We start from the raw sequence: 254,374 nt of genomic DNA on the forward strand, positions 1-254,374 counted from the left end.
CCTAATAGAGGTTTATAAAATCATGAGAGGCACAGATAGAGTAAATAGATAAGGTGTTTTCCCTGGGTTGAGGGAGTCCAAAATGAGAGGGCATAGGTTTAGGGGAGAGGGGAAAGATTTAAAAGGGACTTATGGGGTAACGTTTTCCACATAAAGGGTGGTGTGTGTGATGAATAAGCTGCCAGAGGAAGTGGTGGAGGCTGGTACAACTACATTTAAAAGGCATCTGGATGGGTAAATGAATAGGAAGAGTTTAGGGGGATATGGGGGCCAAATGTTGTCAAATGGGGCTAGATTAATTTAGGATATCTGGACGAGTTGGACCAGTCTGTTTCTATGCTGTACAGCTCTATGACTCTACACGATAACCACAACCTTCTAACTTGCTGTATTGTTATTAGTAAAGTGTAAATCTATTTTAAGTGCAACAAACGACCAAAAATCAAAAAAATTTCGCTGTTTCAATGGATGAGTGGAAAACAGTTGAGGATCAACTCCAGCCTGGCCAGCTGTTCCTCGCCTGATAGCTGTACGCATGCTCCAGGATTACAGCTCCCACAATCCTTCGCATCGACCTCCCTTGAACTACATTTCCCAGAGGTCTACGTCAACGTACGTCAGACGCCGGAATGTCGTCATGACGCAGAGCCCAGCCAGCAGAAAGAGGGCGGCTGCAGTTCAAGATGTCGGAGCGGGCGGGAAGCGGCGCTGCCGCTGCAGCCGCCGTTGCCGCTAAGGAGAAGCGCAGGCAGCAACTGAAGCGCTGGAAGGGTTCTTGCACCGATCTAGAACCGGGCGAGCCGCGGTGGCTGGCGGTGGCGGGAGCGGTCAGCGGTTCGAGCCCGAGGCGGGTGAGGTTCGAGGCGGCTGCGGAGTTCCTGGCGGCCTGCGCCAGTGGGGACGCGAAAGACGCTGAGGAAATGCTGAGGGGAGGCGCCGACGTGAACTGCGCCAACACGGACGGAATCAGTGCCCTCCACCAGGTGGGAGAATAACTGCGCCTGCGTCGGCACGGCAGCCGCGGTGCGCATGTCTAATAGTATGGGCGACGCATGTGTGTTGTTGAGCTTTTGTCGTGGGGGACTCTGGGAGATGTAGTTCAGTCTCGATCTTTCTTCACATTCTAGTCGTGATCAGAACTACATCCCCCACCGTGCACTCGGGTTTCCGCGTCCAGCGACCTGTTGAAGTATTTATAGTGTACATGTTCCCAACTTTGAAAAATTAAAAGTACTACTTCTTTCGCCAGTATATAAAAGGGTGGAACATTGTTTTGATTTACAACTTGAAACTTAAGATGTTAACAGGCGTTTAAATACCCATCACAATAGTGCATTAATTCTGATAACAAAATAATCAGATGTCTTGGGTGGGGTGAAGCCAACGTCGCCCTGAGCCAGGAGCTTGGGTTCAAGTCTCACCTGATGCACGGTGTGCAATAAAACCTCAAAACAGGTTCATAAGAAAATATCTTAAAAACTGAATGGGTCCCCTTCTGATGATGGCGATTTGTAATTTGTTCTGTTTTCTCTCATGTAGACTCAAAATTGAAAGAATGCCCCTACAGTTTTTTAATAGCTCACTGATTAATTGTAGTGGTTTATGGAAAGGTGAATTAAACAACTTGCTGTACGTTTGCGAAATATACTGCAGAGTAGTCAGCATCTGTGAAGATAAAACAAACTCTTCTAAGCTTGGTCCTGTAACTGAGTCGAATGGGTGTGGGTATAGTCTTCACGTAAAATGCTTCGGTGATGCATAGATTGGTGATGTTGCAACTATCCTTCTTGAAAGACAAAAGATTGAGAAGGTTTGATAGAGATCTTTAAAATCATGGTGAAGAACCTGTCTCAAAGAGAAAGTATTGATGTTGGTAGAGTGTAGAGGCACAGGTTTGAGGTCACTGGCAGCAGAAAGAACAAAGGTATGTGTGTGAATTTAATACAGTGAGTGATTTGGAGTGTATTCCATATCTTAGTGTTGTGGATTTGAGGTTGGAATTGGATTATTATCTGTAAAAGAAGAATATACAAGAGTACAAGGAAGAGGAGGGGAATGACATTAAGTGATTTGCTCATTTCTAGAGCTGGGCAAACATGATGGACTGATTGACCCCCATTGTGATCTAACAGTTAGGGTTCTGTGAAGCTTCAGCCCTCTTATTCACTCAAACCTCAAAATATTTCAACCTTGTGTTTAACTCCACATTTCTGTAAACCAATTTCAGTCCTGTGTTTCGAAAACTCTGTTCTGTTCTTGTTCTTGGTCCTAGAGTAACCCAGCACTGACTTCACTCTATTGCAATCAGCTATTCCTTCAGATTTCTGTGTTAAGGTTTGGAGTTTCCTTCTTTAAATCACTGTCTTTCTGCTCTTGCTTAAAATTTCTTTATTTCACTAGGTTTTTGGTCACTTGTCCAAATACCCACTTCCTAAGCTTGGTATCAGCTTTTATTTGATGATCTTCCTCTGTGGTGTCTGTGGAACATCTTGCTAGCTTAACATTAGATATAAATGCAAGTTGTTACACGCGAGCAGTTCCATGTCAAAAGTACTAAATTGGCTGTGAGGCACTATGTGGATAAGATAAGGTGCTAGATTAATACAAGTACTATCTGTCTGTCACTAACTATCGATCAATCTGCAAATTTTCAGTAAATTCCATCTACTGTGTTCCTTAGTGCCCATTGCTTCTCCTTTGGCAGATTTTTTCCCCACATCTAATCCAGATGAATTAAGACTAATGAAAATGCGTTTTGTTTGTTTGCTTGATCCAATGCATTGACAACCCACCTCCTTCCCATCTTTGTATTTGGCACAGGTTGCTTTCAACTCTGCAACCTGTTCCAATTCTTACATTCAAGCAAAAATCTTCACTGAAAATCTGCTCCAAGATTTCCTTGACTGCACATCGAGAAGGCTTTGGTGAGGGTGAGGAGGGGTTCTGTGTTTTCTCTTGCACCATCCCATTCAGACATAATACCCTGTACTCCCTAGTGTAGGTCAACTTGCACAATTGACTTCCAGACCAGCTACAATATCAGAGTCAAGAGTGTGGTGCTGGAAAAGCACAGCAGGTCAGGCAGCATCCAAGGAGCAGGAGAATTGGCGTTTCAGGCATGAGCCCTTCTGCTCCTTGCTGCCTGACCTGCTGTGTTTTTCCAGCACCACACTCTCTACTCTGATCTGCAGTCTTCACTTTCTCCCAGCTGCATTATCAACTTAATTTCAAAATTGGTGTCCTTGTTTTCAGATTCCTCCATGGCCCTCCCTGTCTTTTTTAATCTCAATTTCTGGCACCTTGATGTTAATTTCTCCATTATCTGTAGCTCTTTAGGAAGGAGAATTTCAAAGATGCGCAAACATCTTGAATGGAGAAATTTCTCTTCATTTCAGATCCAAATGATTGACCCTTTTACTTTGCGATCATAATTTTAGACGCAGAGCAGTATGTGAAGTAATAATTTTAGGGTAAAGTGTGTTCAATTTTAAAATATAGATTTTAAGATTTGCTTCTCCTTAGAGCCGTGAACCTTTGGAACTCACTACTGAAGACATTGGTGTTCGTAAGAATTATGGTGGACCCTGGGATGTTTAATAAATTTTAGAGATGGTAGATTTTTATTAATAGGTTAAGCGATTTAAATGAATTGGCAGGAAAATGGAGTTGAGGCCAAGATGAGATCAGCTAGAATTGTATTAAGGAGCAAGTAACCTAGAAGATTGAGGGCAGAGTGGTAGACATTGTTTACTTGGACTTTAGTAAAGCCTTTTGAAGACATTCTATGTTGTAGACTAATTAGTAAAGTTAGATCACATGGGATTCAGTGTAAGCTTGCTAATTGAATACGAAATTAGTTTAACAGCAGGAGACAGAGAAAGATGGTGGAGGGTTGTTTTTCACTGGTAACAGGCCTCCAGCCCAGTATTCCACAGGGTGTGGTGCTGGATCCACTTCTGTTTTCTCATGTATATAACTGATTTAGATAAGAATACCGAAAAGATTGTGAATAAATTTGCAAATGCCACCAGGTTTGGTGGTATAGTGGTAGTGAAGAATAAGATTATCTGAGATTACAAAGAGATCTTGATCAGTTGAGTCAATGGGCAGAGGTGTGACAGATGGAGTTTAATTTTTATAAATGTGAGGTATTGCATTTTGGTAAAACAAGCAAGCACAGGAATTGGTACAATTAAAAGTAGGGCCTTGGGTAGTGTTATAGAACAGAGGTCTAGAAGTCAGGTACATAATTCTTTGAAGTTTGCGTCACGTGTAGACAGGGTGGTTAAGAAGGCATTTAGCACGCTCGCCTTCAGTGCTCAGACCTTTTTTGAGTTGGGAAGTTATGTTGAGGTTATAAAAGATGTTGGTGAGGCCTCTTCTTGAGTACTGTTCTGGTTGCCCTGTTATAGGAAGGAAATTATTAAGTTGGAGAGAGTTTAGCCAAGATTTACTAGATGTTGCTAGGAATGGAGGGTTTGAATTATAAGGAGAGGCTGGATAGGCTGGGAGCCTTGTCATCACTGGAGCATAGGAGGTTGAGGGTGACCTTGTAGAGGTTTATAAAATCATGAGGGTATGGATAAGGTGAATGGCAAGTATCTTTTCCCTAGGGTTGGGGATTTCAAGACCAGGGAGCATATTGTTTTTAAGACGAGAGGGGAATTGTTTTACGTTGGTTTGCATGTGGAATGTGCTTCCAGAGCAACTGGTGGATGTGGGTACATTTACAACATTTAACAAACATTTGGATAAGTACATTAATAAGAAATGTTTTAAGGGATATGGGCCAAGCGCAGGCAGGTAGCACTGGTTTAGTTTGGATTATGGTTGGCATGGACTGGTTGAACCTGAGGGTCTGTTTCTGTGCTGTGGTTTTTGACTCTGTAAATGTGCAGCAGAATCAGGAGTTGAACTGCCTGCTCCTGCTCTAACTTATCTTCTCAATTCTAGACTCCCCAGATGGGGAAATATATCTTCTCAGCACACTTAATCTTATACGATCACCGCTCGTTCTGTCAGCTCCTAAGTTTACTGGCCCATTCTTCTCAGTCTCTCTTTCATCTGGACGCCTCTAGCCAAAAGAATCAACCTCGTGAACCTTTTTTTTTTGTACCCCTGCTTTAGCAAATATGTCCTTCATTTAGAAATTGTCTTGTAGTCACACCATCACTGTGCCACATCTGGGCCAAATGTTGATGTCTCACCAGTTCCAAAGGTTAGTTAAATTGTCTGAACTGGTTCATTTAAAAGTCTGTATTCTTCTTTGGATGCCAAAATGGCACATGCTCTTCTAAATGTGGTTTCACCAAAGGCTTGTGTAATTCCAGCAATGTTTCTTTACTCTTGTACTCCAGCCTCTGTGCGATTAAAAATTACCATGCAATTTGACATGCAAATTTGCTGTACCTGCATATTAATTTTAGTATTCATGTGATTGTTCCATTGGGACATCCGAATCCCTCTGAATACTTAGAGTTAACTAGTGTCTCACCATTTTTTTTTAAGAAAAAACTTCACTTTAGGTGCTTGCTCCTTATTCATAACACTAAACTCCTTAAATTGTACCTCTTTGACCAGTCCTTTTGTTCTTCTCTCTCAATATCAGATTGTGACTCAACATCAACATTTACTTGATAACGCATATGAAGATGTGAGGCATTTTACTATGTGAAATGTGCTATATAAATGCAAGTTGTTGTTGGTACTGAGCTTGCCTGTGTCCCAACTGTAGACCGGTTGTTGGCAAAGCATTGCAACATTTCTGCACATTTTGTATGAATGTACTGCAGCAGCCATTGTCAGTTGCTTGCAACATCAGTTTGACTTGCACACTCCATTCAGCGGAAGTCTTGCAAGAGGAGGAGGGAGTGCATGCAGGAGTGTATTTATGGTTGTGTCACTTTCAATTTAAACAAACATGATTTATGTTCTTCTGTGTGACTGCACTTGATGTTCTCAGTATGCATTAGGCGGAAGAGTTTTGTTTTTTGCCTTTTGCAATCTTGCTGTTCTTTGACACTTATTAGGGTTTGATTCCTTTTAGCTTACCACATGGCCTTAGTGGGTGCCAAACACTACCCAGTATTAAACTAAGACATTCAGACCATTTGGTTCCACGTGTAATTCATGATTTCCGCTGAATTGGGGCTGTAATCCTTTTTAGAACCTTGGTTAGACTGCATTGAGAACAGTTCTGATCACAGTTTACAAAAAGAATGCGAAGGCATTTGAAAGAGTCTTGAGGTACAGTGGTAGTGTCCCTACCTCCTAGTCTGGAAGGTCTGGGTTCAAATATCATCTGCCCTGGTGGTGGTGTTAATCTATTCAAACAAATTAGTACAAAAATAATGACAAGTGTTGGAGAAAAGGTAGAAGAAAGAGATTTTATGGAACGATATTGAGCGTTTGCATTTTTTTTTCAGGAAAATGAAACCTGCCTAGGCTTTTTCTTCAGAAAAGTTGGCGCTCAGAGGAAACCTGACAGATATTTCTCAGTTACAAACTAGTTTTGTTGAGAGGGTTCAATTGAAATCACTGAATCTTCGCAGTGCAGCGGTGTGTCGTTGAACTTTCATGTCTAAGCTGACCTTTTTGAATAATCAATTCAGTTAATACTACCTTCTCCCCTGAAACTCTGCATGTTCTTAGTTTTTAAATAATTTTGCAGTTCTTTTCTACTACCACTTAAGGCTTTCAGAACAACTGATCAACTGACTAGAGGAGAGAGCTCCACAAGTATCTCCAACTTCAATAATGGGGGTGCCAGAATGTTAGTGAAAAAGATAAGGCTGAAGCATTTTCAAGCATCTGCAGCTTGAAGTGTTGAGTACATGATCTGTCTCGGCTTCTTCCGGTGCTCCCAGCCTGACTGATGCCAATCCTTTGTCCATTCACTCCTTCACTTCATGTGGAGTGAAACAGACCTGGATGCTGCAAAGGCTATGGGCCTTGACAACATTCCAGCAGTAGTACTGAGACTACGTTCTAGAATATGCTGCACCCCTAGCCAAGCTGTTCCGGTATAGTTACGACATTTAGCATTTACCCAAGACAAGGAAAACCAGGACAAGCCCAACAAGACTAATTACCACCCCATCCGTGTACACGTTCACATTGGTAAAGTGATAGCACCACTGAAGTCACCTTCTATCAAGCAGCACTGAATTAGCAATAAACTATTCATTGCCATTCAGTTTGGGTTACGCCAGGGCCACTCAGTGCCTGACTTTCTTAGTCTTAATACAGAAGCAACATACGTTTGTACGCAGCAAGACCTGGATAATACTCAAGATGGGTGAGAAAGTGCCAAGTATTATTTTTGACACACAAATGCCAGGTAATGACCATTTCTAAGAAAAGTGATTGTAGCTATCTCCCCTTGACCTTCAATGGTGCTACTATTGCTGGATCTCTCACAATTAACATCCTTGGTTACCATTGACCAGAAATTGAACCAGCTACACACATACTGTGGATACAAGAGCAGCTCAGGCTGGAAATTCTGATTTTCACTTCCTTTCTGATATTTCAAAGCTTATCCACCATTTGATATTGACATTGAACAGGATTAGAGTGGTGCTGGAAAAGCACATTAAACAATCAAACTTGTGTTGGAATACCCTTCAATGGCCTGGAAATGTCCTGCTCTGGCAATATTTAAGCCCTACATTCCAGGAAAAAGAAACCTACTTGATTAACGCCCTATCCATCAACTTACAGATTTGTACACATTCAGTTGCAGCAATAAAGGCTATACAAGGTTCATTTAATGGCATCTTACAGGCTAGTGACCACTACCACCCAGAAGGACAAGGGCAGTAGCTACAAGCACGCCTCACTATCTGCTCACTCCCATTCAAGCCTCATACCATCTTCACTTAAAACAATATCATTATTCCCTTACTGTCGCTAAATCAAAATTCTGGATCATACTTTCTAATAGGACTGCAGCAATAAAGTGACCATCTTCTCAAAGGTATTTGGGGATAGAACAACAAATGCTGGCCTTTACAACATTGCAATTTAAGTTTTGTTTTTATCCTAGTCTGAATTAATACCAACAGGAGAAAATGTTAGGAGAATGAATTAAGTTCCTTGCTTTAAAATAGTTTTATTTTATTCTTTTCAGGCATGCATAGATGAAAATTTGGAAATGGTGGAGTTTTTGCTGGCACGTAATGCCAATGTTGACCTGCCGGATAACGAGGGATGGACACCACTGCATGTGGCGGCATCGTGTGGTTATTCTGAAATTGTTGAGTAAGTTTTAACAAACTTTCTTCAGATTTTAAGTTTACCCAAGTGTACCAAGTGATTTTTTTTTTCATTTTCTTCAAGTTAACAATTGTGAAAGTGTGAAATTTAGCAGGGCTGCTGAGGAGCCTAGTCAATCTCGTGGCCACGAGTGATCCTTTGGAGTTTTGGGACAAAGCCTTGCAATGCATCTGAGCTTTGTGTGGGTAGCTAATGATTCATTGGTAAACTCAAGCTCCCTTTTTGCTGTTTGGTGATGCATTGATGTGGGTGTGAGGAATATGAAGTAACTGTGGTCTTTTTTTTTAAGTAGAACGTCAGTTTCATACTAGGTATGAAAGGTTTTTTTTTTCTATATTTGCTCCAAGTGCAAAAATGCTCGTTGGCACAATTTATCAATGCTGCAAACTTGGGGCTGTTTGCAGCATCTGAAGTACTGATGGTTGCAGACTGGTAAAAGGTAAAGTCATCCTAATCCTCCCAAACAGAAGGCTGGTCTGTCATTAGGGGGAAAGAGCGAGAGAGAGATGACTGGTGATGGTTTAACTTGAGGGTCACCACATCTGCGGTGTTGGGAGAAGTTGAGAAGGAGAGTTCTTCATGGTAACCTCAGCTGGTGTGAGAATTGAACCCATACTACTGGCATCATTGTATCACGAACTGACTGTCCAGCTAAATGTTGATAAATGTGGTGCAAAAAGAACTAATTTTTTTTGTATTATCCATATTATTTACATTAAAAAAAAATGTCTGCACCCTTCATTTTTTTTTTAAACTGGTTGCTGTAATGTTCAGTAATCATATTCAACAATTGTCCTGTTTGGCTTTGAAAATATTAATGGGGATGTTAATGTAATAATTCATAATTGCAACTATTGACAGAGGAAATGTCACTTTTTTTTTCTTTTTAAAAACACATTCGTGGGATGTTGGTGTCACTTGCAAAGCCAACTTTTTTGCCCATCCCTAATTGTCCTTGGCTTGCTAGGACGTGACTCAGTGGGCTAGAGCAGATAAAGGTGGCAGATTTCAATTCTGGTTGCTACATTTGCAGGAAGGATGTAATTTTTCTGGATATTGTACAGTGGGAATCTACAAGATCTTACCAGGATTTGAAAATTTCAGCTATAAGGAAAGATTAGGTCTGTGAGAGTGGCTTTCCTTAGAACAGAGTAGATTGACGGATAACTTGGGGGCTTGGATAGAGTGGGTAGGGAAGACCTACTTCTCTTTAGTAGAGAGGCAATTTACCAAGGGGCATAATTTTAAGGTAACTGGATGGACTAGAGGGACATGAGGAAATACTTTTTTTATTCAAGTGTGGTGGGTATTTGGAAGATGCTACCCAGTTTGATGGTTGATGCAAGAACCCTCAATTCATGAAAAAACCTTACTCCATGCCTGAAGTGCTGTAATCTGCAATGCTGTGGACGAGGTGCTGGAAAGTGGGTTCAGAATGGACAGCTAGTTTATTCAGTCAGTGCAGGCATGAGGGACAGTATGGCTTCTTGCTATGCCATAACCTATAATCCAATACTCACTTTGCTTTGAAGGCATTTGTCTGCATTAGATTTCTTTCATTCATAAGGTTTTAAACCTAGCTCAAAGGATTTAAGTTTAGAAAATTGAAATATCATGGTGCATCAGGGAGCATTGAACTTTGTGGATTGGGCCAGTGTGGAAGTGTTTGATGCTGTCAGTGTGTGGAAAGAAGTGGGCTGATATCATGGAAGTGTTTGTCATTTCTTCACTTCGATAGTTGTATCTGTATTTGAGGAAAAATTAGCCTTGATTGCAGGTGACCTTATTTTCAAAATGGTCATTTTGTGTACTGTAGATGCGGTTCAACAATCCTGAAGAACCAGCTGAGATTTTATTAGGAAGGGTTTAGAGGGATATAGGCCAGCATTTGTCCCATGTGACTAAATCAGTTTAGGATATCTGGTTGAAGGGTCTGTGTCCATGCTGTATTGCTCTGACTGTATTTCCCTTAAGTACAGTAATAAACCAGCTGGGTTTTCACAGCAACCTATGGCTGTTTCATGGTCACCGTAACTTAGACTAGCTTATAATCAAGATTGTCATTGAATACAAATTTCACCAGTCATGTTACCACTGTGCCACCATCTTTCTTATTATGGCACTGGAAGTAAGGATTATGATGCTGCTTAAAACCAATCTCCTTATCCAAGATTTGGTTAACCTGTCATCTTTGCGGTACCACAGTCACTTTTTTTGTTTGATAATGCACCTTAGAATATCTTAAGACATCAAAACAGAAGTAGGCCATTCAATCTGACTTTTATTTTATTTGATCATGAGATAAGGGCATCACTGCTGATTCATCCCTAATTACTCAGGCAGTTAAGAGTCAACTACGTCGTGTATCTAAATTGCGTGTAGGCCAGACCAGGAAAGGAGAGCAGATTTTTTTTTCTCTCTCTAAAGGGTAGTAGTAAATCAGATTAGGTTTTTCCAAGAATCAACATGATCATAATTAGACTTTTTAATTCCAGAATTTTTGAGTTCAAATTTCTGCATGTGCCATGGTGATATTTGAAGCCAGGTTTCAGTGCATTACCTGGATCTCTAGATTAATAGCCTTGTGAATTAATGCTACGAGGCTATTGCCTCTTCCAAAATTGAATCTGCTCTAACCTTCGATGAGATACAGCTGATCCGATAATCCTCAACTCCTATTCCCCCCCCCCCCCCCCAAACCTTGATTCTCTCATTGATTTTTGAATATAGTTACCAGTCTTGAATATAATTAATGACTCAGCCTTGATAGCTCTCTTTGATAAAGAATTCCACAGAGTCACTACCCTCAGAACGCATTCTTCCTCATCTCAGTCTTACGTGGGCAGCTGCTCTGGTCCTAGACTCTCCTGCAAGGGGAAACAACTTCTCTGCATCTAGCTGGTCAAGCCCCAAAGAGTTTTGTATATTTCAATAAGGTCACCCATCACTTTCTAAACTCCCAATGAGTACAGGCTCAACCGAGTCAACCTCCCTGAATGAGAGTCCCACCATACCATTACCAGTGTAGTGAACCCTCTGAGCTGCTTCCAATGCCTGTGTTTTTCCTAGATAAGGAGTCCACAACTGTTGAGTGTTCCAGTCATTTTTTACTGTAGCTTTATGCAATCTGTCATCCATTTGAACAGCTCCTGCTTTCTTCCAGCTGTGATGATACTATGTCTTTAAGAAGTGTATTTAGAGAGAGATATTGAATGAGAGGTGGCAAGAAGTCCATTTAAAAAAAGTAAACAGCTTGTGAGGCTTAGGGTTTTTTTGAAAAAAAAAGTTGGAACAATAGAAGCAGCCTGAATGGGTGGGGTCAACAGGACCAGGAATTTTATTTTGCAGTAGCCAAAGCTACTGAGGTTGTGAAAAGCTGACCAATCTCTGTTGGCTACAACTGAAAGCTGGAGTTCTCTGTCTGAGTTGTCTTTTGATGATCTTTCCTCCTGGATTGGAGAACTGCATTTTCCTGCTTTCTCCCTATTACCTTTCATCCCCTTGGCAATCAAGAGCTTAAGTATGCTCAATGATCTGGCCTCCATAGCCTTCTGTGGCAGTGATTGTGACTGCAGCACTGGTTCCAGTGCACTTCACTAATTTACAGGTGATCATCCTGAAAATGTACTCCCTGCTCCTTCCCCCCACACCCCAACTCTGTTTTCTATTAGTTAGCCAATCCTTTATCCACGCTAATATACTATCTCTAACACCACAGGCTCTTATCACACATCAGGCTGTTTAATAAGGTACCTTATCAAACTTTTTCGGATAATCCAAATATATTGTATCAATTGTTTTTTCTTTATCTATTCTACTTGTTAACCACCTCCAGAATTCTAATAGATTTAGAGTCATTGAGATGTACAGCACGGAAACAGACCCTTCAGTCCAACCCGTCCATACTAACCAGATATCCTATCCTAACCTTGTTCCATGTGCCAGCGCTTGGTCCATATCGCTGTAAACCCTTCCTATTCATATACCCATTCAGGTGCCTTTTGTCAGATAATACTTTCCCTTTGTGAAGCCATGCTGACTCTTAATATGGTTGAGCAATTATGGGGATGCCCTTATGTGTATGTGTATTCTAGAAACACAACATACCCCTCCTAGACCAAGATTAGTGTTGAGAGTTGCCCACAAGATGGGTAGTTAAAGAAGCTTCAAACTAGATATATCTGAAAAATATCTGACGAGACTGTGCCCAACTTGCAGAGTTTTATGGACCTTGCACCTCTGACTGTTTGGAATGTGATTCTTGAGGATGTCGTTGAGATACCAGAGCAGGTTGTGACCCCTACAGCTTATAATTGTGGGATGTGCAATAGACCCTGTTTATTAGTGGCTTTTGGGTCTATATCTGGTACTAATAATGAGGCTTCAAATGGTAGGACAAAGATGACGCCAGCTTCAACCTTCAGAATATCTGCAAGGGTATAATTGAGGGCTGATTAGAACACTACACTAAAGAAACTTCTAAAGAATTATTAAGAACTCTAAGCTAAATTGGAATTTTTTCCCCAATTCATTATATAAGGAAACTAGCTCACTAACTAACTGAGTCCTCTAATTAAAGTTTAGAAGTCTTTTTTTCTTTTTTTAAAAAAAAAAGTATAAAGAGGTCTCAGTCTGACTTTTCAATTGACTGAGAATTTGATCTGAGCAGTTACTATTTACTTGGCTTTGAAGGTAGAGCAGCAGACTATTACTCACTCCGAAATATCCTGTTCTTTTCAACTTGCTGTGAACAGACCATGAGAGACTTTGTATTTTATGTATATTTGTCTTATCAACCACTGAATTCCTGGAGGTAAGTTGGAGAGTATGGATAAAGGAGTATAGCACACCTCTTAATAGCAGCAGTTTAAAATACTAATTGCTATCTTGCATCTCCACTCCCTCTGTTAAAGGGGGGAATTCCCATTTTTTTTCCTTTTAAAAATAGGATGTTTCCATCATAAATGTAGGGATAGGCATTGATAATCAAATGCTTTCAGAGAAGTGATTTTCAGTTTCATGGAGAATAAGGGTGTGTCAGTTTTGAACTCTGCTATCATAACTGAAAAATACCCAGCAGTACAATTATTGATTTAAGGTCCTTCCCAAGTAGTATTTTTTTTATATTTGTACGGAGAGGTTTAAACCGCCCTGATGAAACATTGGTTGACGTTAGTGGCCTGGTACTAGTGCCTGTAGCAATTTTAATTTGAGTTGAGTAGGAAATAGTGGTACCATTAATTAACTAGTTTCCAGGAACAAGATTTAAATATTTAGTTGTAATTTTCTTTTAAACTTTGTCTGCTGGTTACCAGAAACTAAACCTGTGTGTTCGTGTGTACTTGCACAAACCCTTTCCTCCAAAAGTTGGCCAAAGGCCAAAGAGCTTGCACCTTGCTTATCTCTCCTAGTTCCTCAGCCATACACTCACTCTGGTTACTACATAACTGACCAGTTTAGATTTGTTACTAGGTGCACCATGAGGAGTGCTGGATACCTTTTTTAATCAAGTAATGGTGTGTCTTTCCCAAACTTCGTTTCCATCAGTGTACAAAAGTTTGTGCAATTAACACTGGGTACGTTTGTCTTTGTCATGGTGTTCTTTATGTTGCTTTTTGTCAACTTTTCTAACTTGATGAGAGCTCCCTAAATAGTAGTTGACATCAGCATAACTAAAGGTTTTAGAACTTCTAAAGGAAGGAGGACACCGTGTCCTTTGTTAATAGATTCGAGCAACACTGGTCAAACAGAAACTGAAGCATAGATTTTCCTTATTCAGAGAGCTTGTTGGCTATACCATTCTAGAATACTCCTCTTTCCACCCCCATCCCACTTGTTTCCCCTCTTATTATATTCATTGATGGTTAACTAATTAACTGGTAAGTGTTTTCCCTTCTAACTGTAATTACTTAAGTTCATATCCATGAAGATGTTCCATAGGTGTGGACAAAATTGGGAACCCTTTGCAGTATAGCAATGACAACAAATGTATAGTGGGTCTTGCATCATAAAACTTCCCAAGGCTTTGTGAAGTAAATTAGACTTCCATACTACAGAAGACAATGTTAAGGCAGATGGTGAAAAGCTTTGAGCATTTGGTTTGGACTGTCAAAACAAAAATCACATTTGAAGTACTGGCCGAAACATGCCAAATACCTGTTGCACTGAACTGGAAGGTAATTAGGAACCTAAATGCTCAGTGTCTGTGCATGTCCCTCTTTCCAAATGCATTGAATTTAAATTCCAGTTCAAATCTCGTCTGTTTCTCTCCTTTGTACCTATTCTACCTCTGCCACTTCCTCCAATCTTGTATTTAGAACATTACAGCGCAGTGACCATGTGCTTTTGAATTCCTCCCTATATCGTCCCACTACTTTGTTCCTCCTTTTTATTTTGAGAATCCTTCTGAATATAGTTTTTTTTTCATCAAATCTGTGATTACCATTCCTGCCCTTCCTCCATGGTTTTATGTCCATCTTTTTATCTGTCTCACTCCCTCTCTACACTTTTTGGAACCTTTTGTCTTTCTCTATTTTAAACTGCCATACGAATGACGAAATGGATGCTTGATGTAGATTAGCTCTTTGTCACAGGAGATAACTGTGATCCAGGCTTGAACATTTTTGAGCGACTTCGTGTCTCCATCGGTTATTTAGGAATGTCTGCCACCAGAGTGGCAGTATAGGGATAGGGTGGGACCTTTGGTCCTTGAATCTTTTCCACCATACAATAAGATCATCGCTGATTTGTGACCTGACTCCATGTACCTGTTGTTAGTTCATATTGCTTCATACATTTGACTAAAACATCTCTCCAGTGCAGATTTGTTTTGACACTTGAGCTAGCTTTAACTGCTGTCTGCAGAAGTGGAAGTCTAACCTTTACCATCCTAGTGTTAATTAATTGGTCTACATAAACGTAAGCCTATACCGCCTCGTGTGAAAATTTTATGAATAAACTGTACCCCATTGTCTCGCAACTTCTATGTCAAAATAAAGTATGTGATGGTACGTAAAGGCTTCTCCAGACTTCAAAACTGGACAAGGAGATCAGCAGGGAAAGAATAGAAAGATGCTGATTGAGTCAGATGCTGAAGGGTAGGAAAAGGCTCATATGGAGCACATTTGAAATAACTGGTTGGGCTGAATGGCCTGTTATTGTACTGCAGCATTGAGAAACACCCTGTATCTTTTAACTCCTGCGTGTACCCTCCTGTAATATTTAAATTGCAATCTTATTGTTGAATTGCTACTTATCATTTTTCTCCTGTGTTAAATCCTAGTGAGTGTCCTGCACTTGCCTCCCCCTCCAGCTGGGTTTCCTTTTTTTTTAAGACTTGAAACCAAATCTGTTCAATTTTTATTCATTACAGGTGTTTAATCAACCATGGTGCCAATATTGCAGCTGTGAATAGTGATGGGCAGTTGCCAATTGACCTTGCAGAGGAGGACTACATGGAGACCCTGCTGCAAGATCACATTAACAAGCAGGGTATGTTTAAGCCTCCTGAAACAATGGGTGTTACAATGGTGCCTTGATGAAATCAATTCATGTCAGCTATGACTTGGTGTATCACTCCACTCATGAGTTAGGAAGCTGTGGATTCAAGTCTTTATTTTGTAACTTTATCACGATTTTCAAATCAACTTTTACAAAGATATTATTACACAGCTGCAGAGTAGGTGGGTCTTGAACCCTGGCGCCTCAGTACCGGAGGGTAGGGATGTCACCACTGCACCAGAAAAGGGATTCCAGACATTTGAGCACAGTACAGTACTGAGCACACTGTTGGAGACACCATCTAACAACTAAAACCTCAAACCAAAATACTATCTTCCTTCTTGGGTGGGTCATAAATGATTCAATACCACAATTTGGAAGAGCAGGAGAGTTCTCCCTGTGTCCTGACCAATGTTTATCCCTCCTCCAATATCTTGACTGAAATAAATTTTCCATCTCATTTATGACGCCCTACCATGTTGCAATTCTATAGCTGTGACTATATTTGGTATAAAATATCCATTAAAATGAAAATATTGCAAGTCTGTGCAAAGCAAAAAAGGGCAGATGAATGGAACTAGTAGGTAGTTTCTTTCTATCCTAATCAATTGAGTGATTTCAAAAGTAATGGACAGTAACATACTTTAGGATGCTGTGCAAGGCAGTATACAAGTCTTTTTCTCCTATTCAACTCTCAACATCTCTTGGCATATTTTGTGCAAGAATCTAGAGTTGCCACTAGTTGTAAATCCTCATTAGAGGTAGCCATTCTTCAAAACTTGCAACGTATTGAAATTGTGGAGTTCAGATCAGTGTTGAGACTGAAAGCAGTGGGAGCTGCTCATTTTTATTGACCTGGGAATATTGTTGGTCCCTGCTTAGTTTCATGAATACTGTTGCCTATTTTTAACATTTGAAAATGGGATATTTAAAGTGTTGTGAAAAAGTGTAGTTTTACTTGTCAGGACAACATTGTAATATAAATATCCATTACGTTCACTGATTTACAATGACTCCTAGTCCAGCAACATCTGGACTCCTACACAATTGGGGCTGAGTTGTGAATTATTTAAAACAAAAGGCAAATTTAATTGCGTATGTTGGTTTAATGTGCCTCTCTCAGTTCTCATATCAGAGAGTTTCAAAGTATCACTGTGTTGCTGTGCTATATTCAACCTTATTTATGTTTGCAGTCTTAGGTTCCTGTTTTTGTTTCTGTAGGGATTGATGTGGAATCTGCAAGACGTGAAGAGGAGGAATTGATGCTACAACATGCCAGACAGTGGTTAAACAGTGGGAAGATTGAAGAGGTATCTAATCCGAAATCTGGTGCCAATGCTCTCCATGTTGCTGCTGCCAAAGGCTACATTGAAGTGATGAGGCAAGTAAAATTCAGTTTTGTCCTGTGTGTATAAATATGCTCCTACCAGGAAAACAAAAGTTTGAATCATGGTCTTTGCAAGGCAAGCTATTTTCGCAAGAAAGTCTGATTAAAAACACTAGAGTCCTAGAGATGTACAGCACATAAACAAAACCTTTGGTCCAACTTGTCCATGATGACCAAATATCCTAACCTAATCTAGTCCCATTTGCCAGCACTTGGTGCATAAAGCCTTTCTATTCATATACCCATCCAGATATCTTTTAAATGTTGTAATTATACCAGCCTCCACCACCTCCTCTGGCAGTTCATTCCATCCATGCACCACCCTCTGTGTGAAAACTTTGCCCCTTAGGTCTCTTTTTATATCTTTCCCCTCTCACTCTAAACCTATGCCCTCTAGTTCTGGACTCCCCCACTCCAGGGAAAAGACCTTGTCTATTTGTCCTATCCATGCCCCCCATGATTTTACAAACCTCTGAGGTCACCCCTAGCCTCTGACGCTCCAGGGAAAACAGCCCCAGCCTATTCCACTCTCCCTATAGCTCAAACACTCCAACCCTAACAATACACTTGTAAATGTTTTCTGAACCCTTTTTGGTTTCACAACATCCTTCCACTAGGAAGGAGACCAGAATTGCACGCAATGTTCCAAATGTGGCCTAACCAATGTCCTGTATAGCCACAACATCACCACCCAACTCCGATGCACAATGCTCTGACCAATAAAGGAAAGCATACCAAACGCCACCTTCACTGTCCTATCAACCTGTGACTCCACTTTCAAGGAGCTATGAATCTGCACTCCAAGGACTCTTTGTTCAGCAACACTCCCCAGGACTTTCCCATTAAGTGACTAAGTCCTGCTCTGATTTGCTGTTCCAAAATGCAGCATCTTGCATTTATCTAAATCAAACTCCAACTGCCACTCCTCAGCCCATTGGCCCGTTGTACTGTGGTAACCTTCACTGTCCACTCAACCTCCAATTTTGGTGTTATTTGCGACCTTACTAACTATACCTCCTTTGTTCACACCCAAGTTATTTATATAATTTTGATTGGAGCGGCACGGTGGCTCAGTGGTTAGCACTGATGCCTCTCAGCACCAGGGTCCCAGGTTCGATTCCAGCCTTGAGCGACTGTCTGTGTGGCGTTTGCAAATTTTCCTCTGCATGGGCTTCTTCTGGGTGCTCTGGTTTCTTCCCACAGTCCAAAGATGTGCAGGTCAGGTGAATCGGCCATGTTAAAATTGCCCATAGTATTAGGTGCATTAGTCAGAGGGAAATGGGTCTGGGTGGGTTACTCTTCAGAGGATCGGTGTAGACTTGTTGGGCCAAAGGGTCTGTTTCCAAACTGTAGGGAATCTAATCATAAATGATTTTGTCCTCTGAGCCCTTCAGCTCCAAAAGAGGAATTGCATATATTCCTATAACATGTCATTAATGTAGAAAGTGACCTTGTGAGGAGAGGACCAAGTTCTGATATGACGTCTGCTTGAGTGAGTTGCCAGAGCACTGTGTCAGAGGGTTGCGAGTTCAAGCCCTGCTCTTGGACTGAGCATAGTATGTAAGCTGACCATGTTACATCCCTAGTAGTATAGTCACTTTCCAACATGCAGGGCTTTGAGGTGCACAGATGTGAAAGGTCATGTGCGCAAAAGGATTTTTGTGGTCACCTACCTAATGGTCACTGCAATACAAAGTTATTGTGGACTACTTTGCGGTGATCTGAAAGATGGACACTGATTTGATAAATGCAGCTTTTGTATTATTCTACTACTAAGGTGAGATGTATTTTACTTTAGCCAGGGCTGTCAACTTCAACTGACTGACTGTGTTTCAAATCTATATGGAAGGAAAATCTGATACATCGTTGTATCATTGCTGTCTTTATTTTAAAACGTGTCTAGTAAGAGAAATTGGGGTTGCCTAACGGTATTATTGCTAGACTAGTAATCTGGGGCTCCAGGTAATGTTCTGGGGACCTGGGTTTGAATCCTGCTTTGGCAAATGGCAGAATTTTGAATTCAATAAAGATCTCGAATTTAAGAATCTAATGATGACCATAAAGCTGCTGTTGTCAGGAAAAAACCCACCTTGTTCACTAATCCTCTTGAAGGGAGGAAACTGCTATCCGTACCTGGACTACCCAACATGTGACTCCAGACCAACAGCAATGGTGTTGACTCTTAACTGCCCTCTGAGCAATTAGGGCTAAGCAATTAATGCTGGCCTAGCCAGTAATGCCCATGTCCTTTTGAATTTAATAAAAACGCTATCTGTAATTCTACATTTTTTGCGACAATTACCCTTCAAAAACCTGGTATGACCAGAGGTCAGTGGCTTCCTTCTGCACTTCATTCTATTTCTGAAGAGCTCTTGCTAAAATCCCTGCTCGGAATGTTAAATCACTTTTTTTCTTTACAAGAAGTTCACCGAATAAGTACTTACCATCTATGATGACTCACTTTAACTATGAAATTACCTTCATTTTGACCAGTGCAATTTTTAATTGCAGGTTGCTCCTTCAGGCAGGGTTCAGTGTCCACGCACAAGACAAAGATGGCTGGACACCATTGCATGCTGCTGCGCACTGGGGAATGGAAGAATCCTGTAGGCTTCTTGTGGAACATTTCTGTGACATGGAAGCATTAAATAATGCAGTAAGTTTATGATTTAATGAAAAAAAAAGTTTGATTTTGTAACTTCTGGCACATAGGGACATCTAACCAGAGCCTGTAAGATATTTGAATGCCTGTTTCTGTGGAGAACTTTTTTTACATCTCTACTGTTGCAACATGGTTTGTTTAGTTCAGCTGCTCGCCATTCACCATGGTTATATCAAGAAAGATCGGATGTGGAATGCTTGCATGCCATGTACTTAACCCATTCAATCTGTTGAAGCTACACTACCTATCTCGCCTCCTGGGAATTGAGAACTCTGATTTTAATGGCTTGGAGCTGCATGTGTGAAACCTAAGTGACTAATTAAAAAAAAGGAAAAAAAAAAACCTTGGCCAGTTGAATGTTTTAAAGCTAATGGATATGGAATGTTTCATTCCATGGAAGTTTGTTTGAGAATAGGGTGGACAAAATGTAGAGTTTATTCAAAGGTTGCTGTTAAACTAATCACTTTTTCACCTGGCTATATGAGGAATAAAATTGTTGCCTGAGCACATAATCAGTTCAGGGTGGCTGATGGTTGTACCAACTGGAATTATCACGAATTGAAGTTTCTTTTTCTTGGTAGGGCCAGACACCATTTGATGTTGCAGATGAGGACATTTTAGGATTACTTGAGGACCTTCAGAAGAAACAAGATGATGTGAGTGTTAAGTTTCAATTTATGTATTTTACTAATATCTATATAATACTTAAAAGTTCTGTCTGTGCACTTCAATCTATTGAATTTTGCATTTGAGAGAATTTCTCTTTCCATATCTTTAATTACTTTTGTGTCTCTACGATATATGCACAACCTGATCTCCAGGTGCCCTGCTTTGGGAGATCTGCATTCAGTTTTTGGTGACTGATATTTCTAATGGCCAAAATAAATAAGGGCTTAAGCCAAACTTGTCAAAAATAAAACATTTTTCAAGTTACATGTTAAATAATAAACACCATTTAGATTTATGCATTCTACTGTTCTTACAGTAATAAACATTTTAGGGTTACATCAGTTGCTCTCAAAAAAATCTTTTGGGCTTGAGTTTCATGATTTTTTTGACAAAACTGAGAGCTGAATTTATACTTGATATACTTGAGCATGGGTTGTTTATGTTGCCATTTAACAGTTTTTGAAAATTGGATGCAAAACTCTCATTTCATACTTTACATTTTCTGACACCAAGCTGCACATTAAGTTAAATTTCATACTTTACATTTAACTTAATGTGCAGCTTGGTGTCAGAAAATGACAACAGTACAGGGAGTCCCCAAGTTATGAACCTTTTGTTCTTAAAAAATGCAATCACGTACAGTGATTTCAAAGGTCCAATATACAAACACTTCCTGTACTTCCAAATGCCTCTTTTATATTGTCCTGCATTGTGTTCCAACCTGTGAACGGATTCCAGAACGGAACCTGTTTGCAACCCAGAGATTGCCCATATAATGACTTCGTACCTGTTGCAAATCTTGTACGTTGGAAATATGATACATAGGACATAATGACACAAGCAGTTTCCATTATAGATTCTCTTAATCATCCTGTTCAGGTATTGTGACACCTTGGCAGCAGGTTGGACTTGAACACAGGTCTTGTGGCTCAGAGGGATCTACTATTACACCACAAGAACCCCAACATCCCCATTATAATGAGGCCACTAGAATTTATAATAGAATGCATTACCTTAAAATGGAAATTCAAATTCATGCATCTTGTCCCCTACTGCATTTGAAGATTACACTTATTTATGATTTCCATTGTTATGAGAGATTGATCAGTGTTTAAAACTAATTTAATTTTTGTAAGAATATCAGTACACACTTCCCTAGTGCCATCTCGTTAAGACAATGATTGGTTGAAAATCTTTTTCAATTTGTTAATGGGATGTGAGCACTGCTGGCAAGGCCAACATTCATTGTCCATTCCTAAACATCCTTTACAAGGTGATGGTAAGCTGTCTTCATGAACTGCTACAGTTTGTATGATGCTACATGTTCATTACTGGTTGGGAGGGAGTTTTAAGAATTAATTTGTGACCGTAAAGGTGATACAGTTGTAAGCCAGGATGGTGTGTGGTTTGGAGAGTAACTTGCAGGAGATGGGTCTGGATGGCAGGTCTCATGGGTATGGAAGCTGATATGAAAGAAGCTTGGCAAATTACTGCATGGTACATACAGCTGCCACTGTGTATTGATGAAGGTGGAAATAGTTATGATGGTGGATGTGATGTCTTCACCACACTTCTGGCTTCTGCATTTAGCTGGTGGGTCTTTGGGGAATCTCAAGATTAGTTACTCTGACTAACCCTTGAAGCCACATTTATATGGCTCACTTAGTTCCTGGTTAATAGTAATTCCTAACATGGATTCTGATGGGTAGTTCAGCAATAGTAATACTAGACTAGACTAAGTGAGAATATCTGGCTTGGGGAGAACATTAGTTCCTAATCCCCCTCCTAATTGCTGCCCAGTTTTGGTGGGAGCATATGCTTCGAGAAATGGGACAAAGATAAGGCCTGGATAATGAATCTTGTGCTTCCTGTCAGACTCTCAATGATAGTTCTGAGCAAGTTAGCAGAGACTATCCAGACAATAATGATCAGGAATTGGTGACTTCAGGAGAGTGACAGAAGAGGGGTCTTGAAAGTTAATTACAGGTGAAGAAAGAAAACTGTTCACTTTTATTTCCCATCTCGTGTGTTACACTTTCTAATTAACACACATTAAAATTGCAGTAAATTGAGAAGTTAGAACATTTACAACACAATTGAGTATTTGGTATGCATTCTTCTATTAACACAGCTGAAGACCGAAAAAGAAGAAAAGATGAAACGAGCCATTATTGAAACCTCTATACAGCAACAACAGCAGCCGGCTAAACCCAGGAAGTAAGGAATCTCTGCACTAAATACAGTTTAATCTTGTAATTACAAACCCATAGGCAGCAATGTTTACATTTCTGAAGCTATTGTTTTATTGACCTTTTGTGCTCATACTTTAATGTATGAAATTCATGGGGATACAGAATTTCTTTTTCTTTGTCCCGGCAGATTATTGACTTGAATATGTTACAAAATCATTGGACATTGTTGAAATGCAGAGTTTGACCAACATTGGGACAGGTGCAGTGTTCAATCCAAATAAGATTCACCCTATTAACATTGCAAACTTGGGACAATGAATACCAAATTTGCCACAGGCTGCTGGAGGAAGTGTTGATCTTTTTTCATCAGTTACTCACCAATGTAATTATGCATATTTACTGCTTGTGTTGAGCTGGATGAAAGCAATGACTTCACGACAATTATAATGGTTGACTATAAGGTAGATGATCAGAAGTTGGGCTGAATGATGTACTAGTTTGCTCTGCCATTCAATGAATTGAGAATCCTTGTGTCCACTTGTTTCCTCCCACCCCATGACCTTTGATTCCCTTACTGATTAGGTAAATTTAAGGCAGATTTTTAATAACCCAGCCTCAACAGCCCTCTATGGTAAAGAATTTCACAAATTCATTACCTTCCAAGAAAAAGTTCCTCCTTTCTGTCTTCACTGAACAAGATTACACCCCCTGATCTTAGACTCTTTCTCAAGGAGAAACAGCATCTCCACATCTACCCTGTCAAGGCCCTGAATAATCTTTCTTAAATAAAGACTTCTTTCTTTCATCTAAACTTCAGTGAGTACAGGCACAGCCAACTCAGTCTGTCTCCTTGTAAGGAAATCCTCCCATATCGGGGATCAACTTCATTAACCATCTCTGGGCTTCATCCAATGCCAGGATTTTTTGTTTTAAGGTAAGAGGACCAAAACAGTGTTCCATGTGTGGTCTGACTTCAGCCTTGTTTTAGTAAGACCTCCCTATTTTTATTTTCTGGTCTTTTAAGATTACTACCCCTGCATCTGTTATCTCTGTAGCTACTTCCTTTAATATCCTACAGTATAATCCATCCGGTCCAGAAGATCTATCCGCTATTAGCCCAATTAGTTTCGCTATTAAATTTTTCTCTGGTGATAGCTATTGTGTGTTTCTTCCCCACCTTCTGCCCCTTGATTGATTTTTTTTTTTTTTGTTTTTTTTGGAATGCTAGAATCCTCTACAGTGAGGACTGTTGTGAAATATTTATTCAACTCCTTTGTCATTTCTTGGTTCTATGGGGATATTTTCTCAGCCACATTCTCAATGGGGCTTCTGTTCATTTGAGTCCCTTGTCTTCCTTTTCTATATGTTTAAAGAAGCTATTACGTTCCTTTTTTTTGTTTTACATGCTAGGTTACCCTCATTTTATTTTCTCCCTTTTGGTCTTGGACATCATTTGTTGGCTTTTAAAACTTTACCAATAATGTTTGTCACATTTGTATTTTGGTTTTTCTTTTATTTGATACGATCCTTAATTTGCTTTATCCATGGTTGGTTTATCCCCTTCATAGAATCCTCCTTCACACTGGAATATGCCTTTGCTGTAATTCATGAATGACTGACTGGAGGTGGGTGGGTTAGTGTTCTTTCAGGTCAGCTATATTAACATTGCTTAACTTGTCTGATGAGTCAGATGGTAAAGGCAGGCTAGAGCTGATGTAGAAAGATCAGATGATTATTATTCACAGATGCCAAGTTGAACTTTTGCTTGGTAGCATAGCATTTGAATATTGCTGACGAAAGAGGTGTGTTGTTGAAGTACTTCGTCTTCTACCACTTCTTTATATATCTTTATTGCTCATTATGCTCTCTCCATAACAACAGTTCAACCTGTCAGAGTTGATTTGTCAACCAATTAGCCCCTTTTTCCTTTGTAAAAATCATTGCAATTCTTTGAAATTTGGCATTCCTGCATTTGTCCTGACCAGTGCAAAACAAAATACTTTGGCAATATCTTTCTCTCTGCAGCTATATACCAAATAATTGATGTCCAAAGGGGCAGGGTTGGTGGATGGATGGGGTCCTATGGTGCATTTGTCTCCTCCTGAGCCCAAACTGATTATCTCCCCTCCTATTTCTTGGCTAGAAAAGTATATGTGAACTTTAGTTCCCGAAAGGGATTGAGGACAATGGAAAATAGGATATGAAAGCAAAATTTCATGTTTTTAAAAAGGTGATTGCAAGCGTAAATAAGTTATTGTTCCCAATGTTTAAAACAAGCAGTCACATTAGATATTTTAGTTTATTCAATGCTGGTCCACAACATTCAGCACTTTTTTTTTTAACCAATTACTGCAGTGGTGCAACCAACGTTTAGCATCCATTGTGCAGAATAGGGAGAACTCTTTTCACGTGAACCTGTCCATTGTAAGAAATGGAAGTTGAACTGGCAAGCATTACGAACAGCAAATCAAAGCGGCTAAAATGAATTGCTAGTGGCCAAGTGAAGCGCAAAGCTGTTAATTGTAGGATCACAGGAAGAAAATCTGTTGGGAGGTTGATGGCTGATTAAACCAGAAGCTCAACATATTATTGATGATGTGGATAAGTATCTAGAGCAATTCCAGTCGTACATTATGCTTTTTTTTAAAAAGAAAAACTGATTTCAGTTAGTTGAACTGATTAACTTGCTTTGAAATGAACAGAAAAAAACAGTACCGCAATGTCCAAGTACAATATTGTTTGCTGGTGAACCTGTTTATATGTAGTTTGTTCTTTCGCAGGGTTCCCAACTTGTGGGTTAGTTATGAAGTGAAATTGGCTAACTGGGTTTTTTTCCTTAGAACAGAGGGGAAACATGATTTAATTTGTGTAAAATTATGTGGAGCATATGTTGGGTCGACAGAAAGGAACTTTGCAATTTTGGAGAAGATTTGTAGCTTAGGTTGCAAGCTTGCTCGCTGAGCTGATGGATTTGTTCACAGATCATTTGTCACCATGCTAGGTAACATGATCAGTGAGCCTCTGGTGAAGCACTGATGTTCTGTCCCACTTGCTATTTATCTATCTTGGTCTGTTGTGTGACACCACTTCTATTCTTTCTTTTTCTGAATGGGATAAATGGGGTTCAATTTGATAGTTTGTTAATGGAGTTCCTGTTTGAATGCTGGCCTCTACGAGTTCCTGAGTGTGTCTTTATTTAGCCTGACCCAGGATGTATTGACCATGTTGAAGTGATGTCCCTCTTCGTCTGTGTGTATGGATACTAGTGATAGTTGGTCATGTCTTTTGGTGGCTGGTTGGTGCTCATGTATCCTGGTGGATAGTTTCCTGCCCATTTGTCTAATGTAATGTTTGTTGCAGTCCTTGCAGTGTATTTTTGTACAGGACGACCCCATATCCACAGGTCCCATTTCCATGGTTTCAGTTACCCACGTTTTACCGCAGCCCAAACATATAACGGAACCTTCCAGAACCAGGGGCCAGCAGGCTGCCAGGAAGGCAAGTTTCCCATTTAATTGAATGGGTTCGCACCTGTGGTTTCGGGCTTCTGCAGTAGATATTGGAACATGTCCCCTGCGGTTACGGGACGACTAATGTATATGATGTTTGGTCTGCTGGTGGTTGGTATGGGATCCTTTTAAATTCATCAGGCGATGTTTCAGCGTGGTGGTAGGTTTATGGGCTACTATGATGCCTCAGGGTCGGAGTAGTCTAGTCGTCATCTCCAAGATGTCTTTAATGTCTGGCAGGGTAGCTAAAGATTCTGGAAGTGTTCAATTCCTGCTTCGGGCAGACTGTCCCTGTGTCTGCGTGGGTTTTCCCCCCTACGATGAATTGGCCATGCTAAATTGCCCATGGTGTTCAGGGATGTGCAGATAAGGTGCATTAGTCGGGGGAAATGCAGAGGAATAGGGAAGGAGAATGTGTCTGGGTGGGTTACTCTTCAGAGGGTCGGTGTGGACTTGTTGGGCTGAAGGGCCTGGTTCCATATTGTAGGGAATCTAATAGCAGACCCAAAGCTTGAGCTGGATCGTGGGAAGGGTTGTTCCTCTGCATAAATGCTTTTGCTTAGAGTCCTGATATTGGTGATCTCGTAGACATCCCATTGATTTGTTTGTAAAGCTTGTCGTTGAAGGTGAAGTGGGTTGTGAAGCATGGTTCTATGAGTTTGAGGATGCTGTCTGTGCTGATGGAGTTGGTGCTGTCAGGTGTTTGTGTTCTTGCTTCATCTAGCAGGGAGGCCAGCGTTTCCTTGGCTAGGCTGATGTTTATTGATGTGAATAGGGCTGTCATGTCAAAGGGCACAATGACCTCGTCGTCCTCTACCTTGGTGTCTTTGTTAAGGATTAGATTAGATTACTTAGTGTGGAAACAGGCCCTTCGGCCCAACAAGTCCACACCGACCCACCCAGACCCATTCCCCTACATTTACCCCTTCACCTAACACTACGGGCAATTTAGCATGGCCAAATCACCTAACCTGCACATTTTTGGACTGTGGGAGGAAACCGGAGCACCTGGAGGAAACCCACGCAGACACTGGGAGAATGTGCAAACTCCACACAGACAGTTACCTGAGGCGGGAATTGGACCTGGGTATCTGGTGCTGTGAGGCAGCAGTGCTAACCGCTGTGCCACTGTGCTGCCCAAGGAATTCCTGGGTGGAGTGGATGGAGTGGCTTGAGTCTTCTAGGTGATTCGGTTTGCGTTGCTAGGTGTTACAGTAGAACGCAAAGCCAAAGTGAATGCAAAACTAAAGTGACAGACAATTATTTACAGGAAAGACACACACACACACACACTGACCAGATACTCAACTACAGGAGCAACCATCCCAACACCCACAAACGGAACTGCATCCGGACATTATTTAAACGAGCCACAACACACTGCACCACCCAGGAACTAAGAAAAACACCTGTACGACATGTTTGGGGACAACAGGAACCCGATTAAGCGCAGTCTGCCAATTCCTGCACAACAGACCTAAACAAGAAGACACATCATGGCCAGAGACTCTAGCCACCCTGCTATAGAATATAGAACAGTACAGCACAGAACAGGCCCTTCAGCTCACGACGTTGTGCCGACCATTGATCCTCATGTGTGCACCCTCAAATTTCTGTGACCATATGCATGTCCAGTAGTCTCTTAAATGTCCCCAATGACCTTGCTTCCACAACTGCTGTTGTCAACACATTCCATGCTCTCACAACTCTGTGTAAAGAACCCTCCTCTGACATCCCCTCTATACTTTCCTCCAACCAGCTTAAAACTATGACCCCTCGTGTTAGTCATTTCTGCCCTGGGAAATAGTCTCTGGCTATCGACTCTATCTATGCCTCTCATTATCTTGTATACCTCAATTAGGTCCCCTCTCCTCCTCCTCTTCTCCAATGAAAAAGGTCCGAGCTCAGTCAACCTCTCTTCATAAGATAAGCCCTCCAGTCCAGGCAGCATCCTGGTAAACCTCCTCTGAACCCTCTCCAAAGCATCCACATCTTTCCTATAATAGGGCGACCAGAACTGGACGCAGTATTCCAAGTGCGGTCTAACCAAAGTTTTATAGAGCTGCAACAAGATCTCACGACTCTTAAACTCAAACCCCTGTTAATGAAAACCAAAACACCATATGCTTTCTTAACAACCCTGACCACCTGGATGGCCATTTTAAGGGATCTATGTACCTGCACGCCAAGATCCCTCTGTTCCTCCACACTGCCAAGAATCCTATCCTTAATCCTGTACTCCGCTTTCAAATTCAACCTTCCAAAATGCATCACCTCGCATTTATCCAGGTTGAACTTCATCTGCCACCTCTCAGCCCATCTCTGCATCCTGTCAATGTCCCGCTGCAGCCTACAACAGCCCTCTACTGTCAATGACACCTCCAACCTTTGTGTCGTCTGCAAACTTGCTGACCCATCCTTCAATCTCCTCATCCAAGTCATGAATAAAAATTACAAACAGTAGAGGCCCAAGGACAGAGCCCTGTGGAACACCACTCACCACTGACTTCCAGGCAGAATATTTTCCTTCTACTACCACTCGCTGTCTTCTGTTGGCCAGCCAATTCTGTATCCAGACAGCTAAGTTCCCTTGTATCCCATTCCTCCAGACCTTCTGAATGAGCCTACCATTGGGAACCTTATCAAATGCCTTGCTGAAGTCCATATACACCACATCCACAGCTCGACCCTCATCAAGTTTTCTAGTCACATCCTCAAAGAACTCTAAGGTTTGTGAGGCATGACCTGCCCCTCACAAAGCCGTGTTGACTGCATTTAATCAAGCCATGCTCTTCCAGATGGTCTCGAACCCTATCCCTCAGAGTCCTTTATAGCACCTTGCAGACGACAGACGTGAGACTGACTGATCTGTAATTGCTGGGGATTTCCCTATTTCCTTTCTTGAAGAGAGGAATTACATTTACCTCTCTCCAGTCCTCTGGTACGATTTCAGTGTAGAGCGAGGATGCAAAGATCTTCGCAAGTGGCGAAGCAATTGCATTTCTCGTTTCCCAAAGCAGCCGAGAACAAATCTGGTCTGGGCCTGGCAACTTGTCAATCTTAATGTTTGACAAAATTTTCAGCACATCAGCTTCCTCTATCTCTATCCATTTCAGCATGCACACCTGCTCTTCAAAGGTTTCATTCACTACAAAGTTCGTTTCTTTCACAAAGACAGAAGCAAAAAACTCATTTTGGGCTTCCCCTACCTCCTCAGACTCCACACACAAATTCCCTATGCTATCCCTGATCGGCCCTACTCTTTCTTTGACCATTCTCTTATTTCTCACATAAGTGTAAAATGCCTTTGTGTTCCCCGTAATCCATTCTGCCAAGCCTTTCTTGTGCCCCCTTCTGGCTCCCCTCGGACCATTTTTAAGCTCTTTCCTCGCCTGCCTGTAATCCTCTAGAGCTGAGCTTGACCCTAGCTTCCTCCACCTTATGTAAGCTACCTTTTTTCCTTTTGACGAGAAGCTCCACCGCTCTCGTCATCCAAGGTTCCTTTATCTTACCACTTCTTGCCTGTCTCAGAGGGACATATTTATTCATCACATGCAAAAACTGTTCCTTAAACAGTCTCCACATGTCTATAGTGCCTTTACCATGGAACAATTGCTCCCAATCCATGCTTCCTAACTCATGTCTAATCGCATCATAGTTTCCTCTTCCCCAATTAAATATCCTCCCATTTTGCCTAATCCTCTCCTTCTCCATAGCTATGTAGAATGTTAAAAATCACACAACACCAGGTTTTAGTCCGACAGGTTTAATTGGAAGCACACTAGCTTTCGGAGCGACGCTCCTTCAGGTGATTGTGAAGGAGCGTCGCTCCGAAAGCTAGTGTGCTTCCAATTAAACCTGTTGGACTATAACCTGGTGTTGTGTGATTTTTAACTTTGTACACCCCAGTCCAACACCGGCATCTCCAAATCATATGTAGAATGTGAGGCAGTTGTGGTCACTATCACCAAAATGCGCTCTCACCACAAGATCTGATACCTGCCCCGGCTCGTTTCCGAGCACCAAGTCTAGAATGGCCTCTCCCCTCGTCAGCCTGTCAACGTACTGAGTTAGGAAACCCTCCTGAACACACCTTACAAAAACAGCTCCATTCAAGTCTTCTGCTCAAAGGAGGTTCCAATCAATATTGGGAAAGTTAAAGTCACCCATTACAACAACCCTACTACGTCCACACTTTTCCAAAATCTGCTGACCTGTGCTTTCTTCCATCTCCCTGCTGCTATTGGGGGGCCTGTAGTAAACCCCTAATGAGGTGACTGCTCCCTTGCTGTTCCTAATTTCCACCCATACTGACTTGGTAGGCAGATCTTCCTCAACAATGGAAGCTTCTGTACTGTGATACCCTCTCTGATTAGTAGCGCTACACCCCTCCTCTTTTTCTCCCTCCCTATTCTTTTTAAATGCTCTAAACCCTGGAACATCTAGCAACCATTCCTGCCCCTGAGAAACCCATGTCTGTGTTATGGCCCCAACATCATAGCACCAGGTACTGATCCATGCTCTAAGTTCATCACTTTTATTCCTGATACACCTTGCGTTAAAGCAAACGCACTTTAACTGATCCCTTGGTTCCTTCCCAGGAAAATCCTTCCCACTAGCTGGTAGACCAGCTACCTCTTGCTATTGCCTAATCTGCATCAACTCTCATCTCTGGTATACAGCTCAGGTTCCCAACCCCCTGCCATACTAGTTTAAACCCTCTCGAACTACTTGAGCAAATCTTCCACCTAGGACATTGGTCCCCTTCCAGTTCAGATGCAACCCGTCCTTCTCGTACAGGTCCCATCTTCCCCAGAAGGCATCCCAATTATCTACATATCTGAAGCCCTCCCTCCCTCCTACACCAGCTGTGCAGCCACGTGTTAAGCTGCGCCCTCTCCCTGTTCCTCGCCTCGCTATCTCGTGGCACCAGTAGTAAACTAGAGAACACTACTCTGTTCGTCCTGCTTTGCAGCTTCCATCCTAACTCCCTGAAATCACTTTTTATATCCTCGATCCTTTTCCTGGCTATATCATTAGTGCCAATATGTAACACGGTTTCTGGCTGTTCGCCCTCCCCTTGTAGAACCTTATACACCCGATCGGAGAGGTCCCGGACCCTGGCACCAGGGAGGCAACATACCTTCCGGGAATCCCGATCCTGACCACAAAATCTCCTGTCGATTTTCCCCTAACTATCGAGTCTCCTACCACGAGTACTTTTCTATTCTGCCCCCTTCCCTTCTTTGCCACAGAGTCAGGCTCAGTGCCAGAGAACTGACTGCTATGGCTTTCCTCTCGTAGGTCATCCCCCCCCCCCCCCCCACCCCCCCCCCCATCCCCCCCAGCAGTATCCAAAACGGTATACTTATTGCTGAGGGGAATGTCCACAGGGGATCTCTGCACTGTCTATCTGTCCCTTTTCCTCCCCCTAACTGTAACCCATCTATCCTTGTCCTGAGCCTTAGGAGTGACCAACTCCCGGTAACTCCTCTCAATTACCCCCTCAGCCTCCCGAATGATTCGTAGTTCATCTAGCTCCAGCACCAATTCCCTAACACGGTTTTCAAGGAGCTGGAGCTGGGTGCACTTCCCGCAGATGTAGCCAGCGGAGACATTCTGCAGGAGGAGCAAGCAACTGCCCTAACATCCATACCTGACTTATCTGAACACCCATTCGGTACTAAAGTAGAAAGCTTAGTTCAAGTTGCTATAAAATTAATAACAAACTTATATTCAATAGAGGAAGTTTAGAATGAACCTTATCTTATTAACTAGGTTAGAGGAGGAGGGCGGGTCGGAGACACTACAGTTGTAGAGTCTCTGGTTTAGCCGCCTTGCTGATATATATGGTCACTGCTTTCCTTCCCGGCTGCCCCTCTGGTCCTCTTCACTTCCTCCGCTGCTCTCGCTCCTTCTGTGAAAGGGAAAACACCGCTGTCCGCTACCGGTAAGTAATTTTTAAAAGCTGCCTTACCTTCGCTGCAGTCTTTCAGGTTTGTCTTACCTCCGCTTCTGCTCGCACTCAAAATACATTAAAGATATCTTGGAGATAACAACCAGCCTATTGTCTTCCATAGGCATCATGGTAACCCACAAACTTACCACCACACTGAAACATCTCCTGGTGAATTTATAGGACCCCATACCAACAACTAGCAGAACGTCACATACAGAATACCCTGCAAGGACTGCAACAAACATTATGTTGGACAGATGGGCAAGAAACTAGCACAGGATACGGGAGCACCAACTAGCCACCAAAACACATGACCAACTATCACTAGTTTCCATACACGCCAACGAAAAGGGACACCAGTTCAACTGGGACAATACATCCAAACAAAGACACACACAGGAATTCCTAGAGGCCTGGCATTCAAACCAGAACTCAATTAACATGTTGGTTTGGACCCCATTTACCAACTTGTCAGAAAAATGAACCAGAAGTGATATCACCCACCACAACAGACCAAGACACACAAAAAAGCAAGTGGGACAGAACACCAGCAGTTTGTCGATGATGATGTTGCCTAGCATGGTGACAAAACATCTGAGAAAAAAAGTCTACCAGCTCACTGAGCAAACTTATAACCAGAAAAGATCTTTTCCCTTCATGAGGGATCAGTGACCAGGCGGCATAGGTTTACGGTGTGTGAGGTTTCGAGGAGGAGGCAAACATTTATTTTCACCCAAAGGGTATTAGGAATCTGGAACCTGCTGACTTTTATGGGTGCTAGAACAGAAACCCTTATCACTCAGAATATTTAGGCATGCACTTGTATTCCTTGATATTACAGAGCAGTGGGCAAAGTGATGGAAAATGAGATTCAAAGTTAGATGGTTGTAATTTTGACCGGCACAGACTTGATATTCCATTTTTTTGTAGTCAGACATTTACTGCACAAAGGTTTTTGGTTTCCATCCTTTCTCTAATTCCACTTCTGTTTTACCAGGAGCTCTGTGTGTAGGATGAGCAGCAAGGAGAAGATCTCTGTGCAAGACCTGTCAAAGGAGCGTAAGACGTTGGAAGCCTTGTCTTTGGATGAAAGCAAGAAAGAGGAATCCAGCAGTTCGAGTTCAGAAACTGAGGAGGCATCGGAGTCTGATTCAGAATGTGAAACTGGTAATGACAACTTAATTTTTGGGGGGAGAAACAGCAAAATATTTTGCCTATTTCATAGACACCTTTTTTACTTAAAAATAAAGATTAGAATGATGTGATTACACATTTTATTTTCAATCTCAAAGTAAAATATACTCTTCAAAGTTTGTGCGAAGATTTGTAGCTCGGGTGCTCGTTGTTGTGGTTCTGTTCGCCGAGCTGGAAGTTTTTGTTGCAAACGTTTCGTCCCCTGGCTAGGCGACATCATCAGTGCTTTGGGAGCCTCGTGCGAAGCGCTTCTTTGATGTTTCCTCCGGCGTTTATAGTGGTCTGTCCCTGCCGCTTCCGGTTGTCAGTTTCAGCTGTCCGCTGTAGTGGTTGGTATATTGGGTCCAGGTCGATGTGTTTGTTGATGGAGTTTGTGGATGAATGCCATGCCTCTAGGGCATGGCATTCATCCACAAACTCCATCAACAAACACATCGACCTGGACCCAATATACCAACCACTACAGCGGACAGCTGAAACTGACAACCGGAAGCGGCAGGGACAGACCACTATAAACGCCGGAGGAAACATCAAAGAAGCGCTTCGCAGGAGGCTCCCAAAGCACTGATGATGTCGCCTAGCCAGGGGATGAAACGTTTGCAACAAAAACTTCCAGCTCGGCGAACAGAACCACAATAAAATATACTCTGATATAATCAAGCTATTTTTTATAATTGGACAAATACGTGTCTCTGTCACAACTAAATAAGGATGGAAAATAGGAGTTTGTCTAATTAAAACCATTTCAGTACATGGCACAAACATAAGGCATAATGTTTTTTTGTTGTAGAAAATGTCCTGCCACGTTGTTTTCAAATTAGGCAGCGCTGTTTTAAAATTTGATGTTGCTGTTTGAGGATGGAGATGAGGAACTGGTTTATATTCTGAGGGTTGTGCAACTTTGGAAGCCTGTGCCTCTGGTGTGAAAGCTGTTATCATAAAACATCTTTTTAAGATGGAGGTAGGTGGATTCTTGTTAGGTAAGGAAATCCAAAGTTACCAAGAATAGGCAAGAATGTGGAATTTGAAGTGCAAATCAATCAGCCATGATCTTTATTGAATGGCAGAACGACTGGATGGGCCAAATGGTCTACTTCTATCCGTTTTGTATGCATCAGTTGTTCTTTGTTGCTGAGCAGAATTTCCTTTAACTTTTTTGCACAGAAAAGAACAAGAAACCAGTCGTCAGTAACGACACCAATAACTTAAATGGCACTGAAGTTATTCCTCTAGCGCCTACTGTCACCCTTGCACCATCAAGCCTGCAGGTAAGAGCATTGAATGATGGCTTTGTTGCAATGCTGAACTAAAAGTTTCTGTTGTGCACAGAAACCAAAGTAGAGAAACTCATGAATTAGGACTGTCTTCTTTACTGTTCCTCAACATCCATGTAACATGAGAGACTTGTGTGGGCTCAGGTTCCCAGAAGCTGAGAGAGGAGTTGGAATAGGAGAGACTGGCACTAATGAAAGCATGAGTTGGGGTTTCAGCAACAGATGAACTGACGGTTGGAATTATGAAGATGGGAGTAGATAACATTTACGCTGGTGGACTTGACCTGACCTCTGAATCAAACCGGCCCTAATCCTGCTAGCTCTGCCTGAGGTAGTGATCAGGGAGCAATCGTTGCGGATGGAACAGTGTTTATGGCAAGGGTCAAAGACTGCAGCTTTGGCTGGTCCATAGGCCAACGACACTAGTTAGTGAGGCAGAGCTGGCAGATTTCAGTGTACATGTGAAACCTGGTGAAGGAAAACAATCAGGATTATGTTGTAAGTGTTGCTCACTGAGCTGGTAGATTTGTTCTCTGATGTTTTGTCATCAGCCTCTGAAGTGCTAGTGTTCTGTCCCACTTGCTATTTGTGTCTTGGTCTGTGGTGGGTGATATCACTTCTGGTTCTTTTTTCTGAGAGGTTGGTAAATGGGATCCAAATCGATATGTTTGTTAATGGAGTTCTGTTTTGAATGTCAGGCCTCTAGGAATTCCTGTGCGTGTCTTTGTTTAGCCTGTCCTAGGATGGATGTATTGTCCCAGTTGAACTGGTGTCCCTTTTCATCTGTGTGTATGGAAACTAGTGATAGTTGTTCATGTCTTTTGGTGGCTAGTTGGTGCTCGTCTGTCCAGTGTAATATTTATTGCAGTCCTTGCAAGGTAATCAGGGTTATCTTTGTGTTGAAGAATGATCTGGAGTGTGAGTGAATATTTGACAAGGCCCAATAGTGTTTGGCTTGGCGTGCTAGATTTGGCCAGTAATTGCTAAATCTTTTGTCCCATATATATTTAAATCTGCATTTCTTGAATTTAAAGGTGACCTGCTGGAGGTTGAACAGGTTAGGAGAGAGTAAGGGTTTTACTGGAGAGACCTGGATGCCTAGAGCCCAGATAAGGGGGAGGGTGTTAGAGTTGCGAAGGCTTGTGTACAGCAGATCTTGTTAGTGCAATCAGAATATAGTGTGAAGCTAGATTTAATAACTGAGTCGGAGGTAAAATAAAATAACAGATAAGCCACGGATTGAGTTTTGAGAAGACTTGTAGCTCAGGTTGAGGTTCTACTCACTCTGCTGGAAGGTTCGTTTCATCACCATACTAGGTAACATAATCAGTGAGCCTCCCATGAAGCTTCGCTAGAGGCTTACTGACGAAGCGTCTGAAAACGAACCTTCTAGCTCAGCGAGCAGACTTGCATCCAAGTCATGGATCATTGTTTGCAATAAAGGCAAAATAAGTAGAGTAGAATGTGTTTTGAAGAGGCAACAGAAAGCTAAACGAACGACTGTGGTCAGGTTTGGACATGTTAAACCATGAGTCTATTTCTTGTGTCTCCTGTGCAAAGAGGGTAGGATGCAATTAATGAAGACATCTCGAGCACTAAGTGCTGTTGAAACTGTGTAGGCAGGAAAGTTAATTTGAAGGAGCAAGAAATATTGCAGGAAGTATCATTGTTTATGTAGCCCCATTAGCATCACAATTGTGTACAGATGATAAAGGATGAGATGGTGGAAATGAGCAAGATAAAGCACTAATGCTTTTGCAACCTGAGGTAGCACGTGACTGACCTAAATGTGAAAAACTTTGCAGACTAAAGCCATTTCAGTTATTTTTAGCTGTATAATTTGTTTTGCAACTGTGAATGCTCAGCTCGATCAGAATAGGATTGCATTCAGAGCACGTTGCTCCATTTTCAGTTATGACTTTGTTAACAAGCAAACAGTGCAAAACATAGAGGAGTAATGTTTCACTTTGGTGAATTGCTTATGGAAGATGGTGGAGAGGCTAGTATTTGGCTGCAGCTATGGGAGCACAGATTATGGCCTTCTACTTCATTTTGATTTTTAACCCAACCTTCCATGTTACTTGGTATTCTATAATACAAAGCACAATTTTTCTTTGTGGGCACTTTTAATCCCTTAATTTGCACAAATTCCTTTTCAATTAGGTGATGCAGTTATGTAGTAACCTTGCTTTCTATATTTGTGCTGCTGTAATGGGCATTTGAGCTTCTTAATAGAATTAGAATAATTCATTTATTGCCTTCAATAATTATCAGCCACAAATCTAAAGCCACAACAAACAATGAAAACATTAATCTCCTAAATACGGTAATTATTAAATTGGGACAAGACAACAGGTAGATGTTAGCAACAGAATTTATTTCAAAATAACATACTCAAGTTTTAATAAACAACAATCACTCTAAATATAGCATCCAGTTTGGAGAAGCCGCAGCTAGAGAATTTCCACTGTATATTCATGAAGCTAGAATATTCTAACTAAGCATTTGCTACCCCTATTTTTAAACTGCATCATGTCTCCCTCTCGGATTTAAATTTGACAACTGACATGGTATTCATTGCAATACCATCCAGTACAGTATTCCTATGTAGTAACTTCCAGACAAGTCCCGATTGCTTGTCGTCTTTTGTGGTTGGCACGGTGACTCAGTGGTTAGCACTATTGGCTCACAGCATCAGGGACCCGGGTTCGATTCTAGCCTCTGGCAACTGTCTGTGTGGAGTTTGCACATTCTGCCAGTGTCTGTGTGGGTTTCCTCCAGGCACTCCGGTTTCCTACCGCAGTCCAAAGATGTGTAGATTAGTTGGATTAGCCAAGGTAAATTGCCCATAGTGACCAGGCATGTATAGGCTAGGTGAATTAGCCATGGGAAATGCAGAATTGCAGGGGGGGGTGCGTCTGGCTGGGATGCTTTTCAGAGAGTCTGTGTGGACTTGATGGGCTGGATGGCCTGCTTCTACACTGTAGGGATTCTACGATTCTGTGAATATATGCAACATTTCACGATGTTTTGTCATTACCTCCGTGATCGAAAGCTTCTGAATCTCTTACTCAGCTGTGTGTGTGTGTGTGTGTGTGTGTGTGTGTGTGTGTGTGTGTGGTCTCCCTATACTACTCCAGTTGCCTTTCCTCCTCATCTCGTCCTTTTGCAGCTTACCCCCTCTTCCCCACAGTTCTCCAGGCCTCTCGCACGTGCCCCATAATCTAACTCTCTACCCCAATCCAGATTGACTTGCTATATCTCCCTGCTGCCTCCATCTCTATTTTATTAGCCCCCTTCTGCCACACTGCCCTCTACGCCTCTTGGTACAACTGAGGGACATTAGAGCTTAGGAAAAAAATTCAGGGCAGTACTGGTTTAGTGAAGCTAGCCAGCTGTCTGAAATGTTGGAGCTATGTCTGAGTAAATAATGAAATCCAGCTTCCCAAACCTGGGAAAGGCAAGTGTACTACTGGAGTGAGCAATTGAGGCCGGGTCTGGCGGGGTGGTTTTGAGAGGATCCCAAAAGATTCTCAAAAGACAACAACTGGACTAACGTTGTAAAGTGTTATTGAGACTCTGACTCATTGCATCACTAATATCTGGGGTTGCTGAGAAATCCCTGGGATCTGACTTGATTTGCTTTTTGATGTGACCTGTGGGGTATTTGACTGCATTTTTGTATGTTGTGCATAATTACTTCCAATTAATTCTGGATGTTAGAACATGAGTTGTGTGTATTTGTATATCTGTTCTAACTTTTTGTACAGAAGAGGTTATTGTATGTTCAACCAATGGCACTTTGTAGTTTTATTCTCTTAGTAAGTAACTGATCTCACTGGCTACTTTTTCAAACGATCCTGAGCTTTATTTATTAAATAACAAATTTTGTGATCAAATCTGGATAGTACCAAAGGTTCCATGTTTAACAGTAGTTGAATCTCTGGAATCCCACATTCAATGCCAAAGTAGTAGCTTTATGTTCTAATACTTGGCTCTTCACTATATGCTACTCTGGCTTCCTTTTCAAACCAAAACCAACAGTTCAGTTCTTTTACAATGAAACAGTTGAACAATAGAAACTACCTCTGCCTTCTTGAGTATGTAGGGATTGATAATAAGTACATCCTAAGAAAAAGTGAGAGGTGAGCATTAGTACGTAAAGATTTCCTGATTTTTAAGCAGCAGCATGTGTAGGGTTATGTCAGCTCAAACCAGTAATTTGTGGATATAGACTTCCAGACATTTACAGCACAGAAGACTGCCATTTTGCCCATCATCTGCCAAGGTTAAGAAAGATCAGGTTACGCTCATTCCATTTATCAAATTTTTGATCTCTAGCTTCTATGGGGGCTTTGGCTATGTGAATATGTAAATACTGTTGAAGTGTTACAAACGTTTCTGACTCAACCTCTCTACAGGCTGTGTTTCAAGCTTCCACATGCCTTTGTGAGAAATAATTTTTCCTTGATTCTGTACAAATGGAAAAAGTGCTTCCTATCTATCCTGTCAATGTTCATAAGATTGTAGCTGGATCTTGACCTTTAATGCATTTTTTTCTCCTCTATTCCCCCAGTGTTCTCTGCTTAAACCTTATCATTCAAAAATAAATCTGTTACTCATCAATATGACTGAGCATTCACACGAGGATGGAGAATTGACAGCCTCTGCTTGAAGTTTCTCCTCCACTCAAGCCTTATCCTGAGGCTATGATTCCTGACTATCCAGCCAGGGGAAAATGCATTTAACGAGGGAGAACTGTCTTGTGCGTGTCCTTCTTTCTCATTTCTTACTATGTGCAGACGTCCATCTTCCAATCAAGTATCTAAATCCATGTAAGTGGGAATATCCATCTAGGGTATCATTGCATTTATTTTCTCTCCTACTTTTCTCTGCAGGACACTGACTCATTTGCAAAGCTAACTGTCAAGCAAGAAGCTCCTCCTGCAGCTTGGCGTACTGGACTTCGGAAAACTGGCAGCTATGTCACGCTACCTGATGCACAGCACTCTGCTGAGAAGATCCCACTAGGTGGTATCAAACGCTCTGCTTCTTCACCACGATTGGGCTCTGATGGGAAGGTCAGTAGAGTTCATTATTTGGCTTGCTGTTTTTGAAACGTAGGTTCTCCATTTGCTGAACATGTTGCACCTTTCTGTTTTTTTAATTCATCTGTGGGACTTTGGTGTCACTGGCTGGCCAGCATTGATAGCCCATCCCTATTTGCCCTTGAGAAGGTGGAGGTGAGCTGCCGCCTTGAATCGCTGCAGTCCACTTGCTGTGGGTTGACCTGCAATACCAGTAGGGAGGGAATTCCAGGATTTTGACCCAACGACTGTGAAGGAACCACAGTACATTTTCCAAGTCAGGGTGGTGACTGGTGTTATAGACTAGGCCAGACCACTCATAACATAAGCAGGCAGCTCCAGACCATAATGTTGCAATTTGTTTTAAGTGTACAGTGAAAATTACCTGGAGTAGGTTAGCTAGGTTGACAACTAAATTTTAAAACAAAAATTTATTCGCACAATTACACAATAAACACACAGAACAGAACCCCTACACAACTCAATCTGTCCAAACTAGACTTAATTTATGCTGTTCTGAATATACACAACAGTTCCAATAAGCAAACTCCCTTTAAAACCCAATATAAATGGAATACATGCTTACAAGTTGAAGGGCAGAGAGAGAGAGAGAGAGAGAGAGAGAGTTTCTATACCGGTCACTGTTGAACTCCTTACCAGTTCAAGACTGAACTAAACTGCTCAGTTAGAGAGCTGACCACTCCCTTTTCATTCTACAGGTCACTTCTAAAATATAACCACTTTGGCCTGAAGTCTCATCTGTTTACATATAAACAAAAGGTCTCTCAAAATCCTTTTCATCTGTGGTTTGGTACAGACTGATCAGAGACCGGCCTGGTTTATTACCCCTCTGAAAAACATCAAGGGCAGCGTATCCTTGAGCCAAGGAATAGCTTTAGAAAGGGACAACCTTTGTGACACTGGCTTGGAGGGGAACTTGCAGGTGGTGGTATTCCCAAGTACCTGCTGCCCTTGTCCTTGTCCTTGTAGATGGAAGTGGTTGTAGGTTTTGAAGGTGCAGTCTGAGGATCTTTGGTGAATTTCTGCAAGTGCATCTTGTGGATAGTACACACTGCAGCTACTGAGCATTGGTGGTGGAGGGATTGAATGTTTGTAGATATGCCAATTAAGTGGGTTGCTTTGTCCTGGATGGTGTCAAGCTGCTTGAGTGTTGACAAGTGGGGAGTATTCCATCACACTCCTGACTTGTGCCTTGTGGTGGATAGACTTTGGGTGTCAGGAGTTGAATTACACGCCACATTGTACCTAGTCTCTCTGACTAGCTCTTGTAGTTGCTGTTTATGTGGTGAGTCTAGTTAAGTTTCTTGTCAGTGGTAACACCAAAGATGTTGACAGTGGGATATTCAGTGATGGTAATACCATTGAATGTCAAGGGGTGGTTATTGGTGATGGTCATTGTCTGGCATTTGTATGGCATGAATGTTACTTGCTACTTGTCAGCCCAAGCCTGGATATTGTCCAGGTTTTGTCTCATTTGAGCAAGGACTGCTTCAGTATCTGAGGAATCGCGAATGGTGCTGAACACTATGTAGTCATCAGCAAACATCCCCACTTCTGACTTTATGATAGAGGGAGAATTATTGATGAAGCAGCTGAAGATTGTTGGGCCTAGGACACTACCCTCAGGGTCTCCTCCAGAGATGTCCTGGAGGTGAGATGACTGACCCTCCATAACAACAACCATCTTCCTTTCTGCCAGGTTTGACTCTAACCAGCGGAGTGTTTGCCCCTTGATACCCATTGATTCCCGGTGTCTGGGAAGTTATCAACTTGTAAGAATGCCTGTTCAGTTTCACAGACAGTAATTACAGACTTTAATGTTCTTCGAAATATTAACATGACTCAGTTGTTTTGCCTGTACCCTCAACTTATTTCCTGCACAATTATTATACCCAATTGTGGAGTCACCTAATTGACATTGTCAGCTAGTTTGTGGTGAAACAGTGCATTGCAGTCAAGATATATATTAATTTTTTTTTGAAGTTATCTTCAAACATAACGGATTTAAACTGCTGTAATAGGAAGTGAATTGTTCAAAGTACAGAATTCTGTGTCAAACTTTAACAATTTTATATCCTTCAATGCAATCACTTCTTATTGATTCAGACTCTGGCAAATAGAAGGCTAGTCTCCTCCAACTCTTCCAGGGGCAATTGGTTTATTCTAGGAATTGGTTTGGTGAACCTTTGTAACACTGCCTCCAAAGTATATAATTCCTCCTTTAGACAGGGAGACTAAATCTATACACCATACTCTAGATGTGCTCTCTCACCAAGGCCCTACTGAGTTGCACTAAGACTCCTTTCCTCCTTTTGTATTCTAGGAATTTTGTAATAAAGATTAACCTACAAGTTGCTTTCTTGTTTCCTGTATCTGCATGTTAAAATTTCTGTAATTTGTTTATGGATCACGGATTCCTCTGAATTCCAAAATTTCCCAACTGTCACACCATGTGAAGAAAACTTTCTGCTTTCTGTTTCTCCAACCAAAATATTAACTTCATTTTTCTGCACATTGTTACCCACTCATTTAACCTATTATAAACCCTTCTGCAAGTATTGAGGATGTTAGGTATAACTTCACAGTTCTGTTATCAAGAAAGACTATCAGCTAAAACTATACAGCCTTCAGGATGACATTTAATAGCAGCCTTAAAGTTATGAAAGTTTTCTATTATATAGGGGAATCACATGGGAAGAACAAACCCATAGATCATCAATGCAATACAGTCACTTAAATCAAATCGAGAGTTCAAAGGAAACATCTATACCTGATAGAAGTGAGAAGGTGGAGCTTACTTGGAATGATTGAGACAAACATCTTTAATATCAATTGAATGTCTAGTTGGATGGTGAAAGGATTAGAAGATCACAGGTACTATGAGTGGAACAAATGCTCCAACATACACTAGTTAGGCTAAATTGCTTATTTCTGTGCAAGTATTCCTCCCTGATATGTTTTGGCAACAGCACCCACTTCCCTTGATGCATCCGATTGAATTAAATGGCTTAACCTTTTCTTGAGAAACCCCTGTTCAAACTATTTTGATCAACCTGAGAGTGCAGAACTCTGAAGGCTGTGTTGATGAATAGAATGACTTTAAATGTATATCCAACAGGCAGTTCCCTCTTACAAACCATCTTCAAGTGCACTTTGACACTGATGGTGAATAAGATGGGATGTGTATGGTTTCTGCAGCCTGCACAAATATTTTAACAGTACAACAGCCATCTGACAAGACAGACTGGGTTTAATATCCTCATTTTGGAAGGCAGAACCTGCAACAATGCAGCTCTCCCTCAGTACTACACTGGGATGTCAACCGAGGTTGCCCGGAGTTGTAGCAATGGACCCACAACTATCTGACCCAGTATATACTGAAAGAACAATGGGAGAGATATAGAGAAGACAATGAGCCAGGAGGAAAGAATGTCCACATCAGCTGGGCTCAGTTTATGATATTGTGAGAATAAGGAAGCTGATAAAGTAGAAACCTGAACACGTGAAAAGCTGCTTATAATAGTAAGAATCAGAATATTTTCAGGTATTGTTTTACTTCAGAAGAAACTGCCTCCAACAGAGTCACTGCCTTTCTTTCACCATTGTAGTTGAACGTTGCATAGCAATTATTGTAATCCGATTGTGGTGATCTTTGGTATCGGTAATGTTGTTAAAGAGAATGCGGTTTTGGGAAAAAGATGGGTATGAGCAGATGGAATATTGCCGTCAGTGGAGCACTGAGAAAGGAGAAACATCAATCATCGAAAGAGACATTAACAAGTTTAATGAAATCTACTCTTGCAAGTCATTTAAATAAAGAAAACTGAATATCAAAAGTTGTGGTTCTGAACAAAATATAGTTTGTGTTTCACTACAGATAATCTTAACTTTCTTGAAATTTAACAGCAGAGAGTTTGGGGTGTTTTGTCCATTCCAATCTGTTTGATCACCAACCTAAATGCTGCTTTTTGAGTTTGTGGTCTTGTGCCACAAATTAGCTTTCAAAAGCTAATAAACTAAATAAGGAAGTTGGGAGCAACTTCTTTATTCTAGGAATATTTAGAAAGTGGAACTTGAGCTTTCTGAAACTTTATTTAGACATCTATGCTTCCATACTTTCAGATTCCTTGGTCTCATGTTCTGGAATTCCCTACACAAGCCTCTCTGCCTTCCATCTGCCTCTTTTTAAAAAATCCTCCTTGGAACCTACTTCTAGGCCAAACATTTGGACCTTTTTGTCCTGACATCTCATATGATTCAGGATCAGAGTTTTTATTTGTATTGGCCATTTTAAGGGCCTGGGTCATTTTGCTGTTAAAGGTGCTTTGTGGTTGGTAGGGAGGGTTTCGGGTTTTTGGATAATTGGAGCTCTTTCTGGGGTAGGTGGGACCTCTACAAGCAGGATGGTCTTCATTTAAACCAGAGGGGTACCAATATCTTGGGTGGGAAATTTGCTAAAGCTATTAAGGTGGATTTAAACTAATACAGCAGGGGGATGGGAACCAAAATTGTAGGACAGGTACAGAAGAGGATGAGAGTAGGGAGTTCCCAAATCAGGTATCTGACACTGGCAAGCGAGAACCTGGTTTGAAGTCTGTGTACTTCAACGCGAGGAGCATCAGAAATAGAGTGGGTGAACTGGCAGCATGGGTTGGTACCTGGGACTTCAATGTTGTGGCCATTACGGAGGCATGGATAGAGCAGGGACAGGAATGGCTGTTGCAGGTTCCGGGATTCAGATGTTTCAGTAAGAACAGAGAAGATGGTAAAAGAGGGGGAGGTGTGGCATTGTTGATCAGGGACAATATTACAGTTGTAGAAAGGGTGTTTGGGGACTCGTTAACTGAGGTAGTATAGGCTGAGGTTAGAAACAGGAAAGGAGAAGTCACCATGCTGGGAGTTTTCTATAGGCCTCCGAATAGTCCCAGAGATGTAGAGGAAAGGATAGCAAAGATGATTCTCGATAGGAGTGAGAGAGGCAGGGTAGTTATCATGGGGGACTTCAACTATCCAAATATTGACTGGGATCACTACAGTAGGAGTACTATAGATGGGTCCATTTTTGTCCAGTGTGTGCAGGAGGGCTTCCTGACACAGTATGTGGACAGACCTACAAGGGGCGAAGCCACTTTAGATTTAGTACTGGGTAACGAGCCTGGCCAGGTGTTAGATTTGGAAGAAGGTGAGAACTTTGGAGACAACGATCACAATTCTGTGAGGTTTACTTTAGTGATGGAAAGGGATAGGTGTACTCCACCGAGCAAGAGTTACAGTTAGGGGAAGGAAAATTACGATGCAATTAGGAAAGATTTAGGAAGCGTAGAATGGGGAAGGAAACTGCAGGGGATAAGCACATTAAAAGTATGGAGCTTATTCAAGGAAAAGCTCCTGTGTCCTAGATCAGTATGTACCTGTCAGGCAGGGAAGAAGATATAGAACGCGTGAGCCGTGGCTTACTAAGGAAGTGGAATCCCTGGTCAAGAAGAAGGTGGCTTTTGTTAGGACAAAATGTGAAAACTCCGGGTGCTTGAGGGTTACAAGGAAGTCAGGGAAGACCTAAAAAGAGAGCTCAGAAGAGCCAGGAGGGGACATGAGAAGTTGTTGGCGGATGGGATCCAGGTTAACCCTAAGGCTTTCCATAGGTATGTCAGGAATAAAAGAATGACGAGAGTTAAATTAGGGCCAATCAAGGATAATAGTGGGAAGTTGTGTGTGGAGTCAGAGAAGATAGGGGAAGCACTAAATAAATATTTTTCGACAGTGTTCACTATAGAAAATGAAAATGTTGGCGAGGAAGATAGAGATACTTGCATCTAGACTAGAAGAGATTGAGGTTCACGAGGAAGAGGTATTAGAAATACTTTAGGGTGTAGGTTTGCTCGCTGAGCTATAGGTTTGATATCCAGACGTTTCATTACCTGGCTAGGTAACATCATCAGTGGCAACCTCCAAATGAAGCGAAGCTGTTGTCTCCTGCTTTCTATTTATATCTTTCTCCAGGAGAAAGATATAAATAGAAAGTAGGAGACAACAGCTTCGCTTCACTTGGAGGTCGCCACTGATGTTACCTAGCCAGGTAATGAAACGTCTGGATATCAAACCTACAGCTCAGCGAGCAAACCTACACTCTAAACCTCAACCTGAGCTACAACTCTTTACAAACCTTGCGATTAGAAATACTGCAGAGTGTGAAAATAGACAAGTCCCCTGGGCCAAATGGGATCTATCCTAGGATCCTCTGGGAAGCAAGGGAAGAGATTGCCGAGCCTTTGGCATTGATCTTCAAATCATCGTTGTCTACAGGAATAGTGCCTGAGGACTGGAGGATAGCAAATGTGGTTCCCTTGTTCAAAAAGGGTAGTAGAGACAACCCTGGTAATTACAAACCAGTGAGTCTCACTTCAGTTGTTGAAGTGTTGGAAAAGGTTATAAGAGATAGGATTTATAACCATCTAGAAAAGAATAATCAGGGGCAGTCAGCACGGTTTTGTGAAGGGTAGGTCGTGCCTAATGAATCTTATTGACTTTTTTGACAAAGTGACCAAACAGGTAGATGAGAGTAAACCAGTTGATGTGGTGTATATGGATTTCAGCAAGGCTTTCGATAAGGTTCCCCACAGTAGGCTATTATACAAAATGCGGAGGAATGGGATTGTGGGAGACATAGCAGTTTGGATCAATAATTGGCTTGCTGAAAGAAAACAGGGTTGTAGTTGATGGAACATGTTCATCTTGGTGTCCACTTATTAGCGGCAAACCGCAAGGGTCGGTGTTGGGTCCACTGCTGTTCGTCATTTTTATAAATCACCTGGATGAGGGCTTAGAAGGGTGGGTTAGTAAATTTGCGGACGACACTAAGGTCGGTGGAGTTGTGGATAGTGACGAAGGATGTAGTAGGTTGCAGAGAGACGTAGGATGCAGAGCTGGACTGAGAGGTGGCAAATAGAGTTTAATGTGGACAAGTGTGAGGTGATACACTTTGGCCGGAGTAATCGGAATGCAAAGTACTGGGCTAATGGTAGGATTCTTGGGAGTGCAGATGAGCAGAGAGATCTCGGTGTCCATGTACACAGATCCCTGAAAGTTGCCACCCAGATTGACAGGGTTGTTAAGAAAGCATACAGTGTGTTGGCCTTTTATTAATCAAGGTATTGAGTTCCAGAACCAGGAAGTTATGCTGCAGCTGTACAAAGCTCTGGTGCGGCCACACTTGGAGTATTGTGTACAGTTCTGGTCACCGCATTATAAGAAGGATGTGGAAGCTTTGGAAAGGGTGCAGAGGAGATTTACTAGGATGTTGCCTGGTATGGAAAGAATGTCTTACGAGGAAAGGGCTAGGCCCTTGAGGCTGTCCTCGTTAGAAGAAGGTTGAGAGGTGACTTAATAGAGACATACAAGATAATCAGAGGGTTAGATAGGTTGGACAGGGAGAGCCTTTTTCCCAAGTATGGGGACAGCAAACACGAGGGGACACAACTTTAAAGTGAGGGGGGATAGGTATAAGACAGATGTCAGAGGTAGTTTCTTTACTCAGAGTAGTAAGGGTATGGAATGCTTTGCCTGCATCGGTAGTAGATTCGCCAAGTTTAAGTGCATTTAAGTGGTCATTGGACAGGCAAATGGACGTACGTGGAATAATGTAGGTGGGATGGGCTTCAGATTAGTATGACAGGGCGGCGCAACATCGAGGGCCGAAGGGCCTGTACTGCGCTGTAATGTTCTATGTTCAACTATGGTTCCCGTGGCATTGCTTGTATCTAGAGTTCCGCTGTGATTCCACTGTTAATCTTGTTCCGTCATTTCAAAGTCAGTGCTCTGATGCGCCATCTAAGGAAATGCCATCAGTGACCCACCCAGGTTGTTGTGACTGCTTGCTTCTGGATCCTTGGGAAACTACATTTCTTGTTGTAACCTCTTGTAAAAATGACTGGCTCCTTCTCAACTTAGAAGAGATTGCATTGGAGAAAGTTTGTGTGACTACTGAAATGCAACATTCTTTTCTTCATCCAATCTTGCAGGACAAAGGAATACAGGAGACCCGCCTGGCCAGAGTACCTCCCACTCCAATTGGAAGGATGCTCAGTGTGCCTGAGACTTCAGCTGAGCATGCAATAAGGTTAGAATTGGGCAAATAATCTTTACGTTGGATCAGTTACCTGGAGGAAAGTCCCTCTTATGTAGTTCTGAGCACGCAGTAATGAAAGGTCGTTATGTTGATGTAAAATAAATTTAATTAATTTAAAATTGGCAAAAGAACTATGTGATAGAAGTAGTTCTTTTTTGTTTCATGTTGTAATTGATTAAAATCTGGAATCCATTGCCTGAATAAGTGTGGAAGACGGTTCAATTGAAGCATTCTGAAAGTAGTTATTTTTCAACTAATCTATGCAGGATTATGGGGAGAAGATAGGATGGTGATGGCATAAAGTGAGTCGCTTGTGCAGCGAGCCAGTGGGCACATCATAAGCTGAATAACCTCATCCCGCATTGTAACATTTGTGTGATTCAGTAAATTCTTCTGTTGTATAGTCCTTGCCAAATACTGGAGAAGAAGTGACCTAATGGTATTGTCACTGGGGTAGTAATCCAAAGGATCAGGCTAATGTCCTTGTGATAGTGGGTTTGAATCCTGGCATGACACGTGGTAAAATTTGTATCTAACAAGAATCTAGAATTGAAAAGCTGGCCTAATGGTCGCTGTGTCGCCATTCTTGATTTGAAGCAGAAAACTTTTAACTACACTAATGTCTTTTGGGAGAGAATATCTACCTCCTTGACTGTTCTGAGCTTTCCCAGACTCTATATCAATAGCAATGTGATTGATTGATTGATTGATTGTGCAGAGGCCAGTTAAGAGTCAATTAGGGAGGGGCTGGCCTAGCCAGTGATACCAACATCCCATAAACAAATAAAATAATTTCTTTTACCAAAATGGAATCTTAATCCATGCCCCAGAGTATTACCCCAAGTTTCTGGATTATTAATCCAATGACATTACCACAATGCCACTATATTCCCAGTTTAATACTGTGAGCAGTTTTCGGAGCCACAGTTTTTTTTTTGGAAGGATGTGAATGCATTTGAGGGAGTGCAGAAGAGGTTTTAGAGAATGGGTCAGAGATGAGCCTTCCTTGATTTATGAGGAAGGATTGGAGGAGTTAGGACTGTTCTTTGGAAAAAAGAAAGCTAAGATGTTTGGTAGAAGTTTCCAAAGTTATGTAAGGGTGTGGACATAGTGAATGGGGGAAACTGTTCCCACTCATCAGTGGATCAAGGTCCAGAGTTTGAAAGTGTTCAGCATAAGAAAAAAATGATTTTTCTCACACACCGTTAGGATCTAGAATGCACTGCCAGGAAGTATGGTGGAGGCAGGTTTGATTCCAAGCATTCAAGAGGTATTAGATGTTTCGCTAATCAATGTGCAGGGCTGATGTGGTGGAGGGCGGAGGCAGGAGAAGAAGATTGGCCCTCAGTTGAAATGCTTAGAGAGATTGTTCTGACTCGATGGGCTGAATGGCTGCCTCCTTCTGCATAACAATTCTGTGAATTATGTTTGAAAGACAGTAGCATTTCCCTGTAAGTCACAATTAATAAAAAGCAAATTTCAGTTGGATCCCAAAAATGAGTTGGAAAATTTTATGAAGTTCTTTCCATTTTTGATCTGAAAAGGAAATGGCGTCAAACCTCTTGAAATTATCTTCTCATTTAGTGTTAACATACAAAACCTAATGGTAATTTTTTTAATGCTAGCTATTCCCTCTAACATAAGATTATGGAAATTTTGAGTACGCTTGTGCTAGTTCACTACAATCTTTAGAAACCACTGCAATGAATGAATCAGTATGTGCATACGTTGTAAATTATATCTGTGCTCCTGTACCATTGCACTCTTAAGCAAATGGTGTTTTGGGATTTGAGCAAATTTTCTCTACCTTGCATGTGTACTAGTAGGTTTCTTGCAAATTGAATTTAGCTTCACAACCAACCATGTACAATGTGATTTGTACTTTTAGATCTTTGAGTTGAATCCTGTATTGTTTACACTGCCATATCCATGTCTCTCCCTCAGTAAGTCAGGGAGAGCTAAAAGGAGGAAAATATTTTCCAGAGTTATGGTGAAGCTGAGAGTAACTGATTTTTCCTTAAGGCTATTGTATATAATTAGTATCTACGTGCATCCTGAGAAAGAAATGGGAAATAGGCAGCAGAGGCTTCACAGCATGTAACTGAAAGTTGAAAAGATCTGTTTTGTGACTGCTTTTATTTATTTTTTTAAACTGAATTGTTTTGTTGTTTATTTCAAGCTCTGCCTACCAGCAGGTTAGAGATCCCAGCTCCCAGATGCCAAAGGATGTTCCGGGCACCACTGATTTTAAAGAGAGGCGTCGGTAAGTTAGGGTTTGACATTTGAATTACCAGGGGCAAAAACAGTAGATGAATGATGGAAATCTGAAAGATAAAAATAAAGTGATCAGTTTTTTTTTGCCAGATACCAAGCAGGTAAAGTCTCAAGGTTTTGGATTAAGTGAGGGTCAGAACTGACATAAAGAATACATACAATTGTGGTTTAAGGCAAAAGGAGGTGATAATGGGGGTATACAAATGTTTTATTCCAAGCTAGGTCAGTTTTTCACAGTGCAGGAAGAGGCCATTCTGCCCATGTCCATGCCAATCATTGAGCACTCACCTGCTCTATTGCCATTTTCCAGCACTTAGCCTATAGCCTTTTATGCTAGGCATTTCAAATGTTCATCCAAAAAGTTCTTAAATGTTATACTAGTTCCTATGCCTCTACCACCCTTTCAAATACCCACCCATCCTCCTACCTCTTGCCTTAAAACGACTGACCTCCGTAATGAGGGGACAAGTTTCTTGATATCTACTTCATCTATGCCCCTCATTACTTTGCATTTCTCAATAAGGTCTCCCTCAGCCTTGTCTGCTTTAAGACAAATAAGCCTAGCCTGCCTAGCCTATCTAGAATGTCTTCATAGCTGAAACACTCCAGCTCCGACAACATCCTGGTGAATCTCCTCTGAACAGTTTCTAGAGCAGTCACACCCTTCCTATATTGTAGGGGGCAGAATTGCACATGGTACTCCAACTGTAGCCTAACTAACACTGTATATGGGCCTCTCATATCCTCCTGCTTTCGTATTCAGTACCTCGAGTAATAAAGTAAAGTGCTTTCCTAGCAGTCTTATCCATGTATCCAGTTGCCTTGAAGCATCTGTGGGTATGCACACAGAGATCCTTTTGATCCTCTGCACATCTTAGAATCCGAGGAAGATGCTGAGGAGTGGTCCAATTAAGATGTACAAAATAGTGAGGGGCTTTCATGGAGTAACAGGGAAGACTAATAGAGTTTATGCACTCCAAGCAATGAACTTAGTGTTGTAAAGACCATGATTCTGGATAAACTCCATTCAACCATGGAACGATCTGTGCGGAATTGGCATGTCAAAATGTTTCATGAAATGTATTACAGCCGGTAATAGCTACAAATTCGGGTGCACCTGCACCCTGAATCACCCATGATTGACCCATTTTTAAAATGTGGATTAATTACCCTATCCTGAGAAGCTAGATGATGTTATTACTAATTTTTCTGTGTGCAAGCTATCTGTAATGAAGGTCCATTCCTAAACTGATGGCAGTTTAATACACTGTCCATTTTCCCAAAGTTAGAAAGGTTACTGTCAGAACAAGTTTGCAAGTTATGCAATTCTGCTTGCATACCAACTGATGTGAAAAGCTGTCTGATTTGATTATGTGGCCATTTTCTAAGTATAGCAATTCATTTTAAACTTACTTCCTATTTCTGCAGGTTATATCTTACCCCAGTGCGTGATGAGGAGTCAGAATCCCAAAGAAAGGCACGGTCACGGCATGCTCGACAGTCCAGACGATCAACACAGGTCAGTGCTAACGTGTAACCAAAACTAACACTACCTGCTTTAATATGACTTCAAATGTGACTTTGTTTACTTTTGCAATTTGCTAACTACCATATTTAGTATAAGTGTAGTAATATCTGCCAATAGCTACCTTTTTGGATTGCTCACAAGTCAATACTTTTATTCCAAACCAATTCTCGTCTGAATGCAGGATTAATTAGTCTATAGTTTTTATTTTATAAAAGAAATCAATTGGAAATCTGAAATCATAGAGAGACCACACAACATCTGGAAAACAGTTGGTTTTGGTACAAACCTATTCCAGACCAAATTAATGACCTGTTGAGGAAATTGATTATAGATTGTTTGATGTGCTTTTACAATTTGGCCACTTGTTTATTCCATTTTTGAGTTTTAAATCATACTCATACAGCACAGAAACAGACCTTTTGGTCCAACCAGTCCATGCCGACCATAATCCTAAAATAAACTAGTCCCACCTGCCTGCGCTTGGCTCATAACCCTGCAAACATTTTTTATTCACGTGCTTATGTAAGTGTATTTTAAACGTAACTATACTTGCATCCACCACTTCCTCTGGCTGTTCATTCCATGTGTGAACCATTGTGTATGGAAAATAAAATTGACCTCATGTCTTAAATCTTTCTCCCCTCCCCTTAAAAATATATGCTCCCTGGTCTTGAAGTTCCCCACCCCAGGGAAAAATACACCTGCCATTCACCTTGTCTATATCCCTCATGATTTTATAAACCTCTACAAGGTCACCCCTCGGCCTCCTACGCTCCAGTGAAAAAGGTCGCAGCCTCTCCTTATAACTCAAACCCTCCATTCCCAGCAACATCCTGGTAAATCTCTTCTGAATCTTCTCCAGTTTAATAATATCCTGTAACATGGCAACTAGAACTGGACACAGTACTCCAGAAGAGGCCCCACCAACATCTTGTACAACCTCAACATAACTTCCCAACTCTTGTACTCAGTGGTCTGGGCAGTGAAGGCAATCATGCTAAATACCTTAACCACTCTTTCGACTGTAACACAAGCTTCAAAGAATTATGTACCTGAACCCCCAAGGTGTCTCTGTTCTACATCACTGTCCAAGGCCCTACTTTTAATTGTATTACTCCTGCCCTTGTATTGTATTGTATTGTATTGTATTTTGATAAAACAAACCCTGCCATGTATCCAAATTAAACTCCATTTTCCACTCTTCAGCCCGTTGATCTAATTCATCAGCTCTCTTTGTAGTCTTGGATAACCACCTTCACTATCCATATTCCAACAACCTTTGGTTTCATGTATGAACTTACTTACTATAACTTATCTAAATCATTTATATAAATGTTAAAGAGAAGTGAACCCAATACCAGTCGTGCTATGATTGTCAATGATCGGGGAACTCTCGCTGTTTAAGTACTCTGGTGTTAATGTTTCGTTTGACATTGGTGGAATTTACTTGGTACCTTTTTTTAATTTATTTCCTACCAGAATGTACTTCAGGAAAGAAGTGGTTTTGTGTGTTTTTTTTTAAATTGTACTTTTATTTGTTCATAGGGTGTAACACTCACAGATCTAAAAGAAGCAGAAAAGACCATAGGGGGTGCCACAGAGACAAAAAGCCAGGATCAGCTGGAGAAGAGAGAGGAAAAAGAGAGTGACAGCAGAAAAGGAAGGAGCTTAGTAGCTGAGGACAAGGTGAGAGTGCACAGATAACCAACATATTATTGGAGTTTTAGAGAGAATAATTTTCAAATTGACAATATATTAGGTACTACCATGGAGAGCATTCCACTGGTGTTTTTAAAAGCAGATTGCTGCTTCCTTTTGTTCATCACATGTATTTGAAAAAATTTCTCCGCCTTACCTTAAGTGTATCCTTTGCCTCTCATTAATCTTCTTACCTGCTTCTATTCCCCTTTTATAATGTATATCTGCTTGCCATATTTTTCTGGGTTGACGAGTTGGCCAGGCCTAAAGACAAGGTGAAAGTGATTGCGATGGCAATACCTCCCATTGCAGGATCAGTAAATGGCAACTCACTGCCAGAGTGTGATGATGTCTCGGGCGACTGTCTGTGTGGGGTTTGCACGCTCTCCGTGTCTGTGTGGGTTTCCTCGGGTGCTCCGGTTTCCTCTCTCCGTCCAAAGATGTGCATGTTGGCTGAATTGGCCATGCTAAATTGCCCGTAGTGTTAGGTGCATTAGTCAGGGGTGAATATAGGGGAATTGGTCTGGGTGGGTTGCTCTTCGGAGGGGCGGTGTGGACTTGTTGGGCCGAAGGGCCTGTTTCCACACTGTAGGGAATCTAATCTAATCTAATCCCAATTTGCCTGCTTCTGGCCTATTGAACATACGGCTTCAACCTCCTCCATATCAATGATGTGCTAACCTTGCCTCACTCAATGACATGCTCAGCCCCAGAGAATGTGGGTATTTATTTTCCATCCCCTCGACTCAAACCAGCAATCCTTTCTCTGCTTCTACAGGAAGTGGGTAGTCGACTGAGACCCTCCACCACAGAAGGAGTATCGCTTACATCCACATTCTCCAGATATTCTGTTGCTTCAGCTTCGGTTATAGATTCATACAAAGGTAACCTAAAATTATTATATTAGCAAAAAAATGTTTAAAGCTTAATTTCATTGGTCATAGCTTTTGTACCTGAAGGTGATTATTGGCTTGATAATTTATACTTTAAGAACATCTACCCCGGGTTTGTTCACAGCTCAAATAAAAGTGTAAAAAATACTTTGGGGAGGTAGCACATGAAACTGACTGACCGATTTGGTTATTATAATGAATCTCTCGAGATTCCACTCTCTCTCTCTCTCTCACTCCTTACTTCTCAACTCTTTACTTTTCTTTGGCTGGAGAATTTAGGATCAATCTTATGTCCAGCAGTGCTTTGTAATTAATAAATCTGTGTTCCTGATTGATTTGCAATGTTTAAAAACTCAAGGTGGTCAGATAGGTCTTAACAACAGGTTTAGTGTCCTCTTCAGCCATGTCATAATTCTCTCCGTATTAGACTTGGAGTCTCTGCCTAAATGTCTGTAGTGAAGGACTGTTTTGGCACAGTGGTGGTGTCCTGACCTCTGGTCCTGGAGGCCCAGGTTCAAGTCCCACCTACTGCAGAGGTGGGTAATAACCTCTCTGAACAGGTTGATTAGAAAATATCTAAAAGTCTGTAGTTGAGCTTTAACCTACAACTGCCTAACATATCCAAGTGTACTATCAGCACGAACCATACGTGAGGGAAGTGTTTGCATGCAGACTTCACCGAGGTAATCTTAATGATACTGCTTTAATGAGGAGGTTAAAAATCGCAACACCAAGTTATAACCTAACACATTTATTGGGAAGTAAAGGCTTTTGGAGCATTGCTCCTTTGTCAGGTAGTTAGTGGGGCAGGATCATAGGACATTGATTACTATTTTACTATTAATTCTAAGTGTCAAACAACTGATACATCAGTTGCGTCTTTTACTATAAATTGTGTCCCACTAGCTATCTGGTGAAGGAGCAGCGCTCCAAAAGTTTGTACTTCCAAATAAACCTGTTTGACTGTAACCTGGTGTTGTGATTTTTAACTTTGTCTACCCCAGTCTAACACCATCAGCTCCATATCTTAATTAGAAGAAAAAACATAGACCAATAAATAACATCAGAGCTAATTGAGACAAGCCTCTTGTTCAAGAGAATTCCTTACATAAGAACCAAAAACCCTTTAACACATTAAGCACCTCAAGAGTCCTTGATAGCAAATATTTTAATTCCAGAAATAGAAAAGGTCTAACATATGGTGTATATTTGAGAGCATATATTTGTTAAATAGTCCATTCAACCCCTTGAGCCTATTACTAATTCTTACAGCTCTGCTGCTCAAACCCATGATTGGTTCCTAGACCTGTTTGTTGGGAGCTTGCCACAAGATCATTTAATCCATGATTGACTCGTTAATTGGGGAACACTGGTGCAAACATTTACAAATGTGTAATATGTTAGACATCACACTTGAGAGCATGCTTAATTTGATTTTTCAAGCAAAGATGTCAAATACCAACTCATTGAGAAATCAGAACTCTGGACCAGACGTATAATACCATGCAAGACTGCATTTAACCATCAAGATGGGGGTGGTGGTGGGAAAACAGATGTGGGGAAATGTATTTCAGGTAAATCCTCTTTACTGCTTTTCTGGGGTGCTTAACCTGATGTAGCTGCCACTGTAGCGCATCATCATAAAATAAATTAATTGAAAAAAAAATTATTTTTGCGTTGGACAAAAGTGTAAACCACTTGAGCCTATGTACAAATGCCACCAATGTTGTATGTTTGTGGATATTTCCTTTCCATTTTGGGCTTGAAATTCCTCCATAGCTTTGCACCTCGCTATCTCCCTAAACCCCAGCCAGTAGTCCTCCAAGATCTCGGCACCCCTCCAATTCTAGCCTTTTGCATATCCCTGATTTCATTCACTCTATATTTGAGGCTCTAAATTCTTGAATTTCATCTCTCAGCCTCTTGACCCCTCTATTGTCCTGCTGCTTAAAAGCTACCTTTTTATTTATCCACAGGATGTTGATTCACTGGCCAAGCAGGCCAGCATTTATTGCCCAGAGGGCAGTTAAACATCAACAGTTTTCCTTTAATTCATTTGTGGAATGTGGGCGTCACTGGCCAACATTTATTGCCCGTCCCCAGTTGCCTTTGAGAAAGTGATTGTGATCTGCCTTCTTGAACTGCTGCAGCCCATCTGATGTGAGTTGATCCACAGTGCTATTAGGGAAGGAATTCCAGGATTTTGACCCAGCAACAGTGAAGGAGCAGAGATATATTTCCAAGTCAGGGTGGTGAGTGTCTTGGAGAGGAACTTGCATGGTGGTGGTGATCGCATGTATCTGCTGCTCTTGTCCGTCGAGATGGTGTAGTTGTGGGTTCAGAAGGTGCTGTCTGAGGAGGTTTGGTGAATTTCAGCAATGCATCTTGTAGACCATGCACACTGCTGCTACTGAGCATAGTGATGAATGGAGTGGACAGCCAATCAGGCGGGCTGTTTTGTCTTGGATGGTATTGAGCTGCTTGAATGGAGCTACACTTGCCCAGGCAAGTGAGGAATATTCCATCACACTCCTGACTTGCGCCTTGTAGGTGGTGGACAGGCTTTGGGGAGTCAGAAAATGAGTTGTTCACTATAGTTTTCCTAGACTCTGACCTGCTCTTGTAGCTACTGTATTAATGTGGTGAGTCCAGTTGAGTAATCCCTAGGATGTTGATTAATGGGGGATTTAATGATGGTGACATCATTGATTGCCAAGGGGGTGATTGTTAAATTGTCTCTCATTGGTGATGGTCACAGCTTGGCATTTGTTTGGCATGAATGTTACTTGCTATTTTGTCGGCCCAAGCCTGGATATTGTCCAGATTTTGTTGCATTTGAACATAGACTGCTTCAGCATCTCGGGAGTCATGAATGCTGCTGAACCTTGCACAATTGTCAGTGAACGTTCCCCCTTCTGATGGAGGGAAGATAATTGATGAAGCAGCTTAAGTTGGTTGGGCCAAGGACTCTATCCTGAGAAACTCCTGCAGAGGTGTCCTGGAGCTAAGATGACTGACCTCCAACAACCATGACTGTTTGCCTATGTGCCAGGTATGACTCCTACTGCCAGAGAGTTTATCCCTGATACCTACTGATTCCAATTTTCCTAGGGCTCCTTGCTGCTATACTCAGTTGAATGCAGCCTTGATGTCAAGGACTGTCAATTTCCCCTCCCCTCTGGAATAAGTTGTTTTGTCCATGTTTGAATCGAGGCTGTAATGAGGTCAGGAGCTGAGTGGCCCTGGTGGAACCCAAACTGAGCGTTACTAGACAGGTGCTGCTTGATCGCACTGTTGATTACCCTTCCATCACTTTACTGATGATTGAGTGGGGCATGAGTTGGATTTGTCCTGTTTTCAATGTACAGGACATGCCTGGCAATTGTTGGGTAGATGCCATTGTTGTAACTGTACTGGAAGACCTTGGCTAGAGAGTGGCAAGTTCTGGAGCCCAAGTCTTAAGTACCATTGCTGGAATGTTGTCAGGGCCCATAACCTTTGCAGTATTCAGTATCTTCAACCGTTTCACATGGAATGAATATTATTGGCTGATGACTGGTATCTGTGATGCTAGGGACCACTGGAGGAGGCTGAGATGGATCATCCACTTGGCATTTCTGGTGGAAGATTGCTGTGAAAGCTTCAGCTTCACCTTTTGCACTGATGTGCGAGGCTCTTTGATCCATGTGAAGCCACTTCCTCCAGTGAGTTGTTTAATTGTCCATGACCATTCACAACAGGATATGGCAGGGCTGCAGAGTGTAGATTTGTTCTGTTGGTTATGGGATCACTTAGCTCTTTTATCACTTGATGCTTATGCTGTTGGGAATGCAAATAGTCCTGTTTTGGTGGCTTCACCAGTTAAACACTTCATTTTCTGGTACATTTTGTGCTGCTCCAGGCATATCCACCTGCGCACTCGATTGAACCAGGGCTGATCCCCTGGTTGGCTGGTAATGATTGAATGGGGGGTATACCCAGCTGTGAGGTTGCAGTTTTGCTGGAGTACAATTCTGCTGTGGCTTTGGACTCATGTCGGCCAGATCGGTAAGGACATTAGTGAACTGGAAAGGTTTTTCTGACAATCGACAGTATTTTCACAACCATGATTAGTCCTAGATTTTTTTTTCAGATTTCTTTTTTTTCTTTCTGCCATCTGTGGTGGTGGCATTCGAAACCTGATCTCTCGATTAATAGTCCAGTGACATCACAACTAGACCACCACCTCCTTAATTCCTCTCCCTTTACTTTCCTTAATAAATTCACAATTTTAATTTGGTACAACACAAAGAAAAGATGTCTCCCTTCATGAGTACCATCAAATGAAATTTGACTAAAGTCATTTGGGGATGGGTGATAGAGAAATATTAAGTAGGAAAGGTTGCTGCTGAAAAAGCCACTTGCAGTTTTTTTTCCTTTTAACAGCAACTGGTGCATTCTTATTTTCCTTCTGATCATTTTCTGTGGAAGAACAACCCAAATAATGAAATGCTAGGTGTTATTTACATTTAATTTGAATTTTAAATTCCCATTTTTGAGTTTTAAATCCCTCCCATAACTGTCTCCTGATCTTTCCAATCAGCAGCCCTCCAAGATCTCAGTATCTCCTCTGATTCTAGCCTCTTGTGTATCCCTGATCTCAATCACTTCACATTGCTGAGGTTTGAAGTGCTGGGAATTTCGTTCCTAAACCACCTCTCCACTGCACTAATTGTCTCCAACTTGGTTACCCTGTTCTTTTATATGGCTTAGTATTAAATTTCTTTTTGAGTACTTGCTGTAAAATGTCTTATAACATTCTACCATATTGTGGTATAAATTAGGTCAGTTGGCTGAACAGCTGGTTTGAAATAGTGAAGCCAACTGACCTAATTTATACCACAACATGACTTCAATTTCTGCACTGGCTGAGGTTACCTTAAAGGACTTTCCTTATCCATGTCTCTCTTTGCCAGAGTTGTGGTGATCCTCGGACCATCACCAGTCATTTCTCTCTCATTAGAGTGCAGCCCTGTGTTCCAATAAGGCAATATGATTTTACTTGTGTTTGAGTAACATTTCAAGCGTTTTTGTTGCTGATTTTATGCTTTCAGAATTAGAGCTTTTTTATGACCTGAAGAACTCCACCTTGAACTAGAAGATTATCCTGGGGTTTCTTCAGAGTTTTGCAACAGCCTGTAGTTTTGAGTTTTATAATGCTGCCAGCAGTGTGCCGCGATTCCCACAACTTTCTAGCTAAACATAATTCCAGGTTATTGCTATGGTAGCAAAGCCTGATGAATTACCAATATGGGGAAAGCTCAGTGTCACAAGATTGCTATCCCATGGCCTAGATAAAGAATCCAATAGTTAGATCATCGGAGGTCTTTTGGGGGTTGTACACATTCTGTAGGGAGTCTAATCAAATGTACCTTGGATTTGAATCCCCAGCATTATCTCTGGTCATTTGTCCTAAACAGTAATTGTTCTTTGTGTGCAAACCTTTACACTGGCTTTCCTTTTGTTCTGATCTTCAAATGCTGATTCATAGAGTGCAATTCTTGTCAGCATGTTGTATCCTGGCCACATCACTGAAATGATAGTTCAGTTTACAGGTTCTACAAAAGTCTTGACATATTAACAACAGTAAACCAAGCTCCTCCCCAATGGCCTTCAATAAATTTGCAACACTTCAGAGTGAAACTTTCTGTTCCATCCATCTCTTGTCCTCCTGGATAAATGTCCAATGATTAGGGTTTGGTAGTTTAATTTTACTGTGGTAGAGCTATCTAACTCTCACTAGGAATAAATTATTATGCAGGTCCTTTATTAGGTTTCCACTTTATGTAAGACTGCATATTCTGAATGGGTACAGTAAGTCTTGCTTTAAGTTGCCAGCTTTACTTTATTTTGACTTAATGTTTTACTTTTAAGGCCTTTTTCCTCCCATTAGTTGGCTTTTTTTTTGTAATATTATTGGCATCCCGAGGCCTTGCCTCCTAGGGTTACCTCCCTGTATGCTTATTTTCTGCTTTTTGTCTTGACTTCCCTCTGGTACTACCAGTCAGATTTCCTTCCCACTTCCCACTCTGTTCTCACCTTCCTCATTTGAAGCAGCTCCCTTCTTTTGGCTGCTGGTCTGAGCTCGTGCTGAAGGGCTCCATCTTATGGCTGATGTTCGTTAGTTCAGGGACTCTGTCGCTTCCTGGACTTTGTACTTCTGCCACTAGATGGTGCCATGTTAATCTAAAAATACATGCATTCTAAAACAGAGTTTAAGAAATATTTTACTGAGTGTATATTGCATTATCTAATATTGCTTTTATGTTTGTTCTATTTTGCAAGTTATTTCAGCTAGGAGAGTACAATACTTCAATTTGTGCATTATTTGTACAACCACAAGTCAGGTACTTTCTGACTTAGAATCCCATAGGGATCAAGGACTCGCTTCCAGTTGTTTCACTTCAAGTTGTGATTTTTCAGGAGCACAACAATCCCTTTTAAGTGAGGACTTGCTGTGTGTGCTTTTTTAAATGTAATGTAGTATTTTTATTCCTTTCTTGAGATTTAGAAACTTGAGACTTCACCTGATGAAGGAGCAGTGTGATTTCAAATAAACCTATTGGACTATAACTTGGTGTCGTGTGACTTCTGATTTTGTCCATCCCAGTCCATCACAGGCACTTCCACGTCATTCTTGAGATAAGCTGTAGAAACTAGTGTTGAATAGAAAAGGACCTTAGCTGTCAGTCCAAAAAGATTTCTGACAGGTAACCTCTAGTTGACCTCCAGACCTTCAGCCAATTCTTTGTGGAATCTTTGTAGTCTGAGTTGGCAGTTGAGCTGTCCAGCTGCTTTTCATACCCTTCTGTATCTATGAGCAATTGTACACAAGGTTAGCCAGAAACAGAAATATCTCCTCCAAGCATTAATGTGTTTGAAGAGTTTCAGAGCATACAGTAGCTGGAGTCATTCTCTTTTTATCTCCAGAATCCGAAGACAGCAAAAAGGAGGAAGGAGATTCGGATTATAGCAATCAGAATCGGTTATCTATACGAGATCGACGGAAAGCTAGGAAAGAACGTAGGTTTACTGGCAAACCAGAATTCACAGAAGAGGTATGTACCATACTGATATCACAATTAATTGTAATTTAAGGGTGCTCTTCACCAAGATGTATGAGAGGAACCTTTGGTTTGTGTGTGACTGTAAGCATCTTTCCACATTTTGTTTATTTTCCTTTTCTTTTAATTCCATCCCTGTGAAGTGTCTTGAACAAAAGTTTTACAGCCTTTCCTTTAGCAAGTGAGTCATATAGACCAGTTAATCCTGTACTTTGGTTTATAATTGGTCAAATTAGCAATCAGCTGGATACATGCTGAAAAGACCAAATCCTATTTAAATCTTGTTTTTTTTATTGACTTGGTAACCTTGTGTGCCAGGTACTTGGGGTAATTCAAACATTCCATTTAGTTGTCTTTCCTTTGATTTATGGGAGAATGTTTTCTCTGCCCCATGCAGTGAGAGAAACCTATTGAGTGGATTGCTCAATGGGTGATTAAAACTTCATTGGCTCTGCATGAGCTTTAATCATGGAATCATTGAATCCCTACAGTGTGAAAACAAGCCCTTCGGCTCAAGTCCACACCGACCCTCAGAGTATCCCACCCAAACCCATTCCCCATTACTCTACATTTACCCCAGACTAATGCACCTAACCTACATATCCCTGAATGCTATGGGTTATTCAGCATGGCCAAATCACCTAACCTGCATATCTTTGGATTGTGGGAGGAAACCAGAGCACCCGGAGGAAACCCACGCAGACACTGGGAGAATGTGCGAACTCCACACAGATAGTCGCCCGAGGCTGGAATTGAACCCTGGTCCCTGGCGTTGTGCGGCAGCAGTGCTAAACACTGAGCCACCATGTCGCCCCCAAACAGTTATCTGTTCCTACAACCTAACGATTCTGAATCCGTTATTGCATTGCTCTGCAATTTATCAGTAGTAACCCTCTTGTCCCACTGAGGAATGCCTTTACAGCAATTTTCAAACTAAAACTTCCCTAAAGTTTCCCTAAAATCAACTGGATAAAAATCTCCTCCACCAGCTTAACATGGACTCATACCAGAGGGCATAGCCTCCGAGTAAAGGGAAGAACTTTCAGAATGGAGATGAGGAGAAATGCCTTCAGCCAGAGAGTGGTGAATCTACAGGATTTAATGCCACAGAAGGCAACAGAGGCCAGGTCATTGAGTTTTTTTAAGACTGATATAGGTACGTTCTTGAGTATCAAGGGGATCAAAGGTGAGAGTGAGAATGAGAGTAAATTTCTGCTCCTATGTCTTGTATCCATAGGTCTGGAGGTCACACATGAAGATCCTGTATAATCACCATGACAAACACACATGTTCCAGTTCCCACCATCCTCAACCGGCATCACTACCTATTTCATTATCCTATAGGTCAATTACAAAGGCACCACTTAAGGCCAACTTGCTATTTTGTGCAGTTCAGCACTTACAAGCGGCTGTTTAAAGGAGCTTAAAGTCTATTTCTGGGGTTGGCACTTAGTGATTTTTGGGAGACACTCAGAAAATAGCAACTTCGAGCAGTTTGCATTTATTACTGGCATTATTTCTTACTAAACTTATTGTGGTTTTACAATGCATGATGTATCACAGCCATTCTGTTCGCATGAGCAGACCTGTTTGTTTGCTGTGGGAATTTTGCATACGGTTAGAATGGATGTTACAAAAGCCCTCCATCCTACAGCAGTTGATTTTAGTTTTTGTTTGTCAGTGTCTTTAAAATGTGCGGAAATAGTTTAATGGCATTTCACAAAAATCCCAATATGTTTGCTGAGTGCCACTTTGGGAAGATGGTGATGCTTTTCTAAAAGTACTTCCTGGGCCAATACTTTCTGAAATTCAGATTTTTTTTTTTTTTGCAACTTGTGTATGAACAATTTGAACCTATGATTTCTGATTAGCTTTAATTAAAAAATTAATGTGTTGTCCTGCAGTGCTCAGACTTGGTGACCTCTGTGGTTTTGTGGAGGATCTGCCTGACACTGTTAGATCTGAAATTGTATCTAAGGATGTTGCATCAACTGCTGTAGGATGGAGGGCTTTTGTAACATCCATTCTAACCGTATGCAAAATTCCCACAGCAAACAAACATGTCTGCTCATGCGAACAGAATGGCTGCGATACATCATGCATTGTAAAACCACAATAAGTTTAGTAAGAAATAATGCCAGTAATAAATGCAAACTGCTCGAAGTTGTTATTTTCTGAGTGTCTCCCAAAATCACTAAGTGCCAACCCCAGAAATCGACTTTAAGCTCCTTTAAACAGCCGCTTGTAAGTGATGAAATGCACAAAATAGCAAGTTGGCCTTAAGTGGTGCCTTTGTAAAAAAAAACACAAATCCCATGTTCCATTGTATTTAGCTGAAGTCAGTCACCAAGCTATACTCTAGTCCGTTCCTTTTCGTATAAAGAGGTAAATTCTTTTCCTACCCATTATTTTAGCTGTTACTTAGCGTCATTTGTTTAGATACTCTTTATTTTATCCTGTGAATTGCAGCCCGTGACCATTCTGCTTAACCAATAGCAATGTCACAGACTAACTTGTGAAAAGTACTTGACTTGTAAGGAAACAATCCGAAGTGAATTACATTCAAAAAACATTAAAGCTTTGCCATCTTCTGATAGCTCAAACCAGCTCAGTGTTTGAATGGTGGTAATACTAAATTGCCACCTCGCTTTCTGTGAAATTTTGTTTTTGTTAATTTTGTTTGCTAGCAAATGATGAAAGAGAATTTATAGTGGTTAATGTTTAACTATCATTCATTATATTGTAGAATGGTAACTTGCCTCCCATATCTGTGCTGGCTACCTACAAGAGTAACTTGGCTTGTCCCATTTCCCTTCCTCTTCCCTGTGGCCTTTTTATTTTCACATAATTTGTTGAATTCCTCATTGAAACCAATAATCTAATTTATCTCCTCCACAGCTATTCTATCTAGATCCATTGTAATTTTTAAAAATAGCTTTTCTTTGTCTCACTTTGTTTTGCAAATCATCTTAAATCTGCATCTCCTGGTTCTTGATCCTCCCACAATGATCTACTCTGTTTAGGTCCCTCATGATTTTTAATGTTTTTCATCAGTTCTCCAGGTTCTATCAATCCAAGTAATTGAAGTCTCTTGTCCCTGTAATCATTCTTGCAAATCATTTCTGCACCCTTTGAAATGTTTTCACATTGTTCCTAAAATACGGCACACTGAATGATACACAAGTCTAGTTTAGATCCCACTGCTGTATAAAGGTTCACCAAAATTTCCTTGCTTTAGTAGAGTGCCTCTGTTTATAAATCCAGGATTCTCTATGCTTTATTAACCATTTACTCAACCTGCCCTGGCCACTACCAGTGATTTTTTTTTTCCATTATTTGTGCACTCATGCCCTCAAGGTGTCTCTATCTCTACACCTCTTTTATTTCATATTACCTTCCATCATTCTTCTGAGCAAAATGTAAAGTTCCACCTGCCATGTACCGCCCATTCCAACAACCTTTCTCCTCTAGGAGTTTATCATCATGGTTCACAAGACATCTGATTTGTCATCTGCAAATTTTGAAATTATCTTGCACACCCATCTGTCATTTATACAAATTCAGAAAAAAAAGTCCTACTACTGACCACTGGGGAACTATACAACTTGTTCTTTTAGCCTTGTTCATGTTGCTTACCTCTCCCTAAATTTTGAGCATGTAAGTTGCAGCTGCATTTTTTTTTTGTGTGGCTGTTCACTTTCAAACGTTGTGCAAACGTTACGCCTGTACTCAGTAAGCCAACTGCCTAATATTGTTTCTCACCAAGTCCAACTGCATACCTGTGCAATACTAAGATGACAGGCTGTTTGGTTTGTTTGTTTTTTAATGTTTTGATGTTGCTGTGTTTCAGGAAGACAGCACAGAACAGATGAACAGTGTGGACACTTTAACACACAGGCAAGAACATTTTACCTGGCGCTCATCGTGGAAGCAGACTTTAATGGTTCTCAGAGCTCGATGGAATGGAAATCTTGCATCTCTTGTAGTTCCTCTGTTCTGGTCATTGTCGAGCACTCTATAGCAATTGAACAAATTTGTCCCTCAATAATCTGATGACGTACCTTCATCCAAATTGGCTCTGCCCTTCAAGACTACTTAGTATTTCTTCTGTCCATCTTCAAATGCTGTTGACCCTGTGGCTTCCCATACACAGAAATCCATTCCAAAACTATATTGTCACTTAAAACTAACGCAGTCTGTAAATGGTGCTGTAGACACTTAAGTTGTTGATTTGTTCTGAAGTTCTGCAGTGTTGACACGAACACTGTAAAGTTACAGCTGATTAAATTTTCATTGCAGTGGTGTCAATGCAGTCTAAACGGATTTAAGATGGATATCTATTCCTGCTCTTGGATTGTCCATATTTTGTTTGCTGTCAATTGTATGTTTCCTTTATCCATTCACCATCACAGCGCTGACAGCAAACAAATCTCTCTTTCTGACTGGTGACAGGTATGGCCTAAGTCAGAGTGATCGGATTCCGAACAGAATTGGAACACTTTTCCACTCTAGTGCAGGACGAATGGAGGATGGTAATAATGACTTCAGGAAGGTAATAAAATGGAGAATGAGTGGATCATTGTTGTAATTATCTATGTGCATGCTTGAAATAATGATGAAATGTCTTAAGTAATTCATCCCAAGGTTTATGATGTGCTTGTAATTAGACAGTTGATAAACTTGTGACAGAGTGCTAGATATCAAGAGCAAATGGAACAGTCTTGAATGAACTGTTTTACCCTTTTTATTTTTATATATACAATCACTTCACCACAATACTTTTCTCTCGTTTACATTGTTGAAACAGTACCTATCCCCTCAAAGCTACTGTTGCAACAGTGTTAAGCCTATGCAGTCCTATACTCCCATCCTTCACAAGGCATATAGAGTCATAGAGATGTACAGTATGGAAACCGACCATTCTGTCCAACCCATCCATGCCGACCAGATATCCCAACCCAAACTAGTCCCATGTGCCAGCACCCGGCCCATATCCCTCCAAACCCTTCCTATTCATGTACCCATCCAGTTGCCTCTTTAATGTTGCAATTGTACCAGCCTCCACCACTTCCTCTGGCAGCTCATTCCATACATGTACCACCCTCTGCGTGAAAACGTTGCCTCTTAGGTCTCTTTTATATCTTTCTCCTCTCACCCTAAACCTATGCCCTCTAGTTCTGGACTCCCCGACCCCAGGGAAAAGACTGTTTATTTATCCTATCCATGTTCTGTATTGTTTCCATTGACTCTTGTCTTTTTCTCTTTCAATTTAAAAAGAATCCAACTTTCATTTTTGTCACAGGTTTTTGAGCTTCCTAATGTTATGATGAGATCTGCATGATTGATCTAGTAGTGTGCTTTAGTAGTCCACTTGGGGTTGTGCAGAAGAAGCTATACTATCATGTCCCTCCACTTTGTGCAGCTTCTGTCACTGATCACTACATTTTAAGCAGTAGTTTTAAGGACCGATGACTCACTCTAAACAACAGTGGGCAACCAAGAGAAGAATTTAAATTAATGCAGTTGTAAGGTAATGCAACTACTCTTGTGCCAGCAACCTTCCTCAGTTAGCCATGGATGTGCATTCTCCCATAAAGTATTTTCTTCCTTAATGGAATATATCTTTGCTGAAAATTATGAAAAATAGTTTTAAGTGTCTGCCAATACTTTTAAACTGTTTCCTAATTCACTTTAGCCACCTCTGGCTTCATGCTCTGTCCTTGCCTTTATTTCAGTTTAAGATGCTACTCTTTTGACCCACACTCCTCTCCCTCAAACTGAAAGTAAAATTCTATCATATTTGCCTAGAGGCTCCTCTATGATGAGATCATTAATCCTGTTTCATTGCACATTTCCAGGTCTACATTTCCAGCCTGTTCTCTGACTGACATTGGAAAATACTGCTCTCAGAAATTATCTCAAAACACACAATGAACTCTAGCAGACTTCAGATGTTGTCATGGGATCTGTAAAGATCTGCAAGGAATCCTATTGGTGCCTTCAAGCAGAAGTGATTATTTGACATATTACTGTTTGAGTGATACCATTACAAGTGCTTCTGTAACAGCATAGAGTCATAGAGCTGTGCAGCATATAAACAGACCCTTCGGTCCAACTCATCCATGCTGACCAGCTATCCCAACCCAATCTAGTCCCACCTGCCAGCACTTGGCCCGTATCCCTCAACCCTTTCTATTCATATACCCATCCAGATGCCTTTTAAATGTTGCAATTGTACCAGCTTTCACCATTTGCTCTGGCAGCTCATTCCATACACATACCACTGTCTGAGTGAAAACGTTGCCCCTTAGATCTCTTTTATATCTCTCCCTTCTCGCCCTAAAACTGTGCCCTCTAGCTCTGGACTCCCCCACCCCAGGGAAAAGACTTTGTCTATTTATCCTATCCATGCCCCTCATAATTATATAAACCTCCAAAAGGTCGCCCCTCAGCCTCCATGGGTAGTGAAGAAGGCATTTGGTATGCCTTTCCTTTATTGGCCAGAGTACTGAGTACAGGAGTTGGGAGGTCATGTTGCAGCTATAAGGACATTGGTTAGGCCACTTTTGGAATATTGCGTGCAATTCTGGTCTCCTTCCTATCGGAAAGATGTTGTGAAACTTGAAAGGGTTCAGAAAAGATTTACAAGGATGTTGCCAGGGTTGGTGGATTTGAGTTACAGGGAGAGGCTGAATAGACTAGAAAAAGCAGCTCATTCGCTGAAGAACTTTTGTGAGAATTCACTGATGTGATAATAGATTTATGTAAATGCAGGTCTTTGTGTTAACTCTGTGTGAAAGATATTTCTTGACTGTACAATGAAATAAAATATTCTTCTATTTCCCACTGCAGATGTATGAAGTTGTCTTGTCAGAGAATGTGAGACTTAAGAGCGAGTTACGAGAAGCACAATCTTACCTCACACAAGCTAATCAGGAATTGGAGAGGGTGTTGCAGGTAAGAGATTACAGTTGTACAAAGCTGTCGGTTCGTACCCCAATTTGTGGTTTCCTGGGTCTGTTATCACTTTTTTTAAAATTTCTGTGCTCGCAATTAGTTGCCTTCCTTGTAGATCGATCAGGACCATATTGACATTGTTAGTGGGCAATGCTAAAAATGGAACACACGCTCATCAAATTGTAATAAGTGCTCATTCTGGAAACATTTTTTTCTTTTTGCCCATTGTATCCAGGGGTGGTGTGGGGATTCTGTGCGCAGGCTAGGTAGATTAACCACGGTAAATATAGGGATAAGGTAACTAGCTAGTCTGGGTGGGATGCTCTTCATAGGATCGGTGTGGACTCAATGGGCTGAACGTCCTGTTTCCACACTGTAGGGATTCTATGATTCTGATTCTTATTATGTCTTCCTCAGTCCGTGTACCTTGGAGGCAACCCCTGATAGTCTAATCTGCCCTTTGTCTAAAAGATCATCCCTTCCCATCTTCTTGGTCAGTGTCCATCAGATATTTATTTATCACGTGCATGACCTTAAAAAAAGAGACAGAGATGTTCAGCACAGACAGACCCTTCGGCCTAACTTGTCCGTGCCGACCAGATATCCCAACCTAATCTCGTCCCATTTGCCAGCACCTGGCCCATATCCCTCCAAACCCTTCCTATTAAGAGTCAGGGCATGGCGGCATTTAAATGAGTGCCAGAGGCAAGAATTTATCCATTTGATAGTCTTAGGTGATGCAATAAGCAAGGTTATTAATAATGTCTCTGTGTTCTGGGAACTTTCTTGGTATGAGTATTCTCACCTCTGAGCCAGAAGGTTTTGGGTTCAAGCCCAGTCCAGGATTAGGACACTAATCTAAAGCTGAAGCTTCAGTGTGGTGCTGACAGAATTCTGCATTATTGGGGCTGCCATCCTCCGGGCAGGGTTTTAAGCTGCAGTTAACTCCACCCATTCTGGTGGTTCAAGAGAATGTTAAAGATCCTGTTATATTTTTAGAAGCTGAGCAATATTTCCTGCAATCAGCATTGCGGATGGATTCACTGGGGTCAGTTATAGATTGTTGCAAAAGGATTTGCTGTTAGGGCAAATAGATTGCTCGGTCAGAATTGTTATTGGGGTTCAATGGGATTATGGAGGTGAGCTTACAATCCGATCAGCCATGATCTTATTGTATGGCAGAGCAGGCAGGAGGGGCTTTATGGCCGCCTACTCCTAATTTAGTGTCTCCATATGCTTGTAGGACCTTGTGAAGAAAAATCTATGAGAAAAGCAACTCCATCAAGAGATTCATTAGATGTGTAACACATGAGCACCTGAAGGTGTGATGAGGTGCTACTGGACAAATGTTGTTTTTCTTTCTGACTTATTTCATGGCTCATCATTTCACCTTATTTACTGTGTGTCCATTTTTAGAGACAAGGAAGGCATGAAAATAGGCCGGCACAATTGGAGTTGGAAAGATTTGTAAGTCTTCAGATTATACTTTGTGTAAATTCCTGCGCAGCAACTCGATTAACCTGTTTCCAACAAAACAGCCAGACTTCTACAACACAGCCCCTGATCATGCAGTTTTAAAAAATATAAAAACAGAGGAATGTGTGAAACCAGTTGTAGCTTTAAATCAGGACAGATGTTAGGGGTAGATTCTTTACTCAGCGAGTCGTGAGTTCATGGAATGCCCTGCCAGTAGCAGTGGTGGACTCTCCCTCTTTATGGGCATTTAAACGGGCATTGGATAGACATATGGAGGATAGTGGGCTAGTGTAGGTTAGGCACAACATCGAGGGCCAAAGGGCCTGAAATGTGCTGTATTTTTCTATGTTCTAGTTATCTCGAAGGTTAAATGTTAATGGGAAAACAGTTACTTGTTAATTTAGAAAGTAACTGCCACATAAATGGAGAGTAGTGGTTTTGCCACCTGACGTTTTGACAAGAGAATAGTTTCTTGCAGCTTCCCCTACAGTAAGTGGCCACCTTCTTCCCAGCATTATCTACTTCCCAAATAACACGTAGCCAATTGAAATGCTGTAATCTGGTATTCATCTTGTCAGTGGAAGAGGTGGGGGATAAAAGCTGATTCAGTAGCAACTTTACAAGGACAATTCTGCAATTCCTTCAAGTATTCATCCAGTTGTGGAGAAAATGCAAGTGGGAAGGAGACAAATTGGATAGCTCCTTCAAATACCCAGCGTAAACATGATGGAGCCAAATGGCTTCCTGCTCTGTCAGGTACTTCTGTTTAAAAATCACACAATACCAGGTTATTGTCCAACAGGTTTATTTGGAATAGCAGCTTTTGGAGCACTGCTCCTTCATCGGGTACATCTGTGACTGGTCTTCCAAAGATCAGAATTAGTAGTGGAAATCTTGAATTGTGGCCATCTTTCTTATTTGGGTGCTATTATTTTACAGTGAGAGGTGGAAAAAATAACCAATTTAAAGTGTTTATTATCAGTCATTTCTTTGAAACAGGAACGAAGGGCATTTGAAAGAAAAACAGCCGAACTGGAGGAGCAGCTGAAGGTAAATATAACTTTTTTTTATTCTTCTAAAAAAAAATGAAGATTGAATCAACAGAAGTATCAGGTACATTTTGTGGTCAGTTTGCCATTATGCATTGTTTTAGCGCCCATTTGGGGGCAACTGGAGATGGCAATAAAAGCCAGTTTTGTTCATAAAATCCATGTCACGAATGATTATCTTTATTTTTAATTAACTGAATTGGAGACCAAGAGCTGTCCTCAGATATGCTTCTGTTTTTTTTATTCTGGCAAAGTGCAAGCAAGCCTGTGTGTTACTGGAGTGGAATGAATACTGGCCAAGTGGTAGACCTTGTATCCAAATTTAATCTGCAGGTGTTCTTTACATGTTTATGTTTTCATTTTAAAATATTTCTGTGTTTCCTCAATGTTGCTTAAGTTTAGATTTTTGTACTTTTTTCAAAAAAAAGTATCTCTTTTGTATAGAATAGACCCATCATAGAGGCTGAAACTTTTATTTTTGTCTATTTTTATGTTGTAGTCCTCTCTCTCGCGCGCTCTCTCTCTCCCCTTTCTTGCAGTTTTACACTAACAAAGTTAAATTTCCATTAATATCACCCCTCCCTGAGATGGAATGTACTACATTAATTTCTCTCTCTCTTCTGCCCCTTCAGGTTTTAACAGACTTAAAAACAAACAATCAGAGACTAAAGGATGAGAATGCGGCCTTGATCCGTGTCATCAGCAAGCTGTCAAAATAGTTGAGGTGCCATCCTCCAGCTGCACCACTCTAAAACATGGGAAAAACAGTTGCCAACTCTGATACTGTACAGCTGACTCTGGGTTTTGATCAAAGGAGAATCTCTTCCATGTCAAGTATTTTTTTTCACAGCCATTATGGTTAACTATTGTGAGGGGGGGGGGGTTAGTAGAGCAGATAAAAGACAGGAGGGGCAAACTTATGATAGTCCAGGCAACCAACCAACCAGCCTAAGTTCCAATGGCCAAAGCTGATGCAAATTGTCAGATGTGTCTGGTCACGTAAAATTGCCAACAGTGACTCTGCTGTTCTGAGATTTTTCTGTTTTCTTTTGTATCTAACCAATTGTGAAGGTTATCTTTTGTGACCTCTGGATGTGTGTGTTTGTATAAAATATGTATTTATGTTCTGGTGAATGGATAGCTCAGTTTGTTAATTTACATTCCTCTGTGTCCTGGTCAGTTGGATAAACATATTTTACTTTCACAGTTAGTACTCTGGTCAATTACCATTGCCCCTTTCTACCACACTCTCTGCCCTGACATGAAATATTTCTTACAGCTATTGAATGTATTTCAATCTTGCAACTTTTTATTTCTTTTCCTGTAAATGCTTTGGAATAGCACTTCTCGTGGTAATCAGTATGTGAAGAGCAAAAGATTTTGAATGTTATTATGCAGTATTTTTTTTACATAGTGTCAAGTATTAAACTGAAAAGTTAATGTGAATTGATTTCTGTTTGAGTTAGGGGTGTAATTTTTCCAATTTACGCATGAAAGTATTTATTGGGGTTTGAAATGTAATACAGCTGGTTAAAATTCCCTGGCTCATTTAAGGTTTTAATCCTTGTTCAGGGCCTGGGTTTTAACACATTGTCCCCATAACATTCAGAGGAAGTTTGTTATTCAAATTGCTCTGACCTTTCGGGATGCTTGAGAAGGTATTTGGTCTTCAAAGTCATTTCATTGTGTGCCCTTTTTTTTGTATAATTTTTTAATCAGCAGTGAACTCAACCCTAGAACAATTCGATAACTCCGTTGATTCAGGTGAAATGGTCGGCATCAGGTTGCAGTACTGCTTGAGGGCCTGTACGCCAGTGGCATCTGGTGGCAGAATAACGTTGTACGCTGTTTAGCAAAACATGAGTTTTTTTTTAAACTTTTGCTGCAAGTGCAAATAGTTCCTGAGCCAACGTGTCCTAAAATAGAAGCCAGTTTCAGTGTTTTGAGTAGTAGCTCAGGGTTACCTTTTTTATTTGCCTAAAGTAATGAGGGTGGCCGTACACAGTGCATCTTATTCCAACAGTCAGCTTACTTTTAAGTGAAAGGATCAAGAGGATGCTCTGTTTTTTTTTTGAGTAGTAACATTACAGTTTTCCTTTAACTGATGGTACCTATTCTGAGTTCAATACTTTCAAATGCTTAGGTTGTATGCTTTAACACATAGCAGCAGCACATTGTAACTTTGCAGCTGCTTTTCATGGTTGAGATGAAAGCTTTGGGAGTCAGCTATTGTGTGCCAACTGGTCGTTGCTTCTGCAGCAGCTCGCAAAAGAACCATAACCAAATTAATGCCCAGCATTTGTGGTATAATGGGCAAAAAAGCAGGGTTTGGACACTAATATGATGGAGTGTTGTGCAGGGGAAAGCAAACAGGTGAAAGCAAAGTGCTCCCTAATCATGTGACTAGCATTGCATGAGGATTGTCATGCTGGAGGAATATTAAAATCAGCCAAAGCTCCTGCTCTTCAAGTTCTGGAAACGTCACACTTGTCTACAGCTCCCAATCAAGGTTTAGATTGTGAATATTCACTGCATCTATGTATATTTTCTGATTTAGTTTCCCTAATTCAGGAAAATAAATTCAAAAGTGGAATTATTGTCCAGCAAATATGTGCTTTCATGGGGTGTAATTTGGACCAAATAATTTCTCTGCTGAAGTCTTTGTTTTACTCTGTCCTCGAGTACCTGATTACTCAGTGGGCAACCATCGAAACTGGTCTGAATTATTTGCTATGTTAAAAATGTTTTTTCTTTTCCCACAGCTTGGCTTCCTGTGACTTCATTTTTTTTTCCCCACCCCCTTCTCTAGTATTTGCTGAGATAAGTTGTGTGGTGGTGCAACTTTTTTTTTGGCTGTACTGTGTTTTTCTGCTGCCTCATGAGGCCCACTACTTCAGCAAGTCTGCTTAAATACAGCGGAAACTCTGTTATCCGAACGAGATGGGCGGGGCACTATTTCGTTCGGATAATTGATTATTCGGAAAATCGATTTTAAATGCCTTTTCCTCTCGGGCTCAGTTTTAAAGTCTGTTCTCTGTTCAGGAGACTAGCAGCAGCACAGCGTGTGAGGCCCCGCCCTCCCCCAGCACAAAGCACGCGAGCCCCTGTCTGCACCCAGAAGCCTGTCCAGGCCCTGCCCCTAGTCCCCAATCTGGTCCAACTCCGCCTCCCGCCTCCCGCACCCCCCAACCCCATCCAACCCTGCCCCTAGAACCCTGTCACCAGCCCCCCCCTCCCCAAACCCAGTCCAACACTGCCCCCGCCCCCAGCACAAAGCACACCAGCGCCCGAAACCCAACACAGCCCCCTGTCTCCCTACCCGCCCACCCCTTGGCCCCCTCCCCAGGGCATCTGGACTGGACACCAGCACCAAGACTGCTACTGCTACAGCTGCCTTTATGGGGTAAGTCTCCAAATATCACACAGACACAGCCACACACAACTTTTTAGTGCAACTTTTTGACAGGTTCCACATTTGTCCTGCATGGGACAATGTTGGAGAGATTATTCTTGGGAAGGTGGGGGGGGGGGGGTGGGATTGTTAGGGTACACCCCTCTGTAGAACTCCAGGGAAAGTGTGGGGAGAGAGAGCGAGAGATCAGTCTTTTGGAAACGGTGCCTATTTGAGCACTGTAAACAAAAGATGTGATCAGTGTTGGAAACATGTCTTTGTAATGTTTCTATCGGGACCTTGAGATCTCCTTTGGATAATCAAGGTTCCCCTGTACTTAGCCCAAATAAATCTGTGTTTAGCAAGGGTAAAATATTTTTATAAATCTAGGTTTTCTAAAAGGGTGCAATCCATTGAATTTTCACACTTTAACTTCACTTATTGAGAGCAACTGGGATCACTATCCCCTGCCTTGATGTTCCCCTGTCTTCCCAATTGATACTGTTCATTTATAATGAACTTGCTGAGTACAAACCAGGCAATGGGACATATCAGTTTGTGTGCCTTAATATTCAGCCAGATGTACTCTTACCCATTTTGCCTTCCAGGGATGTTATTGCTCAGGCAAATTTATATGTTTACATTTTTATAATGAATATTCAACTACCTTTTTAAAATCATAATTATAGTTTGCCGACTTAACACAAACTGTTCCTGCCATGTTTAATGGTCATTGAAACATATGCAGATGAAACTTTCTTATGCTAATGCTATGTTACAAGTAGAATATATTACGGACGTGATCAATCACTCTGGTTTGTACACTCCAAGATCATCAGTGTGCATGTTGTCTTATTTTCTGATGATTCGCCTGCAATGTAATCATTTTACTCTCTCCCTTTAATACACACACCTTCCAAAATATCCTTTAGGAATTAATTTTGATCAGTGCAGTGTTGGATACTGTCACTGAAAAATGAATACACCATAGGCATCCTGCATCAAGATTGCAACTTATGTACAGTGCAGTGCAGTCTAATCTGTCCTGTTCCAATTTCTGACTGTTATCCCCAAGCGTACTATTGTACCATTTATTTTGCATGTTAACTGGTTTGGTGTGCTGCAAGTCTACACCCTTTAAGAACTAGATTGAAAATGCCAAATTTACTTTTTTTTTCAGGACATGGCCATTCAGCAGACAAAGAATACTTTCATCGTAGATCTGTCAGTGAAAAGCTGGTATCTAAGCCACTGTGCCACCTAGTGAGGAAATTGTCAATAAAAATTGATCTATAGTGGTTAAAGTAATGTTTACAAAACCGCTATTATCTAGTTTTCTCTTAGGAAACTGGTTACCAGTCAATTCCCCATTTGAAAGGTGTGCTACCAGATTGATTTATATTCACTTGCCTGTTGATATAAATGGGATTCAATATGAACCTTGATAACACCACTATCAAATCATCTCTTTTTCAGTTTTTTTTTTGCCACTCCTCTATTGGCACTTGCTTCTACAATTGCAAGAACTAATTGTTACCTTCCATCTGACCACTATTCACGCATGAACCTTGGCAACAACGCAGAGAAGGTTTTATGCAGCCACAGCCAGTCTTGTTGCCCATTCTCCACACACTGGATTCAGGTTTGCTGTTGGTCTGGAAGTTAAATGTTTGACACTAGCCAACCATCTGTTTCTCTCTTTTCCCCTGCACCTTGTCCCATTTAACAGAGCTTTTGCAATACCTTTTTCTCTTTTGGGCACTGGCAAGCCTGGGTATTTCTACAATTTCTTGTCTTTTATTTTAGTTTATGGCATATATACACAATCTTACTACATATTCATGAATCCACAAAGCTGTAGACAGTGAAGTAATTGAAACAGCAATTTCTTTGATTTTAATTAAATTCTTCCCTCTTGCATTGTTTGACCAGTTTCATTTGGCATCTGTTTCCTTGCATTGTCTGAGGAATGCTGTATTCTTGATGACTCGGTCATCAAGTGTCAGCATGGTTAAGTTGGTGGCTATAAACGTGCCATCCTTGACCCAGAGTGTTCCCAAGCACAACCAAGGAGTATTCCATGTCCAGGCTCCCTCTGGAACTAAATAAAATCTTTGACAAAGGTCAGTTAGACTCGAAACATCAGCTCTTTTCTCTTCATACAGATGCCGCCAGACCTGCTGAGATTTTCCAGCATTTTCTCTTTTGGCTTCCTCTGGAACTGCTGAGCTGAATCATTCCTGATGACACTTGCTGACTCTGAATCAACAAATAGTGAGTTTAAGTCAACTCCCGACGACTTTGCAACAAAAATATATAAGCTGACACTTCAGTGCAGCATTGAGGGAGTGTTGCACTGTTGAAGGTGCCACCTTTTGTATTAATAGTTAAACTGAGATCCCTGCCTAGCTTCTTAGGTGGACATAGAAGATCCTAAGTCATTGGAAGAACTGTACAGTTCTCCCCGTCCAATATTTATCTTTCAACCAGAAAAAAAAGGACTGGTCATTATCTCCTTGCAGTTTTGTTGGGTGCAAATTGTTGCTAATATTCCTAAGATTTTAAAGAAGCTGCCTGTTGAAAGATAGGTAGTTGAGCTGTTAAGCATTTTTGGGCATCCTGAAGTTGAAAGGCAATATGTAAATGTCCTTTTTAAAAAATTTTCGTCACAGCTTTATAACATTCATGGGCACTTTTGAAATACTTTGTGTGTTCTGTGAAGTTAATACACTCGGCCCCTTTCTTAATGTTTTGGGGGAATAAAAGTAGATATTCCCACCTGCAATCGCAACATTTTTAGTTATGACAAAAGAGGCCAGGAACAGTGCTCTGGATGTTTGTGCTCAAAACTCCCTTCCAATGAGTGGTGTGCAGCCAAGACTTGGAACCTGTTCTGCTGCTTCTGGTCTCAACTTTGAACACGCAATCGTGATCGCGCAATCGTAAATGTATTGTAAAGCATAACGACTGTTCATTTAGAGCAGCTTTTTCCAACTGACCAGCCACAACCGTTTCAGACTACTTAATTTCTAATTACACACAATGTCAAGGGCTTTAATATATCATGGAGGTTGTTGTCCTCTGCCTATGGACTAAATTGATACCCACATATTGTAATTAGCACCCCCCCCCCACCCCCTCCCCCAACCAATCTTCCCCAACTTGGAATATTTCAGAACGCAGCTACAAATCTTTGCATGGCAAAGACAAAACCTGTTCAATGATTTATTGACTGTTTTGGGCAACCAGGATTTTTGCCTGAAACTCTTGAATGGAATGTGTTGTGAACACTTATAGATATCTATATTTTTAAATATCGTGTCAAATTGTAGAACTTTCTTAAATGTTAATCCCATTGAATGTTTGCAGTAAGCCTCTGAGGAACTGTAAGCTTCCAAGGGAATTTGACTGTATATAGGACTGGTGTGTGTCATTTATTTAAGATGGCAAAGAAAGTCCTTTTTAGGACTCAGATTTGTTACATCTCCTGCAGCATTTTTTTTTCACTGAGACTGTAGGAAGTTGGCGCACTTGATTGTAAACGTGCCATTATGTGGAGCCAGAGTGTTCCCGATCGATGCCCGGGCCCTCTCTGGGACTGTCGCTGAGCTGTAATCATTCCAGGTTATTGGTTTGGCTTTTCTGCTCTGCACCTGAATGGCTATTTCTTGGTGGAGAATGTTTATTTGTTTCAAGGTGATGGTGTGGAACAATTCCGACTTGGTTCTGCCCTCAGTGATTCCACTGCCAAATTCAGCTGAGGACCAAGACTTGTACTCGGAGGGGTGGGGAAAGAGATGATGATCACCTGATGCCACAAAAACAATCACGGTTTCATCAGATTTGAAGGAGTGCCTTGGCGTTATGCCGCAACTAGGCTAATTTTGAAGTACTCGTGTTAGAATTCTTTTATTTTTCAATATAAAATGTGAAGTGTATAGTGAGTGGCGGCATGCGTGTCAGCAAGAGTCTTAATTATGTATCAATGGCTCGGTTTGTCACTAAAATGATTTGCTGTTCCCTCTTCGAGCCCAGTTTGGACCTATCTTCTGGCCAGACTCTCAATGGCCATGGTTGTTGTATGCTGTTTGAAAACTGTGCCATGAGTGGTGACCTGAATATATGTATATGGATTTTTAAAAAAAACTGAAATCTGCATTGTTGCAGTGTGCAATACACATGGGACTTTGCACAAAAAATGTACTTTATTTGTTACAGCAGCTAGGCTGCATTGCTTTAAGCACAGAAAACATACTGTTGATGCCTCCTTGTATAACTTATATATATATGTAATTAAAAGGCAACAGACAATGTTTATTAAAGTGTAAATTGCATTTTAAAATTGGATAGTGTTGCATTGCCTCTTTTATTAAAAACCCTGTTTGAAATGAATAGTGATTTTGTTGCATACACTCTAAATGTTTCAGATGACATGGAAATAATTTCTATTTTTCACACTGCTAGTTTGCCCATGGTCCTGGCTTTATTTTTAATTAACAGTAGCATCCTGCATTTATTTAATGCTGTTTTAATGTATTAAAACATCCAGGAATTTGAGTGCACAATCTAAAGTCCCATCTGCCTTCTTGGGTGGGTGTAAGAAATACACAGGCACCAATTCAAAAATTACCACTGGACCTCTAACTGGTTTTCTAGTTGATAGAACTTGTCCAATACGGTAAACACAGTTATCTGCTAACTACCTTACTGTTTGTAGGAGCTGTTTATGTCTAAATTGAATACTGCATCTCCTACTTTACAGCATTCAGAAATACCGAATTAGCTGTAAATGAGTTTCTGATGGGCTGGAGTTATGGAATGCGCTATGAAAATGATATTTTCTGCTTTATTTGAGGCGCTTGACTTCCATAAGCTTATCCTTACAAAATCTGGGCAGGATAGAGGGCCTGCCCAATCGCCATACATAAATCCCTTGCCCTTCCAATCCACGTTTTTCCCTTCCTCCAAAAGATTCATTGCCATTAGTGTTCAGTCCAGAAACTGGAATGAGCGACTTGAGCAGAAAAGATGATCAGTCAGTTGCCTGGTAGCACGTATCTTGTGTTAAAGTGACCTGTTGCTCAGAAACTGGCGTTTTCATCATCAAAAGGCTTTCGTATGGAGAAATGGCAATTACATTCAAGTGTTGGAGTTCTAAGGATAGATCACAAAAATTACTTGTCCCTGATATTTCTTGTTGCCCTTTAGGTAAGATTAAGATTATCTTAAATGCTTTGACTTGTGCAGTAGCTGGCTGTCATCATTTTGAAAGCTTAACAAATTGAATTGTTTTGGTTCAAAGGATTGTCTTGTATATGGAAAATAATATTTTCTCTATAGCGAGCTGCGATTTGGATCATGGAGTAATGAAGCACAAAAGGGAAGCCATTCTGCCCATTGTGCTTTTGCTGGCCCTTTTGACACAGCTATCATATTGATTTCATATATTACCCATTACATTACAGATCTCCCCTCTTCCAAAACGTTTTCCAATTCACTTTTGATGGTTATTATTGTATTTGGTTCGAATGCCTTTTTCAGGCTGAAACTTGCTGTGTAAATGTTTATTTTCCCATATTGTCTCTGACTATTTAAACACAAAAGATAGGAGCAGGGTAAGGCCATTTTGCCTTAACAGCCTGATCCACTATTTAATATGATTCTGGTGGATCATCTAATTCTGTCCCTGTTCTCACTTTCTCCCCATACCCTTTGGTCCCTCTTAGCCCCGAGAACTGTTTCTAATTCCTTGAAAACATTCAATGTTTTGGCCTCAGCCATCTTCTGTGATAGAGAATTCTACAGACTTGCAATCTTCTAGGTGAAGACATTTCTCTTAATCTATAACCATTAAAATGTGATCCCTGGTTTCGGAAGTTGGTACGTGATCCCCAGTTAGAATTTTCTCGGTTTTAATGAGATTCCTCCTCCACTCTTCTCGACTTCAGTGAATACAGTCCTAACTGATCTAGTGTCTTAATACACCAGTTCTGCCATTCCAGGAATCCGTATGGAAAACCTACATTGTGTTCCTTCCATAGCTCGAACATCCATCCTCTGATAAGGATACCAAAACTGTGCTGGACTGTTACAAGTCATTCTCTATCACATCCTGAATCTTATGATCACCTAAACGTGTGCTCACTGACATTTGGTCCACTTGGCGCACCTCATTCCCATGGACCGGGTCCAACAATGCATTTTGTTGGTCTGTACAGATAATATTGAAAGAAACTCTCCTGAACACAATCTAAGTCCACACTTGCCTGTCCTTTTTTATACTACCAGTATCCCAGTCTATATTTATATCATTGAAATTCCCCCACGCTTCCATTATTACTTCTCTAATTTTCTTTGAACTTGTTTTTCAAAATAGTTTTTCAAAATATTTCACGTGTGGTATTAACAGTGCCCTGTACGATTGCAGCAAGACATCCCTTGCATCCTTTCACTATGAAAGCCAACACACACTTTGCAGCCTCCACCACCTTCTGCATGTGCATGCTTTAGGACTGGTCTACAAAGGACACCTAGATCTCTTTCCATCACTTTTACCCAATACGTTACCATTCAAATAATCTGCCTTCCTGTTTTTGCTACCACAGTGGATAATCTCATGTTTATTCGTGTTATATTTCATCTGCCATTCATTTTCCCATTTTATGAACTTGTTCAAATAACACTGAAGCCCCTCTGCATCCTCCTAATTAGTCTCACCCTCCCACCTTGCGATGTGTCATTTAAAAACTTGGAGATATTATATTTCGTTCCTTCATCTAACTCATTAAATAGCTGGTGTCTGAGACTGGATTCTTGCACTACTGAAACTATCAAAGGTAGCCCATCGTCTGGTTACTGATTTCTCCTCCCTCCCCATAAACTTCTTGTTCCAGTAAATCCTGCTTAGCTTTCTTCTTGCTCCCTTGATGTCAGCTCTTCAATTAATTTTTCTGATGCTGGATTGTTGTAAGTCATTCTCCACACATCCAGAATCCTACGATCTCCTAAATATTCCCTCAGTAATATGCAATCCACTTGGTCCACCTCCTTGGATCATCTAAAGTAGAATTAGCTTTACTGTCACGTACTCACATGAGCACAGTGAAAAGTTTACAAGTAACCATTTAACAGTGCTATCTTCAGTACAAAGGTATGCTACGTACAAATTCTAAGTACAAATTCTTTTTTTTTAAATTTTTTTCTTTAAAGAAACAACAGGGTTAGGATAATAATCCTTACAACTAGTCCATTCTGGGCATCACCAGGGGTGAGACCATTCTGGAACCATCTCAAGGTTCGAAGTCTGTGCTGAGGTTATACCAAGCCAAAAAATCGCCATGGCTGAATCCATACTGAGGGCAGGAGTCCAAGTCCATGCTGAGGCCAGGGCTTCTGGACATTGCCAAGAAGAAAGAAGGAAAATAGACACAAAAGAGAAAGAAAAGAAATGGGTTTGGGTGGATGAGCTTCATCTTGACTTTTTTTTATAGTGTTATGGACCAGGCCAGACCTCAAAACATTTCAAGAAGGTAGCCCACACCCAGCTTTTCTAGTTGTTTTAAATGGGTATAAGGTGGATATTCCAGGAGTGATGCAGCTGGCCCAACCACTCAGTTTTAAACAAAACTATTTATTTACACATGGAAAAAATAACTAATTTGGAATATTTAAAAACCCAAATGACTCTATCGCTGTTACAAATACTTGCAACATCTCCATAAACACCCCCTTGGCAAAAAAGGAAAGTCAAACACAGGTTCTTACAGGAGAGATGTCAGAGAGTGGGAGGATCAGCATGGACCTGCTTCTTCGAACAACCGCCTCAAAAAAAATTGTTTGCTAAAACCAAACTGCTGAGCTGGGTGAACTGGCCACTCCCCTTTCATTGTACAAGTTTTTTTTTTAACTTGAAAGCTTTTTGTCTGAGGCAGTATCTGTTAGCTATAATAAAATTGGCCCTAAAACCAATACAAAACCAGACAGGTCGGAATCTATTCGTTTACGACCCCTCTGGAAAAAAAAACAAGGACAGTCTAGGAGAAAGTGAGGACTGCAGAAGCTGGAGATCAGAGTTGAAGAGTGTGGTGCTGGGAAAGCACAGCTGTTCAAGCAGCATCTGAGGAGCAGGAGAATCAACTTTTCAGACATAAGCCCTTCATCAGGAAAGGCTAATGCCTGAATCGTCGATTCTGCAGCTCCTCGGATACTACCTGACCGGCTGTGCTTTTCCAGCACTACACTCAAGGACAACCTAACCTCGTTAAAGGAGCAGCATTATCACAATAATAGCAATAAAGACAGGAGGGGAGGTTTTAAGCAGTAAAGGAGGACAGAAGTAGTGTGGTGGAGAGCTTTAGGAAGGGAGTTCTAGAGATAAGTAGATGAAGGCATAATGCTAATAATGGATTAAAATTGTGAATGTGATAAAGGGGTTCATCATTGCAGGAGTTCAGAGACTTTGGAGCATTGTCAGGCTAGAGGGGGAATTGAAAGCTTTTTTTATAATGAAGTTAGAGGTCTTGGGGTGCAGTGGTAGTGTCCTTTTTAGCCAAAAAGCTCCAGGTTCAAGTCCCATCTATCCCAGAAGTGTAACATAACCTGTCCATTTGGGGTTCATTAAAATATCTATAGTTACAGGCTAGGGGATAATTAGACAAGTGTCCCTGAGATTGCATTTTTAAGTTACAAATGCTGTCTATATTTTAGTGTGTAATATAGTATTTTGGTTTTATAATTATAGTTAAATAGCAAAAAGCACCAAAATTTGAGAAGTGGAGTTAATTGGAGCACAGGAACTTCTCAATCAACAAATCTGTACAGAGATGTAAAGGTGAAGCTGTATAGCACCATCACCAGAGGAAGAAGGAAGTTACAGTGTAGGAAGAGCTCTGATGAACAGTCATCTAGACTCCATGTTAGTGTTGGTTTGCTCTCCCACCATGGATGCTGGCTGATCCACTGATTTCCAGCATTTTTGTTTTCAGGAACTTAGTGTGACTTGTTTACATAGGATGTTTCCATTACAAATGAGGACGTGGAGATTATTAATGAAAATCATGACAATTATGACAACAAAGTGACATGTAATGAGCAAAATGTGTGGGCATGTAAGATCGCAATTGATTATTCATATTCCTTATCTCCACATCTTCCATGCACAATAATTAATGAATTCAATAGAAACTTTGCATAAAGGTTATTGTGACATTGGAGACAGACATTAGTACATGTGGATTCCAACTGGCTCGTATTACAAAGCCTGAAGAAATGTGCAGTTGTTCCAGTTAGTTTTTAAAAAAAAACAAGCTGGGGGTTTCTTAACTGGAACAGGATCAGTATTTGGGACAGCATAAAATCTAACTTTATTAATACAAAGTCCACAAAAGTATTAGATAGATTAATTTAAAAAAAAAAGAAATCTATTGCTAATGCATATATACTAGGTTGATCCTGAGTATGAAAGCCAAGAATTTGGTGCTGGAAAAGCACAGCAGGTCATGCAGCATCCGAGGAGCAGGAAAATCGACATTCCTGAATATGTAAGGTATGTCTTATGAGGACAGATTGAGTAGGTTAGGCCTGTACTTATGGAAGTTTAGAAAAATGAGAAATGACCTATTTGAAATACAAGGTTCTTAGAAGACTTGATCGGACAGATGCAGGAAGGGGATCGGACAGATTCCCCTTGTGGGAGAGACCAGGACTTGATAATTGAGTCTGTGGAATTCTTTATCACAGAAGGCTATAGAGGATAGGTTGTTCAGTATCTTCAAAACTGAGGTGGACACATTTTTAAGTGGTAAGGGAGTAAAGATTCATGGAGAAAAGAGGGGAAAGGGGAATTGGTTTTATCACATCACGTGATCTTATTCAATTGGCTGAATTGCCTTGGAGCATCTAAGGCTTTGACAAAGGGTCAGTTAGACTCGAAACGTCAGCTCTTTTCTCTCCTTACAGATGCTGCCAGACCTGCTGAGATTTTCCAGCATTTTCTCTCTTGGTTTCAGATTCCAGTGATTTGCTTTTTCTATATGCTGAATAGCCTTTTCTGCTCCTATGCTAATTGGAAAAGGAAGCTTGAAATGTGTGCGATAGGGTTGAAAATTAAATGCCTAAATGGGGTAGGAGAACAAAGGGATTGGGGATTACAGTTAATATTGAAAAAAATGCAGATTAAGAAGGTCATTAATAGGATAAAATGAAGAAGGATTGAAGGAGACGTGTCTGACACGGATCATTGGATCGAATGGCCTTGTAGTTCAATGTAATGTCCAACAGGTTTAATTGGAAGCACACTCCGAAAGTTAGTGTGCTTCCAATTAAACCTGTTGGACTATAACCTGGTGTTGTGTGATTTTTAACTTTGTACACCCCAGTCCAACACCGGCATCTCCAAATCGTTTATCTACGGTATCGAAGCGGCTGGAGATTTTGTGCAGCAGAGGGCAGTGTCTATGCCTCTGAGCGAGAAACTCTTGAGTAACTCTCACCCATGGAAATTGTGTTCAGAACCAAGCCAAACAAGCTGTAAATCCTTCCAAAGCAAGCAGGAGAGATTCCTGGTCAGCCGCGTGATAGAGAGAACTTTAAAGCCTCTGCCATCACGATGCATGGTCCAGGCTTCAACACGCGATTAGCAACTGAAAGTTGTCACCGCAACTCGGAGTGAACTGTAACACTCCAGCATTTTCTGTTTTTAACTTCAGAATTTTGCGATATCTTGGCTTCAGACCAGGAATGGGAGTAGAGAATTAAAATATTCCATGTGACCAGGTGCTCAGGGTCATATTCAAGGAATGAACGGCTACGCTCAACAAAGTGACCCAGTCTGATGTTGATCTTCCCAATGCAGAGTCGAGACTGGAGTAGTGCTGGAAAAGCACAGCAGATCAGGCAGCATCCGAGGAGCAGAAAAATCCAAGTTTTGGGCTAAAGCCCTTCATCAGAAATGAGCTTTTGCCCGAAACGTCGATTTTCCTGCTCCTCGGATGCTGCCTGGCCTGCTGTGCTTTTCCAGCACTGCTCCTATCTTGACTCTAATGTCCAGCATCTGCAGTACCCACTTCCCAATGCAGAGGCAGCCACACGGTTAGCAGACAGTTATCAGTAAACATGATCATTTAGTTCAGCACCAATACATGCGTATGTTGTGCAAGGGATTCTGGCTGCTCCTCGCTAATTAAACAGACACAGGGAAAACACAAGTACTGTAGAGTCCTGGTCTCGCTGTGTGAATGTTAGAAACATACAGAGAAGTGTGTGGAGTCGGCCAACTAGCATTCGAATAGTAGAATTCAAGAATTTTTTTTCTCACTGGGCATAAAGTGAAGGGCATAGATAGGGGAGACAGGAAGAACTTTCTCCCCACAATGACCAGCAGGCTTGCGTTTAAGATCAAGGTTTAGAGGGGGTGTGAGGAAATACTTTTTCACTCAGAGGGTGATGGAAATCTGGAATTCACTTGCCTATAAGGGAGGTACGGGCAGAAGCCATCGTAAACTTTAAGGAATATGTGCACTTGCAATATCAAGGCGTACAAGGCTATAGTCAGAGAGTGTGGCGCTGGAAAAGCACAGCCGGTCAGGCAGCATCCGAGGAGCAGGAGAGTCGACGTTTCGAGCATCAGCTCTTGAGGAATACTCTACATTCCTGATGAAAAGCTTATGCTCGAAACTTCGACTCCCCTACCCCTCCGATGCTACCTGACCGGCTGTGCTTTTTCAGCACCACATTTTTTTTACTCCAATCTCCAGTCCTTACTTCCTCCTGGTACAAGGCTATAGGGCCAAGTATATTGGAAAATGGGATGAGAATAGTTATTTGGTTGCTTTTGATTGGTGCAGATGCAGTGGGCCAAACGGTCTGTGCTGTCGATCGCTTTGACAATAAGATTCAAGCTTTTTTTTTCTCCTTTATTAGAATACTTAACCTCGACGTGCAATAAAGTTTTTACGAGTAAGCCCAAGCCTGAAGACAATTTGCCTTCTCAGTCTGCCCTGAGGCAAACCACATGTTTGTGAGTTTGAAACCACACAGCACAACTGTCCTAATATAAAAACTGAAATGTTGCAGACATTAAACAGGTTATGCAGGAGAGAGTAACAACAGGGAACATTCTGGAACCTTGATGGCCCTTCACCAGCACTGACACTGAGGAGACACTGTCCCTTTAATTGCAGGACCCCAGGCAAAGGGTGAGGAAATAGTCTGCCACTTAATGCAGCCAGCCAATTAACAGGGGGTTAGTTAGAGTGACAGGCTCATTGGCCAATAGAACCGCTGAATGAGGCACGGAGACCTGTCCATCCAGGTTTCAACCAATCCTTGTGCGGAGGTGGGTGTAACTGAGACTGCCAGCAACCAATCTAAAGAGGCTAGAGGTTAGAGGTGGGCCCCCGTCGGGGCGGGAGCCCCGCCCATCACCCGGGTGTGATCGTTATTTTGAAATAAAGGGTGGGTAGTGTCCTACCGCAATGTAAATAGTTCCTAAAGGAAAATGGAGAAAAACATAGGAAGGGAAGGTCCCATCGAGAGAGAAAGGGATGAACATATAAAATCACACCAGGCGCAATTAGTATGAATGGTTGGAGTTGTAATTTTCAACGTATTTTCCAAGGCGGGGGCGCCCAAAGATACAGGGGGAATGTGAAGAGGCACAGCAGCCATTTTGTTTTTTCCTCGCTCTCTCGGCGCGCGCGAGGCCTGGTGGCGTTGGTTAAATTAGTTAGAGTGATAAGTTAACGAGTTAACCCCCTCCACTCACTCTCACAGGCCGAGTAACCCGGAGGGGACAGCGGGGTTTTGATCCCGGCTCCCACCATGACCCAGTTCCTGCCGCCGAACCTGCTGGCGCTGTTCGCGCCGCGGGACCCGGTGCCGTACCTGCCGCCGCTCGAGAAGCTGCCGCATGAGAAACACCACAACCAGCCGTACTCCGGCATCGCCGGCTTCGTCCGCGAGTTCGAGGTCAGGGTCAGCGCCAGCGCCGCCGGGGGGTGGAGGAACAGGGGGAGACGAAATGAGGGGGAGAGGAGACGAAATGAGGGGGGGGGGGAGGAGACGAAATGAGGGGGGGGGGGAGGAGACGAAATGGGGGGGGGGGGAGGAGACGAAATGGGGGGGGGGGGGAGGAGACGAAATGGGGGGGGGGAGGAGACGAAATGGGGGGGGGGGGGAGACGAAATGAGGGGGGGGGGGGGGGGGAGACGAAATGAGGGGGGGGGTGAGGGGGGGAGAGACGAAATGAGGGGGGGGGTGAGGGGGGGAGAGACGAAATGGGGGGGGGGGGGGGAGACGAAATGGGGGGGGGGAGACGAAATGAGGGAGGGGGGGGGGGAGAGACGGGAGGGAGGGGGGAGAGAGACGAAATGAGGGGGGGAGACGGGAGGGAGGGGGGGGGGAGAGACGAAATGAGGGAGGGAGGGAGGGAGGGGGGGAGACGGGAGGGAGGGGGGGGAGAGGCGAAGGGAGGGAGGGGGGGAGAGACGAAATGAGGGAGGGGGGGAGATGGGAGGGAGGGGGGGAGACGGGAGGGAGGGGGGGAGACGGGAGGGAGGGGGGGGAGAGACGAAATGAGGGAGGGGGGGAGATGGGAGGGAGGGGGGGAGACAGGAGGGAGGGGGGGGAGAGACGAAATGAGGGGGGGAGGAGGGGGGGGGGAGAGACGAAATGAGGGAGGGAGTGAGGGGGGGGAGAGACGAAATGGGGGGGAGACGAAATGAGGGAGTGAGGGGGGGGGGAGACACGAAATGAGGGAGGGAGGGGGGGAGACGGGAGGGAGGGGGGGAGAGACGAAATGAGGGAGGGAGGGGGGGAGACGAAATGAGGGAGGGGGGAGACGAAATGAGGGACGGGGGGAGACGAAATGAGGGACGGGGGGAGACGAAATGAGGGACGGGGGGAGACAAATGAGGGACGGGGGGAGACGAAATGAGGGACGGGGGAGACGAAATGAGGGAGGGGGAGAGACGAAATGAGGGGAGGGGGGAGACGAAATGAGGGGAGGGGGGAGACGAAATGAGGGAGGGGAGGGGGGAGACGAAATGAGGGAGGGAGGGGGGAGACGAAATGAGGGAGGGAGGGGGGAGACGAAATGAGGGAGGGAGGGAGGGGGGAGACGAAATGAGGGAGGGAGGGAGGGGGGAGACGAAATGAGGGAGGGGGGAGACGAAATGAGGGAGGGAGGGAGGGGGGAGACAAAATGAGGGAGGGAGGGACAAAATGAGGGAGGGAGGGAGGGACGGGGGGAGACGAAATGAGGGAGGGAGGGACAAAATGAGGGAGGGAGGGACGGGGGGAGACGAAATGAGGGAGGGAGGGACGGGGGGAGACGAAATGAGGGAGGGAGGGACGGGGGGAGACGAAATGAGGGAGGGAGGGACGGGGGGAGACGAAATGAGGGACGGGGGGGTGACGGAGGGAGGGAGGGGAGACGAAATGAGGGAGGGAGGGAGGGGAGACGAAATGAGGGAGGGAGGGGGGGAGACGAAATGAGGGAGGGGGGAGACGGAGGGAGGGAGGGGAGACGAAATGAGGGAGGGGAGGGGGGAGACGAAATGAGGGAGGAGGGGAGGGGGGAGACGAAATGAGGGAGGAGGGGAGGGGGGAGACGAAATGAGGGAGGGGGGAGACGAAATGAGGGAGGGGGGAGACGAAATGAGGGAGGGAGGGACGGGGAAGACGAAATGAGGGAGGGAGGGACGGGGGGAGACGAAATGAGGGAGGGAGGGACGGGGGGAGACGAAATGAGGGAGGGAGGGACGGGGGGAGACGAAATGAGGGAGGGAGGGACGGGGGAGACGAAATGAGGGAGGGAGGGACGGGGGGAGACGAAATGAGGGTCGGGGGGAGACGAAATGAGGGACGGGGGGGTGACGGAGGGAGGGAGGGGAGACGAAATGAGGGAGGGAGGGAGGGGAGACGAAATGAGGGAGGGAGGGAGGGGAGACGAAATGAGGGAGGGAGGGGGGGAGACGAAATGAGGGAGGGGGGAGACGGAGGGAGGGAGGGGAGACGAAATGAGGGAGGGAGGGAGGGGAGACGAAATGAGGGAGGGAGGGAGGGGAGACGAAATGAGGGAGGGAGGGAGGGGAGACGAAATGAGGGAGGGAGGGAGGGGAGACGAAATGAGGGAGGGAGGGAGGGGAGACGAAATGAGGGAGGGGAGGGGGGAGACGAAATGAGGGAGGGGAGGGGGGAGACGAAATGAGGGAGGAGGGGAGGGGGGAGACGAAATGAGGGAGGGAGGGAGGGGGGAGACGAAATGAGGGAGGGGGGGAGGGGGGAGACGAAATGAGGGAGGGGGGAGACGAAATGAGGGAGGGAGGGAGGGGGGAGACGAAATGAGGGAGGGGAGGGGGGAGACGAAATGAGGGAGGGGGGAGACGAAATGAGGGAGACGAAATGAGGGAGGGAGGGACGGGGGGAGACGAAATGAGGGAGGGAGGGACGGGGGGAGACGAAATGAGGGAGGGAGGGACGGGCGGAGACGAAATGAGGGAGGGAGGGACGGGGGAGACGAAATGAGGGACGGGGGGAGACGAAATGAGGGACGGGGGGGTGACGGAGGGAGGGAGGGGAGACGAAATGAGGGAGGGAGGGAGGGGAGACGAAATGAGGGAGGGAGGGAGGGGAGACGAAATGAGGGAGGGAGGGAGGGGAGACGAAATGAGGGAGGGAGGGAGGGGGGAGACGAAATGAGGGAGGGGGGGGCGACGAAATGAGGGAGGGAGGGGGGGGCGACGAAATGAGGGAGGGAGGGAGGGGGGAGACGAAATGAGGGAGGGAGGGAGGGGGGAGACGAAATGAGGGAGGGAGGTAGGGGGGAGACGAAATGAGGGAGGGAGGGAGGGGGGAGACGAAATGAGGGAGGGAGGGAGGGGGGAGACGAAATGAGGGAGGGAGGGAGGGGGGAGACGAAATGAGGGAGGGAGGGGGGAGACGAAATGAGGGAGGGAGGAGGGGCGACGAAATGAGGGAGGGAGGGGGGGCGACGAAATGAGGGAGGGAGGGGGGGCGACGAAATGAGGGAGGGAGGGGGGGCGACGAAATGAGGGAGGGAGGGGAGACGAAATGAGGGAGGGAGGGGAGACGAAATGAGGGAGGGAGGGGAGACGAAATGAGGGAGGGAGGGGAGACGAAATGAGGGAGGGAGGGGAGACGAAATGAGGGAGGGAGGGGAGACGAAATGAGGGAGGGAGGGGAGACGAAATGAGGGAGGGAGGGAGACGAAATGAGGAAGGGGGGGCGAGACGAAATGAGGGAGGGGGGAGACGGAGGGAGGGGAGACGAAATGAGGGAGGGAGGGGAGACGAAATGAGGGAGGGAGGGGAGACGAAATGAGGGAGGGAGAGGGGAGACGAAATGAGGGAGGGAGGGGGGCGACGAAATGAGGGAGGGAGAGGGGAGACGAAATGAGGGAGGGAGGGGGGCGACGAAATGAGGGAGGGAGGGGGGCGACGAAATGAGGGAGGGAGGCGACGAAATGAGGGAGGGAGGGGAGACGAAATGAGGGAGGGGGGGGAGACGAAATGAGGGAGGTGGGGAGAGTAAACGAGGGAGGGAGGGGGAGAGACGAAACGAGGGAGGGAGGAGGGGAGACGAAACGAGGGAGGGAAGGAGGGGAGACGAAACGAGGGAGGGGAGGGGGAGACGAAACGAGGGAGGGAGGAGGGGTGACGAAACGAGGGAGGGAGGAGGGGTGACGAAACGAGGGAGGGAGGAGGGGTGACGAAACGAGGGAGGGAGGGGAGACGAAACGAGGGAGGGAGGGGAGACGAAACGAGGGAGGGAGGGGGGGAGACGAAACGAGGGAGGGAAGGAGGGGAGACGAAACGAGGGAGGGGAGGGGGAGACGAAACGAGGGAGGGAGGAGGGGTGACGAAACGAGGGAGGGAGGAGGGGTGACGAAACGAGGGAGGGAGGAGGGGTGACGAAACGAGGGAGGGAGGGGAGACGAAACGAGGGAGGGAGGGGAGACGAAATGAGGGAGGGAGGGGAGACGAAATGAGGGAGGGAGGGGAGACGAAATGAGGGAGGGAGGGGAGACGAAATGAGGGAGGGAGGGAGACGAAATGAGGAAGGGGGGGCGAGACGAAATGAGGGAGGGGGGAGACGGAGGGAGGGGAGACGAAATGAGGGAGGGAGGGGAGACGAAATGAGGGAGGGAGGGGAGACGAAATGAGGGAGGGAGAGGGGAGACGAAATGAGGGAGGGAGGGGGGCGACGAAATGAGGGAGGGAGGCGACGAAATGAGGGAGGGAGGGGAGACGAAATGAGGGAGGGGGGGGGAGACGAAATGAGGGAGGTGGGGAGAGTAAACGAGGGAGGGAGGGGGAGAGACGAAACGAGGGAGGGAGGAGGGGAGACGAAACGAGGGAGGGAAGGAGGGGAGACGAAACGAGGGAGGGGAGGGGGAGACGAAACGAGGGAGGGAGGAGGGGTGACGAAACGAGGGAGGGAGGAGGGGTGACGAAACGAGGGAGGGAGGAGGGGTGACGAAACGAGGGAGGGAGGGGAGACGAAACGAGGGAGGGAGGGGAGACGAAACGAGGGAGGGAGGGGGGGAGACGAAACGAGGGAGGGAAGGAGGGGAGACGAAACGAGGGAGGGGAGGGGGAGACGAAACGAGGGAGGGAGGAGGGGTGACGAAACGAGGGAGGGAGGAGGGGTGACGAAACGAGGGAGGGAGGAGGGGTGACGAAACGAGGGAGGGAGGGGAGACGAAACGAGGGAGGGAGGGGAGACGAAATGAGGGAGGGGGAGGGAGCGGAGACGAAATGAGGGAGGGGGGACGAAATGAGGGAGGGAGGGGAGACGAAATGAGGGAGGGAGGGGGGCGACGAAATGAGGGAGGGAGGAGGGGTGACGAAATGAGGGAGGGAGGAGGGGTGACGAAACGAGGGAGGGAGGAGGGGTGACGAAACGAGGGAGGGAGGGGAGACGAAACGAGGGAGGGGGGACGAAATGAGGGAGGGGGGAGGGAGGGGAGACGAAATGAGGGAGGGGGAGGGAGACTAGACGAAATGAGGGGGGAGGGGAGACGAGACGAAATGAGGGAGGGAGGGAGAAACGAGGTGGGGGGTCCAGGCCGGGGCAGGGGGGGGCTCCTGACTGGGGAAGGGGGATGGGAGTCCTGACTGGGGGAGGGGGGTCCTGACTGGGGAAGGTGGATGGGAGTCCTGACTGGGGGAGGGGTGGCCTGACTGGGGAAGGGGAGGGGAGTTAGATTAGATTAGATTACTTGCAGTGTGGAAACAGGCCCTTCGGCCCAACAAGTCCACACCGACCCGCCGAAGCGCAACCCACCCATACCCCTACAACCTAACACTACGGGCAATTTAGCATGGCCAATTCACCTGACCCGCACATCTTTTTTGGACTGTGGGAGGAAACCGGAGCACCCGGAGGAAACCCACGCAGACACGGGGAGAATGTGCAAACTCCACACAGTCAGTCGCCTGAGTCGGGAATTGAACCCGGTTCTCTGGCGCTGTGAGGCAGCAGTGCTAACCACTGTGCCACCATGCCGCCCAGTTCTGACTGGGGAAGGGGAGTCCTGACTGGGGAAGGGGGAAGGGGAGTCCTGACTGGGGAAGGGGGAAGGGGAGTCGAGTCCTGAAGGGGGAAGGGGAGTCGAGTCCTGACGGGGGAAGGGGGAGGGGAAGGGGAGTCCAGTCCTGACGGGGGAAGTGGAAGTGGAAGGGGAAGGGGAGTCGAGTCCTGACGGGGGAAGGGGAAGGGGAGTCGAGTCCTGACGGGGGAAGGGGAGTCGAGTCCTGACTGGGGAAGGGGAAGGGGAGTCGAGTCCTGACTGGGGAAGGGGAAGGGGAGTCGAGTCCTGACTGGGGAAGGGGAAGGGGAGTCGAGTCCTGACTGGGGAAGGGGAAGGGGAGTCGAGTCCTGACTGGGGAAGGGGAAGGGGAGTCGAGTCCTGACTGGGGAAGGGGAAGGGGAGTCGAGTCCTGACTGGGGAAGGGGAAGGGGAGTCGAGTCCTGACTGGGGAAGGGGAAGGGGAGTCGAGTCCTGACTGGGGAAGGGGAAGGGGAGTCGAGTCCTGACTGGGGAAGGGGAAGGGGAGTCGAGTCCTGACTGGGGAAGGGGAAGGGGAGTCGAGTCCTGACTGGGGAAGGGGAAGGGGAGTCGAGTCCTGACTGGGGAAGGGGAAGGGGAGTCGAGTCCTGACTGGGGAAGGGGAAGGGGAATGGGAGTCGAGTCCTGACTGGGGAAGGGGAAGGGGAGTCGAGTCCTGACTGGGGAAGGGGAAGGGGAGTCGAGTCCTGACTGGGGAAGGGGAAGGGGAGTCGAGTCCTGACTGGGGAAGGGGAAGGGGAGTCGAGTCCTGACTGGGGAAGGGGAAGGGGAGTCGAGTCCTGACTGGGGAAGGGGAAGGGGAGTCGAGTCCTGACTGGGGAAGGGGAAGGGGAGTCGAGTCCTGACTGGGGAAGGGGAAGGGGAGTCGAGTCCTGACTGGGGAAGGGGAAGGGGAGTCGAGTCCTGACTGGGGAAGGGGAAGGGGAGTCGAGTCCTGACTGGGGAAGGGGAAGGGGAGTCGAGTCCTGACTGGGGAAGGGGAAGGGGAGTCGAGTCCTGACTGGGGAAGGGGAAGGGGAGTCGAGTCCTGACTGGGGAAGGGGAAGGGGAGTCGAGTCCTGACGGGGGAAGGGGAGTCGAGTCCTGACGGGGGAAGGGGAAGGGGGGTCCTGACGGGGGAAGGGGGGTCCTGAGTGGGGGGGGAAGGAAGGGGAAGGGGGGTCTGTTTGGGGTATTGAGGCAAGGGGTGGTGGGCAAAAGAGGGGAAGAAGAGTAAATAGAAGGGAGTGGATATGTTGGTTGATATGGTGATGGAGGTGGGGAAATGGGGTGGAGACGGTAATAAACAGAAAAATAAAGTTTGTATGAGGGGTTATGGGAAGTGCATTGGGAAGCAAGGGGGAAAGGAAGGGAATGGGGTATTTGGGCTAAATTGGTAAAAGAGTGGTCATGGGAGGTAAACAGAAGGAAGATAAGTGGGGAGAGGGGAAATGAGATAGTTTGGATGGAGGGAGGGGGGAATTGGGTAACCAACTGGAGGAATGGTGGGGAGAGGTTTGCCGAGGGGAGGACAAGATGGTTGTGGAGGAAAGGAAGAAGTGATGAAGATGGCGGGAGTGAAGATTGGTGAGACTTGTTGAAGGGGGTGGGGAATGTGGGATGCATGACAGGGAAGTGGTGTGGACTGGGGAAGGTGGAAAGGAATTGGGGAACAGATGATTCATGATGGAGAAGAAGCACTGTAGGGGAGGGAAATGAGAGTGTAAGAGTAGTGAGCGAGAGCCATGTAGATATGGAAGGTGTTAGGTAGGAGGGAACAGTTGTGGGGAAGGCAGCCAGGTATTTGAGAGGGATCTTGTGGCGGTGTGGGGTGGCAAGATTTTGAGGGTCAGTTTGAGCAAGTGGATAGGGTCTTTAAGGACAGATAGGGTGGATTTGAGATATTGGAGCCTTTTGGGGCAAGGGGAGATGTGGGAGAGTAAGGGGTTTGGTTTGAGTCCACTTGGGAAGAGGATTGAGAGTTGGTTTTGAAGGTGACATGGTTTTCGGGTGTGAGTTAAGACCTGGTGTGTGGGGTGGAGGATGAAGTTGGCCATGGTACAGCGTTGTGGCAGTCTTGTTGCAGGGGTGCATAGCAATGTATTTGTGGGGCTTGTTTGTGATTTTTTTCCGGAGAAAATTGAACACACACACACACACACACACACCATGATTTAGCCCCTTAGTCCATTTATACTCCATTTCTTCCTCTTCACTGTTTGTTCTTATTTTCTGGAATCGGTCTCAAGAATTTGGTTTTCTGAATTCTCTGTTTCTAGCTTCTCCATGCTGCCATGTTATTCCACTTTGAGATTTAAGGTTTAGGACAGTCCTGTTCCTGCCTCATTATTACAGTTGCATGTGTTCGCTCATTATATTCTGAAACTTAAATCCCTTGTTACCCTAGAAACTGGATATTGACATATTGAGCAAAAAGCAAAATCCTGCAAGTGCTTGGAATCATATAAGAGATCTGTCAGCATCTCTTATGGAAAGAATCTTTCACACTGTTGATATATTTAATATTATTAGAACACTTTAATACCATAATTCAATTCCACATGAAGGTTGCAGCTGAAAGAAGCTCAGGCTTGCATTCTAATAGTCACTATTCAGTGCATTCACACCACAGTTTCAAACATAACTGGCCTCTATCCAGGAAAAGTGGTGAGCAAGGAGCCACTTGGAATTATTAAAATAGAATATAGCAAGCATAGCTTCTGAATTTTTAAAAGTTTTTTTTGCTTATATAGGATCCTAGAGATGCCCCGCCACCAACAAGAGCTGAGACACGAGAGGAGCGCATGGAAAGAAAGGTAAGAAATTTAGGCCAGACATGCATTCCAGTGTTAAGTGTGTTAGGAGAGGGTAGACATTAGAAAATACTTGCTGGAATTATTTGAAGGTCTCCATTATTATATTCTATAGGAATGTGAGTCCACAAACCTTTTGTTGAACTGGCCATTACCTGTGTAGGTGCATATGACCTGTAAGAATGTTTAGTCTCTTTGACTTTGTTGCAGGGTCTTCACCAAGCCTGATCATTTTCCCGAAGAGTTTTCTACGTGTTCACTTATCAATAGTAGGTTCTGGATAGATTTCTGCCTCCCTCTCTTGTTGCTACTAATGAAGCCACCTAAATCATTAGACAGAAAGTAAGCCATTCAGTTCCTCGTGCCTCCTCCCATTATTTCCCCCAATGCCACCTTTTTTGCCTGCCTAAATATCCTATAACTCCCTTTGTAGGCAAGAATCTTTTTTTTTAAATACTCAATGACTCCCCCTCTACTATTCTGAGGAAGTGTTCCTTGGTCTTGTGACTTTCCAGGAGAAATAAATTTCAGATTTATCCGAAGTGGGAGACTTCCTACCTTTGAATTGCCCTTTAATCCCTCTGTCACAGGTATTCAACCTTTGTAGAATCCATTTTGTCACAGTCTTCAGAATCTGTGTTTCAATAGGGTGACCGTTCAATTTTCTAAAACGTCAGAAGATACAGGGCCAATTTTTTTTTTGTCTTTCCTATTAAGATGAACCTAGCCCCCAAAATCTCTGGAATCAGTTAAGTCAGTCTTCACAGTTGTTCTACACCAGTGTTAATTCAAAATACAGTACAGAAAATTCACCCATCTGTGCATATTAATGGTACATTTAGTTGTTTCTTCACTGGCTATATTTGAGGAGCTATTGACTGACCTTACAAATTTTACTAAGCCTGGTTGCAGATCAAATTATATTCTGCTTCTGGAATGCATATGGATTACCAAGTGATGCTGCTGATTTTCTCCTGTGTGGTAGCAGACATTGTGATTTTCCTTTTACAGAGACGTGAGAAGATTGAGAGAAGACAGCAGGAAGTTGAAAATGAGCTTAAAATGTGTAAGTGTACTGGAGGGTGTGTTGAAAGTAACTGACTGAGTTGTGATTTGACAATAGGTATTAAACTCAGAAAAGTTTGATCCTGTCCAATCCTGCCATCTACCTTCAAGCTTCTTTTGAAGTGGGTCTCTTAATTAGACATTAAAAACAGCTGTCTTTGCACCCTGGAAATTAATAATTTTTAAACCTGATCCACCCACCCCTGCAAAAAGCAAATTAAATGTTACAATAGCTGATTTGTCACAGTTACTTTGGCTAAGTACTAGTGGCTATGACATAATAAACATTTGTGTTTTCATACATTATGTATGGCGTTAAGACAGATCGCAGGAGCGTGACCAAAAACAAATTAATCACGGTACTTGGACAGGTGACCAATAGCTTGGTTAATAAGGTGCATTTGACAGGAGGATAGAGGTATAATGGTTGTGGAGGGAATTCCAGAGTTTGAGAATAGTTAGCAATAGTTGTGAATTGTAACAGTACAGCATTTGAGAAGTTACTCTTTGTTTCTGGTCCACAGGGGATCCTCATAATGATCCAAATGCGCAGGGTGATGCATTCAAGACACTGTTTGTTGCCAGGGTGGTAAGTTTGAGATTTTTAAGTTTCTAATAAGTTTTAAAAAAATTGGAAAATGGGCTGCTAGTGCTAACACTCTTTACCCAGTATGATGATACATAACTGAAATGGCCCGTATTGTGATTGGCATGGTGGCTCAGTGATTAGCACTGCTGCCTCACAGCCAGGGACCCAGGTTCAATTTCTGTCTTGGGTGACTGTGTGGAGTTTGCACATTCTCCCCATGTCTGTGTGGTTTCCTCCGGGTGCTCTGGTTTCTTCCCACAATCCAAAGATGTGCAGGTCAGGTGAATTGGCATTGCTAAATTGCCCATTGTGTTAGGTGCATTAGTCAGGAGTAAATATAGGGTAGGGGAAGGAGCTGGTTGGGTTACTCTTCGGAGGGTCTGTGTGGACTTGTTGGCCCAAATGGCCTATTTCCATACAGTAGGGAATCCAATCTTGTGCAGCTTGTGATCGTTACTATTCTTTGAATGCTGTGTAGAGTTGTCATGAAAGGAAGAACAGAAATATTTCATGGGAGCAAGGAGGGTGAATCCACTTGCATGTATTGTGAAATAACTGAGGAATGTTGTGTTCTATATGTTAGAGGGCCGTCCAACTAACTATTAGGAAATAAACTGAAGAATTGGAACTGAACTTTCTATTCTGCTAATTCATTATGCAATGTGTAACAGTACCAGTAAATAAGGTGACTGTGTCTCAGATTTTGTTTAACTTTGGTGTTAAACATCCTCTGTCAATTTTTTAATGCTTCTCCTAACCATTTCTGATTAGTATTGTTTATTTTTACATTTATTAATGATTTGGCTCCTGCTTCCTCTGCACTACAGAACTATGATACAACAGAGTCCAAACTGAGGCGTGAATTTGAGGTCTATGGCCCCATTAAAAGGGTAAGTATCACATAATAGGAGTTGGTTTCAAATTATGATAGCAGTGCTGAGTACAATAAACACTAATCCTGTGATCTTTTTAAATCTGCATGTTGCACATATTCTGACAGCCATGCATTGGACGAGACCCCAGAACAGGATAGCAGCACAGCAAATAAGTAAATAAATTCTTCTTGCTGGTGACAAAATTTAATCCTGCTTTAGGATAGGCTTTCAAAAAAGTTCATCACTTAATGTTAGTGAGCTGAAAAATTAAGGACTCTGTAGTAAGAATGGAAATGCACAGCTCAGTCAGCACCTGTAAAGAGAAAAGTTGAAGCACCAGTATGTTCTGGAAATAGTCACCAAACCAAAAAGCATCTGTGGAGGAAGAAACTGAACTCACTTTTCATATTGATGACTTTTTTTGGAACTAGGGCAAGTTGGATATGACAGGCTATAAGGAACATTGGGAAGGAAGAACAAAAGGGAAGTTCTGGGGAGGAGGATAAAAGCAGAAACAAAATGACTGAGTTACATTTGTGTTCTGTATTTGGCCTTCCTGATGTAGAGGAGACTGCATTTTAAACAATGAATACGATAAATTTTATTGAATGAAGTACAAGTAATTCGTTTTTTTTTAATCTTCAAGTTCCCCGTGGAAGACTGGGTAGCAAGGGTAGATCTCATGGAATACAGGGAGATCTAGCCATTTGGATACAGAACTGACTCGAAGGCAGAGGGTGGTGGTGGAGGGTTGTTTTTCAGACTGGAAGCCTGTGACCAGTGGAGTGCCACAAGGATCAGTGCTGGGTCCACTACTTTTCAACATTTATATAGATGATTTGGATGTCAGCATAAGAGGTATAGTTAGTAAGTTTGCAGATGACACCAAAATTGGAGGTGTAGTGGACAGCGAAAAAGGTTATCTCAGATTACAATGGGATCTTGATCAGGTGGGCCATTGGGCTGAGAAGTGGCAGATGGAGTTTAATTTAGATAAATGTGAGGTGCTGCTTTTTGGGAAAGCAAATCTTAGCAGGCCTTATACACTTAATGGTAAGGTTCTGGGGAGTGTTGCTGAACAAAAAGACCTTGGAGTGCAGGTTCATAGCTCCTTGAAAGCGGAGTTGCAGTAGATAGGATAGTGAAGAAGGCATTTTGGTATGCTTTCCTTTATTGGTCAGAGTATTGAGTACAGAAGTTGGGAGGTCATGTTGTGGCTGTACAGGACATTGGTTAGGCCACTGTTGGAATATTGCGTGCTTTTCTGGTCTCCTTCCTATCAGAAAGATGTCGTGAAACTTGAAAGGGTTCAGAAAAGATTTACAAGGTTGTTGCCAGGGATTGAGCTATAGAGAGAAGTTGAATAGACTAGGGCTGTTTTCTCTGGAACATTCGAAGGCTGAAAGATGACCTTATAGAGGTTTATAAAATCATGAGGGGCATGGATAGGATAAATAGACAAAGTCTTTTCCCTGGGGTCATGAAGTCCAGAACTAGAGGGCATAGGTTTAGGGTGAGGTGGGAAATATATAAAAGAGACCTAAGGGGCAACTTTTGCACTGAGGGTGGTACGTATATGGAATGAGCTGCCAGAGAACATGGTGGAGGCTGGTACAATTGCAGCATTTAAAAACATCTGAATGGGTATATGAATCAGAAGGGTTTGGCGGGATATGGGCCAGATGCTGGCAGGTGGGACTAGATTGGGTTGCGATATCTGGTTGACATGGACGAGTTGGGCAGAAGTGTCTGTTTCAGTGCTATACATCTCTATGACTTCCCCAGGCAACTCAAGAAAGAAGTGATGGAGGCTCGTACAATTGCAACATTTAAAAGGCATCTGGATGGGTATATGAATAGGAAAAGTTTGGAGAGTTATGGGCTGTGTGCTGGCAGGTGGGACTAGATTGAGTTGGGATATCTGGTCGGCATGGACTAGTTGGACCAAAGGGTCTATTTCCATGCTGTACATCTCTATGATTCTAAGTGTTTAGAGCTGTGGGTGGTGGAGAGAAGGGAGCTAAAAGGATAGGTTTTCCATTTCCCTTGTTTTCAGTGCATGGGGAGTTGTTGTTGGGTGTGCATGAAGAGTGGGCTTGAATTTTGTGGAGAGAGAATAGTCACTTCAGCAGAGAGGCGAATGTGCTATATTTAGCATTATGCTAGAAGTTGTCAAAGTGATGGGTAATCAATCATCCACTAGATATTATGTGTTAGGAAATGGGAAACCTTATGGTACTGGGTGGGAGTGAAAGAGGTGAAAACAGAAGTACGGGAATTCAAGTGAATGCTTAAGTGTGGTGTGGGAGAGAAAAGATGGCTTAACATCTGTATTGCAAAAATCAGAATCAGTGCTGATCTTTACAATTGCTAATTGACTTATTGTGCATTTTCATATGCTGCTTTTTAATTTCCAGCTGATTTTTTTGGGCTTTGTGTGTACATGTATTAGAAATGGTTATTATTTCAGTTATAAATTTTTAACAAATGATCTGGATGACAGTACAACTACTGGACCTTTATCAGCACTTTGATATAGATGGTTAAGATTATCGTTTCTGAAAGTTTCATTGTTTCTTCAGTTTTGGTCTGGAACTGTTTTAAGGAAAGTCTCTTGTGAGGTTAGCCAATAGTTTAACAGTGATAGTAACACCATCTATTTCAGCTGTATTTTTTATTTGAGCTGAATTCCTGAACACAGTGAATTGCGTACTTAAACCAGCTTCCACACGGTGCACCTTGAGCATTTTCAGTTGATTTATGGACAGCATTGCATTCTGCATTAATACATAATCAAAATATCTGAAATGGGAATTGAAATGATTAATTTGGCAGGGAACTGAGGGATGAGCTGTGATATTGATTATAATCTGGATGACTATTGTTGATATAAGCAATGTTTTGTATTATAAGACTTCTGTTCAGTCCTTCACTTATTGTTTTGTGTCTTTTCTCTCTATTTTCTCAAGATCTACATGGTATATAATAAAAGGACTGGAAAGCCCCGTGGTTACGCTTTTATCGAATATGAGCATGAGCGAGACATGCATTGTAAGTGATTTGTGCATTCGTGGGTTGGGATGGGTTTTGATTGGCTAACTATGGGAGTTCAGGACATCCCGTATGTAATACATGCTATTGTGCAACTTGCTGGGTGAAGACTTGGACCTCCAAATTCATTCATGCAACAGATGTTTTCTCTAGATCAAAATTTGTAAATACTTGGATCCATTACAGACTGGGCTTTTGTTCTACAATGATTCAGCATTGCTTATTTCTTTCTTTAAGATGGTCCCAATTAGATGCAGAGCAACTTTTCATTTTTAATGTGTCAACCTGTATGTCCTAGATATGTCTTCAGGACAGTATTTAGAAATTTTCTGGAATCATTTGGGAGAAAATATGGACAGCTTGCAATTTTAACCCAATTCAGTAAGTCCAGATGAGTAGCTATCTTGATTGAAAACACTTTTGGTTTCTTAGTGTAGCTTCTGTTTTGTAATACTGTGCCTGATCCTTTCTTTTAAACTTTCGTAAAAGATTACTGTGATACACAAGTCTCAAATAGGATTGCACTCAACTGAATGATACCTTTTTTGGGAGTGATAGGAAATGAGTTCTAAAGTTGAGGTGAACCTGCTAGGCTGTCTGAAGGGGGGGGGGAGCTGAATCCATAACAAAGGAGTGTAAGCGACAGGAATTCCTAGTGTTCTCAGTTTTCATGTGCGGATTGAATGTACTAAATGTAAAAAGAACTATCATGACTGTTGAAATCAGTCTCCAAAGCTTTCAGTCTCCAAACTCACCTGTATGTGAGCTGTTCTGCAGTAAGCAATCGCTAACTAATGAGTAAACTGCAGCATCTGCTGTCAAATCAGCCCCGTCAAAATATTTTGTACCATTAGTGATGGAAATTGTCTTTGTATTTAATGGGACCATCAGAACCTATACTAAGCCTGAAATCTATCATAAATTTTAGTTAGTGCAGACTATAGAATTCACCATTAAAACTTCAGGTGAATCAGGGAATGTTGAGCAAAATGTTTTGTTGGGATTATAACAAAAGAGATTTTTGGGATGCTAGAATATTTAAACCCAAACCATTTGATTTCCATATCCTAATTAATTATTATTATGGGACTCATCTGTAAATGATTTGGAAGTTCTGTCATAGGGGGTGAAATCTGGTTGGGATATCCATGATTTCCTTCTCCCTGAATACTTGACATTTATCCCCAGAACAAAAGATAGGAGTGAGCATTTCATTTTGTGACAGCAGTTCACAATCACTCCCATCACCTGGTGGAATGTCCATGATGTAAAATAATTTCTGCTGCTGAAGCATTGCAAAGTCGTCTTTAGAAGGTTAGAATGAGAATTCTATAGTGGATGGATAAGCCATTTCTTGAAAACATGTGACTTGAGTAGATACAGGGTGCATGTCTTAGCACTAGTACGTGCTTGTGACTGAAATCTGGGTTTGTGGTTAATTTAGCACTTGTATTAGGGATAACAATTATTTTAGCCATGCTTGTACCTGTTTATCAAGTCACAATGTATTTACTCCAAGCTCCTTTGTAAAAGCAACATTTAGAACTAGTGTTACAGATGGTATGTGGGGGACTATTTGTGTTATTAGTGTATAATGATGGATGCAAGGAGTGGTAAGTATGCTGCAACTTCCTTTGTGTTGGAAGTGCTAAGGAGAGTCTATTAAAGTGTTAATTATTTATATTTGACTATCACTATCATAATGAGGACTTGCTTCACAGTTTCTGCTTAATGGCTGAAGGTTAATTTTGTTCGCAGAGTAGCTGGAATCAGGTCCTCACTTTTATTAATGCATTTTTTCCCCATTGCATTCAGGATTGTTGCAGACACTGCTCGACGGCGGTGCAGGCTGCTGAATATAAATTTTGAAGGCATGGGTCACTACAGCACTGGCCTAGCTATTCTAACCCTGTGGTTTCCCATTTTTGAAGTGATTCTGGGAATCTTGTAACTGGCTGCCCCAACATGCAATGTAAAATTGCATGGAATTGACATTTATTGGGAAAGTTTTGTGAGGATATTTCCTTCGAATTTTGTGCTCACAGTGCACTGTTGCTGCTTTTCTTCTCAGGTGGAATGGGCTTAAGCCTGTTACCCTTCTCATATGAAAAATAATGCTTTGGAAATAATTTCTTGTTATTTGATTGAGGGTGTACTTTTCCTCCTGAGTTTATCCAGGAGTTAAGTCTTCTCCACGTTAATTGTACTGTTAGAAATGATCCAAGTGGAGAGCAAAGACTGATGAGGACAGATCTGTGCTATTAGTTAACACATGACAAGTTTTTAGCACCGCGGGGCATGAGTCTTTTTCTTTTTTACAAAAAAAAAAGACTTTTTGCATCATTGGGCCCTTTTCACGACTGAAAGTTTTGCGAAACCTCGCCCATCTAGCATTTTGCTTTCAGACTGCAATTTTGCAATGGGTGACATATGTATTGAAAACTATTGGCCTGTCTTTCTTGATTAAATGTTAGGTTTTTAAAACAAATCAAAAGCTTCTTTTGAATTCCATTCAGGAAAAGCTTGGGTTAAGCAGCAACCTGCTCTTTCAAGTTGCAACATCAGACCATTCTCCTTCAGATTGATTTTAACTATCTTCAGCCAGCATTTCAAACTTGAGTTCTGACCATCTGATGTTTTCACTTCCTTGCAATTATGCCAAGTCTGCCAATTATGTAGAGCTTTGGTTCCTTTAGGGTTGACTGCATAGCACAGGTTTTACTGCACTGGAGAGTTTATGCCATCCTGAAGTTCATAAAAATAAATTCTGATCTGTTTGGTTCTTATAAGGGTGAAACCATCTTGTGAAAAGGGCCTCAGTGTTTGTGTGGTTTTTTAAAAAGAAAATAGATTGTTTGTGAATTGTACACTACGTTTGCAAGCTGGGGTATATTAATTCTATGTTATTTCTATTGTCACTGCAGCCACCATTCTGATGGCAAATGCCACTGCTGGCTTGCAGCTGATGCTAATGCTCCCCTTACATCTCATTGTATGGTTGGTATATGGGTTTGTATGATGGGTAAGAACTCACAATACATCACCACAGTGAGAGGAGCGTGATTAAAATACAGTATGTAGATCCAATGGATTTGCTAAGTGCAGTTAAGAGAAAGGTGAGGCTACACAAAACACACAGGTGATATAGAAAAAACTTGAGTGTTTGGAGGAAGGAAAGATCTTTGCTACAAGATTGTTAGGATTTAAAGCCTGGGGTAAAGAAGCTCAGTGTCCACGTCTCTCATTCCTGTCTTTGGGATCTGCACCAACAAAGATTGTCACTATTAAAAGTTGATGCTTTGCGTTGAGGTTTTTTTTTTAAAAAGCACAGCAGTATGACAATTCAAATTTTAGAATTCTTAGTTCAAGTTTTCTGTTGCTTGGATTTGAAGTATAGCCTGATGCTTGAAAAAGAAACAATCTTACAGAATGTTTCAGAAAACTTGTTGGAGAGCCAAGCAGTCATTAATGTTTGCAGTTGTTGTTTTCACTGCAGTGAGCTTTGAATTGCTTTAGAGTTAATCTGTAGTTACAGATTCCTTGATTTGATGCTTCTAATGGGATTGGGTTACATCTAGTGGGAAGAGAGATGAAATTAGAAGATTTGACCTTTGAGGCAATGCTGCTGGGCAATATATGGCTGTAACCTGGGGAGATGCTGTTTGGCAATATATGGCAATAACCATACTTCTGGCTAAAAGATGGCATGGGAATGCTCCTGCAACTCAGCAGTTAGCTTAGTATGGGAGACAGTTTGTGTGGAGTCTCCATTCTTTTTCAGCAAAAGTGTTCTCCATGCAAATGGTTTTTCCTCTATGATTTAACATCCCATTTAATTGATGCATGAACATGCATGCTATTGGGCACTAAAAAGGAATCTATTAGGTCTCGTTAGAGTTTATTGCTCAAATATTCTGTAATTGTTGAGTAATGATGTTTATTGAACAGGTGCATTTACATTTTAGTCTTTGGCCTAATAAAGAAAGTTGCAAGGTGGTGGCTGTGGCATTGGATTTGATTTCCTGTGTGCACTGTTGGAATCCTTGGAAATTACTAGAGTTGGACATGGAAATCTAAAAAGGACATTATGGTTACTAAATGTGAATTATAAAGAAATATTTACATTCTCAGACATAGGTCATAGGGAATTTGAAGTCAGGTTTGGGCTTGGTTTCATTTACCGTTAGTAGTTGTAAAAGACTTTTATGAGAAGCTCATGGATAATTATGGTTGCTTGTGAGTGAGCAAAGCAAAATATGCAGACCCTAGAGGCAGACATGATCAGGTCACTGTACTTCTGCACCCCTAGAGCTACTGAAGTAGCATAACATTTGTTTCAAAAATGTTACCTACTTGATGTAGACTTCTCTGCTTTTCTTTGGAAGGCACTTCCACTATGCAATTGGGTGATAGTTGTTTGATATTGGGCTAGACTAAGAAATAGGGTTAATGAAACTGGGTTTGTTTTTAATTTGCATTCATAGCTTGCATTTAGAAAGCCCATTTTAATCACTAAGCACAAGAACTTAACTGCATACTTAAATCTGTATGCGAGTTTAACTTTCTCAATGTTCGCCTTTCCCTACTGGTTTTGTTCCTAAGGTAAGAGAGAGGCGTTGGAGCAGGTCTTGAGTACCTGAGAGGTGGGAGTAGAGAACTAGTGATAAGTCATTGGAAAATCAAATATACAAAAAGGAATTGTGTAGTTCACCACCATATTTTAAATTGCAAAGGATTGTAAGATTTAGTGAGCCCCTCTAATTTCCTGAGCTGAAAGTCTAGAGACTTGCAATGCGGGTGGAACTTAAAAGTTTGATAAATAACCCTAGCAATAATTACAGTTTGCTTGCAGTTCTGCATTGGCCTGTCTAACTAAAACTAGTTATTTTTTACTAGTCTCTGTAAATTGGTTATCACATTTGTCTCCCTTGGATTTCCGACCAGCTTATCTTCAATACAAACTTTAGATATTATTGTAAATCCTCACTCCTCTAAATTGAGCTGATTGCAATAAAATCTGCAGGTCTATGCTGCATCCAATTCTGGCCACAAGCAAAACATTTATTAAGTCAGTATATCAAAAATAGTACCAAATTGGTTCTCTGTAGCATTTGTAACCAGCAACATAACATCACCAATATAAGACATTTGGCCTTTAATTCTTAATTTCATTCCTCCATGGACACATTGTGAAAGATTAACACTGAAAAGGAAAAGATTGTAATTTCAGGGCAGATCAAAATATTGTGAAAATGGCATAATCTAGCAAAGAGATTTTATACACCAGTACTGAGAGCTGTGACAAGTGTGATTGCACTCTTTCTTTGTCCTTTCTGATGTTGGATTGTTGGCCTGTGTTGTTTTTTTCTCAATAATTCAGTTTGGATATTATTAAACAGTTCTGAAGGGAATACCCACTTTTCCACACTCTTTTCTGATTTTTGTCTCGTTGCAACTCTGTTTTCAAAAGCAATCTGTCCAAGTATTGGTACATGTATGATAAAAATGGCTGCATCTTTCCCAGATTCAAAGTAGATTAAACTAGTTGGTGTTTAGAGCAAAGCTAATGTAGATCTATTAGGTCTGTAGATCTATTAGGTCTGATGGCTGGTATCTGTGCCGTAAAGTTACCCCTTTCCCTACTTTATTTGAACGAAAGATGTGCTGTGCAGTGCAGTGCAGCTTTACCTTGGGGTGTATGATGCAAGTCAAAAGTGTGGCTTTGGTTTAGCAATTGTTGTCAGAAGACTAACAAACATGTTAGCCTCATGATACTGAGCATTTCTTGACAGATCAGTGGTATAATAAAGATTAAAGCTAGGTTTCAATTTAATTGAAATGCCACCTGTCCAAGAAAAAAACCTGCCCGCATCAATTTTAATAAATTAGACAAATTGCTGACAAATTCAGCTTGAGTGAACTCTACACTTTCCTTAGGAACTTAAAGGGGCTTTCATCAGCTTGCTGGAAGAAAGATAGTTGGGGCTAAATTTACAATTAATAGTCAAGAGGAGAATGTACACAATTGGGGGTTGAAATTATTAGGCATTTAGAAAAATGAATCTAGTAATTTACAGCTCGAATGTAGAAGCTAGTTTAACTCAGTCACTGGCAGATTTATTCCCTTAAGGCTAAAATTGCAACTTCTTATTTAAAAACCTACTTATTGGCTAAAGTCACTAAAACATCTTTACATTTTCTCAAATTTTATAAATTGTACATAAACACAATTTGGTCAATCAAATCACGTACATGAACATTTTTGAATTCATGATTATCAGGACTGTTGATTTGGGTAAACATCTTTATCAAATATATGGACCTCAACAGTTTAACCCACTTTGCACATAGCCTGCCGTTAGTGCTGAGAAAATACGTTTGCAATTTAAACACTGATGACTTAGTTACAAGTGGTCCGCAAAGTGACATCACGTCCGTAAAATATAACACCCAGTTTTGTATCTCATCTTGAAGCTGCAATGTCACCTTTGCCTGGCCTATTTTTTTTTTTAATTACCAGACTTTAAACCACCTTCCAAGAGATGTTCCAAAGGTGTTAACTGATGAAACCCTGCACTCTGGATGCTACCTTGATTTCCATCTAGGTTAAAAATGCTTTTTTTTTTGTGCTCTGCCTTCTCCCCTCTTCCCTTCAACTTCCGGGCATTCACTTTGATGCCAGTGATCATGTTTGAGGAATGCGCAATGGACCACACTTCTGGGAAACTAATCAATAAAATGTGCTTTCATTCACCTTGTAGACTGTATGAGTAGCTTTTGGGGATTCAGTAGAACCTTTCTTTGTTAAAGAAAGCACTACAAAATCCTGAATTCCTTTTTAATTCTTTCACCCTGATGTCATGCATTCACATTTTAATAAGCTCAGTGCTTCCTCATATGTTGTAGGCTTTCAAAAAAAAGGATTCTGCAGCTCAATGCCCATTCATAACTACTTAAAACATTTCCTAAAAAAAAGTTAACATGCACAGAACCTTCTTAAAAATAACAGCTACTCAAAACAAAAAAAAATTGCTCATCAAGTAAATTTGAGCCAGGTAAGCTGTTGTGAAGGGTTTCCCAGTCTACATCGTGGAGCCTTTGATACTCCAAGCAAATGGAAGCTTGCGAGAACAGAGAAGCAATGCTGGATTGGTAAAACAGGGTATTTTAACGTCATTGGTAAAACATGGTAAAAGTATTTTTTTATTTATTAAAAAAAATACACGAGGGATTGTCTGGCTTGTGTTAAATTTTTCACTTAATAACTCGAATGTTCAAAGAATACCTGGTTTTAAAGAGGGATTCTCACCATCTCACCCCTTGATTTGGGAGGAAGCTCAACATTTGGGAAAACTTGTTTTATTCTGCAATCACTGAGATAAGTAGGAGTATCTGACTGCAGTAAAGGTGAATTACCCTGTAAGGTGGAGATGCTGCACAAATTATGGATTACCTGCTGGAGGTTGCCATCTGACTCTTAAATCATCCGAGTCTTGCTCCAAATGAGTTAATTATCGTGTCATTGAAACTGTATCTTCATTTGGAAAATTGCCTTTTCATTCGGATAAGAAACCATGTGGGAGAATGCAAGAAGGATGTTTATGTTACCTTTTGACTCTAGAAGGTGTCTTGATAGTGAGATCCTCTCTTTAAAGAAATATTTATTATCTGAGCTGTGATATCTTTTGGCAGCATGTTTTCTGCTCATGGTTGCAGCTTAAGATGCAATGTGCATTTCCCCCCCTAATCAGATTAGATCACTAGGAATTGTGTATTTGTCCACTTTGTGCGTTTAGCCTGCTTCAGTTTCCACCTGAGCACTTCTGGCTTAACAGTACTGTTGAAGATAGGTGTGTCATTAACATGACAATCTTGAGCCCTGACAAATTCAGGCTGGATTTTTGTGGGTCTTAGAGGACTGGTTGACGAGTCATCTAATTAAACTGCTTTTGGGCAAGTGTGTAGACTCCATTCTTCAAATAAAAAAACAACACAATGTGTGATTTTTAAAAATGAAAGAATATACATTGTATAAATATATTTCTCTTTCCAGGTATTTAATTGCACCAAATAGCTCCATGCAGAATGTCTGTCTCTAAAGACTTCTGGCCTTGTGCAGGTTTATATTGGAAATATTCACTGGCTTTGATTGGAAGAGATGATGGTCCCAACTGGGTGCCTGGAAAATCCTTCATAGGATAGTCTCCATATGAGCAGTTTCCCAGACCCCAACTGATATAATGCAAAAACGTATTTAGTCTCTTTCACTTTGTACTTCCAGTGATTTTGAGAATCTTGGAGAGTTAGTTCCCTGTAATGAATGAAATGATATTGTGACTTGATGAAAAATTACAAGGTTAAGAATCCTAGAATTAAGTAATTAGCCAGATATTTTCTACATCCTAGATATGTCACTCACTACTCATCTTGAACTTGGTTATATTGTTTCAGTTGTGTGTCAGCTCTACTATTATCGAGAGTTTAAAGTTTAAACAGTTTCCTTGAGTGGAGCCTTGTGTGTTATGCAAAAGAAATATTTCTGCAAGCTAAAAAAGTTCTTCCTACTGACCATCTCTGTGAATATGGTGATCTAAAATTTTGAAAATTTAGCAGGTCCTAAAGTTTGGCTGCTTCTGTTTCTATATTTGTAATCTCCTGGCTGCTGTGTTACTTGTATTTGAGAGTCTTCCTTTAGTTAAAACTGTCGCTACCACAAAAAGATGTGCATGTTCTGGATTGCACTTGGCCTGGTTGGTGCAGCTGATACTTTGAGCCATATTTTTATTCAAACACGAAGGTTTTGTCTTTTGAGAGAGTAAAGTCACAAGAACAGAAAAGTAAAACTAGGGTGTGTTTAAAAAATGGTTAAAAGACTGGCTAAAAAGATTCTGTGTTAAGAGTAAGCCAAAACTTCATTTTTAATTTTCCCGTGCATGGATTCGACTCTGTAGAAATTAGTGTTCTTTGGACATTTGAATTGTAGTGATTTCAGAGTAACTTTGAAACCAGAAAAAGCCACAAGTCAGACATTTTTCTCTGATACCGTTTTTAAACCTAATTAAATATATTATCTTTTGAATATGCTTGTTAAAGTAATCAAACGCCCGATGTAGAAAATTCTTAAAAATCAAATCGCTGCTGAAAGCAGGTAAGGTGCAGTAAGTAAAGGGTAAATCCTCAGCAGCAGAAAGTTACAAACAGTGGAAGTCGAAACACTGAACATTGTACCATCTGTTGGCAAGATAGCGCGTCCCGCTTTTCATGAGTGCAGGGGGCTAAAGTGCAGTTTTTGTAAGTAAACTTACAGGTAAAATCTCTTTTCTTTTGTTAGTGGTGCTGTGTAGTGCTTATATCAATTTTATTTTTCTTCTTCGTCCCTCCTCCTCTAGTTCCTGTTTTTAATCCTTTTTTATTCTCCCTGGTGGTGTATAGCGGATGGAAAACAAAATTTTTTAAAAATTTAACACAGGATCTTGAAACCCTGGTCAAGATGGCCCTGTTTTAGTGTGACTGAAACATATCTAAAGAAACGTTAAGCTATGAGTGATGCAATGAATGAAAATGCTGACCCAAGCCACAAAAATACAAAACGGATGTTTTTACCTTTATCCTGAATTTGTGCTAATTATGCAGAGGGCAGAGATTATATAATCTTTTTCAGACGGGTCTTAGCCTTGAAACAGGATGCGGATACGTAGCCCTGGGGGATAGAAGTTTTGAAAGTGAAACATAGCAAGCTCAAGCTTAAAAGTTGGACAGGCTGGTTGAAGATGTTGAATGTGTCAAGTGTTTTGAGATTGAGTCAACGTTAATCACTCTAGGCAAGAACTATTTGAGTTAGGGAAGTGCAGTGCATAGCATTTAGCAGCCTTCTATTTCAGCAGGGTGATTGAACATTGTGTCCCAGTGTTCCTCCCTCATTCCTTTAAAAAAGTGTTATTACTTTGGAAAGTGGAAAATGGTTATCAGATCAACTTGCTCCTTTGCTATTCCATCACTTAGCTTGCCACAATGGTCAGTTCCTGTTTGAAAGCAAAAGTGCACCTGAGCTGTACTTGCTACCCTCCATTGGATAATTGTCTAGCTTAAATTGTCAGAGTTGCTGAATTTATTCTGGGAACTAAAACTGTCCCTATTTAATTCTTGGTCTGGTCAGTTATGGGTAGATGTATTCTGGTTTATGCCACACCCTTCAGTCAGTTAGTCCTGAATTAAAGGCATTATCTTTCTCAATGATTTCTTCAGTTGAGTGCTTTGACACTTCTTGTTTTGACAGGGGTTTTTGGCCATTCCATGGGCGCCCTGATTTTGGTTGTTATTAGAATTGGCTTGGTTACCATTTTCTGTTGCAGGACAAACAGTGACAGTTTTTATTCTGTTTTTTGGGGCCTAAGTTCCCCCGATCCAGCAAAAGTTGGTTAATGAGTGTGTGAGATGAATGTCTGAGAAATGAATTCAATTAACAACTGTTCTAATAGAATTTTTTTCCCTTTCCAGGATTAGAACTCAATGGTTCAGTGTTGTATACTAACTGGGGTTGGCTCTTCCCTTTTCCAATGAAACTAATTCTTTCAAAACAGCACAACTTTGACTCTCTTAATTTTGAAGAGTAGAAGCAGATTGTTCTAAGAAGAGCCAGAAAGCGGTTTTCTAGAATACAGTGTTGTATTGGGAAAATGAGGAGCTAGCCCTGGTTCTTGCATTTCATTTAACAGCCTGCTTCCAAATGTTGAAGGAGGATGGGGGAGTGGTGGGGAGGGTAAACAGAACTTTTTTTTTTCCTCAAGGTTTTGTTTCTGCATGAAAATTTAATTGTATATTTTTCCTGTTTGGAAAAAAAAGGGAGGGGCTGGGTGGGATTTGCAGAATTCAATCCCACTGACTTTTATTTGCTGTTCTGGACACACTCTATTGCAGCTGCATACAAACACGCGGATGGTAAGAAGATTGATGGGAGGAGAGTTCTGGTAGATGTGGAAAGAGGCCGCACTGTGAAAGGATGGCGCCCAAGGAGGCTCGGTAAGATTGTTTTGTTTTATTCAGAGGATGTGGCTTTGCTGGAAGAGCTAGTAAAAATTCCTATCCTGAATCTCCTCTGTAAAGGTGGCAGTGTACTGCTGCCTTGAGTCACTATCCTCTGTGTGGTGTAAGTTCTCTCTCAGTACTGTTGAGTAGAATGTTGTAGGTATTCAATGGTTTTGCTAGGAAATTTCCGAAAATGTTTCTATGTACCTGTGGCCCTATTGCTATTCTGTATAGGCACTGAGTTTGTAAGTTGATATGAGAGTAATAATTGAATTCCTGCTATTCATCTCAAAGGTGGTGCACTCTATATCCATAGTGATTGTGGTGGAGGGAGTATTTTAAGGTTGTAGTGACAGTGGATAATGAAAAAACATTAAGTAGTTAGGAGACAGGTTACATTTTGTTGAATATCTAACCTCTGACTTGTTCTTGTAGCCACGATTTATGTGGCAAATTCAATTCAGCTTCTAGTCGGTCATGGCAAATGGTGATATTGATGAAGTGATAATGTAAAATATTAAAATGCTGCAGTTAGACTCTCTTGGAGATGGTCATTGCCTAGCATTAGTACAACAATGTGACAAATTAAACATGTTCAGATCTATCTGTGCCTGAATAGATAGATTGTTAGGGATCTATAATTTTGTCGAAAGACTGCTAATTTGGTGTGTGACAGCAGTTGCCTAACTAATGACAGACATGATGGCGACTCACACAGAGGGAGGTAAATTATACAACAACTGTGTAGTGAGGGTGGTTTGAATCCCAGCTTAGGTTTGGAAGCCGACTTGGGACCATTTGGTGCTTCTGGTGTCTGGTCTTTTCTCTGTGTAAAGGGAGGGACATGGTTGATTTATGCAGACCACAGTAATTTGTCACTGCCCTTTTAAAAAAAAATTGTACTTTAATGCTGAGACATTTCAGGTGTGAGTAAGTGCTGTGCTAACATGTTCCTCCTGCCTAATTGAAACTTTTTAACTGATCTCTGAACAGTGGACTAAAGTTGTAAGTAATTTGCTGACAAGTTTTAAATAAGCAGGCCTTTCAGCCCCTTGCCTCACATTCTCACTGTGTAGTGTAAATTAGTTTACCAGTAATATAGCGTATTTTGACTGGAGACACTCCTGATTAATGACTAATGCAAATCATAGTCATACAGTACGGAAACAGGCCCTTTGATCCAACCAGTCCACGACTAACGTAATGCCAAATTCATTGAACTAGTTCCACTTGCTTGGCCCATATCCCTTCAAACATTGCTTTTTCACGTGTCTATCCAAATGTCTTTTAAATGTTGTAACTGTACCTGCATCACCAGTTCCTCTGGAAATTCATTCCACACGATCCACCCTCTATGTGGGGTGGAGAAAAGAAGTGACCCTTAGTCTTGAGATCCCCCACCTATGTGAGTAAAGTCCTGATACTGGATGACCAGTCTTACCTGGTCTCTGCTGAACTTCCTGTGGCAAAGAAACCTATGATGACAATGATTTAGTGTTTGCATATAGCCCATTCTGGAGTAATTTCTCCCAGCTCCCTACACTGCAGTATTTTTAAGACAAAGTTGTGCAGAATGGAGCCTCCACGTTAGCCACACTTCTCTCTCTTTGTGTCGTGCCTCCCTCCCCGACACCACTTTGTGTTCAAAACAAATATTTTAATTTATAGTGTGGAACCCTGAAGCTTTCCTTAGATCTGGTAAAGGTGATAGAAAGTACCAATAACATCCAAGATCTGAATTCATTGAGTCCTATGCTGCTAACGTGCGGAGATCTATTGTTTCCTTTTGCAGGTGGTGGACTTGGGGGCACTCGTAGAGGTGGTGCAGATGTTAATATCAAGCATTCAGGTCGTGATGATGCACCACGATATGATGAGAGGTGAGAAGCATAGTGATGCAGTAAGTGACATACAAATTGAACAGAATGCCTTAAATTAATGTGCCAATTTGGAGGCATTGTACTGGATTACATTTGTGACATCCGTTGGCTCTCACTTGCATTCAATGAATTTGACATCCAATCGTAAATGTGAACAGTCTCTTGCATAGGATTTAAGTGTTAGGAAATTTTGGTTTCTAGTTTTGTTTTATTAGGCACTGTGTATATACGGCTTTTTTTTTTACTCAATACAGCTGACTTTTTCTTCTAGTCCCTCATAACTCAGGTGTTTTACTTGGGCACAAGATGTTTGATTTTTTTTATTCATTCGTGCAATCTGATGTCACTATCTTGCCATTTGTCACCTATCCCTGGTTGCCTTTGAGAAGGTGGTGATCAGCTGCCTTTTTTGAACTGCTGCAATCCATTTGTTGTATGTAGACCCACAATGCCATCAGAGAGGGAGTTCCAGAATTTTGACTTACCCACACTGAAAGATCATTGACATGTTTCCAAGTTTGGATAGTATGTGGGTTGGAGGGGAATTTACAGGTGTTGCTGTTCCTATGTATCTGCTGCTAGATGGGCAAATTTAGATCTTGCGTGGTATTGCTCTTTTAATGCAAAAAAAATTGCATTTCACAGAGGTGTCCTATTACAAGAAATGTTCAGTGACAAAAAATCTGATCTTGTAAAAGATTCAAATGAGAGTGGGTTTAAGGTGACAATTGAGTCAGATATGTTCTCATTCTCTGGCTGATTTTACTCCCAATCCTTAAATTTAATTATCTCCCCAGGGACCGGGATCGTGAGCGAGACAGAGATCGCCGTGAATGCAGTGAGCGTAGTCGAGAAAGAGACAAGGAACGTGAGCGACGTAGAAGCCGTTCCAGGGAGCGACGTCGGCCTCGATCACGTAGCCGCGACAAGGAAGAGAGGAAGGCGCGTGGCAGCCGTGAGCGAAGTAGGGAGAAAGATAAGGACAAGGATCGAGATCGCAAGCGGCGCAGCCGCAGTCGCGATCGTAAAAGAGAGCGTGACCGTGACAGGGATAAGGATAAGAAAGAAGAACGTACAGATGTAGACCAACCTGAGGCAGGTGATGGGCCTCACAATGATGCACAGGCAGTTGATATAGCCATTGAACCCATCGAGTCTAAACCTGAAGCAGAGGAGAAGAATAGAGAACGGGGAGATAGGGATAGAGAAAGAGAGCGCGACAAAGACAGAGATAGAGACCGGGATCGGGACCGTAGACGAAGCCATCGAGACCGGGACAAGGATAGAGACCGGGACAGGAGGAGAGATAGGGAACGGGACCGTGATAGAGATCACAAACGTGACAGAGACAGGGATAGAGATAGGGATAGAAATAAGGAATCTGACAAACTACAGGATAATGGGATCCCTGAGCAACTTGAAGAAACCAGTCAGGACATGTATATGGATCAGGAGTCGATGCAGTCTGGTGATGGATTCATGTTGGCTGAAAATGGTTATCAAATGGAACCACCCACGGAGGGTTACTAAAAAGTCCTGCATTCAAAGTGAACTTTTCCAATTGGACCAATACTTTCATTTTCCTGTTTTCTTGACAGAAATCGCAACCTTATTTTGTTTGTTGGTTTTAAGCTGTAGTGAAGGAGGTTTTCAGCACGAAGTACTCGTTGCTTTTTCTTGAGGGTAAGTTTTAGTGACTGTATCATTGCAGGTGGTTTGGAATCATCTTGAGCCTTGTGAAACTCGGTTGGTAAATGTTATTAATCTGTTTTTATGGTCTAATACACAATAAACCTTGTTTTAAAGCCATCCGATTCAACTGTGTACTCTTATGTACAGGTGTTCCATCAGTGAAGTGTTGGCTTGGGTGAACATTTGCCGCATTGTGCACCTGTGATTACATCAGGTACTCAGTTGCTTCTAGTGAGTATAAGACCCCTAATGAAGTGAAGGGCTCTCGTTGCTGTGTGATGTAATAATTCTACACTGCAGTCTTTGAAGGTAATGGGTCAGAGGGCAAAATTAGCAATTTTGTTGGAAAGATGTCTACATCAGCCTTTACAGTCTGATTCGAATTTAAAACAATAAAACTTTACGTGTCACTGGTGCTTGATGTTTCTTTTTCTGTTTTTTTTTGTCTGTAATCTGTTGTATTTTAAAATTAATGCCATTTCAATGTTTGTCTAGCTGAAGAACCTGTAGTGCCAATGGATCTTTTTGCCGTTTCGTGGCTCTTCCTGGTCTAATTAAAATAGGTTGAGCTACTTTTGAACAGAGCACTGTTAATATACCTTTGAATCCTAACTGATTCTATTGGATCATGTTGGGAATCATCCTAAGTGAAATGTCTCAAGTGGGAATTGGTCACCAAAATCAGGCCATTTTCTGCAGTATCCTGGATTCAAAGTCTGTTTCTTCAGTCAGATACCTCTCCAAATAATTACTTTGAATTCTGGTGAGCACCTTGTGCACTTACTAATATTTCAAACAATTTATGAAACCCTAAAACTAGGAGCATTGACCATGGTGCTATTGCTGTGAATGACCTCGACAAGCCAGATCTCTGCACGTGTAGCTATCCAGACCGGTTTTGTATTTTACAAGCAGAGAAAGCTAACTGGCACATTGAGCATGTCATTGTCATGTTATAATTAATACATTGTTAATCTGAAACTTTATCATCAATCCAAATGCCCACCATGTAGTCTAGGAGAGGTATCTCACAAGCTTATGGAATGAAATTGGGTGACTGCTTATTTATTTTCTTCCACTCCTGGTAAAAATTAATTTAGGCTGCCATATTGATCCTGATGCACAGCACACCAATAATGCATGCGCTGTTCATACACAGTGATGCCTGACACAGCCAGGAGCATATCCAGATCATTTCTGTATATGTGCAGCAAACATGGCCCCTGCAAAATCTGGTAACATGTTCCAGAGGTTGCTAATCCTCTGCAAATAGAAAATAAACACTTACCCTGTTGTACATGTCTGTTGTTTTTATTCATGAGCCTCAGTTTATCCTGTCGCTGTCTATTATTTTGAAAACCTCAGTCAGATCTTCCAAAGTCTATACTTTGGTCTTTTTAACTCTAGAGCTCCTGATAGTTCCAGCTATTGTGATGACTGGCCTTTTAAACAAGATCTTGTTACAATAGTTTTCCTACCTATATTTCCCTTCAAACCTAACCAAGATTATGATAAACAACACCACTTGGAATTGGTTCCCTTCGTACTTCTAACTCACTCCAAGCCTCCCTAATATATATCTTCTGTTCTGCCCCTAAGTGACATTTGAAAACTTGATGTATACATGAGTTTCCATATGGGTGTTTCTGTACTGTTCCCAAATAAGTACTAAGGAGCATAAATAGAGATTGGCCCTTTGAAGTCTACTCCACCATTCAACAAGTTCATGGTTGATGTTCAACCTCAAGTCTGCCTTGCCATATTGAACCCTTATCCTTTGATATGATGTTCAGTATTGTATGCCATCAACTAAGTATTGAATAGAGAAAAGTCACAATTCCTAGGCAACAACTTCAGGCAGTTCTGATAGTTAATGAGTGTTTGCCTGACTTGAACTTTGTGGTAAATTAGAGAGGACTGCATATGCCGGTCAGTTGAAAAGTGTGGTGCTTTGCACCCTGAATCTACTCACGTCACCAAGACCACTCCCCTTCATTTTCATAACATCAAATGATTCTGCTGAACACTGTTCCATACCTTTATCTGTAGATCAGTGTTTCTCAAGCTTTTTCCCAATGTGACCATGTTTTGAGGCTTAAGTTTTAGTGACAACTGAGGCGGAGCACAGCCATTGTAACTTGGTTGAAGATCTAATCAAGGATGCTATTACTGCCTTGGACCTTACAATCCCATTTTGGAAAGCGTTATTCTGGACCTTGCCAATTCCAATCTACTCTCGATCAGGCCCCCAATTCCTGTGTCTCAACACGTGCAGTGTCCTGCCTGTTTCAGTCAACCATCCCTTCATGTTTATCGCCTTCCTTACCATGATCTTCAGAACACCTATATGATCTGTCCAATTCTGGCCTCATGTATATGTGTGTTTTAGTGCTGACATCCCACTGTTCCCTAATCCTATTTAATTTAAGTCCTTAAACTTTATGTTTTGGTTCTGTCCTGGTCGCCCCGACTTAATGCAGAAATGCTTCACAAGATTTAACATTAAGGTGCAATATGTCTTATCCAATGAAAGTTTCAGCAAAGTATCTCTATTGTTTTAATCCTTGCTGTAGCCTCACTACAGGTTCGATATTTTCAGCGACTTCTATATGTTTTAATATCTACAGCAGCCATCTTTGCATACAACTGGTTGCTAATAAAGAACTTGAGTATTGCTGAAAAAAATGGTCAAAGCTTTTAGACTGACGCATAAGAACTATTCGCAAAAAGAATAAAGTACTGATACCTATGAATTGGCAGGAGCAGAGAGAGCTGCTTAGAAAGTGATTTGGAGGAGCCGATGTGGGGTGGACGAAGTTAAAAATCACAGAACACCAGGCTACACATGTTGGACACCTGCTTTTGTATGATTTTTAGCTTAGAATGTGAATTGGACTAGAGGCGTTCAAAGGACTAAAACTTCCAGGTTTTTTTTTGGAATATTCAGAGTCGTGTATTTTATATGTAAGTGTAGTTCTGGCGGTATCTACAAGCAAATACCATTCAAGTTTATAATTTATGCAGAGCGCCATTCCATTTAGTTCCTGTTGCAGACTTCCTGCTCATTCAGGATTTTAAACCCGAATTTTTTTCCGCATGCCTTCAATCAAATTGGCGTTGCTGTGCCAGGGTATTCTGAGGTCGCACTTTCTGAAGGCAGCCGTGGGGTGTTAACCTGCATTGGTTATGAGCCAGAACGGCGTTCCCAACCCACAGACTCCAACGCGTGGGTGCTGCTTTAAAAGCGCTGAATCTCTGAACCTGCAAGGGGGCTAATTTGAGGGAATTTGGGTGGTCGAGCGTGAAAGCTGCCGCCAACGCTTCCAGCTTCTCCCGGCTGAGCACTCCGCTGCTGAGTGTTCGGTTCTGCCCGCAGCCGTGTGGCGTGGAAATTGTATCCAACGTTGGAACTGCGTCGTTTCCAGGGAAACGCGGCAAACACCAAAGTCGCCGACGAGGCTTGAGCGGGTAAGGACGAGGAAAGGTTTCTGTTTTGGGAATGTATTGGGAGAGCAATGGCCACAACGGAGAGACGACACGACCTGCATTTAACAACTTCAGGCGTCGCGCTACATTACTCCCCTGCCAGATACTTCCCACCCTCTAACTTCAAGGTAAGTGGGACAAACTGCCGACTACAATCTTCAAAAACGCTCTGCAACATGCCATGGGCGGCACGGTGGCACAATGGTCAGTGCTGCCTCACAGCGCCAGAGACTGGGGTTCAATTACCGCCTCAGGCAACCCACAGACTCCAACGCGTGGGTGCTGCTTTAAAACGCTGAATCTCTGAACCTGTGGAGTTTGCACATTCTCCCCATGTCTGCGTGGGTTTCCTCCGGGTGCTCCGGTTTCCTCCCACAGTCCAATGATGTGCAGGTTAGGTGAATTGGTCAGGCTAAATTGCCCATAGTGTTAGGTGAAGGGGTAACTGTAGGGGAATGGGTCTGGGTGGGTTGCTCTTCGGAGGGTCGATGTGGACTTGTTGGGCCGAAGGGCCTGTTTCCACACTGTAAGTAATCTAATTTTTTAAAAAATCTAAAAGAGGAAAAGACATAATCCTCCAACCTCATCGTCCCACAACCCCGCACCGCCCGTTTCAACCTCCTTCCCAAAATCCACAAACCTGACTGCCCCAGCCGACCCATTGTCTCAGCCTGCTCCTGCCCCACCGAACTCATCCCTGCATACCTCGACACGGTCCTGTGCCCCTGTCCCCCTTAGTCCAAGAACTCCCCACCTACATTCGGGACACCACCCATGCCCTCCACCTCCTCCATGATTTTCACTTCCCTGGCCCCCAACGCCTTATCTTCACCATGGACATCCAGTCCCTATACACCTCCATCCCCCATCACGAAGGCCTCAAAACCCTCCGCTTCTTCCTTTCCCACCGACCCAACCAGTACCCTTCCACTGACACCCTCCTTCGACTGACTGAACTGGTCCTCACTCTGAACAACTTCTCTTTCCAATCCTCCCACTTCCTCCAAACCAAAGGAGTTGCCATGGGCACCCGCATGGGCCCCAGCTTTGCCTGCCTCTTTGTCGGATGTGTGGAACAGTCCACCTTCCGCAACTACACTGGCACCACCCCACACCTTTTCCTCCGCTACATCGATGACTGTATCGGCGCTATCTCGTGCTCCCACGAGGAGGTTGAACAGTTCATCCACTTTACTAATACCTTCCACCCCGACCTCAAATTTACCTGTACCGTCTCAGACTCCTCCCTCCCCTTCCTAGACCTCTCCATTTCTATCTCGGGCAACCGACTCAACACGGACATTCACTATAAACCGACCGACTCCTACAGCTACCTAGATTACACCTCTTCCCATCCTGCCCCCTGTAAAAACGCCATCCCACATTCCCAATTCCTTCGCATCTGCTCCCAGGAGGACCGATTCCAATACCGAACAACCCAGATGGCCTCCTTCTTCAAAGACCGCAATTTCCCCTCAGATGTGGTTGACGATGCTCTCTACCGCATCTCCTCCATTTCCCGCTCCTCCGCCCTTTTAACCCCACCCCTCCAATCGCCACCTGGACAGAACCCCACTGGTCCTCACCTACCACTCAACCAACCTCCAGATACATCGTATCATCCTTCGTCATTTCCGCCACCTCCAAACCGACCCCACCACCAAGGATATATTTCCCTCCCCTCCCCTATCAGCGTTCTGGAAAGACCACTCCCTCCGCGACTCCCTCGTCAGGTCCATACCCCCCACCAACCCAACCTCCACTCCCGGCACCTTCCCCTGCAACCGCAAGAAATGCAAAACTTGCACCCACACCTCCCCCCTCACTTCCCTCCAAGGCCCCAAGGGATCCTTCCATATCCATCACAAATTCACCTGCACCTCCACACACATCATTTACTGCATCCGCTGCACCCGATGTGGCCTCCTCAAAATTAGGGAGACAGGTCGCCTACTTGCAGAACGTTTCAGGGAACACCTCTGGGACACCTGCACCAACCAACCCAACCACCCCGTGACTGAACACTTTAACTCCCCCTCCCACTCCGCCAAGGACATGCTGGTCCTTGGCCTCTTCCATCGCCAGACCATGGCAACAAGACGCATGGAGGAAGAGCGCCTCATCTTTCGCCGAGGAACCCTCCAACCACAAGGGATGAATGTAGATTTCTCCAGCTTCCTCATTTCCCCTCCCCCCACTTTATCTCAGTCCCAACCCTCGGACTCAGCACCGCCTTCTTGACCTGCAATCTTCTTCCCGACCTCTCCGCCCCCACCCCCCTTTCCGGCCTATCACCCTCACCTTAATCTCCTTCCACCTATCACATTCCCAATGCCCCTCCCCTAAGTCCCTCCTCCCTACCTTTTATCTTAGCCTGCTTGATATATCCTCCTCATTCCTGAAGAAGGGCTTATGCCTGAAACGTCGATTCTCCTGCTCCTTGGATGCTGCCTGACCTGCTGCACTTTTCCAGCAACACATATTTCAGCTCTGATCTCCAGCATCTGCAGTCCTCACTTTCTCCTTGTATGTTGATTACGCAAAGACTGGACATAATGTAAGGAGCTACATAGATTCCCAAACCCTTTATCCGTTTTCTCAGAAAAAAGTAATTCACATACTAAACATTCTGCTCAACTTCCCCAGCTTGTTTCTGACCATATTTTTGCTAAAAATCACATAACACCAGATTATAGTTCAACAGGTTTATTTGGAAGCCAGTGCTTCCAAATAAATCTGTTGAACTATAACCTGGTGTTGTGTGATTTTTAACTTTGTACACCCCAGTCCAACACAGGCTCCTCCAGATCATATTTTTGCTGTCACATGAACATTAAGTATGAATGGTTATTCCAGCTATGATTTCTTAAATGGTACTTCTAATGCTGGGCTAAACTACAAACATTAACTGAAACCAGAGGCTGATCTGCTGGCTCAGAAAACCACTTATCTTTGACTGCTAAAGTGGATTAACTGGGTATCTAATCTCAAGTAGCCCCAAATCTATCTCCCAACCCTTAACTCAATTCCAGCCCCCTAATCTTAGCTCCTTGTCTGAATCATCTAGCTTTTGGAGATGGCAAACTAGCTTGTGACTTCTATCTCTCTCAGATCAGGAAAATAAACCACAATTCGCATTCACTATACAATAACTGCTGCTGTTTAATGGCTATGCCTTGTTAGATTGGATTCTACTGCAAGGTATCAAGCTGTAGAAAGTATGTTACATTCAGAGTTGAAACATAAGAGTGAACTCTGCACAAAATACTGGGGAGACAGTGTTGTACTAACAGTCACCCAACAGCGCGAGCTTAATGCTTTAGGTATATGAGTTCAAATTCCACTGATGGAGAGCTTAAGTTCAATTAATTAATGTATCTGGAATGGAATGGTGAATATAAATCACAAAACACATCTAATTCACCAATGCCACTGAGAGAAGGAAATCTGTCGACTTGAGATCTGGTCTCCCTATAGTGACTTAACTGTCCTCTGAAATGTCGCGGCAAGGCACTCAGTTCATGGGCAACATACAGGTCATTTCCTCTGCCCTGAAGCTCTTCAATCATGTCCTGAAACTCTTCGCTACCTTCCCCCACCCTCCTCCCTGACCTATCACTTCCACCCCCACCCCCATTCACCTATTGTACTCTATGCTACTTTCTCCCCACCCTCCTCGCATTTATCTCTCCACCCTGCAGGCACTCTGCCTCTATTCCTGATGAAGGGCTTTTGCCCGAAATGTCGATTTTCCTGCTCCTCGGATGCTGCCTGAACTGCTGTGCTTTTCCAGCACCAGACTAATCTAGAATCTGGTTTCCAGCTCTGCAGCCCTTGTTTTCACCTAACTGACAGGCCTAGCCAGTGATACCCACAGACTGTTTTCAAATGAGCAAAGATAGTTTGCCCATCAATGTTTAAAATTAAAGACTTCTATCCTTTAGACAAAAGTTATACTGCAAATGTAGATCTGAACAAGTCATCAGAGAACACAACTAACTCCCAGTGTTTTATTGTTCATTCCCAATTGACCTGAGATAGTGATGTTGAGCCACCAATTTGAACCACAAGCAATCAATCAGCAAAATAACCAGAGGGCTACGGGGAGAATGCGGGTAAGTGGAGTTGAAATGCTCATCAGCCATGATTGAATGGCGGAGTGGACTCGATGGGCCGAATGGCCTTACTTCCGCTCCTATGTCTTATGGTCTTATAGGGAGGAGGAGAATTTTTCTCAAACTTCAGAGGTTACAATCTGGAATGTGTTGCCAGAAAGGGAGGTGGACACAAATTAAAATAGTAACTTTCAAAGGTGAGTTGGATATATGCTTGAAGTGGAAAACTGTGATATGGGAGCAGGACTAATTGATTAGATTTTTCAAAGAACTAGAAGAAGCACAAATGACCTTCTGTGGTTGATAACTTACAATGAAATTCTGAGAGTTTAAAGGAGCTTGGAACTACACCTCAAGTGTTTAAACCTGTAAGACTTAACTAGGCACTGGAAAGTGGGATTAGAATGGATGTAGTTTACTTAGTTTACACAGACATAATGGGCCAAGTGACCTTCTTCCATGCTATAGATTTTCTATGCTTCTGTAGGCTACATCTGAATCCTAGCCATTTATCAAAAATTCAGCATGCAGGACATCAGAACAGAGTCCAACCTTCCTAGTGCCAGATACCTGGAGAGTCATTAGTGGACAGCTGAACTGATATTCCACATTTCTAACTCAAAAATATTAATGATGGGGAGATATCAGGGTGGACAAAGTCAGATGTCACTCAACACAGGTTATAGTCCAAAAGATTTATTTAAAATCAGAAGCTTTCAGACCTCTGCTCCTTCGTCAGGTGAAGTGGAGAGAAGAACACAGGCACAGAATTTATAGGCAGAGAGATAATGGCAAGATAATTCTAGGTAATTAAGAGTGTCAACAAATAAATACGAATAGTGTGAGTGGAGTGTCGACAGGCTGAATAACATGTCTTTGCAGGTGATCAAAAGTCATGAGTGTGGTGCTGGAAAAGCTCAGCAGGTCAGGCAGCATCCGAGGAGCAGGCGAATTGACTTTTCTGGCAAAAGCCCTTCATCAGGAATGGCTGATGAAGGGCTTTTGCCCGAAACGTCGATTCTCCTGCTCCTCGGATGCTGCCTGACCTGCTGTGCTTTTCCAGCACCACACTCATGACTCTAATCTCCAGCATCTGCAGACCTCACTTTTGCTTAGGTGATCAAACGTGTCAAACGGTGTGAGTAAAGGTCAACAGCTGAATAATAAATGAAGGGTTGACTATGAACTGATTTAATTAAAGCAGAGAGATAATTACAGATAATCAAAAATGACATGGGGCTAGAGACAAACCAATAGCTGGAATAACATGAATCCATCAGTTCTGTGCCTATGCGTTTCTCTCCACTTCCCCTGATGAAAAAGCAGCACTCCTGAAGCTTGTGATTTTAAATAAATCTATTAGACTGTAACCTAGTGTGAGACTTCTGGCAAAGATATTAAGGATAACTGTCATATTCCAACAGGGATCTTATCGGAGATCCAGTCCATCCTGGGAAAGATAGAGACAATCTGTGTGGGTTTCCTCCGGGTGCTCCAGTTTCCTCCCACAGTCCAAAAATGTGCAGGTCAGGTGAATTGGCCATGCTAAATTGCCCGGAGTGTTAGGTGCAGGGGTAAATGTAGGGGAATGGGTCTGGGTGGGTTGTGCTTCGCCGGGTCGGTGTGGACTTGTTGGGCCGAAGGGCCTGTTTCCACACTGTAAGTAATCTAATCTAATCTAATCTAATTTATTAATGCTTTGCTTTCTTTTCCAGTCATTTTTGAAAGATCCTCTCCCTCTGAAACTGAGAGAAAAGGACACTCTTCATCCGTATGATGAGGTTTTTAATAACTTTGAAACCACTACTGGCTCAACTCATAATCTCAAGACCATCGGAGGTCTGCTTGGCCATCCACGCCACATAAAGGTTCCCAATCACTGGAATGTTCATTACATGAAGGATTTGTCAGAAAAGGTGAGGTCAACAAAGGAAGATTTCCCGTTGCTTCTTGTAACACTCAATGTTTTACTTGGTGTTTACTGACATTTCCATGCGATTATCAGGGTAATGATTAATTATAGCACTTCACAATAGAGCATTTCCTGTCTTATTGTATGCAATATACCTAAATACAATGTAGGCTGAAAAATGGGATAAAATTGTCATGACACTGTTCCACTAAACACTGCAAGGGCAGGTTAGACTCAAAGTACAGTTACCTCTACATTATTCCATCAAACTCTCCATGGGCAGCTACAATATGCTGTTATGTACAAAGTAAATCTGTATAACGTATCAGTATAAAGTAAACTGTCCCCATCAAATACCCCCAAGACAAGTACAGCATAGGGTTAGATGCAGAGTAAATCTTCAACTACACGGTCCTCATCTGAAACTCCCAGGTCAGTGGCAGCATGGTGTTAGCTACACAGTAAAGCTTACTTTACACTGTCCCCATCAAACTCTCCCAGGACAGGGACAATACAGGGTTAGATACGGAGTAAAGCTCTTTCTACATTGGCCCCATCTGTGTTCACAGGACAATTGGGTTAAATATGGAATGAAGGGTCCCTCTACTCTTTTAAACTGAAAGTAAAAGAGGCGGCACGGTGGCACAGTGGTTAGCATTGCTGCCTCACAGTGCCAGAGACCCGGGTTCAATTCCCACCTCAGGCAACTGTCTGATATCCTAACTTAATCTAGTCCCATTTGCCAGCACTTGGCCCATATCCGCTAAACCCTTCCTATTAATATACCCATCCAGATGCAGTTTTGTGGGCGGCACGGTGGAACAGCGGTTAGCACTGCTGCCTCACAGCGCCAGAGATCCGGGTTCAATTCCCGCCTCAGGCGACTGACTGTGTGGAGTTTGCACATTCTCCCCGTGCCTGCGTGGGTTTCCTCCCACAGTCCAAAGATGTGCAGGTCAGGTGAATTGGCCATGCTAAATTGCTCGTAGTGTTAGGTAAGGGGTAAATGTAGGGGTATGGGTGGGTTGCGCTTCGGCGGGTCGATGTGGACTTGTTGGGCCAAAGGGCCTGTTTCCACACTGTAACGTAATCTAATCTAATCTAAAGTTCCCTCAACACCAACCCCATCATACACTCCCAGGCAGGGTAGCAAGGGACTAGATATTGAGTAAAGCAACCTCAACTTTTTTAAACTGAAAGTAAAGGTGCCTCCACTCGGTTGAACTGAAAGTAAAGCTTTCTGTACTCTTTTAAACTGAAAATAAAGCTGTCTCTGCACCATCCCCATCAATCCACCCCCAGGATAGGGACAGTGTGGGGTAAGATACAGAGTAAAGCTTCCTCTATACTGTTCCACCAAACACTCAGAGGACAGGGTTAGCACAAACTTAGACTTAGAATAAAGCTCCCTCTACACTGTCCTCATCAAACACTCTGAGGATAGGGACAGCACGGAGTTAAATACAGAATAAACCTCCCTCCGCAGTGCCCCCATCTCACACTCCTATTCAGGGATAGTACAGGGTTAGATACTGTGTGAAGCTCTCTTTGTTATGTCTCAAACTCTACCTCAGACATGTATCTCCATCTGCAGTTCCTGTCCCATGGATTTACTGGAATTGACTCAAGCAGATTCATTTCATGTTAGCTCTCATAAGCAGTTAGAAAGGGGAGACTTCCATCCCAGTAACTGAATCTGTATTTACTCCAATGGAGAAAGAGATATTTGCACCTTCTGTATCTTGCAGCTGAGCAGGCGAGACTGGAGGACTCCGCTGAATATGGTGAACCAAACGAGTGAAATGAAGGACAAATACACCGGGAGACTCCCACAAACCCTGGACACTGCATTTAAGGCTGGACCTCAGCCATTCAATCTGGCTAACCATCACACCAATGGACCATCTAAAGTAAGAACCACCAAGCACATTAGACCTTGGGCAATAACAAGTGGCTGACAGCATCAATACATTCTCATATGTTACCATGGCCTGTGATACAAAAGAGACAGCAAGCAAGCAGTAACATGAGCAAAACACTAACACACACCATTCTTTTTTATTTATTCACGGTACATTGGCATGGCTGGCTAGACCAACATTTTTTGCCCATCCCTAATTGCCGAAAGGGCAGTTAAGTCAACCGCATTGCTGTGGGTTTGGAGTCACATGGAGGCCAGACCAGGTAAGAGTGGCAATTCCCTTCCCTAAAGGACATTGTTCAACCAGATGGGAATTTTCCTGGTAATCGACCGTGGATTCATGGTCATCATTAGGTTCTTAATACAGATTCTTTTAAAACAATTAGTCCCCAGTATATCATCTGGATCTCTGGATTAATAATCTAGCAATAATACCATTTGATCAATTCCTCCCTTTACCACACGGTAAAGTCCCTGGACTAGTAATCCACCAGGCTCAAGCAGATGCTTTGGGAACAGGGATTCAAAACTCCTCATTTAAATTCAATTAATAAATCTGGAAGCTAGCCTCAGTAATGATGACCATGACAACTATACTCGTGACTCCAGGTTTCTGAACTATCCCTCTGAAGTGGCCTAGCAAGCCATTCAGTTATAGTCATAGAGATGTACAGCATGGAAACAGACCCTTAGGTCCAACCCGTCCATGCCAACCAGATATCCCAACCTAATCCAGTCCCATTTGCCAGCACCGGCTCTCCAAACCCTTCCTATTCATATACCCATCCAGATGTCTTTTAAATGTTGCAGTTGTACTAGCCTCCACCACTTCCTCTGGCAGTTCAAGGGCAATTAGGGATGAGCAACAAATGCTAACCTTGTCAGTAATGCCCACATCCCCATGAAAAAGTAAACAAAGATAACTGTAGATGCACAGATACATGAAGACACACAGACATGCCATAGGTATACAGATGGACATCCCTGCAAATGGAGACACACATGCAGGGGATACACACAACACACACATACACACCCTTATGAAAATTAGCACATACATACATAAGCAAACTCAGAAATGCGCATGCAGAAATTTGCAAAGATAGATTCACACACAGACATTGACATGGACCCAGTTGTCACCCAGACACAAAATATCCTTGTCTCCATCAAGCTACTACATTGCAAAGGAATTTCTCCAAACATGCTGGACCAGTCACCACCTTCCCAGCTCACTCCTCTGAGCCCCTTCATGTGCAGTGCTACATAAACTCTCTGTCCTGACTTTGGGATTAGGTTTGGGTTATGTTAGACTTGGCATGCCTCATGTTATAAGATCTATCACACGCATACTGACACAATATTGAGGAGCTCTGAGTGTCAGTAGCTGAGATTCACAATGACCTCTAATACTTTTTCGTTTCACAGAATATCATTGCCAGCACGGAGAATCCAGCCCTGGCTGGCAAGGAGTATTACGTACGAGACAAAGATGTTCTGCGACTTAACGACATTTATTTAACCACAACCAACAAGGATTTCAGGGCCTTTAAGAAGTATGTTTATTCCTTGTGACATTTTCAACTTCTCAAATTTTATATTTCCACATGGAGATCTGATCTTGCCCCCATGATGTTTCAACAACAAATGCTTATATTTAAGTCACGCATCTGACACTCCAATGCACTGCACAGGAGGGTTAGGAACTAAACCTGATTCTGAGGCAAGAAATAGCTTTTAAGGAACATCATAAAGGAGGAGACACTCTTAGAGAGGTTTATAGAGAGATTTCCATAACTTAATGTAAGGTTGTGCACTTTGGCAGGAAGAATAGAGGAACTGAATATTATTTAAATGGAGAAAGACTGCAGAAAGCTGCAGCACAAAGGGATTTGGGAATCCTAGTCCATGAATCATAAATTCAGGTAATAGGGAAGACAAATGAATCAATTACCCTTTTATTTCAAAAGAAACAGGATATAAAATGGAGTTGGATGCCTTACTAAAATTATCGAAGGGATGAGGCAAACTACAACTGGAATGCTATGAATAATTTGGGTCCCATTATAGGAGGAAAGTTATACTGGCATTGGAGGCAGTTCAGAGAGGGTCCACTACGCTGATACTGGGTACAGTGGGATTTTCTCATGACATGAGGTTGAATAGATTGGGCCTATACTCATTGGAGTTCAGAAGAATGAGAGGCAAGTTCAGTGAAATATATAGGATTCTTGCATGGCTCAACAGGCTGGATGCTGAGACCAAGTGTAAAATCGGAAGGCATCATCTCAGAGTAAGGGGTCACCCACTTAAGACAGAGGTGAAGAGGAATACTTCTCTCTCAGTCATAGAGTCTTAGAGCTATACAGCACGGAAACAGACCCTTTGGTCCAACTCGTCCATGCATTTGGCTCACAACCCATCTTAACCCTTCCTATTCATATACCCAATCCAGATGCCTTTTAAATGTTGTAATTGTACCAGCCTCCACCACTTCCTCTGGCAGCTCATTCCATACATGTACCACCCTCTGTGTGAAAAAGTTGCCCCTTAGGTCCCTTTTAAATCTTTCCCCTGTTACCTTAAACCTATGACCTCTAATTTTGGACTCCCCCACCCTGGGGAAAAGATCTTGTCTATTTATCCTATCCATGTCCCTCATTATCTTATAAACCTCTATAAGGTCACCCCTCAGCCTCTGACGCTTCAGGGAAAATGCCCCCAACCTATTCAACCTCTCCCTGTAGCTCAATGCCTCCAACCCTGGCAACATCCTTGTAAATATTTTCTGAACCCTTCTAAGTTTCAAAAAATTCTCCTATAGGACGGAAACCAGAATTGCACATAGTGTTCCAACAGTGGCCTAACCAATGTCCTGTACAGCTGCAACATGACCTCCCAACTCCTGTACTCAATACTCTGACCAATAAAGGCAAGTGTACTAAACACCTTCTTCACAATCCAATTTACCTGCGACTCCACTTTCAAAGAACTATGAACCTGCACTTCAGGGTCTCTTTGTTAAGAAACGCTCCCTCGGACCATACCATTAAGTCTACAAGTCCTACCCTGATTTGCCTTTCCAAAATGCAGCACCTCACATTTATTTAAATTAAACTTCATCTGCCACTCCTCAGCCCATAAGGCTTGTGAACCTGTGGACTTTACCACACAGGGCTGTCAAGGTTGGGTTGTTAAGAGAATGTAAGGTTGAGACAAATTTCTAATCAGTAAGGTTATTGGGAAAAGGCAGGAATGTGCAGATAAGGATTCTCAGATTGACCATGATCTGAAGAATTCCCTAAATCTCTCCTTGAAGATACCCTTAAAGCATAACTCCTAGACCAAGAATTTGGCTACCTGCTCTGATATCTCTTTCTGTGGGTTGGTACCAAACTTTCTTTTTTAACAGTCTTGGGAGGCATTTCACTATTGTTAAAGTCACCGTACAAATTTACTATTACAACTCCTTTTTACTCTGATCCCTGAGTTTCTTTATTAATGTTTCCCAGCTAATTGCGTCAAGTCTGTCCTTAAATGCTTATTCCAGATTTGAAGCTTTTGCAGGTTGTCTCCTATCTGCTCTCCTAGTTCCCTGACCTTTGGGACCTGAATAATGTTTTTGTTTTCTTCCACCCACCCACCCCCCTCCCACCCCCCTTCCTTTGCAGGGAGGAGTTGGAAGGCTTTCCAAAGAAAGACATACCAACCTACTGGGAAATGGAAGACTACCCGAAGACCTGGGGCCATGGGCTGAAGGAGAATCCTCTGCCCAAAGACGCCCAGAGGATTGTCCGTGGTCCTGGCCCGATGACTGACCCCAGTGTGTTCCAAGTGGCCACAAGAATTCCTCCTCTCCCCAGGCACCTGCCACCTGTCCCAAATCGGGGACTCAAGACACAGTATCAGGATGTGTACCAACAACCCAATGATGTCAAGCGCAAACAGGACCTCTACTACCAATTTCAGGCCCCATGGGTGATGACCCGGGCAGGCTCAACCCCAGAGATCCTGTCTGTTCCCCACATGTACAAGACAGAATATATGTCATATGGGAATGAGCGGCCCGTGATCATGTAAAAGGGAAATGAAATGCCTCCTCTTCCAAAACAAAAGAAGAAAATCTCGCCCTGAGTGCCTAGTTCAGATTCTGCAATGGAGATTATTTTTGGAAACCTGCATCTGAAACATAGAATCGTATGTCACAGAAAGAGGCCATTCAGCTTCTCACCCCTGTACTGGCTCTCTGAAACAGCTATCCAGTTAGTTCGATGCTCCTGCTCTTTTCCCACTTTTTTAGAAAAATAAATCTTTTAAAATTATTTATTCAATTCCATTTTAAAAGTCAGTATTGACTCTGCCTCACTGCCCTCTCAGGCAGGCAGTATGTTACAGATCACAAGAATTTGCTGCATGGATAATTTCTCACTCCACCCCACACCAACCAACTAAACATTTTTCTCCATTAAACCCGTGTTTTCTGATTACTGAGCCTCTTGCCGATGAAAACAGTTTCTTCTCATTGGTCAGACCCTTCATAATGTTGAAGAATTTTATTCAGTTGCCCCCCCTTCCCAAACCCCTTCCTGAATTGGAATTGCCAATTCCCTTTGGTATCCCTCTCATGCAATAGACTCTTGTCAGTTTCCTTAAAAGCCCTCACCTCATATCAATCAATGTGTTCCAGCCTTTTTAATTATACTGCCATTTACCAACACAGGGAGATTGAGAAATAACTGGAACAGTTATAAACAGATTACTTTGTTTAAAATATATTTCTGTGGGTTTTTATTTTAAGTGATCAAACTTTCAGTAGGAACATGGCAACGTCGGGAATAGCGCAGGAGTAGGCCATTCGGCCCATCGACTCTCATCCACCATTTGACTAGATCATGGTTGATCGCTTGTCTCAAAGCCATATTAATTGACTGTTCCTACATCTGTCAATATCTATTGATCTCAACTCTTATACTCAATGACTGAACCTTCATAGCAGTGAGTCCACAAGCTATCAATCTACTGCATTGCAATTGGGAAGAGGGAAATAGATCAGAAATTACTTATTAAACTTTGAGAAGCTGAGATGTTTACAGTGTGATTTCTTTATTCTACCTTTGGAATGGGGTAGCCAGTCTGAATATGGCTATCAATCCTGCTGCTGCTGCTCTTTGTGTGATCCCAATGTGCAGGCAGATGTTGGCATTGCTGTAATGGAGGAAAGTACCAAAGCCAATCTGTGCGCAGTTAGTTCCTGTGAGCAGAATGGTGATAACTGGTATTATGGACTAGGCCAGGCCACTCAAAACATTCCTAAGCAGGCAGCCCCACACCATAACTTTGCAATTTTGACTACCAGGTTTTAAGCCAGACAAAAATTTATTCACAAAATTACACAATGAAACACAAAGAACAGAATAAAGAACCCCAACAGAGCTCAATCTATCCAAACTAGACTTAATTATGCTGTTCCGAATATACACAACAATTCTAACAAGCAAACCCCCTTAAAACACAGTAAAAAAAGGAACAGATGCTTACAGGTTGAAGTTAAAAGGGCAGAAGGAGAGAGAGAGAGTGTGTCACAGCTGGTTTCCACACAACTGAACTCCCAACTAGTTCTGGACTGAACTGATCAGCTACAGAACTGACCGCTCCCATTTCATTATACAGGTCACTTCTAAAACGTGACCACTTGTTTGGCCAAACAGAGACACACACGAGAATTCCTAGAAGCATGGCATTCCAACCAGAACTTTATCAACAAACACATCGAGTTAGAACCCCATCTACCACCCCCTGAGAAAAAGAACAGGAAATGACATCGCCAACCCAAAGAAACCCAAATGTAAATAGAAAGCGGGAATTATCAACAGTGCTTCACCTGGAGGCCCACTGAAGATGTTACCTAGTAGGGTGATGGAACGTCTGGAAATGAGCCTTCCAGCTCAGCGAGCAAACCTACATCCATTCTTATGTTTTCTCTGAACTCATTTCACCTCAAGTTAGGGAACTGGGACAGCCATTAATGGAGTTTGACCCAGCCGTCTCTAATACAGTTTTACACCATCGTGTTCAAACCAGTCTTCAAACACTTATCTATCCTAGTCCCACTTACCAGCATGTGACCTTGCTATGATACACCTCTGGAGAAGATGGAACTTGAACCTGTGCCTCCTGGCTCAGAGGTAGGGACACTACCACTATGTCACTGATAAGCTTGTATACAATGGTCTTTCACATAATGGAAGTTTATTAAATCATGAGAGGTATAGATAGGGTTAACTATAGTTGTCTTTTCCTTAGGGTGGGGTATTTCAAGACCGGGGGCACATTTTTAAAGCGATTTTAAAAAGACATGAGGGGCACATTTTTTACACGAGGGGTGGTTCACGTGTGGAATGAACCTCCTGAGGAAGTGGTGGATGTGGGTACAATTAGAATGTTTGAAACACCTTTGGATAAGTACAGGTTGAGGAAAGATTTGGAGGGTTATGGGCGGGGAGAAGGCAGGTGGGACTAGTTTAGTTTGGGTTTAGGTTTGGCATGGACTGGTTGGACCAAAGGGTCTGTTTACGTGCTGTACGATCATCTAAATACTTGTTAAACATTGTGATGGTTCCTGGCCTACCATTCTTTCCAGCAGGATGTTTCAGAGAACCACCAGCCCCTCGGTGAAACAATTCTTCTTTAAATCCCTCCTAAACCTCCTGCCCTTCACCTTAAATCTATGTCCCTTGGTTATTGAACCCCTCTACTCAGACATAAATGTCCTTCCTATCTGTGTCCCTCATAACTTTGTACACAATTTTCAATCAGGCCCTCCCTTCAGCCTTCCCTGCTCTAAAGGAAAGCAATCCCAACCTCTCTGTTCATAGTTGAATCACTCAAGCCCATCCTGTGAATCTCCTCTGGACCCTGTCAAATGCAGTCACAGCCCTCCTACAATGTGACAGCCAGAACTGCACAGTACTCCAGCTGTAGCCTAACCAATGTTATATACAGCTCCATAAAATCCTCCTTGTTCTATAGTCAGTACTTCAACTAGTAAACGTAAATATTTCAATGCCTTTGTATCTGCATGGGTTTCCTCTGGTTTCATCCCACAGTTTAAATGTGTACAGGTCAGGTGGATTGGCCTGCTAAATTGCTCCATAATGTCCAGGGATATGCAAGCCAGAGGAAATGCAGGGTTACAGGGATAGGATAGGAGGTGGGGTTGGGTGGGATGCTCTTCAGAGAGTCAGTGTGCACTCGATGGGCTGAATCTCCATACTATAGAGATTCTCTGATTAACCAACTTATTTCTCTATTCACTGCCTTCACGGATCTATTGACCTGCACATCAACATCCCTCTGATCCTCTGTATAATCTAGGCTCTTACCAATTCAATTGAATTAGGTTTATGGTCACATGTAATCCCATGAGGACAGTGAAAAGTTTACAAGTTGCCACTTATGGCACCATCTTAGGTATAAAGGTACCTAGGTACAGAATCTTAGGTACAAAGAAGGAAAATAAGGAAAATAAAGTTTAAAAGTTAAACATTACAGTCCTTACTAAAAAGTGGAAAATGTATTCCCTCACCTAGTCAGTCCTCCCAAAATGCATCATCTTATAATTTTTGGGATAAAACACCATTTGCCACAGATCTGCCGATCTGACAGCTCTGCTATATCGTCCTGTAGTCTAAAGCTTTCCTCCTTGTTATTACCCCACTGCCCATTTACTGATTAAACCTCCAACATTCATCTGTAGGTCACTAATGTACACAACAAACATCAAGGGACCCAGCACCAAATCCTGTGATGTGTCATTAGGCAAAAGCCTCCAATGACAAAATCAACCAGTGACCTTCATCCTTTTCCTCCTGCCACTAAGCTAGCCAGATAATTAATTTTAAAAAGGAAGCACTTCCCAAAAACCCCAATTTGTTGCTGCCAATGTTTATTGTGTCTCACTCTGGTTACAAACAAAGATCAGTTGTGTTTTCCTTGCTCTCCGAGGGCTTATTTCAACAGAGTGACGATAAGCAGCAAATTCCACACTATTATAAAATATGGCTGCAAATTATGACTCAGAAAAGATCATTGTACCTTTTACTACTTCTGTGTTTGATGGGAACAGTTAGAGGGAGCTTTACTCTGTATCCAACCCTGTGCTATTCCTTTCCTGGGTGTGTTAGATGGGGATGATATAGAGGAATCTTTACTCTATATCTAACTGAGCTGTCCCTGTCCTGGGTGTCTTTGATGGGAACAGCATAGAGGGAGCTTTACTCTTTATCTAACCCTGTGCTGTCCCTGACATGGGAGTGTTTAATGGGGACAGCATAGAGGGAGCTTTACTCTGTATCTAAACCTGTGCAGTTCCCTGTCCTGGAAGTATTTAATGGGGACAGTGTAGGGGAGCTTTACTCTGTCTCTAACCCTGTGCTCTCGTTGTCCTGGGAGTATTTTAGGGGGACAGTATAGAAGAGCTTTACTCTGTATCTAAACCTGTGCTGTCCTTGTCCTGGGAGTGTTTAATGGGGACAGTGTAGAGGAGCTTTACTCTGTATCTAGCCTGTAATATAACATTCTCTGCAATACCCCACACCCCTCAATCTCACTCTTTCTGAGATTTTGAAGTGAGCTGTGGACCAATGCAGCTAATATTTGAATATCTGGTCTGGAAAGTTGATTTTTCAACATGAGTGAGTTGAGTTTGTACATTAAACATTCCTCTGACCGGCCCTTCCTTCCAGCTACCAATCGGATTCATTCCTCCCATCAACCAACCAGATTGTACCTTCTCCCTGTGTTCACCTAACCCCATCTCACCCCTCCGTCCCTCTCCCCACCCAAAACCTGCCCCCACCCCCTTTATCTGCAGTTCCCCTTACCCCCACCCCCTCAGTCCTGAAGAAGGGTTACACACGAAACGTTGACTTCTCCCCCTCCTGATGCTGCCTGGCTTGCTGTGTTCTCCCAGCCTCCTGCCCCAATGTTAAACCTGAAGAATAGTTATCACTTTAGATTCCTTTCCTTACACAAGAGAGATCAAAGTTATTAATAGACAGTCTCAAGGATGCTACAAAATAAATCATTGAGTCATAGAGTCATAGAGATGTATGGGTGCGGAAATTCTCCTGATCCTGGAAGCTTTTCATTAAATCTATTTCTGAAGAAGTCAGTTTAATAGTCTAACCTTGCAGGAAATAGGGCATCTCATAGAGATTAGTGAAACTAGACAGTTTAATTGCAGTAATGGTGCCAGATTAAATTTTTAGACTGAACAACTTAGCTGCATCTCTTTATTATTAGAGTTTAACTTCAGCAATAGTGTGGACTCCAGTTAACCCTTAACTGATTGTGTGACCAGTGGAGAGTTTTGTAGCATTAAACCTGCAGTATCACCACGTACAGGGGGTGTGCAGGGGGGGACTCGAGGGTGTACTTATACAAAGTTCCTATAGAGTGTGCCAATATGATGCCAAGAACAAATATTATCCATTATTTGTATCTGTCCCTATGTTGGTTTTATTTTATAAAATCCCATCTGGTTTAAAGGTGTCCTTTATTCAGACTTCCTGAGCCAGTCTGACCTGAGAACTGTTTGCTGCTTTTATGCGGATTAGATACAGGATAAAGTTTCCTCCACACTTACCCTTCAAACAATTTCAGGACAGGTATTGCACAGGGTGAGAGACAGAATAAAGCTTCCCCTACACATTTGGGTCTGGTAACTATTCCTCAGACCTGGAGGAGGTTCCAAGGAAGGGTCACTGAACCTGGAACAGCAACTCTGATTTCCCTTCACAGGTGCTGCCAGACCTGCTAAGTCTTTCCAGTAGTTTCTGTTTTTGTTTCTTATTTACAGCATCTGCAGATCATTGGGTCCCCATCAAAATCTCCCAGGACAGGGAAAGCATGGGGTTAAATGCAGAATAAAGCTCCCTCCACACTGTTCCCATCAAACACTCCCAGGACAGGGACAGCAAAGGGCCAAATACAGAATAAAGCTCACTCTTCACCGTCCCCACCATTTCAGGACAGAGACAGCAAGGGGTTAGATACAGAGTAAAGGTCCCTCCACACTGAGCCCCATCAAACACTCCCAGGGCAGGGACAGCACAGGGTTAGATACAGAGTAAAGCTCCCCTGAGCTGAGGCATTTGCCCTATCACTGTCATTTCTCATATCACACTGCTCTGTCAATAATACCATCATTATTTGTTGCAATCTCGTTTATTAGCTAAAACCATTGTTTGGAAAAGAATGTCTTAAAACTGAACTGTTTGAACTGGACTTAATCCTCTAAAGTTCCAGAATAGGAACCCTCTTTCAATCTGGTTAGATAATGAAACTGTTCAGGCAGGGTGCCCTCTGACTAGCTTTCTGTTCTTGGACAAAATGAGGACGGACAGTTAAAGCATATTGCCACAACCCAACAGTTATTAATACTGTTAAAGCATGGAGGGCAATGCGGCCGAGTGAAGGCAATATTGGCATGATGAGTTTTCAACCAGGGATGGTAGACTCTGGGTTTAAACTCTGGGCGGCTAAGGTTGTGTGGCCTTTTTGAGAGGGACACGATGATGTCTTTTGACCCAGTTAGCTCGGAAATACGAGCTACCTAGCAGGGACCTCTTTCGTTTTTTCCAAATTAGGGATTTCATTCAAAAAAGGCCTACCCTTTTAACTAATCCCTCCTGATCTGACATAGAGAAGAGGGTGCTCAGTGCTAAGAATGCACTTTCTGCCAGCACTCTTTATCGCCTGTTGAGGGGTGGTCCCTCAGAGGAGACTGAACGGCTTTGCAGGAGAGAGTACTGGGCATTGGGATCTCCTCAGAGACATGGAAGGATGTTTGGGGAAACACGAGAAAGATCTCGATTTGTAATAGGACTCATGCTTTCTCCACAGGGTCTACTTGGCTCCAGATGGTTTATCAAAATTTAAAGTAGGAGTATCTTCAACATGTCCCGAGTGCAAAGCGAGTACGGGCACTCTTACTCATTGCCTCTGGTCCTAGCCCAGGCTCTAGACATACTGGAGTCCTGTAGTAAGAGCAATAGAGAAGATTTTCGGGACAAGGGTGGAGATTGACCTGGTTTCTCTTCTTCTTGGCCTGCCCAGTGTCCTCTTTGGATGCGCGTAAGAAAAATCTTTTTAATATTCTTACTTTTTGCGCAAGAATGAATATTCTGCTAGGCTGGGTGTCTGAGAATCCCCCAGGATTGTCGCGCTGAAGTAAGATATTATGGAACATATCTCTTCAAATTTTTTCACAAGTATGGTGCACCATAAAACTGAGAATTTCTATAAGATGTGGTGGCCCTTTTTGAACTACCTGGACACAAATTTGCCTGCCACACTAATAAGGGCTTTTAAAACGCTATAACAATTGTGTTTTATGAATCTGATATCCAGGGAGGAGGAACTATGAATATTTGAATATGTATAAATTATTTTTCTCGATCGTCGAGAGCTAGTGTTTCGTTTTGTTTCACTGAGCCATATTATCATTATTTATTAATTAGTTATAGTATTTAGTTGTATTTATTTGTGTTTTTTCTATATAGATATATATATATTTGTACATGAGTGAGGTTTGGTTTTTTTGTTCTTTCCTGCACTGTTTTGAATTGTGTGGTTTTGTACTGTTTGTAATATTAAAAAACCTATATATCAATAAAAATATATTTTTTTAAAGTTCCAGTGACATCAAGTCTTTAATGTGAAATACTCAAGGTCAGAGACCAAAGCAGACCATGCTGTGAAAATGGCCTAATCATGTGAAAAAACAATTGTCTACACTATCCACTGATTGACCATCCAGCCACAACTCCATTTAACAAAGCCCAATGCATGTTTTCAAATCCGTCTTTTCCTCTTGCTAACTCTGTAGCTTGTTCCAGTCATACACACCTTTGAGATCTCTGGGATGCAGCCATACACACCTCTGAGATCTCTGAGTACCAGCCATACACACCTCTGAAATCTCTGGGATCCAGCCATAGACACCTCTGAAATCTTTGGGATCCAGACATACACACCTCTGAGATCTCTGAGTACCAGCCATACACACCTCTGAGATGTTTGGGATCCAGACATACACACTTTTGAGATCTCTGAGTACCAGCCATACACATTTCTGAGATCTCTGGGATCCAGGCATACACACCTCTGAGATCTCTGAATTCAGGCTGTACACACCTCTGAGATCTCTGAATTCCAGCCATACACACCTCTGACATCTCTAAATTCAGGCTGTACACACCTCTGAGATCTCTGGGATCCAGCCATACACACCGCTGAGATCTCTGGGATCCAGCCATACACACCTCTGAGATCTCTGAGTACCAGCCATACACACCTCTGAGATCTCTGAGTCCCAGCCATACACATCTCTGAGATCTCTGAATTCAGGCTGTACACACCTCTGAGATCTCTGAATTCAGGCTGTACACACCTCTGAGATCTCTGAGTTCCAGCCGTACATACCTCTGAGATCTCCAGGATCCAGCCATACACACCTCTGAGATCTCTGAATTCAGGCTGTACACACCTCTGAGATCTCTGAATTCAGGCTGTACACACCTCTGAGATCTTTGAGTTCCAGCCGTACATACCTCTGAGATCTCTGAATTCCAGCCATACACGCCTCTGAGATCTCTGGGATTCAGCCATACACACCTCTGAGATCAGGCGCTGTATAAATGCAAGTGACCTCAAACTGGTTATGCACCTTCAAAGCCTGCAAAGGAACATCGTGATCAAGAGAGGAAGGTAAAGGTCAATGTGTCTGATTCATTGCAAATATCAAGTCAAGACTGTCTGGTAACCCTAGGGGCTAATCCTCGGGAGATGGTCATCAGTGGAAAATATCCATATAAAAGAACAAGAACAAAAGCTGTGTGCAACTTCTTCCAGAGCAGTCAACTGAGAGATTTGTAATAATACATTTTTTTAAAATCCAGGTAAGAGTCATGATCCATTGTTGTACTGCAGTATGTTGATCGAGACTCAGTTTGGTTCCCTGCAGCAGTGGTGGGGGGAATGGGAGGAAGCAGACTGATTCTCATTTAAATTTACCCAAAGACAAGTGAAAACAGGAGCCAAGGTTTAATTATAAACCTTGCAGAGATTGCATGCAGAGGAAGAACGAGGTCCACAGATGCAGCCAGACCTGCTGAGTTTCTCTAGCACTTTCTATTTTTATTCCAGGTTTTCAGCATCCGCAGTATTTTGCTTTTGGCAATTATATATATTACTCACTTTTACATCATTTGCCAAAGTTTTAAATAGGGTGGGAGAGTGAAAATGGGGAGTGAGGAGGGGTGTTGGCGGCTTAAATGTGGACAAATCCCCAGGTCCAGATGAGTTGTATCCCAAGCTGCTGCAGGAGACAAGGGAGGGATTTTCAGGGTCTCTGACCCCGAATTTTAATTCCTCTCAGGTCCCAGGGGAGTTGCTAGCGGACTGGGAGACAGCTAATGTGTGGCTGTTAAAGATTAACCAGGGAATTACAAACCAGTGTGTCTCACATTATGTAGGGAAACTAATGGGAAAAAGTTTGTTAATTCTCTTAAGGGAGACTGTAAGCTACCAGAGAGAAGGATTGGAGGCATCCAAACTAGGAGATTAAAGAGAAAGGAAGATGAGGTTGGTTCGGTGTCTGAAAAGAACAAGTTTATGAGAAAAGACAGACAAGAGCAGGTCAGAGCACTAAGTCAATCTGAGGAATTAAACTGCATTTATTTCAATGCAAGAGATCTTACAGGTAAGGCTGATGTACTCAGGGCATGTTTGGGAACATGGAATTGGGAAATCATAGCTATTACAGAAACTTGGCTGAAGGTTGGACAGGACTGGCAGCTCAATGTTCCAGGTTTCAGATGCTATAGGGAAATTAGAAAGATAGGCAAAAGAGGAGGGGGACTGGGATTTTTGATTGAGGAAAAGATTACTGCTGCAACTTACAGAGCAGTCAACTGAGAGATTTCTAATAATATATACTTTTAAAAATCCAGGCAAGAGTCATGATCCATTGTTGGATTGTAGTATGTTGATCGAGACTCAGTTTGGTTCCCTGCAGCATGGAACGTTGACGTGGTGGGGGCAATGGGCGGAAGCAGACTTATTCTGATTTAAATTTACCCGAAAACAAGTGAAAACAGGAAACGTAGCTGAAGCCAAGGTTTATTTATAAAGAGCCTGGAGATTGCACATAGAGGAACGACTAGGTCCACAGATGCTGGAGAGAAGATATTTCTGAAAATTCGTCCAGTGAAAATATATGGGTTGAAATTAGAAATATAAAGGGAATAATCACCTTGATATGATTGTACTGTAGACCTCCCAATAGTCAGAGGGAAATTGAGGAACAAATATGTGAAGAGATCTCAGATATGTAAAAATAATAAGGTTTAATAGTAAGTGATTTTAATTTTCCAAACTCTGACTGGGACTGCCATAGTGTTAATGGTTTGGATGGTGAAGAATTTATTAAATGTGTTCAAGAAAAGTTTCTTTATCAATTTGTAAATGTTTCTGCTAAAGAAGGAGCAAAACTTGACCTTCTCTTGGTTAATAAGACTGAAGTGATAGTAGGAGAATACTTTGGGTCTAGCGATCATCATTCTATTTGCTTTAAAAGAGATATGGAAGAGGATATGCCTTCCATAAAAATTAAAGTTTTTAATTGGAGTAAGGCAAATTTTAATGGTCTGAAACAAGAACTTTCAAAAATTGATTGGAGTAGACAGTTCAATAATAAATAGGATGTTTCGAAAGTGTGATAGCAAGAGCCATTACAGCAGCCTGGTGGCTCAGTGGTTAGCACTGTTGCCTCACAGCGCCAGGGACGCGGATTCAATCCCAGCCTCGGGTGACTGTCTGTGTGGAGTTTGCACATTCTCCCCAATTTCTGTGAGTTTCCTCCAGGTGCTCCAGTTTCCTCCCACAGTCCAAAGATGTGCAGGTTAGATGAATTGGTCATTGGAAATTGTCCATAGTGTTCAGGGATGAGTAGATTAGGTGCATTAGTCAGTGGTAAATGTAGAGTAGTAGGGGAAGGGAATGGGTCTGGGTGGGCCCCTCTTTGAAGGGTCAGTATGGACTTGTTGGGCCAAATGGCCTGTTTCCACACTGTAGGGATTTTATGATTACATTCCTGAGTGAAAGGTAATGCTGGTAGGACTAGAGAACAATGGAATAAAGATATCAAAGTTCTGGTCAAGAATAAAAAAGAAATATATATTAGACATAAACAATTGGGTTCACATGAATCTCCTGAGCAGCATCAAAAGTGTAGGGGCAGCCTCAGTAGGGAGATCAGGAATGAAAAGAGAGGATTTGAGATAGCCTTGGCAAATAAGAACAAAGAGATTCTACAAGTACACTAAGTGCAAGATAGCAACTCGAGAGAGAGTAGGGCCCGTTAAAGATCAATGAAGTCATATTTGTGTTGAAGCTACAGGAGAGATATTAAATAAATATTTTGCATCAGTTTTTACTGTGGACAAAGAAATAGAGGCTAGAGAACTTGGGGAAATAAATATTGATGTTTTGAAAACTGTTCATGTTACAGAAGAGGAAGTGCTGGAGGTCTTAGAAAATATAAAGATGAACAAATCTCCAGGACCTGATCTAGTGTATCCCAGAAGTCTGTGGGAAGTTAGGGAGGAAATTGTAGTGCCCCTTGTAGAAATATTTGTATTATCTATAGTTACGGGTGAGGTGCTGACTGACGAGAGAGTGGCTAATGTTATACCTTTGTCTAAGAAAGGATGGAAGGAGAAGCTGGGGAACTATAGATCTGTGAGTCTGACTTTGGTGGTGGGTAAGTTACAGACTCAGAGAGTCATAGAGATGTACAGCATGGAAACAGACCCTTTGGTTCAACTCATCGATGCCGACCAGATATCCCAACCCAATCTAGTCCCCACTGCCAGCACCCGGCCCATATCCCTCCAAACCCTTCCTATTCATATACCCATCCAAATGCCTTTTAAACGTTGCAATTGTACCAGCCTCCACCACTTCTTCTGGCAGCTCATTCCACACACGTACCACCCTCTGAGTGAAAAAGTTGCCCCTTAGGTCTCTTTTATATCTTTCCCCTCTCACCGAAAAAATATGCCCTCTAGTTCTGGACTCCCCGACCCCAGGGAAAAGACTTTGTCTTTTTATCCTATCCATGCCCCTCATAATTTTGTAAACCTCTATAAGGTCACCTCTCAGCCTCCGACTCTCCAGAGAAAACAGCCCCAGCCTGTCCAGCCTCTCCCTATAGCTCAAATCCTCCAACCCTGGCAACTTCCTTGTAAATCTTTTCTGAACCCTTTCAAGTTTCACAACATCTTTCCGATAGGAAGGAGACCAGAATTGCATGCAATATTCCAAAAGTGGCCTAATCAATGTCCTGTATAGCCGCAACATGACCTCCCAACTACTTTACTCAATACTCTGACCAATTAAGGAAAGCATACCAAACGCCTTCTTCACTATCCTATTTACCTGCGACTCCACTTTCAAGGAGTTCTGAACCTGCGCTCTAAGGTCTCTTTGTTCAGCAACACTCCCTAGGACCTTACCATTAAGTGTATAAGTCCTGCTAAGATTTGCTTTCCCAAAATGCAGCACCTCACATTTATCTGAATTAAACTCCAAGTGCCGCTTCTCAGCCCATTGGCCCATCTGGTTGTAATCTGAGGTAACCCTCTTCGCTGTCCACTACACCTCCAATTTTGGTGTCATCTGCAATTACTAACTATACCTCTTATGCTCACATCCAAATCATTTACGTAAATGACAAAAGGTAGTGGACCCAGCACCGATCCTTGTGGCACTCCACTGGTCACAGGCCTCCAGTCTGAAAAACAACCCTCCACCACCACCCTCTGTCTTCTATCTTTGAGCCAGTTCTGTATCCAAATGGCTAGTTCTCCCTGTATTCCATGAGATCTAACCTTGCTAATCAGTCTCCCATGGGGAACCTTGTCGAATGCCTTACTGAAGTCCTTATAGATCACATCTACTGTTCTGCCCTCATCAATCCTCTTTGTTACTTCTTCAAAAAACTCAATCAAGTTTGTGAGACATGATTTCCCACACACAAAGCCATGTTCACTATCCCTAATCAGTCCTTGCCTTTCCAAATACATGTACATCCTGTCCCTCAGGATTCCCTCCAATAACTTGCCCACCACCGACGTCAGGCTCATTGGTCTATAGTTCCCTGGCTTGTCCTTACCACCTTTCTTGAACAGTGGCACCACGTTAGCCAACCTCCAGTCTTCCAGCACCTCACTTGTGACTATCGATGATACAAATATCTCAGCAATGGGCCCAGCAATCCCTTCCCTAGCTTCCCACAGATTCTCGGGTACACCTGATCAGGTCCTGGGGATTTATCCACTTTTATGCGTTTCAAGACATCCAGCACTTCCTCCTCTGTAATATGAACATTTTTCAAGATGTCACCATCTATTTCCCTACAGTCTATATCTTCCATGTCCTTTTCCACAGTAAATACTGATGCAAAATATCTTGTTTAGTATCTCCCTCCTCTCCTGTGGTTCCACATATAGGTTGCCTTGTTGATCTTTGAGGGGCCCTATTTTCTCCCTAGTTACCCTTTTGTCCTTAATGTATTTGTAAAAACCCTTTGGATTCTCCTTAATTCTATTTGCCAAAGCTATCTCATATCCCTTTTTTGCGGTCCTGATTTCCCTCTTAAGTATACTCCTACTGCCTTTATATCCTTCTAAGGATTCACTCAATCTATCCTGTCTGTACCTGACATATGCTTCCTTCTTTTTCTTAACCAAATCCTCAATTTCTTTAGTCATCCAGCATTCCCTATACCTACCACCCTTCCCTTTCACCCTAACAGGAATATACTTTCTCTGGATTCTCATTATCTCATTTCTGAAGGTTTCCCATTTTCCAGCCGTCCCTTTAACTGCGAACATCTGCACCCAATTAACTTTTGAAAGTTCTTGCCTAATACCATCAAAATTGGCCTTTCTCCAATTTGGAACTTCAACTTTTAGATCTGGTCTATCCTTTTCCATCACTATTTTAAAACTAACAGAATTATGGTCGCTGGGCCCAAAGTGCTTCCCCACTGACACCTCAGTCACCTGCCCTGCCTTATTTCCCAAGAGTAGGTCAAGTTTTGCACCTTCTCTAGTAGGTACATCCACATACTGAATCAGAAAGTTTTCTTGTACACACTTAACAAATTCCTCTCTATCTAAACCCTTAACACAATGGCAGTCCCAGTCTATGGTTGGAAAGTTAAAATCCCCTACCATAACCACCCTATTATTCTTACAAATAGCTGAGATCTCCTTACAAGTTTGTTTCTCAATTTCCCTCCGACTATTATGAGGTCTATAATACAATCCCAATAAGGGATCATCCCTTTCTTATTTCTCAGTTCCACCCAAATAATCTCCTTGGATGTATTTCCAGGAATACCCTCCCTCAGTATAACTGTAATGCTATCCCTTATCAAAAACGCCACACCCCTCCTCCATTGTTGAATGGCAACATAGTCTCGAGAGGCTGAATGGTCTCCTTCCGTTCTCATTATGAAATTATAGATGGACGCTGCTTTTCCCTCTGGGAATGAGGAATATTTCACATCAGCTGCTCTAGCAATTGTTCCCCCACTCCGTCCTTACCTGATGGTATAAGTTACAGGCTGAAAACATACTCTCATTGTTGGAATAACATCTCTCTTTTACAGTATGTGGTGGTCTCAGATTTTCCTCCTTGCACTGTGCTTCCCATATGTCCAGAACAGACACCTTTGTCACCCAACCAACGTGACAATTTCTGCCGAGAAGGATGAATGCCCCATCTGTGTGACCCTAACTACCTCCATATGCAGTGGCTACTGTCCAACCAAGGTAATATTAGGGAGAACGGGGGGGTGGGGGAGGTGGGGTGGGGAGAGGGGTGTGTGACTGTGCATGTACGAGCTGGGATGGTGGGTGTGGGTGGGGTGACCTGCCATCATCATTACATCCACCCTCTTCACATTTTCTGTCTGTTTCACCTGATCACCTCTGATCAGGAGTCTTCCCAGTAGAGTTATGCAAGTGGCCATTCTTAATACATATCATTGAAGTATCCAAACCCACAACCACTTCCATCTGGAAGGACAAGGGCAGCAGGTATTTGGAAACACCACCACCTGCAAGTTCCCCTCCAAGCCACTCACCTCCCTGACTTGGAAATATACCGCTGTTTCTTCACAGTCATTGGGTCAAAATCCTGGAATTCCCTCCCTACCAGCACTCTGGGTCAACCCACAGCAAGTGGTCTGCAGCGATTCAAGAAGGCAGCTCACCCCCTCCTTCTCAAGGGCAAATACAGACGGGCTATTAATACTGGCCAGCCAGTGATGCCCAAGTCCCACAAGTGAATAAAAAAAAGAATAAAAAGCCCAGAAGGCTTTTTGACTGTGGGAGGAATCACAGGGGATCCTGTCCTAGTTCAAATCACCAGAAGCCAACATGAGATCACCAGTTAAAGGAAACAGTGAACAATTTTCCTGTGAACCGCCCTGGGGTCCTTGACACTAACTGAAGTGAGTCAACAAGGAGGTTGGGAGGTGATGGCCTAGTAGTATTTTCGCTGGGTCATCAATCCAGAGAACCAGGTAATGCTCTTCAGAAAACAAAAAGAGCTGGCGATCACAGCAAGTTAAACAGTGTCCATGGAGAGAGAGAGCAAGCTAACATTTCAAGTCTAGATGATTCTTCATTAGAACTGGGTTCTTAGGAGCTGGGTTCAAATCCTGCCATGACAGGTGGTGGAACTTACATTACGAGCCAATGGTGACCATTAAACGATCATCAATTTTGGATGTAGGTTTGCTCGTTGAGCTGGAAGGTTAGTTTTCAGATGTTTCATCACCATATTAGCTAACATTTTCAGTGATCCTCCAGATGTGGCACTGATGGTGTAGCCCGCTTTCTATTTATGTGTTTGGGTTTCCTTGGGTTGGTGATGTCATTTCCTATGATGATGTCATTTCCTGTTCTTTTTCTCAGAGGGTGGTCAATTATTCGGGAAGTCCCTTCTGTCTCACAAAAGGAACTGCTGTCTTTACCTTGTCTGACCTACCTGTGACTTCAGACCATAGCAATGTGGTTGATGCTTAACTGCCCTCTGGGCAATTAGGGATGGGCAATAAATGCTGGCCCAGCCAGTGACACACACAATGTGTGAATTAGTGAAAAAAAAAGCAGGGTGGAGACTGATAATATATCAGCTAAGTGAACCTCTGGGATAAGGGACTCCAGAACTAGGGGGCTTAGGTTTAAGGTGAGAGGGGAAAGATATGAGGGATCTGATGGACAACTTTTTCACACAGAGGGTGTGCATGTATGGAATGAGCTGCCAGAGGAAGTGGTGGAGGCTGGCACAATTACAGCATTTAAAAGACATCTGGATGGGTATATGAATAGGAAGGGTTTAGAGGGATATGGGCTGAATGCTGTCAAATGGGACTAGATTAGGTTAGGATATCTGGTCGGCATGGACGAGTTGGACTGAAGGGTCTTTTTTCCCTGCTGTACATCTCTATGATTCCATTTATGGAGCATCCCAGTGTGATGTGAATTTAACAGAGTGAATTGGATGAATTAAATGGACTTGATGGTTCTTGAGGTAGTTGCACTATTGAAGATGAGCCTAAGATTAATTGACTCTTGACCGATATCTAAATGATTTTGCTGGAAATTGCCGAGAGAGATGTGTATCAGATGGAAACAGGCCAGGAACCACTGTTCATGGGTCAAGTGATGTGTTGACATTCCCAGGAAAGGGTCATTATCAAAAACAGAACCTCGCATAAAAGTAGGAAGTGCAAGTTTGGAAAGTAGGGTTAATTACTACAATTAGGAAAGAACTCTGTAAATGTCTTTAAGTTTGAATCCAACAGAGGAAATTCTAATCCAGGATTTCACAAAGTGAAACTTGGGGTCATAAGCTCACGCGCTGCAATAGCCACTGCATAGCTCTTCCCCTTCACCTCTTTCAGGCCTTCTATCCTTCACCGCCTGCCATCTGGTTTCCTCACACCTGCTCTACTTTCAGATCATTTCAAAGGCTCAAAATGGAGTCACACTACGAAAATGTTCAAGAAGCTCCAGACCAACCTGGAGAGAAGAGACTGCAGTTCATTGCACAATGAAAGGGTTGCACAGCAGAGTCAACATGGGATTGGATAAAAACTTGAATGGGAGAAATTACAGGACTATGGGGAAGAGTCAGGACATAAAGGTGTAACTAGATTGTATGGAGCTGCCACATGCATATGCGATGGGTCTCCTGGTGTGGGAAGTAATTCCATGAAATCTAAAACAAGACACATTTCAGATATGGCTATGGTGCAAACTCAACTTGATTTTAGGGCTCAAAACATTAGTGGTTAGTAACACTTGAATTGAAATACTGTTAACCAAAGCTTGGCTTATAATTTCACAACGTGTAAAAACCTGAACAATAAGGAGTAATAAGGAAGGCAGATAGAACACTGGCTTTTATTTCAAAGAGATTACAGTATAATAGGGAAGTTTTGTTGAAACCATACAAGGTAATGGTCAGCACTACTACCTCACAGTGCCAGGGATCCTGGGTTTGATTCCCGCCTTGGGTGACTGTGTGGAGTTTGCACATTCTCCCTGTGTCTCCGTGGGTTTCCTCTGGGTGCTCCAGTTTCCTCCCACAATCCATAGATGTGCAGGCTAGGTGGATTGGCCATGGGAAATGCAGGGATACAGGAACAGGGTTGGAGTGGGTGGGGTGCTGTTTGGAAGGTCGGTGTGGACTCGATGAGCCAAGTGCCCAGCTTCCACACTGTATGGACTCTATTGTTCTACTAGTCAGGCTTTAGCTGGAATAACGTGAACAGCGATGGGTTTGTTGCACCTGCACATAGTATTCTTTAACTCTTACACCAGCAAAAGGACAATAAACTCAAGAATAATAAACAATATTTATTTAACACAAGTAATACTATAACAAAGTACACCATAAACTAACAAATTACTTTACTAATATATCTGCATTTTAACTTAACTCTGGGTGATCATATACCACCACACTAGAATTTGGCCTTACTCCACATGGTGAAGATGCTTGGTCTTCTCCAGGTGATCTCAGGGGTACCTTCTCTTCTCAGTAGTTCTTTTGCAGTTACTGCTCAAGTTCATAGAATCCCTACAATGTGGAAACAGGCCCTTCACCCCAACAAGTCCACACTGACCCTCTGAAGAGAAACCCATCCAGATCCATTTCCCTACTATCCTATATTTACCCTGGACTAATGCACCTAACCTACACACCCCTGAATACGATGGGCAATTTAGCATGGCCAATTCACCTAACATGCACATCTTTGGACTGTGGGAGGAAACCCACGCAGACACAGGGAGAATGTGCAAATGCCCGAGGCTGGAATCGAACACAGGTCCCTGGCGCTGTGAGGCAGCAGTGCGAACCACTCAGCCACCGTGACACCCCTGAGCACAGTGTGGCGGCGATTCTTATATACCAAAGCCTTCGCAGCCTTTTCGGAGGGACTCGAGTGTCCTCCAATGGATCGATCAGGCTCCATCACCCTGATCGATTGGACCCAGCCAGGCGTTGCCACGTTGATGGTAAGGTGATCCTTAGGCACACACGTAGCCTCCTCCGAATAAGCCTGCATGTCTGTCAAATACCTCGATTTTTCTGATCATCCTGACCATTGCCTCCATTCAAACCCAAATTCGGGCATGTATTATAGATGAAGGTGGAGCTGATGGTCATAGGTCAGGAAATTTTAAAAACATACAAAACTGGTAGATGGAAACTGTCTGTTGGTAGCTGCAGCTTGTCTGGATTCTTCAGCATGTGGATTAGCACAGTCACTTTGGTCAAAGTTGGTTCCCATTTCCTAGCATGCTTTAGTCATTGTCCATCTTTCATAACTCCATGATGAGTTCATTATTTTGAGTGGCTCCTACGACCACAGGTTCCTTAGCTAAGGAACGATACACTGCCTTTGGGGGTAAACCAGAGAAGGCTCATTGGAATGATACAATGTATGGAAGGAAATGCCTTCAGATGAGAGGTTGAGCCTGTACTTACTGGAATTTAGAGAATGAGAAGCAATCTTATTGAAATATACAGGGCTCTTGGGAGATTTGACAAGATAGAGGCAGAAAGTTTGTTTGCCCTTGTGGGAGAGTCCAGGACCACAGGGTATACTCTCAGAATAAAAAGGAGTCACACATTTAAGACAGAGTTGAGGAATATCTTATCTAAGATGAATCTGTGGAATTCTTTACCACATAGAGGCTGTGTCATTAATGTAGTCCGGGCCAAAATGGATTTTTATTCAGTAGAGAAATCATGGGTTATTGGGAAAAGTGGAGCTGAGGGTGATCAGAGCTGCCATGATTTCAACAAATGGCAGAGCATTCTCAAAGGCCTGATTCTGCTCCTTTGTTCTATGATCATAAATAATAGTTGAAGTTGTATATTTTCCCACTGTGATACATTATAGGAAGCATAGCTAGATTCTAAGATCGCACCAAGATTGGGAATAAGGGAATTAAACTAAAACTAAGACACTTTCTCATCAAGGCTATAAAATACGAACCAATGCTGTGTGGGGAGAATGTTTGAAACACCTGTGATTAACTAAATGTATTCTTTCGTTGACAGGAATCAGTGTATAAGAGCCCTCTCCTGTCAGTTTACCAGCATGTGTGCACTTACAAGGAGATTCAATATGAGACCATCAATCTGCCAGGTTGCCCCCTGGGCGTTGATTCCACCTACACCTACCCTGTGGCAGTCAGCTGTGAATGTAACCTCTGTAAAATGGATTACACCGACTGCACGGTGCAGAGCATCAAACCCGACTTCTGCAGTGCCAGGACACTGTCGTCGTGAGCTGTGCCTCTTCAACACCCATCACCTCTCTGCTCATCGCTGTTGTATTGTCTTCTGCTGCATTTTTGCTCATTCAGGGTTTCCTTCTGGGTGTCAGAGCCGGCTTCTCGTGACATCCCTGAAGCTCCTGTTTCTTCCTGCACTCACCCACTTCAGGGGAGCACAGTAAAGCACTGCATATTTAACATGCTGTGAAACCTGAAAAAGATTTCACTTGAATAGTTTTATAGATTGAACTCCCATTAATGCACCCAGGACTGCTGTTTTGGAAACAATTTAGGAGCTACCGTGAAATAAAGGCAGCAGTTTTGGATTTGGTATGGTGGGAGGGGGAAGACGATGAAGGAGAGAGAGAGAGAGAGATATGGTCAGAGGAAGTTGAAAAGTCACACAAAGTTAAGTGAGGAAAGGGATAGGGTCTTACAGCTGCAAAACTAGACAGACATTCTGGTTAAGTTTTTAAACTGACAAATTTCTCCTGGCTCAACCAATGTCATTTTGAATATTTTGTAACTGGGATGGTGGTATTTCCCCTCTCCTGACCCCGCCCCGGCCACTGACCCTCGTCCCTAATGCAGCAGAACAGCAGCACGATAAATCAATGTTTAATTTCAAAATACCGACTGTTTGAAAATAAAGGGTCCTAAACTCAAACCAAATGGAGTTGGGTGCAGTTAATTATTCCTTCAGTTGGAGTATTCGGCTAAATTACGGTCTGCTCAGCTGAAGAACCTGGGTCTGAGACAATTCTACACTGACAGGAAGGGAAGACACTGGGCTGCAAGGTTCAACATGAAATGTGTGCAGTTTCCTGAGTGTGGTGTTATGTGAATGCAGTTTCCTTGCTGCAACAATGGCAGGCATCAGAGGACTTTTTGGACAAAGGTATATTCAGCAGCAGAGGGTGAGTTTCAATTCACACAAACACCCATCCACCTTGTCCAGGAGAACCAAACGAAGCTGTGTAAAAGGAGTCGGCCCTCATTGCTGCACCTCACCTGGAAATACAGAATGCCATGTGAGAAAATTGTATAAATCACAGAACTGATTAGTAGTATTGTGTACAGTTTTGGTCATCTTGCTATAAGGAAGGATGTTATTAAACCGGAAAGAGCGCAGAAAAACTTTTCAAGGATGTCGCCAGTGCTCAGTGGACTGAGTTATAAGGAGAGGTTGCACAAGCCAAGATCTTTTTCTTTAGAGCGCAGGAGACTGAGGGGGAATCTTATGTAAGTGTATAAGATAATGAGAGGCATGGATAGGGTGAATGCACTCAGTCTTTTTCCCATGGTTGGGGAATCAAGGACTAGAGGCCATGAGTTTAAGGAAGGAGAAAAGAATAGGGAACTTGAGGGGCAACGTTTGTTTTTACACAGAGGGTGGTGCACATATGGAAATGGAAGTGGTTGAGGCGGGTACATTAACAACATTTAAAAGGCATTTTGACAAACACACGGATAGGAAAAGTGTAGAAGGATTTGGGCTAAATGCAGGGAATTAGGGTTAGTGTGAATGGAATGGTTGGAGTGGACAAGTTGGACTGAAGGGTCTGTTTCCATGCTGTACATCTCTATGACAATGTGAAGTAAAAATAGATTTTAAATTAAGGTTACTTAGCTCTTTTAACTGGCTGTTTGTGTAAGTTCATTGTTAGGTAACACAGAACGATGATATGTTGGAATACTAAATACTATTTAAACAGGTTGAGGTTCTGGATGTAAGTTTGCTCGCTGAGCTGGAAAGTTCAGTTTCAGATGTTTCATCACCATGAAGTAACATCATCACCGGAGGCTCACTGGCTACGTTACCTGCTATGATGGCAAAACGTCTGAAAATGAACCTTCCAGCTCAGCTAACAAACTTACACCCAGAACTATTTAAACAGTCTAACATAACCTACTGAACACCTTGCAAGCAGGAACTGAAAACCCCATATCATTGGATGCATGGAATGGGCTCTGGACACATCTAAGTAGCCCCATCAGACTAAGCCAAACAGCATCAGGTTGGCATTCCGAAAACCGAACATGGTTAAGTAGTTGCAATACTCATTCATACATTTGTATACATGTACGGTAGCCTCCTTGATGAGACAGTGGAAAGATTATTGGTTCCCATGGAACTCTATCCCATTAAGGCAGCCTTGGATAGTCCGTCTTACTGACAAAGAGAATATGGTATTGATTAAATTGGCACATTTCAGCCCCTTGGTGCACTACAGCATGGTTCTTCATTGTTCTAGCCATCACTTCAGAATCATGATGACCAACTGAATACAGGTTACTGAAGTAAAACACGGGTAAAGTTCAATGCAAAATTTAATTTTTTCAGGATTTATTATACAAAAGACAACTACAGGAAAAGATAAAACTTGACAAATATGCATCAATTCAACAAAGTGATCAGGTTTCTATTGTATCAAACATCATTGCTTTCAATCATTACACGCCTTCACGACAGTGAGGCTCAAGTGGTGTCCATTGATTCACCTTCTGCAAAAGAACAAAACATGAAATGTGTAAAACAGCTTCCTAGACAACGGAGGTAAAGTTTCTAATTCTCCTTGCTATCTGGTTACCACCGCAAAATGAGAGAGAGAGAACACATACATACACAGAATGTGCGAGTGGATGTGAGAGTGCAATTAACACCTCCATGTGAGGGTTGCAAACTCAAGTGCATGTCTTTACTGTTGCAAAACCGACAGGTAGAGAAACCTTTCAATGCAATACTTCAATCCACTTTCATGCTGGATGTAGTGAGAGAATATTCGAACGTGAGGTCAGTCCAGACTTTTCCTAACATATCATTGATTATAGAGTAGTCATAACACAACACTGTCTTTGTCATCTAGCTTTTAAAATACGAAGCAACAGTCAAAGGGAGGCACAGGAAAATGTACAATGGTCAGCAATCCTCAAACTGTCTGCCTGATTAAAAACTGTTACACCTAGTTTCTTACACCTACCTATTACGTTTCCCCCATTCTTCTAGATGAAAGTAACTTTCTAGTGTGCAATGCGCTGCTGCTCTCAGATGCCATTCTGCATGTGAGACAGGGCAGACAGGTTAATCAAGATGCACAGCAACAGCTTACCAAGAGTGCATTGTTAGCACAACCACTACCACCCTGAAATACATGGCAGCACCACCACTGGTAAGATCCTCTCAAATTGCAATGGGGATTCAAGGAATTTCAGTGCTGTGTCTGATTTAATCATAACAGCTTTCTGCTAACACAATATCTAAAATGGAACCACCCCTCTTTCTCCAGTACCTTGGTACAGGGTTTACCTTAAATGCCAGGCAATGATGGTTTCCAAAAAAAAAAATCAATAAATGTGATTGGATTTCACCAGCACGATCTCCATGCTGGAGATGATCAGGATCTTCACTGGACTAGTCACATTAACTTTTATATTAGGAGGATAGATGCTGGATACAATGACAAGTGGCTCACAACCTGAGATCGCCAAGTCCATCTTCAGTGAGGGAGAAAGTGAGGACTGCAGATGCTGGAGATCAGAGTTGAGAGTGTGGTGCTGGAAAAGCACAGCAGGTCAGGCAGCATCCGAGGAGCAGGAGAATCAACATTTCGGGCATAAGCCCTTCATCCTGCTGTGCTTTTCCAGCGCCACACTTTGGACCACCATCTCCAGTGAACTCGCAATGAAATACTTACAGCTGATTAGGCTGGTGGGAATGCAATAATCTGTCAACAGGATCGACACTACTTAGATCAGGGCAACTGGCTTGTTTGCTGCTCCTGCTACTGTTCAAAGTCCACTGCAACGCACCAAGCTTCCACCAACAGTATCTTCTCAACACCATGACTTTACCAACATTAGGAATCAGAGCAATAACATCAGGGAAAACTATCGTGCCTTGGCTAGAAATTTTTCATCATCACTGGCTCAAATCCCTGAGCTTCCCAAATGTATAAACAATGTGGGAACACTCATCAGGTGGAGCAGGCCTATTGGTATTCCGACCGGTGATCTTGCCATTGACTCTTCTCATGGGGATTTTGGTTTGATCCTTTGGTCAATTGACCAGATTTTAGTGCTTCACAGAAGCTTACGTTGTCAGCAGACACTTGAGACTTTTCTCCACAAGTGACGTAGCAGTCATTTTGAATGTCTCCCAGTTTATGCTGAAGGTGCTGCATGCTTACGGAAGGTGGTCTCTTTCTCCTGGCTGGCTGAGCCAATGCTGACCACCTTGTTGCTAGTAGATCTTGGTGTATCCCTGCCATTATCATGAAGCCAGCCCTTGATGCTCAGTCCCGTAGCCTCAGTGGAAGTATCCGGCTTTGATGAGTCCCAGGCTTTTGCGACAGTGGAATCAGCAGTGTGATCAGGATGGGAGAAAGTGAATAATGCAGATGCTGGAGATCAGAGTCGAAAAGTGTGTGGCGCTGGAAAAACACAGCCGGTCAGGCAGCATCCGAGGAGCAGGAGAATTGACGTTTCGACTGTAAGCCCTTCATCAGGAAGCCTCATTCCTGATGAAGGGCTTATGTTCGAAATGTCGATTCACCTGCTCCTCTGATGCTGTCTGACCGGATGTGCTTTTCCAGCATTACATTCTTCAAGTGTGATCAGGGTATTCCAGCCTAGTCTGTGAGATTTGCTAGATTTATATCTCTGCATGATGTGTGTGCAGGTTTCTGATCTGAAATCCCTTTGGTGATTGTCGCTTGATTGATTCTTATGCTTCGGCTTGAAATGGAAGTTCAGTTGTGAGTGAACAAGCCAATAATCTGTGTGGTAGTCAGCACTGGGCAAGACTCAAGTACGCAGCACATCCCCTAGGTCATGCTGTATTTGATCAGAGCAAGGATATCGCTAAGTGGTCACAGAGCCAGTGTTGTATAGCAATGGAACAGACCCTTCAGCCCAACTTGTCCATGCCGACCACATACCCTAAATGAATCTAGTCCCATTTGTCAGTATTTGGCCCATATTCCGCTAAATCCTTCCGATTCATATATCCATCCAGATATTTATCAATATTGTAATTGTACCAGCCTCTACCACTTCCTCCAACTTCTCATTCCGTACAGGTGTCGTGAAGTGACCTTTTTCGTTGAAAGAAGGTGTTATTTATGAACGGTTGTTTTATATGATTGTATCTTGATGTAATTTCTGTCTTGAGTATGCTTGCTTGCAGGGCTTCCATAGCCCTCTAAGGTACAGAATCCTAAAGATTCACCACCTTTAGTGAAGAAATTCCCTCTCAACACAGTCACAAGTGGCTTTGCTTTTATTCGGAGATTGTGCCCTGGTTCTGAAGTCACCAGCCAGGGGAAATATCTATAGCCACCTATCAGGCCCTGTTAGTATTTTCTAAATTCCAGTAAGATCACTTCTCATTCTTCAAAGCTCTGGAGAATACAGGCCGGTTTCTTCAGTCTCTCCTGGTAGAAACAAGCCTGCCATCCTCGGGATCAGTCTGCTAAACCCCAACTGCACTCCTTCTATGGCAAGTACATCCTTTGTTAAATAAGGAGATCAAAACCATACAAAATACTTCAGGTGTAGTCTCACCAATTCTCTGTACAACTGCAGCTTTACTCCAGTTTGGACGAAGACCAGCATATCATTTGCTTGTTGTATCTGCATGCTTGCTTTTACTGACTCACGAACATGGGGATGAACACTTCCCAAAATCTCACCATTTAAGAAATAATCTGCCTTTCTATTTGTTTCCATCAAAAACTGGATAACTTCCTTTCTTCATATTGTATTACAGCTGCCAAACTCTGCTACTCTGTTGAGTACCTTAATGGAGAGGTTCTGGGTGACTGCTACTATAGCCCACAGCCTCTGGTCAAATTGTAACAGCCAAGATTTCACTTATTAATAAATTGCTGTTGAAGTGAACTCACTCATTTCATTGAACATGAAGGCATCTTGATACTCTTTCATGTACTGTGTAGAGCGTGACTCATCCAGGAAGAGAGAGTAGACCCGCTTGATGTCATCCACTTGTACCTCTGTCCCCTGGTGCAAAGAAAAGAGGAAACAAATGGCTACTAGAACTAAAAAGAGAGAGAGAGTGCACTCGGTGAGAGGTATTAGATAAGATAAAGGAAAGTCAGACTGAGGAGTTTTCTGATCTCCGGAAATAAACTTATCTGCTCCAGGAGTACCCAAAGTGGCAGTTCAGACACCAAGTGGGATTGCAAGACCCAACACAGCCAGGGCTGAGCTCCTCCTCCCCCCCCACCACCACCCCTCCCCACCCCCCAACCCTGGAGGAGAAAGTGAGGACTGCAGATGCTGGAGATCAGAGCTGAAAATGTGTTGCTGGAAAAGCACAGCAGGTCAGGCAGCATCCAGGGAACAGGAGAATCGAGGTTTTGGTCATGAGCCCTTCCTCATTTAGAGGCTTGAAAGTTGTTGTGAACCCACTGTAAACACTGTGAAGGTGTGGAGATGCAAGAGGAGACCTAGCTTGGCCGGAGTTGCGGGGGTCCTGCTCCTTTGATGCTGCCTGACCTGCTGCGCTTTTCCAGCAACACATTTTCAACCCCCAACCCTGGGGATTCACAACAACTTTCAAGCCTCTAAATGGAGTCAGTGAAAAATATTTGAGAAGCAACGATGAATTTTGTGATCCCTTGCCACCTAACAATGTCAGTGGGGCAACAGGAGAAATACTGAGTGAAATGGAATAATATCACAATAAAAGGATTTTCTGCATTTGGCAGGTGTATCCGTGCATGCGCTCCTGTCTGTAGATCTGAGTTGGATTCCTTTGTAGCTATTAGCTTCTACCTGATCCAAAAATGCCCAATACCGACACCTGCTCCCCAAAAGGGGTAAGTACAACATCTCCCAGAGCCTATACCTCTCACTGCACGCAGGAAGATATAGAGAAAGATTTAAAAAGAACTTGTAGGAAGTGTGTCTGTTCACTATTTACCTTTCGTTTTTTACAGACAAGGTTAGCAGCAGTGATCAGTTGGATAGAATATCGAAGTGACGTTTCCAAGCCAATCCGTGTTAGAACAGTGTACGCATCCTCACTCATCTCCACATCCTCCTCTTCACACCTGTACATAACGGGGGGTGGGGCAACATTTAACAGATGACTTGCTGTATTAATACAGAGAAATGTGGCTGTGCTCAATAAACATATTTTCTTCCCTGACAGTTTGATTGTGTTAAATAAAAGTGGCCACATAGATAGGCCAGGGTCTGCAGTTACGCAGGTGGTGAGTTGCAGAACGTTGTTGAGTTCCTGGGCTACACTACATGGACTGAGGATGTGCAACAGCTGAAGGAAAGTCAAGGACTAAGATCATCATTTAATTCTCCCAAACAATCTGTTCTGTCAATTGAGGAGGGGGGAACTGAACTATAAACGTAGAAACTAGGACCAGGAGGCCGCCAAACAGTCCCTTGATTCAGTAAGATCACAGGTGATTTGATTACTTTGCATTTGTGTTCACACCTGACAATCTTTCATCCCTTTGCTTATCAGGAATCTATCTACCTCTAACTTAAAGATATTCAAAGAATGTTTCCACTGCCTTTTCAAGAAGAGAATTCAAGACTCTCAACCTTGGAAGAGAAGAATTCTTATCTCTGACTTAATGGGTAATTAATTCATCACTGTCATGGTGGAGCTCATGGTAATGTAAGAAGCTCTAAATCCTCACCCTGGGCATCATTTGCTCCCCAGTTTGTTTGGATTATGTCCGACTATGGGGAAAGGATCAATAACAAATGTGCTTAGTGTACAACAAGTTCACAAACACTACAATCCTCTATGTCCATTCAGATAGACATTCATACCGTGACAGGTTGTGCCTACATCTTGTTACACAGTTGCAGAGATGCCCAGCACAGAAATAGACCCTTCAGTCCAACTTGGCCATACCAACCAGATATTCTCAATTAATCTACTCCCATTTGGTTGATATCCCTTCCTCTTCATATACGCATCCAGATGCCTTTTGAATGTTCTAATTATACCAGCCTCCACTGCTTCCTCTGGCAGCTCATTCCATACGCTACCACCCACTGTGTGAAAAAGTTGCTCCTTAGGTCCCTTTTATATCTTTCCCTTCTTTCCTTAAACCTATGCCCTCTAGTTTTAGATTCCCCCACCCTGCAAAAAAGACCTTGGCTATTTATCGTATCCATGCCCCTCATGATTTTACAAACCTCGTTAAGGTCACCCCTCAGCCTCGGAGGCTCCATGGAAAATGACCTCAGCCTATTCAGCCTCTCCCTACAGCTCAAACCCTCCAACTCTGGCTACGTTCTTGTAAATTTTTTCTGTACCCTTTCTAGTTTCACAACAGCTTTTCTATAGCAGAGAAACCAGAGTTGAATGCAGTGTTCCAAAAATGGCCTAACCAATGTCCTGTACAGCTGCAACGTGATCTTCCAACTCCTGTACTCAATGCATTGACCATTAAAGGCAAGCATACCAAATGCTTTCTTCACTACCCTATCTACCTGTGACTCCACTTTCAAGGAACTATGAACCTTCACTCCAAGGTCCCTGTGTTCAGCAACACTCCCTAGGACCTTGCCTTCAAGAGTATAAGTCCTGCCCTGATTTGTACTACCAAAGTGTAGCACCTCACATTTATCTAAATTAAACTCCATCAGCCACTCCTTGGCCCATCTGATCCAGGTCCCTTTGTAATCTGAGGTAACCTTCTTTGTTGTACACTACACTACACTAATTTTGGCGTCATCTGCAAATGTACTAACCATGCCTCTTATGTTCACATCCAAATCATTTATATATACAACGAAAAGCAGTGGACCCAGCGCCTGTCCTTGTGGCACACCACTGGTCACAGGCCTCCAGTATGAAAATGAACCCTCCATCACCACCCTTTGTCTCCTAACTTCTAGCCAAATGGCTAGCTCTCCCTGTAGTCCATGTGATCTGAACTTGTTAACCAGTCTACCACGTGGAACCTTGTCGAACGCCTTACTGAAACTCGTACAGACAACGTGCATCCCCTGCCTTCATCAATCCTCTTCGACACTTTTCCAAAAAACTCAAGTTAGTGAGACACTATTTCCACACACAAAGTCATGTTGATCATCCCTAATAAGTCCTTGCCTTTCCAAATACATGTAAATCCTATCCCTCAAAATGCCCTCCAATAACCTGCCCACCACTGATGTCAGGCTGACTGGTCTACAGACCTGATGTCCTACTGATGTCAGGCTCACTGGTCTACAGTTCGCTGGCTTTTCCTTATCACCTTTCTTTAAAAAAATGGCCCCACGTTAGCCAACCTACATTGTTCCAATACCTCACTCATGGCTATCAATGACACAAATATTTCAGCAAAGGGCCCAGCAATCACTTCCTTAGCCTCCTAGATGGTAGAACAAGTGTGAGAATCTGAATGTTGGTTGTATTTGGAAAGGCAAGGACTTATTAGGGATGGTCGACATGACTTCTTGTGTGGAAATAGTGCCTCACTAACTTGAGCTTTTTGGAAAAGTGTCAAAGAGGGTTGATGAAGGCAGGGGATGCACATTGTCTGTACAAGCTTCAATAAGGCGTTCGACAAGGTTTCACGTGGTAGACTGGTTAACAAGTTTAGATCACATGGAATACAGGGAGAGCTAGCCATTTGGATACAAAATTGGCTAGAAGTTAGGAGACAAAAGGTGGTGATGGAGGGTTCATTTTTAGACTGGAGGCCTGTGACCAGTGGTGTGCCACAAGGATCGGCGCTGGGTCCACTGCTTTACGTCGTTTATATAAATGGGTTTTAAGTCTCCTTTAGGTAAAGCAAATACACATCACTGAAAACAAGTCAAGATGCCTGATTGAAACATTCATAAAGGGACATGAGATGATGCTGCTCCTTTAATAAGGTTATGTTGCCCTTGGCTATTTTTTCAGAGAGGTCGTAAAAGACACAGACTCTGCAAAGTCTAAATTGAAGGGTTTTAGAGCCAATTTGATTAGAGCTAAACAGATACTGCCTCAGGCAAAAGGCTTTCAAGTTTTAAAAAAACACTTGTACAATGAAAGGGGAGTGAGCAGTTCTCCCAGCTCAGCTTTTCTCTGGCACTCTGGCTGTTCACTGACAGTGGTCAGGCAGCTGTAAAAGTTGCTGGACCCAAAGATGCAGGTGCAGGCTGATCCTCCCTCTCTCTCTCTCTCTGACATCTCTCCTGTAAGACCCTGTGTTTGATTGTACCTTTTGTGCCAAAGGCTGTTTATGGGGACTGTTACAGGTATTTGGAACAGCATCATTAAGTTGGGATGATCTGTTGGGTTTTTGTAGAGGTTAAGTGATTCAGTATTCTTTTCTCTTTTGTTTGTGTTTCATTCGGTAATCTTGTAAATAAATTCTGTTTTGTTTAAAACTGAGTGGTTTGATCAGCTGATTATCTTCTGGAATATCCACTTTACACCTGCTTAAAACAAAATTAGAGTCTGGGCCACTTTCTTGAAATGTGTTGAGGGGGTCTGGCCTGGTCCATCACAGACATTACATTAAAATCAAAGTCAGACCACTCAAGAAAGCATTTGAGAAACACTTCCTCACTCACTCCTACCAAGAGTCGGTCTCGTTTTACCAAAAATTTAAAGTCTAAGATTAATTTTTTTTTTGCTAGGTCAAGGTTATTAAGGAATATGGAATCAAAGTAAGTTATTGAAGTCATAGATCAGCCACAACCTTGGTGGATAGTGGAAAAACATGAGAGTCTGAATGTTGTGTTCGAGTGAGTCAAAGCAAAAATGGTCTCTCCTTAACCTGGAGTGCTGAGGTCAGTTATAACAATTTTGGTGAGAACTACTGAAAGGTACAAGAGTGTGGGATGCAGGTTAATACAGTAAATGAACTGCCCTCCCTTTATTTATGGACCTCTTCAAAGATGGTCACAACTGAATGCTCGCTGTGCTGGAATCTCAAAACCGGTTGCTACAATTATGCTACACAGTAGTTTTAAAAAAAAAACTCAAAGCTTCTCATTCACTTTTCCTAACATTCTGAAAGCTTCACCTGATCTTGAGGATCTGTTTTGTTTCCTTCTCGTTGTAGGGTGATGTTGAGATGATTACCAATCGATCCAGCAAGTCAATTGGAATTCCATGAGGGCTTTTGTAGTTTGTACCACGGATCCTGAAAAACAAAAGATATTAAGCAAAATGCACACCCTTTCTCACTGTCTTATATTTCAATGTATCAAGGTTTCACAGCCCAGCATTGTGAAATGATTTTGCTTCAAATGGGATTTTAAAAATTCTTTTCACAGGATATAGAATTGTCGGCTACACCAGCATTTGTTGTGTCCCCCTTAATTGCCCTTGTGGTTGGTGACATTGAGCAGCATTCTTGAACCACTGAATCCCATGTAAAAAGTGGCTGAACACAAAAATGTCCTGAAAATTTCTTTTACCAAGGAATTGTGTAAGTATAAGCATTGTTAATTATCTTTAATAAATGCACAGGCCTCTTTAAATATTTAGAAATCCGGGAGTCCCTTTTGTCTATCTTCTATTACTCTCAAGACTGTGTTAAAATCCCCAAAACGACCTCAGCGTTCTGACTTCTGTAACGCTCTTTGTTGTCATTGTTCTGTGACCTACTGCAACATTCCTGGACTGATCTCCTCAATGTTCCCTGACTTTCATAGAACAAGGGAGTCGGAAAAGGGGTGCAGGGAAAGGGCAGGAAAGTGGGCGTGAGGAATGTCGGAACATTCACAATTCTATAGAACGGAGGAGCAGGATCAAGGGCCTGAACGGTCGACTCCTGCTCAAATCACATGCCTTGCCCTCACTGCTCTTTGTCCTCCTCGACGCTTCTCCTGATCTCCAACTCCTACACTACACCTGACCTCTCAAGGACTTTGCTGCTCACACGCACCCCATCCACATCCCAGTCTGCAACTCCTGAGCTAACCAACCTTCGTTTCTGCCTCTGATTCACTTCTCCAGCTATGAGGTATGACTGCAGAGGCCGCAACAGCCGAGCCTGAGACAGACGGAATCTCTGATTTAAGGAGCAGCGAGGTCTTTCCCTCCTCCTGTTGCTCCCCACTGCACTCCATTGCTAAGAGCTTGAAGTGCCCATTTTCGTTTAGACACTTCGCTGTTAAAAATTGATTGTTTGTTGGAGCTATCAGTTGACTGACAGTCGCTTGGATTAAGCTGCTCCTTGAGTGGCTTTGTAGGTTGTCAGACAGTCACGCTGGAAACAAGTGGAAACGGGGGCTGTGAAACTGAGTGTTCCAATTGTTTTCAACACAATTGTCCAGAAATCCATGTTACAGCCCAAGAAGCAGCTAATCAGAGTTACCACCAGTCAAATTACAAATGGATTTTTTTTAATACATAAAGAAAGTCCTTGAAGGTTGGAAAGAAGAATCCAAATGGTAGTTTTCCAAAATCCTAATGGCAAAGATTTCTCAGCTCTGGTGTGGTGCAAGTGCGCTAACAGTACTTCAGCAACTCACAGTTAATAGGAAATGGCTTTACAGTTTTACTAGTGGACCCAGCCACACGTCTGGGCCTCCCACGAAGAAAATATTTGAACAGCTTTCATTGACAATGTGGTGGTACCTGGTTATCCCGCGGTTTGTTGCCATGATCAACACAGGGGCCATGTCACTCTCCAAGCCACGGTTTAGGAAGGAGAAGCATTCTATGTCCAGCATGTGGACTTCATCGATGAACAGCACCTGGAAAAGTCCAGCACAAGACCAGTCAATGTGCTGTACTTTCAGTAACACTTCATGAGGGAGGCCAGTATGAAGGACCATATCTTCATCACACCAAACAAAGTAACAGGAGTGAAAGAACCGGATCACTGCACACTCACCCCAGGGATTATCTCTGCTTTTCCCTCTTCCCTCCATTCAGCCACCTTGGCGTTGATCTGCTCACGAACTTCAGACTTTATTTCTCCAGTATCACCTGTGAAGATGCAGCATATTGATAACGCTTATCTAAGCTTAGTGCTTCTGTGACTGACATGGATGCACAACGCTGAAATCCATGCTCCCAGTAACCGGTATTATTGACTTGAGATGCAATAACTACAAGATTGAAGGAGAAATTGCCTTTAAAAAATACCAGAGAACGAGGACAAACTGGACAGTGGAAACTACCCAAAGAAGAGGCAAAACAATGCCAATGGCCCAACTAGGGCTTTGGAGAGAATGAACATTTGTGCCACATCAGCCACCTGTCAGACCAGTGAAAATCCAACAGGTCAAAGCCAACAAATATGAAATAGAAACAAAATTGAGACAGCAATTCTGATCTCCCTGCTATAGGAATGATGTCGTGAAACTTGAAAGGGTTCAGAAAAGAATTACAAGAATGTTGCTGGGGTTCGAGGATTTCTTCTCTCGGGACAGGCTGAATAGACTGGGGTTATTTTCCCTGGAGGGTTGGAGGCTGAGGGGTGACCTTTTAAAGGTTTATTATATCATGAAGAGCATGGATAGGTGAATAACCAAGGTCTCTTCCCTGGGGTGGGGGAGTCGCAAACAAGAGGGCATGGGTTTAAGGTGAATGGAGAAAGATTTAAAAGGGATGTAAGGGGTAACGTTTTCATGCAAAAGGTGGTGTGTGTATGGGATGAGCTGCCATAGGAAATGGTGGAGGTTGGTACAATTACAGCATTTAAAAGGCATCTGGATGGGTATATGAATAGGCAGGGTTTCAAGGGATATGGGCCAAGTGCTGGCACATGAGACTAGATTAATGTATGATATTTGGATGAGTTGGACCCAAGGGTTTGTTTCCATACTGTACAATTCTATGTCTGTGTTTGGAGCACAGTTTGCCAATGTATCAGGAAAGGGATGTTGATATCTGGACCACAGGCTGTAGTTTAGTCATACTGTGTTTGAGACACATGGGGCTCACGAAATACAGTAGAAAACTTTTTGACCTATGAGCACCACGGTTATGACAGCAGGGACAAAAATAATTAAAATAAAGAGGCAGTAAAATAGCAGTAACGTGCAGTTTGCTAGGATTTTTCACCCAGGCCACAACAGATCCGACAGCTATGATGATGATTTGGGTTGTGAAATCCTACATGGCAGTGAAGGATGTGCGTACAAGGGTTATACAAAACATAGGAGAAAGTGAGGACTGCAGATGCTGGAGTACCAGAGTTGAAAAATGTGGTGCTGGAAAAACACAGCAGGCCAGGCAGCATCCGAGGAGCAGGAGAATTGACGTTTCGGGCATAAGCCCGATTCCTGAAGAAGGGCTTATGCCTGAAACGTCGATTCTCCTGCTCCTCGGATGTTGCCTGGCCTGCTGTGTTTTTCCAGCACCACATTATACAAAACATAGCACAGGTTAATAGTATTTTTCTTTCTGCCTCTCATGCTGAGCTTTAGGCTGCAATTGAAAGCTTGCTTGATGATTGGTTACATTCACTTTGCGTCCAACACTGCATACTCATCCTTCCCATGATGCAGGCAACAAGCTGGTGGACCTCTGTTTGTGTGTTTCAGAAACAGTGTCAATCAAATCTAGCCAGATGAACATTGTAAGTATGTGTTATAGCAAGGTATGCAACCTGGCAGCAGAGCATTAAATCTGAGCCTGATTCCACTTTCATCTTAATTTCACAAAATGTTTTAGTTGGCAGGAAGGGATGTTAGGAAGTTGAAGTTAACGAATAAAGACTAGGTGGGAGTCCAGGTTCAATCTCCTTTCATCTCAGCCTACAGGTTCCAAGATCAACTGAAGTGACACTGCCACTGGGAAGCCTGAGATCAGCTTGCAGAGCAGACACAGCCCTGCACTCAGTCGATGGCTATCTTTTGGAGGTACTGTGGGCGGCACGGTGGCACAGTGGTTAGCACTGCTGCCTCACAGCGCCAGAGACCCGGGTTCAATTCCCGCCTCAGGCGACTGACTGTGTGGAGTTTGCACGTTCTCCCCGTGTCTGCGTGGGTTTCCTCCGGGTGCTCCGGTTTCCTCCCACAGTCCAAAGATGTGCAGGTCAGGTGAATTGGCCATGCTAAATTGTCCATAGTGTTAGGTAAGGGGTAAATGTAGGGGTATGGGTGGGTTACGCTTCGGCGGGGCGGTGTGGACTTGTTGGGCCGAAGGGCCTGTTTCCATACTGTAAGTAATCTAATCTAATCTGTGGGACACATTCGAAGCACCTAATCTTTCACAATCTGCAGCGGCTGCCCTTGGAGGAGCTGAAAGGCCGGAGCAAATCTTACCGGAGAACAGAGCCAAAAATCCCTGTGTCCTACTGTTGATCACATCAATCTCATGTAATGTCACTGTATGAACCACCTCCTTCCGTTTCTGAAGCTCTCCGTCTGGGCACTGCACAAATTTTGTCTGCAGAAAGGAATGTTTTGACAAGGTTATCTTTTAATTTCAGTTTTGTTTTCCCATTCACACCCACCTGGTTTCCTGAGGTAGCGGTGCATTTTTACCAACTCAGTGAGCCTACGTCAGCATTGTAAACAAGTTATTCTGTCAGTGTTAGAAATGCAGGCTTCTTTTGCAGCTCCAGAGATGATGGAGAGGAGTTGGTGCATGTCACAATACATCTGAAAATAGGTTGATTAAAATAGAAAGAGCTGGGTTCTGTGAGGACACTTTTGGAATAGTGGTAGTGTCCCTACCCCTGGGCCAAGAGGTCTGAGTTCAACTCCCCACCTGCCCTGGATGTGCGTCACAACATGTTGGAACAGGGTGATTAAAACAGCTGCTAAGAGTTGGGCTCCTTCCTCTTCAAATCCATTTTAATTCCCTATCCTTCCCTCTCATCATCCCTGCTGGGCACTGCTTGTATAAACAACAATTTACTGGTGACAAGGGTTATTCAGTGGAAGACACCTGGGAATCACTTGTCCAAGATTTCCTGAAGTGGAGGAGGAGCATCCGGGAAGGTGTTGAAAAAGCAGAACACACACCTATTCCCGGAACCACCTTCTGTTCCAAGTGTTACAGAGCCTGCGGCAGCTGCGTCAGCCTGTACAGCCATCTACGGACACACCCTAAGAATGGGAGAGAGTCATCTTCATCTGCAAGGGACCGCCAATGAAAAAGTGAAAGTTTTAAAACAAAACAACTGCTTCCTTGTAAGACTTCTGCGGTGTAGCGGTAGTGTCCCTACCTTTCAGCCAGAAGGTCCAGGTTCAAGTCCCAACTTCAGAGGTATGTTATAACACATCTGAATATTTGGGTTCCCACCACTTCCAATTCCATTTTACTTTAATCCCTCAGTCTTTCCCTACATTTCCATTTTGTTAATTGTGCCTTTTACTTAGTGGGCAGTGCTTTAACTTATTAATTTAATGGTGATATTGGTGTTTTGAAAAATAAGGATTCACTTACTGACACCAAGGAGAAAGAATGCTATTCCCCACAGAAACGCACATGCGCATTAACATATGCATCTGTGAATGGGAAAGGGATTGGGCAAGGACAGGACCACGGGCGAGGAAGGAAGGAGCATCAGACTCCATCGTTACCCCCCCATCCATATTCTCTTCACAGTACCCCCCCACCCCCTTACATTCACTCATCCAACCCTCCAGCCTCATCCATGCCCTGCCCCATCCTTCCAACCTCATTCATTCTCAACTCCCTACAGTAAACTCCCCCACCCAAAAATTCATATTTTGGAGAGACCCCCTCCCCTACCAATCCTAGAGACCTTTTCTTCTGCCGAATCCTGTTTCAATGTCACATTTGTTCTGTGTTTAAGCACAGTGTGGGCTTTGTACATAACACAAAGACAGAGGGTTTTACCTGATCAGGCATTCCCCTAGACGTTGTGGGAAGCCAGGGCAGGGATTGTTGGGCCCCTTACAGAGATATTTGTATCATTGACAGCCAAGGGTGAGATGCCGGAAGATTGGAGGTTGGGTAGTGTGGTGCCATTATTTAAGAAAGGCGATAGGAAAAGCCAGGGAACTATAGACCAGTGAGCCTTATGCTGGGTAAGTTGTTGGAGGGAATTCTGACAGAAAGGAATTATTTATTTGAAAGGCAAGGAATGATTAGGGACAGTCAACATGGCTGTGTGCATGGGAAATCGTGTGCCTCGAGATTTGGTGTTGGGTACACCGCTTTTCGTTATTTATGTAAGTGATTTAGAGTCATAGAGATATACAGCATGGAAACAGACCCTTCAGTCCAACCCGTACATGCCGACCAGATATCCCAATCCAATCTAGTCCCACCTGCCAGCACCCGGCCCATATCCCTCCAAACCCTTCCTATTGGTATACGTATCCAAATGCCTCTTAAATGTTGTAATTGTACAAGCCTCCACCACTTCCTCTGGCAGCTCTTTTCACACACGTACCACCCTGTGTGTGAAAAAGTTGCCCCTTAGGTCTCTTTTATATCTTTCCCTTCTCACCCTAAACCTATGCCCTCTAGTTCTGGACTCCCCGACCCCAGGGAAAAGACTTTGTCTATTTATTCTATCCATGTCCCTCATGATTTTGTAAACAACTAGAAGGTCACCCCTCAGCCTCCGACGCTCCAGGGAAAACAGCCCCAGCTTGTTCAGCCTCTCCCTATAGCTCAAATCCTCCAACCCTGGCAACATCCTTGTAAATCTTTTCTAAACCTTTTCAAGCCTCATAATATCTTTCCGATAGGAAGGAAGCCAGAACTACATGCAATATTCTAACAGTGGCCTAACCAATGTCATGTACAGCCGCAGCATGACCCCCCAACTCCTGTACTCAATACTCTGACCAATAAAAGAAAGCATACCAAACGCCTTCTTCACTATCCTGTCTACCTGCGACTCCAGTTTCAAGGAGCTATGAACCTGCACTCCAAGGTCTCTTTGTTCTGCAACACTCCCTAGGGCCTTACCATTAAGTGTATAAGTCCTGCTAAGATTTGCTTTCCCAAAATGCAGCACCTCGCATTTATCTGAATTAAACTCCATCTGCCACTTCTCAGCCCATTGGCCCATCTGATCAAGATCTGAGGTAACCCTCTTCGCTGTCCACTATACCTCCAATTTTGGTGTCATCTGCAAACTTACTAACTGTACCTGTTATGCTCGCATCCAAATCATTTACGTAAATGACAAAAAGTAGAGGACCCAGCACCGACCCTTGTGGCACACCACTGGTCACAGGCCTCCAGTCTGAAAAATAACCTTCCACCACCACCCTATGTCTTCTACCTTCATGCCAGTTCTGTATCCAAATGGCTAGTTCTCCCTGTATTCCGTGAGATCTAACCTTGCTAACTAGTCTCCCATGGGAACCTTGTCTAATGCCTTACTGAAGTCCATATAGATAACATCTATCGCTCTGCCCTCATCAATCCTCTTTGGTACTTCTTCATGAAACTCAATCAACTTTGTGAGACATGATTTTCCACTCACAAAGCCATGCTGACTATCCCTAATCAGTCCTTGCCTTTCCATATAAGTGTACATCCTGTCCCTCAGGATTCCCTCCAACAACTTACCCACCACCGACATCAGGCTCACTGGTCTATAATTCCCTGGCTTGTCCTTACGACCCTTTTAAACAGTAGCACCACGTTAGCCAACCTTCAGTCTTCCAGCAACTCACCTGTGACTATCGATGATACAAATTTCTTAGCAAGAGGCCCAGCAATCACTTCTCTAGCTTCCCACAGAGTTCTTGGGTACACCTGATTCTCGGGTCCTGGGGATTTATCCACCTTTATGCGTTTGAAGGCATCCAGTACTTCCTCTTCTGTAATATGGACATCTTGCAAGGTTTCACCATCCATTTCCCTACAGTCTATATCTTCCATATCCTTTTCCACAGTAAATACTGATGCAAAATACTCATTTAGTATCTCCCCCATTTTCTGCGGCTCCACACAAAGGCTGCCTTGCTGATCTTTGAGGTGCCCTATTCTCTCCTAGTTACTTAATGGTTTGCATTTTGGTAAGACAAACCAGGGCAGGACTTGTACAGTTAATGGTAGAGCCCTGGGAAGTGCTGCTGAACAAAGAGACCTTTAGGTGCAGGTGATCAGTTCCCTGAAAGTGGAATCGCAGGTAGACAAGGTGGTGAAGAGGTGTTTGGAATGCTTGTCTTTATTGGTCAGAACACTTGAGAATAGGAATTGAGGCATCATGTTGCAGCTGTACAGGACAATGGTGAGGTCACTGTTAGAATACTGAATTCAATTCTCATCACCCTTCTATAGGAAGGATGTTGTTAAACTTGAGAGAGCGCAGAAAAGATTTGCTGGGAATGGAGGGTTTGAGTCACAGGGACAGTTTCAGTGTTGTTCCCGGGAGCGTCGGAGGCTGAGCGATGATCTTACAGAAGTTTATAAAATCATGAGGGGCACATATAAGGTGAATAGCTAAGGTCTTTTTTCTAGGGTGGGGGAGTCCAAAGGTTTAAAGTGAGAGGGGAAAGATTTAAAAAGAACCCGAGGGGTAACTTTATCACGCAGATAGTGGTGCTTGTATGGAATGAGCTGCCAGAGGAAGTGACGGAGGCTGGTACAATTACAACATTTAAAAGGCATCTGAATGGGTGAATGAATAGGAAGTGTTTAAGAGGGATATGGGCCAAATGCTGACAATGGAATTGTAACAGACTGGGATGTCTGGTCGGAGCGGACAAGTTGGACCGAAGGATCTATATTCGTGCTGTATGATTCTATGATTCTCTAAACACAAGTTTCTGAGTGAATGCGCACACAGTTGCTCTGCGGATACAGTGTCAACAGACACTGCCTTAAGAAACAGCTGGTTCCCACTCTTTCCAATTCCATTTTGATCTTGCCTTTCCCTTTTTCCCTACCCTGTGGTTTTATTGCACTGTCCCAGTGGTCAGTGCCTGTAATTCGTTAGTTGTTTAATTCGTGAAACTGGCAATTTAAAATTGAAATTGAAAGTTTATTATGACCCCCCCCAAACTCCATTTTGATTCAGTCCCATCCATTGTTTCAGCCTCTTTTTGTTATTGTTACATTGCCCTGGAAGGGTGTGTAATTTGATTACAGGGTGATCGGGTAATTTGGTGATCAGTTAAACTGTAAAGAAAAGTGCTGAGTTCCTACAGCTCCCAGTGAGCAGTGTTTGTGTAATTTGTTAACTAGGGATTTGGTAGTTTGATTTTCTTAGAAACAGCTGGCTTCTTTTTGGACACAGAAGGGCCAAAAAGGAAAGGTAGAAACTGGTGTTTGTTTTAGACTATAGATTTACAATAAAACTCTTGTAAATCTCTGAAAGACATTTGCTGCCTAATTTAACATCTGCAACTATAAACAATTTAACAGTCCAGTGTAATCCAACAAACACACACAGAAAGATATCATCTAGTCAGTCACTAACAACATCTTCTCCAATTTCTCCTCTTGCTCTTCAAGGGGAAGGGTGTGGTGGACTTCAATGAAAATCTCAATAGGGTCTACGTGTGTGTGTGTGGGTGAAGCTTCCTTCCCTCCACCCTAACCACTGAAAACTGCCACTAAATGTTAACATGCACACTGATATTTTCAGTAGGAGCTTCTCATAGAAACAGAAAATAGGAGCAGGAGTAGGTCTACTCCGCCATTCAATGTGATCACCCAACTCAGTAACCTGTCCCCTCTTTGTCTCCTTTGATCCCTTTAGCTCCAAGAACTATATCTAACTCATTCAGTGTCTCAGTTCTCCAGCAGCTAGGGTTTTAAGTATACCGCCCAAACAAAATCACCAACTGCAGATGACGTACCTGGGCTCCCATTGCATCGTAATCACGAGCTCGCGTGAAGGACCGCCCCAGCTTGCTAATCTTTCCTGTTGCTTTATCAATGGTAATCACATCTCTACAAAAAGCAGGGAAATCAAAGTTACACCGTTAGTTATATCAGACAGCTGTTAAAAACCTTGGGCTCCATCCCATATGAAGTAGTACAATTTAATTTTAAAAGAATTGAAGTTGCTCCCCCAACCAGGGCCTACTAACCAACACAAAAAAGCAATCAAAATTAGGACATTACTCATCCCTGTGACTCGACCACATCTGTGACCCATTGGACAAAATGAAACTCTCAGCCATAATGTCTTCACCCGCGGAAACAGAAAATCAAAGTCAAGTTGGACTGAGGGGTCTGTTTCTGTGCTGTATAATTGTGACTCCTTTTCACCAGGCTTTTGTTATGTTCCTGTTCAAGCAGCATTTACAGAAGGGTTGTGACAAAAACATGACTGCAATAGCAGCATCAGATAGAGAGATATTGTTCAGCAAGGGGGTGAAACCTTGTCGTGGACATGGACAGGAATGTGGATTTCTGGTTACGATCAGAGCAGCTATCGTCTTCTTAAACATCATAGCTGGCTCCAGGCTCAATCTTGCTTCTCGTTCAGATGTCCAACATCTGGAAGTGCATGTGCTTTGGAAAATAGCTACCTGAGCAGATGGCAAGATCACCAATAGGGGATACCTCCTCGAGGACAGTACAAAGGGAAGTAGGCAAGTTGCAGCACCACTTACATAACGATATACATAGCTCCCTCGCAGAACTTCAAGTTATTACACTAACTTCAAAGGCAACACTGATCATCTTTATATGTTGCTGCAGCTCAGATAAGGGGTTGGCAGAGAAAGAAGAACTGGAGAAGGTTGAGAATAGAACAACCGGGACGGGCAGGCAATGCAGACCATCCGAGGGAACAATCACAATATTTCTCATCAGTTAAATGCGGGACGTCACCCACCCAGCTTGCACTTTCTCTTTTGTCAAACATTCGATCATTTTCGTCCCCAGGTCATAAATTGTCTCCATCTCTGTAGTCTTCAGGGTTAGCTTTCCAACCTTTGCACCCTGTGAGAAAGAAAATACACGTGATTATGCTTCTGGCCAATCTCCAAGAATTATGTCGGAACTGGGGAATGGGAAATAGGACAAGAAAGGAATGAGATGCAGTGGCAATGTTACTGGATGAGTAACCCACAGGCCCAGGCTAATGGTCTGGGAACACTATTACAGCTGGTAGAATTAGTGGGCGGCACGGTGGCACAGTGGTTAGCACTGCTGCCTCGCAGCGCCAGAGACCCGGGTTCAATTCCCGACTCAGGCGACTGCCTGTGTGGAGTTTGCACGTTCTCCCCGTGTCTGCGTGGGTTTCCTCCGGGGGCTCCGGTTTCCTCCCACAGTCCAAAGATGTGCAAGTCAGGTGAATTGGCCATGCTAAATTGCCCGTAGTGTTAGGTAAAGGGGTAAATGTAGGGGTATGGGTGGGTTACGCTTCGGCGGGTCGGTGTGGACTTGTTGGGCCGAAGGGCCTGTTTCCACACTGTAAGTAATCTAATTCAAATTAAATTAATAAATCTGAAATTGAAAGGCTAGTCTCAGTTATTTATCATGCCATCATTAACTGCTGTGAAAACCTATCCAATTCATTCATGCCTTTCAGGAAAGAATTCTAACACCCATACCTAATCTGGATTACATGTAACTCTAGGCCCACAGCAATGTGGATAACTCCTAATCACCCTCTGAAATCTTTTAGAGAGCTAATCAGGTCAAGGAAAATTAGAAAGGGACAAGACATGCAGGCTTTGCCTATGACACTCGTATCCCATGAAAGAATGAAGGAAAAATATAGTTTTAAGCCTATTGAATCATAAAATTTCCCCAACTTTGATTCATCAGTCTGAAATTACCGTGCCAGTGGCTGGTCTGTCAATCTGAATTTCCACAACTTCCCCTTCTATTATTTCAGTCTCCTCTCTGTTTCGGGGGGAAAAAAAGTTGATTAAAATAAATCCATATTAAATTAGTACAAGATTTTCATGGACCAACTGTACACAATTGCAGCTGCACCCTTCTACTGCTTCACAAGCTTCATCATATAGCTACAGCACTTGCAAATTCTAACTGTCCCACATCAAAATCTGGTATCCATCTGTTTATATCACAGTATCTTCCTCCAGCATTAACGGGCATTCAAAAGTATGGGTGAGGACTCAAAAACAACACAAGGAGGGACTTATTTTGAAGTCGAGGGAAGATTTCCCTGTTGTTGCCGAGTGAGTGAGTGAGTGAGTGAGTGAGTGAGTGAGTGAGTGAGAGAGAGAGAGAGAGAGAGAGAGAGAGAGAGAGACTGGCTGACTGACTGAACAGAAGGCACATAAACATGGGCACAGAGAGGAACATAAGCACTGTCCAATACTGTAACATATGCTTCTCCCAGTAAGCAAAGATACACCGTGTAGTTTGTTAAAGAATGGACAAAGGGAGAAAAGCCAACCTCTCTCTCTCTCTCTCTCCAGCAATATTGTATTTGCACAATGAATAAACATCAATTTCATTCACAGTCAGATGTGTGAGAACATTACTGAGGCCAAATCTCGCAGGCTCCTGATTGGTAATTAAGCCTCTCACCTTCATAATTTGATACACAAAGATGTCACTTTTGGTTCTGACCATTACTTAACTCATTTTTGAAACTGCCTACCTTACTGCCCAACAAATATTCTGATTCATAAGGATCTGCCAACAACTCATGTCACACAAGTGTAGATACATTGTAGAACAATATTGATCTTTTTCCAGAGAAACATAGTACTGATCATCAATGAGCAAAAGTAAAAGGATGAGCAGTTTGAGTTTTACTGTATGGAAGTAGTCTTGATTTCAATACAGTTGGGGAACAGAACAATAGTGTAGGACAACACATCTACAGCTCAGGGAACAAGAGAGGATTGGTTCAGAGGAACAATGACCTTAGTAACATTGATATAGCAGAAACACAGCAACGATTGGCTAGTATAACACTCTCTTAAACAAACAAGGCAGGCTACACTTACTTGATCCGGACCCCAATGGACCTGCGAAAAGCCTGAGTTAGGGCTTCTGTCTTGCTCATCTCCAGAGAGAAAATTTCACTGCCAGCAATAGCTGTGAATGGAGTGTCCTGTCCTAGAGCTTGAGCCATCCCTGAAGAATACAATAAGATATTTGCAATTATAACAAGGGCAGAAAGTACAGAGCAGCCTTTTTTAGACAGGTCAACATTTCAGACAGATGTTACCGAAAAATGCAAGACACCAAATGGAAAGATTAATCCTAAGCATTATTTCAAGCTAAACAATAACTGCGGGATATGGTCAGAAAATGGGTAAAAAGTTGAGGAAACACTTCTTTACGAAGACTGATAAAAGAATGATCAAGGTAAGGTGGGTGCAAGATCAGCCATTGCTCAAGAAGTAATTACAAATCTCCACAAGCATTCAAGCAAGACTCCTGCAAACTTGAATCCAATGGACTGGACACTGTCTGAATAACCAAGAGGTATCACCCCAACGTGTCTTAATTTTTTCCCGATTCTCATTCCAGAGGAGGATAAATAAAATACTTTGAAAACACTGCAGTATGGCAGTAGTGACATTAGTAACTGGAAGGAATTTAGAACTGTTCAGAATGATTAGGACTTGTCCATCAAGTCACAAGTTCAAATATTTTAATAGAAGCAAAGTGACAGCAGAGAACAACAAGCAGATCTTGCATTCGCAATCTCACTACCTTGCGAGATACCCTGTGACCTTGTGTCCAAAGGTCAAGATGTGTAGGAGCCAGTGTTGGACTGGGGTGGACTAAGTTAAAAATCACACAATACCAGGTTATAGTCCAACAGGTTTATTTCGGATCACTGCTCTTTCATCAGGAGCTGTGGAACGGGATCATAAGACACAGAATTTATAGCAAAAGATTAGCTTTCATGCAACTGAAATGATATATTAGATTAGATTCCTTACAGTGCGGAAACAGGCCCTTCGGCCCAACCAGTCCACACTGACCCTTCGAAGAGTAACCCACCCACACCAATTTCCCTCTGACTAATGCACCTAACACTATGGGCAATGTAGCATAGCCAATTCACCTGGCCTGCACATCTTTGAACTGTGGGAGGAAACCGAAGCACCCGGAGGAAACCCACGCAGACATGGGAAGAATGTGCTAAACTACACACAGACAGTCACCCAAGGCTGGAAACGAACCTGGGACCCTGGTGCTGTGGCCCCACTGAGCCACCGTGCACCTAGACAAACCTAGATTGCTGTCTTATGATCCTGTTCCACAGCTACATAATGAAGTAGCAATGCTCCAAAAGCTAGTGCTTCCATTTACATCTGTTGGACTATAACCTCGTGTTGTGTGATTTTTAACTCAGTCCATGAAAACTGATGGCAGAAACTCATACACCCAAGTAAACTTCATCCTCAAATCAACAGACAGCTGGCAATTTGATTCAGATGAGGTGGTACCTCATGTTTATACAAGAGCTGACTGGACCAATTGTATTTATTTCTATTACATTTTAACAGAAAGTATCAAGTGGGAATTGTTTGGAGATGTTGCTGAGATATCATCAGGTACATTACAAAGTCAAGTATTTCTGAACAACTTCAAAAGCAAATTAAGTACTTGATTTCAGCACCATGCCAGTAAATCATCTTACCCATTGCAATGGCAGTCTTTCCTGTTCCGGGCTGGCCAGCAATGAGGACTGCTCTCCCAGCGATTTTTCCCTCCTTAATCATCTCAAGAATGACTCCAGCAGCACGTCGGGCACTGAGCTGGCCCACCATCCCCTGAGAGACCTGAAGCAAGAGAACCAGGAGCAGCTCCAGTCAGGATACATCCACAGCTCACAAAATAGGCAAGCCTGGTGCCCTGGGTCACAGGTAACTGCATGCTTGGCAGTGGTGTGAGATGGGGAGGGGCCTGCGAGATGGAAAGTGAAAATATCTGCAGAGCAATGCAGGCACTTTGTCGCTCCCTCTGGGAAATATCTGTATACTCAGGATAACAAGCCTGCAAATCCACAGACCTGTCTGTTCACTGATCAGGGTCTCAAACATCCTTCCCCAGCATCTACCAACTCACTGGTGCTTCTCATTTTTGATTAATCAATGCAGGCCTGCAGTTGTGCTCTCAAACCTTTGAACGCAGTATCCCTTTAAACATAGAATTCCCAGCCCAAATGTCCTGTTACAGCATTTGCTACTTATGGGAGTGTAGCACTACCACTAGAGGAAATATTGATGCAACTACTGAAATAACAGGCTATGTCAGTAATAACCCAATGAACAGACTAAATAGAAGGGAGATGAGCCTTCAGCCTCTCTCACATCCAGTTTGGTGAGGGAACTCCAATTTGATGGGTTTTTTTTAAAGCAGTGCTGACGGGCACACATTACCGACTCACATCCTTCATTTCCTTTCATGCTCTTTTCAAATATCTCTTCTATGCTCACACAGATGAGGGAATAATCCTGAGGAATGGAATACATAAATATTAAGAACCTCAGGCTTTTCTTCAGTATTATTTCCCAGTCATGATCAGTAGGGTTCACGGCACTGCAATGTTTACCACACTCTGCCCTACGTGTGACATTTTCCTTATGTGTGATCAGTTGCCAGACCTAATGCCAACATCCACTACAAACTGGTCAAGGTGGACAAACTAATTTCACAAGTCACTTGATCAGAAAACTTAACACTTCCTTCCAATATCACCTGCTTAAACGCAGCAAACTGACAAGGATAAATGGCTTAGAGAATAAATGGCCAGTCTTGGAGTCAAGTTCTGGATTCAATGCTAACCAGTGACCTCTACCGGAAAATTAATTCACACAAGTATTAGGCTTGATAATGGAGTGGCAGAGAGTCAAATATTAAGTTAAAAATCACACACCACCAGATTATAATCCAATAGATTTATTTGAAAGTTCAAGCTTTCGGAGCAGTGCTCCTTCGACAGGTAGTTACATAATGAAGGAACAGTGATCCGAAAGCTTGTACTTTCAAATAAACCTGTTGGACTATAACTTGGTGTTGTCATTTTTAACTTTGTCCATCCAGGTCCAACCTCAGCACCTCTACACCATGGGAGTCAAACAGGCTGCTTCAAGGACAGCCATTTGGAAGAGGTACAGGAAACACTGTCAGCACAGATGGAAATGTACCTAACTTACACCAATAGGAAAGAAACTTGCAGAGAAGTTGTGTTTGTGTTCTAGTATGAGGACCCAGCTTCAGATCAAGCTACTGCAAGGAACTATGTAATTCCCTTCAACTTCAAATCCACTGCCTTAGTGCCTTTGCACAGTACCTGTCGGGGTTCCAGCGCATCATCAAGTCCCAAGCCACGGATATGCGAATGGGCACCTATAGAAAGTTGAAAGATGCTATATTATTACAAATTATTGAATTTTACTCAATTTAATTTTACATTCAACAACTTGATTTTTTAAATAAAGTTTTGATGTTGATTGTGACTATGAAACACAGGTGTATGCACAGCAGACGACACGTCTAAAGTTAGTTGAATTTGAAATAGACCAGGCGATGCTCTCCCAGTATCTCAGTGGTAAAAGCACTACCTGATGGACATAAGATGGGCCCAGTTTAGAATTTTCAGATGATTCTCAGTGGTTGATGGTGGCTCAGTGTTCAGCACTGCTGCCTCACAGAAACCAGTGAACTCTAGGGTCACTGTCTGTGTGGAGTTTGCACGTTCTCCCCAGTGTCTGCATGGGTTTCCTCTGGGTGATCCGGCTTCCTCCCACAATCCAAAGATGTGCAGGTTAGATTGACTGGCCAGGGGAAATGCAGGGTTACAGGGATAGGGTAGGGTGCTGGGTCTGACTGGGGTGCTCCTCGGAGGATAGGTGTGACCTCAATGAGCTGAATGGCCTGCTTCCACACTATAAGGATTGTATGATTCCTGTTAGAGTACAAACTAAGTCTTAAAATTGGCTCCAAAAAGTCACAGTAAAAATTAGGTGTGCCCTTTGGTCTCCATGACTCTGACTACCCAGCACTCGGGCACATAGCTCACTAACATCTACTCGATTAGGTCAGTGTCTTGCAACTGGGGATCCCACCCTAAAAGGGCCCTATGCAATTTTCTGGTCCCTCGCTCAGCATTTCTTTCACTCAAGCACAGGATTTCGATTTCCACACTTCTCAGGGAGGATAAGAATCAACAGTAAATGGGACACATCCTATACAGTCTGAAAACATTCATCCTCCACTGCTTTGCAACTTCCATTGTGCATACAAAAGGGTGCAGCTGCTAATTGATACAAGACCCCATTAATGGCACCAGCTCAACAAATAAAATCCAAACCATCCGAAGAGTGAAGTGCATGTAATTAAAATAATAATTTAAATAATTTTGAATTTCCATTCATTTGATAGTATTTTACTTTGTTTCCCTCCTAGCTTTATAAAGCTGGGACAGAAAGAAGCTTGGGTTCCCAATGGAGTTTCCAATATGTAATGGAGTTACTTAACTCAAAAAAAACATTGAAAAGCAGTGGGTAGGAGGCTCAGTAGGGCCTATGTGGGTGACCACTGGAAAGATGTCTACACTCCAGCAGTGCAGGAAAGAAACTAAACAGTGGATAAATTTTAAAAACAAGCATACCGATTCTCTCTATCCTGGTGACATCTCTAACTTCAGGAACCTTTGTTGCTGTGGTCTGAAAGTCAATATGCACATATTGAAAAAGGGACGAGTTTTAATTATAGCATAAAATTTGACAAGCAGGTCACACAGTAACTTAAAGGCACAACACAACTGAAATCAATAAACATCTTTTCCTCAAATGATGGTTTGTAATACATTAATACTACTCTCTTACCAATGTTATCTACGTTATACAATTCAGTATCAACTGTTTGAATCTCTTATCTCAACTAATGTCAGACTGTGGGTTGATACATGGAATGGCAACTACAACACTTGTACGGTTTTGCCAGAATCTTGACCACTCTGAAAGAAGTGCAAATGGCACCCTCTTGTCTCTGCAACCCTAGTGGTTCCTTGTTTAAATCCTGCTTTTACAAGACTGAAGTTCAGAGTGGGAGCTGTAGGCCAGACAAAAGGTCACATTTCAGCAACGGAACAACTTGATGTTTTGATTCAGATCTCTCGAGCCACAATCAGAAGCAACTGCTTCGTGCAGTTGATGGCCCCCAGTCTCCTAGACAGAAAATCATGGGCTCAATCCTCACTCCAGGGCCTGAGCACTCAGTCTACACTGACATTTCAGGTAACTCCCCTAAAGTTAGACATGGCAGGAGTGGGGGGTCAATATTCAAAACGGTGAGGAAAGTAGAGTCGCAGGTAGATAGGATAGTGAAGATGACGTTTGGTATGCTTTTCTTTATTGGTCAGAGTACAGATCATGTTACGGCTGTAAAGGACATTAGTGAGGCCACTTTTGGAATATTGTGTGCAATTCTGGTCTCCCTCCTATCAGAAAGATGTTGTTAAATTTGAAAGGGTACAGAAAAGATTTACAAGGATGTTGCCAGGGTTGGGGGATTTGAGCTATAGGGAGAGGCTGAACAGGCTGGGGCTGTTTTCCCTGAAGCGTCGGAGCTGAGGGGTGACTTTATCGATTTATAAATTCATGAGGGGCATGACAAGTCCATAGACAAGGTCTTTTCCCTGGGGTGGGAGAATCCAGAACTAGAGGGCATAGGTTTAGGGTGAGAGGAGAAAGATATAAAAGTGACCTAAGAGGCAATTTTTTTCATTCAGAGGGTGGTATGTGTATGGAATGAGTTGCCAAAAGAAGTGGTGGAGGCTGGTACAATTGCAACATTTAAAAGGCATTTGGATGGGTATATGAATAGGAAGGGTTTGGAGGGATATGGGCCAGGTGTTGGCAGGTGGGACTAGGTTGGTTTGGGATATCATGTCAGCATGAATGAGTTGAACCGAAGGGTCTATTTCTGTGCTGTACATCTCTGACTATGAGGTGCTATCAGAGAGGGGGCTACTCAAACAGGTGGGGGAGCGGCCGGGGGCTATTCAAACAAGTTGGGGGGCAGGCAGGGGGCTATTGAAACAGATGGGGGGCAGGCAGGGGGCTATTCAAACAAGTTGGGGGGCAGGGGGCTATTCAAACAGATGGGGGGCAGGCAGGGGGCTATTCAAACAGATGGGGGGGCAGGCAGGGGGCTATTCAAACAGATGGGGGGCAGGCAGGGGGCTATTCAAACAGATGGGGGGCAGGCAGGGGGCTATTCAAACAGATGGGGGGCAGGCAGGGGGCTATTCAAACAGATGGGGGGCAGGCAGGGGGCTATTCAAACAGATGGGGGGCAGGCAGGGGGCTATTCAAACAGATGGGGGGCAGGCAGGGGGCTATTCAAACAGATGGGGGGCAGGCAGGGGGCTATTCAAACAGATGGGGATATTCAAACAAATGGGGGACAGGCAGGGGGCTATTCAAACAGATGGGGATATTCAAACAGATGGGGGGCAGGCAGGGGGTTATTCAAACAGATGGGGGGCAGGCAGGGGGCTATTCAAACAAGTTGGGGGGCAGGGGGCTATTCAAACAGATGGGGGGCAGGGGGCTATTTAAACAGATGGGGGGCAGGCAGGGGGCTATTCAAACAGATGGGGGGCAGGCAGGGGGCTATTCAATCAGATGGGGATATTCAAACAGATGGGGGGGCAGGGGGCTACTCAAACAGATGGGGGGCAGGCAGGGGGCTATTCAATCAGATGGGGCTATTCAAACAGATGGGGGGCAGGCAGGGGGCTATTCAAACAGATGGGGCTATTCAAACAGATGGGGGGCAGGCAGGGGGCTACTCAAACAGATGGGGGGCAGGCAGGGGGCTATTCAAACAGATGGGGCTATTCAAACAGATGGGGGGGGGCAGGGGGCTATTCAAACAGATGGGGCTATTCAAACAGATGGGGGGGGGCAGGGGGCTATTCAAACAGATGGGGGGCAGGCAGGGGGCTATTCAAACAGATGGGGGGCAGGGGGCTATTCAAACAGATGGGGCTATTCAAACAGATGGGGGGGGCAGGGGGCTATTCAAACAGATGGGGGGGGGCAGGGGGCTATTCAAACAGATGGGGGGCAGGGGGCTATTCAAACAGATGGGGCTATTCAAACAGATGGGGGGGGGCAGGGGGCTATTCAAACAGATGGGGCTATTCAAACAGATGGGGGGGCAGGGGGCTATTCAAACAGATGGGGGGCAGGCAGGGGGCTATTCAAACAGATGGGGGGCAGGCAGGGGGCTATTCAAACAGATGGGGGGCAGGGGGCTATTCAAACAGATGGGGGGCAGGCAGGGGGCTATTCAAACAGATGGGGGGCAGGCAGGGGGCTATTCAAACAGATGGGGGGCAGGGGGCTATTCAAACAGATGGGGGGCAGGCAGGGGGCTATTCAAACAGATGGGGGGGCAGGGGGCTACTCAAACAGATGGGGGGCAGGCAGGGGGCTATTCAATCAGATGGGGCTATTCAAACAGATGGGGGGCAGGCAGGGGGCTATTCAAACAGATGGGGGGCAGGCAGGGGGCTATTCAAACAGATGGGGGGCAGGCAGGGGGCTATTCAAACAGATGGGGGGCAGGCAGGGGGCTATTCAAACAGATGGGGGGCAGGCAGGGGGCTATTCAAACAGATGGGGATATTCAAACAAATGGGGGACAGGCAGGGGGCTATTCAAACAGATGGGGATATTCAAACAGATGGGGGGCAGGCAGGGGGTTATTCAAACAGATGGGGGGCAGGCAGGGGGCTATTCAAACAAGTTGGGGGGCAGGGGGCTATTCAAACAGATGGGGGGCAGGGGGCTATTTAAACAGATGGGGGGCAGGCAGGGGGCTATTCAAACAGATGGGGGGCAGGCAGGGGGCTATTCAATCAGATGGGGATATTCAAACAGATGGGGGGGCAGGGGGCTACTCAAACAGATGGGGGGCAGGCAGGGGGCTATTCAATCAGATGGGGCTATTCAAACAGATGGGGGGGGGCAGGGGGCTATTCAAACAGATGGGGCTATTCAAACAGATGGGGGGGGGCAGGGGGCTATTCAAACAGATGGGGGGCAGGCAGGGGGCTATTCAAACAGATGGGGGGCAGGCAGGGGGCTATTCAAACAGATGGGGGGCAGGCAGGGGGCTATTCAAACAGATGGGGGGCAGGCAGGGGGCTATTCAAACAGATGGGGGGGGCAGGGGGCTATTCAAACAGATGGGGGGCAGGGGGCTATTCAAACAGATGGGGCTATTCAAACAGATGGGGGGGGGCAGGGGGCTATTCAAACAGATGGGGGGCAGGGGGCTATTCAAACAGATGGGGGGGCAGGGGGCTATTCAAACAGATGGGGGGCAGGCAGGGGGCTATTCAAACAGATGGGGTGGGGGGGGGGCGGTTGGGGGAGTTTCGGGGTAAAAGGGGGTGGGACGGGGACCGGGATCTCGAACCTTCTGCGGCCGCGCGGCTCCTTCCCTCGCCCGGTCCCGGCTGAATGATAATGACGTTCCCCTCTCTCCCCCACCCCCGGGGGGGTCTCTGTCTCTGTCTCTGTCTCTGTCTCCCCCTCCCCCGTCGGTGTCTGTATCTTCCCCCCTCCCTCCTCACCGTTGCCATGCTGCTACCGCCACCGGTCTCCAACCGCCGACAGCACTTCCGGTTGCACCACCCGCCCGCCTCCGACCAGGAAACAAAAGCAGAGAAACTCAGTTCCGGGCCATTCCCCACCTACCCACAGCCTAAACGTCATCACAATCAACAACAAATTGTATATACCATACTCTAGCGCCTGTAACGCAACGAAACCTCCCAAAATTGTCTCTCAGGATGATTGTAGAACAATGTATGACTCTGAATCACGTTAGAGCAGATGAATAAAAGCTTGATCATGGATCTCAAGATCTATAAGGAGGAGATTAAAACATGGAAAGGGAGAGGGAATGACTTCCAGAGTTTTGGAGTCCACTGGCAGCTGAATACTTAGCTCCCAGTGTAGGGCCAATTGTTGTTGGGAATTCAACGAGGCAAGAAATAAAAGGGGGGTGTCTTGATTGGAGGTTTGTGGGGTTGAAGTGGATTACTGAAATAAGTTCTCTTGATTTCCAAAATATTTGATGGCTGGGATTTCATAGAATGACTACAGTGTAAAAAGAGTCCATTCAGTTCATTGAGTCTGCACCAATCCTCTGAAGAGCATCCCACTCATCCAATCCCTATAACTGTGCATTTCCCATGCCTAACCCATCTAATCTTTATATCTTTGGACTGCGTGAAGAAACCAGAGCACCTATCAGAAACAGGGAGAACATGCAAATGCCGCACAGTCACCTAAAGATGGAATCAAACCCAGGTCCCTGGTGCTGTGAAGCAGCAGCACGAACCACTAAGCCACCATGAGATTTATTACACTTCAGTAGTTTGGGATATCAGTAATTTCTAAGCGAGGCACTAAGAGAGGGGTTTAGGAAAAGAGAAGATAGAGTTTACAGGAGATAATGGCTGATCTCTGTAGCTCAAATTTCTATAATAACATAAATATAAGTGACCCATTTGGCCCTTCAAGTTGACTCCACCATTCAATAAAACATCTGAAACCCATGATTCCCTTAAGGCCTAAAGATGTATTAACCTCAGTCTTGGAATCAATATTAATGTTGATATATAACATAATTTTGATAAGGTATGCTGAACAGTTGGTTGTTCTGAAGCAGGATCCCTGACATGAGCCAGTTGTGTTGACTGCTGTGATTTTGTGTTGTGAGCTCAATTGTAAGGTAATTCCATGTGAAGGGGATGCAGAAGAGAGAAGTATTTGTGTTTGGGCTGAATTTACAGAGTCAATAAGGGTACCAGGCACCAGATAAAAATGCCAAAGTTTTAAATCAAGATCTGAGGATGACATTAAAATCAACGTGAAACCTTAATGCTTTTTCTGTCTGCCGCCTGAACTGCTGAGTATTTTCTAGCCTTTTCTGATTTTGACATTAGATTTCCAGCATGTGATATAAAAGGAGTGTTACACCATCTGAAGTGCTGTCTTTTAGATAAGATATCAATTTGAGCTAGTAAACGACCCTCAGTACTGCTTCAAAGATGAGTATGAAGATTTCCCATCAATGGGTCAATGTTCATTCCTCATGATCTACAACTGTTTTCCTAAGTAACAACATTGACTACACTTTACAAACCATCCTTTGGCTATGTAATGCTTTGAGTCTTGCTCTGAGCATTGGAAAGTCCTCTATAAACATATTTATTATTTCTTTCTTGCTATCATTCTATTTTTGTCATAGAGCCATTACAGCTTCCAAGGAGACCATTAGGCCCATTGCTCTCTGGATAGCAATCCAGCAAGTCACATGCCCCAGCTCTATTCCTGTAGCCAGGCAAATTTATTTCTCTCAAGTGCCCATCTAATTTACTCCTTAAATTATCTCTGTTTCCAAAACCCTGATAAGCAGTGAATTCCAAGTCAATGCCACTCATAGTTCTTCCTTATATTCCCCCTGCATCTCTTGCCCACAATGTTAAAATATGCAACTTCTGATCTTTCAACCATCAGCTAAAGAAGAACAGCTTTTGTTCCATATTTGTCAATCCTTCCATAATAGCAGCAGGATTACCTTTTTCATATTCTAGTTCAGTGGGACAGAGAGTGTCTCTTGATCAGGATTTCTCGTGATGGATTCTCTGAATGTCCCCTTCTTCCCACCAGCCATCTCTGTGTGGCTGTATTCTCTACCTTGGGAACCCAGTCTTATCTAAAACCATAAAAGAACTGCATATGCTGGAAATCTGAAACATGAACAAAATTTGCTGGAGAAACTCAGCAGCTCTCTGGAGAGAAAAACACATTTCGGGTCCAGTGTAACCTGAAGAAGTTCAATGTCAGTGGAACTGTACTGCAGGAAAGGGCCAGTAAGTTGGGGAAAGGGAATGAGGAATAAAATGGCCCTTGAACTAATGGCTTGCTAGGCTATTATGACAACCATTTTGCAGTGGATCTGGAAGCCAGATCAGGTAAGGCCGGCAGTGACCAGGGACCCAATGCTGTGGCCTAGTGTGGACTGTAGTGGTAGCAAGCGGTCAGACCACGTGGAGAACCCCCCTGTTCTGGTCTGCTGCTGTAAAGGGCCTTTGGAGAGAGACTGTGATGTTTGTCTTTTTAACTTTGCTTATTGCTTTTCTGACCTATGGTTATACTGTATATAGCTGTAATGTAATTATGGTTATACTGTGTATAGCTGTAATGAAATTTTTCTTTCTTCACTTCTCTATTCTGCAATTAAGGATTGTACCTATGGAACCTTTGTATCTAAGATGGTGCGGTCAGTAGCGACGTATAAACCTTTCACTATACTCATGTGAGTACATGTGACAATAAAGCTAATTCAATTCGATTCATGTAAGGATGGTAAATGAACCAGATGGGTTTTTTTTAAAGAATCATAGCCACCAGTTCCACAATTAGCTTTGTATTTCAGAGTTTAAATCCCATGTTGTGGATTTGAACCCATGCCACCAAAGTATCAATCCAGCCCTGTGATATTCTAGTGCAGTGATACACCATCTTCTCCATTAGTGTGTACGGTATATCTCACTCTTTAAAGTTAAATGAATCAGCAAGCTGCCTCATTGGAAAAATGTGACATTGTGGATTTCATTATCCCCTTTGTTCCTGTGGTATAAACGGTTTGTGATGATTGGAAGTTTGGCATTCTTGCATTCCTTCCTAAACTGTGCAAAGTGAGAAGTTTCTGTCTTTTCACAATATTCAAGCCTACCACCGTCATCTCATTATATCCACATTCCCTTAAATATTGTAGACCTGGGAACCTTGAATCTTTTCAAGGTTATGAAGTAAAGATTCATTCCAGGTCAAACAGGAGATTAGTAACGTTCCGCTATGTGATCAGGTCAAATCTGGCTCTGAAAGAGTTAATGCTGTTGAAACCGAGGGTATTACACAATACATTAGTCACACTGCACAAACAAGCCTCCCGCAGCGTCTCCAGGCGTTGTGTTGCCATGGTGATTGTTGTGCTTCGGTGTTGGGTTTTGATACAGGGAGAGGAGAGTTAGGGCAGGTCTGATCCTCTCCGGCCTCTTACTCCCTACAGTTCCTCAGCAAGGCTGGAGATCCATAGTTTTATATGTCTTTGAGAGGCAAATTCCTGAGGATCTCTTTGTAGGGAGGGGGAGGTGGTCAGTGAAGGTGAGGCCTTAAGTCTCATCTTTCTCAGCTTTCTCATCAAGGAAGATTCAAGCAGAAGGGTAGTGTCTCCCTAAGGCTAGATAGGGTAGAATCACAGAATCCCTGCAGTGTGGAAACTGGCCATCTGGCCCATCAGGTCCACACTGACCCTCTGAAGAACATCCTTCCAGATCCACCCTCCTATTCCATCCCTGTATTTCCCATGGCTGACCCACTTGGCCTGCATGTCCCTGGACACTATGGGGCAATTTAACATGGCCAATCACCTAATATTTAGACTGTACTAGGAAATCAGACCAGTCAGAGGAAACCCACGCAGACATGGGGAGAACATACAAACTCCACATGCGCACAGTCATCTGAGGGTGAAATTGGACCTGGGGTCCTGGTGCTGTGAGGCAGCAGTGCTAACCACTGAGCCACCCTACAGTAATAGCACAAACGTTTCCGGCTACAGGTTTCTGAATGGGACTACAGGGTTTGCGGAGTTCTGAACAAGGGTCAGCAGACTCGAAAAATTAACACTGTTATCTCTCTCCATGGCAGCTGCCAGACCTGCGGCCTTTCTCAAGCAATTTCTCAGTTTTGTTTCAGATCTCCAGCAGCCGTGGTTTCTTGTCTTATTCTGGGATTGGCGGGGAGAATGGCATTATTTGGCGTGAGCCACATCTCAAGTCTTCCCTCGAGGCGCACCTCCAGCGACCTGAGCACAAAAACGTGCTGAAACGCTGGCACCAGTAGCGAGGGAGCATTGCACTGTCAGTGGGGAGCGGGGGGGGGCTAACCTTTGGATGAAGAGGCCAAATGAAGACCCCCCCTCCCACCACAGCCTGCCCTCTCAAGCAGACATCAAAGATTTTTGATTTGATTCGATTTATTAATGTCACGTGTACCGAGGTACAGTGAAAAGTTTGGTTTTGTGGGCAGATCATACAATGCAAAGATCATAGGGTGATAGATCAGAGCGAGAAATATCAAATTGCAGCTGCAGAGACGGTGCACAAAAAGCAAGATCAACATGAGATTTGAAATTTGAGAGGTCCGTTCGGCGGTCTAATAACAGCAAGGAAGAAGCTGTTCTTGAACCTCTGCCACCTCTTCAAAGGAAGGTCTCACTCGTGCTCAGGTTCAATATTTATCCAGGGCGGAGGTGGGTACTGCAGATGCTGGAGATTAGAGTCAAGATTAGAGTGGTGCTGGAAAAGCACAGCAGATCAGGCAGCATCCGAGGAGCAGGAAAATCGACGTTTCAGGCAAAAGCCCTTCATCAGGAATCATGAGGATCATTCCTGATGAAGGGCTTTTGCTTGAAACATCGATTTTCCTGATCCTCGGATGCTGCCTGACCTGCTGTGCTTTTTCAGCACCACTCTAATCTTGACTTCAATATTTATCCATCTGCCAAGCATCACAGAAACAAATTACTTGGGTCAGTACCTCTTTGTTTGTGTGATCTTGTGGACAGATCAGCTGCTGCTGTATCGCAGCAATGTTTCCACTTCAAATCGTCATCACCAGGTCAAAAATGTTTTTCTAACTCAACCCAAGGTGATGGAAGGCACCGATGCAAAAGCCAAATCTTTTTTCTTTTCATGTTTTTAGAAACAAAACGTTTGAACTGTGATTTATATATCATTTAAAATCCTATCTCTCATTAAATTTGAAAGTAAATTACAAGCCGGCAGATGGAAATGAGCTGCGTTCAATGTAAAAGTGATGAGATATCTGACATTACTATTGCCATGACTCTAGGCCTCTGGGATTTCGATTCAAATTGGACTGGGGCAAAAATGTTGGACTGAGAATTGCATCTGTCTGAAGGGACTGTGCATGAAATGAATTAGTACAATGTCAACAACTTCAGCAGCAAGTCTCTTGTGACTTTGCCATCTTTTCCGCCGACCGTGACTATCTTTAATCCCGGGACTGACCAAAGGAAAAAAGAGAAGGAAAGTTTAAAGTTTGAGTGTCCCAATTCCCTGGTTGCCACTTGCCACTGATTCATTTGTTCCACTACTTTTTCTCTTGTGTGTTGTTGTTCTTGCATCCATCTATCCTCCATCACGGGTCACCAGGGAGACACTGAGTTCCAGGTGATGTCACCCTTGCTTGGAGTATGAGGGAGAGGCTTAGCTGAGATATCTGTGGAGGTGGAAGGCATTCACTGTTGGAGTATAAGCCTCCAAATATTACATTGGGGAGCAGGCTTCCTGGACACAGTGATTCCTTAACCCCACAGGGGTTAGTCACGGCTGCATTGATGAAAGTTCACGCTTTCTCGGGTCGAAACAGAAAGAAACATTGGAGAAGCTGATTCCCTTAGAGTGTTTGGGAGGAGATTCGATCGAGGCGTGCAAGATTGCTGTAAGCTAGATGAAGAAAAGCTTGTTCTCACCACAAGGACTGGAGACACAGGTTTGAAACTTTGAGTGTGCGTGTGAGAGGCAGAGGGCAATAGGGTGGAGACGAGTGGAAGATTTGTTCTACACAGGAGTGCTATTGACCCTGGAACCCATGAGGCTGGTGGAAGCTGAGGTGATAAAAATGAGAGGGATGTACAGGGAAGGGAATTGATAGGATTGGGGAGTCCGGGAGGGGGAAATGGATTTGAGCTGATTGTTCGACGGAGAGCTGGGAAAGGCCTCTTCTGCTGGAGTTATTACTCTGATGGGTTAGGTAGGCTTTTTGCAGTGATAAACAGAGTTAACCCATTGGGTTGATGACCTTCCATCAAAACCCATGTGCGCGAGAATTATTTTGGAATGGCAGCAGAATTGGGGAGCTTTAGTTCCACGGAGGGACTGAAGAAACTGGGCTTGTTGCCCTTAGGGGCAGAAGTGGGGAAAAGGAGATTTAACAGAGGTGTTCAAAATTTTGAGAGGCTTCGGTCGGGCAAGTGAGGGGAAACTGTTTCCATTAACAGGAGAGTCATTAACCAGGTTTCACAAATACAAGGTCATTGGCAAAAAATGGAAGATGAGGAGAAAGTTATTTACAACTTGGTGAGGGAAACAGATGCTGGAAAATCGGAGTCGATAAAGTGTGGCGCTGGAAAAAGCAAAGCAAGTCAAAGCAGCAGTGTCGACGTTTGGATGGGACCCTTCATCAGGACTCCTGATACCCGAAACATCGACTCTCCTGCTCCTCTGATGCTGTTTGGTCAGCTATGCCTTTTCCAGCTCCACATTTTATCAAAGTTTATTTACATTCAGGAAGGCTGTCTCTAAGGGGTAGTGGAAGCAGATTCACCAGGGACTTTCAAATGACTTGAATAAGTATTTGGAAAGCAGATAAATGCAAGACTATGAGAAAGGAGCTGAGGATTGGGGCTCTATCAAAGAGCTATCACAGGCGCAGTGGGCTGAATGGCCTTAAATGTTTCATGTTGGTATAGGGGAGTGATTAACAGTGAAGTAGTGGAAATGCTACTGAACTGAGCTATTAATCCTGAGATCAACTAGGAGAAAGTGAGGACTGCAGATGCTGGAGACCAGAGTTGAAAAGTGTGGTGCTGGAAAAACACAGCAGGCCAGGCAGCATCCGAGGAGCAGGAGAATCGACATTTTGGGCATAAGTCCTTCTTCAGGAATGAGGCTGGTGTGCCAAGTGAGCTGAGATAAAAGGTAAGGGGGAATTTGGGGGAGGGGCGCTGGGAATACGATGGGTGGAAGGAGGTGAGGGTGAGGGTGATAGGCTGGAGAGGGGGTGGGGGCGGAGAGGTCGGGAAGAAGATTGCAGGTCAAGAGGGCAGTGCTGAATCCGGGGGTTGGGACTGAGATAAGGTGGGGGGAGGGGAAATGAGGAAGCTGGAGAAATCTACATTCATCCATGTGGTTGGAGGGTTCCTAGGTGGAAGATGAGGCGCTCTTCCTCCAGGCGTCGTGTGGCCAGGGTCTGGCGTTGGAGGAGGTCAAAGATCTGCATTTTCTTGGCGGAGTGGGAGGGAGAGTTAAAGTGTTCAGCCATGGGGCGATTATCTCTCCGGCCTATCGCCCTCACCCTCACCTCCTTCCACCCATCGTATTCCCAGCACCCCTCCCCCAAATTCCCTCCCCCCTACCTTTTATCTCAGCCTGCTTGGCACACCAACCTCATTCCTGATGAAGGGCTTATGCCCGAAACATCGATTTTCCTACTCCTCGAATGCTGCCTGGCCTGCTGTGTTTTTCCAGCACCACACTTTTCAACCATTAATCCTGAGAGTCAGGCTAATGCTTTGGTAACATGGATTCGAATCTAGAATTTCAGTGTGGAAGCAGGCCGTTCGGCCCATAAAGTCCACACCAACCTACCCTAATCCTGGACACCATGGGGCAATTTAGCATGGCCAATCCACCTAATCTGCACAACTTTGGACTGTGGGAGGAAACCAAAGCACCCAGATGGCACTGGGAGAATGTGCAAACTCCACACAGATGGTTTTCCGAGGCTGGGATCGAACCTGAGTCCCTGGTGCTGTGAGGCTGTAGTACTAACCACTGAGCCATCATGCTGCCCCAGCATCACACATAGGTATCTCATAGAATTTGCATTCAATTAATAAATTTGAAATATAAAGCTTGTCAGTACCATAAATTGCTCTAAAAATAAAACTCTGGTTCCCTTCTGTAACAGTTGGGGCTGGAGTATATGATTTCCTCACAAATGAATATGTTAATTTTAATTTGATCAGTTTATTTTGATGTTTTGATTTAGGTGACAGTGCCCCTTAGCTGCTGACACTGACTTGCTTTGATTTGTTCATTCCGTGATCGTGAAAAGGGAAATAGAGAGAAACTCTGTCCCTTTAGCTCAATCACCAGGGCCACAATTTTAGGGTAAGGAGCAGGAGATTTCGAGGGGATTTGAGAAAAAAATGTTTTGACTCGTATCTAGAACTCTCGGATGAAAAGGGTAGTAGAGTCAAGAATCTTCAAGACATTTAAGAACTATTAGGGATGAATTGCCATAGCGTTGGAAATTAGGATTAGAATAGATGGCACAGATACAATGGACCGAAGGGCCACTTTCTGTGCTGCAAAAGCGCTATGACTCTAAGAATATTTTTAGTGCAAATATTATTTGTCAGTAGCTAGATCTAGAAGACTATGTTGATCTCAGCATTCTCCGTGATATGCTGTTATATCCTGATTAAATCCAGTCGGGGTTTGGGGGAATGGGATGAGATCTCACTCCTGATCCCAATGCCATCTGGAAAGCCAGTTGTCAATTCTTTTTTAGTTATAGAGTACAGCACAGAAGCAGACCCTTCAGTCCAACTCATCCATGCTGACCAGGTATCCTAATTTAATAAAGGCCCCTTTGCCAGCACTTGGCTCAAAACCCTCTAAACCCTTCCTATTCATATACCCATCCAGATGCCTTTTAAATGTTGTAATTGTACCAGCCTCCAACACTTCCTCTGGCAGCTCATTCCATACACGCACCACCCTTTGCGAGAAAAAGTTGCCCCTTAGTCCCTTTTAAATCTTTCCCTTCTTACCCAAAACCTATACCCTCTAGTCTGGACCCAATTTCCCCCCACCCCAGGGAAAGACTTTGTCTATTTATCCTATCCATGCCCCTCATGATTTTATAAACCTCTATAAAGTCACCCCTCAGCCTCTGACGCTCCAGGGAAAACAACCCCAGCCTTTTTAGCCTCTCCCTATAGCTCAAACCCTCCAACCCTGGCAACATCCTTGTAAATCTTTTCAAATTTTCTTAAATTATTCATTCATGAGATGAGGGCGTCACTAGCTAGAGCAGCATTTATTGCCCATTCCTAAATAACCAGAGGGCATTTAAGAGTCAACCATATTGCTGTGGGTCTGGAGTCATATGTAGGTCAGACCAGGTAGGGATGGCAGTTTCCTCCCCTGAAGGGCATTAGTGAACCAGATGGGTTTTTCCAACAATCAACATCATTAGATTCTTAATTTCAGATTTTTACTGAATTCAAATTCCACCATCTGCCATGGCAGGATTTGAACTTGTCCCTCCAGAACTTTAGCTGAAGTCTCTGCATTAACAGTCCTGTGATAATTCCACTAGGCCATTGCCTCCCCAATTCTGAATAGAATAAAGCAGAAATGTATTTCTCCTTGCTCCACATTTTGTCAATCCTTCCCAGATAGCAGCAGGGTGACCTTTACCACATTCTAGTTCAGTGGAACTGATGGACAATGTCTCTCGATCAGGATTTCTCGAGATGAATTCTCTTAAAGTTCCCCTCCGTCCCACCAGCCATCACTGTGTTACCGTATTCTCGACATTGAGAAACAGTGCTGAGAGAGTGTCGCACTGTCGGAGCTGCCGACGTTTGGGTTGCGCCTTTAAAGCTGGGGTCCTGGCTGTCCCAACAACTTCTACTAGTCAGAAGAAGAGTCCTTCCTCTGCTGTCCTTGGGCCATTACCTAAACCCCAATGCTGTTACCCCAAAATGGGCTGAATGGTCTCAAATAGGGAGAGATTGGCAAAGCAGGCTGGTAATCCAGAGGCCCAGGCTAATATTCTTGGGAGAAGTGGGTACTGCAGATGCTGGAGATCAGAGTCAAGTTTAGAGTGGTGCTGGAAAAGCACAGCAGGTCAGGCAGCATCCGAGGAGCAGAAGAATCAACATTTTGGGCAAAAGCCGTTCATCCTGATGAAGGGCGTTTGCCCGAAACGTTGATTTTCCTGCTCCTTGGATGCTGCCTGACCTGCTGTGTTTTTCCAGCACTGCTCTAATCTTGACTCTAATATTCTGGGGACACTAACCAATCAGGGAGCTTGCTGTACACAAATTGGCCGCTGTGATTCCTACTGTCCAAACTTCAAAAGCATGCTGTGGGCTATGGGGGGTTGGATATGGCACGGTGGCTTAGTGGTTAATACTGCTACCTCACAGCGCCAGGGACCTGGGTTTGATTCCCGTCTTGGGCAACTGTCTGTGTGGAGTTTGCACATTCTCCGCGTGGGTTTCCTCTGGGTGCTCTGGTTTCCTCCCACAGTCCAAAGATGTGCAGGTCAGGTGAATTGGCCATGCTAAATTGCCCGTAGTGTTCAGGGATGTGTAGGTTAGGGGCATTAGTCTGGTGAAATGTAGAGTGATAGGGGAATGTGTCTTGGTGGGTTACTCTTTGGAGGGTCAGTGTGAACTTGGGCTAAAGAGCCTGTTTCCACACTGTAGGAATTCTATGGTTCCAAAGGTTTTGGAGGTGCTGTAGAAATGCAGGATGTTCCTTTTAGTCTTTAGTCACCCATTAATGGAATCCATCAGTGTGAATGCCTCCAGGTATCCTTCCAGGAGGGATGATCACCTCATAGTTTTACTGCTGGACGGTTAATGCAGAGTCCCAGGTGATGTTCTGGGGACTTGGTTTAGATCCTGCCATGGCAGATGGTGGAATTTGAATTAAATAAAAATCTGGAATTAAGGGTCTAACAATGACCGTGAAACCATTGCCGATTGTGAGAAAAAAGCCATCTAGCTCACTCATATCTTTTATGGAGGGGAAACTGACATCCTTACCTGGTCTGGCTGATATGTGAGTGGGTGGCACTGTGGGTGGTATGGAGTGTCAGGGACCTGGGTTCAATTCTACCCTTGAGCGATTACCTGTGTGGAGTTTATATATTCTCCCCGTGTCTGCGTGGGTTTCCTCCCAAAAGATGTGCAGGTTAGGCTGGATTGGCCATGGGAAATGCAGGGTTACAGGGATCGAGTCGGGGGTGGGGGGATGCTCTTTGGTGGGCCGGTGTGGACCCGATGGGCCAAATGACCTGCTTCCACGCAGTAGGGGATTCTCTTACAACATTTAAAAGGCATCTGGGTGGGTATATGAATAGGAAGGGTTTAGAAGGATATGAGCCAAGGGCTGGCATATGGGATTAGATTGTTTTGGATATCTGGTCGGTATGGACAAGTTGGACTGAAGGGTCTGTTTCCATGCTGTACACCTCTATGACCTTTAACTGCCCTCTGGGCAATTAGAGATAGGTAATAAAGGCTGGCCTGGCCAGTGATGCTTTCATTGCGTGAGTGAGTTTAAAAAAAGGATATGATGCTAGAATTGCAATACGGAGCAATCCATTATTGTGTCTGGTCTTCCTCCATCTTAGGCCCTCAGGGTGTCAAGAAACCACAGGGTCGGGTCCAAGGGGATAGCCACAGCACCATGAGTCCCTGGGTGCACTTGGTCCCTGCAATGCTGCTGTGCAGCCTCTCCTCTGCCTCTGTGGCCCCCTCAACAGGCAACACCAGCCTCACCATGTTCTTCACTGTCAACACCACTGTCGATTCCACTCCGAGAGCTTCAAGCAGTTCCTCAGCCAACGAGAGCGCGACGTCAAACCAGACCGAGGCCTCCCCAAGGAACGCTACCATCCCTCTTGATGGCTCCTCCACCGCCGACAGCCAGATGCCACCCAGCACCGAGGGGCCACGTGACACACCCCCAGCGGTGCAAACCGAGAGCTCCGGGATTGGGACGGACACCACCGTGAAGCCGACCGGTCAGAACACTGAGCCTTGGCCTACTCCTCACGGGCCTGAGGAGACTCCGCCGTCCGCAACCCCGTCCAGGATGTCCAGTGGGTCCCCACCCACTCAGACTGGAGCACTGGCAGGAACCACCTGGGAAACCGGGCACCTCTCTTGTGAACCCTCCGCTATTCCAGGTTAAGTGCCATTTTGTTTGGGGGCCATTTTAAGTTCAATCGAACTTGCATTTTCCTAGCACCTTTTATCACCTCGGGACGGCTCAAAGTGCTTTTACAACCATGATGTATGGTCATTGCTGCGTAAGTTAGAAGGAGTGGCTGACAATTTGCGCACAGCAAGCTCCCATAAATAGCAATGTGCACATTCATTACAAGAACTGGAGCAGGTGTTGGCCATTCAGCCCCTTGAGTCTGCTTCATTATTTAATATGATCACGTCTGGTCCCATCTCAGCCTCAACCCCACTTTCCTGCCCATGCTCTATTGCCGGTCATAGAGTCAAACAACACTGAATCCGACCCAACAAGTCCATGCAGACCATGTTCCCAAACTAAACTAGTCCCACCTGCCTGCTCCTGGCCCATACCCCTTCAAACCTTTCTGATTCATGTATTTATCCAAATGTCTTCTAAATGTCATGACCGTACCTGCATCCACCACTTCCTCTGGAAGTTCAATTCACACATGAACCACTCTCTGTGTAAAAACGTTGCTTCCATGTCCTTTTTAAAACTTCCTCCTCTCACCTAAAAAATATGTCCTCCCTAGCTTTGAACTCCTCCACTCTAGGGAAGAGATGCTTGTCATTCACCTTATCTATGCCCCTCATGATTTTATAAATCTGTGTAAGGTTAGCCCTCAACCTCCTACAGTCCAGTGAAAAAAATCCCAACCTATCCAGCCTCTCCTTAAACCTCAAAACCTCCATTCCTGGCAACATCCTGGTAAATCTTTTCCAATTTAATAATATCCTTGCTATAACAGGGTGTCCAGAACTGCACACAGTTCTCCAGAAGAGGCCTCACCAACATCCTGTACAACCTCAACATGGCATCCCAACTCCTATACTCAAAACAATGAAGGAAAGCATGCTAAATGTCTTCTTAACCACCTTGTCACCCTGTGACACAAATTTCAAAGAATAATGTATCTGAACCCCTCGGTCTCTCTGTTCTACAACACTATCCAAAGCCCTACCATAACTGTAAAAGGCCTGCCCTTGTTTGTTTTACCAAAATGCAATACCTCACATTTATCCAAATTGAATTCCATCTGCCATTCCTCAGCCCATTCACCCAATTGATCAGATCTATTCACAACCTTAGGTGACCTTCTTCACTGTTCACTGTTCGCCTATTTTGGTGTCATCTGGAAGTTTTCTAACCATACCACCACCCCACCAAACACCTCGACTCCGCGCCCTCCCCCACCACCATCAGCCATCATTTCTCTAGTGAGACAGAAGCCATTTGGTTCTCTGGGACAGTGGTGACTTTGCCTTTATGAATTAACCTAGGAGGTGAGCCATAGGAAGGAGACTATCTCTCCTCATCTGATTCTTTGGCCCATAATTCCTTACAGCAGGTATATGTGTGTGTGAGTGTGTGTGTGTGTGTGTGTATGAGTTTGTGTGAGTGCATGTGTGTGTGTATCTGAGTTTGTGTGAGTGTGTGTGTGTGTGTGAGTATGAGTTTGTGTGAGTGTGTGTGAGTGTGTGTGTATATGAGTTTGTGTGAGTGCATGTGTGTGTGTATCTGAGTTTGTGTGAGTGTGTGTGTGTGTGAGTATGAGTTTGTGTGAGTGTGTGTGTGTGAGAGAGAGAGAGTTTGTGTGAGAAAGGGAGTGTATGCAGCAACCTGACCAATGGTCCCTCATTGTAAGGGATTACCCCTCACGTTGAATCCCATATTCTTGAGGATGGCACAGGGAGACTCTGCCAAATAAGCTTCAGTGATTGGAGCCAGTCTGGATTGTCCAACGGCATTGTTGTGACTCAACAAGGTAAGTGGTGGATTTGAGATGATTTTAATCCTCATCCTTTGCTTCCCACTAATCATGGCCTCAATATCACCCATCTTCCTGCTCTCTTGTGTTGAAACACAGCTCCAGGTCTCACTGGCTACCTCCTCACCCCTAACTCTCACGGTCACAATTCCCCACCCCATCCCCAACGATCACAGTCACCCTGGGAGAGGGAGCGGATCCTGATTTGATTGAACCTAATGCTGTGTCCCCTTTGGGTCACAGAGAGACTCCTGTGATGTCGAGATGGTGAGCATTGTTACACCATAAAGACTGGGTGCTGGCTGTGAAACTCGATTGGGTGGACTCTGAGATGTAACGGTCATGATAGCCTGTAAGGGGAAAGGTCTCCGGTCGCAAGGCAAGAGGTAAATCAGGGAAAGGTTTGGGTTGGTGGTGACGTGAAATTATCACTGGACTGTCATTTCAGAGAAAGGGGTTTGAATCCCACCAAGATAGATGGCAAAATCCAAAATCTAAAAATCACGGAAAGTTAATTTAACGATGAATTTTTAAAAACTTATTTCTTTTATTCACTGAGTGAATATTCAGCTAGGCTAATGTTGATTGCCCATCCCTAATTGCTCAGAGGTCAGTTAAGAGTCAACCATGTTGCTGTGGGTCTGTAGTCACGTGCAGGCCAGACCATTTAAAGGTGATAGTTTCCTTCCATAAAGGGCATTAGTCAGCCAAATGGGTTTTCCCCCAACAATTAACAATGTTTCTAATAATTAGCAATGGTTTCATGGTCATCATTAGATTCGTAACTCCAGATTTTTATTGAATTCCAATTCCATTCTCTGCCATTTGTACTTGGGGCCCCAGAACATTACCTGGGTCTCTGGATTAACAGTTCAACGACAATACCACTAGGCCACTGCCTTCCTTTGATTCATTGATATCCTTTAGGAAAGAAAATTGCCATCCTTCCTTGGTCTAGCCTCCAGATCCACAGCAATATAGCTAATTCAGCTGCTTAGTTCAAGGGCTTTTATTTATTCATTAGATGAATAATCGGCTAGGTTAGAGTTTATTGCCCAGAGGGCAGTTAAGAGTCAACCATATTGTGGAGTCACATGTAGGCCACACCAGGTAAGGATGGCAGTTTACTTCCCTAAAGGACATTAGTGAACCAGATGGGTTTTTCCTGGTAATCATGAGACTCTTAACTCCAGATTTTTTATTGAATTCAACTTCCAACATGGTGGGATTTGAACCCAGAATATTAACTAGGTCTCTGGATTAACGGTCCAGCGCTAATACCACTAGGCCATCACCTCGCCTTAACGAGCTGGAAATTATTGCCTATGAGGGTGATGGAAACTGAAACAATAAGTGATTTCTGGATGAAGTCAGATGGGCACACCAGGTTAAACAAACTTGAAAGACTATGGGGATAGAGATTGGGACTGCTCAGAATACTGTGCAGGGGAGCTTGTACTGAATTAATGGACTGAATGGCCATTCTCTGCCATAATTCCTCTGTGAGCGTAAGTCTTCGGGAGGCTGAAAGATGATCTTGAGAGATGATTGACATTGTGACTTTGGTTTTAGGACAGAACAACCCGGAAACCAAGAAGAAGGGACAGTTTGGGAAAACACTGGGGATCTTCATTGGTTTAGCGGTTGTCCTGCTTCTGGTGTTCGGGCTGGTCTACTTGATCTACAACAGGACTCAAAAGGATGACCCGTTCTCACACCAAAGGCTCTACAACAGCGACCCAGGTACGAGAGAACTGGCCAGGCTACAAAATTGGGCCTGTGCCTCCAGGCTTTTACCACATTGGGTTGCCAACTCTGGCTTTGGGGTGTGGGGGAGTAGTGTCGAGGTAGCATCACTGCCCTCGTAATCCAGGCTGCCAGACCAATGTCCTATGGTCATAGGTTCGAATCCTACCGTGGTAGGGTTATGCTGTGGGGAGAGAGGGCGGAACAAGGCATTGGTGAGCCTGGGAAGGGGAGTGGCTCCCAGCTGGCATTGCTTTGACCCCAATGTCCGGTCTGTCAATCAAGTACTGACCTCTTTGATAAAAGGACAGCCTCCACCCCAGCAATATGTCAAGCTGACCTTGGGGTACTCTGCCACCATGATGTGGGCTTTTTGCCTTCAGTGGGGATAACCAGACAAAACTTGTGTTACCTCCTGTGACACAAGAACTGGACACTGCTAATCTAGGACAACGGTTGTATATTTTTGGCAGTACAAACCTGATGGGCCAAAGGGTCTTTCCTCGGTACTGAATGATTCTAATGGGTGGTTATCGCAGCCCGTTGTTAGGTAGGGGGACATGGTGGCTCAGTGGTTAGTACTGCTGCCTTACAGTGGGTTTGATTCCAGCCTCAAATGACTGTCTGCATGGACTTTGCACAGTCTCCCCGTATCTATGTGGGTTTCCTTCAGGTGCTCCAGTTTCCTCCCACAGTCCAAAGATGTGCAGGTTGTGGTGGACTGGCCCTACTAAATTGCCCATAGTATCCGGGGATATGCAAACTAGGTGGGTTAGCCATGGGAAATGCAGGGTTATAGGGTGGGTCTGGGTGGGATGCTCTTTGGAAGGTCTGTAAGGAATGAATGCCTTGCTTCCACAATGTAGAGAATCCTCTAAAACGGATAAGTCCTTTGGTGTCTGAGCTAATACTGAGCTATTTGGTTTCAAGCTTCAACCTGCACCTATCATGCTTCAAGTGGCCCCAGTTAAGATGGTCACTGAGACTCCCTACCCCTTGGGTTGTATTTCATGAGATGATGATGCTATCATGACCATGTCTCTTAAAGGTGTACTGCATACTCTCTGTGAGAGAGAAGACTGCAACAGGATAGCAGCTATTGAGCTATCAGATTGGCCTGTAGATGGCCCTTTAAGTAGTCCTTAAGCGGCCACTTAAAAGTCTTTAATTGGTGGCTGGGCAGGAGGGTTAACCTTGGGCCTTCCCAGACAGGACTTAATTCTGGTGTAGGCGGGAAGGTTTTTCAACCAGTACCCCTGCCTAATTAAACACCTCCAAGAATAGAAGATTTTGCCTGGGGTGTGTCAGATAGAGAGTGCAGTCCAAGTTTGGAGATGGCTGAGGTATTTTTACTTATGACAGCAGTTAAGCTAATGAGGCTCCAGTCACAGTAAGGGGAGAATTGCATGTTGGAGATCTTTCACTATTTTTTTACTCATCATCTTGCTCCTAGTTCTTAGCCTTGATGTTACGGTGGAGCCCCCGGACCGGTTCTATGGGAGTCTGACCCCTGACCTCGGCCGAGAGGGTCAGGGGAATCATGTGACCTCACAGAAAACGCTGAATCAGCCAATGGGGGAGGTGAAAAATCCAGCGTCTCCACCTCAAACCCACGACGAGATTCAGCTGAAACCAATGTCCGAAAGCTCAGTGAAGATATTTCTCTGAAATGTATTTTATGTTTTTCTTTAAACTCAGCAGCAATGGTGCAAATAAATATTATGCTAACTGTTACCATGGAGAGTGGCTAGTGTAATATTTAGTCAGGTCTGAGCTGCGAATGCTGTGTGACACCCCTCCACCGCCTGTTTTCTTCAATTTGTTCCTCAACACGCAGTAAAGTGTCCTCTTGTCTCTGATGCGGAAGGTTTCTTTTCCATTCATGGGATGAGGGAGGGCATTGCTGGGTAGGCCAACATTTGTTGCCCATCCCTAATTGCCCAGAGAGCAGTCACATTGCTGTGGGTCTGGAGTCACATGTAGACCAGGTAAGGGCTGCAGTTTCCTTCCCTGACGGACATTAGTGACCCAGATGAGTTTTACCCCAACAATGGATTCACAGTCATCATCAAACTCTTAAATCCCAGATTTCCTAATTTTATTGAATTCAAATTCGACATTCTGCCCATGGTAGGATTTGAACCCGGGACCCCACGTCATTACCTGGGGTCTCTGGATTAACAGACCAGCGATAATCCCACTAGAACATTGCTTCCATGAAAGGATTGTGAGTTCAAGTCTCACTCCAGTGACCTAAGAACAAAGGTCAAGGCTGACAATGCCAGGGTGTGCTGCACTACTGCAGGAGCTGACATTTAGATGAGAAAATCAGTGGAGGTCTTCCGAGATGGACATTCAAAAAATTATTTTGCGCTATTTCAGAGGAGAACACCAAAAAAACAAATGAGGGTTTTATTTCATTGAGGGAACTTGCTTTGTTCAAATTGGTTCCCGCGCTTCCTATGTTATGACATGATTTGGAGGTTGGACTGTAAAAATCACACAACACCAGGTTATAGTCCAACAGGTTTATTTGGAAGCACGAGCTTTCGGAGCGCTGCTCCTTCATCAGGTGGTTGTGGAGATAAGATTGTAACACACAGTTTATAATAAAAGTTTACAGTGTGATGTAACTGAAATTATACATTGAACAAGACCTGGATTGTTTGTTAAGTCTCTCATGTTTTAGAATGGCCATATTGGTTTCAGTTCTTTCATATGTAAATCGCAAAATTTTTTTTTTAAAGTTGCATCCTCAAGTGAACTTTAACAATTGGTGTCATGTTGGCCCAGATAGTGCATTGAAGGTGTGAGGTGCCCTGTGTGAGACTGGCTGTGCCACAACGTTCAGACTGATTCTAATCTTTAAAAAAATTTACAGAATCTTACATGGATTCATGCAGTTTTTTCTTAGATTAGATTAGATTACTTACAGTGTGGAAACAGGCCCTTCAGCCCAACAAGTCCACACCGACCCGCCGAAGCGCAACCCACCCATACCCCTACATTTACCCCTTACCTAACTCTACGGGCAATTTAGCATGGCCAATTCACCTGACCTGCACATCTTTGGACTGTGGGAGGAAACCCACGCAGACACGGGGAGAACGTGCAAACTCCACACAGTCAATCGCCTGAGGTGGGAATTGAACCCGGGTCTCAGGCGCTGTGAGGCAGCAGTGCTAACCACCGTGCCGCCAGTTATTGAGCAGATAAAATGTAATTCTGCAAGTACAAATTCAACCCACAAATTTATATGTGTATGTGTGCATGTGATTGGGGGGGTGTGCATGTGGGTGTGTGTGGAGGGTGGGGGGAGGGGGAGGCTATGAGTGTCTGTGATAGAGTGTGTGTACGTATGAGTATGAGCGTAAAGGGGTTTAAGTCTGTGAGGGTGTGTGTGGGAGTGTGTGTGAGCGCGTGAGACAGAGTGAGTGTGTGTGTCTGTAGGAGACTCTGTGTATGTGTGTGTGTGTCTGTGTGTATCTTTAGTGAACAGAAAACATGGATTAGGTGCAGTACAGGTCTCTAGCGTCAGTCAGTAAGGTCCTGGCTGATCTGCTTACTCCACATTCCTGCCCGTGCCTGATAATCTGTCACCCATTACGATAGCGTCTGCACTTTCAAAGAACCTTGTTGGCTACAAAGCACTTTGGTGCACCCTGTGTTTGGGAAAGATGCTAATTAAATGCAAAATCAAAACCGAAAGAACGGACGGTGTAAATCAGAAACAAAAGCAGAAATTGCTGGAAAAACTCAGCAGGTCTGGCAGCATCTGTGGAGAAAAATCAGAGTTGATGTTTCGGGTCCAGTGAGGAAGAGTCACTGGACCTGAAACGTTAACTCTAATGTCTCTCCACAGGTGCTGCCAGACCTGCTGAGCTTTTCCAGCAATTTCTGCTTTTGTTGTTGTTTCTGTATGAATGCAGTCTTTCATCCCTGACTTGTAGTAACTTGCTGCAGACACAAGATGGTGCAGGACACCCATCCATCTGGTTCAAAGTGGCTGGAAACATATTGGCCCTGTAAATTGTTCCCCCAGATTCTAACCTCAAAGCTTATTTTAATTTTCAGAGGTAACAGCTGGTCAACCCTGACACCGTAAATCTTCTGCTTTTAACCAACAAAGTGGGGAATAAAATCAACAAAGAATTGATACTGGCAAATGACGGTGAATCTACTTAGAGGCTGCATCTGAGTGGGATTAGGTCTCACATCAATCTCCATTCATTGCATCCTGCATGTGCCCAGTTCAATGGTTGTACAAACAATATTTAAAAGCTTTCCCCCTCCCCTACCGTTTAGCCCACTGTTTTCATCTCCTCCCCTGGGCTTCATCTGACAGATTATTTCCAACCTGCTCCCTCCCTCCCCTGAGCTTCGAGTTACACACTTACTGACCCGTGCTTGGTTTCACCAATATGTGGTGTTAAGAAATTAAATATCACGCGAAGGATGTCCATTGAAAGCCTGGGCTGTCTGTCTTCTGCTTGTTTTCTGCCTCTTCTGCTCACAATGGGGACTGTGTAATGAACTCCTGAATCTCCAATTGTAACTTGACCTGCAACATTTTCTACCCACTGTCTCTAATGTGGGCTATTGGACTGTAGTCACAATCAATTGGACTGTGGTCACGGTTGTAAGCATTTGAAAGGCTTAATAGAGTCATAACACGTGGAAACAGACCCTTTGGTCCAACCAGTCCACGTCGACCACATTCCCAAACTAAACTCGTCCCACTTGCCTTCATATCCCTTCAAACCTTTCCTACACATATACTTATCCAAATGTCATTTAAACGCTATAATTCATCAGTTTCTCTGGCAGTTTGTTTTACACATGAACCAATCTGTGTAAAAAAAAATGTAGTCCCTCATGTCCTTTTTAAATCTTTTTCCTTTTCGCCTTTGTAATAAGCCCCTTAGTTTTGAACTCCCCCAACCGAGGAAAAGGACCATTGTTGTTCACCTTGTTATGCCCCTTGTAATTTTATAAGAGCCTTAAACATTACCTATAACGATGCTATATTGGGCAGCACAGTGGCTCAGTGGTTAGCACTGTTGCCTCAAGCGCTGGGGTTAGATTCCATCCTCGGGCAACTGTTTGTGCAGAGTTTGCACATTCTCCCCATGTCTATGACAGTTTCCTCCAGGTGCTCTGGTTTTCTCCCACAGTCCAAAGTTGGGTAGGTTAAATGGATTTGCCATGCTAAATTGCCCCCAGTGTTCAGGGATGTGTAAGCTAGGAGGATTAGCTATGGGGAATGTGGAGAAAGGGTGAGTTAGTGCAGACTCAATGGGCTGAATGGCCTCTTTCTGCACTGTAGGGATTCTATGATATGTAGATGTTTGGGATGAACCACAAAAGACTTAGACTTACTATCAAGTCCACCTCATGTACTCTATAACAATATTTTTAATATCATTTTAACTTGTGGATGTAGGTTTGCTCTCTGAGTTGGAAGGTTCGTTTTCAGATGTTTCATCACCATGCTAGGTAATATCATCAGTGAGCCTCCCGTGAAGCTTCATTTGGAGGCTCACTGAAGATATTACTTAGCATGGTGACTAAACGTCTGAAAACGAACCTTCCAGCTCAGCGAGCAAACCCACATCCAGAACCTCAACAAATCTTCTCAAAACTCGCTAATTGTAACTTGTACCTAATTGCTAATTTGCAATAAACTTCAATTTTTTTAAGATATGGGCCTCTTCTCTTTTAACTAACTAGTGACTTTTTTTCTCCTATACCAGACCAGTAGGTTGTATTCTACCCTATCCTAAAAGAAGATGGTGTCAGCAATATTGCCCCACAGAACAATAGTGTGGACAGACTCTTACAACACAGTGGTAAGTGGTGAGAGGATTACTCATCAAAATGTGTAGCCCAACATACACCTTCAACACTCACTCTTTCCACCGCCGGCAGCAATGTGTACCATCTACAAGATGCAATTCACCAAGGCTCCTTTGACAGCACCTTCCAAACCCACAACAATTACCATCTAGAAGGACAGGCAGATACATAAGAACGTCACCCTCTGCAATTTTCCCTCCAAGCCACTCACCATCCTGACTTGGAAATATATCACCATTCCTTCAGTGCCACTGGGTCAAAATCCTGGATCTCCATCCCTAACGGCATCCCTAACACCAAATGCAAGAAGGCAGCACACCACTATCTCTCCCAGGACAATTGGCAATGGTTAATAAATGCTGGCAGTGGTGCCCATTTCCCAGGAACGGATGTAAAACAGCCTGCCTTGGTCTGTCTCCTTGTACGTGCCAAGAATGGAATGTTGCCATTCAGTGCCTGACCTGGTTGGTACTTACTGTAAATCTCAAGCAACAATGATAGATAAGAGCAGGTTGGGGGATCAAACCGAGGATTTTCTGCTCTGCACGCCTCAGTTGATCTCCTTTCTATGCTTGAGGTGGAAAGGCAGAATCATCAGCACAGATCCAGTAACTCCCCGTGGATCGCAGCCTGTGGCTTTTGACAGAATCTCTCTCTTTCAATTAAACCTTCATCCAGCTTTCTCACACTCAATGATGCACCACAGTCAAACTCTCCCGCCAACTTGATCACTCTATTGAGTGTAGATGAGGTTAACTCTGTAATGCCCTCTGAAATGCCTTCTAGATGGTAATTGATTCAAGAGGCAATTCAGGACCGGCAACAACTGATGGCTTTGCCAATGAAAGAAAAAAAACGATTCTCTCACTGTACCAATTCTTAAAGTTTGCCTGATTTCATTTTTGCTACTTCTGTTGGCTATCTCTCCAGGTAGTTGCATTTTATATTTTTTGACCTTGTTCTCAGTCTAATTCCCATTTGTTCCAAATTGAGAAAGCACAGGGCCTAACACTGGCCTGTACCTATTGCTGAGGAGATGGTAATGCCGTTAAGGTCGTCATCCAGAGATTCCAGGCAAATGCTTTAGGGGACATCTTCAAATCTCCACCACGGCAGCAGATGGAATTTAGATTCAATTGGTAATTCTGGAATTGAAAACTTATCTCAGTAACAGTGCTATGATGCCTCCAATTGTGGTAAAATCCCATCAGATTCTCTAATGTCCTTTTGGGAAGAAAATCTGCCATCCTTACCTGGTCTGGCCAACATGTGACTCTAGATCAATGTGTTCAACCACCTTCTAAAGTGGCCCCAGCAAACCACCCAGTTCCATCAGCAATAAATGCTGGTGTTTCCAGAGATTGACAATTCTTATAGATGCACCATAGAAAGCACTCTATCTGGATGAATCATGGCTTGGTATGGTAACTGCTCTGCCTAGGACTGCAAGAAACTATAGAGAGTTGTGAACACAGCCCAGTGCATCTCGCAATCCAATCTCACATCCATTGACACTATCTACACTTCCCACTGCCTCAGGAAAGCAGCCAACATCATCAAAGATCCCTCCCAACCCGGTTATATAATGTGTGTGTGTCAGTGTCTGTGTGTGTATGTGTGTGTGCGTTTGTGTATATGTGTGTATGTCAGTGTCTGTGTGTGCATATGCGTGTATGTTTGTGTGTGTGTATGTGTACGTGTGTGTGTGTGTGTCTGTGTATGTGTGTGTGTCAGTGTCTGTGTGTGTATGTGTGCGCGCATGTGTATGTGTGTGTGTGCGTTTGTGTATATGTGTGTGTCAGTGTCTGTGTGTGTATGTGTGTGGGCGGCACTGTGGCACAGTGGTTAGCACTGCTGCCTCACAGTGCCAGAGACCCGGGTTCAATTCCCTCCTCAGGCGACTGACTGTGTGGAGTTTGCACGTTCTCCCCGTGTCTGCGTGGGTTTCCTCCGGGTGCTCCGGTTTCCTCCCACAGTCCAAAGATGTGCAGGTCAGGTGAATTGGCTATGCTAAATTGCCCGTAGTGTTAGGTAAGGGGTACATGTACGGGTATGGGTGGGTTGCACTTCGGCGGGGCAGTGTGGACTTGTTGGGCCGAAGGGCCTGTTTCCACACTGTAAGTAATCTAATCTTCCATTGGGCAGGAGATACAAGAACTTTAATATACGTATTAACAGATTCAAGGACAGCTTCTTCCCCACTGTTATTAGACTTCTGAATGGACTTCTCAAAACTTCAAATCTAATGTTGATCTCACCTTCTCTGCAGCCATAACAGAGAATTCCTCGCTTGCCCTATGACCTTTGTACGGTATCAACTGCCTGTACTGCTCACAAAACAAAACTTTTCACTGTAACCAAGGACAATAATAAATCAAATCAGATACCAACACCCCATGAAAGAATAACTAAAATAAGTAAGATTTGAATGCAGTCACAGCCGTGTGTGTGTGTATGTGCTTGTCTGTCTGTGTGTGTGAGTGTGGGTCTGTCTCTGTGTGGGTCTGTCTCTCTGTGTGTATGTGTGTGTCTGTCTCTGTGTGTGTGTCAGTGTCTATGTTTGTGTGTGTGTCAGTGTCTGTGTATGTGTGTGTGTCAGTGTCTGTGTGTGTATGTGTGTGTGTGCGTGTGTGTGTGCATTTGTGTATATGTGTGTGTGTCAGTGTCTCTGTGTGTGTGTCAGTGTCTGTGTGTGCATATGTTTGTGTGTGTGTACGTGTGTTTGTGTGTGTGTCAGTATCTGTATATGTATGTGTGCGCGCATGTGTGTTTGTGTATATGTGTGTGTGTCAGTGTCTGTGTGTGTATGTGTGTGTCAGTGTCTGTGTGTGTATGTGCGTGCGCATGTGTATGTGTGCGTGCGCGTGTGTATGTGTGCGTGCACGTGTGTGTTTGTGTATATGTGTGTGTGTTTGTGTGCGTGTGTTTGTGTGTCTGTGTGTCAGTGGTTTTGTGTTTCTGAATTGTATGCGTCAGTCTCGCACACAATCAAAGGATTGGGGGAAGGATTTTACTTTGCAAGTCCGCTGCTTTGGTGTTAAATCCCGAGGGGGGTGGCGTCTGCTCTCGTGTTGGTCCTCAGGTGGTGTACACTGTTCCCGGCTGTGCAACTGTCAGACACCAGTCGTTAATTAGTGGAAGATGATGCATGCTGTTCCTGCCCTCCATACAGCGGGCTGCAGGCACATTCCTATAACAGGATGCCAAAGAGGGGGTGGTGAGGTCGACAAGGAAAGGATAGAGTGTCAGAGAAAGGCAACATGCACAGTAATTGTAATTTAGAGGGAGAGACAGAAGGAAGAGAGGGAAAGGGAAGGGCGCAAGGCAAAAAGAGAGAAAGGCCAGTGGGAGTAGAAGAGAGTTAATGACAGACACAGAAAGCAGAAATGGTGGACGAGAGGCTGAGAAAGGGAAGAGAGAGAGACACACACACAAAGCAAAATAGAAACACAATTCAGGAAAGGGAGTAGACAAACCAACCAATGACTTAGAAACTGTAAAAAGCAGAAAAAAATACAGGGAAGAGAGCAAAAAGAAGTGAACGTAAAGGAAAGGAGAGGTTAGACTAGGTTAGATTTAGATTGATAGGGTGAATGACAGGTGTCTTTTCCCAACATTGCGGGAATTTAAAGACCAAAAGGCATATTTTTAAGGTGAGAGGAGAAAGATTTAAAAAGGCCATGAGGGGCAATTTTTTTACGCAGTCGTTCACGTGAGGAATGCACTTCCAAAGCAAGTGGAGGATGCAGGTACAGTTATAATGATTAAATGACACTTGGGTAAGTACATGGATAGGAAAGGTTTAGAGGGATATGGGCCAGGAGCAGGCAGGTGCGACTAGTTTAGTTTGGGATTATGGTTGGCATGGACTGGTTGGGCGGAAGGGTCTGTTACTGTGCTGTATGACTCTGTGCACCGAGATACAGTGAAAAGTATTGTTTTGCATGCCATTTGCAAAGAGCTGCCACTATGTGCTGCCTTCTGGAATACCTGATACTTGGGTGGCTCAGTGGTTAGTACTGCTGCTTCACAGGACCCAGGTTCAATTCCAGCCTGGGGTGACTGACTTTGTAGAGTTTGCACATTCTCCCTGTGTCTGCGTGGGTTTGCTCTGGTTTCCTCCCACAATCCAAAGACCTGCAGGTCAGATGAATTGGCCATGCTACATTTCCCATAGCGATAGGTGCATTAGTCAGGGGAAAATGGGTCTGGGTGGCTTACTCTTCGGCGGGTCGGTGTGGACTTGTTGGGCTGAAGCGCCTGTTTCCACACTGTAGGGAATCTAATCTATACCTGATGATAACACTGCAATAGTTTGGTATTGTTTTTGTTCAGAGTACTCAGTTGCTGTCCATCCATTGTTACAACTCCTGACCACCCACTCAGTGGTGAATCCCTGTTCTCACCCTCCACTGGTGCTGCTGGACTGGCCTCAACTGAACCCTGTATGGAAAGGGACCTGATACCCATCCTTCTCCTGGGAAGGGGCGGACAGTCTGGCCGTGACTATCGCCACCTCTGTGCCAGTCTTCGTCCCCGCCCGCCAGCCCAAAGCGTTCGGCCATGGCCACTCGGTGCCGACAGGTGGTCGGAAAGATCCAGAAACATAGAGAAAGATGGCAGGTGGAAAATGAGAGAAATTGAAAGTAAAGGTATACTAAGAATGCCTGGGAGAGGCGCGGCCCAGTGGTCTTATCGCTGGACTGTAAATTCAGAGACCCAGATTAAAGCAGGGAGGTTGGTTCCACTTGTGGGCGAACGAGGGGGCATGGCCTCAGAGTAAGGGGGAGCAGGTTTTGGACTGAGCTCAGAAGGAACTTCTTCACCCAAAGGATTGTGAATCTGTGGAATTCCCTGCCCCGTGAAGCAGTAGGGCCTACCTCATTGAATGTTTTTAGGGCAAAGACAGATAGATTTTTGAACAGGAAAGAAATTAAGGGTCATGGTGAGCAGTTGAATAAATGGAGCTGAGTCCACAAGAAGATCAGCTATGATCTTATTGAATGGCAGAGCAGGCACAACCAGCTAAATGGCCTATTCCTGCTCTTATTTCTTATGTTTTTATGGTCTTATGACTAGGTAATGTTCTGGGGACCCAGGTTCAAATCCTGTAATGGCAGATGGTCGAGTTTGAATTCAATAAAAGTCTGGAGTTAGGAGTCTAATGATAACCATGAACCTATTGCCAATTGTTGAGCAAATCCATTGGTTCACTTTAGAGATGGGAAACTGCTGTCCTTGCCTGGTTTGGTCCCCATGTGACTCCAGGCCCACAGCGATGTGGTTGACTCTTCACTGCTCTCTGGGCAATTAGGCATGGGCAATAAATGCTGCCTAGCCAGCGATGCCTTCATCACATGAATGGATAACAAAAACGATTGAGGAACCAACAGAGAGACTGAAAATGCAACGATAAAGGAATGAATGATGGTAAGAAGGAGAAACAAAAGGAATTGTTATAGGGAGAATACACAGGGGGAGAATGAGGGAGGCTGGAGAGACACTAATTCCTACACTGCAGCATCAACTTTGAGTCATGTCTGAGGTAACTGTGGAGCCCTTCTGTCTCTTGCTGTCTGCTGTCATGTTTCCCTGAGCTAAAGTATCCAGGAGTGTAGGATCTGACAAAAATAGACCACAATCACTCTGTTATTAAGTTGAGACCTTGAGGTCCCAATGGCTCTGAGTTTTGCATTTATTCTTTCCATATTGATGGGATGTCTCATACACATCTTGTTGATATCATCCCAGTTAAAATTCAGGTGTTCACTCATTAGTGGTTTATAATTCACACTATTTCTGAACAGAGAGCTTAAGAGGTTCATTAATGACATTTGGGGAGGGAGAAATCTGTAGGAAAGGAAGGGAAATGAAAAATATTCCTCACGTAAACAAAGAGATAAACCTCCAGGCATAACAAACCTGTGGTATTTTGATAAACTAATCTTTCCACCTGCCATTTTGCTGTATAGAGTCATAGAGAAGTACAGCATGGAAACAGACCCTTCAGTCCTGAGGAAGGGTTATACTCAAAATGTTGACTTCTCCATCTCTGACGTGCCTGACTCACTGTGTTCTACCAGCCTCCTGTTTGTCTCCTCCAGTCCAACTCGTCCATGCTTACCAGATATTCTAAATTAATCTAGTCTCGTTTGCCTGTGATTGGCCTATATCCCTGTACAGCTTTCCTATTCATGATTTTTAAATATTGCAATTGTACCTGCATCTACCACTTTATCTGGAAGCTCATTCCATACACACACGATCCTCTGTGTGAAAAAGTTGCCCCTCAGGTCCCTTTTATATCTTTCCCCTCTCATCTTAAACCTATGTCCTCTACGTTGTCATTCCAATCCGTACTTTCAAAAATGAATAAAACAGTTCTTTGATTTGACCTGTGCATCACTGGAAAGACTAGCATTCATTGGCCCTTAAACTGCTAGTACCATTTCAGAGGGCAGCTACGAGTTAACTGTGGGTCTGGAATCACCTGTAGACCAGGTGGGGCAAGAATGGTGGATTTCCACACCTCCCAAGGGAAATGGTGAACCAGATGTGTTTTTGCAACAATCAATGAACAGTTGGCAACCATCCCTGAGACTCTGTGTTATACTCCAGATTAATTAAATAAAAGCAAATTCCACCAGCTGCCATGGTGGAATTTGGAAATGCTGGTCCAGTAATGTAACATGGGGTGGTATGGTGGCTCAGTGGTTAGCACTGCTGTCTCACTGTGCCAGGGACCCGGGTTCAGTTCTAGCTTTGTGTGACTGTGTGGCGTTTGCACATTCTCCCCGTTGTCTGCGTGAGTTTCCTCTGGGTGCTCACGTTTCCTCTCACACTCCAAAGGTGTGCAGGCCAGGTGAATTGGCCATGCTAAGTTGCCCATAGTGCCTGGGGATGTGTAGGCTGGTGCAATAGTCAGGTGTAAATATAGGGTAAGGGAATGGGTCTGGGTGGGTTACTCTTTGGAGGGTTGGTGTGGACTTGTTGGGCCATAGGTTCTGTTTCCACACTGTAGGGATTCTAATAACTGTTGTGAAGGATAATGGTTCTGAAGGGGTTAATATTCATTTTCCATTGACTGCACCTGTTGTACTGATATCATTCAAAATCTAGCAATGTAAACAAAGAATTCCACTCTAGAATTTGGAGGGAGCAGATGCATCTGTAGCAGCCCCATGAGGTGCCACTAATCATCCCTAGTCCAATTGCAATGTTCCAGGGATAGGGTAGCGGGGGGGGGGGGGTAGGTCTTGGTGAGACGCTCCTCGGTGGGTCGGTGTGGACATGATGGGCCAAATAGCCTGCTTCCATAGTCATTCTATGAAGCCTGAGACATTGAAGTAGGGTCACACTTGGGAACTGGTGGCTGCATTTCACAGGAGGATTAGATGAGATTAGATTCCCTACAGTATGGAAACAGGCCCTTCGGCCCTCCGAAGAGTAACCCACCCAGACCAATTTCCCTCTGACCACGGCACTCAACACTATGGGCAATTTAGCATGGCCAATTCACCTGACCTGCACATCTTTGGACTGTGGGAGGAAACCGGAGCACCCGGAGGAAACTCACGCAGACACAGAGAGAACGTGCAAACTCCACACAGACAGTCGACCGAGGCTGGAATTGAACCTGGGACCCTGGTGCTGTGAGGCAGCAGTGCTAACCACTGAACCACCGTGCCACCCATAGAGTAGAAGGAGACCAAGGTTCCCGTTGATAGGGTCAGCTAATAAGGGGTAGGCGGGGTCTCAGCTGGAATGTATCTGTCTGGAGCTCTCTGACACTGCCTCTGGGCGTTAGGTATAGTTTCATGCCCAGTGTTAAGATCCCTCGCACTGGAAGAGGCATCCAACCTGATAAAGCCATGGTGTAGGGATAGGATCACAACGTACGATGTTTCAGTGCAGGGCTGTAGAGGCAATTTCATATTCTCTCTGAGCTTCAGCTGTGAGGGAAGTGGATTAATCTGAAGGAAGGCAATGTTTAGTCTGGTTGATGAAGGCCAACTTAGCTTTAAACACAGGGAAGGAGCTGAATTAACACATAGTTCTTCTGTGGAATGAACTACTCAAGGAAGTGTTGGATGCGGGTGCAGTTACAACATTTAAAAGACATTTGGACAAGTACATGAACAGGAAAGGTTTGGAGGTGCAGGGACTAGTTTGGTTTGGGAACATGGTTGGCATGGACTGGTTGGACCAAAGGATCTGTTTCCATGCTGTACAACTCTATAACTGTGTGAGAAAGGTTGTCCAGGAACACCAAGGGACAAACCTTGATCGTTCTAGCTGTCACCTCCCATCCAACATTTGTAACTAAAGTGGATGATGTGCAATAAACTGAGACAAAGAATTGCAGGAGATCTGAAATCGAAAACAGAAATTGCTGGAGAAACTCAGCAGGTCTGGCAGCACCTGTGGAGAGACAGAGAAATAAAGTTAACGTTTCGAGTCCAGTGAAAATTCAACAGATAAGGTGCGAGATTCCTGTCTGAACATGGATCAAAACTAAGGCTGGAATTAATTTCTCTTCTGATGAAATGAGAGGAATCTATAGCACGAAATGAAGCCATTCAGTCCATCATGTTGCTGCAGGCTCTGTCCAATCACCCCGATGCTCCTTGCCTCATGGCCCTGTGTTTTTTTTTTGTTTATGTAGACATCCAAATTTACTTTTGACATTTAGAATTGAAGCTACCTCTGTTGAAATTCCAGGAAGAGCATTGATGGTATGTGGCAGCACTGACTCCATACTGACCTTGAGACCTGGAATTTAAAGAAAACGATGCATTACAGAACAGAAAATGATTCGTCAAACAGAAGTTGTAGGGAACACTCTGTGCAATAACTGCTGAATCATCCATTGGATCAATGAGCTGGTACATTTTTAATGAGAATCCTGTCGAAATAGCTTAGCGACACGCTGTCTCAGCACTCGTTCACCAGCTTCAACTTGCACTTCTCCTTCAGCATGCTTCACTCATTACTGTCCCCATCAAACACTGCCAGGACAATGATAATATGGGGTTAGATGCAGAATAAAGTTTCTCCTAATCTTTTAAGCCAAAAGTAAAGTTCTCTCTGCACTGTCCTCAACAAACAATCTCAGGACAGGGACAACATGGGATCAGATACAGAGTAAAGCTCTCTCCACACTGTCCCATAACAAACAGTCCCAGGACAGGAACACCATGTGTATTGATACAGAGTAAAGGTCCTTCTACACTGTGCCCATTGAACAATCCTGCGGTAGGTACAGCATGGGGTTAGGTACAGAGTAAAGCTCCCTCAATACTGTCTCCACCAAATATTCCCAGGACACAGACAGCAAAGGGTTTTGATACAGAGTAAAGCTCTCTCTACATTGTGCCCATCAAACACTCCCGGAACAGGGACAGCATGGGATTAGATACAGAGTAAAGCACACTCTACATTGTCTCCATCAAACACTCCTAGGACAGGAAGCATTGTTTTGGATAGAGAATAAAGCCTCCTCCACTCTTTTAAACTGAAAGTAAAGTTCTGCCTGCACTGTCCCCAGTCAAACATTCCCAGGACAGGGACAGCATGGGATTAGATACTAAGTAAAGCTCCCTCTATGCTATCCCCATCAAACACTCCCAGGAAAAGGACAATATGGGATTAGATTCTGAATAATGCTACCTCTACACTGTCCCTCATCAAACACTTCCAGGACAGGGACATCACAGGGCTAGATATAAAATAAAGCACCTTCTACTCTTTTCCACTGAAAGTAAAGCTCTCTGTACTGTCCCTATCAAACAATCCTGAGACAGGTACAACATGGGGATAGATACAGAGTAAACCTCCCTCTACTCTTTTAAACTAGAAACAAAGTTCTTGTTGTCTCAGCACTCGTTCACCAGCTTCAACTTGCACTTCTCCTTCAGCATGCTTCACTCATTACTGTCCCCATCAAACACTGCCAAGACAATGATAATATGGGGTTAGATGCAGAATAAAGTTTCTCCTAATCTTTTAAGTCAAAAGTAAAGTTCTCTCTGCACTGTCCTCAACAAACAATCTCAATCAAACACCCTAGGCCTGCTACAGCAAGAAGTTAGATACAGAGTGCAGAATCTCCCCTGACCCTGACTGACATGAACAATGGTGAGAGAATTGGAAGAGTTGTTTGGGATAGACAGCGATGAGCTTCCTGTCTACAGTTGAGAGCTCCAAGTCCCAGTTTCCAAACAGGCATTGAATGGCGAGAGGAGATTCTCACTTTTGAGTGGTCGGTTTGAATGCATTAATAGCCTCAATGTCGGAATGTATTTTCTCACTCCCCCAACCGACTGCATCAAATTGAGATGGGTTGTAATGGCGAGAAAGCAGGAGCATCATATGAGGCGAAAGTGAGGACTGCAGATGCTGGAGATCAGAGTCAAGATTAAAGTGGCGCTGGAAAAGCACAATAGGTCAGGCAGCATCCGAGAAGCAGGAAAATCAATGTTTCGGGAAAAGCCCTTTATCAGGCACTATGCTCATTGTGATATTTCAAAACGCACCATTCGGCAGATGGAGTTAGCCACAAAGAACGTCTCAGTGACTTCCCATGTTTCCTTGATCCAACGGATGCCTGAAGGTGGGATCTTGCTCTATAGGGGGCACTGACATGGGAGGTAAGCAGTGGGTGGGTTGATGGGATGACCATACAGCGGGGGAAGGGAGGGGCAGCACAAACAGTTTTTGTAGGTCTTTCATGTGTGGGGCAATGAGATCGATGAAGACAGGAAATGAGGTGAGGTGTGTTGGGACAGTTCTAGTTATGATGCGCATCCTTGCATTCCATTGAGTGTTAAACAACTTGGGAGTGAGCGCATGTGAGAGAGATGACCTTTGCCAGAAGGGGGCATGCTGATTTAGGGAATTAAGTTGGGTAAATGGACGATAGGGCAGGTGCGAGGGGCTGATTGGCCTCCTCCTGGCAAAGCCACAAAGGGCCACCCTGAGCTGTTACCTTTTGCAGTATGTCTCTCAAACCACTTGCTTGCCTGGTGAAGGATATGCATGACCCTTGAGCAACTGACACAAGGAAATGACAAGTGGTAGGTGTGTCATGCTTGTGATGATGGCCAGGAGATTCCCTAACAATGGGGGTTGAGTAACGCAATTGGCTGAGTTTGCAATATGGAGTGATGCCAATAGTGTGGGTACAGTTCCCACCCCAGCTGAGGTTACCACATACGTTCTGCTTGCTCCCCATCTAAAGCATGTTGACCCTCAACTTAAACTCACAGCCAGCTCATAGAATCCCTACAATGTGGAAGTAGGCCATTTGGCCCATTCTGTCCACACCGACCCACCAACAGCATCTCACCCAGACCCACCTCTCTACCCTATCCCTGTAACACTGCATTTCCCATGATTACCCACCTAGCCTGCACATCCCTGGACAAGATAGGACAATTTAGCATGACCAACCCAACCTAACCTGCACATCCCTGGGCAGTGGGGGGAAATTTGAGCACCTGGAGGAAACCCACACAGACATGGGGAGAATATGCAAACTCCCCATAGACTGCAACTGAGGCTGGAATTGAACCCAGGTCTCTAGCACTGTGACGCAGCAGTGCTAACCACTGAGTCACAGTGCTGCCATGTTGTCTCTGTCTAATGACAGAATGGTCCTCCCAGGCTGATGGTGGCTGTATCTAATGACCAAGAAGGTTCCAAGATGACCCATAGCCTTAAGGCTTGGCTTCAGCAGCAACAGTCAGAGAGACTTAGCAGCCAGAAAATTAAATTCATCCATGCTGCATTACCCATGCCGCCTCCTCCCCCCAGCATGTGCCCAATCTCTGCCTCCATTCTATGTCCCTTGGATTCATTCCAAAAAATAGGATTATCCTTGAAGTTGTCATTGTGGGGGGGAGTTGGGGGGGTAAGAAAAATGTCAGCGCATTCTTGATGAATGAACCAGGGAGACAATTTATCGAAAGAAAGGAAACGCTATATGATTTGGAAATGGTTCACTTCGAGTGAGTGGGCAGTGACGTTATACAGTAAAAGGGTCCTTAATTGCTAGAACTCTCCATTCCTCACAAGGTAACCTTTTCCTCTCAGACATAAACAATCTCAGGTGGATAGAGTGAGGCAGGAAGGCATGGTGACGATCAGAGAGTCATCAAAGAGAGAGTGAGTGACGCAAATGGTCGGACATGTTCTTGGAAGTTTCATTGGTTTGGGTTTTAATGAGATTCCTCTCAGCAAGCCTTCTCCCAGTTTAATCATGCACACACACTGCGTGAATAATGCTTTCTCCTGCCAGCAACTGTGTTTACATTTTGCTGCTTATTCCTCACCTGTCACTCCTCTGGCAAGTGGTGGAACCGTCTGTCAGCAAATGAGACTCTGTACCACCCACTGCCTCCCCACTCGATTCCACCAGCCAACCTCAGCTTGCAGAAGACCTGTCTTGCATTTGGCGAGTGCAATCACTTGCACCACTTCAGAGGAGCACACACTGCCTGATGCACATTTCCTGGTGCCTGGATTCGAAAGAACGCTGATGCATGACGTCTCTTTGTGAGCTCTCTCTACCGTAGATCTTATTCTTGCATTTCGTATGATCGTTCTGCTCTCTTCAGCCTCAATGGTGCCTCGCTCTGTTCTGATACCCTCATTGCACTCTGTATGATATGCTCTGCTGTACTGCATGCAAAACAAAACTTTTCACTGTACCTAAGTACGTGACAATAATAAATCAAATCAAAATTCAAAAAATTCATTCCTTGGGCGATGCGTTGTTTTTTACATGTTCCTAGAATGCAAGTGTTTTTGGCAAAAGCCTATATTTATTTATTCACTTGTTGCCTGTCCCTAATTGTCCCCTTGGAAAGGTGTTGAGCTGCTGTAGTCCATGTGGTGTAGGTTAATACCCAATGCTGTTAAGGTGGTAGATTCCCAGATGACCATTCCTGATGCCATGTGATATTTGCCACATCTACCAGTGTGTTATCCCTGGTGGGGGGGGGGGGGGGGGGGGTTATCCCTGGGTGGGGGTAAGGGCTATTTGAGGCAGTTCACTGCCATCAATCCTCCTTCGTCTTTGCAGCCTAACTAGTGATTGGTGGTGGCGGATTCACCACTGTAGGGTATCTACAGAAGAGGCACCATTTATAGATAATAAAAAGGTTTAGTGTATGACATTTAAACCCATTTGGTTCATTAATGCCCTTTGTAGGAGGAAATCTGCCATCCTTACTTGGTCTGGCGTACGTGTGACTCCAGGCTCCACCAGTGTGATTGAATCTTATCCACCCTCTGAAAAGCCCTAGCAAGTCTCTCAGCTCAAGAACGCTTAGGAAATGGTAGGGCAAATCAGGGCAGGATTTATACACTTAATGTTAGGGTCCTGGGGTGTCTTGCTGAATAAAGAGACTTTGGGGTGCAAGTTCATAGTCCCTTGAAGATGGAGTCACAGGTAAACAGGGTCATGTAGAATGCATTTGGTATACTTGTCTTTGTTGGTCAGTGCATTGAGTAAAGGAGTCGGGAGGTCATGTTGCAACTGCACAGGACATTGGTGAGGCCACTTTTGGAATACTGCATTCCATTCTGGTCTCCGTGCTAAAGGAAAGATTTTGTGAAACTTGAAAGGGTGCAGAAAAGATTTACCAGGATGCTGCCAGGGTTGAGGGTTTGAGATATAGGGAGAAGCTGAATAAGCTGGGGCTCTTTTCCCTGGAGCGTTGGGGACTAAGGGATGACCATGTGGAGGTGTATAAAATCATGAAGGGCATGGATAGGGTAAATAGATAAGGTATTTTTTTCCATAGTAGGTGAGCCCATAAATAGAGGGCATAGGTTTAAGGTGAGAGGTTAAAGATTTGAAAGGGATGTGAGAGGGGATGTTTTCACACAGAGGGTGGTGTGTGTATGGAATGAGCTGCCAGAGGAAGTGGTGGAGGGTGGTACAATTACAGCATTTAAAAGGCATTTGGATGGATACATGAATAGGAAGGTTTAAAGGGACATGCGTCAGACGCTGGCCAAAGATTACTTTAGGATATCTGGTTGACATGGACAAGTTGGACCAAAGGGTCTGTTTCGGTGCTGTACAGCTCTATGACTCTAAATGTTGGCCTTGCCAGTGTTGCTCACGTCCCATGAAAGAATAAAGAAAAAACAAACAAAAAGTATGACCATGTTTGGTCAGGCAGAATGACTAGGACTTTAGGGAGATGGTACACATGCATCTGCTTCCTCCAAAAGCTACGTAGAACTTGTTATCTCCACACACTGTGTGCATGAAACATCAGTTGAAGGAGTTGAGGCAATGAAATATGAACTTTAACCCCTTCACATTACCTTTTACAGCATTTAGAGATGGGGTTCCGGGATTTTGACTCAGTGACATTGAAGGAGCAGGAAAACAGCTCCAAATTAGGATGGTAAGTGACTTGGATGCGAATTTGGAGGTAGTGATGTTCTCATGCATCTGTCATCTTCATCGTTTTAGCTGTAGAGGCCATAGGTTTGAAAGGTGCTGTCAAGATGTCTTGATGACTTTCTGCAGTGCCTCTTGTAGATGGTACACACTGCTGCTATCATGAGCCGATTGTGAAAGGAGTGAGTGTTGAAAGTGGGGAATGTGAAGCTGATCAAGTGGATTGCTTTTACCTGTAGGTTCTTGAATGTTGTTGCAGCCTCCGGGCAAATGGAGAGTTTTCCTGATTGCACTTTGTAATTAGGGGATTGGTTTGGGGAATTGGGAGGTGAGTTCTTGCATTGGAATTCTCACCCTCTGACTTGCTCTTGTCATAACAGGTTTTATGTGCTTCGTCCAATTAGACTTCATGATGAAGAGCGTATGCTTGAAACGTTGACTCTCCTGCTCCTCGGATGCTGCCTGACCTGCTGTGGTTTTCCAGCACCACACTTTTCGACTCAGATCTCTAGCATCTGTAGTTGTCACTTTCTCCTAGTTAGACTTATGGTCAGTGGTGACCCCAGACATTGATGGTGGAGGATTCAGCAACAGCGAGACCACTGTAATGAGTGACCCAGGTAAAAAGTAACCATGGGATCAATTTTACAAAGGAAAGGATTTTGATTTTAGTCCATTATAAGGTCAGCTGAAAGAAATGTGGTACAACTTTAGTTAAGTCTCCAAAAAACTCCAAACATTTTGGTGCTGAGTAAACAGAGGTATCAAGATTAAAAGCAAGGGAGTGATATGAACTAGGCCAGACCACTCAAAACATTCTTAAGCAGGAAGCCCTAGACTTAACTTTGCAATTTGTTCTGGTAAGTGCACAGTGAAAATTACCCGGAGTAAGATAGCTAGGTTGACTACTAGGTTTTAAAACAGACAAAAAATTTATTCACAAAATTACACAATGACAAACAAAGAACAGAATAAAGACCCCCTACAGAACTCAGTCTATCCAACGAGACTTAATTATGGTGTTCCGAATATACACAACAGTCCCAATAAGCAAACACTCTTTAAAAACTAGTATAAATGGAACACATGCTTGCAGGTTGAAGTTGAAGGGCAGAAAGGGAGAGAGTTTCCACACAGCTTAGTTTAGATTACCTACAGTTTAGATTAGATTAGATTAGATTAGATTACCTACAGTGTGGAAACAGGCCCTTCGGCCCAACAAGTCCACACCGACCCACCGAAGCGTAACCCACCCAGTCCCATTCCCCTACATTTGCCCCTTCACTTAACACTACGGGCAATTTAGCACGGCCAATTCACCTGACCTGCACATTTTTTGGACTGTGGGAGGAAACCGGAGCACCTGGAGGAAACCCACGCAGACACGGGGGGAATGTGCAAACTCCACACAGAGGGTTGCCTGAGGTGGGAATTGAACCCGGGTCTCTGGCGCGGTGAGGCAGCAGTGCTAACCACTATACCACCATGCTGCCCACTGCTCCCTGTTGGATTTGAACCAAAAACAGCTCAGATCAGCTAAAGAGCTGACCACTCCCCTCTCTTTATACAGGTAACTTCTAAAGCATGACCACTTTGGCCTGAAATCTCATCTGTTTACATTTAAACAAAAGGCCTCTCAAAATCCCTTTTACCTCTGTCCCAAACGAGACTGATTGAAGCCTGGCCCTGTTTAATGCCCATCTAAAAAAAAATCAAGGACTGAGTCTCCTTGAGCCAACAAACAGCTTTTAAAAATAAAGGGACTAGCTTTGTGACAGAAGTTGTGATAAACCTTAATAAATCACTAGTTACGTCATTATGTCCCGTTCTAGAGAACTGCACATTAGCTGGAAAGCACATAGGATAGGTGGTATGCTCTTTGGAAGGGCAGTGTGGATTCAATGGGCTGAATGTCCTGCTTCCACACTGTAGGGGGCTCTCTGACATCAAGATCTTGGAAAAGGTGCAAAGAAGATTTTCCGAGATGACGTTTGGAATGGAGGACTTCAACTACACAGAGAGACTGGAGAATCTGAGTTGGTTCCCTTTCGAATAAACAGGGTTAAGAAGGTATTTATTGTGGTGCTTCTCATTGATAGAGCACGTAGGAAGGAAACATTTTCAATAGTAGGTGGGTTATTGAGAACAGACTAGTCTTCTTTACTCCTTCATAGGATGTGGGTGTCATTAGCAAGGGCATCATCTGTTGCTCATCCTTAATAGCCCTTGTACTGAATGGCTCGCTGGACTGTTTCAGAGGGCTGTTAAGATTCAACTACATTGCCGTGGGTCTGGGGACATTTGAAGATAGCAGATCGTACTGAAGGAGTGTTAGCCAAGGCTATGGCATAGGTCAAGGTTGAGCTGGTCAAAGGTTATGGGAAGACAGGAAAGTGGAGTCAAGGCCACAATCAGATCCTATTCAGAAGAGGAGCAGACTTGAAGAGTCAATTCTTAGGTTAGTATGGGACCTTGGACTTCATAAATGGAGGCATTGAGTACCGAAGCAGGGACATGACACAGAGCCTTTATAAAGCTGTGCTCAGGCCCAAACTGTACTTTACATTCAGTTTTGGTCATGGTTTAGGAAGGATGTGAGTGTCCTTGAGAGGGTGTTCAGGAGAGTTACTGGAATGACTCCAGGAATGGGAGAATGTTAAATTAGAAAGTCAGTATGGAGGAGTCATAGGGTTAGTTTAAAGTTTGGGTGAAGATTTGTAGCTCGGGTGCTCGTTGTTGTGGTTCTGTTCGCCGAGCTGGAAATTTTGTTGCAAATGTTTCATCCCCTGTCTAGGTGACATCCTCAGTGCTTGGGAGCCTCCTGTGAAGCGCTTCTGTGGTGTTTCCTCCGGCATTTATAGTGGCCTGTCCCTGCCGCTTCCGGTTGTCAGGTTCAGCTGTCCGCTGTAGTGGCCGGTATATTGGGTCCAGGTCGATGTGTTTGTTGATGGAATTTGTGGATGAGTGCCATGCTTCTAGGAATTCCCTGGCTGTTCTTTGTTTCGCTTGCCCTATAATGGTAGTGTTGTCCCAGTCGAATTCATGTTGCTTGTCGTCTGCGTGTGTGGCTACTAAGGATAGCTGGTCGTGTCGTTTCGTGGCTAGTTGGTGTTCATGGATGCGGATCGTTAGCAAGCCAAACAAAGAACAGCCAGGGAATTCCTAGAAGCATGGCACTCTTCCACAAACTCCATCAACAAACACATCGACCTAGACCCAATATACCGGCCACTACAGCGGACAGCTGAAACTGACAACCGGAAGCGGCAGGGACAGGCCACTATAAATGCCGGAGGAAACACCACAGAAGCGCTTCACAGGAGGCTCCCAAGCACTGAGGATGTCACCTAGACAGGGGACGAAACGTTTGCAACAAAAATTTCCAGCTCGGCGAACAGAACCACAACAGGGTTAGTTTAGTTTGGAGGTAATATGAGGAAGAACCTTTCTTTCACACATTGAGTGCTAATGCCCTGGAACTTGCTGTGGATGGGAGTGAAAACATTGAATGATTTCAAATGGAAACTCGATGGGAAGTTGAGGAAAATTAATGTGCAGGGGCTTGGGAGATAGATCTGGGCTGCTCTCCAGTGAGCTGGCGTGGAGTCGATAAGGCGAATGGCCTGTGTTGGCACCTGCATGCCCCTATGAGGTTTTTACTCTCATGGGCCATGTTCCTAGACCTGAGGAGCTGTAATCTGGATGAAGAGGCTCCTCCTGAGTTGGATCTGAGTTCTGAAGAAGAGACAGACTGGATCCGAAACATTAACTCTCTTTCTCTCTCTCTCTCCCTTTATCTCTCTCTTTCTCTCTCTCTCTCCACAGATGGTGCCAGACCTGGTGAGTTTCTCCAGCATTCTCCATGGTTGTTACTGAGTTGGATAATCAGCCATCATCACATTGAATGGCAGAGCATGCTCGAAGGGCCGAATGGCCTAGTGCTACTCCTATTTTCCACTTTATAACCGATTAGACACCCATTTCAATGACATCAGGTGTGCCACAGGGGCGTTAAGACAAGTATTTTCCAAATTCTTCGAAGGAGCCATTCCCCAATCTCTTTAATGTTCACTTGTGACCTCACTGACTGCATCCTTTTAAATGCAGTGACAAAATCACCCTCGTCACAAACAGCAAGACCTTCATTAACATTCTGAGCTCTGCAGACACGGAACCCTGTAGCAGAGTGCAATATTGTGAGGTCGTACCTATTTATTTACAGTTTTAAGGCTGTTGCTCAGTAACAGTAGGCCTGTTAAGCAAACGCAGACGGATTACCTGCCGTGGTTCTCCTGGCTCATAGCCCACTGGCCGCACAGCCCCCCTGGAGGGCACCCCCCTGCATTATGCTGGCAAAGCTCGAGGTGGTCCATGCACAGAAAGATGCCAAGTGTTCTTTCCCCCTGGGGCCATACCCACGCTACACCTGGATTCACGAGGACACTCCTGAGGACGGCCTGGACAAAACGTGCTATGAGATCTGGAAACGTGTCCAGCAGCTCTCGGCCCAGCTTGATGCCAGCCAAAAGGAGACGAAGGAGCCCGAGCCTGACCAGACCGAGGTTGACCCGGAGACAGAGGGTGGCGATGAAAACGCCAAGGGCATCCCGGATGAGAAGGTGTCAGACAGCAGCGGTAAGGATGACGTATCTCTCCTAGTGCATCTGGAATACTTGAGTATCATGGGAGAGAATGCCAACGTGGGTCTCCAACAACCCAAGCCATACGAGAAATGCCAGGCAACGTCTGCTGTGGACCACTCCGTCAGGAGGGACAAGGAGCCACAAGGCTCCGGTGTGGAACTGATGGACAAGGACAACTTCCTCAACAATATTTTGCAGACTGTCAGCGGAGCGGAGCAGTTGCCCAAGAGAGGCAGCCCGGTCAAGGAGGAGGTGGCTGAACCGAGGCCCACCCAGTGCGGTCCGAAGGACGTTCTTCAGCTCGAAGTGAGCACGGGGGGATCGGTGGCCTCCAACAAAGAGATCTGTCAACTCCTGGCCCAGTTCTCTCTAAAGCACATCAATGAGGCTGAGGCTCCCGACAACAAGGTCGTGATGGAGGAGGCTCAGATCATTAAGGATTTCCTTCAGAACAACATGTTCAGCTCCGCCGGAGACAAGAAAGGGGAAGCATCACCCCCGCCCCTGAACTCGGGCGAGAGTCAGGACGAGCAGGCCCGAAGGCAGCTGCCCGTCTTTGCCAAGCTGTGTGAGGAGCTGGTGCCATCCTCGAAGGTGGAGAGCCGCCAATCTGTCGCACTCGAGCGGCACAATGAGCTCCCCCTGAGGGCAGGGGGACGCGCTACCCCATCGGACACCCGGATTCAGGAGCTCCCTGAGGCTGGCAGCGACTTGGTCAAGCTGCTGTGCACGGGGCAGAGGGAGGCCTACCCTAAGGAGCCGGCAGGACAGGAATCGTCCGGCACCAGCTCTCCAGAGCCAAGGGAGAAGGCGCCGGGCGCCACATACGTCAAGTCCGAGCACAGCTACAGCACCTCGCGCCACGCTCTGAAGGGCACGGTGCTATCCGCCAGGATGGGAAATGCCAAGGAATCGGGCAAAGCGAGAGATGTCTTGGCGGCCAAGCTCAGGGAAGAGTTTGGTTTGGCCAAGTGCGGCGAAGCGGGGAAGGAATTAGCTCACAAGACGGTGGCCTTCACTCACAACGAGGAGTGCACCAAGGCTGGCAAGAGGGACGGCCCGGGCCCGGAGAAAGCGGACGACCAGGACGGTGAACCGGTGCCGCCAGTCCGTGCCATCTTGGACGCGTCCAGTTCAGACGGTGCGGCTGGCAGTGGGAACGAGGACCCTGTTTGCAGGCAGGGCCTACAGCCTCCGCCGGGGCTGAAAGAGGTCGAGGCCCGGGGCCTTGGCTGCGGGCTGCTGCCCGAGACAGAGAGTGCGGGCATGGAGCCTGGGGCCTACCCAGACAAGAGCGTGGCTTCGACAGGGGGTGGCACAAACGCACAGCTGCCACAGCTCGGGGCCCCATACGACTGTGGAGGTGGCAAATACATATACCCCGGCCGCTTCCCCGGTGGCACCTTGCCACTGCCTAGTCGGCCTCCACTGATTAACTACCCACCGGTTGCCCCCGGGCCCACGGCTGGCCCACCATCCACTCCCGGCTACGCCCAGCACCAATCATTCTACCAGCCACGTGCCATGCGGGTGGCCCACCAGCAACCCGCAGCCTATCAGCAGGCCAGCTGCTTCGTACGGCCCACCAATCCCTATAACTACAGCCAAATGGCACAGGAGTATGTGCCACGCCAGGCCTACATCCGGGCCACGTACGCGCCATTGGTCGGTTACTGGTCCTTCGTGCCCGAGTACTCATACACTGCGCGGAACCCGCCCAAGCCCCTCACCCCGGTCGGAGGGGGGCCTGGGCCCGGGGGAGGACCTGGGGGCAACAACAGCAACAACAACCCCCCTCCCCCGATGGCAGGCGACGGTCCCCAGTGCCTCTTCCAGCCAGCCTACGGTTACCTGGAGTCCAACATGGCAGCCACCAGGTTCAGCTCTGGGCGCACGGGGCCCGTATATAACAACAGCTTCCCCATGTACTACCCAGCCGACGGCAGCGGGTACAATTACTGGTGATTTTTAGTGCCGGACTTTTATCCACCTGCTCAGTGCCCAGCTGGCAACTGAAGCCAGGCCTCCTGGCTCAGATGTGGCCACATTAACACTCTATCGCCAGAATCTCCATTTGTAAATTGTAGTCATTTCAGTGTTCACTCGTCTTCAACCTGTTCATGTCTCTGGAGCAGGTGGACCTTGAAGCCAGGCCTCCTAGCTCAGAGGTAGGGACATGACCACCAGAACCCCCATTTGTACAATAAAGATTTTTTTTTAATCAGCCTCTCAATTTTAATGTCTGTATCTTCGGAGCAGGTGTGCCTCCTGGCTCAGAGGTAGGGACACTAACTATCTGTCACCGTAACTCCCCATTTGTATATTCCAGCTGTTCTAATGCTCATAGCTCTTCAACCTGTCCATAACTCTGAAGCAGGTAGGAGTTCAACACAGGCCTTCTGTCCCAGAGGCAGGGACACTCTCACTGCACCACAGGAGCCTTCATTTGGAAATTGTATGCTCTGTAAAATAGAGAGAGATAGATAGATAGATAGAGAGAGAGATAGATATATATATAGAGAGAGAGAGATAGATAGAGAGGGAGAGAGAGTGAGAGAATGAGTACCCCTCTAACCAAAGCCAATGGAAACTCATCCAAGATATCTTGAGGGTGGCGAACGGTTAGTTTTTGGAGTATCACTATAAGACTCTGTTACACATAATTTCTCAAGTGTCTCATGTGTCTCTAGTCTACAACAAATGTACATCAACGGTATGTGTCGCGATACCACACAATTAGCCTCTACAGGATGCACGTGCATGCTATAATTACCTCCAGAGCCTTACTTTCATAGTCAACATGAAGCATATAATGAATCATTAAATGATGTACATATATCCCTATAGTATATGTCCCTATAAGATGCTTTTGTCTCCATAGCTTACTGGAGAGTACCTTGGGTTGTTCTGAAAGGTAACTTGCCCTATAGATTGTATCACCCACCGACTGGAAGTTACAGGACTCCAGACTGTGTGATTCTGCTATAACACCATGTCGCTAGTATGGGTGTCAGGCAAATTCAGCAGCTTAGGTTCTCCACCACTAATATTTTAGTCAAATCTGGGAGTTTCAGATGTGGAGCACACTTTTGCGTGTGTGTGTGTGACTCATTCTAGGATACAGCATTTGTGGACTAGTCACCTTTAGTCCAGGTCAGTTGCAGATACTTGTTGGTGCTTATTTAAAAATTAATAAATGCATCCATAATTCCAAACCAAAAGAAAACTCAATGTCTCTTCTTTGTCCTCCTAACAAGCTTTCTCAAGATTTGGAGATGCCGGTATTGGACTGGGATGTACAAAGTTAAAAATCAGACAACACCAGGTTATAGACCCACAGGTTCATTTGGAAGCACTAGCTTTCGGAGCACTGCTCCTTCATCAGGGGGTTATCTGATGAACCACGTTGTGAAGGAGCAGTACTCTGAAAGCTAGTGCTTCCAATTAAACCTATTGGACTATAACCTGGTGTTGTGTGATTTTTAAGCTTTTTCAAGTTATGTAAGACATCTGGTAATCTAGGTAAATACACCAAAGTCTTTCAAACTGCAGTGTGGTCATGACGAGGTAACCTCAGTGTGTTTCTGATTGAGAGAATGACATGGGCCCCGGAGACGAGAGAAAATTCTCCTTCTGTTCTTCAAAACAGCTGCCAGGTGTTTTAAACCAGGCCAGAACCCCCTCCAAACATTTCGAGAGGGTAGCTGAGACCCTATCTTTTCTAATTGTTTTAAGCTGCTGGAAGGTTAATATTCCAGGAGAGATACAGCTGGCCAAACCACTCGGTTTTAAACAAAACAGAATTTATCTTTGGACTACCGAATGAAACACGAACAAAAGAGAACATAATATAGAATAGCATAACCTATCTGAAAACCTGGCTGATGTGATATTCCCCTGTAACTTTAACAAGGACCTGTCCTGATTTCCTGCAACATTCCAGACACACTCCCCTTGGCAAAAAGGTAAAATCAAACACAAATTCTTACAGGAGAGATGTCAGAGAGAGAGAGGGTCAGCCAGAAAACCTCTGTTTAAACACAGATGTCCTTCAGGGAAGGAAGCTGCCATCCTTATCTGGTCTGTCCTACACGTGACTCCAGACCAGGCAATAAACGCTGCCTAGCCAGAGACGCCCTCATCCCGTGAATGAATTTTTAAAAAATCTGGAACCTTTCTCCCCAGCAGCTTTATTTGATCAGCAGTTTCAAACTGAAAACTAAACCAAACTAGGAAAATCCTGGAACTGGGAGAACCGGCCACTCCCCTTTCATTGTGCAAGTGTTTTAAAAAAAAACACCAAACCCGAAAGCCCTGTTCCCTGATTATTACCTCAGGCAGTATTTGTTAGCCATTAGCAAAGCCCCTTACCCAGATAAATTGGAACCTCTGCCTTTACGACCCCTTGAAAAAAAAACCAAAGAGAACTTAACCTTGTTAAAGGAGCAGCATCATTGTCGTGCAGATGATGTCCTAACGTTCAGTCAAGAGATTTATAGTCATTGAACAAGGTCTGGCAGGGACGCCTGAGATGAGAGGAAACTATGGACTAGACAGTAGATGAAAATTAAGAGATAATTGACTGATGATTTGGGAACAGGTCTGTTGAGATTTTGAAGATGTGTGGGCCAAAATAAACCCCGATCAGAAAAGTGTATGCCCTGTATACTGTGAGTAGTTTTGCTTTCCTTATTTAAGGAAAGATATTGATTCAAAAGATGGTTCACCAGGATGATCCCCAATGGAAGGATTGACTTATGAGCAAAGGTTAAATGTTTTGGAAATCTACTTACTAGAGTAAGGAAGAATGAGAGTTGCTGTCACTGAAACGTATGGAATTCTTGAGGAGTTTGACAGGGTCAATGCTAAAAGGATGTTTCCCCTCATGGGAGAGTCAAGGACCAGAGGTTTCCTGATGAAAGGCTTTTGCCTGAAATGTCGATTCTCCTGCTCATCGGATGCTGCCTGACTTGCTGTGCTTTTCCAGGTCCACTCTAATCTCGACTCTGATCTCCAGCATCTGCAGTAACTCACTTTCGTCAAGGTCCAGAGGGCACAGTCTCAGAATAAAGCGGCATCAGTTTAAGACTAAGATGAGGAGGAATTTCTTCTCTCAGAGGGTTGAGAGTCTTCGGAATTCCTTGCCACAGAGCGCTGTTGGGGCAGAGTTTGTGTATATATTTAAGGCTGGGATCGATAGATTCTCAATCAGTCAGGGAATCGAGGGTTACAGGGAAAGGGCAGGAAGGTGGACCTGAGGAATGTCGGATCAGCCATGATCCTACTGAATGAAGGAGCTGGCCCAAGGGGCTGAATGGCCTCCTCATATTCCTATTTCTTGTGATCTTATAGTTTTATGGTCTTTGATTTGGGGAATTAAGGCTTATGGGAAAATGGCAAGAAAGTGGATGTGAGGAATGTTGGATCACCCACAATCCTGTTGAATAGTGGAGTAGCCTTGAGGGGCGAAATGGCTTACTCCTGTCCCTGTTTCTAGTGGTCTTATGGACTCAAACCCACATTTTAACCTCTGGTGCTTAACAAAGCTAAGCATCTCATTCGTGAGATGGCACCTTTCGATGGGCAGCGCTGCCTCAGTATTTGCAATGAGGATAATCAGGCTACATCATGAGCTGTAGTCTCTGGTTATTGTGACTCGAGAGGCTTCTGAATGAGTACAAACCGCTGAGTTGCAATCAATGCAGTTGGGGACACGGGGCTACCTTTGAACACAGTAGGTGGCACAGCTAAGGAACAATGGGGAGCCCAACATGTTAATAATATCTGGCTTGTTAACTGGCAATAAACTGAGTAGCTCAGCGATTGCTCTTATTTCTTAATTAAATCTAATGACTAATCTTGGGGGAAGTCTTGTGGTATACTCATTCCCATATCAGTCTGATCCAGAAACCTTTTGCAGAGTGGTGTACGTTTGTGGACTCGTGTTCCCAGATAGCAGTTGAGGTGGGGGGGTCACCAAATATTTTTTAGTGAGAAGTGGAGAAAGTCTTCATTGGATGAGGCATGACTGGGAGGAGTTGAGCCCACGGTCATAGAATAACCGGTCATAGGAGCTCTAAGAGTGGAAGCAGGCCATTTGGCCTGGCGAGTCCTCACTGACCCTCCAAACCCACCCCTCCAGCCTATCCCTGTAACCTTGTATATCCGATGGCTAGCACTTTCCACCTAGCTTGCACGTCCCAGGACACTAGGGGCAATTTCCCATGGCCAATCCTCCCTAACCTGTACGCCTTTGGGTGGTGGGAAGAAACCAAAGCACCTGGGTAAAACCCACGCAGACATGGGGAGAATGTGCAAACTCCATACAGTTACCTGAGGTTGGAATTAAACCAGGGTCCCTGGTGTTGTAAGGCTGCAGTGCTATCTACTGAGTCAACGTGCCACCCATCAGATCAGCTATGATCTTATAGAATGATGGAGTAGGCTTGAAGGGCTGCAAGGCCTATTCCTGTTTCTAATTTGGGCATTTGTATATCCATCCTGTCCCAGGAACTTGAAGGTGGCTCTGCCACAGGAATCAGACTTTCCTGCTTTGAGGTGATTGAATTGGTGGTCATGGAGGGATCTCCTAAGAATTGGTGGTCATGGAAGGAAGTTTTATAACATGCTCCAGGAGATTGAACACCAACCTGCCAATTCTTGCAATACATTTTGGTGGGAGAGACTCATGGGGACAAAATTGCTGCCTCCACCATCACTATCTGTAACTCCAGACTCCAACATGGCTGTCATCGTGCAGGTTGCCACGGCAACCTGGACTTCCTGGCTGAACTGTAAACACAATGCTGTCAATTACTGTAGGCTTACCCTTTCTTACATAAAGAATAATTTGTGGAAATGGCCAGCATTACGACTTTGATAAATAAGTGAAGTTCAGACAAATAGTCTGTACAACCTGGCAGCTTTCCCTCTGGGATTAAGGTTACCATGACTTTATAGTAAACTCATGCTGGGAGGTAATAACCTGCAACACATGTTTGATTTTTAAAACATTTTTCAGTTGCAAAGTCAATAACGTCTGGAATTCCCTGTCTAAACCTCTCTGTCTGTCTCTGTCTCTCTCTCTCTCTCTCTCTCTTTGTCTTAAAGCCTTCAACTTTGGCTGGGCATTTGGCTGCTTGCTCTGATAACCCTTCCAATGGGTCAAACTTTGTTCTTTTTTGGATCTTTCTAATGCAAGTCGCCGGTGCTATATAAATGCAAGTCGTTGTTGTTGAGGTCTCCCTATGTGCATGGTTTCGTGGACACAGGCTTGTTTTTTGAATTGTGAAGTGAACGCTTTGAGAAGTCTTCCACATTGTTTTTGGAGCAACACTCACTGGATCACCTCCCCACCCCCCATAACACTGGGAAAGAAAGAAGTCAAAACATTTTCTCATGACGGGAGGTTAACTATAGAATTCTTAGAGTGAGGAGGCAGGGCATTTGGCCCACTGAGTCCATACTGGCCCTCTGGGAAGCATCTCACTAGACACTCCCCCCCCCCCCCCCACCCATCCTATCCCTGTAACCCTGCATTTTCCATAGCTAATCCATCTAATTTGCACATTCCTGGACTCTATGGGCAATTTAGCACCGCTAATCCACCCTAACCTGCATGTCTTTGGAAGAAACCAGAGCACCTGGAGGAAACTCACACAGACATGGGGAGAATGTGCAAACTCCACACAGTTGCCTGAAGGTGGAATCAAACCTGGATCCCAAGATAAATTAAGGTTTTATCAGTATATATAAAAAAGGTGACATCTCAACTCAGACAAAGCATTAAAGGTGTGAGCTTAGATTCTGAGGATTAGAGGTTGTGATACATACAGAATCTAAGTTCACACCTTTAATGCATTGTCTGAGCTGAGATGTCACTTTTTTTTATATACTGATAATACTTTAAATTATCTCAGGAATGTGATTTGAAAGTAGTTCTGGGATTTACATATTAATTAATTGAAACCTGCATCACGATTCTAAGTGATTAAAGACTTCATGGCAATCTGGGTTTGTTCAATACATTGTGTCAGTTGTATGACATCTTAATCTTTTACTTTAAATTCTCTGTCCAATGATCCTGCCCCACTAGCTACCTGATGAAGGAGCAGTGCTCCAAAAGCTTGTACTTTCAAGTAAATCTGTTGGACTATAACCTGGTGTTGTGTGATTTTTAAACACTGAAATTTTTTGATTGATCTCCAGCCTCAACACCTTTTTTGCTACCCGATTTTAATTGATTTAATTTATTACTATCACGTGTCATAGAATCCCTACAGTGTGGAAACAGGCCCTTTGGCCCAACATGTCCACACTGACCCTCTAAAGAGTAACCCACCCAGACCCATTCCCCTACCTTATATTTACCCTTGACTAATGCACCTAGCCTACACATCCCTAAACACCATGGGCAATGTAGCATGGCCAATTCACCTGGCCAGTACATCTCTAGATTGTGGGAGGAAACCGGAGCACCCAGAAGAAACCCACATAGACACTGGGAGAATGTGCAAACTCTACACAGTCATCTGATACTAGAATTGAACCTGGGTCCTTGATGCTGTGAGGCAGCAGTGATAACCACTGAGGCACCATGTCACCCTGTACCAAGGTACAGTGAAAAGGGTTTTCTTACGTGTTTTACGGGCAGATCGTACTATACAAGTGTATCAGGGTAACAGAACTAAGTGCGGGATACAATATTACAGCTCGCCAAGAAGGTGCAGAGAGAGAGGGGTCAACATTAACACTAAAGAGACCCGTTCAAAAGTCTGCTAACAATGAGGAAGAAGCTGTTCCTGAATCTGTTTGTCGGTGTGTACAAACATTTATATTTTCTGCCCAACAGAAGAGACTATAGCTGATTGGGAGGGCTGTTTGCTTCCTCGGCAGCAGAAAGTGTAGATGGAGTCAATGGGTGGAAGGCTGGTTTGTGTGATGGACTGCGCTGTGTTCACAACTCTCTGTAGTTTCTTATGGGGTTGGGAACAGCAGCTGCTGTACCACACTGTGATGTATCCAGATAGGATGCTTTCTATGGTGGGCCTTTAAAAAATTTGGAAGCATCTCAATACACTATATGCAGCTGACTGTCAGCTACCAAAGTCCCAAGCTCTTGACATTCCCACACTTTTGCCCAATCTCTTATTCAACTGTTCATTTACTGTGCCCCCCCATCTATATCCTGGAATCAAATTTTGTTTCATCATGCTAACCACGGTGCTACCGTGGGCGGCACGGTGGCACAGTGGTTAGCACTGCTGCCTCACAGCGCCAGAGACCCGGGTTCAATTCCCGCCTCAGGCGACTGACTATGTGGAGTTTGCACATTCTCCCCGTGTCTGCGTGGGTTTCCTCCGGGTGCTCCGGTTTCCTCCCACAGTCCAAAAATGTGCAGGTCAGGTGAATTGGCCATGCTAAATTGCCCGTAGCATTAGGTAAGGGGTACATGTAAGGGTATGGGTGGGTTACGCTTTGGCGGGGCGGTGTGGACTTGTTGGGCCGAAGGGCCTGTTTCCACACTGTAAGTAATATAATCTAATCTAATCTAACCAACAAAAATGCTCATGCCAAGCATCCTGTGGGGCCACTTCATACGCTATATAAATGCAAGTTATTATTGTTGAGACAGCTCCATAAGCCCTCAGAGGATAGAAGGAAGGAAAGAGAGAAGAGCTTGGGGTGGGGTTGGTGGGGAAAGAGAGAAATAAAATCACACGGGAGGCAGGTGAAAAATTAAGAGAAGGCTGGGAAAAACATACAAAGCAAAGTCAGCGAAAAGACTGAGACGGAAACTCAAAAATAGGGAGAAAATGGAAGGATGGTGTGTGAGGAGGAGACAAAGAGATGTAAAGCGTGAAAGAGTGGAGCTGAAGAGAGATGAAGTCAAACTGTAATTCCTTTATTTTTATCATTTATTTTGGGGAAAGGGAAGCGTTTTATCACACCCTAGCTGCAGTGCTCATGTCTTTCAGTCACTGTACATGTTATTTGTGTTTCGAAGAGAGAAAGACTTTTACATCTTTGAAGAAATGTGACACATTTCCGTTCTTGTCTGGAGTTCACACAGCCCTGCCTGAGGACGACTGCTCAATCTGTTTGCTGTCACGTTTGTCACTCGTTATCTGATTATTCATTTCCCCATCTGTTCTGTAGCTCCCAACTAACTGGGGCAGCGTGTGGATAAAAGAGCAACCCGTGGCAAAGTAACAACTCTGAAAAGGTTACAGTAATCCAGAGCCGCGGGCTATAGTGCTGGGGACGTGGGTTTGGATACCAGCTTTAAAAACCTGGGAGTAAAAGGCAGCCCCAATGGTGAGTGTGTGACCATTGTCAATTGTCATTAAAACCCATCGAGATCTCTCATTCCTTTTAGGGAAAGAAATTGGTCACCCATACCTGGTCTGATTCCTATTTTTTGGATTAGTGGTGCTGGAAGACCACAGCAGTTCAGGCAGCATCCGAGGAGCAGCAAAATCGACGTTTCGGGCAAAAGCCCTTCATTCCTATGTGACTCCAGACCCACAGCAATGTGGGTGATTCTCCTGCAGCCTGTTCTGATATAATACAATAGTTCCATTCCCATGCGATCCCACGTTGTAAGAAAATCACATCATAACTGCACCATTTAAACCAATGGGGCTGGAATCGCACTGTATCCAATACAGTGAGGAAAGTCCGCGTTCTACAAATAATGGACAAATAAATTTGTTGATTGCGTTAAAGCCAATTCGCCCCAATTCACCTTGAAGAAACATGAGTTATTGCAGAACTGATTGTATAATGACAGAGTGAATCTCTCAGTTCATTTTTTTTTCCCCAGCACCCATGGTGTGTATGTGCAGGTGTGAGACACAGTGAAAGATACAAAGTGCACGAATCTTTATTCAAATTCCACCACCAGGAAGATAGGAAAACACCCGGGTGGCCAGTGACAAACACTGCCCTTCACATCGAAGGGCAGTGCTGTGTGATCAAAACAGTGAAGGGGAGGGTAGGGACTAAATCAAAATAGAGTTGGAGGGAGAAATGATGCACGTCTCTCAGTTCAAGGCCAACTGTCGTGATTGGAACCAGGTGAACTTTGTTGACTATGAAGTCCTTGATTGGGGTTGTTAACCTGGCCCATCAGGAAAGGATATGTCAGAGGACCTCCTCGTGGGTCTGCTCCTGGGCCTGTCCAAACTGGCCATAAACAGGTCCAGGAAGCGGGCTGTGGAGGGGGTCGTTAGGGTCGATTGCCTGCCCCTCTTCCACGGTTATGTCAGAGCCCGGGTGTCCTTGGAGAAGGAGCACACGGCGTCCACCCACACCCTCGAGATATTCAAGGAGAGGTGGGCACCACAGGGAGTGGAGTGTCTTATTTCCCCCTTGCCTTTAACCCTGCCCTCCCCTTCATTTTGTTTTGTTCACACAGCATTGCCCTTTGATGTGAAGGGCACTGCTTGTCACTGGCCACCCCTGGTGTTTCCTTTCTCCCTGCCGGTGGAATATACATAAAGGTGGTGGGAATTGAATAAAGATTTGTACACCTGTTGTCTTTCACTGTGTCTCACACCTACACACACACAACATGGCTGCTGGGGAAGATATAAGCGCTACCGCAGTTAGGCGAAAGAAAATAACTAGGAGAGTTAGAATCAGAAAAAATATAACCAGGACACTCCCCAGTGGAGGGTTTTTTATGCAGGAACCCTCCCCCTTTCTCTCGGGCATCTGGGGTGGAGGGTGCAGAATGCAGCAGTCCCCCGCAACCGCAGATTGTGGTAGTTCACGGACACCCAGCCCAACTCTTTGCTCTGTGGTGCTCTGGGGTCGGTGGACCATGTATATATGGGGTGTGGGCGCTTGCACTCCCTTTTTAGTTTCCTAGAGAACCTTCTCCTCTGATTTTGGCTGCACTTCAGTCCCACGCTCCTGATCTTTGGGCACCTGGTGTGGAGGAGGGAGGGTAGGTAAGAGGATCTCCTTGTGGGTCTGCTCCTGGGCCTGGCCAAACTGGCCATAAACAGGTCCGCTATGGGTGGTTGCCTGCCCCTCTTCCATGGCTATGTCCAAGCCCGGGTGTCTCTGGAGAAGGAGCACATGGTGTCCACCAACGTCCTTGAGATTTTCAGGGAGAGGTGGGCACCGGAGGAAGCGGAGTGCTTTATTTCCCCATCCAACTCTATTTTGATTTAATCCCTGCCCCCCCCCTTCACTGTTTGATCACACAGCATTGCCCTTTGATGAGGAGGGCACTGCTTGTCATTGGCCACCCTGGTGTTTCCTTTCTCCCTGCCGGTGGAATATACATAAAGATTTTCACACTTGTTGTTCTTCACCATGTCCTACACCTGCACACACACGACATGGGTGTTGGGGAATAAATAAGCATTACCGCTGGTTGGTAGTAGTGTGTGGGTTAATGAAAAAAAATGTAACCAGGAGATGAGAATCTCCTCAGCGGAGGACTAACTCTGAGCTGGCTGGTCATAGCCAATATATTGTGCACTAGTAAAGAAAAGGTGACTTGGTGACGGGGTACCAGCCTCTGTGCAGTTATTGCAGTAACTAAGTAATGGGCAATAAATGCTGGTCTTGCCAGTGACACCCACATCCCATCCAATAGCAATACAAAAAAAAATCAGGTTCTAAGTGAGAGCAGCTCATGGCCTTTTTGCAAACATGGACTGGGTGTTGTGTGTCTGAGTGCATCTGGGGTAAAAATGGTCCGGGTGGTGATGTGGAGGGAACTTAACGCACAATCATTTCTGCAGACATGCATGGCCAGAATTGCGTCAGTGTTCTCATCTCCAGCAGTGAGACATTTGATGAGCAGAGTCTGACCAACCATCTCTTCTCAGCTTTATAAATATATGCAAAAATACCCCTGTTTCTGTCGAGATAGATTTCAAAGGATATTCGTATGAACCTCTGATGTAAGTTGTGAATGAACAATTAGTAGTTGGGGAGATTTGGATAGGAGGTTGGAACAAGATTAAGATTAGATTCTCTACAGTGTGGAAACAGGCCCTTCAGCCCAACCAGTCCATGCTGACTCTCTGAAGAGTAACCCACCCAGACCCATTTCCCTCTGACTAATGCACCTAACACTATGGGCAACCTACCATGGCCAAATCACCTGACCTGCACACCTTTGGACTGTGGGAGGAAACCCACGCAGGCACGGGGAGAATGTGCAAACTCCACACGGACAGTCACCCGAGGCTAGAATCGAACCTGGTGCTGTGAGGCAGCAGTGCTAACAACAGAGCCACTGAGCCACCATACCACCCCATAGGCTAACTTCAAACAGTGATGTCTACTGCAAGGTAACCATGTGTATAACGTATATGAATACATTGAAGGTCTAGTCTGAACAAAGACATATCAAAACACTTTTTTTTTAAAAAGGACACATTGTGGCCCTCTCCCCACCCTTCCCTGTCCTCTTCCCTCATGGGTGCTCCCCCTTTCTCTCTTTCCTTCCAGATTATGTCGAAGAGATGATGGCAGATCTACTGAATTGTCCTGCCGGACTTCAACAATGACTGATGAGCGAGAGAGAGACTTTGCGTGCTTTCAGTCGAACAGAAAGCCAGCTCTCCCTTCCTCCTGTCGAGGCACAGATGGTCTTCCTTCAGCAGATTATCCTGCCAGTGCTGTCAAGGGCAGCAGGCTTGTGTCAGAGTCTGGCCTGGGGAAGCGGTAGAGGGGGTTGGAGGGTGGTTAGAGATGTGGTGGTGGGAGGCAGGGGGGTGGTGTGTTGGGAAGTGCAATGTTGACTCACGACTCTCGTGACGTCAGGGCCCAGCTGTTCCCTACCTCTCTTTAGACTCTAAGAGAATGGTAAGCCCTGTTCAAACAGAAGGGAGGCTTAAGGCAGGGCTTACACCAAATAAAAATCAAAACCGTTTTAAAAACGATTTCAACAACATAATTAGAACTTCGGTTATCTCAATTTCGAGAATTTTGTATGTCTTTGTTTCAGTTTTGCTGAAAAACTATTTTCACCACTTGGCAGACCAAAGGGTCATACAGCACGGAGACAGTCCCTTCGGCCCAACTCATCCATGCTGACCAGCTTTCCTGAACTGAACTAGCCCCATTTGCCTGCAAATGGATCATGTCTCTCCAAATCTTTCCTATTCATGTACCCATCCAAATGCCTTTTAAATGTGGTCATGTGAGCCATTAGGTTACAAAGGAGCTTGAAATCCCTATGTCACCCATACTCCACATAGAATGGACAGCATAGAAACTGGCCATTCAGCCTATCTAGTCAGTGCTGGTGCTTGTACCCTGCATGAGCCTTCTTGAACTCCACCCCCTTGTTTTAAAGTCGCGGGTGACTTTGAACTGTCCATGCTAACCCTTTGCTTAGTGAAAGCAGAGGTGGGTGTTATAATGTCTTTAACAATAGTGGTCATTACGATTGGCCTTGCTAAGATGATGGGACATTTCTTCAACCTGGTCAGACATGTTCTGAAGCAGGTGGGACTTGAACTCAGGCCTCCTGGCTCGGACATAGAGACACTACCCCTGCGGCACAAGAGTCCACACAGAAATTAGGACCATGATGAGAGGTCATTTGACCCCTCCAACCTGAGCTACTATTCAGTTGGATCATGGTTGTTCTGTCTGTGGATTCAACTCCACTTTCCTCCTCATGTGCCCAAGAGTCTTAACTCTCTTGCGGATCAAAAATCTGTCTAACCCAACCTTGAATATATTCAATGACTGGGGAAGAGGATTTCACAGACTAATGACCTACTAGAGATAAAATGTTTCTTCTTGTCTCAGTCATAAGCGGGAGGCTCCTAATTTTTAAATGGGGTGTCCCCTAGTTCTACGTTCACCCATGACACGACCCCCTCAAGATCTTACATGTTCAATTAACATAATGTCCCATTCTTTTCAACACTGACGAATATAGGCCCAACCTTTTCAACCTTTCCTCAGAAACTAAAATCCTTTAGCACAGGGGTCAGTCAAGTGAAGCTCCTCTGAATGCAATTATGTCCGTTCTTTAGTAAGGAGATCGCAATTCTATGGGGTCCTGTAGATTTAGTCTCACTAAGGCCTGTTCATCTGGAGCAGCACTTTTTAAAATTAATTTGTGGGCATCACTGGCTGGTCCAGCATTAATTGCCCTTCCCTACTTGTCCCTTGAGAAGGTGGTGGTGAGCTGCCTTCTTGAGCTGCTGCAGTCCATGGGTTGGCTCACAACGATGTTAGGGAGGGAATTTATAACTTCATACTGAACACCCCTTGTAATAGCTTTTTGTTATTACTTATTCATGGGCTATAGGTGTCGCTGATGGGCCAATATTTATTGCCCATCCCTAACTATCATTACTGGAGATGGACTGTTCAGAGTCATCCACATTGCTATGGGTCTGGAGTCACGTGTAGGCCAGTCCAAGTTGGGATTATGGAATTCTAACCCTCAAACAGCACTAGTGATTCAGATGAATTTTTGTAACATCTAATAATGGTTACATTGTCACCATTAGATTATCTTTCTAATTGTACATGTTGACTGAATTCAAATTTTGTCATCTACCATGGTGAGACTTGAACCTATATCGCTCGAATAATGGTTTCTGGATGCCTGGTCCTGTGGTACTGTCACTACACTGCCAACTCTCACAATGCCAACAGTCACTTTCATTTATCAGCCAGAGGGCACCATTTATATATTTCTGGGATTTGAACCTTGAGAACTCTGGATGTTATTGTATAGTGTGTGTGTTGACTCAGCAATGGTGCTGCAGGGTGAGAGACTTCAGTTATGATTAGATTACTTACAGTGTGGAAACAGGCCCTTCGGCCCAACAAGTCCACAACGACCCTCCGAAGATCAACCCACCCAGACCCATTCTCCTACATTAACCCCTTCACCTAACACTAGGGCCAATTTAGCACCTAACTTGCATATTTCTTTTGGACTGTGGGAGGAAACCAGAGCGCCCGGAGGAAACCCACGCAGACACGGGGAAAATGTGCAAACTCCACATAGACAGTTGCCTGAGGCGGGAATTGAACCCGGGTCTCTGGCGCTGTGAGGCAGCAGTGCTAATCACTGTACCACTGTACCACCTGTGGACAGATAGGAGAAACTGATGATATTCTTCTCAGAGGAGATGAGGTTAAGAGGAATTATAGAATCCCTAGAGCATGGGAACAGGCCAGTCAGCCCATCGAGTTCGCACCAAACCTCTGAAGGGAATCCCACACAGACCCATTCCACCTCCCACTCCTGTAACCCTGCATTTCCCATGGCTAACCCACCAAGCCTGCACATTCATGGATACTGCAGACAATTTAGTGTGACCAACCCACCGAACCTGCAGATCTATGAACTGTGGGTGGAAATCGAGGCACCCGGAGGAAACCCACACAGACACGGGGAGAATGTGCAAATTTCTTGCTTCACCTGAAGGGTGGAATTGAACCTAGTTCCCTGGTGATATGAAGCAGCAGTGCTAACCACTGAGTCACCATGTGGCCCCCAATCCTGAAGCATCTTAATAGAGTAAATAAGGAGGTTACTCACTAGGTAGTTGATAACCAGAGGACACACATTTCAAATAATTGGTGAAGGAACGAGAGTGGGAGATGAGAATTCATTTTGACACACTAAGTTGTTGTGATTTGGAATGAGCTGCCTGAAAGGCAGTGGAATCAGATTTGATAGTGATATTGCAAATGGAATCGGATAAATACTCGAAAAGAAAGAAAAATATTCAGGGCTATGGATGGGAAGGAGTGGACAAATTGAATAGCAAGTGCTGGCAGAATTGAGCAGAAAGACTCTATAATTCTAACCTTTCACTTAGTCTCTGGGACAGATATGTTTAAATTCTTTCATGAGGTATGGGCATCACTGGTAGGGACAGTGTTTGTTACCCATCCCTAATTACCAAGCGGCTGGATAGGGGGTATTTCAGCAGGTGTTTAAGAGTCAGCCATATTGCTGTGGGTTAGGAGTCACAAGACCAAGTAAAAATGGCAGATTCCACTGCCCTAAAGGGCTTTAATAAACCAATGGGTTTTCACAACAATGAATGGTAGATTCGCAGTCACCCTCACTGAGATTGGCTTTACATTCCAGATTTTATTAATTAAATTTAAATTCCACCAATTGTCAAAGTTGGATTCAAACCCATAGCCAGCAGAGCTAGCCCGGTGCTCTGGATTATTAGCCTAGCAATATTTCCGCTTCATCACCATCTCCCTGCAAGTCTTGATTCACGATACTGACCTGCGATGGACGTGGTGTCGAAAATTTCAGATGAGTGACAAATTGCGTTTTCTAATGGAGAAGGATTAAAAAGCAGGTGAATGGAGTCAGCTGCAGTACCTTTTTCCCAAACCCTGTTTCTCTAATCCCCCATCCAGTGTGACCACCAGCCCTGAAGGTCCCTAAAAGTATTATTCTGACGTTATCTTTGGTTGCCAACTCTGAGCAGGCTGGTTCCTGAATGTTTGATCACATGACCAGTCACCCACCATCTGCCATATTCCTGCATTGGTCTGTCCTCTGTTAACTGTAACCAATACAAAAGTGATCGTAGATCGTTTTTCACTCCCAATGGTTTAATCTTGGCCACAAACCTTTTCCCAACCGCCTCCCAAACAACATCTAAAAGACAAAATGCAAAATAAAACATCCTTTTTAATGTCCTTAATGATGTTTCTCCTAGTCGCTGCACAGAACAGTGGCAGGGAGAATGCAATCATAGAGTTATACAGCAAGGAAACCGATTCTTTGGTCCAACCAGTCCATGCCGAACCTAATCACAAACTAAACTAGTCCCACCTGCCTGCTCTTGGTCCATATCCCTCCAAACATTTCTTATTCATGTACTTATCCAAATGTCTTTTAAGTGTTGTAACTGTACCTGCAACTATCACTTCCTCTGGCAGTTCATTCCACACATGAACCACCCTCTGTGTAAAAGCTTTGCCTCTCGTCCTTTTTAAATCTTTCTCCTCTCACCTTAAAAGTATGTCCCTTTGTCTTGAAATCCCCCACCATAGGGGAAAGAAATACCTGCCATTCAGCTTATCTATGCCCCTCGTGATTTTATAAATCTCTGTAAGTCACCTGTCAATCAGTGAAAATAGTCACAGCCTATCTGTCTAACTCAAACCTTCAAATCCCAGCAACATTGATTAAATTAGATTACTTACAGTGTGGAAACAGGCCCTTCGGCCCAACATGTCCACACCGACCCTCCGAAGAGCAACCTACCCAGACCCATTCCCCTACATTTACCCCTGCACCTAACACTACAGGCAATTTAGCATGGCTAATCCACCCTAACCTGCACATCTTTGGACTGTGGAAGGAAGCTGGAGCACCCGGAGGAAGACCACGCAGACACAAGGAGAATGTGCAAACTCCACACAGACAGTCGCCTGAGGCGGGAATTGAACCCAGGTCCCTGGCGCTGTGAGGCAGCAGTGCTAACCACTGAGCCACCGTGCCCCCATATTTTCTGAACCCTCTCCAGCTTGGTAATATCCTTTTTATAACAGGGTGACCAGAACTGGACACCGTATTCCAGAAGAAGCCTCATGAACAATCTCAACATGACGTCCCAACAGCGCTACTCATGGGTCTAAGCAGTGATGGTGAGCATGTTAAATGCCTTATATACTGCCCCATCTACAGAAGGTGGTGAACAACCTTGTTGAACTGTTGCAGTCTATGTAGTGTAGGAACAACCCCAATGCTTTTAGAAAGGGAGTTCCTGGGTTTTGACTCAGCAAAGGAAGGGACGACTATAAATTTCCAAGTCAGGATGATGAGTGGCTTGGAGGGAAACGTGAAGGTGGTGGTTGCTGGATGTTGTGGTGGATTGTGGTTGGGGATTAAGGGCTGTCACCAATGGTTGTCTCCTTGCTGAGTCTGAGGGTCTATCTAATTAGTAATGTGGAGGATCAACCACTGTTGAGTCGTCACAAGAAGAGGAACTTGCCTTTATAACATGATGCAGTTGTGACCATGTTGCTCCTTTAACAAGGTTATGCTGTCCTTGGCTTGTTTTTCACAGAGTTTGTAAAAGACACAGACTCCAAAAGGTCTGGGTTTGAAGAGTTTTAGGGCCAGTTTGATTATAACTAACAGATACTGCCTCAGGCGGAAGACTTTCAAGTTAAAAAAAAAGTGGAGTGGCCAGTTCTGCCAGCACACCTTTTCTCTGCTTTGGTTTTGTTTATAGCAGTAATGAGGAAAAGGTTGCTGGATCCACAGAAGCAGGTCAGGCTGGTACTCTTTCTCTGACTTCTCTCTTATAAGACCCTGTGTTTGATTTTATCTTTTGTGCCAAAGGGTGTTTGTGGGGATTATTGCAAGTGTGGGGATCAGCATCATAAAGTTGGGATAATCTGTTGGGTTTTTGGAGAGATTAAGGTATTCTGTATTCTGTTCTCGTTTGCGTTTCACTTGGTAATCTTGTAAATCAATTTCGTTTTGTCTAAAACTAAGTGTTTTAACCAGTGGCATCTCCTCTGGAATATCGCGTTACACCCGCTTAAAACAATTAGCAAAGTTAGGGTCTGGGCTACTTTCTTGAAATGTTTTGAGGGGGTCTGGCCTGGTACATAACATAGTTTATTATATAATAGCAGTAGGTACAAGTCATATTGATTAGTTGATTATTTAGGGATGGTGACATCTCTGCCTGCATTCGGATCTCATGCTAGACTCCTCCTTTTCCACCCACAGATTGTGTGACATAATTTAATTGGGTGGAGCTTTATGTAGCTTCAACATTAACCCTTTCAGAACCATTACATTATACAGCAGTAGTATGACTGTGCATCTGCAGCCCCTGCCCCTGGAGTTGGTGGAGGTTGGAGAAGGTGCTATTGATGGGACTCTGATGTATCATTTCAGAGAATTATCCATCTAGAGCCAGATTTTCATCCCTTGGTGGTTTCAGAACTTGATGCAGATATGACTTAAAAACTGAAGTCCCAGATTTCTGGAACAAGTTTTCAAGGTGATGGCGTGTTTGGGTGAAATCTGGGAGTGGGAATGGTGGGAAGGAATAGTGGTGGTGGAGGCAGGGGGGGAGTTGCAAAGGAGGAATCCTCTCAGGTCCAACTCATAATTTGTGTTTTAGGTGCTTGCTACTGCACTGGGTAAACTAAGGACTACCATTTTCAAAAGGGATTTCATTGAATCTGAATGGTGTGGTTCACTTTAGGGCAGAACTGTCTAGTCTGCCTGAGGCCAAGGGGAAAGTTTCTCGCTGGTTTCATAAATGATCAGACTCTTGGGTTTCCCGTTACAGATCATAAGCATGTCTTCAGCTTTGCCCTTTGACCTCTCCCCATCCCCCTTCTCATGCCTATACGCTGCAGCATAGCAGCAGCAGGCCCTGTAATGGCTTCCGTTTGACTTTGCCAGGCACTGGGCCATCAGCTCCCAACTGTTGGAAATGCTCGGTGGCCGCTACTTGGGTATCTTCTGCTCAGTTAGCACAGCCACATGGGTCTAGGAGCCAAAATTCATTTGGTCACTGGGTCCCGTCCTTTTAAATCCATAATGTGTGGGGAGATGGCCCATCAAAGCAGTTGGTGGATATTTAAATTCAATCGAGGAATCTGGTCTCAGTGATGGCATCCACAACTGCTATCATTATTTGTTGTAAGAGTCCATCTGGTTTATGAATGTTCTTTTGGGAAGGAAATCTGCTGTCCTTATCCAGTCTGGCCTGCATAAAAGGCATCTGGAAGGGTATATGAAGAGGAAGGGGCATAGGCCAAGTGCTGGCAAATGGGTCTAGATTAGGTTAGGATATCTGGTTGGCATGGATGTGTTGGATCGAAGGGTCAGTTTCCATGCTGTACATTTCTATAACTCTATGTCATTCTTAATGCGAGTAACTGTAAAACAGTCGAGCAAGCCATTCTGCTCAAGGGCAATTAGGGACAGGCAAAAACGTTGGCTTTATCAGTAACTCGCACATCCCTTGAAATAATTAAATTAAGATCGTTCTGTTACCCTCTTGATAAGAATGAAAAAGACTTATTCCACAATTATTTTCATTTTCTTTCACGTATGGTGTATAGTTTCGTTCCCCTTGAGAAGGGATGCAGTTGTACTGGAGACAGTTTGGGGAGGTTCACTGGATTGATTCCAGAGGTGAGAGTTTTGTCATAGGAATTGAGATTGAGGGGCTTAGGCCCATGCTCTCTAGAATTTAGAAGAATGAGAGGAGATCTAATTGGGGTATGTAAGACGCTAAAGGGGATTGACAAATTAGATATGGAGAGGTGACTTCCTCATGTGGGGCAGTCTCGAACGAGAGGTCATAGTTTGAGAATAAAGGGGGTGCAGATTTATAACTGAGATGGGGTGAAATTAATCCTCTCAACGGGTCATGAATCTGTGGAATTCACTCACCCAGAATGTGGTGGATGCCAGGTCATTGAGTAAATGTAATGAGGAGACGAATGTTTCAATTAGTAATGGGTCATGGAGTGCGGGCAGGGAAGTTGAGTTGAGATCAGCCGTGTTCATATTCAATTAGAAGCAAAAGAAACTGCAGATGCTGGATTCCAAAGTAGACAAGCAGGAGGCTGAAGAACACAGCAAGCCAGGCAGTATCAGGAGGTAGAGAAGTTCAACGTTTCAGGTGTAACCCTTCCTCAGGGTCCTGAAGAAGGGTTATACCCGAAACATTGACTTTTCTACCTCCTGATGCTGTCTGGCTTGCTGTGTTCTATCAACCTCCTGCTTGCCTCTCGTGTTCATAGTCAATGGCAAAGCAGATTTGAGGGACTGAGTTGCTGACTCCTGGGTTCACTGGAGACAGGGACTGCTGTCAAGGCCAGCATTCATTGTCCCTTGAGCTGAGGTATCTTGCACGACCACACTGCAGTGAGTTTGGAGTCACATGTAGGCTGGAGACTTCCTTGCCCTAAAGGGACATTGATGAACCTGGTTTGTTTTATTTACAACAATTGCTGATAATTACAATGGTCACCATTATTGGGACTAGCCTTATACTCCAAAGTTATTAATTGGATTTAAATCCCACCATGGGGTTTGAACCAGTGACTTCAGAGGATTCATCAGGGGGCAAACGTCAATGGCTCTCGTGGCTTTAATAGTAGACTGTGCTGTCATCATCTGTGCACCAACTCTGCGTCTGGCTGCTCACTGCGTGACAATGGATTTGAGTGTGATGACTCCCAAGGTCGAGCTGGCGTCCGTTGGCCTGCTCAGATATCAAGATCGATCTTTCAGTTGAATTAACGCAGACTTCTGTTGTGCTGAGTAACCCTCCCCACCATCACTGTGTTATTCACTGCATCTCTGCTGCTTCAGCCCACACAAACGGTGACAACATACCGTTACCATCTGTCTCCTTGTAATGTCGCCTGGCTGCTGTTCTCACATCTTCAGATTAAAAACAAAAGCTCAAACATGAGCAGGGAGGTTGAAAGAATGAAAAGTTATGACACAGAACAGCTCCTGACGAGCTTTGTTATGAAACGGTTGGTTAATAATTAAGCAGAGGTTAATACGCCTGACGTTAAGACAGCTTTATTCACTGAGCAGCTGGGACAACTAGTCTGACTTTGAACTCTGAACTCTGGGTACATCCTAGAAATGCACATCAGGGACACCAGAACAGGCTCCTGTGTCCAACTCATGTTGCAGCCGCATTTGGATATGGGGCCACCAGACATTGCTGGGATTTGATCAATAAATGATGTGGAGCTTCTCATCAATCGTCAGTGTAATTACTGCTGTCTGGGAGCTCTTGGGAACCCCAGAGTCTTGACCCTCGGCCTACATCCCAGGAACAAAGAGGAATTCATCTAAATTTATTGCACTTCACAGCTTGTAATATGGGAAATTACATTAAAATGTCTTGTTGCAGGTCTAAGCCGATTGAATTATTTATTCTCCAGGCCCTCCTAAATCTTTTCTTAAGCAATTTCGCCCACTCATTCTCTTGCCCATCCCTGTGAGAGAAAATAAAGTCATGCTGCAATCAAAGTTGCGTGTATCCTTGTTCCTGGGTTCAGCTCCTGGTTTAAGAGGATTTGGCATTTTGTGCGTCAGTTAACTCAGATGGTTGGTTTGCAATGCGGAGTGACTCCTAGTGCATTGGGTAAAGGAATTGGGAGGCCATGTTGTGGCTGTACAGGACATTGTTCAGACCACTTTTGGAATACTGCGTTCCAATCTGGTCAAACCAGGGCAGGACTTACACACTTAATGGTAGGCTCCTGTGCGGTGTTGCCAAGCAAAGAGACCTTGGAGTGCAGGTTCGTTGTTCCTTGAAGATGGACTCACAAGTAGACAGGGTAGTGAAGAAGATGTTTGGTATGCTTTCCTTTATTGGTCAGTGTATTGAGTGTAGGAATTGGGGGCCATGTTGTGGCTGTACAGGACATTGTTCAGATCAGTTTTGGAATACTGCATTCAATTCTGATCTCCCTGCTATAGAAAGGATGTTGTTAAACTTGAATGGGTTCAGAAAAGATTTACAAGGATGTTTCCAGGGTTGGAAGGTTTGAGCTACAGGGAGGGGCTGAATAGGCTGGAGCTATTTTCCTTGGAGCAATGGATGCTGAGGGGTGACTTATAAACACTTATAAAATTGTGGGGGCATAAGTAGGGTTAATAGTTAAGGTCTTTTTCTTAGGGTGGGGGGGTCAAAAACTTTAGGTTGACAAAGATTAGATTAGATTACTTACAGTGTGGAAACAGGCTCTTCGGCCCAACAAGTCCACACCGACCCGCCACCCACCCATTCCCCTACATTTACCCCACACTATGGACAATTTAGCATGGCCAATTCACCTGACCTGCACATCTTTGGACTGTGGGAGGAAACCAGAGCACACCCACGCAGGCACGGGGAGAATGTGCAAACTCCACACAGTCAGTCGCCTGAGTCGGGAATTGAACCCGGGTCTCTGGCGCTGTGAGGCAGCAGTGCTAACCACTGTGCCACCGTGCCACCCAAGGGACCTAAGGGACAGCTTTTTCACATAGAGAGTGGTGAGTGTATGGAATGAGCTGCCAGAGGAAGTGGTGGAGGCTGGTGCAATTACAGCATTTAAAAGGCATCTGGATAAGTTTTTAAATAGGAAGGGTTTGGAGAGAATTAGGCCAAATGCTGACAAAATGGACTAGACTAGTTTAGGATATCTGGTCGGGCGTGGATGAGTTGGAACAAAGGGTTTGGTTCCCTGCTGGACATCTCTATGACTCTGTGGCTGAAGGATTCTCCTTCTCGACCTCTCCCCTCACTTCAGGGATGGTGACCCTCAGGTTAAACCACCACCAGTCATCTCAATGTCATGGTTTGGCAGGACCATGGTTACTTTACCTTTTCATTACATGTGAAAGTGGGCGTAACAACCTGTTTAATGTTGAGTCTTTTTACTGGAATGTTCTGGAATCATTGTATACTGTAGAATGACAGGATCCACGTACTCTGCGCTGATTGCTCCAACAACCTCAAAAGATTCTGTCAGAGTTTCTCATTCACTGTCAGGAAACTTCCAACCAACCCTTCCTATATTTATTCCCTTAAATAGAATTCCAATGTTTAAGCACATTCGTGTTCAATCCCCCCCAATCAAATTCCAATGGCCCAGCTTTGTTTCTTAGATTAGATTAGAGTGTGGAAACAGGCCCTTCGGCCCAACAAGTCCACACCGACCCGCCGAAGCGCAACCCACCCATACCCCTGCATTTGCCCCTTACCTAACACTACAGGCAATTTAGCATGGCCAATTCAACTAACCTGCACATCTTTGGACTATGGGAGGAAACTGGAGCACCCGGAGGAAACCCACGCAGACACGGGGAGAACGTGCAAACTCCACACAGTCAGTCGCCTGAGGCGGGAATTGAACCCGGGTCTCTGGCGCTGTGAGGCAACAGTGCTAACCACTGTGCCACCGTGCCACCCATTTCTCTTCTCTGCCTGTCCAGGATCCCAGCCTTTTAATGCCGGAGTCTAATATAAGCGCTTCCTTGCTTGTCTCCCATGACTCATTGATCAGAAATCAAACTCAGCCAAGAACAAATTCATTGCCCTTGCTGCTGACTGAGGCAGAGAATCCCAAAGCAGAGTTACCCTTTCAGAGAAGAATTCCACTCAACTCCTACCCTACTGGAGACCCCTCATCTACAGACTGTCCTTACCACCCGAAGAAGGAGCAGTGCGCCGAAAGCTAGTGCTTCCAAATAAACCTGTCGGACTATAAGCTGGTGTTGTGTGATTTTTAACTTTATGTTTGGTTTTAGACTCCCCGAAACAGGAAACACCCCCAGTCAAAACAACTCAAGGTTTTGTATGTCTCAATATGATTGCCTGTAACTCCAGGGAGTGTATGCCCAAAATCTCTCCCCCCTTCAAGTCCTTTCATCCTAGGGGTCAGTTGAGTAAATTCTCTGAAGGTTTGTAAAGCAGTGATATCCCTTCAGAGACCAAAATGGTGCACAATACTCTAGATGAGGTCTCACCAAATTGTCATCACTGTTTCCACTTCATTAAATGGTATATGCAAGGACAGCACTGAATACAGGCGAGATTTGAGAGGAAAGTCTACAGCGTGTCAATGCATGAATCCTGGGAACTAATGAACACCTCTCCATACTTTTATCACTTTCCTTCTCCTCAATTTTCCAAACTTTAAAAGCCTGGAAGAAAATCACTACCCGAATGTTAAGGAGTAACCAGAGAAAAATGGGTGAAAAATATACAGGAGAAACTGAAATTTTCTTTTATCGGCGGGTGCCATCACGGGGTATTCACATTCCCAACATTGATGCACTATGCCTAAATATTGTCTGGACCTTTGACTGCTTTTCACAATGTGCTCTAAAGATGTTGAAGGTCAACTGATAAACAATCATGAGAAAGTGACTTTTTTTTTAAATAGTTGCCTTGTGCGATATTTTTTATTCAATTTTCTTGCCAAGGTTTGTGAATAACGAAGGCGATATCGCAAACGGCTATGGGGGGGGTGGGGTAGGTGGGGGGGGGGGGGAGGGGGTGGTGGTGTGATGTGTGGAAGAAGGGGGGGAATTTGGTGAGATGCGAAGCGACATACACGGAACAATGACATTCCAGCTGAGGCCAAAATACAATGAGGAGGGGGAAGAGTAGCAGCAAACCAGCAATCTCTGACGTCCAGGGACAGAAGGAGTCCGTTCAGCCCTTTGAGCTCGTTCCAGTAGTCAATCCAGTATTCAAGTTGACCCACCATTGTTCAAATTAAAACCGTTAACTGGACTAGACGTTTGCAATGTATTTTGATATGGCTTTAGGGTGGCTTTTGTTGGCAGGTTGGTTGGGTTGGTAGCTGGTGGTCTCCTTTGCTAATAAGCAGTTTGAATGCCTTTATTTTTATTGCTCTTCCCCTCCCACTGTCCCAATTTGTTCTCCCGTTACATTTCCCCCTTTGTGTGTTCTCCTCCTCCTTCACTGTCGAACGCTGTTCTCAATCTTCTTCGGTGTGGGTGACTCTGACCTCCAGCATCTGCAGTCCTCACTTTCTCCTAGTGGGTGTTATTCCCTTGGCTTTGATGTTTCAAGCTGCCTTTCTGGGCTCTTGTTTCTTTGGAGAATGGGAAGTTTGCTTCTCCGAGGAGCTTCTGAAAAACTCTCCTTGGCTTGTTGTGTTTTATTTATTTCACAGGATTTGCTGGCTGGGCTAATATTCTCTCTTTAATAATGCTGTGGGTCTGGAATCACAGGTAGCTAGATCGGGTAAGGGCTGTTGACTTATTTCGCTAAAGGGCACTAGTGAGCCTGATGGGATTTTTTTTCTCTGACAATCAACAACGGTTTCATGGTTATCATTATGCTAGCTCTTAATACCAGATCTTAGTGAATTCAAATTTCACCATCTGCCATGGTGGCTTAATTTCAATGTCCCTGAATATTGGCCTGAGTCCAGTTACATTACCATTATGCTATCACCACTGCTGCTGCGTCTGCCTCTCTTACCTCCTGCTAAAGAGTTGCCTTCGGTTTTGCACTTTGAGAGAGGCCTAATGATCTGATCTCTTGTTTCTGTGGCACTTCTGACTGTGTGGGTGCTGCCATTGAGCTGGATGGATGGCCTGGAGGATGGGGTGGAGTTCTATTAGACATCACGTGTCATTAACCTGTCCCACTGTAGCCTCTAAGTTAGTTTGACAGCACCTTCCAAACCGGTGACCACTACCATCTTTAAAGATAAGGGTAACAGATTCATGGGAACACCACCCCCTGCACGTTCCCCTCTAAATCACACCCTCCCCGATCCTGACTTGGAAATATATCGCCGTTCCTTCACTGTCATTGGGTCAGAAGCCTGGAGCTGCCTCCCTAATGGCGTAAGTGGGTGTCCTGAGAGCACATGGACTGCAGCGGTTCAAAAAGCAGCTCACCCCCACCGTCTCAAGAGGCAATTAGGGATGGGCATGACGGATCCTGACCCACCCAGCGATGCCCACTTTCCATGATACCATAAATGAATAGTGTGCACATTTCTGGGATACGGTGACTACACTCACCAGTACTTCCTTAGCTATTGAACACGTTGAAATATCCTGAAGGTATGAAATATTATAGAAAAATGCCACCCCCCACCCTTTCACTCTTTGCCTGCACAATTGGAGAGCAGTTAGGTTTGTTCCAACTTGCTTTTGGCTGGATCTGCGACGTCTTACCCTCTACAAATGCGGGGTTACCAAAACTCTGCCCTGTCTTAACTCTGTTGTAACTTGCACTGAGTTCCATTTACTTCTCACTGACTGTGCTCACTGGCTTACATCGGCTCCACCTCAAGCAACGCTTTGATGTTGAAGATTTCTTTTTGTTCATTTACGGGACGTGGGCATCGCTGGCTCGGCCAGCATTCAGAGCCCATTCCCAATAGCCCAGAGGGCAGTTGAGAGTCAACCACATTGCTTAGGACCTGGAGTCACACGTAGGCCAGACCAGACGAGGAGGGCAGATTTCCTTCCCCGAAGGACATTAGTGAACCCTTGTCGGTCTTGTTTTCCAATCGCTTCATGGTCTCATCTCTACCTGGCTCTGTAATCTCTTCCAGCCCTACAAACCTGTAAGAGTCTGTCCTACTAAAATTCCAGCGTCCTTGTCCTCCACCTTTGGCAACTGCAGGTGCCTGGGCCCTATGCTCAGGATTCCACACCGAAACATCTCCACCTCCCGCTCCCCCCTTAAGACATTTCTTCAAGCCGACCTCTTTGACAAAGCTATTTGTACACTTGCCTACATCTCCTTCAGAGGCTCAGAATCATACTTGTTTTACAACACTTCCATGGGAAGTGCCATGGGACTTCTAAATAAGTGGAAGGTGCTATATAAAAACAAGCTGTTGTTGTACGGTGGCATGGTGGGTGAATGGCTGGGAGCCTCTGGTTGGTGGTCTGTTAGACACCATGACATGATGAGGGACAACATACTGAAGAGGCTATGGAAATCATTGAATTCCTACTGTATGAAACCAAGCCGTTCAGCCCATTGAGTCCACACTGACACTTATCCCATTCTATCCCTGTATTTACCCATGGCTAATCCACCTAGCCTGCCCTTCCCTGGACACGATAGGGCAATTTAGCATGGCCAATTCAACTAACCTAATCTTTGGACTGTGGGCGGAAACCTACACAGACACAGGGAGAATGTGCAAATGCCACACAGATGGTCGCCTGAGGTTGGAATCGAACCTGGGTTCCTAGTGCTGTGAGGCTTCCAGATCCCAGTTCCAATGCTGGGGGCAACACTGGGACTGCTTCACTGGGCAGTCCACTGCCAGTGACATCTCGTGCCTACATGGATATAGAACACGCAGGAGATTTGAATCGTAGTCATTCAATATTACGACATCAGCCTCATAATAGAACATAGAACAGTACAGCACAGAACAGGCCATTCAGCCCACGATGTTGTGCCGTCCATTGATCCTCATGTAAGGTAAACCTAATGTACGAACCCTCAAATTTCTGTGACCATATGCGTGTCCAGCAGTCTCTTAAATATCCCCAATGACCCCGCTTCCACAACTGCTGCTGGCAACGCATTCCATGCCCTCACAACTCTCTGCGCAAAGAACCCACCTCTGACATCCCCTCTATACTTTCCGCCAAACAGCTTAAAACTATGACCTCTCATGTTAACAATTTCTGCCCTGGGAAAAAGTCTCTGGCTATCGACTCTATCTATGCCTCTCATTATATTGTACACCTCAATTAGGTCCCCTCTCTTCCTTCTTTTTTCCAATGAAAAAATTCTGAGCTCAGTCAACCTTTCTTCGTAAGATAAGCCCTCCATTCCAGGCAGCATCCTGGTAAACCTCCTCTGAACCCTCTCCAAAGCACCCACATCTTTCCCATAATGTGGGAAGATGCAGAGTTAGGGAGTTGGGTATTCACAGGGAGAATGAGAGAACCAAAACGAAAAGGAACAAGCATTCACAAACACACAATCATATCCACACACTCTCAAAGTCGTTGTTTGTTATAAGCATCCAATTGCAAGAGAATTTTGTCCCCAATACTGGCCCCTGGGTGCTTGGAGCTATTAGTTCAATTAGCTCCTCAAATTCCCTCCCCAGCAAAAGTGTGGGTGTACCTACACTGGACTGAAGGTCACCTCTACCTTCACACATCCCATGAAAGATTAGCAAAGGGATCTCCTCCATAGCACAGGGCAGTCTCCTTCCCTCACCATGGCATTGGCAGGAAGGGGGAGAAGTGATGGGACAGTGTTAAATGCGTCCACAGTGCTGCTCTTTCCAGCTCGCTGTGATTTCAAAACGGCAGCGCTGTCTGCTTAGTGAGTTTCCCAATCCTTTGAGAGGGAGAACGCTAAGTCAAAATCCTGGCATTCCTTCCACAACAGAGCCGCGGAGTATACATGATCTGCTGTGGTTCAAGTAGAGGCAGCTCGCCAGCACCTTCTTAAGGGCAATAAAGGGTGGGCAACAAATACTGGACTGACCCATGCCCTTTGAAGAAATGTAAATGAAATCAAAAGAGAAACCTTTGGCTTCAGTGGCAATGATGGAGCAGCAAGTGTAGGCCTCGGAGTGCCCAATTTC

General features: G+C 43.9%; 6 protein-coding genes across 6 annotated transcripts; 5 read left to right on the forward strand and 1 right to left on the reverse strand.

Annotated features, from left to right (window-relative positions):
* The first annotated feature begins 318 nt into the window (after positions 1 to 318).
* On the forward strand, positions 319 to 78,572 carry LOC122542178 (protein phosphatase 1 regulatory subunit 12C-like). Its single transcript, XM_043679619.2, has 22 exons — positions 319 to 983; positions 8,132 to 8,262; positions 15,650 to 15,768; positions 16,999 to 17,158; positions 19,676 to 19,820; positions 20,408 to 20,482; positions 22,627 to 22,712; positions 33,153 to 33,322; positions 34,514 to 34,617; positions 39,522 to 39,704; positions 47,750 to 47,847; positions 50,036 to 50,119; positions 51,559 to 51,649; positions 53,204 to 53,344; positions 54,135 to 54,240; positions 61,219 to 61,346; positions 65,203 to 65,249; positions 65,805 to 65,904; positions 68,205 to 68,309; positions 69,726 to 69,776; positions 70,785 to 70,835; positions 71,467 to 78,572. The coding sequence occupies exons 1-22, from the start codon at positions 684 to 686 to the stop codon at positions 71,551 to 71,553; spliced, it is 2,562 nt and encodes an 853-aa protein (XP_043535554.2). The 5' UTR covers positions 319 to 683; the 3' UTR covers positions 71,554 to 78,572.
* An 8,329-nt stretch (positions 78,573 to 86,901) lies between these two features.
* On the forward strand, positions 86,902 to 116,202 carry snrnp70 (small nuclear ribonucleoprotein 70 (U1)). Its single transcript, XM_043679620.2, has 9 exons — positions 86,902 to 87,191; positions 95,550 to 95,612; positions 96,621 to 96,675; positions 97,199 to 97,263; positions 98,091 to 98,153; positions 101,108 to 101,189; positions 112,107 to 112,208; positions 114,007 to 114,094; positions 114,892 to 116,202. Exons 1-9 carry the CDS (start codon positions 87,045 to 87,047, stop codon positions 115,622 to 115,624), a joined length of 1,398 nt encoding a protein of 465 aa, XP_043535555.1. The 5' UTR covers positions 86,902 to 87,044; the 3' UTR covers positions 115,625 to 116,202.
* Positions 116,203 to 119,276: 3,074 nt separating this feature from the next.
* On the forward strand, positions 119,277 to 132,302 carry saxo3 (stabilizer of axonemal microtubules 3). Its single transcript, XM_087978090.1, has 5 exons — positions 119,277 to 119,400; positions 125,103 to 125,303; positions 127,048 to 127,209; positions 128,649 to 128,776; positions 130,892 to 132,302. Exons 1-5 carry the CDS (start codon positions 119,302 to 119,304, stop codon positions 131,298 to 131,300), a joined length of 999 nt encoding a protein of 332 aa, XP_087834216.1. The 5' UTR covers positions 119,277 to 119,301; the 3' UTR covers positions 131,301 to 132,302.
* Positions 132,303 to 145,945: 13,643 nt separating this feature from the next.
* Positions 145,946 to 151,169, forward strand: LOC122542009 (lutropin subunit beta-like). Its single transcript, XM_043679302.2, has 2 exons — positions 145,946 to 146,125; positions 150,939 to 151,169. Exons 1-2 carry the CDS (start codon positions 145,964 to 145,966, stop codon positions 151,167 to 151,169), a joined length of 393 nt encoding a protein of 130 aa, XP_043535237.1. The 5' UTR covers positions 145,946 to 145,963.
* A 2,305-nt stretch (positions 151,170 to 153,474) lies between these two features.
* ruvbl2 (RuvB-like AAA ATPase 2) lies at positions 153,475 to 183,597 on the reverse strand. The gene is made up of 15 exons (XM_043679621.2): positions 183,544 to 183,597; positions 179,563 to 179,617; positions 178,243 to 178,298; positions 176,587 to 176,728; positions 174,935 to 175,064; positions 173,789 to 173,855; positions 172,840 to 172,946; positions 171,854 to 171,947; positions 166,376 to 166,499; positions 163,996 to 164,090; positions 163,737 to 163,855; positions 162,175 to 162,294; positions 158,100 to 158,229; positions 157,060 to 157,174; positions 153,475 to 153,661 (listed from the first exon to the last, which is right to left on the reverse strand). The coding sequence occupies exons 1-15, from the start codon at positions 183,550 to 183,552 to the stop codon at positions 153,636 to 153,638; spliced, it is 1,389 nt and encodes a 462-aa protein (XP_043535556.1). The 5' UTR covers positions 183,553 to 183,597; the 3' UTR covers positions 153,475 to 153,635.
* A 5,836-nt stretch (positions 183,598 to 189,433) lies between these two features.
* Positions 189,434 to 201,091, forward strand: LOC122541969 (uncharacterized). Its single transcript, XM_043679263.2, has 4 exons — positions 189,434 to 189,565; positions 195,233 to 195,790; positions 199,190 to 199,360; positions 200,817 to 201,091. Exons 2-4 carry the CDS (start codon positions 195,289 to 195,291, stop codon positions 201,029 to 201,031), a joined length of 888 nt encoding a protein of 295 aa, XP_043535198.2. The 5' UTR covers positions 189,434 to 189,565; positions 195,233 to 195,288; the 3' UTR covers positions 201,032 to 201,091.
* The last annotated feature ends 53,283 nt before the right edge of the window (positions 201,092 to 254,374 follow it).

This window comes from Chiloscyllium plagiosum, unplaced genomic scaffold (genome assembly GCF_037043375.1).
Source record: "Chiloscyllium plagiosum isolate Xiang-an unplaced genomic scaffold, Cpla_swu_hap1 HiC_scaffold_33, whole genome shotgun sequence".
Taxonomy (NCBI): Eukaryota; Metazoa; Chordata; class Chondrichthyes; order Orectolobiformes; family Hemiscylliidae; genus Chiloscyllium; species Chiloscyllium plagiosum.

What these genes read in the sequence shown, in the direction of transcription:
- LOC122542178 (XM_043679619.2), top strand. Translation starts at nt 684, where the DNA reads ATGTCGGAGCGGGCGGGAAGCGGCGCTGCCGCTGCAGCCGCCGTTGCC. An exon ending in TTCAGAAGAAACAAGATGAT is followed by an intron (nt 20,483 to 22,626) that starts GTGAGTGTTAAG and finishes CTATTAACACAG; the next exon opens with CTGAAGACCGAAAAAGAAGA. An exon ending in AGTCCAGACGATCAACACAG is followed by an intron (nt 51,650 to 53,203) that starts GTCAGTGCTAAC and finishes ATTTGTTCATAG; the next exon opens with GGTGTAACACTCACAGATCT.
- snrnp70 (XM_043679620.2), top strand. Translation starts at nt 87,045, where the DNA reads ATGACCCAGTTCCTGCCGCCGAACCTGCTGGCGCTGTTCGCGCCGCGG. An exon ending in GCTTCGTCCGCGAGTTCGAG is followed by an intron (nt 87,192 to 95,549) that starts GTCAGGGTCAGC and finishes TTGCTTATATAG; the next exon opens with GATCCTAGAGATGCCCCGCC. An exon ending in GCACCACGATATGATGAGAG is followed by an intron (nt 114,095 to 114,891) that starts GTGAGAAGCATA and finishes TTATCTCCCCAG; the next exon opens with GGACCGGGATCGTGAGCGAG.
- saxo3 (XM_087978090.1), top strand. Translation starts at nt 119,302, where the DNA reads ATGGCCACAACGGAGAGACGACACGACCTGCATTTAACAACTTCAGGC. An exon ending in ACACCAATGGACCATCTAAA is followed by an intron (nt 127,210 to 128,648) that starts GTAAGAACCACC and finishes TTCGTTTCACAG; the next exon opens with AATATCATTGCCAGCACGGA. An exon ending in GATTTCAGGGCCTTTAAGAA is followed by an intron (nt 128,777 to 130,891) that starts GTATGTTTATTC and finishes CTTCCTTTGCAG; the next exon opens with GGAGGAGTTGGAAGGCTTTC.
- LOC122542009 (XM_043679302.2), top strand. Translation starts at nt 145,964, where the DNA reads ATGTGGTGGTCTCAGATTTTCCTCCTTGCACTGTGCTTCCCATATGTC. An exon ending in GTGGCTACTGTCCAACCAAG is followed by an intron (nt 146,126 to 150,938) that starts GTAATATTAGGG and finishes TTTCGTTGACAG; the next exon opens with GAATCAGTGTATAAGAGCCC.
- ruvbl2 (XM_043679621.2), bottom strand. An exon ending in CACCAGGATAGAGAGAATCG is followed by an intron (nt 178,299 to 179,562) that starts GTATGCTTGTTT and finishes AACTTTCTATAG; the next exon opens with GTGCCCATTCGCATATCCGT. An exon ending in AAAGACTGCCATTGCAATGG is followed by an intron (nt 175,065 to 176,586) that starts GTAAGATGATTT and finishes TGTATTCTTCAG; the next exon opens with GGATGGCTCAAGCTCTAGGA.
- LOC122541969 (XM_043679263.2), top strand. Translation starts at nt 195,289, where the DNA reads ATGAGTCCCTGGGTGCACTTGGTCCCTGCAATGCTGCTGTGCAGCCTC. An exon ending in TGAACCCTCCGCTATTCCAG is followed by an intron (nt 195,791 to 199,189) that starts GTTAAGTGCCAT and finishes CTTTGGTTTTAG; the next exon opens with GACAGAACAACCCGGAAACC. An exon ending in GCTCTACAACAGCGACCCAG is followed by an intron (nt 199,361 to 200,816) that starts GTACGAGAGAAC and finishes TCTTGCTCCTAG; the next exon opens with TTCTTAGCCTTGATGTTACG.